Source organism: Grus americana, chromosome 15 (genome assembly GCF_028858705.1).
Source record: "Grus americana isolate bGruAme1 chromosome 15, bGruAme1.mat, whole genome shotgun sequence".
In the NCBI taxonomy this organism is placed as follows: domain Eukaryota; kingdom Metazoa; phylum Chordata; class Aves; order Gruiformes; family Gruidae; genus Grus; species Grus americana.
Window position 1 is genome coordinate 6,323,792 of NC_072866.1, and position 288,234 is coordinate 6,612,025.

Below are 288,234 nucleotides of genomic sequence, written 5' to 3' on the forward strand. Positions count from 1 at the left end.
TAGCAGCACTCATACACCATAAAAAAGGAGCTATGTCTGCACCCTCCTCTGCTGAAATCTACCCAAGGATTATATAGGATACGCAGCACCTCTAAAACCATCTAGGTGATGCAAAGGCACTCAAACCTTTTCAAAATGTTACATATTCCTTGCATGAAGAATCACTCAGAATCTGAAGATAAATGGTGAAAAGAAACCTCAGCACCAGAACTCCTAAATGTGAATAATTTAATTTGAAAAACTGTCGGTGGTGGTGGTGTTTTGTTTGTTTCAAAATTTAAAAACAGTCATTAATTTGAAAATCATCAACTTTTCTATGGTCAGGATTTCCCCCTAAGTCTCCATGAATTAAAGTTCTTTAGCCTGGAAATGTTATCTCCACAAGACAGGCAAGGCTGAGCATCGCACTTTTCTGTTACTACTCTCTGTCATACCCTCTCTCCATGGGCTCTGAAGATACTGTACCACTTTGCTGTGAGAGAATTGCTTTGCTATCAAACAGTACTTTGCTGGCTGCAGTGGAGCACTATGTTACTTTGAGCTCATCAGCTAAGCTACACATCCTTTTCAGGAATATATACTCAAACAATAGCAATATATCAAATTCTTTTTTTTCACTGGTTTAAAATATCCATATAAAGAACTGTTTTGCAAAGCTGAGACTACTGTGGAAAAAAATAAAGCAAATTAACTGATGGGAATTAACTAATCCTCTCCAATTTTGTATCACCAAATAATCTTCTACAATTCCAGATGTGTGCATCTTGACAAGAGCAATATATCCCCTCTTACATGAGCTCAAAGTGAGATGGAAAAGACAGAAAGGAACACTTAGATTGTTTTTATTTTTTTTTTTTACTTTTTTTTTTTTGTATGATGACCTCACAGCAGTTTACAATGGAGAATGAATAGTACTTTGCAGAGGGGGAGACCGAGATGGAGAGTGCCTCACTGGCAAAGCCCAAGGTCCCATAATGATCCATGACAGAGCTGTGACATTGAAGTTCTTCTGCTTGCACCTTTCTACTTTCAGATCCAGGATTGTCTAACTGGACTCTGCAGGAGTAAAGTTCCTAAACTAGCCAGACACACAAAAAAATTATATGTTTTCCCTTTGAAGCTACAAGAGTGTTTTAAATCACTATTATTATTAAACAGAAGATAAATGTTATTATTAGTCCTTCATCCTGGTTGTGGTCACTATAACATAATTAAATACATTAAAAGTACACAAGCATAAAATATTAAAAAGTATGAAGATCCTGAACAATAAAACCATCACCATCAAAAAACCCCACTAAAACCAAAACCAAACAATCAAAAAATCTAACCTTAAAAAACAGAGGGCTAAAACGCAGGAGTCACCATTTGATTCTCCCTGCTTCTTGTGTGCTGGCTGCTGCCACGTGGGCATGCTCCCTCTACCACATCCTGGACTCCCCACATTTCCTGGGAAGGGTGAGTGATCATCCACTGGAGGAAAACTGGACATGTCTAATACTAAGAGATTCAACACACCCAGAGACAAGGTGGACTTTTTAATGGCCCTTTGAATACCTCCTCCCTCACTGAAACTCTGACCCTAATGAAGCTGGGAACAAAAACCCGCAGAAGTTAACAGGAGAAGCTCAACTGTACGATTCCAGTGGAGCTACAATTCTTGGAAAATGGGTAAAAACAGGGATCACGGAAAGAGCACCTGCTACCCAGCTGCTTAGGTTTCTGAAACACCATTTAACAAGCCTTTGGCATTCAAATGAAACTTCAGGTCTTTCCGGAAAACATCAGGGAAGGCAAACGCAGACATACGCCTTCTCTGCTGGAACACCTACAGATGAGTCTGTTCAGGAGACTTCTGAACATTTCTGCAGGGGAGGATGACTCAAGGAAACGTATTGCTCAAATAGTCTTTTGTCTTTCTTAACAGGCTGTTACTGCATACAGCAACATCAGCCAACAGCCGTGATTATATTACTTAATGCATGTGTCCATAACCAAGCAGAACTTAGCTTTTACTATTCATTTCTTTTGATGTAGGATTCACTGAAAGATAACTGATTTTTACATCTGATAATGCCCCTTAGTCTGTGAGTGGAATAAAAACACAGATTATTCAAATTGTCAGACTTTTTTTTTTTTTCCTCTTCTACAGTGAAAAGTTGTTGCAACATCAGAAATATTGGGCCTCAAGGCTATCTTCATAAATGTGTGACTGTTCAGTTTGCGCTTACGGTGACAGTAACTGCCTCAGTACCAGACGTTTCCAGGAGATCAGCAAGCCGCAAGTATTTAAGACCCCTTAGGAGTCTGCCTATCAGCTTGACTTGCCTGGAAAGGCTTTTCGGTTTCATCTTTGTTATATAAATATGCCTAACCTAGTTAAGAGACTATTTCTTCTATTTCTCTTGACTCTTTCTAGGTCCCTCTGCTTTTAATTTAAGTCAACAGGCTAAAGATACTTTTTAAAATAGATCTGCCCAATGGAGAAATGCTAGAGGGCATATAGATTTTCAAAAGCCCTCAACAAGCATCCATGTTTGAGACTAAATTTTCAAAAGTTTACCACTCTGATGCATACTTAAAAACACTAGTTTTAAAGCCAGGAGTGACTAATATCAGAACCTACTCTGACAAGGAACAGGCTGCAAACTTCAACCAGTAATTTCTTCATCAACCTTACCACTTTCCTTCTCATCACTTTATAGTCCTAATTTACATGCAGCATGTGATAAAATCCACTCCTATCCTTAAATGAACCAGTTCACTAGTGAATTTCCCTCCCTGCTAAATATGAAAAGATTTTCTATAACATTCAGCCTTTAGTGGCTATCATTGAACATTTACCCTGTATTTGACTATGTATCAAACACAATCTTGAGTGGGCAAGCAACATGAAAAATAATGATGTTGACCCAAGAACAAACCTCTGTAATTTACATTTGAATTCTGGACTACTACTTAGAGTTCTACTAAATTCTAGAAAGAAATTTATTGAGAAAAAAAGATTTTTTTTTCCTTTATACCTTCTGATTTTTGGTGTCTTGGTCACTAAAACCTGTCATAAAAACACTGTGCTATATTGACAGAAATAACTCTATTGCAACTATATAGCATAACTACGCTGCGAAACTCAGAGCGATGTAGAGAACAAAAGTAAAACCAAGGGAGAAAAGGGACTTAAATACCTCCACAGAGTAGGCCACTGTTAAACACAGTGAGTAGCAGGCACAGTGCAAAGTAGCTCAGGAATTTCCACAGCAGCTCTCTGCTGGAAGCAGAGGGAGGGACACCCTGGACATGCCCTGTTCTTCTAAACAAGGACTGGGTGCTGGCCATCCACAGTGCTGGGCCAACATTCGCTCTGAGGCCACTTTGTACCACTGGACAGACAGATCCTGGGGCAAGGCACCGAGATTTGACCTAATGCACTGACTTCAGTGGACCTTGGCTAACATCATTGCCTCTAAGCTAATAAAAAATGTTTCTTCCTTCCTAATACATTAATACAATTCTTACTATTTATATTAATAAAAACTGTTATTAATATTAGCATATCTCAGTATTATCATACATGGGCTCCCATCTCAAAAGATCAGCTGAATAAAGGGCAACCTAGTAGTACTCGTAATCTTTAGACAGATGCAGCTTGTTAAGCAAAACCATCTGCAGCAATCTGCTCCAATGGGTTCTTCTGCTTATTAAAAATATTTTTGAAAACATTTCCACAGAGATAAAAAACATTTCCACAGAGATAAGGAAAAACAAAGGCCAGATAGCATTAATGATCCCTCTTTGTTTTCCAAAACATTTGCTCATTAGAAACATCATGCAGCTCATCATGCAGCTTAATGTGCAAAGACAACAGTTCAACTAATGCCAAGACCACTCCAAATCAGCCTGACCAACGTTAACCCCTTTGTTCCCCTGTGCTCCCTTCCCTACCTGTTTTCTCTTGATCCTACAGAGACCACAGATAACTGTAAGCCTGACAGCCTATGTTTTTGTTCTGTGTTTGGGTAGCATCTCTCATAACAGGGTATCCAATCTCTTCTGTGAAGTACAGCACAGGTGCAATAAGAAACTTTGCTGAAGTAAAAATAATGAGCAATTAGCCCACACCAGGCATATTTCCAATTAAGTGTCCTAGATGAAAAAGAAGGTGGGATTCAAGACACTAACAGCTTAACACTTAATGATAACACATTGTACTAATTCTGCGGGACTTGGAAATGTGCATTCTTCCCTATGAAATACTGTACTTCTTCCAATCAAGCCCTAATTCAACACTGGTAAAGAGGACACAGGTCTTTCACGTGTCCCCAAACTGTTTACAGTAGGAGACCAATTTCATTTTTAAGAAAGTGAACTAAGAGCAGAGGTTGGCATTACTACAGAATTCATTCAAGACTTATTTAACTTTATTCAAGGGGGTCCAAACTATGCGATCAAGGAACAAGTACTGTTCTGGTTAGCGAACCAAAATCTCCAATAACCACTTCCTGCCCCCCCCTCCCCCTAATTTTTGACATTTGTTTTCTGCTCACGGTTAGATTTTGCTGTAATTTTGCTTCCTCCATCTCTGAAACTGGGATGATACTCATTACCAACAAGAGTTTTCACAGTAATTGCTTTAGAGTACCTGGGGCAGGGGGAGGAAGAAGTGGTGTGATAATATGGCTTTATTTCTCAGTGCTAGCAGGTGACTATAAGCATAATCACTTTAGTGGAGTGTCTTATTTTCTTTTAATACTGTGTTCATATTTGTCAAATGAAGAGCCCAACTTTCTTCCAGATGACAAAGTCTTGGCAAAATCAATAAGAAATTCCTAAATAAAAGAATCTGTGCACATAGTACCGTTTTGGTTTTTTTTTTTGTAATTGCATCATTTCAGCAAGGCACAGGTAGATTGATAGAATATCCATACATAAGAATTTATACATGCCAGTTTTGAAAGTGTTTGAGACATTATTCCAATGGCATATTTGAAACTGGAGCTGAAAAGTGTGTTGAGTTTACCCATCTAGGCCATTCCTCACTGATAAGCTAATGATTATCTTTTGCCATAAACTTCTCCAAGCTACTACATGCACAGTCAGTATCAGCCAGCATGATGAAAAAGCCAAATTAGTTGATGCAGTTTGCAGCTAAAGTGTGTAAATAATCATAATTAAAAAGATTATCACAACAAAAATATATGTATTTTAGAAGCATGTGGATTATTCTCTTAATAACCTTCTCTTTCTTCCTTGGTCTAGATTTGCCCCTGAAAAAAGAAGTTCAACAATAAGCAAATGAGAAGGAGGAAAAACAGTGGAGGGTTTGCATTTATTTAATTAAAAATAATAAAAAAGGCAGCATTTGTTATGAAGGTTTTTTGGTTTTTTCCCCCCTGATGGCTGTCAGGATTATTTATCATTTCTTACTTGTGTGTCTGCTTTTGCATGAGCTGGTTTTTGTTTCTCCTTTTTTCAATAATGGCATTTTAACACTGTGCTGAAACCATATTGCTGCCACAAGAATGTTCACAGATGAAAAATGAGAGTCATAAATACTGATAGGTGTTTGTGTTATCAGAATTCAGTTTCATACTGGGGTACCAGTTAACCCACACACAAACAGAAGAATTTAGTTATAAAAGCCCTTTTCTGTCACTGTAATTACATCCTTTCTAAGGACTTCTGTTGACAGAATGGCACAACATGACACCTCTGAACAATATCTTTTTGCCAACTAAAAGCTGCTGCATATGTATGGCCTTATTCAAACCTTTGCTTTATTTGAAAATTCAATGAAGAAGCAGTAGTTACTTTCCATTGATCCGGACAGCCAGTCACATGATCTGAACAGAAAATGCTCAAATAAGAGTGAAATTGGTTTGCCATCAAATCAGTGTGATTAATGAATATGCCAAAGTTTATCAGCAGACAGCTCAGGTGCAGAGTCAGAAAAATTGTCTGTGGCAAATACTGTGCCTCATTCTCCTCTTGAAATTGTATCTCATCATGGTAATAGTAGAAATTAAACCACTGATGAGATTTTGTCACGAGGTTTAGCTGCTGTAGTCATCCCAAAACACAAAGGTCAAATCTCCCTTGGAGCCAAACTTTTAGAAGCTAACTGGAGGGTTTTTTCCAACAAACAATAGCCCATTAATGGACACTTCTACTTTTTACTGACAGTCAGAGACATAGCTCTTGGATGTTTCCTTCTTGTTAATATTATGAACTTTTTCTTTTTTTAAGGGAGCAGGAAAATAGAAATAGAAACTGTATAGCTCAGAAGCAGATATCAGTAGGAAGGGGAGAAAGGGACATAAGAGTAACAGACTAAAGATTTTCTACAAATTCAATAACAGTGCAGGAGTTATAAGGTCATGTTGATGCATTAACATGTAAAGATTAAGCCTAGCTAGAAAAAAGCCCAGCTGCTTGCTGGCAATGTTAAAGAGATACCTCAACCCTCAGGACAGCTATAACCAGAGAGACATGGGTTACAGCATAAGCCACTTGCTGTTTCAGCATCCTACCAGCCAGCAGGTAGGGACAATGAAAACAATACCTGGAACACCTGCACACCTTGAGGCTATGAGTATTTTTAGTGTTCAAAGCAAGACGTCACTTCAGATTACAAAGCAATGCTCAAAACAATATTTCAAACTGTGCTTGAGCAGAACTGTGCGTTTCAAGGGACCGGTGCTAAATGTGAACCACAGATCTAGAGCTGGGTGATAGGGGAGCGTCTAGGCAAGATCTTCAAAACAGAGGGCACACTCACATCTCTCACATGCAAAGCAGCAGATACCCAGTAACACACCTGATGAACTTCTTTTCCTGAGCTCTGTCCCCAAACACTGGATCTTCTATGACCATAAAACAACCTGGCCCCACATACTCTGACAGTCCACACACTCTAAATGAAGTTTGCTCACTCTAAAAATCATTTATGTATGATGCACCCTGACACATAATCCATTACTGGTAATACAATTTCAGTGACATGGACAAATAGCCTACATATAGTCATTTACTTTTGAACTGGTGCAGGGAATTTTCACAAGCTCAATTTATCAAGACAGATCCCAGAAAATGCACGCACGTGTCACTGGGCATGATGGACACCTTATGAATACAATTCCATGCATTAATGGCCATGTACCATCTCATTACTTCTTTTCAGAAGCAGTCTTGTTTTCTTTCCATGGAGAAATATTTCCTCAGTAGAACAAGCAAACTGCAGTGGCTAGCTGAGAAAATCCTGTTCTGAATGACTGACCACCCATTATTAATTACATCTTACTTGCATATTATGTTCTGGTGGCCTTAAAAAGGGAGAACAAAACATGACTGTTAAACCAGTGATTAGGCTTTCTTCCTCATTAAAGACGACTTTGCACACACTCACGGGATGGCAGAACAACCACAGTGGCAAAGAATAAAATCGAAATGGATCTCATGATACCCATCAGAATAACCCTTCAGATATGTGCAGCTACATCACACCGACTTCGCTGTCCAACTTGTCCTCTTTGTGACTGACACTCCTACCTGGAGAAATCCTAGAGCTTAAACTGGTAATTCCTAAAATACCTTGGAGGGTATTGATAGCTCCACAAGTTTCAGGGTAATGCAGTATTTTATTCTGCCATAAAACACAAACAACTTTCTTTGATACCCGTATTTCTTAAAGGGCTCTTACCCCTCTTAGCCCTTATTTAGCTAGGGAGAGAAAGAAAAAAAAAAAAAAAGGAATTCAGAAGTTGCTCAAGGAAGAGCATTAAGAAAATAAGAATCATTAAAGAGATTATTTTGGGTCTTTGAATAATAATCTTCATCTTTGCCAGGCTTTGCAAGTTTCTTCCACACATTCTTATTAAAAAGAGAAGTTTTGCATTAGCCTTTACACATTTTCTTGTTATAGAAGCTCTCTGGCACCTCAAGAATGTGGGAAAGCCTAAGAGATGCTTCCCCAGAAATCCCATGCGGAAGGAAGTTACAGCCAGGAAGCTGGGACAAAGCTCATTAGTATGAGTGAGTGGTTGTTAGCTGAACCTGGATCATTCTTTAACCCCAGATTGAATTTAAAGACACAAGATATGCATATTTCTCTGCAGGGAGGGAAATTTTAGCCCTGCCAATGAAAGCCAAAGCCTACCATAGTCCTTCTGCAAGTATTACTATTGTAGGTTGGAAACAAAGAGATTTCAGCATGAAGCTGCTTAAATGTTTAGCCATTGGTGGTTTTGATGTTGTGCCAAGGGCTACAGAAAGATGCCGTGTAGAAATGCAGAGACGCTACTAAGATGTAGATGCATCTACAGCTCTATCTTAATGCTTCCACCAGCTGCGCTGCAGAGAAGAGCTTTACAAGGTGCTCCACCATGCCTATACTTCAACCTGGTGCTGCAAAACCCATGTTGATGCTGTCTGGCACAGACAGGTATGAGTGCACAGACCAGCCTAGCCCAATATCTATCACACACTTGCCTACTACACAAAAAAATCCTTGCACTTCTTCTGGGATCTGTCCTGGTTCCAGAACCACTGGCATGTCAAAAACTTCAATAAAACCAAACAAATTAAATACAATCCTGTCCAGTTTAACTGGCTTAGTGTGCATGGTTGCTTACCTGAGGAATTCTTTGATTTTTTCCACAGTTGAATCAGGCCTTTCAGCTTTTAGTGTTGGAGGTATAAGGCTGGTGAAGTCTCATGCAAATGGTTTGAAACAAAAAGATTTGGCGAGATAAAAAATTAGTAAATTAATAAGTCTTAATTTCCAGAGACAAAAATAAATATACCAGAAGCAACATGAAATAACTGAGAATAAACAAATTGTTCTGAAGATATAATGGGCAAAATATTTTATTCCAAGGCCAAAGTCCATCAGTTTTCACTTGGATTTATTTATGCAGCACCAGTTTGGAGTATGGTAAAATTACAGAGCAACAGTCTTCTGAAATTTGACAAATTTGTCATGTCAACAGATGGGCTGTGAGAACAGAAGCTCTGAACTGGGATTAAGGATGATTTGATCTTGAATGATTCCATATAGCTGCTAGTTACAGCTAAAACAGCTAGATATAAACTTAGATTGTTATCCATCTATTATAAATCATTCTGTTCACGATGCTGCTTTTTCTGAAAAGCTACATATATCTCTCCTTGTAAACTTTCCCCCACTGTTCTCATTCTTTGAAAAAATTATGCTGAACATCAGGTAGGAGAATTAATACTGGCTGACCAGAAAAATGGATGCCTTTCCCTCTTGACATTTCAGCCATCACATTGAGTTATGTTGCTTAAATCTAATCATAGCATGCTACCTTGTACCATGCTGTTACACCTAATGCAATAAATCACTAAATCCTGTTAGAAACAATCTATGCTCAGCTGCAGTACTGCGATCGTACCCCACTGGTTTGTGTCATGTTTAAGAGATCCAGCACCAAGCTCACGCTGCAGCAGAGTGCTCCATTTCATGAGTATTTAACTTAACAACATGGATTCAGGTGATCAAGACTTCACTTTGTTTGTATTTTGGGGATGAAGAATTCCTGGGACTAAGGTCCTTGATTGCTCCGGGAAGAGTAGGTAGTACTTGGGTGGAATAGGCAACTTTGGGACCCTCATTGGCTCTCATGTTTATGAAATCTATAGCAGATTTGACCTAAAGCTAAACTTAGCCAAAGATTATATTCATATACATTCACGTACCCAAATACAACCCCTAATCTGAGTTCGAAAACCATATCGTTCTGCTGCATGAATCAGTTCATGGCTGCAGGCAGACACTCATATGAAGAAAGTTTCCCATACACCGTGTCATTAATCTGTATCTCTGGCTTCTACATCCAGACCAATACAAGGTTGCTGCACCCATATGAAACATGCTTGTGCTTATGTAGCACTTCTTAGGCTACCATTTCCCAGTTTGGTTTTCCAGAGTGCTTCTGTTGGAAATAAAATGTCATACACATGATTGTGCGTATGTGCAAATGTTATTTGAAGTCTATAAATCTTCAAGTACTAGAATGACCTAGAAAAATTGTTACTTCACAGCAAGGCTAACCAATAATCAACATAACTTTGGACTGAAGCATAAAAAAACCCCAAAAACCCACCACACACACACAAAATTCCACTAGTCTGTGACCACAGCTTCCATAAATAAACCTCCAAAACCAGGCAAGGTAATAAAGCTATCATAGCTGGCATGGGGGATTACTGATAAGAAAAAATGACTCAAATGCTAATCTGTTACAGTACTTCATTAATTAGATCTTCAACTTGTAGAGTACAATTTGCAGGGAATACTGTGCAGTTATGTACAGTAATTTACACAAAGACTGCCTGTCATTACCCATTTGTTTGGCTCAATTTTCTTCTCTGCTCTGTCTTTTTCTCCCATTAACTGTTATAATATTTTCCAAGCATGAATCTACTGTAGCTTTCAAACAGTATTTGCATACCTTGAGGTACACAGACACTGCAAACTACATGGTCAATACAAATCGACTTTATCATATGTCACAGCAAGAGAATAAAACCTAATCCCAGGCTTCCTGAAGCCTGTCATTGAGAATCTTTCCCTAAGAAATAAACAAACAAAAAACAGCAGGCCAGCAATTAAGAGGAGATAGGACAATTCACACCATCAAATGTCAATAGCATTTATTGGAATATCCTTCCTAGAGCTAACTTTGCCAGTGCTCTTTTGTGTTTTATTTTTTAATTCAAATAAGGGCAAGAAACATGCTAGACTTATCCACCAAATTAGCACACTTGTGTCTCTGAAGAGCCATGAATGCCACTCCTGGTCATGCTCATGTATCTGCAAGCTAGAATCATCAGTCAAACATGCATTCCATCCTCCAGCACTTGTCTCACCCAAAGAGGATGGGTGTGACCAACAACCACACCTAGGGACCATGGATGTTTAGCTCAAGCTGTAAAGAAATACAGCTTCTTCCATGGGCAACTGCCACTGGTGAGCAATTGATACTTCTTGTGTTAGAAAGTTTCTGGCTATAATATGCAAAGCTGTAGGGATTCTTCGGCAGAATTAGGAACTAACTTCGGACACTTTTGGTGAATAAAAATTTCAATGAATATGTAGTTTTCAGAGCTTTTTTTGACACAAGTCTAATAGTAAAATCTAAACCACATTTTAAAGCACAAGTGACCCTATCGATAACTGCCCGTGCTTCACGGGAAGAATATCCTTGTGGTTTGCACAATGCTTTGCTCTACTGCCTCCTTTTAAACAGTTACTTAGCTGCAGATGGGAAAATTCTGAATCCTGTAGGGAAGACAGAACAGAATGGTACGATCCAAATGCTGCTTTCTAAAGCACAGGTCCAGACAACATAAATCAAAGCATTCCTTTGACATATTTACACAAACCACGCAGCAGCTTACAATCATACATAGTGAGGATTCTGCATTGCATGCAACTGTTTCCCTCTGCTAAACTGATTTCTTAGTCCACGTGGGGATTTTAGTATTGCAGAAATGACCTACTACTCCTGTAGCTGTATGAATTTTCTGTCTCCTCAGTCCAAACAAACCTGTAGCAAGCTTGCAGTAGCCTTGCCTTTTTACCAATGATCCAGTTACACGTTCCCCTGGCCCACCGCTCTTTGCCATTCGGGAACTGACCATCTTGATAGCCACAAGTGTCAGAATATGAATTTGTACGGTGACTGCTCTGACATGGTTTTTTGTTTCCTAGCAAAACTACTCCAGGCACTCCTCCCACCCCAGGCACTAGCAGAGCAGCATTTACCTGCTAGGTGCCTGGTCCTAGGTCTGTCAGGCCATGGGTCAGTAAGCTTAAACAAGAAATTAAGGTCTTCAACAGTCACAGACTGAGCCACAACACATGCGATCCTGGGGAAAGAAATCTCAAAAGGGGGGTAAAGAGTGCAGAACTGCAAAATTTAATTGAGAAAAGTATGATTTCATGAGACTAGATGAAATTAGGGTTTGGTTTTTTTGATGTATTATGGACAGGGATGGACAAGAGAGTGGTTGTCTAAAACAAGCTATTTGTTCAGCTTTGGATAATCTGTCCTCAAACAGCATGTTCCAAGTCCTAATTCTTGAGCAAGTAAATGCACTTGTAACCTTACTACCCTCATGGGAATTGCCTGATCGTAGCTAACAAAGTTACCAACAGAAGCATTAGGAACAGAAAACTTCTTAAAAGTTATCAATAAGACCAATGAAAAGAAAACCCACTTCTATCCTATACTGCTCACACTCAACTCTTATAATTACTTTTCCAAATTTAAACAGGAATGATTCAAGTTGCTGAAATTTAGTATACCTTTAGATAGGCATCATTGCAAGGAGATACTTTCCTTCCTTGCCTACACATGCCACTTTTCCAACTCACAGTGTTATCATCAGTGTAATGTCACTGACATCTATAATTCCCACTTTAATCGCACAGGACCCCAAAATTGTATTACACTCAACACTCTCTAGTACCACATGTATTCCCAATTAAACCTGAAGATTAACAAAGATGTATGTACCGCTCATTACAAAAATACATTACTCATCTAAATCTGTCATGGAATGATTCATGAGCAATTCATTTGTAAGCTATGCAAAAGCTATCCCTGTTCAGAGTTCCTTTCTAAATTTAGATTCCACAGCAGTTCACTTTAAAAGAAATATTAAATTGGTGATGGGATGTGGAACATTATTCTTTCAGATAGAAATAAAAGGTTGTCTGGGGATTCTAGTTAGTTCAATAAGCTATGCATGCGTATAACCAACTTTAAATACTAACAATAATTTTGAGTCCCTGTTCCACTAATTAAGAAATACCTTTAGTTGTAGCTGAAGAGTCCTGTTAACTGTAGCTAGTAAGCCCCGGCTAGTTTTGATGACAACTGAGGCTAGATAAACACATTAGAACTTTTTTCCTGCCTTGGAAACAGCAAAGATTTAGCTTCACAATCTTGCCTCCAGCAATGCTTTACATAACTGCATTTTACAACATGTCATCGGCTCTTTCAGTGTCTGAGGACCTACCGTGAGGGAATGCCATAGTTCTATATGTGTCACACGTATTCTGACTACTTACCAAAATAATAGGAACATCATTAACTTGATTGACTGCATATGGATCAAGAAGGGTTAAACTGTTCTTTCCACAACTTGACTCCAACAAAAAAAAGTTTAGAGAACAGCTTTAACTAGATTCAAATTTCCAAGTGGACCCCAGTTTGGCCTTTGGATGCATGTTGTGGATTTTGCATAAACTTGCATTTACAATTGAATGTCAAAGAATGTTATTGTTTCTTAAAAATCAGCATATGGACAAACATTTTCTTTCTGCATACATGGACCCCAATTAAATATTCCCATTCAGCAAGGAAATTGTTTAAATTCAGCCCACATTGTTGGCAATAGAAGTCTTAAGTCATACTTTACTTTCTAGGTACTTATATTCTCCAAAGTGGTAAGATTCCTAAGGATGAACCTGACACCACTGGGGCTTATGGGACAGATGATGAGAAATTACGGACTGATCAGAAATTCCCTGGTGACACTACATCCCACCGAGCAGCTCTAGCAAGAGACTGCCCATATTCAGCATAAAACTGTTTCTGTCCTAAGCTTCTAGGTTTCCAGTTGTAGAACAGGAGCCCTGGCCATCTGGAAAGACCCTGGTCAAAATAAAGCTTTCAGTACTTTTCCCTTTTTATGTTTAAGCCCTTGCTGGCTACAGGATATAGCACATTCCAAAACATCTGACTTAGTCCCCCTAAAACAGGTATTTTTCTGCTGGAAGAAGCATTACTTAACACTTTTGGAAGCTAATTTTATTATAACATTAAGTACTTTGTACAAATTTAAACACAAGTGCAAACTGGAGCAAAGTTTTAATTATAAATTGGTATTTTGGGAAAAATATGTAATGATTAATTAATAATTGCTCTCTGATAACACTGTGAAGAAGGCCATGTAGGTAAACAGAGAGATTATGATTCCATATTGCCAGCACAGTGCAGAGGGAAAAAGAGAAAACAGGGAAATTACATCTGAGAAAGAAGCCAGAAAAGCATATTTACATGGCCTTTCATCTCTGGCAAAAAACACGGTGATCTGGGAATTCACCTTAGCAATCTTACCATTAGCTCACAGCCTACCTAAAATGCACAGCAGACTGTGGGGAAAAAAAATGCATACAGCTTACAGAGAAAAACAACCTCTTGTTTCAGAAAGATCTATGTATTGCTAAAGGACAGTGACATTAAAAACAGGAAGATGGCCAACAGCAGCCCCTATAGCAAATTTATGGTAAGAGCTTGAAGGTATGTGAGCAGTAGAGAAATTCAGCAAGTAGCAGCTGTTTCTTTGATTTTGTATTAGGCATTTTCTAGAAATAAGCCAAATGAATCTGAAAGCCAATGCAAATCATATCAACACCATGTTTTTTCTCTTGGGGAAAAAAAAAAATTGTACCAGGTCAGATATCTCAACCAATTGAGAATAAAATTGAAAACTATGTCAGGGAATAAAAAAATTACTTCTCTGATCCTGAATAATCCTCTCCAAATGCAGTTCTGTGCATAATGCACAGTTAATAAAGCACATCTGCAGTCTTCTATCCAAACTGCTTCCCAAGGCAAGGTGCCTCATGAATACAACAGATAAATGTATGCAAAGAGCTGTTTATTCTCACTCTTCCCGCCCCCCTCCCCCCTTGCTCTTTTAATGTAATAGAAATGAGCACCCTGGTACACTAGGGGACCCAGAATGGTGCTTTCTTTAAACATTTTATTTATGAAGTTGCTTATCTACTCAGGAGTCAAAAGCAGCAGTCACTGTCTTTTACCTCACAGGGTGCAGGTCAAATCCTCTCCTGTTTCATGTCTCAAACTCAATCAAAAAATGTGCCTGAAAAAACCCTCCAATTTATTTTGTACTTCAGCATTACCCCACCAGCACGAAAGACCACACAAGACTCAAGACACTGGAAAATCACGTATTTGTGATATAGGAGTCAAATATTGTAAGCTATTCTTAAGACCAGAAAGAACACCACCTGCTGAGGGCATATTCTGCCTTTCCCCAGGGCTAAAAGACCACAAAGGATGCTTGATGAGAAGAATCAGTGGTGGAAACTGCATGGCATTACAGGGCAAAGGGATATGCACAAAAGCCAAATGGCCTTCAGCTACTCAGCTCAGCCAGCCACTCCTGCTAATACCATTTGGTTTCAAAACTCTGCATAAAAAATATACTTCAAAGATTTTTAAAAAGGGAGCAGGGAGGAGAGTTAATAAACAGCCTAAGCTTATGGCATACATAAATTGCCAGAGTTCCATGTCTTAAAGCTGCAACTAATATGAAAAAATTAAACTAAGAGAGCCTAAATGAACTGAAATTAGTACTATGCCAGGGGAGAATATGTCCATTGCCAAAGGCAGAGTTGATGAATTATGCAACTACAGCAGCGAAAACATAAAACCCTATTCCCCACTCTAAATCTTTTTCAACAAATAAATTAGTCATGTCATCAAAAGCAGAGATACCTGTGCTTCCATACTGGCTGAGCTAAAGGGATGACAGCAGATGATGTTAGGATTGAACAGGATACAAAATGTCATGTTGTGTACAGTCATCAGGAAACCACTGCTTTTGGTGCTATGAAATCCTCAGGATTCATTGTTGCGTACTGCAGCCCTTTGCAATGGGTCCTGAGCAATTTTTACCTCTAAGTTATGCTTCCATTTTTTTTTTATCCTTCTCATTCTCCCTTTTGCTGGCTTGAGAATCACAAGACAGGAGCAAAACGTTCTCACATTGAACCAAACACAGGCACTAAACAATTGCTACATGAAACAGTAGGCTGCTGCTTTCAGTTCCAGCCTCTCCTGCAAACACCACACTCCTCCAAAGAAGTTAATCTGCCTTTAAAGAGCAGCCTTGTTCATGTAAAAGAGGCAGGTGTAAGTTTATAGCACTGGATTTCAGTTCTTGACGCCAATGGGTCTGCAATGAAGCCTGGTAGAAATGAAAGCCTGAAGGCTTGATCTTGAATTGACTGACAAACTTGGTAGCAAAACTTCCATTAATTTAAGGAACACAGCCCTCTAGCTGACTTGCTCAATCCATCCATCAATACCCACCTCACTCACTGCTTTCTATGAGTGTAGGAGGAATTTTGCAGATTGGCTACTCCGTCCCTTTCAGTATCATAGCGAAACATGTAGTATAACCTGTCTTATCCAACAGGAAGATTTGCTTAACCTGAAATTTATTCCTCAGGACAACATTATCCAAAGGAAAGCATATTATCTTAATTGGAAAAGATAAAAGAGAGCATAGGTGTGTTTCTAACACCTCCTACATCCCCCCAAAGACAAAATGTTATATCCAGATTAAGCAGGTTATAGCTTGCAGGCTCCATTTATCTAATGTGCTATTGGAGATAATTGCCCATTCTCTGAATTGTTGTGCAGGAGTATAAATTCAGTTTTTATAAAAATCCACTCTGATTGCTAAAGCCATTCAAACTGCCTATGATATCAATGCCACTAATCACATTTCTCCTCCATGTCCCTCCCTCTCTTTTCCCTCTAAAATCCAAAGAGATGCTTCTATATCAACATTAAATGAATTTGTTTGCTGCCCAGAAGCCAAATTAAATGTGTTCTTTTAAACTCAGCTCTCACAGAATAGGGAGAAATAAGAATAAATGAGACCCATTAATTAAATCTCACAGGGAACCACATTGCTGCAAATGGAAAAGAAAATCTATTTTTCCCGTAACTACTATTTTATGCTAAATGCATCATAATTGCTATTCAAGACCAGATTAAGAGTTTGTTTTTCCAGCATGCGCTTTCTTTTTATTTGTGATCAGACTGCAAACTAAGTCTGACTCTTTGCATTCAAACCTAAACGTGAGCTTTCCAAGTTGAGGGTATGTCTGTGGTGCATGCGCGATTGCAGAGACCCGAGCAACAAGGCTAAGCAGTGTGGTGCCTTATCGACCCTCCCAGCACAGGCTTTCACATAGGATACCATGGTTGGCATCATTCTCTGCTCCTAATGACAAGCCCTTCTAAACTCTTTGTACCATGTTCCCCTTCCCAAGTAAACAAGGGTAGAGTCTGTACAGATGAATAATCTGCAATTGCAGCACACATGCATCCTGTGCTTTGTATGCCTTTGGGCACATGGCTTCATAAACAGAGTCTTGGCCAACAGGTCTGCAAGCATTAAAGTCTTTTCTAGGTCAGGCCATAGACAGACCCTTTCCTTGCTAAAAGCCCTTCAAGTTCAAACATGGTTTCAATTTATCAAATTGCAAGGTTTTCCATTTCTCAGTTACAAAGGGGAATTTTGTTGAAATACCAAAAATGTCAGTTTTCTTTTGCCTTCATTTAGCTATCTATCCCTGTGCACTTTCCCTCCCCCATGAGCTGATCACAGAGAAGATACCAAATATCGTAAAAATCATACCTTGTGTGAAAGCTTGTTGTTTGGTTGTTGGGGGTTTTTTTGTAATGAAGAGATAAATCCATAAAATATTCCAAGTTCATCTTCCTGCATTTTGTTACATTACACATATATGAAAGCCTTTCTAAGCTTGCAACTCTCTTACGTCATAAATTGCAGCAAGTCATATAAAACCAAACACAAGACATCCTGGAAAGCACCAGGAATCACAAATTCTGAAAATGCAGCCCATGTTTAGAGCCAAATAGCAATTTCTCAGCTTGCTTTGAGGCAGTGGAACCACTCCTGCTCCCTGTGCTGGTTAACATTTTATAATCAAACCCCCATCAAAAGCCTGGCATCACTGTGACCCCTCCATTCATCAGATGGGAATTACAGCTCTCTGCAACCTGCACGTCCTTGCTTTGCATCACACAGGGATTACTAACGGACAGCAGTTGAAGACAATCTTTCCCCCGCCTTGGGCATGCTCAACCCTTTTAATACTCCTAATCCCTGAAAGGCTCAAGTCAAGCTCAAATCAAATAAGAAAGGATCTTTAATAAAGGGAGGATCCAGGACCTCCATTCTCAAATTTGAGTACAGGAAGCCAGCAGAGGGAATGCAATCCTCACATGCTTGTAATCACAGAGAAGGCCTGGCAGTGCCTGTGAACGTCCCAACAGCTGCACAGATGTTATTTCTAAGTTGTACCTCCCATCTGAGTGAGTAGTTAAACAGTATGATCCTATCCTGCAAAGCAAATAAGTTTCAAAGCCAAGTTCTAACAGATGACAGCCCAAATGAGATGAAAGAAAATCTTCCACTGAATACACAGCAGAAAGAGACCTCATAGTTTTACAGTGACAATAACTGACAGGTATAAAGCAGTTTGTAGACTCTGGAAAATAATACCCAGAAATATGTGACTAGCAAGGCAAAGATACTAAATATGTGTGTATGCCCCCAGCTATACCCATCTAAAGACAGAGCTCTCTTTCTGTACATGAGCACACAAAAAAAAAACTCCTATCGTGTAGTCTAGCACTGTGTATACGTGTGTACGCACATGTATGAACGCTATACCCAATACAATCTTAAGAGTTTTCCTCACGATTCAAGCCATTCGTTTCTGTCCTCTCTCAAGCCCAGAGCACGCACTTTCCTGATTTCTACTGCCTTAGGGCTTTCTACCCAGAACTTGCTTCTAAACCTCTTATTCAACAGCCCCCAATACACTTAACCCCCCATGAATTTGTCTAATCCACTGTGAATCCATATATATTTGCCTTTACAGCTCTTTACAAGTGGTTCCATAATTTATACCTTGCTTTATATGGAGAAATACTTTCTTTGCTTTAAACCTTTTGCCTTCTTGTTCTCCATTTCAAGTGACCATTCTTCATTTTAGAGGCAACTATAATTTACACATATACACATAGTCTTTTCAAAGCCCAGTTATTCTTTTCAGAGTACCTTTATTTTACCCACACATGGAAGCCACTCCATCTGTCATCCCAGATATCCCTCCCTTCTTTTCTACTTGTTTTGTGAGGTGATGAGAATCAGAATAGCGTGCTGTATTCTGCATGTGAATGTACATGTGTGAATGAGAATGATTCATAAAGGGACAGAACGTGACTTTTTGTGTTGTTCAATTTTACATAATAATTTCTAAGAATCTGTTTAGGTTTTGACTACCAAGAAGCTCAGGACTGATGTTTTCAGAGAATTAGCAGTAATTCAAGATCTTTCTCCCTGAGCGTGGACCTCATCATTATGTGGGCATTGATACACTATTATTTTTCTACTACACATTGTCTGCATTTAGCCTGAGGTTTTATAAGCCAGTAACTCAACGTTGCAAGATTTAAGTTATAATTAGAAAACTTGTAATTCAATTAACGACAAAGGGTCACTGATTGTCTTTAACCCTTCCCTTCTTACAATTATTTTGGAATAAGGAAAGTGTTGATTATGGCATACAAGAACAAATACATAACCTTCCACAGCCATCTTCTCTACAGGTCCATATAGTAATATTTAAAGCCTGGCAAAGCAGCGTTCTGCATGACAACATCAATTCTGTCCATAATTAACTGGCCAAAAAGAAAATAATTTCAGTCAATCACAGCTTGGAAAAATACAATGCTATATTCCCTGTGCGCTCTAACCAAATTATACCAATAATTTTTAATTAATATTCTCAAGCCTTTAAGTGCTGTACAATTTAACAAAAAACTGACTTTTCAATAGTTTTATCTAATTGTTTTTAATAACATAAAAAGAGGGAATATAACTCCACCAAATAGTTACGCAGGATAGGTTTGTTGTGTTTTGGGTTTTTTAAAATGTGCAGAAAGAATATTCTCTGTCAAATGAAAATCAAAGTAATTACTAATAACTTACTGATCTCAGGGTAATTTCTACTGAATCCTGTTGGGTTTATCCCTCATAATGTGATTCCAAGTGACTTTCCAACATGGGATGATAACTGGGTTTTTACACCAACTCTTCTCATAAGTAATGATGCACGAAAATTGCGTTTATCAGAAAGTGAGCCACACATTCTCAAACATCACCAAAAGATCATAGAAAGTGATAGTAATGCATTCAAGCCTTATCAGTGAAATTGCTTTTTAAGTAGAAGGTTTATTTCAGTTTTCTTATAAAGTAGGACTGATAACACATTGCAGTGCAGCTCTTGAGTCAGTAGCCATCCCCTGCATTCTGCATACTGCCATAGGACCAAAGAGGGGCTTTTCAAGTGTTCAGCACTGATCTAACCCCAAGGTAGTTTTACTATCAGTTTGAATGGAAGTAGCATTATTTTACTACCAGTTTCAATGGAAGTAGCTTTAGACCAAGGGTATGTCAGGCAAAATTAAGAAATATGAGCTAGCTGCTTCTGAGTACAGGAGTGCTGAAAACAGTGTGGATGCAGAGCCATAAAGTCTAATTAAAGTCTTAAGTACTTAAAGTCCGATTTACTTTACTAGAATTATTTCATTCTCTTAAAATTCTCTGCATTTCTTTTATTCTTACTGCATTTAATTATAGTTTAAATATTTTTCCAAGCCAAGAAAACTGCCACTTGCATGTTGAAAATGTTGAAGAGAGATGCACTCAGCAGTTGAAATCTGTTTCTTAAAGCTTTTTCCACAGAAAAAATGGATCAAATCAGCCTTTTCCCACACAATTCCGGTTTTGACAAATTGGCATTTCTAGATGAAGTATGTTCTTCTAAAACATCCTGTTCAGTTCTATTTAAATACATAAAAAATGTGAGCAGTGAAACTAAGTATATTTTATCTGGGGCTCAAATCATGAAATATTGAACATGGCTACAGGAACTTTATTCAATAACAGCTCCAGTCAGACCAAATTGGGTTTTGGAGCTGTAAGGAGAGATCGCTCAGAAAGTACCTGTGTTGCAACCAAAATTATTTTCATGTCATTACTTCTCTCATAGAGGTGTTCAGAATATCCAACTGCTATTTCAAGTAAAGGGGGGTAAAATAGCGTGGCTTTAAACTTGATAGTGTGAAGCTCACTGCCGCCCAAATACAGCCAATTTAGGATGGTGTTACTTACACACAGCTGGGACAATATAAACAGTTATATTCACTTTTTAGAGCTAATTTAGTTCTTATTGCACGTTGCACAAAATAACGTTGAGAATTAGCATAAGACTGGTTATTGTACCTTAGTTTTTTTGGATGTGAATTCTTTCTCCAACATCCAGTGCTGGAGAGAATCATAAGCTAATCATATCCATGAGACTTCACTAGACTACTTAATGAACACTGAATAGGCTGAAATTTTAATTCAGAATTTTTTTCAGAAACGCATAATAGAGAACATAATTCAGTTCTGTAGATCTTAATAATTTGCTATCCTTCATTTAGTTTAATAATCATGTTATGAATTCATTTGTTTTACAAATTTACTTAATTTTTATGCTTATTGCCAAATTATATGATTTAAAAATTGTAGCAGATCTCTGTACATTGATGAAAAGATCTAAAAATAACTAAAACAAGGAGATGACCAGGAATGCAGAGCTTAAAATATAAAATTAAAGCATTAATTTAAATTCTTAATAATGTAGGTGACCTATTATGGGAGACCCTACAATGGGAGATACATTTTTTGCCAATATTTTTATGTAAATCAAATAACTATGATCCTCAACCACGTCTTAGATAATAGATAATAAGCAGCCTTCAACACAGTCATTACAGCAGTTAATTTTAAGGAAAGTCCTGGTAAAATCTAAGCTGTAACAGCAGCTGACTAGAGACCAGTTTGCAACAGGTCAAAACGAGCAATAAAATTTTTCTTAAGATTTATAAAGATTAAAAGAAAAAGCAATCAACAGGAAAAACTCAAGCCCCATACTGTAGCCACAGTAGCATGATAACAAGCTAAAAATCAAGGAATATCCAAGTACAGAAGACACAACCCTCTTAAATTCATAGTGAATAACAAGCTTCAGTGCACCTGTTCATCTTCGCTGCGTGCAAATTGCTAAAGTTCCATCCAGCTGTTGGATACCAACTCAATACATGCCCAAACCCAATCCACATGTCCAGCTGAAGCCAACCCAGGAAGTGCATCTCCTGTCTCTAGAAGATTGCCCTGAAAGTAGAAGAATTAGGAAGAGTCAACAGTGTAAAGACAATAGATAGGAACTCTGAGCATAGAAGTAGTTGGGGGAAAATCATAGAATATTATTTCAATAAAACTAAATAAATCACTTCTTGGTTGCTTCTGGATGGCTTCTCAGTGGTGATTGAACACAGCCCACAACTGATCTGGCCTGATCTCTCTCAGATTACTCTTTCCCCATTTTTCCCAGTTTAGACAACAGGAAGAAATCCCAGGAACAGGAAAGAACTTCTACATGTCTGAAAAGTGTTATTGATTTGCAATTGCAAGCAATTGCTTAACGATTTGTTTCAAAGGTCGTAGCAATAAGCTGAGATAAGGAGTAATTTTACATTGTATTGGCCCCCTGTTTCAAGGATGAACTCTCAGGAGGGGTCAGATACAAGCAGATAGTTAGTATAAAGAGAATTCAGGTAATTGAGTCTGATTGTGACAAAGATAAGAGGACAAGAATGTTACTCTGTTCCCGTCCCTCTCACCCCAAATCACAAAATATTTTTGCTCCAGCTTTGGGACCTGTAATGTCCCTGCTCTGATTAACAAATTGACCTGGGTTTCGTTGATGCATTAGCAAATATCCCCTATAAGTGCACACATTCCCTATATACCTGTGTACAATTGTGTTTCTCTACCACATGCAAAGCAGGATCTGAGAGCGCAAGTAGAACAGAGAGTGTCTCTACTAAACAGAGCATCAGGAAGCAGTCTGCATTGCCATCTAACCTAATACAAAACTCATAACACTCATTTTCATATTTGCTGCTGATTATAGTGCAAACGATTAAACTATTCGTCTTAATTCCTCAGTGTTGTCTGTGGGATTGGTCAGGGAAGCTGCATGGCCTCATTTCAATCCACTTATTGCAGCACTAAACTTTTTTTTTTTCCTGCTGCCTGTGTGATAGGGATTGACTGTGGCGGTAAAATTATTAATATTTATGATTGAGAGGTCTGGCTAAGTTATCTTTACTAAAGGAAGATTCCCCTGGCCTAAAAGCTAACATTCTATGATTGTTTCCAACTCCTCAGTTCTGAGCTAAGATAACACTGGGTGTTATCACCGTCAGCAAGTTACTGAAGGAGTCCATCCTCCCAGGGAAGGATACCTGGCTTTGTTAACATTGAAATTATTGTGTTTTCCTCACCTCTTTCTCTGACACAGTATATAGGCTGGGTCTGCAAACACTTGGCAGAGAACAGGGCAGCGAGGGGGAGATGCTGTTCGACTGGTCTCTCACGATGATCATAGCTAATAAAGCTTCTGTCTGACCTGTCCTAAATTGTACTTGCTTTATTACACAGTTGGAGTCCCCAGATTCTCCGACAAGATGTAATCACTGTTTAGGAATGGTAATGCATGCAATGTTGAAATTCATACATAAATTATTTATACCACAACTGATTGGGAAATTCACCAGATAAACTACTCATGATTATTATTCTGTTGGCTCTAAATTTTTTGTGAATTATATGTACCTCTGAGAACAGATTACTCGTACTTGGGAGAGAGATCGCTGAACCAGTATAATCTTTACTTGATATGCCAAGATATTGCAAGAGGTTTATACCAACTCTTGTATGATATAGGAGTGTATAACTGGGGAGCTGGGTTTAATATTACCATTAATAAATATTTTGTAAAGTGCTTACAGGCCAGGATGAATAAATGCACACTTCAGTCTATGAGAAAGTCAGAAGTGGAAAACAGGCTATAAAACATAACAATGAAAACAATGATATTCATGAGTGGAAAAACCTGCCTGCATGTGCAATTTACTGATTTTATTAGTTTCCATATACCTGTAAAATAACTTTGACCTTGTTCTAGCCCTCACATTATAGTAGCTTGTGTTTGATCAATCATCCTTTTTATATGAATAATTTAGTTCCAGTAATAGCACATTACTCTGAAAAATATAACTGCAGGGATGTCTCTCTATACTTAAGTATGACCATAACATTACAAAAGCAAGTGTATTTTCAGCTGCTAATGTTTTCAGAATGAGCAAAAGATAACAATATATCTAAATCCCAATTATTTTTTTCCAAAGTATTTTCATAGTAGGGGCAAAAACATCTAAGCTTCAAGGAATTTTTTTTAAAAAAACATGTAAATATTCCTGGTACAGAGGTGAAAAGCTGGGCAAATCAGTAATATTCTAGTTTGCTGGACAGCTAGAAAACAATAAAACACAAACACAATTTGTTTTGGGTCAACCTGATTCAAACAGCACTTGATCCAGAACAAAACAGTAAGTTGCTTCCCATCAATATTTCCTCCAACAATTAAGGAAGGAGACAAAAATACATAAAAACTAAGAAACAAAATACTTAGGAGACTTTTATCATTAAAAGGAAAAATCAATATGACAAGGGATACAATCTTTCTCTTAAGATTCACCAAAGAACAAAACACATCCCTTCGCTTATTCCCCCCCCCCCCCCGCCCCCGAATACTGCCAAAGATCAGCGAGGATCAGTGGCCATTGCATGAACTTCTTCATTTGCCCACTCGGTCTCCCTTTCAAAGGGACTACCTTGTTGATTGCTTCAGAACCCTCATGCTGTCATTCAGCCAACTACTTAGGCCTAACTTCAGCCATTCTGTACTAAAATGTTCAAATGCGCCTGAAGGGCGTAGCTCTGGCTCAGCACAAACCAAGCGTCCTGCCCTTTACAGCTTTGGTCTAACAGTATCCAAGACTATTTAGCACCGCACTGAACAGGAACAGAGATATCTATCTATCACACACCCACTTACACTGCAGCCACAGAAACACCCGTGTGGTTTAAAGTTAGTGCAGGATCCTTAACAGCCTTAAAGCAGAGGTTAGAGTCATCTGCTGAGCTCAGACTGCAACGGCAAGGTGGAGAATGAATAAATGCTTCAAATTAAGACAAAAACAAGGGAATGCAACAAATAGTATCATAGTAAATACACAAAAAACCTGCAGTGCTTCGTCTAGCCTCTGCAAAGGACAATAGACTCTTTAAATGAATTGTTGTATCTAATTGGCACAGCCTGCAGATATGCAGGAAAAACACTTCCAAATATATTCGCCATTGATCATATTGGGGGACAAATAAGACATTCAGTAAAGCAAAACATCCATACACAGGTTTCTTTTTCCAGAACAAATGCCCAGTGTTCTTAATGTGTTTCTAACACTATATGACGAATTACCTCACACGAAAACCACAAAGTGTTCCTTTTACCTGTGAATCTAGAAACACGAGTACCGAACAGTTTGGGGACTGGGCTAACAAACCCCAACCCACCAGGCCTCCCCTCGGGCCCTGCCCCACGGGCTCTCCACAGCCTGGCACGCTCCTCAGCTCCACACACGTTCAAGCTGCTCTCTTCTCCTCCTCCCCACCTTCCTCCCTGTTTTCCTGCAGCAGCACTCCAGTCACACGAGCTGGACCGATAGGTCTGTTACCCCAGTGATGCTTCATGCTTTGGTATACAGGCACTCGAGATGCGCCCCTCTCTGCCCTGTTTTATCACTCCTGAGGTTTCCCCTGCTCCTGTCACTGCACACCACTTGCTTTCCATCCTGTCCCCCACTGCCTCACTTAGCTGTGGCCTGTAACCTCCCTCCCGCCACCCCTGGTTTCAAGCTCTCCTCAGCAGGCTGGCAGCCAGCTGACAAAGGTGCCCTTGCTTCCCTTTTCCAGGGAGGAGACCCCACCTGAGCCCCCTGCCCAAGCCTCCCCAGTCCTGCCATTGACACTCAGGGGGATCAACAGCAGGCGTAACGGCCCCAGAGCTGGACAAGCCCCAGCAGCTTCTCCACAGTGTCCTGGGCCTCCAGCCAGCACCCGCGCACCCCACAGGGAGCAGGCCGGGGCACCTGAGCTGCACAGGGGGACTCTGCCACTACCACCCCTCACTGCAGATGTGTGTTGGGGTGCGGCTGGCTCCGAGGGCCCCACAGACAGATTTCAGCCCTCAGCAGCAACCAGGGCACTGGGCCTACTCTGCAGCTGCGGACCTGCGGGAGAAGGAACCACCTTGCACGAGGGCCAAGCGTCCCCCATTTCTGGGGCCTCCATACCAAGCACGGCTGCCCCCCTTGCTGTGCAGTGACGGGGGTTCCGGCACTGTCTCCCCAGGGGTTCCATGAAGACCCTGCCAGTCCCTATCCCCACCCTGCTGCCACCCAGCCTGCCTGCTCCCTCAGCCCAGGCCCCCACAGCCCCTCAGCACCCGTGGGCCAAGGCCCTGACGTGCCGGGCTGGCTGTTCCGGCTGGTGCTGGGCAATTCCCAAAACAACGTGAGGAAGGCTCCTTCTTGTCCCTATTGATCTTGGGGGTGCCATACTAGACTTGGAGAAGCCATTGATTTCAGCAGGAACTAGGGTATTGAACGCTTTGCAAGATCAGCCTCTTTCACTGCAAAACTGTTTAGAAGAGCTCACGACATTCTCCAACTTCTAATTTGCTGAGGTACTTTCAGCAAGTTGGCGTGCATCGTGTGACTGCGTTTACGAGCTGTCCCCGACTCAGGACTACCCGGCTAGACTTTATCACCAGCTGGGCAAGCCAACAATATATCGGTCCAGAGATTTTTATTGATACAAATCCTCCTCCAAGGTAATTTGTCTGGATCAAACTTTGCCATGTCAATTTGTAAACTTAATTAACTGTGGTCTCAATAAAAGCCAAGATTAGGAACATAATGATTAATTAGATCCTTTTAGGTAATGCAATGGTTGAATTAGTGAAATAAAAATAGTAGAGAAGCTGGCAAGATAACGCTCCACTGATGGATGTAGGTTTGTCCAACAAAAGCAAACAAAAGAAGCATTATGCATTAGCACAATAAAAATAACTACAGCATTAATCATTGGAAGTTATACACAGCTCCTTTTATATGAAGACACAGCTATTGTAGTGATATCTTACCCCAGAAAAAAGGGAGGCTTCAGCCTGTCCATATGATGTCAGAATTTAAAAATTATATTTAATCTCAGATAAGGAATCAGGGACCCGTCCTACTAACCTATATTTCTGAGATGAGATAGTACATAGATGAAGATAATTCACAATTTTTTTCTTTTATGTGGGAGTAGTAGGCCTTTCATTAACCAATATTGCACATCAATACCAATTATTATTGTAATGTTCTACAGCTGCTCTGAGATTGATTTATTTTTTCTGAATCCTGGGTTATTTTTTATTTATGTATTTTTATAATATGTTACTATACGAACACACACAAAATAGCAATTCCAAACATTCCGGTCACTGGCAAGAGCTCTGGGAATAACGCAAACACTGACTATTATAGCAGAAACCTTCACAGGTCCTTCCTTTCAAGAGTTTTGAATTGCACCAATGCAGATTTCTGTGAACTGATATGCAAGACAGCAATTTCTCCCATGTTCTTTTTGAAGCTAAAGCTCTTTCCTCTATCTTTTGCAAATTTTACTTTAAAACAAAAAATGACTGTATCTTCTGCTTGGAAAGCATCTTAAAAGCACAGGATATTATTTGTAGTTAGTAGAAGAGTTGCTACACAATGGTCAGAATTTCACAGATGTGTTAATACTGTAAACCAGTATACTGGTTTACAGAAGTCAGGAAGAAACTTCTAAAGCTTAAATACTTTTGAAGGATTTAATCAATCCATTGTATATCCTAGCATTTATAAATGAGACTACGTTGGCAAATTGGATGGAGGACATTTCTTTAGGTCTGCAAGTAATTGGTAGTAACCAAATGGATTTAGCAATGGTCCCAATAGCCTATTCCTGTTCTGCAAAGACCTTGCAGGCATCATTATTCATTTGTCCCTCTTTTCTCTTCCATCCTCTCTTTTCTCACCTGAGACAGTTAGTTTGGACCAAAAGCCTTTTCGATATGGGTATAATTAAACTGGTTCACTCCTAGCAAAATATGACTTCAGCCTAACTTAAGTTTTCTTAATAGTAAGTACAATACAAATTAGAAGATAAAAATGACTGATTACTTTCTACATGCAGGCAAGGCAAGTTTATTCTCCTGCATCATTTCCCACCACCATTCTTTAGTCTAAAAAGATGTAGAGGATGGATATTTGTCATGAGGTTGATCCACAGTGGTTATCCTCCTTACTTTGTTGCTAAGTCACAGCACTTGTTTTTGTTCTAACTCAACAACAACATCGTGTGAGTTACAGCAGGATGAATTTGCTTCCAGATTCTGGGGCTACTTATTGTCATAGACATTGTTCTTTTTACTAGCCAGTACTGAAATTTACTGGCATTATTGTTGTAGCACAGCTATGCCAAGTAAGTTTAGTTGTGCTTAATTGTTTCTCACATGCATTTAAATCTACAGTGGCTGTGATAACAGCTAATAAATTGTGAGACTGGCTTTCACAGGTAAATTCTAAAATTATTACAACAAAAAGTGTGTGAAATAAATTGAAGAAAAAATCAAGAAAGTCAAAAATCTTTAAATATTCAAAATTGCAGAGCTTTTTAGGGAAAAAAGTAAAACTATGTGCTACCTATTTTCTTTTATTCTCACTACAAAAACAGAAGTGCAACTGAGGAGCTAACTCAATCATTTGCAATGAGTCACAATTAAATGGAGGCTGCCAGACTCAATTAACGTATCAGTTTAGTGCAGATATTGTTCTGTCAAACTGAAGGGAGAACTGGTTTTTTCAGGTCCCAGGAGTTTATTGCTTCTTGCTTGTGAAAAAAAAAGCATACTTCATTTGAGCATTTCCAACTCCTGTTGCCATTGTCTCACAGTACAGACAAAAGAACTGCAGCCTATTAAAAAATACGTTGGCCAAAAATTGGCATAATAAAACACTTGCATACCTGTCCAACATAAGTCATCCCAATGTATTTTAAAGTCATTGACTGTTATGCATTAAATCTGATTAGTGGGTCTTTTGGTGCGTGTTCTGATGCGGTGGGTTTTGTTTTAAGCAACTAGGGTAAACTAAGGTTTACTTAAAGTATTAGACTAGCTCTTACATGTGAGCATCTGAGTGCATTTTATTATGTCTAATAGGCATTGAACTAAGAGACAAACACTCTGTAGGCAGCCATAGGGTTTTCCTCCTCCACCCAGCCACATTTCAACAAAACTTAACATCGTTTGCTAACTGTGGTTCAAACTGGCCAGCAGTTTGCACCTGCAGGCAGACAAGGGGCCACTGGGCAGACAGAACAAAAGCCCACAACCCTGCTTCCCTTAAGGAACCAAGCTACAAATTAACAATGGGGAAGGGGTTAAAAAAAAAAACAAAACAGACAACTGTGCAAGCATGAGGCAACAGGAGTCAGAAGACGCCACAGCAAGGGTTGTTACAAGGCTTTCTATCATTGGGACGCACAGCACCACACTGTTTTCCAGTAACCAATTTTAAGACCAGTCTATCCAGGCAGCAGCCCTGCTCTTTCCAGAACAGAAGTCTGCTCCTACAGAAAGTTGAAACCCAGCTGTTTTCTTCAACTGCAGAATAACCCACTTCCATTTTCTTACATCACTTCAAAATCTACAAGCAGTTTGAGCATACTTATTCACCTGGAATGTGGGGGAAAAAAATCCCTTACTTTCCTAGCCTCTTTTTTTAATGAGAAATGTTTTACAGAAGCTCAAGAACACCACAGAAAGAGATGAGGAACTGCCAAACAGTCAATTCCTAGCATTGAAAAGACAGACTTGCACTCATAACTCACCCCATCAAGCACTTGATTCCATACTCAGTTTTGTGTCAAGGACAAGAGAAAAATAAAGAATGGACCACTATCTTCTCTGCCAGGAAGGGGTGTGGCAGGGCTCTAAAGGAGCAGCAAACCCAGCTGCTGCCAATGTTTTATTTATTAATTCATTGTAAAGTGTAGTGGAACTCCCTTTAAGGCAGACACACACCTGTAATAAGTTGATAATTTAGCCACTTAGCAACACAATTTAAGTGAACCTGGCACAACCCTACTGACGTACAATGACTTGTGCTATAAACTTCAGAAGAAAGCTCCCTCACCAACTGACTATAGAGGTTTTTACCTCTTTTTTTAATTTGTTTTTGTTTACTGTTAACTGGAGAAATTAAAGCGCTGTAGCTGACGGCATTGTTCTGTTTAGCCTCTTTGGCAGAGAGGACACTAGCATTTCAGTGCCACTTGCCCTGTCGCTTCTCATTCCCATTCCTCCCACTGCTTTCTGCTTGCCTTCTAAATAAGTATTGTGACTCTGTAAATAAGTATCGTGTCTCCCAGCTAATGGTCAGGCTCCAAAGCTGACAGCCAATTAACCATCTTTTGGCTGCTCTTGGAGCTTGTGCCTTCTGCCAACATTTGAACCCAATCCATTAAAATCAGCTCTAGCTAAGCGCAGATGTTTTCCTGATCGCTTTCTGCAGACACAAGAGGCCAATGAACCCAGATGCCTGCCTGCAAGTACGTTTCCCAAATGCACACTGGCCTCTCTATGTGAATTTCATATGGGAACAGACATGATTTGCAAAGGTGCAATGTACTTGTATTCATTATCCAAAGAAAATCTGGGGGAAAATAAACAAAACCCACAAATAACAATATTTTTAAAACACTTTAAAATCATCCTACATTATTAAAATCATCCTACAATTTATTAAACATTAGAAACTTTCAGTACATGGACCTCAAACACATTAGCCCTAGGGAGTCTCTTAATATCTATAATATTCCTTATTTCTCATTAAGAAATGGATAAACAATTCAGAACATTTTGATATTACCCTGTCACAGTTGGGAGAAGATTTTTACATTAACTATTTAAATTTTATGGCACTGTCTGCAGTATTTTCTGCTTAGCTACAACAACAGAATCAAAGGACAAAGGAAAAAGAATTCTTTCCAGCAGTACAGAATTCCAGACCGCACTTTAAGGCTCAAATATCATGCACTCATGAAAGGATAATAGAAATCTTTAATAACTCAATGGAGGTATGCCCTGAAGGAATGAAAATTAGAAGACATGAATAGGTCATCTAAGGGAATTTCTTTGTGTTTGAAACTAGAGAAATGTTGACAGCTGCAAAGGAGTAGTGACTATGCACATTAACCAATGATATATTCACACAAAATACTTAGACAGCCCTGGGAAACAGGGCCACAAGCTGGGACTAAGCAGCCTCAGGATGCACCTTCTCATTTTCTAACACTCTTCAGCAAGTTAACCTTGCATTCTTAGCTGCGTGGCCTGAAATGTACCCTCATCTCACTGGCCTTGCACCTAGGGCTAGCAGAGCCCTTTTAGAAGCTTTAGCTTCCAAGTCTTACCTAAGCTGCATAACGTTTGCAAAACAACTAGGTGCTAAGTTATATGTGGCTCAGATAATATGGGAACACTCATATACATTCACATGTATTTTTAAATGTTAATTTTGTTTTTCGTCCTCTGAGAACACAACACAAATAGTTTCACTGTTTTTTTTTTCCCTTTTTATTTTTAACAAATATTTAGAAAATCAGAAAACAAACCCTCTCTTTCCCTAGTGAAACAACGTCTTAGCATTAGCTGCTAGTAAAGGATTGAGCTAAGACCCTGCACACACTACCCGCACACAATGTCTGAACATACAAGTGGGGACACACAAAAACAGTGGAGGAATGACTGGAGATATGAATAGCGACCACTTTTTTTCTCCTGTTGTGTCTATTCACATAGTGATCCACTGCCATGTTTTTACATAATGACTACAACCAAAATCAATGAGCTTGAGCTTTTCACTCTTTCTTCTGATCTCCTACAACCATTGGTATAACTACTAGGCAACACCACCACTAGCCGAACACATTGCATGTGCTCTACACACATTAAAGCCTTTTTCAGGTTTACAGAAATCTAGCAAATAGCTCCACCTGAGAAGACCAACTAAGTGATGAACACCAAGTCATTTAAGCAAGCTACACAGTCAAAACCTAAGAGTCATATAAGGATGTTGTGCTTGTTCAGATCAAGGGTCCATTAAGCTCAGTCTCCTGTCTTCAGCAGTGGCCACAAACAGCCCTTGATGCACTTGCAGTTTCAAGTGCTTCGTTCACAGTTCCTGGTATTTGTTTTAATAAAGCCATGACATATTAGTTTATAAGAATTCAGTCTATTTTCTGGGCCTGACCACAATATGGGGGATGCTTTATAAAACACAAATGTGCCACGGTTGGCAGGGCATCCATCAACTTCAGTCATGTTCAATCTCCCTTGGGCCTTGGCGGGTGTACAAGAGCCCCAGCACAAATATCTTACATGCAGCTCAGGAGTGGTGTAGGACACTTCTGCTCTTACTGCAGGCCTCAGCAGCCACAAGTGCTGGTGCCAAGGAAACCCACTCCATTTAATTTAATTTGCCAGAAACAAGTGCTATTTATGAGATGTTTCTCTTCCTAGAATAAAGGAAATTTATTATAGGAATGGAGGCCAAATCCAATAAGACCTTGCTATCCAGAACTTCCATCATGGTTCAATGTACTGTGGAGTAATCAGTAGCATTTCCATTTTGCAGGATTTCATACATGAATTGATAAAAAGTTTTACTTCTTGCCAGACAGCAGACAGAACAAACAAGGTATCAGTCTGGAAACTTGTTCAAAGGAAGTTTAAACTTTAAACAATACCTGTTTTATCACTGGGTCTTTTACTGGGGAGCCCTGACAGATATAGTTAATTCTTGGCACATAGTGAATTCCAAATTAAGTTTGTAGTTTGAAATTATTTTTCCTGGCAGTTATTTGTAACAGAGATTCCAACAGTTTGCCAATTAAAATGTAATTAAAACAGTACTCATATTTAAACACTAGCACTACTAATTTTGAATGCACATATTGACAAGTATCAGCAAATGACTGAGTACTGCAGAGAAGTTAGTACTGCAGCATTAACAACGGGTGCACTGGTTCAAAAGGATTCTCAGTGTAAAAAGCAAAAACTTCAACTAAAAAGAAAAGGCACATTCTGAAGGGCAGAACACTATCGCATGTGAAGTTCATAAGAGAATATAATGAACAGATACAGCTCATTGAATCAACAGAGTTCATCAGTGAATTTGTCAGGGTATATTCTCACATATCGCTAAAAGGCATTTGCAAATGTATTCAACAGAGCAAAACGTTACTTGCTTTTTCACTAATTTTTCAGATTTGTCCTGCCACATTTGGCAAACAATGAAATTCAGACAAAGGCCTGTCTTCACATACCATATTGATTTACATTCACATTTGGCCAGGGTGCTGTAAAAATCAGGTTATGATGTTAATCAGATACACACCTTTATAATGAACAGCATTTTATCATCATATATTTCACTTTTAACTTGAAATCAGTTCCATTTTTCAGTGACAAACTGGGAATTTTGGTTGTTAGAAGGTTGTTAGAAGTTAGAAACAAAGATAAAAACTGGATTTAGTTGCAGGGAGGAAAAGGAGACTAGAGGTATGGTACACTTGGAAAACTGCATGCTTGTACAATTAGTATCCCAGGGAAGCCCGAGGCTGGGAGAGGATGCAGGATGTTCTGGAGAACAAACGGCACAGACCTACACAAGCAGAGGCTCCTCGGAGGTGTCAGGCATGTAGTAGTCAATAGTTTGAGACTCTTACAGGAGTAAAGCCGAAAGAGCTTTCCTTCATTTCACCCAGTGACTTAAAAAATTCTTTAGCATTTCTGGAAGAAGGAAATTCAAATCTGAGTGCAACATCAGGTGCTGTTTACATATAGTAATAATAAAATATGTATTTCCCTTGAAGATAACACTCTCTCTCTTCCTCCTTCCCAACATCTCAATAGCCAAATGTGAAAAACCCCAAGTTTGGAAAAAAAAAGAAAAAAGACACTGAAAAGCCTGGTAAAGTGATTTAGCACAGCCAATCTGTCTGTAGTACTATGAGCAGGTAGAATTTGTTATCAGAAAGAGTCACTTTTCCCTTAATCTTCACTGATTCCTAGGGCTTTTCTACATGGCCACATCAAAGAGTATCAACAGTTAAAGACATTTGTATGATAATATTAATTCACACACAATTCACACCATCTTTTAATCAGGATTACTTTGACTATTATAGACAAGATGGGTTATATTAGATTTTTCACACCCTCAACATCATACTGTGTATTTGTTTGCTCACCTAATTGCCATGAAAAACCGCATCAGCTGGAAAAAACACTGGTAAAAATACCTTAAATCTGATTTTAAAAAATCACCCTTCCTACAGAGTAGCACTGAAAGTAAACAAACCAAGATAAACCAAGAACATTCACAGATAATTTCAGTGATGATACTAATGAGATAAAATGCTGTGAGCTTCCCCTGGCATGTCCCAAGCCATTGGATTACATTGAACGGACACTACAACCTCCTAAAACACTGTTGTTACAAGCTAGAGCTTCACTGTATTTTTAGGCTATTATCCACCATATCTTTAGGATATGGGTCAGTGTATGTTTTGTGTGCAGGTGAAGCACTGCAGCCTAGTGAACACAGCATAGGACCAGGACTTAAACTACAGATCTCATTTCTGTCCTTTAATGCATTTAATAGGTGACCTTACGAAATGTCTATACAATCAGTTTGCAACATGGGAACAGTGATATTACCTCTGTTATAAATGACTTTGAGACCGACTGACTGAGAAGTGCTCAAAAATGACCATTGTGAGGGCCATGTGGCATCAGGAATGGGTGGATTTTGCAGTGTGTCAAGGTACAGCACAACAGTGTGACCTGCTGGCTGGAGACAGACTGGGAACAGAGTCTCTGTTGTCCTGTCTGGTTCAAGGGAGGCTGTAACTATATTTGCAGGGTCTCCACGTAAAACCTAAGCAAGAATAAGGTGCTCTTCGAATTTATAAATGTTTTCCTACACTGCACACACGTTCTCGTATTCTGGGAGCACGGGGAAAATGGCCTGAAGGAAAGCTTTTGGCTTCTGGATGTTCCCAGAACACCTCTCTTACAGTGCCACAACCAGCTGGCATCTCAGAGAGCACCCACTGAAGCCATCATCTTCTGTGCAGAGCAAAGCCAGAGCTACTGCAGGTTACTCACTGATGCCAGTGCAAAATCCTTGTGAACCAAACCTGCGCACTACAACTCAACCTCACAGGTTTCGAGTCTTAACTCAATACAAGCACAAATCCATTTTCACATGCCAACGTTAAAAGCACCAGTAACACCCAGCAGGTTCACCGTTTACGGTGCATCAAGGAGAGGAAGACAGCCAGCAGATGGTCCACCTCGAGGCCTTGCTCTGAATCAGAGACAGTACATCATCAGGAGCTGACTTCATTTGCAGCGGCAAGCGCTCAGCACTGCTGGAGAACAATCCAGGCAATTGTATAAAAAGTGCCAACAAGGAATCCCATCAGAATGGATCAAGCAATGCTCAGAGAGCTGGAGCACATGGCATCCTACAGCAAGGGGGGCACCCACCCTGTCACTTCCCAGGATGACATGAAAACAATTACTTGTCTCTGCAGTCTGACACGATCTGTGGAGGTTCTCCAGAGGCAGAATGGATGCACTGCCGTTATTAAACAAATTAGGGAACAGACATACTTAAGACTGTCCTTTAATTTTTCCTCTGAAAATCCATAATAAAGTAGAAAAAGGTTAAGATTTGGTGATTAGCACCTGAATATAACAAGTAATTATTTTTGAGCCAAACAAGGACAGAGTATCCTGGGTAATTTATACTGGGTAATTAAGGTAATGAATACTTGAGAGTCTATCAAATAAATAGTCCCTAAAAGAGTTGTTTTAATAGGAGCATGATTATAGACAGCACTAAAGAGGATTAAAACAGATACAACATACCAGTTTCAGACACATATTTAAGAAAAGCATAAATCTCATCACTTAAGCTGTCATCTAAATTCATCATTGAATAGGGCCTGTTCCTCTAAGCTTGTTTACATGGGAAAATCTACCATCAAATTAATTGGTATAATTATACCAATAGCACCACTGAACACACTTTAGATCCTTTCTTGTTCGGCCTATCTTGCACCAGTTGCTACATGATATAACTGGACAAAGAGTGGGCTCTGTGGTGTTTCCACCCATGGACAAGTGAGCAGATGGAGGGATCCCAGCGTAAGAGTTTGTCTAATTTGCTGTCCGCATTGGGACACAAAGGGAATATTCCACCTTTCACTACAGCAACAGGAAAAAGTGCAAGCATAGACTAATGTTTCCAATACCACACCTCAGCAGGATAATAAAATGGGTAAAGGCTATTAAAAAAGTGTGTCCTGCCACAGAGCTGTTGTGTACTGAATCTAGCACTGAATCAACCCAGTCTTATTTCCTATGCCCTCCAGATCAGGAGGAGTTGCTTAAGTAGTGCTCTGACACTCTAACACCCAGCATGGGCAGTGACTCATCCTTCTGAATCCATTTGGGTGCCTTGGCCAGAGAAATGCAGCTGCAATAATGGTGAGCTCTTGATAACCAGCTCAGCAAGCCCAAACATTATTATGTTTTATAGCTCTCCTCAGCCAAATTATGGCCATTTCTGATCACACTTTGAAAAGGGAGTCACTCTTCCTCAACACAGAATTAAGGGAAAATACAGCTACAGAGGAGTCAACTTGCGTGGCCAGGACCCATCCTTGCTCTGGGGTTAAGGATGGGCACGTCCTCAAGTCACTATGGCCTGGGGACAGCATGGGTCACATTACCTACCTCAGTGAAACAGCAATAATCAATAATCTCGGCTTTGCAAAGGTGCAGTATATCCCCCTGTGGTAGGACTGTATTTATAAGTTTGAAGGTGATAGTATTTGGAGGTGGCAAGTTGCTGGATTTAATATATTCCTCCTGCTAAAATATATTATAAAGTTTAAAGGACAGACTACATCATTGAAATTTCCTTAATGAAAAGCTACCTGCTCATAATAAGACCTGCTTCACCAGGAGAGCCTTATGTCCTGATTAATGAGAAATCATTAATCTCATTGGTTTTCACAAGTAAGAGCAATCTTTAATATATAGTGAAATATCTAAGAAATATTTGAAGAAAACTCAAAGAAGCAACAGAATACCCACTTGCACGTTTGAATGCTAGTATCTGCTGACCAACTAACCAGTTTGGATAGGTTGCCCCAGGCTAGCAACAGCCTTACAAAATGGGGGAGAAGGGGCTTACAGGTTTTAGAAGCCAATCTTTGGATTAGCTGCAGGTTTATGCAGCTTTGTTTCACTTCGTTCATCTTCGTGCTTCAGTTTTATATGACGTCTTGGTATGATGTCCAGCTTGGAGTTTGGTCATGAGTGATGGTTTGGAAGGTTTCATACTTGGACTACTGTCTCTGCTCTAAAAAAATGCTGAGTTGCTGGAAAATTAATTCACTAAGCCCCTCCCATCTTTCTTCAAATACAACATAATCCTGGGGGGTTTATTGCATTTTGTTGATTAATCAGAAAATTGGTGCTCCTCACAAAATTTGTCCCTACATTTGCACGCTTCTCTGATTGTAAGGGTCTGGTTCAAACTTTTGAATGCCTGTTTGAAAGCATAAGTCTCTGATTATCTGTTTTCTTCCAGGCAGGTCACAAGTGTTGATGAATCCTCACTATTACTTTCCATAGAAATACAGGAGAAAATAATTCTGCTGGCTTAGAAAATATCTTATTTTTTTCTCACATAAGCACAAACTATAATATTCAAAGTAATTTATTTCTGTGAAAAAAATCATATGCTAGGAAAATAATTTAATAAGCTAAACAACTAATCACTGCAACAACCCTACCAATATTCTTTTCTAACTGGTAATTAATATATTGCTGAACATTTTTCAATTTGTTTCTGGAAACAGCCCTGCAGGCTCCACTATTTGCAGTCAGTAGAAGCACTATCCTTCATGTGTTCATCTGGACACAACCAGTGGAAATGTGCTTTCTGCTGTCTTTGTCTCCTTGTTGGGCACTACACTGTGCAGCACTTGCCGTTCCACTCACCGAGAGTTTCATCCCCAGCACTTTCTAGACAGGTGCTAAAATCCTTGGGTCAAATCAAACATAAGTCATCTTAAGAAAAAAAAATGGTGGTATTTATTTTTCTCTTTAAAGGAATGTGTAAAGTAGCCTGAAGTAGGAAGTATTCCTATAATTTGATGTTATGCTTTACATAAAGTGACTGTAATTTTGGCAAAACAATAAGATAAAATGAACCATACATAAAAGCTCTGCTTAGGTTAAATGGCTCAAATCCAATAGGAGCAAGAAGAAATCAGCAGTTTGCATTTGGGAAAGAAAGCATGAGGATTCATTCATCTGACAGTGATATTTCAACACCTTCATCATGAATTGCCCCAGTGTTAAATGTTAGCTGTTTTTGCAGCAAAGTGTGGAAAGTGTTCCTCAGTTAGACAGCAGATTTCTTTGTTTCTTCATTTAATAACAAATAAATTAGGAGGAAGCTTTTGTTTTTCATCAGCTTGACAATTATATCACTGTTTTGCTGGAAATAAGAGCAGTTGGCATTTTCTTCATGCCAGCATAAGCATGTGTGAGTTGAATTGTCTCTGAACTACAAGCAATAACAAGATAGTCCTTGTGCCAGAAAGCAATTAATTATTGCACTGCAGCCAGGTTAATCTCGCGGGTGGAAGCCCCTGTCGCACAGCCACGTGGCAGCCGCAGCTTCTGCACTAAGGAACGTCGTCTCTGGGGTAACTGCTTAGTCACTTTAAGGAGTAGAGACCTGCCCTCTTGGAAATACACCACCTAATTTTATTAAGAAGAACCTTTTTTCTAACCCAATGGATAAAACATAGAAGTAAAGGGTGCAATCAGAAGACTGTAAATGGATTATATGATTTTCTTAATGTTCAAAAAGGATTTAAGGGCTAAGGCGACTTACCACTCTCACACAAATGACTTTTTGGCAGCTTTTCTATTAGAAACTCCAAAAATCTGCTGTGAATTAGGATTTACAAGACCGACACAAAATTAACTTTTCCTAGAAGAGCAAAACCTATTGAGGTACCAGAGAAAACTGTTGCAAACACTCTCAGTGACGCAGCAGGAAATTCTTGATTCCTGCAGGAAACATTGCACCCTCACAGCGGCAAGCATAGTGAGGGGGGCAGTGGAAGCCTTAAAAACCCCACTTCAGTTTTCACTAACAGAGTACCAAATGTTGATAAACTGTCCAATTAACCACGAGGATAAAAGCTCTTTTTCTGAAGCCTGCTAGCAAGAAGTCCTCCATGACTGCACCCAAATGTACAACTATCATCTTCTCCTACCTCTTTAGCAATGTCACTCCCGTTACATAAACATGCCGTGCACACTGAATTTCACATCACTGATGCTGCTTGAAGCATGCCATAACATTTTCCAGCCAAATATATACGCCACTCCAACTAATATGCATATACATATATCTGCAGTATGCGGTTAATGAGATGGAATTATTCACAGCTGATAAGACTCTTGTTCTAAAACCCTCTACATGAAAGCAAGAAAAATTTGAGTTGCAGAGAGACTTCTCCCTTTCATCAGTACTGTCAGTTATAATTCCAACATTATGTAAGAAACAGGAGAAATTGGCTCTGATCTGGCTAAAGGTTAATAAATGCAGTGGTTCAGGGAACTAGAGCAGAAGAATACTAATGGCCCCTGCACCTGGAACGCAGCTTCCCTCTTCATTCTAATTAGCTTCTCCCACGTCAGTGCGTTTACAATGCATTTGTGCCCAATGCATTTATGAAATAATGCAGGTCTTTGGCTTCAATAAGTCAAGTTCAAGTCAAACAGAAGAAAAAGGGTTTTAACAAAAGACTGACCCTGTTATCACTACTTAGATAGCATAAAATAATATTGACAGTTCTGCTCCTCCATCCCCACTTTAAAAAAAACAAAGTATTTTTATTTGGATGAATCCACAAATATGTTTATTTTCCTATGTTAATATTTTTAGATTTCTCTGTAAATATTCTAACAATTTCTCCATACTCTCAACAAAACATGTGAAAAAACTAAACTCAATCAAAATGCTATAGCGAGAGATTTCCTGGCATTGAAGCGGTCAGGAATACACACCATCCATTAAATTAAATGTCTGAGGGCAAAGGCAGGGGAGAGATTTGAGGAGTGATGAACTGCTCATCTCTCACAGTGCCGTCAGCAAGTGCAACAAATTACATGCCAGACGTGCAGAAGATGAAACACGGCTCCTTCTCCCTGTCAGTGTCCTCCCCTGCGGTGGCCTGGGGTTGCTGTCACACAGCATCACGGAGCTGACGGTCGGCCCTTGCACCCCTTGCAGCCGTGAGATGAATGATCTCTCCCAGACTCTGCTCACCAAATGACACTTAATCAACCACCTGCTTTTTGTCAAGCCAGTACCTCATCAGAGAGTGGCAAAGTAAACTGGTCAGAGAAGTTCAAACAACATTTTTGTCATGAGATGTGCCACCTCATTTCTTAATTCTCATTTTGGGTCTTTAGCTCTATAAATAACAACTCCCTGGAGCAGGAATGCAAATCCAGCTCTCCTGGCTGACCACTGGGTTTTGGAGACACGGCCTCTACCACCAGCTGAACATTTTGTGATTCGTGGAACATGTTCAAGGGGAGAGATACTACTGGTATACCCAAAGGTGGTTAAGGTTGTAAGTGGCACATTAAATTAGGTATCAGAGGGAAGGTCAGTGGTGAGAGCCTGTGTTTGGTAAACTGCTTGTCTCCCAGCACTGTCAATGTGCAGGAGATGGTGCCCTTCAAACCAGGCAACCCCAGGAGGCAGGAGACCTCCCTCCCTGCTCGCTGGGGCTGCCTCGCACCAGGCAGTGACCTGACCACGGTGGGGCTATGGCTGAGGCATCACTCTCCAGCCCTCCAAACCCCCACCAAAATGCCTGCATTTTAGGTAGGACTGTTATTTTCTTGATCTGCTTGCTCTTTCCAGGATGGGGAATCCATTCATTCAGTAATGGGAAGGGGAAATTTTTTTTTTTTTTTTTGTAGACAAGGCGCAGAGCATCAGCTGCTGCCAGAAGGAAATCACACAGAGAAAACCTGCAGCAGCAGCTGGCGCAGCTGCCAGCATCTCCTGTCTGCTCACTTCTCAGACCAAAGTCTCTCTTCAGGACCGAGGAGCTGCGTCGTTTTGTGAAGATTGCTTCTGCCAGCACAGCACACCAATTCCAGAGGCAGAGGTACATAAAGCAGCAATTCAGTGAATCCCAGGCATATTTGCTATCTCTAACGCCAGGGCAGGATGTCTGAAAGTGGGGTAGTAAATAGGATCACGGCTGAGGGAAATGCAGACCTTCAGCCAGTTCACTGACATGGGCGTGAATCTACTGAGCAAACAAATGTTTACCTCTACAGTAATTGCTTCCGTGTCACAGTTATATATAAAACAGCAGCGGTGGGTAGGGGCTACTTCAGGAGGAACTTCTGACTGTGTGAGCATGTAATTGGTATTCTTGCCCTCCAAATGGTTGTGTTAAACCTCTGGAAGGGTTTATTTTGGTAAAGTGTGAGATATAAAGCTTTAACTCTATACCTGGTGCTCCTGAAGCTTTTGGCCAGGTATTTTCAAAGGGTTGCAAGCTTGTGGCCAGTGCTACGTAGAAACGAGCTTTAGCAGTGACTTAGATCGCAGCCTAAACCAATGACAAACCATCAGTAGCATGCAGATGTGTTTGAAATATGCACTAAAAATATTTTCCTTTACTTCTTATCTGAGAAAACCAAACACCTCCTGTCTATATTTACCTGATGATGTCAGCTCATGACCTGCCCCATCCAGCAGCTGGTTTCTGCCATCTGTGTACCTGAGGTCCTCAGTTGTTCCTCCGTGCCTTCTTGCAGGCACATGGCGAGATACAATCGCACACAAAAGTTCACTCCTTGCTATGAAATTAGTCACTGCTACCCTTGACACAGATTCTTTCCTGCATCGTAATGTTTAATACCAAGGAAAGATTAATTAAATTTCATGGAACTATGGCTCAGGTAGCTCATTAGGGACCTGTTTGCTTCCTTTTATTTAAATTTTCATTAGTTCGCATTAAGTTACATTACAGGCTGTAGCCACTTTCCCCTTCTTGCACTCAGCAGATCAAGTTAGATGCTTCCAGGATTGTAAACAATGCAAGATAATTAGCCCGAGTAACACTTGCTCCCTCCGGGAGTGACTTTTTCCATGGTGTACCTCCTGCCAAAGGAAGCCAGAAGCCCCGTGAGCTCTGAGGAGGAGGGCCAGGCTGTGAAATTCCACTTGGAGGCACATATTCACTCCACAGAGTCAATACAACATGCATCCCTCTGGGTGAGAAATCCCACCTCTCCCATTGTGGGAGGTGGTGAAGAATTACACATACCACAACTTAAATGTTTTAGCAGCCACAGACGCTGGAGACACTTTTTCATGCAGCTGGATGCAGCCATCGACAGTTGGGCTCTGTGTAATATTCTGTACCTTTCAGACTGAGAAAAATGAGGACCCTGTGCTTACAGCTGTGCCCCCCCCCATGGCCACCTGACAAGGACACCCAAGAACCTGTGCCCAAGACCTTCCCTTGCCCGCCCCACTCCTTGGGCTGCTGTGGCATGCACACGTGTGCTGCTGAGCAGTGACCTGAGCAACTATAACTGACAGAGCTGAGAAATAGCTGTGGAAAAAGTTAATATAAGGAAATGCTTCCTTTTTAGCCAGAGTATGGCCCATCTGGTTCATGCCAGAGTGCTTCTGCACATGGGCAGGTCAAACAGAAAATGTCCTCAGTCAAAACACAGCAGAAATACAACTGTTCAGTCATGAGTGTAACAGGCCCGCTACGTTGCTCTTACAAACTTGATTAAACGTCTTGCAGTCCTTCAGGCTTTTCCCACAACGAGGTCTCGATGGCAGATGCATTTTCCATCCGACGGCCACAGCCCTTTACACAAACAGCCCTGCACCTTGCAAGTGCAGAGTGAACTGGTGCAGGGGAAAGCCTGGCTAAAAGAAATGATCAGTTTTATTTAGTTGCTGTTTCCTTTGTGAAGCCCATCATCTGCATACCCAGTTCTCCGATGAGCTACACAAGTGTTTGTGCCAGAAAAGCAGGAGCTGAACTTCCCCTGATCACAGGGGAGCCTCTTCCCATGCTGCTGCTCCTCGTCAGGGTCATCTGAACCCATGCTGCAGTTCCCCAGGGTCTAACCACGCATTATCTGTCCTATTTGCCTCACGTTCTCTGAATGCCATCTTCCCAGTTTCTACCACATCTTCTGTTTTGGACACAATGACCTACGACGGCGGCATATGACTCCTTCCCTCTTCAGACACTTCATGTGTCTCTTCCTGTGCACTCAGACCAGCCTCCCCAGGCTGGTCCTACCAGTTCTTGTCACGGCCCACTGGACAACTCCAAAGATGCATTTCGAGTCCCAGCACTGTCTGGAAGATTTCAGCTGAGCAGGCCTGGCCGTAGGGCAAGTGTTGGAAAGAAGGACCAAAATGAGTGCTTCAGTTAAGCAGGAATTTCTATCAACTTGCATTTTGGTGGATGGGTTTATGTTATCTAAAATAACTGAGCAGATGGTTTCCAACATGAGAAATCCATCAAATCCACCTGGTAATATGCAGGGAGCACAGATGAATGTGAGCAAGAAACAGTATTTAGAAAAGAAAAAAAAAAAAAGTCCATAATGCCAGAGAACAATGGAGGAATGTGTTTCCAGGATGGGATGTTAATGGGGACTTGCTATGAAAAATGATTAAAAGCTGGTAGAAAATACAGGCTGTGCAAAACTGATGTTATCAGGTTCAATTTCATTTTAGTCATTCAAGGTACTGAATCAGAGTTATAACAACCAGTCAATGGTCTCAATAGTTTTCCCTGCCTGCATGTTTATTATCAGCTTTTTCAGATTAAGGCAAGAATAGTGAGCAGCTCACGGTAAAATACAAGGTTATGAGCACATTTTTCATAGGTTATAAAAACTGTATTTGCCAGGCTTCAAGTTGCCACATTGCAAGGGAAGGAAATTAGAGAGTGTAAATCCATTTGCATCTGCACTTTATTCCAAAAGTAATCATGTGGGGAAATACAAGGATTTTAAAACATTACTACATGGTGCACTCAACAGATAAGACTTCCACACCGGGGAAAACAGATTTTCAAAGTTTTTCATCTTGACATAGAAGTCAATGGAGTCAACAGCATCCTCCATGCCTGTCCGTGCAATACATACAGTTTAGCTTTTTTCCTTCACCGCACACACCAGCCAAACATAAAATCTGACAAGGCCTTTCATACCCACCACTTACAACCTACTGTCTGAACTGAAAGTTTTTGTTCCCTGTGCAACCTGTCCTATTTTTTTTTTCAAGATCTGAATTCAGTGTTAGAAGAAAGAAAGTAGTTCATTGTTCACAGCTTAACTGATTTATTTCTGCACCAGCACCTGCACAGACAGTTTCTCTCACAGGTATAAAAGGACATAATATCAAGGATGGCTGAATAGAAACTGATCCCTCTCATGTTCCACCGCAACTAGGACAAGCCTGGTGCCAACAAGGCAACCAGAGGCGAGAGCGTCCCCTCACACAGGCTGCAATTCAGTCTCACGTCACCTGTGGGCAACCCCCAAGGTGTTCCTGCCACCCCCATGCACCAGCGCTTCACCAGGTCCTCATTTCATTAGTTGTTTTCAGGGACTTATCATAGAAGAAATATGTATTTGAAGATGGGTGCCAACATTTTCAAATCATTTAAAGGGTCATGGCATACCTGAAGACAACACTGCCAGAGTCCACTGCACACGTACAGCTCCTAAAAAACTTATGATGCTGTCTCTGTCTGTCAGGATACATCACGGTGCGTATTCCCAGGAGGAGGTCAGGTACCACTGGAGAAAGGGTACTGGGGGAAAAAAAAAAAAAAGAAAGAACAACTGAAAGAAAATTTAAGTTTTCTTTATTCTAAAACTGGGTTCTTCAAAAGAAAAACACTTAATTTTGCTGAGAGCTAAACTTCTTGCTGACTAAGAAATTTGCCACAGGTGTCTTTTTCCTCCCTTCTGTGTATCTGAGGACAGGAGGGTTTGAAACAACTTATTCAGGCCTCATCATAATTTACTTGAAAGTATATTTCACAGAGCTGGAAAGGTTGAGGAGAATTTCCTAAATTAGTTAGGCTGCACTAAACTACATTCATTAATGTAGTAAAACTTCAAAGTAGACAATTTATTCCATCTGTAGCAATGAAAATGTAAATAAATACAAGAATTCAAATAACGAATCCAAATATTTGGGGGCATTATATCACTTTTGGGAAGTGTAACACTTACACCAGTGCATCAGGGAATGGAAAACTGGCTCGCTCACACTCAGGGGGTTCATCTGAATCAGATGGCAACACTATCGAATTAGATGGTGCATAGCAGGACGGCACTACACCTCCCAGTGTTCAGAACCTAAATCAATATTGACGTCATATAACATGTTCTGTAGCATCTCTTATTCAAAACACAATAATTTTATTCAGCAGTTGGAAGTATTTACCAGTGTAAGGAGGGCTTTCTTCTGCTAGCTGTATGGGCTGAATACTGAGTATTTTCCTTATTTAACAGAGAAATTTGCATGGGGCACTGCCAGGTTCGATGCTGCAGTAGCAGCAGGCACTGTGTAGCTGCTCCATCCCGTCCCCAATACTGTCACACTCCGGCCACTCCTCTTTCTGCACTGGGAAACAAGTCTCTGTAGCAAATACGACTTCTTACTCACAGCTTCAGTACTCCCGAACCAGAGTTTCTGCTGGGGATTTTTTTTCTTTGAAACAGCCATTCCATACTTTATTTTCAGCCAGTGAATGGACAGCTTCTATCAACCCGTTGAGTTCCCCAGTGACGCTTGTTCCCCCTGCTCCTCCCTCTCACCTGCCAGTTCAACGAAGGGCTCCGTGAAAAGACACGTTGGGGTTCATAGACACAGGCTAGGCAGGGAAGGCAATTAAAAGACATCACAATATTAAAATAGGAATGTCGCCATCTTACGTCCACAAAGAGATCTTTACTTTGATTGGTGGACCATTAAAATGCAGGCCCTTAATGAAGATGTAACTCTGGCACAAAGATCGGTTTTGGAATATGCATCAACTCTTCTGATTAAGTCTCTGAAACCATTATTGCAGGACTTTTCTTTTTATAACTTATCTATCTCATTAAAAAAATATTTGGATCCCTCTTGTTATAGTTAGCTCAAATTGTCTCATTAAGTCCTCTTTCACAGTCATTTTTCTCATGCTAAGCTCTTAAGGGGAAACAAAGCTGTTTCCTCCAAAGGGCTTTTCCTTTGTGCCCCGTGTAAGGAGGACAGAGCAATAACGTTCAGGAGGGCTGCTCTGCACTGTACGCAACCAACCAGCCAGCAAAACCAGTGAAAAAGGAAGCCAAAAAGGAAACACTTTCATAGTGATGTGTCCCTGAGGATACTTCGACGAGTTCACAGGGGTCTAATGCACAGCAAATGTCACACACATGATCCGCTGAAAATATCAGGTGGAAAAGTCTTTAAACAAAAATGATCTAACACCATAGCTTATACAAGGTTAAAAGAAAATGAAGTTTCTGTGTAAGATCAGGACAAACAGTTCAACAAAGGTGAAAAAGACTAGCATTCTCCACGTGTTGCTGTTGGTTCCAGGTCTGCAACTTTAAAAATGGTACTCCTGTGTACTCACGCCTCGTCAGTATGAAGAGCAACGTGGTGTCAGTCCTGTCAAGGCTTTCCAGTTTGTCTTGCAGGTAGTTGCAGAATTAGATCAATTTGGAGGCTTATCTTCGTTGTTATAGTTCATCCTAAATGTTGGTGGCTCCTGAGATGTGTTCTGCTTCATTACACCTCTCTGTACATTAGGCTTCTGCTGAGAAATGGTCAGATATGGTGAAGTTATGCCAAGGTGGGAGAAAAAAATAGTAATTGAGTACTTTTAACTGGTTTATTTCTGCAAAGCCAATTGTCCTCTGCCAAAACTAGGAGCTATTACTTTAGTGTTCTCTCCATATGAGAAAGTGGGAAGAGACATTAACTCCAGCAAAGACCTTACTTCCAAACTGAAGAGGAGCTGGAAGGGAACCAAAGAGGTGAAGTGACTCACAAGATCCCACGGCACGGTAATGCTGGGGCTAGCATTAGAAACCGGTCTTTAAGACTCCCAGCGATGTGTTTTCCTCCCAACCAAAAATAAAACAGGACTTTCATAAAATCCTACTGTCAGGAAGGCACAAGATTTTATATCTTCATCCAGGACATACTAGCAGCATACAAACTGGGCAGCTATCCCTGGCACCTGGCGCTATCAAGGTCTGTCTGACACACACAGGCAATATTCCTCTGGCCTTACTGACCACTGAGCCATCTGTCCCCCTAAAAGTCATTCATATGATTGCTGCTAAAATCAGCAAATAAGTGTCTGTGTTGGGAGCATTGCATTCACGTGAGAGAGGATTTGAGAAGCTGTTTCTTTAAAATATTCGTGCATACACATCCGCATGCGCACACACACGTGTTTGCATACATACAGAACCAGTCACTCAAATATCGGCAGCCCTACTCAGTCTCAGTAACAGTGACATTTCTAGACTGCTCAAGCCCTGCAATGCCTGATAAGGACTAAGAGCGCGGGACCAACTTTTCCCCAGGTTAGACCGGTATGATGAAACCAGTGGGAACACTTCACAATTACGAGGATCAACACATTCCCGGGTCGTAATTGGTCTTTGTGCACATCAGCGCAGCCGTTCCTGCACGGGCCGCCGAGCCAGAGTTACTCTGCATGCTCACTGGGGTAATAGACTGCAGTTCACTCTGAGTTAATTTGTATTTAATTCATCATGGGTTGCCTGTGTGTAAATAACTACATCTCAACTTCCTATCTAAAATCATGGGATTTTGTTGTCAGAGCATTGAGGCAAATACAGTACAGCTGTACGGTCTGAAGCAGTAGCCCAGAGACAGCTGAGGGTACAAGCATCACACTGCAGATAACCTCACATCCTCCTTGCCCTCTCAGCCTCAGGAAGAAGAGCTATCTCCACAGAAGTATGCAGAACCAGCTAGGGAATACACTGATATGAGCAATGAGCTGGCAACTCTGGTTCATATGCGCTCCGATCTACTCACCCACTGAGAAATATGTAAAAATACCATGATCAGATAGGGCTACTTTCATCATTGACTCAGTTTCTCCCTGTAAGATCGGTTCTGCTACCTGCATGCAGCTCCTCAAAGAATGAAACTTGTGTGTTTTTTTTGTTTTTTTTTTTTTTTTTTAGCCTGCAGTGTGAAAGCATTGAAGACGTGTGCCATTTTCTCAAGGCATCAATATTTAATATCTTTCTTGACAACCTAAACTGTGGGTTCCTCATTCTCTGACTTGAAAGCATTTAGTGGTCCAACCCAGTACATCACATTACATAATCAAGCTTTTTTTATGCTGAACATTAACTCAGAAAGTCCTCAGCACATGGAACGCAATACCACAACACGTAGGCACTCAGGCCACAGACGTATCTAAATCTGACCGGCATCCCTTAAAACATGCAACACCTAGCCCTAGCCCTGGTCTGTAGATGACCTGCCATTTCTTTGCTATTCCAAGCTAGATTGATTTGAAAGAGATCTAAAATGACCTATCAGACTCAAATATTAAGGAAAAAATTGTTAGTGTTTAGAAATGCCAGAAAATAAATATACACAAGGAGAAATAATTTAAGCTATCCAAATGTTTTGAGTGCAAAAATAACATCTGAAAAAAAGAAGGTTATGGATGTCATTATGCTCTGAATACTGAAATCATCTTCTCATTGCAGAGCAGCAGTGCAGAAATAAATGAAATGTTAGTTTTTATAGAGGCAGAAATAGAAAAGAACATGGAGATTACAATGCTTTTAGCTAACACACGGAAAGGTGCTGACCATGCAGGTCTGGTTCAATGTGCAGCTCACACTTCCATGATGTCCTAGCAGGGACAGAAATGGAGAAAACTGTTATGAGTAGACGGAGGGAATGGGAAATAAGAAGGAAGGTGATAATATCAGAGCTGTGTAGTTCAGAGAAGAGATATGTGAATGCAAACAGAAGTACAAATATAGTTAAGGTGACATTGGGTGCTCCCATTTGCTAAGATAATAGTGCATCCATGGAAAGGAACAGCAGTGGATTGAAAGCTGAGCAAACCAGGACCTGATTATCATTCCAGCATTTCTATTTAGGGTAAAAATCTAAACGGAGTAACAATTTGAGATTTGATTTGTCATTAAATATAAATTATTTTCTTGGTTGGTTAAGACTTGCTGCGAGCTGTTCTTGCAGGTGAGAGGCATGTTCAAAGAGATTTGTGCCATTTTTTGCAGTATGCTTAGAGTTGCCTGGTCCTCTTTGAAAGTTTCCCAACGGCAAAAACCCTCAGCATCATCCCCACCCCTATTTTTAAACATAAGCTCTTCATATACATTTACGTATAACATAAAAAGGGTAACAGGAATTAACACGCACTGCAGTTTTCAAAGCCCATATTAGGAAACACTCACTGTGGCCAAATCAATGCAACAGCAGTTTTGTTCTGAGGAAAATCAAAGTTATTCTAGTCATCCTCGTTCCTACTACTTTTATCCTCTCCACAGTACACAAATGGTTCTTCTTTTATAACTGCAGCAAAGGAACTCGGAGGCATTTCAGCTACCAGGAGAATTATACAATTTGCCATATTTTCGTGATATTGCGATACCACTGCAGAAGCTTTTTCTTCATCTGGCAAACGTCTCAACTGATAAAACTATACCATCTCGGAAATTGGGAGTAAAACCTGTCCAAGGTCTCTGTTTTCCCTTGAGCACCGAGAAATGTCTGTTATGGTTCCTGCTTGGTTTGCTTTTCCCTGTGCGGGACGGAGGGAGAGAGCTGCTCATAACCAAGCCTCTGAAGTGCCAAACATCACCAGTCCCCAAAGTAATTAGTGGAACTGCACACTTCTATAATGAGAGGGTCTTAGACTTTCAAACCTGGTTAATATTGTATTTTTTCTCAGATTTTTTGCTCTTTGTGTCTTTCATAGCTCTTTGCATACAGTGCAAAATGTTACCAGCCTGAACGCTGCATACATGGTCTTCGAAAAGGTTCAATGACCTTGCTAGCCGTGTCACAACTAACTAGCAGGCTAAGGTCCATTCTAAAAAGAGAGAAAGAAAACACGAGACCTTGTGCTTCTGCAGCACAAAGGGGTTTTTAAGGATTCTGTTAAATTATACCTGGAGCTGCATGCAGACCACTGGAAAATGTCTCTGACCTTGCAGTAACCTTGTGTAAACAATGTTCATCGTCTATATTACTGTCCTGTTGCCTACTGCAATGCTAAGAAACTTCAGTGCATTAAAATCGCTATTGCCATAGTTAAGGAATGATCATCGTTTACATTATAAACATAGATTATTTTTAATAATTAAGATTTGAGCATACTGATTTGAAAGGAATGCAGTCAACCTCTAATTATCATTCTATGTAAGCTAACTAGTGGCAAATAAATAAATAAATATTCAATAAATTACCCCCCATGCGAAGCTTTTTGGGGAACTTCTAGAAAGAAAATATGGAAGTCAATGCAGAGCCCTTCAGTGTGTGGAACTTCTTCCGTGGAAAGAAGGACCTAGTTACTAGCTGTGCTGTACATGGGAAGATGCCTGCTGAAGTAGACTGCCAAAAAGAAAAACAGCAGTGGCAGAGGATGACACGATAGAGCTGATGCAATTTGTGGAAGCCATGGTTTGGTTTTTTTACTGCATCAAATCTGCAAGGAGGAGCTAATGCTGTTTGTAAACTGTTGGAAGAAACAGAGACAAGTGGCTGGTGTGATCAATGGGAAAAACTCACCACCACACATAGGGTGGTTGGTGTTTCTGTATATAGAGACAAGCAGACTTCAGCAGTTGGCCTTAAAACAGGTGTTTCTGCGTCCAAATTACAGAAAGACACTTGTGTTCATACCGGGTGAATTGCTCAGTTTGCTATGAACACTGCTGGCAGTGCTATGCACAATATGTCAGACTTAAAAAGCTTCCATTTCCCAGTCACCACTTAATTTTTTTTTTTTTTTTTTTAGTAAGCAAAGTCTTAGAAGACTGATAGTTGCCATAGACACATCAGCAAAGACTCAAAAGAACGATCTGGGAGAATATGTCTATCTTTGAACCAGATCCCAAAGGGAATCAAAGCTGAAGCTGAGGTGACTCATAGATGCACAGAGGGAAATCAGCTACGCTGACAGGTAGAGCTGGGAGGAGCAGCCTGGATACAAACACCAGCCCAGCTCTTCAGCTGGGAACACAAGAGTCAAAACCGTGATTCCAGATGGAGTCACACGGGCAGTGTCCTGCATCACCCACTCCCTGTAGAGACTCCTGTTTCTTTTACGTTACTGAAGGACTTGAGTTGAGCCTCTGGTGGACATCACTGCAGGTGGACCAAAGCCATTCCGATCGCCACGCATTATTGTGCGGAACAGACTAGCCTGTCCATTGGATAGTGATAAAGATTCAAGATCAGATAAAGAGTCAATAACTTGGGCACATCATTTTATTTCATGAAATGGGGATGTTTATCTAAAAAAAGAGCGGAATCCCTTTAAAACAGCTTTCTAGCAGAGAACAATAAGCCAAGCAGTCTTTACTCATTAAAAAACTCATTAAGGACAGAATTCCAGTTTTATATCTCTCATATTATCTGTGCAGTCATGTTTATCTTGGGAACAAATAGAAGGGACTGTTCTGCTGTGAGACATCTGTGAGCAACCTTTCACCTCCTGTCTTATTTTTATATTCAACACGAAGCACATTTATCAAAATGATGCTGCGGATTTATGTAATGACTTTCATCCCACTGCCTTGAATAACATTATTCTAATTGCCAAGGGTTTGCTTATGCCCATTTTGTAGAACAAAGAAAAATTTCATTAGCGTTGATGAGACATCCTGGAAAATGAGGTCCTACAGAACGACTTCGGTGCACTGTGTGAACCTTGCTCCTTTAGCTCCCCTGGCCAGGCAGATGGTCAAATCTTTAAAAAGATTTAATTGCTCCACTAAATCTTTGTTTTGATCTAAGTCTTGATTAACTAGAATATTAAACAAGCTTGCTGATATCAAAGTCATAGAAGATGTCAGACATCACCCCCTGGTTTGCAGTCCCCCATCCTCACCTGATTGCCTTCCAAAAGCGCTGCTCATGCCCAGCTCTTCTCAGGGTGTTCTTGGCAGGACACCTCCTCCTCATCCTCGGGCTGGACATTGCCTCCACAATCGCCCAAAGAGCTCCTGCATCTTGGCAGCCAAGATCATCTCTTCACGCACCATGTTTTGTGCATCTGATGGATTTCAGACTACGTGACAATGGTGCCACAGGTGAACGGGCCATCCTTAACTCAGCTCCTACTGCTCCCTCTGCTGAGGGAGCACCGTTCAAAGTAGACTTCTCACACTGAATGGTTTTTTCCTAAGTTAATTGCCTCCATCCTTTTCATGAATTAAATTAAACTGGGAACATCAAGCATATACTGTCAGCTTTAGCTTCAGGCATCTTCACCTTTAGATAATTTCTAACAGCAAAGGATGGCTGAAAACATGTGGTGGTGAACACCTTTCAAATCAAATCAACTACTAACAAAAAAAAAAAGATAAGCCTTATTCATAGATGACACTTCATCTTGTACCATTTAACAAGGAACACAGACAAGAATGATGCCATTGTTCATTTTCATATCAATTGGCAGAAATTATCTTTATTAGAAAAATGAATTTTTCATATATTTACAATTTTTACATCATGTTATACTTGGCACGTGTGTTTTTCCCAAATAGTTATATACATTTCGGTACACACAGACATTCGAGTCCCCCATTCCCTTAATGTTTTTCTACATGTTTAACAAAAATGAAGAACACAATACAATTTATAAGACAACCATAATAATTATATATTTCTCTATTGTAAAAAGTTTGAAGCAAACATTTTTTTTTTTCAAGATATGTTTCAAAATATTTATACAGTATTAGCACTCAGTCATGCACTGGGTTAAAGTATGGTTGGGGTGAACTGCTGTGAGACGGTATGCGTACCGCGGGAGAGGAGCGTGGGACCCCCAGCTCCTTCCAGCTGCAGTGGGTGCTGTTGGGTAGGTCCAACTGCCACCAGGATTTCAAAGGCAGGGACAGACGGGTGCAGGGGTAGCTGGGTGTACGCGTATGTCTGTAACGTGACAGTTAAAAATGCGTGTGTACAGACACTTGTGTGTTACAATTCCTTTCAGTTTGCTAAAGCTATCTAATAAAACAGGCAGTAATTGGAATGTCAAAACTAGTTTTTAATTATTCTCTTTTTCCCCAAACCCTTTCTTTTGAAGAATCTATTAGACTATGAATTTTATAATGAAATTCTGGATTCTCTTAAAATTAATTATTTTATGCTTAATTCCATTTCACCAATATTCTTTTATTTCTACTCTAACATCCTGATTTATTTCCCCAGGGGTTAAGAGGTCTTCAAACCTCTACTATTCTTTGCTAGCAATTGGAAATTTATGACTTACCCTTTGGTTTGAAATATTGCACTCTTGAGAGTGTTACAGTAAATTGCACTAGTAAATAACAGAAGTGATAGGCTTTTTAATTTATTGTGTATGGAATCAAATGGTTCTAAGATTTCCGGTAAGATGTTGTTTATGGAATGCAAATTTCTTCTACTGCAATGTAGATTAGTGCTCTGTGTAACCTGCACAAATTAGTACACTTGGAGGTTTTTTCCTCCGTCAGAACACGAATACTTTTCCAAGTGTACTAATAACTAATTTTCTTTCCGAGCAAAATCCCAAGTCAATATTGTGAATTCTTATTTTCTCAAGATCAAAATGAAACTAAGCTGAAGTTTTAGGATGACGACTGACGATCCAATACTAATTTTCAGTTATGTCTCATTTTTCAGAGTTCAACTGCAAATAATTTCTGATCAAACTCAAAATAGCAATACATTACTTGAAACTGTTAGTAAACGGTTGTAGAATCTTTTTCACAATGCTGAATTTTTATTTTGCCCTTCAATCTCCCCAAAAACTTTATACATATACATATATATAAAGCTTATATATAGCTTATATATATACATGTATGTATACAAAGACTAATCAGGACAACACATTAAATTTACATTATTCAAGTAAACAGAATTTTTTTTTTTTAAAGTGTAAATTGAGATTTTAAAATATTTCTGGTGGTTTTTGTTTAGCAGCACAAAAATATTAGTGTTTCATCTAAGTCAGCAAAAATCTTTAAACAGGATGAAAGGAAGCATGAAATGCCATTCAGGTTTAGTGTAAATTTGAATCCGATTAATTAAAATTAACATTATTAACTCACAGGTGAAGTGCTTCTGAGAGAACCTGAAATGTATGGATGCAAATTTTGCATAAAAATAGCATACTTAGTTAAGAATCAGGTAGGAGTTTGCCTAACACATTAATGAATTCTGTTTGTACCTTCTGGTTCCAACAGGGAAGACACAAGATACACTGTGCATGTGCACGTGGGTGTGAGGTGTGAAGACAGAGAGATCGAGTTGTTCTTCATCAGTGCAAAATGGACGTTCTGAAATGAGTAAGACTATTTCAAAATATTATAGCTGATATAAAGTATAAACTGTAAACAGTTCTTATGAAAAATTGCACTAGTTTCCTTCCTAGCTGCATGCAGTTTTGCATGATGCAACTTCCATACCTCTGCAACATGAGGTTTGGGTTTGGTTTTTTTAATTCTGAGCGTGAACTGCACTAAGGATCTGCTCTCCCCTGACTCACTCACACATCCCTATTCAAGTCAAAAGGTGCTTTGCCTAAGTTTGGAATCCAGACTTAGGCCAGGTAGAAAGGAGTTAACTAAGAATTTTCTTCTTGCAGATGAAGGACTTGGAACCAAGTTCTTCTCCAAGAGACACTTGCAATGAACTGTAGACAAAATTTGACCCTACAGAATTTTCTGTTTCTGAGTTAAGGTGCAAAAATTAGCTATCTAATTCTCCCTTTGAAAAAAAAAGCTCAGGAATTACTTTGAACAAATGATTCCAAGATATTTTTTGTCATAAGTTTTGGTTAGAGGACTGTAAATTTAGAAAAGAAGCCAAATACCACAATCATCTCTTGGTCAGAACCTCCAGACAATCAGTAACAGCAAGCTCAAAAGCCTGTGTGTTGAGAAAAGCAATTCTGACTTAAACACCACTGCAAAATACCGCCTGTGTGTGCAACACAGATTTTGAAGACTGCCCAGCCTGCATGGAAGAATACATGGGCGGCCCCCGGTGCACACACCAGCTGGGCTTTCCTGGGAATTTTTGGTTTTTTAGGAAACCTTCCTCAGCTACCTTAAATAATGTATTTAATGACCAGGTGTGGATGTTGTGAGCCAACACACAATTTTAAAGTCAGTCACCAGTCCAATAGATCCTCTCTGGCCATGAATTTTCAAAACAATACGAGAAGACATCCTTGTCCTATGGCTTTGTTATTTACAGTGAGTATAATTTCCAGCTCTTTCAGACAGGAACTCTCCTCTGACCTGTTTTCCCGTGTCCTAGCACGATGCAAACCTGATCCCAACAAGTCCTTTAGCTTGTTCTGTAATAGGCATCAAACACTACAATAAACACTGGTAGAGGCTTTGTGGATCTCGGAGGTTTGAAAAGGAGAGAAGAGAATCACTTAAAGCACTGCTGAAATGTGTCCCACGGCTCTGGGAGATTACTCACACATGACTAGGTCGGAAAGTGTATGCACGCACGTGTGTGTATACTGTATATATATTTAGGTTAACAAGTTTAAACTATTAATAAACAGCTTCTTATGGTATTTGGTAAATAAAATATTAGGCTCGTATCATTCAAAATAGTGCAACCTACATAGCAATATACAGGAAAATTACACACATTGTTCCTATTACCATTAATATGCTTGTGCATATCAAGATGACAGGATACCCTTTTCCATAGGATTAACCTTTTGCATATTTAATTGTATTCTTTGGCCCATTTTCCTGTGAAACCTCGTATGACAACATAAAGACTTTGGCTTTAAAAAAAAAAAAAAAAGAAAATTCCCATTTTTTCAGTGACTTCAGAAACTTAAGTAGAATTCGAATCACTTTAGTTAAAAAATTATCTTTTCCTCCAGAAACCACACACCCCGCAGCCTGCACAGACCACCCGCTAGTGTGGATAACTGTGAACTTCCAATTTAATTTTTTTTTTCACTTTTGAAGATAATTTACACTTCAAATGTTGCACAAAACATCCTCCAAAATTTTTCTCATCTCCTCTAATCCCGTCCCAACAGTAAACAAGAAAAGTCTCCTTCCCCAGTAGCATGAGAAGGCACAGCAGCCTCGTGAGGACCTTTGACTGCATCACCATGAGACCAAATACAGGGTTTGCAATGTGAAACAGAAGCCAAAATATATTTCCAAAAGGTTTTTGCCATTAAACACCATTATTAAACGGGCTCAATAAAAAATATCAGACTAAAGAATCCTGTAGTAATGATGTAACACAAATCTCTTCAAAACCGCTATTCTTATGTACTGCAATGCACAAAACATATTAAAAAATGTATTCTCATAATGCATTTGCTGAGAAAAACATATAATTTCTTCTAATAATACTAGAAGTGCAAAACAAGACATTCTCTATTAAAATTTCATGTCACTGTAAATATTACCATTTGCCCACGTTAAAGCTTAGTACCATTTATGAGAAGCGAGAAAACCTTCATCATTTCCCAAGCAATGTATCACCTCACTTGGAACTTTACAGTGCACTGAATAAGTATCACAATATTTATTGGTATTTATTTTCACAGTTTTATAACGTGCACATAGAAATATAATTTTTGAAATATATTAGTGAAAACAAATACTAATACAAAAGGGAAAGGACGAAACATCTAGGAGTATAACTGCTTATCACCACTACTTTTTAAGAGTTGGAGAGTCAAAACCATCTCTCTTAAATATTAATACTATATTTAGTGTGGTTATCTACTAGTAAAGGTATTGCATGACAACGTTACAGCATGGTTATATTCTCTACTAATTTACCATTGTTTTCAATACAGGTAAAGAATTAAGCAAAAGGAGTAAAAAGTGTTATTTAGTGCAAAACAACAAAAACCTGGTAAATAGTGAGGTAACCTAATTTCACTTATATTATTTCTGGTTCTTAAATTATAGATATGACAAAATCATCACAAAATCAGCAGTGGATTCTTACAGCTGTTTAGACTGGCATTCATGTTAAGAACAATTTCAACCACAGCAGATATATTCTGCAGTATGTAACAAAAAAAGCTCGTGAATCTGCGAGAAGAACTAAGTGCATTTTCACTGCATTGCAGGGCGATGCACACTTGTAATCCTGACTTCCAAAGTTGCAGGACATTGGAAGAGCACATATTTTTAGAGAGTATACTGTGTACACAGGTCGAGAGAAGCAGGGCAAAAAAAAATATTAAAAGCTTGACTGAGGTGAAATAAATGAGCTTATTTACAAGGAGCACAGGAACCCTCCCCAGTGGAGCAGAGAGAAGCAAGGCAGGATTTCTGCTCCCGTTTAACACGGCAACAGACACCAGAGAACACGAACAGCCACCTCTCCATCCCACAAACATCGCTGCTACACTGTAATGAAGGTGAACATGGGATTAATTCCACAATGAAAGCTGAGCATCAACAAGAATTTTACACTATGTACAACACGTGGACATCGGACAGAAAAGTCTGCATGATCAGAGCGATGTAAGAGACGTGACGGTCTTGAGGGCACTGCCGTTTAACTTAACCTCAGCTTCACAGGTGACTCCAGCCAGAGCAGGTTGAGCCTTTCCTCTATCACGCCATACACCTGTCTGTCTTTGCATTTACGTCCACAAAGAAATACACACCTGTGGTTAAACTGTGCTCCCTCCTCGTGATAGTAAATACTAACATCTTGCTAACACATTTAAATAAGACAGTGCAGGCTAATTTGGGTAGGGAAATGGCTCATATCATAAAAGTCACACTTTAAAAGGCCTTTACGCTCTTTCAGAGTTCCTTCAGTGCTGTTATACTTTGAAGGCTCACCACTCAATAGGAAGGAAGCTTAGATTAAAAAAATAACATTGGTAAAATAAACAATTTAAGTGTATCACTGGAAAAATGTTTTTATTTTGCAAACCAGATTGCCCTATACAGGACAGATACCTACTTTAGAAGGACTTTTGAGCTCAGGTAGGACTAGAGCTGGAAAAGGGAGTTTAGCAAGGGAACGTACAACACTCCATCTTGAAAGAAGCACACGATGTGATGATTAACACTTAACACAACCTAGCCAAGCCACAGGATGGTTACTGTTTTACATTAACTAAGGGAGGATTTTGCCATAAAAGATCTGTTTTCACTAGGTTTTATATATCACACATCTTAAATGCAATGTAAAACAACAAAAAGATTCACCTCTTGAATTCTTCCTAAATCCAAGCTGACACTCAGATTCTTAGATTTGTACCTCAATTCCTGTTCTATGCTGACGAACCCAGCAAGGGAAGGAACAGTACCAAAATCTTCCCCGTCACTAAGATACATATACTATACTGCAGAAATATGAAAACAGCAAGTTATTCTACAAGGAACAGATCCTGACACTTTTATTTCATGCTGGATAGTCACATGGTATAAAGAAAATGCTGATACCGACTAGGCTGGGAGTACTGCAAAACTCACAGACAACAGGTGCTACCTTAGTAACTACTCGCATAAGCACGAGAACCTAGATGCACCTGCAAGGCTTAGCTTGGTACTCACTTGCAGATTTAACTAGCAGCTTTTTGAGGCTAGGGATAAGTAGACTATTACTCTTCTAAGCCTAACTGAGACGTCTAAGTCAGGAGCCTGTATTTTCTAAAAGGTCGAGAGAGAGGTAAAATCTTTCAGGACACATGACACACACAACTGTGTCCAAGTCATCAGTGCTCTGACCTGCCACCCGGAGGGAGGGAGCCTTCTCTCTCTCTCTCTCTCCCCTCCGCCACTGGCAAAAGAAAGAGCTGAGCCTTCCAGCACAGAAACCCAACGCTACACAGCTCCAGTTTTCGCTACCTTTAAAACTATGTAAAAACATTTATTTTCACCAGAAATAAAAGCAACACTCCTGATTTCCCTCGTGAGCCTTGTTTCACCTCCTCAGTGTTCCTGAAAGATCATAGAGAGACACGTGTTTATGAGATGCTGCCAAAACACGGTGAGCTGGCGGTGATTTGGTTTCTGTTTGTCCGCAGCACTCTTTTTCCTAACCGAGCTTCTTAGATAGCAGAATAATGAATTCTGAGCAAAAGCTTTAAAAACATTAAATGAAATTTTCCAGAAATACAAACCCTCTTAATTTTCCTTAATTTTATCCTATATATTAAAATAACTTATTTCCATGCGTTTAAATTAGTGGGTGGCTACACTGCTCTAAGAAACACAAACAGAACACAAAATCCATTTGAAAGGAAAAAGGAAAATTTACTGTGGTGAAAAGGGAAAGACAAAAACATGAAGAAACTCTACAACGTCTTTAAAAGAGGACAAAAAGCAAGAGGCAGGTATGTCTATGTAGCTGTTTTTACCTCCATGTACCTGCTACATTCCTCAGCAATTCAATATCCTGCCTCCATAAAAGTTGTCGTCCAGGAGCAGTGTAACACTACAGGACATGCTACCAAGAATAGCTCATATCATTTACAGCCTGATTCAGTTCCAGCTGGAGTCACGGGAAATCTTGGTGATAGGAATGACCAACAAACTGCTAGAGCTGTAATCAGGAAAATGTAACAAGTCACCAGCACCATCCAGAAAGGTACAGAAAGGATGGCCACTTATGCAGGAAGATTCTTTTGTCCTCTTCAAGAATAGCAGCAGCTAGAGTGAGAGAGAGGGAAATACAGAAAGTCTTGATCTCGGTTGAATTGAAAGTCAGTGCAAATATATCAACAAAGCTCAGGCAACACTCAGAATTCCACGCGCTCTACGGCTGAGCCTCACAAGCTGTGGCTTGTGGCTCTGCTGTTGAAGATTTTTCTTCAACTATCAGCTGCTGCTTCTTTACATATATACATCCACAACCACAGCAGCTATTTGCCTACAACCCTACACTTTAGTCTTTTCTTGCCCCTTTATTCACTCATATTATATGCCAAGATCAAAACAATAAATGCATGCAGCTTCTTATTCCCTCTACTTTCAGTATCTGTTCGTTTGTGCTTTTTTCTCCTTTAAAGCAGCATCTTTTATTTCCATGTGAACAACTGCTGTGCAACATTATGAAGTCTTCCCTCTGTCTCTTTAATTTGTTTTGGTTTAGGGGAGGTGGTTGTATTGCATATTTGCAGCTAATAATAATAAATCTCTACAGTCACCAGAAATCTGCTCAAATCAGAAAAAGCAAACACTGCAATGTATTTCTTTATAGCTAATTTGCTTGTACACTTCATAGAGAGATAAATCCACCTGGGTTTAGGATGTTTACATTTGGATCTCAACGGTTTACTTGGAAAATATTGTAAAAGGGAATTTTTCTTTCCCACAGCTTTGCATACAGTACTTGTCTATATATCGAATTATGTGTGTCTAGTTAGATAGAGATGATGATACAAAAGACTTGGACCAATCAGCAAATATTTTGAGAGCTTTAAGATGATGTGAAAGACAGGACCCACCCACCACTGAGTTCGATGATTCACTTGGTAAAATTCTCAGCAACTTGCATGGCAGTTTTTGGTATGATATCAGCAAATACCATATCTGCCGAAACACACCAGATAGTATATTAAGTAAAATCTTAAGCATTTTTAACTATGATTTGGACTGGAAATTAAAATTTGCCTGAAATATTTTTAGTAAGCTGGTTACAACAATATTTATGCCGTTAGTGCATTTGCCTTCCTGTAGACCTAAGACAAATAGTATAGCTATGTCTTTGGTTCATGAAAAGCAGTGCTCATCCCATACACACCCTAGCCCTGCTTGGCTCATACAACTATTCCTAAGAAATGTGCATCTTTCTAAGGGCAGGTAAGGATCTTCTGTTTATAAAACTACATCCAGTGAGGAACCAGAAAGCACACCATGTGAATCAGGGCCAATAATGGTGACCAAATGTTGAACAAAGAATACTGAAAACATATTTGCTCTCGACAGCGGACAGATACCCATAGATATGCTTTCTGAACATACTTATAATAAAGTATACTGAGATTACTGGAAGCTGGAAAGGGACTCGGAAGCCCAAATCTCATTACATTTCATTCCTTCAAAAATATCATCCTTCATCAGCATGGCGAACATACAAATATATTTGTAAATACCGAGAACTCATTCTGGACTGTTTGGTAGTTAAAGTCAGCTTAAATCTGTTTAATTAAAAAAATTGTAAACAAAATTCAAGAAGCTATATTTTGTTTGTCCCTATACATCATTTATATTATCTCCCATTTGCAACTCTGCTCTGCAGTATGCTATTCCAGATTAAACAACTTGCATACTGTACCTCTGGCACGCAGATACTACGGTTACAGCTGACAGGCATGATTCTATTGAAGAGAGTTTCAGTTTTGAGAAAAGTTGGGGTAATATTCACATTTTCCAATTCACAGTGATAAAGGTTTCCCTGCTCACTGTTCTTCAGTGAAACATAGGGAATGATGCTTGAATAATCTAAACTACCTCTACACAAAAAATCCTAAAGTAATTCTCAGAGCAGCAGGAGAATGGGAGAGAACCATCTGTTGACTGTTTTCAGTATTTAAATATATTAGCAATTATATATACTTCTTTAGTTTAAATTAAATTTACAACTGTACACTCTACTCATGAAAGATTTCCTGTCTTCCCTTCCACACTCCCTTATGGTTAAAATCTAGTGGGGTTCTTTCCCGGTGGGGGTGAGGAAGGGTGTGTAGCAGGCATTTTATCTGTGAAATAATCTGATTGATCTTTACTAGAAATAAAAGTCATATAACAATGCGTCCCTGTTATATGAATATCTTTGTATACCAGTAAGTGATAATAAAGGTACTATTCCTTAGTTATATGTGCACGTATTGAATTTATATAACACACTTGATCGAGGAGGTTAAAAAAATGGTCTGATGCTCAACAAATATGCACAACATTCAGGAAGGAAAAAGTCCCTCAAAAGGTGTTAATCCTTCATTGTGCATGCAAATAAATGGTATTGCGCTCCTCGCCGATTACACTGAACGTATGGCTGTCGGTGTTTGATACTGTATTAACAGCTTTAATACTATTAACATACAATTAATTAGATGTCACTAATGCACTATGAACAAAGAACTACAGTGGGTTGGGATTTGGTTTGGGAAGTGAAGGAATAAAAGAAATACTATACAGCCCTGAGTAATCACCAGTAAGGGGCAAATGCAAACTTTCGTACACATTAGGCCTCAAGGTTACTAATAAAGTCCACAGCTCCATAGTAATGCCATATAGTGATATCTAAAAATATATACTCTGGATCAGGCAGCTGTGAAATTTCTGACAAGATGACTGCAGACTTTTCAATGAACTTAGTTTGTAATGGTAAGTGCACGTGAAATATAAGAAAAGCATTTGTACATTAACATTAACCAATATCCGTGGGGCTGTTGGTACACAGCAGTTCACATGTTTGGGCCTACAGCCTTCCCATTTATTTTCTGTCAATCTAGAACGAACATACTAATGTTGTGCTAACACACTGTATTTTATTTATTAAGGTCCTGGGGTTTGGGTTTTTATATTATTATTTGGCTTTGAAAATGATTATGAAGCTAAAATATATTTTTGAAAGTCTAGCTTTCTGTTCTCTTTGAATCTTGCTTTTGAAACTGTGCAAATGCATTCCTAATTCTTTTTGTCTGTGTCATACTACATGCATACCATATTGCTTATCCAGTACTAGAAAATCATTAAACATTTCTAAGGACAAAAGTACATTGAATGATACTTAGCAACATAAATTAGAATAACCGAAATAGTAAAATAATTCGATACAAAACAGCATAGTTGCCAACATATATTTGGGCTATTTCAGTACAGCTTGCCATTTATATATAAAGCATACATAAATGGCTATTTTTTATCCTTTTCAACAAGACATATTTTAAAAGGATAGTTGAGAGTATACTAGTTTACCTATTCATGTACAAAAGTACACTGGGAAAGGGAGAGGTTTACATATCATTTACCATAGCAGGATACTGTTAAAGGATAAATTCTCCCTCTAAGATGGTGGCAACTATTTTTTCCCTATAGATAAAGTGTTCATGGAAAATTTAAACATCTGATTCAATGCTAGGCATTTTCTTATACACACGTCTATTGCTACAGGAATTTAAAACCCTTGGAGTTGAGTACAAGCTATTCCTATTTGCAACGTAAGGCAAAACATGCTCTGAAATGTACATGTCATTATGGATCCGACCATCCCTGGAACAGTATGATGCTGTAGACTTTATGGATGACCTTAAATAATTATCATTTCTTCCTCTTGTTGGTAGTGAATGTTTATAAAGATCAGCTGGACTTCGCCTAAGAGATAAGTGCTGGTCATCACGATACGAGTGCAGAAAGGGATTATCATCTGAGTGAACAGGATACAGGGACTTGCTCCGCTTACTGTCCTCTAGAGCATGAGTTAAAAGTGAGGCCTTGTTGCTCAACAGTTTGCTTGAGGGAACACTAAACATGCTTGCATATGGACTACTTTGTAGAAATTTCTCTCTTTCTTTCAAGCTTATACTGCGAGAAGGTCTTCCAATATCAATTTCCCTGGACTTATCAGCGATATTATCAAAAGAATGTTGCCTGCTAATCCTCAACTTATTTTTTTTATGATATTGCAGAGCATTGTTTTGTGACCAACTATGGTCATATATTTCTTCAGGAAGTGATAAGTTCGTTGTATCCTGCAGCATCTGATCTTCTTCAATATCATAGAGGTTCCCCATCCGCAAGCATGCGTCGCATTTATAGGGAGATCTGCTCGAATAGTGTCCCGCATAAGTGGGCAAATTGGAAAGACAGCTCCTGCAGTGGGTGGAATTCTGTCTGTATCTATCATTCATGTCAACCAGGGAAGCATTTTTATCTTTTAGAGTGTAGTGCTTTGCATAAAGTTTATACTGGTCGTTATTTGGAAGACTGTCTTCATTATGCAAGGGAGTCCTGTTAGCATGTTCTGCTTTCCTGTAGTTGTCATTGTGATCTTGATAAACATCAGGAAACTCTATAGTTTCTGGAAGGACGATGTTTTCAATGTACTGAGGTGTGTCCAAGCGGAATCCTGGCTCCTTGTCAGCATCAATTGTGTAGATTTTATCCCGTGGAGAGCTCTGTTTGGTTTTCAGATATGTCAGTTCCACTTCACTACAGTCTTTTGGGTATTTTGATGCTACTGTCCTTTTTTTAAAATTGTCCTTGGTTTTGTGGTGCTTGTTGTTGTTTTCAGGTTCCATATGGCAAGTGGCTCGGCTTGACGTCTCTGATACATCTGAATGGACAATCTCTTCAGGAAGGTACCTTTGGCTTTTCACTGAAAGCTGCCTGTTTTCATCTGACCCATTTTCTCTCTGGGAACCTTGGCTTTGACGTACAGATTCTTGACGTAAAGACTCAACAGATTTCCTCCAAAGCTGCCTGGGTCTGGAGTTTCCTTTTGCTTCTGCTGTTACGGCAACCTCTACTGTATTTGGATTGGACTCATTCAGTGTGAGAGGATGCTGACCTTGGAAAACATAGTTGTTAAGATTGTCCTTGTGTCTGTTGCCAGGAAGTGTCTGCAGTTCACTCATGTTGTCACCAAAAAAGTTGTCTTTTGTCTGAAAGGATCTGTTATCAGAAAATATCAAATTTCCCTTATCCATGACCATGTCCATAATCAAGGAACCCCTCTGAATAAAATCAGCTGTTCTTTTGGGGGAGTTAATTCTTGAAGGATTGATATTGGTCATATTTTTCGCTGTTCGCAGTAGTTTTAACATGTTGGTTTGGGAATTGGTCAAAGTAAAGTCAGGAGACTTCTTTTTTTCTTCAATATGTACTCCATGAATGCAGCTGTAAATACCCTGTAATATCAGTAATACAAAACAAATTAAATCACTAGGTGTAAATTCTTCCATTCTATTTTTAATTAACAATAAAGAAAAAATAAACATTGCTTATCTAACGACTGGAAAGATTAAAAGTACATATCTCTCCTTTTAGCATTTCTTTACATTGATATGGAAGAACAATTTCTGCAATATCTGTTGGAACTGTAAAGGGGAAAAATTGTCAGTATTTTACAAACCAGTGGTCTGTGTTGGCCTCCCCTGCTTATTCCAGAAAACAAGACTAGAAAGGACCCCAAAAGGTTCCCTAGTCTCATCACAAAATGTAACTAACCTTCAGTAATGGCAACTCTATTATTTTAAAGCAGTGATTAAGTTACCCCTGTAAACAAGCCTGCAGTCAGGCTATTTTCTTGGAAGTTAAGATACTTTTCACTTTCACTGAAATAAAAAGGCTTGTAGTCATCATATTTCAGCTTTTCTGTTTCTTATCCTAGTACATACGAAAAAAATCCCAGCTCTTTCTGAAGCCTGAATTTGAGTTCATTTTGAGCAAAGGGCTGGAGCCCATCTTTTAACTCCAACCTCTGTGGTCACTCCTGTGAGCTCAATTGACATTTCCAACCCTGTGAACTTGTAATTCTCAGAAATTTGCCTTTGAAATAAGTACTCTTTTTTTGCCCTGCATTGGTTAGAGGAATTTCACATGTAAAAGGCCAAATGTATAAAGTTCAAATGTAAAATGCTGAGGTTAAAGTGTATATGCTTTTCTAGACAGTCCCCAACAGGGTAGGGCAGAGTACTTTTAATGCAGTTCCAATACAGTCCAATTTACTCAACAGGGTAATTTCAGCACTTTTTAAAGCAATTAGGCATTTTAGTATTATTTTCAATTCTCCTCAGCTATATAACAAATCCAGCAAAATCAATTACCTAATGAAAGTACTATGTGTTAAAAAAAAAGACAAAACCCAACTATTTTGTCAAAAATATAACAAGCACATACTTCCCTCATTTTATGAAAATTATCAGTTATTTGGATATATAAATCCACTTTGGGTTTGGTAAAGTTATCATTAAAGCCTATCTTAGCGTTTAACCAAACATAAATGACACTAGTGTTTGACCTTTTCTCATACGGTTTATTCAAGTTTGCTATCAATAAAAGCTTATAAAAATATTCCAGTATATTTTTATCACTTAAAATCCACTTGTTTAAGAAATACACAAAACTAAGAGCTAATGTCTGCCATCAATTTAGTATTTATTTGGTATGGATTTTTTTGTGGAAATTACTCCATTTCCTGCATCTGATCAGCTCTACCATTTCTTCATCAAAATTTCCCCTGAATAGATATTTGGTTTTAGCACTTGATTACTGATTATCTTGGCATATGATAATTCATACCCTAGAATAATCCCATGGAGTGCAAGTACATCCTAAGACATCGACTACTGTACAGCATCACACTGATGCTCTAGCATGTTTTCCAAATGTCCAAGTGGGAATAAAAGGAAAGATAACGTTTTAGGGAGGCAGCATTTCTTCTGTCTGTTACCTGAAGGAGGAAAATGAAAGTAATACTAACCCTGCTGATTGAGAACAACAATCCCGGCCTATCTGAGCAGACTCCAGTGAAGCAGAATCTAAGTTTCCAGTAAAATAAGTGCTCCCAGACAAAGGTTATTAAACTGAGTGCCATGGCTGCTGCAAGCATGTAAAACACTCCTGCCATGTTGTCAATGTCCAGCTGGCTGCTCATGACTTCATTCTTCTCGTTGTGGCAAATACCAGTCAGCCACAGGGTTTCTAACTCTTCCATTTCCCCTAGGGAGAGCAAGGAGTCAAATCAGTTAGAACGCAAAAATGACTGCTCACAGTATTCGGAAGTCTTTGCAAGTTTAAAAATACAGCACCATTTAATGCTTCATTTGTGGAGCACTTTAGTCTTATCTACTAAGGATTTGCAAATATAGCAGATTTCAACTCACAGCACCCTAGTTTCAGATGTTCTCAGATTTCATAAATTATGTGGGAAGTTGGCTGCTCTAGAAAGCAGGATCTGTGATTTGTGTAAAACTTTTTCTGCTTGCTATAACCAATATCACTTGCTACAGAGATCAGAACTGGAGGGTTCCTGTCCTAGGAGAGTCCCCTGCCCCATCCACGAGAGCTGCATTTGGTGCACACTCAGACCCAGGAGGCTCCTCCGGCCCCAGTCCAAGAGGTGCCACTGGTGCTGCTCCCGTCTGCAGGTCCAGCCGGTAGAAAGCCCACGTGTGTACTCCAGAGGTGCCGATGCACACGCAGACAGCAAGTGTCGTTAGCAGCACCCACATGGCACCCACAAACACAAATAAAGATGGCCTGATCCTCCTCTTTCTGCCCAGCTGATGAGGACTGAAGTTTGCTAGTGAAACACGCACATGCCATCACTCACGTGATTCACAAACACACCAGTATTTACAGACTCCTCAAACACTGGCATGGGCTAAGTCTGTACAATCTCTGTGCCCAGACCCTATATGCCCCTTACCCAGCCACTGGCTTGGACCTCAGGTCTGTCCAGTAGTCCCCTAACAGATGACATCTGCCTCTGTACTCAAAAACACTGAACAGAAGAGAAAGATCACATCAAAACCAGCTAGGAACTGAGTTTAGTAAAGGGATGGGACAGGCTGTAGTGACCAGACACAGGGCTCACTCAGACAAGCATCCCGACACACAACCAGACCCTTTTATCCCCCCTCTTCTCCATTTTCCTACAGTTGTTCCTCCCTGATCCACTCTGACCTCTCCCTTTGGCCTTTCCCTTAAAGATCACAAAATAAACGTCACGTGTTCTCACAATCCCTTTAAAACATGCCATAATAAGAAGTTTGCCCGTTCCTGTGAGGCCCATGACAACCTTATTTCCCCTTTTTGTATAAGTTGCAACGTTCTGGCTGAACTTCTTCTGACATGCCTGCCCTCTGCTATCATCTCTGGTATCCCTTGTTCCCGAGGGTTTGGGTATCTGGGAACTTGATTTATTAGCGTTCTTGTCTCTTGTTTTATTTTTCATGTTGGACAGCCACTAATCAGATAGCCTTACAATCCAGGCATCTACATATCCTTTGCATCCATATATCCCTTCCCTACTTTTACTCCAGCTGCCCAGCCCAAGAAGATGTTTTTGAGCATTAAAAGACAGACCATCCAAACAACAAAGATTAAATGCCAAGTTTAAAAATTCAGCATAAACAGCAGCAACCAGGTCCAGCAGCTGGCTGCCCCTCGATGCTGCACCAGGCCATCACTGCAGTAGTCATTAGTCACGTTTCCTCTCAGAGCTGCCAGCATTTCAGTAACAGCTGAACTGATTTGGAGATGCAGTTTTAAACCACTTTCTCATCTACAAGCACTTCAGAAAGAAAAGATATTGTTTATCAAAACTTTCTGTTTCTCTTCCCTGTAACACTTTTATTTATGGCAAAGCAATAACAATCACTAACACCGGATGTAAAATCACCCGAAGCATTGTGTCCGAAGGTTACGGTAATGTTATACTGGAAATGGAAACCTTGACTAGCTTTATCCATACAGTACATGCAGCAAGTGAGGAAAAATAGTTGCATATGATACAATAGTAACATAGTCCATTTTGTGTTGTACACCACCTGCTTTTCCATAGAAAATAACCATCACTTAATGCCTGGATACTTGCAGGAGTACAGTATGCTCCTTTTCCCATTTAAGCTTCTTTTTTGTTCTCTCCAATTTTTATCGTAACTAGCAGTATTTTTCAAATACAGTTCTTCTCCTGGCTTTCTGTCTCTTTTCATTATCTGTTTTCCCCCAGAGACCCGGGTGATGCAGTAACTGCAAACCCTTTCCACATCACGTACTCGCAGCCTTCTCTCTCGTGGTGCCCTGGACACATCGCTCTTCTCCCTCCTGGCCCGCTGGACCACCCAGCCTTTCTTCTTAATTCACTTCTGGCCTTTTGCTGCTGCCACTGCCTGCCTCCTGAGCAGCACCAAAAAATAAATGGCATTATTAGGTGCCTGAAACAGAGCATTCTTGGTTAGGCCACATCCTTACTGCCACTAAAATACACCTCATTCACTTAGAGCTAAGGAAGCAGACCCACTCTCTCCCTCTGTTGCATATTCTTAGCCTTAGAACCTGTATTTTATCGATGAGATTTGCCCTCAGTTGAAGGACACTGTCACTTAGCCGTGGTTGCTACTGCCAACATGGACAGAGGCGTGCAAGAAACTGCAATTGGTCCTGCCAAGACTGGTTTTTATATTGCATGATATGATTAATTTTCAAACATTTAACATTCTTACTGAATCATTGCATGTGCGTACATGTCTTTTTGTTCTCTTGGGGATATAGTCAGCTGAGTAATTCTATTTTTTTTTTTAATTACATAAACTTCACTGTTTCTAGAAAAGACAGTAGGCAATACAAAGGACCAGAAAGTACAGTATCAGCTGGTGTGGTGTGTTTCCCAATTTCATAGAATCATAGAATCATTTTGGTTGGAAAAGACCTTTAAGATAATCAAGTCCAACCATTAACCTAGCACTGCCAAGTCCACCACTAAACCATGTCCCTGAGCACTACATCCACACATCTTAAATACCTCCAGGCATGATCACTCCACCACTTCTCTGGGCAGCCTGTTCCAGTGCTTGACAACCCTGCCAGTGAAATTTTTCCTAATATCCAATCTAAACCTCCCCTGATGCAACTTGAGGCCATTTCCTCTTGTCCTATCAGTTGTTACTGGGGAGAAGAGACCAACACCCACCTGGCTACAACCTCCTTTCAGGTAGCTGTAGAGAGCAACAAGGTCTCCGCTGAGCCTCCTTTTCTCCAGACTGAGGATACGGCTTCAGTTTGGGGAAAGAATTCCGATGCTACAGATCCCTAATCCTTACCCAGTGATTCAAGAACACATTTGGAGTATTACAATCCATACATCATTGGAGTAAAGATCAGAAAAAAAAGGCTAGAAGCTATATTGACATTTCGGCTACCTTCAAGCTAGACTAGAAGATCAATGACCTGCTGTGCAAGAGCATTTTGCAGGATAGTGTGCCAGGGCACTAGGAAAGCTGCAGCCCACAGATAATTTGGATGTATGAGTTGGAAGTGGAACACAAGACTGCAATGGAGAAATTGCTTCTCATAGAATGTGAAGGAAAAATTGAAGTAGAGAGGACAAGTATCGAGGCACTTCAGCAAAGGCATTTCACAAATTTGTAAAAGAGATTATTCAGTTCCTAGTTAATTCTGAGTTTAGTGTTGTGCTTGAAGCATGAATTGAACCTCTACATCTGAAAAGGCAATGTATCTTCTCCCAAATTACATTGCTCAATCTTCAAAATACCTAAGAGCATCCCCAAAGAAGAAAGTCAATCCTAATGAATCTTTAAAAGTCTTCTAATCCAGGACATAGAGACAATAAATTATTAATTGTAACAGTATAGATATTGCACACTGTTGCTACATAGATAATTGGGGTTCATTATTGCATTTCCATATCTTAGAACATTTGAATTTCTTTTGTTCTGCTAAACCTCAGTGGACTGTTCCCCTTGTCTCTCTTTCAAGTCCTCCCCAAGGTCTATGAATAAAACTCACAGACGCTATAGAAAAGAAAAGAACCCAAGTCCAAAGAGAGACCAATATTGCTGGTTTGTGCATTAGTAGCCGAAGCTCTGACAATCAGCCCTCATTACTTCCCACAGGAAAATTCACATCTCCCAAGATTGTCAAACATCAATTTGATTTGACTGCTGTGCCCTTTTACAATTCATAACAAAATTCACGAAGGAATTTAAACTTCTTTTTTATTACTGTTTCCTCTGTGTTTCTTTCCCTTTGGCATGTACATCTAAAGTAACTATTGATAATCCACTAACCTTTCCAAAAACGTCACTACAGAAACCAACCAAGCTTGTTTTGAGCCGAGATAAATGACAGTGCCCTGGCAAGCTATGAAGAACAAAGCATCCCAGAGTCTCGCAGATGCTGCTGTTTGCAATATCCTTTCCATTATATCTGACAATGACAGAAATCACTGTTAATTAATACCCAAAAGTAATCCACAAATTTATATATTGCATAGCACTGTGAATCATTGGATTGTCATAGTTATGAAATTATATTATCTGGGAATGGACAGATTAGGCTGGTAATTCTGGTCTATATATATAAATCAGTTAACATTAACAGTATATATTTATATGCATGTGTGTGTGTATACACACAGAAACACAGGCACAGACAAAATAGTTATTAATTTACCTGTAATAACACTTCAACATAACTGATTCTATAAAACTGGCAAACATGCCAAATCTATTTATTGCTCTTCCTGCCCATTACATTTTACCCAAGATATTTATGAAAGGCATAAGATTTTTATTACAAAATCCTCAGCTAGGAAGAATTTTTTAACTGGGGTTCATTCCTTACAAAAATCAGCCAACTCCAAACTTGGCCTGGAGTTGGAATTTAAAACATTGAACTTTTGGAGCAATGTTGTTGGTTTTCAAATCCTTTTGGGTGGTCTAACTTGTGAGCTCAATGTGTAGGGTGATGACACCTATAGCAACATACTAGTCTTGGCAGTTGAAAGGCCAGTAATTCGTGATTACCAGGCATTGGAGAGTTCAGTCATCTCCCCGTGTGCATAATTCTAATTAGCGAGTAAGAGCTCAAAATCTTCCATAAGACAGACCTTGGAAATCTAAGTCAGCAACCTCAATATAGATATAAATGCCAGGTCTCACTGAACCTAGTGTTAATGGAGCTCAAGTCTGCATCTAATGGGGGGGGGGTGTGTGTGTCTCAAGTTACTTATAAATATTAATCAGGCTTATTTTAAGGCTTTTTGTTTCAACTTCAAGCACTTACTAAAAGGAATGTAATGCCACAATTATTTTCTACCTCCATCCGCGTGCGGACTAGATTAACAATTAAATGAATAGTTGCAGATTTCAGCAACAAACTACATCATGACACTAGCCCAAGATTAGAAAATGAAGAATTCCAATACATTTGACAAAAAAATGGTGTTTGTTTTCTGCTTAATACGTTCACAGTATATTTAACCTGCAAAATTCACAAATAACTACATGGTGCCCACATTTAAAATTTCTATAGCACCGTATCATAAAAAGTCTACCTCATTTATAGTGTAAGAAACAGTATAAGCAAGTATTTTAAAGATCCATATTTCTAGCACTATTTAGCACTATTCACTCAAAACACAGTATGTCTTCTCTAATAAATCGCAAAATATTACTCTCTCTGTGGTAATTCAAGACTATTTACAATGGTTTTAGGTTACGGTGCAAACAGTACTCAGATCCCTTTGTATTTCTCTTGGGTTTGTTCCCGTGGCCATGGCGCGCTCTGCTCTGCTATTTGCACAGAAACCTGCCAGCTGGCCACTCTGGCTCTGACCATCCCAGAAGGGCCTCTTCTTCCGACATTTTAGGGCAACACCTCTAGCATACTTGACACTTTATCACTCTGGGAAGGAGTGATAAACTGTCCAGTGTGCCCTCTGAAAATTTTTTTCACAATAAACCCATCATTATCCAGACACAGAAAAGATACAGATCAAAGGGTAGAATTACACACTTTTCCTCATCATACCCCTTAGCAAGTTTTGCAGGCTGTGGTGTCATCTATCCCTGTCACCATCCTCGCAGAGCTGAAAAACATGATGCCCTTTTGCAGTCTCTGTCATTGTCTCTTGGAGATGTGTCAGCTCTCAGGGGTTCTTTTAGAGATGTTACTGGTATCCCCAAATTCCCTTCATTTCCCAGGCTCAGCACCCTGTAAGGGTCTGCTGGCATCCTCCCTCCGTTCTCAGCTTTGAACATCAAACCATGTTCCTGAACATGGGGAGTGCCTTCCCAAACGATGGGACAGCCATGAGACACTGACAGTTAAAGCTGTCTGACTTATGGGTCCTTTCACCGGTGTTATTTTGTTTTCTGAGCGTTTTCTTCCTCTACATCTACACATGCACCCAGGAAGATGCATGCATACTGAAAATTACATGTTACTTTTAAAAAAGAGAAACACCAAACCCATATAATCCATAATTCTCCACATGTACTTACAGAAAAGCAGTTTGGGGTAAGTTTTTTGGGTTGGTTTGTTTGTTTGGAGAGGGAATAACAGTTTTTCAATACTTGTCTGATGCCTTCCTCATGATTAAAAAAAAAAATAAAATCATTCATTATCACCCAAGTAAGATCCTAGTTACAAACTTGCAGAAATAAACAAGCACAAAGTTTTATAATTGCATCCAAAAAGAGAACAACCAGACTAGGATAACATTCTTTGCTGCTTATATAAAAAGTAAATAATAAAATCAACTTGCTGCTCCATTCCAGGACAGAAAACAAGACCTCTGAAACCTGAGTGGCACCTAAGCTTCTTCTCCCCCTCTCCCTGAGGATACAAACGTGGGGAAAAGCGACGGAGATGGACGAACTAACCCTGTATCCTCCTGATGGCAAAACCAAGAGCAATGATACAGCAATACTGACGATCAGTAAGTAACAGGCATCAGAAGTGCAGCATCCTGGTCCTGCCTCCACCCCCCTTCTCCAAGTCCACAGCCACGGGGATTTTATCCATCTCCTGCCCACAGCTGCTGAGAAGCACCAGAGGGCACAGTCCCAGCCAGTAGAGCTGTGGGTCGAGATTCATCCTGGTAGAAAAACACGCCCCAAAATCAAAGCAAGCCCATGATTTACCTCCTTCGATCTTCACTCTTGGGAAGTCAGCCAAGCCTGGGCTGGGTTTCAGTGTGATTTGGGAACACACCCAGATTAAGCACAGACTCATGATGGTCTGAAATAGGAGCAAGAAGTCCGGGACACCGTTCGCTTTTAAAAGGGGTGCTGCGTTCAGCCAGCCCCCGGGGGAAACAACATCAGCAGAAGTTTGGACGGTGTTTGATGGAGGGAAATTGAAGAAATAATAATGGACCGAGATATGACTTTGGAATTAGCTCTACACATGAGAAATGCTTATCAAGAAGCCATTAAATAAAAAGTATGGGAGGGAAAAAAAAGCAGCAACATATAAGCAGTGATTACAGTCAAAGCATTGACTAAGTGGAAAAGGAAACAGAAATGGTCCTTGTGAAGAATTTACTATTTACTTCTGTTTCACTTATCTATATTCTCCGCAAGAACAGTTATCCTATCAGATGAGTAATTACATTAATTTTACAAGATCTGTAATTGGAAAATCGACTTTTAAATTTTGATTCTCTTATTATCCTCCAAATGATCAAAGTAAATTGCTAAATAATTTGTTTTAATATTTTTATAAGCACTAAAATCTATAATTCGCTGAGTTCTTATTTTTTCTTCTTTAAAAGACAAGTGTTTTTCTGCTCTACTTTACCAATGTAGGTTAAAGCCATAGGTTCCTGGAGATAATCACTGATGGTCCACAGGCTGCCTCAACTACTTCCTTAGGTACTCTGAAGGGGTATTTTCATCAAGTTCTTACCTTAATTTTAACCTATTTAATTATTCTCATACATGAAGGGAGAAGAAATCTATTTCATATGTCCCTTCTAGATCCAGAAAAAGATTTTTAACACTTCATGCACTGTTTGCACATGACAATATCAGGGTGGTTCAGAATGCAAGCCTGTACCTTCACCTTATCGCGACCCAAAACCTGACACTGAGGTGCCAACGGAACAGAAAAGAAACAGCAAACCTAAAAAAAAAAAATAAAATAATCTAATGGGGGTTTCTCTGGCAGTGACATTTCTCGAATGGGCTACTGCTCTCTTGAGCATGGTTGAGAAATTGGATTTACGCAGTGAGATTCACTGCACAAAGACACTTGCAACGCCCTGAGCCGTGGAAACCCCCAGTGCCAGATACACCTGCACCAGGGCCGGGTCCTGCAGCAGGCGTATCAGGCAACCGCATGGAAAGTCACCCTCCTCTGACTCCAAAAAACATTGCCTTGCATGAATGAGAGTTGTCTGGAAAAACTAATTCTCCCAAACCTTGCATTGCTTTGCACACTGCAACCATCCCTATCTAAGTGTAGGCTCCGTATTCTGCAGCAGCGTGCCTAGGGCAAGCAAGGAAAGGATGCTCTGCCCCAGCGGAGAAAGCCAAGCTGCAGCCCGATGTCTTTGTTGTTTCTTGGTTAAGGACAACGGACCTTTAGTGTCAACACATGCCCTAGACTTGTAGGAGGTGCAGGGCAGGAGGAGCCCAGCCCAGCAGGAGATCACAGTGCATGTGACGCAGCAGAAGGTGCAAAAAGAACCAGGCTGGTATTGATGGTATAAGGGGTGGTGACTCTTGCACAAAGCGCTAACCTGAAGTTCAGCCTGAGGAGCCAGCATGCAAGTAAAGAAAACTGACATATACCAATTATAGATCTTGAATAAAAGGGTTAACTATATACTTTCACATCAGTCAGATGTAGGGCAGCATCTTCAAAAGACTGCGGCTGCACTAGCAGAATCATGTGCTTATTTGGACTGGACAAACAGCAGTTTTCAAATTTAGGGACAGACCGTTTCACACTTACTCTGGTGACAACTCCCACTGAGTGATGGAGGAGGAAGGTAGCACCCCGTCACTTGCAGACTCTAACATAAGAGGGTCTTTACCCTGAATAGAGGAGTCAGAAGCCAAATGGGTTGATGTGCGTTTGGTTCAATAAGCTCATCATTTTCAATCTGACCTAGTTATATGATCCATACAGCACGTTTCATATAAAAGATCATATAAAAGCACAGCAACTCTTTTAATTCAGTCTGGATCCCCCAAAACAATCTGTCTCACTCTTATTTTCTGAGTGATTTCCCCCTGTAAAAATAGCGAGAGGAACACAGATGACTGACAGCAACAAACTTGTTGTGAGCTAATGACTGCACTCTGCATGCCCCCATTAGTTAAGGATGAATTAACAAAACTGCTAAGCACGACTTTCAATATTACAATCCCTCTAACTCTTGTTCAGCTACACAAACACCCTCCACTTATACACTCACACTCTCCAGTCACATTTGTTCCACCCACTGCTTAAGGAGGACACTAAATATATAAACAGAAAATCACTGGGATTGTGGATGCATTCTGCCTGAGCAGCACACACTGAAAATATGTCCTTATAATCACATACGTATTTCTTTCTTGGTCTTTAACAGCCAGTGTGAGTCACACTGCTACACTTCCTTCTAATCTAGACAGTGATTTGGAAGGCTTATGCTAAAATATGAAAAACATAGCAAAGAGCTTTCCTTTTCCAGATGTAAGGGGGCAAATCTCATTTCCACAGTCACCTATTACCCCTAAGGAGTGGGAAGCAATTATCCACCCAGGAAAATAATTCTTAGTGCACTAAGCCATCCTAAAAGTACATAAAGATTAGCCAGAACTGAAAGTTATTAGGAAGGGGATAACAGACTCTCTGTGGAAACTCAAACCAAAATGAGTTTTCTTCTTTACATCTCTGGTTTTCTAATTGCTTTAAAGGTTGCAGCTTGAAGGGTTAAGGGCTTAATACAGCTAAACCATCTGCCTCCCTTTTCCTGGAGATCTCTTCCCAGACCTTCCTTTGAACGGAGCCATCAACCTGCAGGTAGCGCAATAGGTTACAAATAACTCATACACAGTAGATGCCTGACCTGGCCGGCTGGCTGGTATTCTCCCGCTCCTCCCCAGCCTTGCTCTCTTTACCCAGCATTTTTCTGTCCCTTGTTTCCATCCATTTCTGCTGTCATGTGTCTTTTATCCCTCTATTTCTGCTGCCTCCCCCATAGCTAAAGGCCCCTGGCTATCTTTCTCTCAATCCCATGCACACTCTGAAGCCCTCTTACTCTCTTAATCCCAAAGCAGCTTTGCCATTTGCAGTTTAATAATCTCATTTGCTCACAAATGAAAAAAAAAAAAAAAAAAAGAAAGAAAAAAGAGAAAGACGGAGAGAAGGAGGAAGAAAAATAAACTCTCCTCACCTACTAGGCACCAGTGATTCTGCTTCAAATCCCAAAGACATGATGCTATAGGTTTCAGGAGCAATGTCTTTCAAACTACTTTGCAGTATATTTTTAGAAAAGTACCACTCTGCTTTACATGGCACCACGAAGCCCAGGCCAGAGGAGTATTAGCAGCCCCTGGGCCTTCAGACAGCTGGCCAGAAGTTCCTTCAGACAGCTGGCCAGAAGTTCCTTCCTACTGTTGAAGGCTGGAGGAACATGGGTGCCTTCACAAATGGTGCAGCCCAGCAGTTATAGATTTGCTAAATTACGCAGGCTGCGTGCCTGAGCCTTTACTGCGCTCACCAAATGGCAAGCTAGCACAAAAAAGCAGTTGACAGCTGCTAGGGTAACATGCTGGATTCTGGGTACATCAGCCTGCCCAGCTGCTCTTTACAGAGGTTTATAAAAGAAATCAAAGCACGTATCACGCGATTCTTCAGTGCACAACATTTCTGATGTGACACATTCCTGTGGCTGTGGGCGGAAGATCCAAACAAAATGATGGTGCTGCTTCTTAGCAGCCGTATCATTTTCGTTGCTTTTGAACTCCCGGGTGCTTCTATTTCTCAACAGAAGATTGAGAAATAGTCTTTTGTATCTCAGTAGAAATATTTCTTATTTCTCTGTTAAAAAACAAAGTAACTTTTGTCTTGTGACCACAGCAAGCCAAAAAAAAGCACAACCACCACTGCACTTCAGAGAATTACCCCAATGATCAACTATGTTAAACAAAAGTGCAGATGCTAAGCTTCAACTGGAAGTTTTTGCAGATAATGAGATGCGATGTACAGATAGTAAGATGTACAAAGCCAGAAATTCACTAGTAATACATTTCACTCATATCCTTTATAAAAGAAAAAGCAACACCTAACTCTATATTAAAAAGATTCAGTGTTCCAAAGCAATTAATCTTATAGTAAAAAACACATATTCATCTCTACTTCATATGAACTGGGCTGTGTATACGAGTCTGCAGATGATGAAATGATGAAACATTTTGGGGATAATTTGATTTCTGAGGCAACTAAGTAGTTATTCTTTAAATTCCTCAGCAACTCCTTCCCATCTTCCTCCCCTGTCTCTTTTCCTCTTTGTTAAGAGTAACACATTTGCCATCTTGGAGCCTGCTTCCTTCCACTGAGACTTCAGAGCCACATTCACAGAGTAATTGTTAATTGTCAGCATAGTTTGTCCACCCAGTAGATTTCTCATCAGGATCAGAACACTACTCATGTAGATTCATATAAACCACTCAGTCTAAGCTTAAAGTTATCCCTAACACAAACCTACATCCCTCTGTATTTATTTTATTTTATTTTTTTTTTCCCAGTGCCAACAAGATAAAAAAGAGGGTTCAAAGCCATTGACTGTAGTGCAGAAAAGGATCACGCTTTGGAAAGTATGAAAAGATGCTCCTGCACAAACGAGTCATCAATACTTCAGCTGGATGTTTTACATCAGCAAGGAAGAGGGAACAGGTTCCTGTCCACTGTGCAAAAATTTCATTTCAATGTGTAAGTTAACTGGCTTGGATAGGAGAATGATACAGAAGAAGAAAAAAATCAAATGAGAAAAATCACAGGAGAAAGATGTATGCAGAGCAAATTGAAAGCTCTAAAACACATTTCAAAATGCTGTCTCAGTACTGTGTAAATGGAAAAGAGAGATGAGATCATGGGTTTTGTAAGTGCAATCAGATACACTTTTAAACAAATTACTTTGTCTTATCCAAATATCTAGTATCATCCAAAAGATTCTCTCTTCTTATTAACATAACATTTGTATCAAGAAATTGTGTTGGGTCAACCCATTAGGATTTTTTTTCTTACAGTTATGAAACTCATTAGATTTATAATCATTCATTGAAATTATTCCATACTGTGAGGAATGTTCTATTTCATATACTGAATAATAATTCAATACTGCTAAGCACTTTGCTGGTTTATAGGCTTAGTCTTAAAGAATAATAAATTCTGCAGAGGCTATACACGTGAAAGAAGTGTTTCCATCTTCATTTGTGTATGGCTATTTACTTAAACAACCTCTTTCAGACTCCACGGAGGCTTTCCCAGGAGTATCATCTTAAGATGAAACTTTCCCCCAATGATACTTGCTTTTAGTCTTGATAACTTCAAAGAGATTTTTAGTGATACAGCAAAGTGATGTTGGTCTGAACTCTGGGTTCATCTTTTCTAATTCATCAAAACAGAGTTATGTAAGTTCATAGCTAAAAAGATTACTCATCAAACTACTGAAGTTAGACATAGATTACAAAATCAGGCCATGCTAGTTCCAGGCAATCACTCTTTACATTTAATTTCTTGGTGTTTTGTTCCAGTTCACCTGCAGTGTACTTTATAAATCAGCAGAAGAAATTTCAACCTCAATATCATTCTTAGGGGTTTTTTGGGGTTTGGTTTTTTTGGGTTTTTTTACTTTTTCTGTCCTTCTGTCATTTGTTTGGTTTTTTTCTGAAAATTATCATCTAGACCTGTGACAAAATGAAGTGAGACAAGGTAGCAAACATTTCTGGGACTAAAGGAAACATACCTACAATAACTCCTACACGTCAGATATGTCCAACTGCTATTCTCTTTAATAGTCCCCACACCATTTTCTGAACAAATTTAGCGATCCTTTACAAGAGAAAACAAACATTTTAGCATTCATAGGTTCTTCAAAGTACCTTCTCAAGGTACAGAAAAATACCACTGAAATATGCCATAAACACATTTACAATCCCCATGGTTTGTGTATTCAAAATTGTTGCTTATCTTCCGAAGTAATATCTGAGCAAGATGAACATGGGATCAGACATTGCATGACAAGGTTTCATTCACCTGGGTGCCATCTGTATCTATTGCAATTCTATAAATTATTCGTGTGGAAGTTTTAATACTGAGTTCCATAGACAATTCATTTGTATTATTTTCAGCTACTAAAAATGGGTTAAAGATATAAGTATTCATATGCTAGATAAACCCATAGGTCAAAGTGTAAATACATTATAAGATTCTTCCCTCTTTTCTCCCATCCATTTTGTTTTCTCCCTGATATTCATGGATGCATAAAAATGCAGTACCTTTGGTATTTTGACGAGTTCTTCCTTGAATAGCTTCAAATATTTTTTCCTTCTATTTCATTTATTTTGTTGCCCTGCGATTTCATTTCTTTTTTTTGGATGAGAGGTATCGAAAATGATGAAAGAGTAAGCACGAAGAAAATGCAAGGTGAAAAGAATGAAAACCTTAGCGATGCTCTGGTAACACCTAGAGGGGTTAGCCCACAACTGAGAAGGCCACCTCAGATCCTCCTTCAGGCTACAGAAGCAATTTTCTTCTTTAGTATGGGACAAATTATTCAACTTCTCTGATTCAACCTTCCCACCTAAAAATGCGTCAGAATTACAGGACCTAACACTTCCTAATAGTATTACACAAATACAAAAATATTCTACTCACACAATATTCACAAACAGAAAAACAAAGCAAAGATTTTAGCCAAATAATTGCAACTGTTTAAAACAAGAGCATGCAATTGCTTGAACTCTAGATATTGTGGGTCACGTATTCATTCCTTAGCAGAAGTAAGCAATATTCCTTCCATAAGCCTCCCTAAGTCCAACAGATCAATAACAATGACACAAGTATCTCTCTATGTACACCAGACAAAATGCATCAGTCATGATGATTACATCTCTTCCAGTCATTTAGTATCGTAGTAAGAATGAAATCCATGTGCTGGAAGACTAACACACTCACTATCTCCAGTATGAAAATTAATGTCTTGCGTTTTATGGAACAGGAGGCCACTATTCTAAGGTCCTGCACTTTACCATTTAAACTGTCCTGTAATACGGAAATTTACCATTCTTAGTCTCAATGACATGCTATTAGTGACCTTAATTGCGTATTTATTTCTCAATGAAGCCCTCTTTTTCACTGACAGAAATGCAAAGTTAACACATGTATCTATGTAAAAAACGTATCAAAATGATCATGTAACACATCCAATCTGATCAAGGATTTTAGTCATAACACAGAAATATTTTTAACCACCATATTTTTATTCGCATCCACATGTGAAAGGCTTGAAGTTTCACTGTGGCAAAGAAACATTTCTACAATCAAAATATAGTTCAAGCACTATGTGGAGAATGAGCCATTATTACTGTCTACAAATATATCAAAGATGTGCAGTAAGTTTTCTTCGTCTGCAGGGCAGAAGTGCCAAGACAACCTATAATTCTTCTATTTTTGTGTTAGAATGAAAAATAGCCCTTTGAAATCCATTAAAACCCCACTTCAATTCTGTAAGCATTCTTCTACCAGAAGTTTAAATTAATCCATCCTAGATTAGTGATCACTCACGCCACTTCAGACCTGAGCTAAACACTTCTAAAGAGCAAAATAGTCATGCTGAAAGATAACTCATCTACCAAGTAAAAACTCCTCAGGAATTGCTCAAAGACAAAAATAAAAAAAGGAAATAAATTTAGAAATGCTCTCTAACATTGAGGACCCCGTTACTTTGTGATGTATATGAAAACACTTTCTGAAAATAGATGCAAACATCCTTGGTGGTGAGGTGAGTTGTTAAAAGAAGAGAATTCCTGTCTCAGCATCAAGAAATAATTTCAGTCATTTGTTTTGCATTTTCTTGAGTTTTTTAAGGACTGTAAAAGAACAGTAGTAAAAGGCTCACAGCTACTAAAGCTGAATTAACTGTGCATGTATAGAGAAAAAGAAAGGAAAAAAGATTGGTCCCTACCATCTCCAACAAACTGAAGGAGGGCTAGATCAATCTGTCTCTTCCAAGGTGATCCTTTCTGAAGTGCTATTCCATAGCCCGTAGTGGCGAAGATGTATCCACTCCCTATTGTGACAAGTTTGCAGCCTTCATCTCTTCCAGCCTTGTAATTCAGCACCGCTGCATCGTAGATGAAAGCATCCAACTTCCTGAAATAAAAGAAAACAGTTTACAAACCAAATCATTAGGGACAGCTGTTGTCAGACTTCTTTTGTCCTTGATGTTAGGACCCTGTTGAATATCATATGGATTCTTTGATATCATTAATTACATATCCTGCTCTGGCGTATCTAAAATTAACAAAAGGCATCTATTTTAGTGAGGGAAAAGTAGGACACATAGTTTTGCATTTCTATTTTAAGGGATGCTGTTAAAAAATACTGCGCAGGAGAAACCAAGCTATGAAATGTCTTGCCTTGTTATCTTTGTATCTTTGCTCTCAATATGGATAATATGTATCTTGAGATGCAAAATGATCTCCAAAACCAACACAAATGACCACAGAGAATTTAGAATTGAAACAACAATAACCAATTATTTTATTTAAAACACTGAATGAGACTGAACATGTGACTTCACCAGTTTTACATATACCCCCTTCTTTTATGTCAGTCCAAAAATGAAGGTGGAGGTTAAGTCCTTGCTAAGACAAAGGAAGGTATTCCAGCATATCTGATATAGCTATCTAAATCCTGCTTAAAAATCATAGAAAATATTTATTGATGATTCACAGTTCCAAACATATTATTTGCTCCATACCTGGAGCACAGCAGAAATAAAGGGACTTGTGGAAAATTTCAAGTCTGTCAGCCCATCTTGCTAAAAATGTAAGAATGGGATAATCCCATTCTCTAAGGTTTACAGAGAACACAACAAAATAGAAGAAAACAGAATCAGTAAGGAAAGGGAAAGAGGCAGTGTCCTTCAGGGATAATTTTTAAGTACTGTGAAGCAAGAGTTAGAAGAGACAGGTGCATGGCTGTTTCGCAAATGGAGCCATTAAATGTGCGTAGACAAGAGCAGGAGGCCCTTTGGAAGGACAATCACTTGCAGCAGTAGACTTCAATCAAAGAAAAAACATTCTTGTACCTACAGAAATTCATATGCAATCTTTAAAAGGAAAAAGATAAAACTGAAGTTTACATTGTATTGCTGCCCCCATCTGTAGCCAAACCCTTTAATTTAAGATTTCTACCACTTGCACAAGACTACCAGAATACAGAGGCAATAGGAAAAAAACTATCATCTCAGCTCAAAACCCACCTAAATGACGCACTAAACCAAAGCTGTTATGTCCCCCAGCAGCACACTCTCCCTTTTCAACATCTTTGCCCACCCCATAGGAGTCGGAGGACTGGGGAGGACACAGCTGCACCATCACAGGTTGGCGTAGGAGGAGCCTTCACCCTGCCACCCCCACTGGCACTGCAGCTCCCGGGCACTGCTGGCACTGCCTGCTGTGCCTTTGAAGAGCCACGGTGCATCGCTATGGAGCACTGCTAAAATTTTCTGACAGGATGCAAAGGACAGAGGCTGGCAAAATGCTGCTCATAAACGGTTGGGATCCATCTTCATGGAAAGGGAATTATAAAAATAAATTAATTGTGGCTCAAAGAGGTACAAGAGCATCAACTTCAATTATATCAGTATGTACCAGTTGTGAATTTTGTTGCTGTTGAAGTTTTGGAATCAGACTTACCACTAGCTAATGTCAGTTTATGTTGATAAAGATTTTCATTTATATCCACAGAACAGAGCAACACCTAGGCATACCAGATTTTGGCTACTGACAGAAAAAAAATACTTTCACGCACAACATAATTCAATGTTTGTTCTTAAACAATCAATCAACAGATTCATACAGAACCCTAACTTTTGTGGAACTCTAGATGAGAGAGCAAAATGTGGCACTAAAAATACTCCTACCCATCTCACATTAAACCAAGAGAAATATCAGGAGAGAGTGAGGTGGTTGGATTTTGTCTGCTGTCATGAAAAAGTGAAGAGTGAAGTTTCTGTCACTACTTACTGTACTTTATTGCTTCCCTTCAAGGATGCTGTTACCCCAACAGTCACCATTCAAGTCATCAAACTGGAATTTAGTGAAGCAGTTAATTTAGAGAAAGTACAGGTGGCTTCTGCAAGCATTAAAAGAAATAGCTGGGATATAATTTCCTTTGTTTTTTTACTTTTCCCTAAAACCCAGTTGATACAATCCTCAGCTTAAAAGTCAGGTCAGACTCTCTCCTTCTTTTAAATGGGCAGTTTAACATGGAGGAAACAAATGCTAAACAGCTGGTAGGTGATGTGTCACAAATCTGGAAATAAGATATGGATGGCTACCTAGCACTGAGGGTAACTAAACTGGAAATAGCCAAAAGACTGTTGGGGTACTGCCCAAGCCTGCAGTCTTCAACACAAGGCCAGACAGTTTTCTAAATGACGTGCTTTGATTCAGCACTTTGGAGACAATCTGGTTTGTGTAGAGAGATAGAACAAAAATCCACGTCCTTTGGGTAGGCACCCAAGGGAAAAAAAGAAGAAAAATTGTTTGCCATACCCTCAAGATACTGGTAACAATTCTGATCTACAGCAGACAATTACCATAATCAATACAATCCAATCTCATGCTTTTCGACCTCTGCAGTTATCTGTGGGGAAGGGAGGATACCTCCCCTCTCAGTGGATGCCTTTGGCTCAAGCAAAGGGTTGGAAGGTAATGGTCCTCTCTGTGGGTACTGACACTGCTGCAACAAACCAACCTAAGTTCAAATACACTCTGGAATTTGTCATCTGTTTATTCTAGGATTTATAGTTTTGCAATGTAAGCATATAAAGCACAGAGAAAATATAAAGAATCAGCTCTTCTTCTGTCAGAAAACTTAATCAGAAATACAGAGGAAAAGGTACCTTTGCTAAAGACTCCAGGGCAAGCCTTGTGCTACCTCAGACATCATGCTCTACACATGCAGCTCGCCTCCTTAGATATACAGCAGTTTAGGAAAACATTGGGAAAGACAGACGAGGAACAATCAGTTTCACTCACTCACTGTGGACGCCCTCCCCAGCTTCCCTATAGAGATTCTGGCATCAGCTGCAGTGGATACACACAAGGAAAGCAGGTTCTGAAGATGCAGAAGGCTTTACTTGTGGGTTCTCTCTATACTATTTCTATAAGGTCACAATAAATCTCATTACACAAATCAATTGAAAAACATGAGGTACTTTTTTGACATATGCTGAGTGCTGAAACGTTCTGCCAGCAGTTGCTGCCCAGTGCCTGAACTGTAAATCAAAAAGTTGATTGCCCTGAAAAAAGTCTTTCTTTCTACAAATACAAACTCATATTCAGGATATATTTTCTCCATTTCCAACATAAATCTTATAACCTCTCAAGGTTTAATTATCTCTTCACCATGTGCTGATTACAGAAGTACTATTCCTTGCAAAGCAAAGCTTCAGAACATGATGTACCCCTGGAGCGTGGGCAGGGAGTAACAAGCCATGAATGAAGATCTCAGATGTTAGGGCAACCAACTCTTCCATCACTAGGAGGTGAATTTCCTGACACTGACTTTTTAAGAATTTTCAGACAATTTTAAACATTCTTCAATAAAGGTTTCCAAAAACCATGACAGCAAAATCTGGGCAAGTCTGAAAATTTGCCCCTTTCTCAGTCGTTTGCAAAGATGGCAGTGAGCGTCAGCTCCGGAAGAAGAGCAGGCAGGCATCTGCGCAGGCCAGCAGGCTGTTGGGGCCGCAGAGCACTTTGCTTCCTGCTATGCCTACGTGGGGAAAGCCACATCTGCTGTTTTGCTTGGCAGTGACGGAAAAGCCAGGCTGCGTGCACGCAGTGACTGCTGGACGCAGTAGCCCATCCTTGTCTTGCCATTCTCAAGGCAGGACTGGCAAGCCTGGATCCGTGTTCCAGCTCCCCCTTTTCTTCCTTTTCTTTTTCTACAGACAGACTGGCAAGCCCCAGGATCTTTGTTCTTGTGGCAGCAAAATTCAACTGTGGTAAGCAGCTGAGAAGCTTCGTACTGGTCCGAGTGCTGACCGCTCAGCTCTCTAGTTACATACTCGCTGTAACACAGCTTACACGCACTGAGTGCGGCACCCCACATCAAGAAAGGCTCAAAGCCTCTTGCAAACCTTAGTCACGTAAAAATGAATCAATTAACTTGTCATCTCAGTGCAGCCACTTCAGGAGGTGAAAAGCTTTGTCACATTGTGTAGGTTTAAATAAACTGCTAAAAATTATTAGAAAGGTGAAAGAGAACTATAGAAACCGGAATGCAGCAAGAAACAAGATTTATAACTGCCACGAACTGGCCAAACATGCCAGGCATCTTCAATGAATGCAGAGGAACGGGACTACAGTGTTATGAGTCATCTGAGGACCTGGCAGGTTTGTAAACTTCCTCTGAACTACTGCAGTAATCCTGGGTGGGAGAGAAAATAAACATTTTGGAATGGTTATATAAGAGAGACTACAAAGGCACATGTCCTTCATTACCTAGCAAGCACAAAGAGAAAAGGGGTGGGGAGAATTTCAGCTCACACAGCATTGGAGAACATCAGATGGTATGCAATTATGAATTGGAATAGTTCTAAAAAAACCCAATAGAGCATTACTGAACCTAATAATTTGAAGTGGGAGATCCGTGAAAAACAAATGTGGACAGTCTTGTATCTAAACATTTATGACCCACCAAGAAGAGCTGAAAAATCAGAATAGCTATTGGAAAACCCCATTCTCTAAAATGTTGCTGTGCACATTCAAAAATGCCCGTGTATAGAAAATTAAAATTGGAGGAAAAGGTACAGGAAAGTAATTGCAGAAAAGCTGAAAACACTTCCCTATAATTTCCCCCATCTTTATTATCGGCACATACTTTTCACCAAATTCCTACTATGAAAACTGAAAAGCAGGATTAGGAAAATGCCCCTTTTTATTCATAGCTTCTTCCTCAACTACAGCAGTATAGCTCACTTGGACAATGGTACTTTGTTTCCTTAACCAACTATATGATCTTTTAGCAATTTTGTTTTCTTTATGGAAAAAAGAAGAGAGAAAAAATCTAAAATAGTAATCTGCTCAGTAGTTCTGGAGACACTGTCATCGTTTCACCCGGCCAGCAGCTAAAACACCACCACAGCCCTTCGCTCACTGACCCCAGTGGGATGGGGGAGAGAATCGGAAAGAAAATAAAAAGGTAAAACTTGTGGGTTGAGATAAAGACAGTTTAATAGGACAGAAAAGGAAGATAATAATAATAATAATAACAATGACTGAATATACAAAACAAGTGACGCACAGCACAATTTCTCACCACCCAAAGCTGATGCTTAGGTAGTTCCCAAGCTGCCCTGTCTCTGGGCCAACCCCCAGTTATACATGGAGCATGACACCATATGGTATGGAATATCCCATGACACCATATGGTACGGAATATCCCTTTGAACAGTTTGGGTCAGCTGCCCTGGCCATGTCCCCTCCTGATTCCTTGGGTGCCCCCACCTTCTCGTTGGCAGGGCACTATGAGAAGCTGAAAAGTCCTTGACTGCTTGGCAACAACTAAACCATCAGTGTGTTATCAATGTTAATGTCATCCCAAATCAAACAGCACTATACCCACTGCTAGGAAGAAAATTAACTCCATCCCAGCTGAAACCAGGACAGACACAGTAATCCAGCACAGTAGAAATCAATCTCTTTCAATTACTTTATGTCCTGCTATGACCTGTGTCATGGTATTCAGAAAATGAGAGGGAGGGATGCTTTAATGCATTCCTGTTTATTCACATTCTTCCTATTTTACTGTCAAGCACTGCAGTCTATGGAATAAATATTATTGTGTTTCCGTTGAGGATCAGAGAAACTAAAGCATGACTGATGTCACTTTCCAGTTTGCAACTACTGCAGTAAATCCAAACATACCATATCTACAGAATTTTTTTTTTTTTTTTTTTTTGCTAAAGTGGGTATCATTCAGTGCAGTGTTCATCTGTCTGATCCAGGACATTAACTTCAGAATCAATTTCTCTCACTCTCATTTCTTTGTTTCCTAACACCCCAAATGTGTTTGTTTCACAGCCACACAAAAGCTGTGTATTATTAACACCACAGATTTGACTGAAACAAAACCAGAATGCATGTAATATATAAAGTGCACCATATCAGCAATTTGCTTGCACTGCATTTTGCTGTAAACACAATGACTTTTCTACGTTATTTTTGATGAAGAGTACCTTTGAACTCAAATGTGCACTTTCTGGGGCTTGTTCTCAAAAATTAAAGGTCAATCACATATTTAAGAATAATTATTCATTATAAATTATACAAATTTTATTCTGAGGAAAGGTAGTTAATGAAATCAGATGTATTTTTTAAATTTGTCTAGGTGACTTAAAAAACTAAGTGATGTTATTCCTAGAATTTGTTTGTAAATAAATGCAAAAGAGACTACAAGGATTTTTACATAGCAAGTCTCATACCTGTTTACTAAAGTTCCACTTGTGTCTTTTGAAAGCACAATATTCAAAATTACTGTCTTATTACAAATATCAAAGAACAAGTCAGTGAATCCTCAAACAATATTTTTAACACCACCTTTACCCTCCCCTTTTCACCCCTCCCATCATCCAGAACACTTTTACCCATTAAAGTTTTGTCTCCTAAACATAATTTTTGGCGAGACACAGCTCATTTTCAAAACATTCTGCAAAACCCACTACTTTTCAGCTTTTTTGCTTTCAAAATAAATTGCATAGTCTGCAGAATAGATGCCTTACATGACCCTTAAAGTAGCATTTATAATTTGGTATTAGGCAAAAATCTGGTATCCACGTAAGGCTAGATTAAACATAAGCATATACTTTAGAGATCATCAATACTATTGTTAGGAAGGCAGCAAGTGCAAAAATACTGGCTTTAAATTATGATGGGTTTACATTACAGATTTACAGATGTACTACAAATTTAATAATTCACATTTTATCCCTTCTTTATCCAAAGAAGGGATAAAAGAAAGTATGTCAAGAGCGCACAATGAAAGAGACAACCGTCATTTGTGCATCTCTGAAGCCATGTCCAGGGGATCTCGTGTCAAAAGGTCACGATGGGATGACGCAGCAATGAAAGGGAAAGAAGGCTGCTCTGAAGACGAGGCTTCAGCGAAAGTGCTCTAAAGTGACACTTTGATATTGCTGGAGCAGCAGAAGCAGATATTTAACCTTTAGCACGAAGGACTGATGATTTCTTTTACCCAGTTTTGACTAAAATGCGTTTCAGGTTATGATGGCACTTTATCACCAGCAGTGACTTTATCTTGTAGCACAAATTCAAACAGCTCCACGCAGCTCTTAAGTTCACATACCCTGGATGGATTTCTTGACATCTTGACATTGCCAGTTCATTAGGGGAAAATTTAACAACCACTCCCCTGCAACAACACAGGTTAGCAAAGTTTAACCCAGTTAAATGATGAACTCATTAGCAGGGAACGAGCTTTCAACTTTTTCCCTGGCTCAAACTCTCTTCACTTCAATCTTCACACAGAAAGTGTAGACACAAAATTCGAACGAGCAAGCTTTGACAGACATTAACACCATCGTGAGAGATTGTGGAGGCTTCACCTCACCTGTCAGGGCAATCTCAGGCTGCCAGAAAAGCCACCGTGAACCTTCCTGCATCTCTCGGCTGTGGTTACTGACCGGGCACATTCAGCCCCCTCACTCACAGGAGCTCCCATGCACCACCCCTCTGTCCCCCCACCTTCCCCGTCCCCGTAACGGCTCCCTTAGCAACAAAAGAATGGAAAATTTCGTGTGCCTTTATGATTAATTTATGCAATGGAATAGTGTCCCACTTCAAGTCTCAGAAGCCAAGCAATGAAATACTTGCAAAGCATCAGTTTATCAAAACACAAAATTTGAAAAGTCGAGTAGGGGGAATATATTTTTAGATTAAAGGTTTTGTCCCAGTTACAATAGCATAATGAAGGATAAATTCAGCACATTGCACCAAGCACCTGATCTCATCCCCAAATCAAATGAATCCTAAAACTTAGAATAGCTTCTTCTCAAAAGGAGAGGGGTTAGATGGGATATAGCTACTTTCACCTGTTCATCTTATTTCCAGCTACTTTATAATATTTAAAAACATTACACAGATAACTGCATTACCTAAAAAAGGTAATACAGACACAGGAGATAACCTTTTTTCAAAAAAAATCAGAAAAGCACTCAAGTACTGAGTAAAGGAATTAGAAATAAATTACTATAAACCTTTTTTTTCCTAGAGGAAAGTTGCTATGGATCAACTGAGCAGGAGAGAGAGGTTTTTTTTTTTTCTTTTAAAAAAAAAAAAAGCACATTAATCTTATGGCCATGAAGAAATTCCTGAAAGGGTGACTCAAATTAAAAGGATGTGATGATGTCTGCTAATGTTTATAGGTAACTTGAAAGTATTGAGCTTCCCCAGAATTTCAACGAATGCCTTCTCAGATCCTAATAACCCTCTAAATGCCAATATAAGTATTTGCCTGCTCTTCAAAGCCTGCAAGAACCAACTTCCCCCCGAGGGTTCCGCAGAACAGCACTTTAAGTTCGACCTATTCCATTATTTATTTAGATTTTTTTTTTTAACACATGTGGAAGAAATACAGAATGTGAAGATAACGGCATTTCCTGAAAGGACGGCAAGTGATGGGGAAGCAGGGATCAGCCATCAGAAAAGCTGATGCCAGAATATCCTGCCACAAATGGAAATGCCATAGGAAGTCTTTACCTCCGTGCTGCCAGCTTGGCGGCACTTTGTAGTCCAAACCCTGCTCTCTGCTCACTTGAACGGTAACGCTAGCAGGCAAAGCAGGAAAGCGATGCTGATTCAGGTACACATTTCTTTTAAGCTATTGGATTTCAGAATTGATACTTTAGCGAATAGATTCTCTGAACAACGTGCTTACGCGGGCCAGCAGATTTAAATGTTTTCATATCTCTGCAGTCTTTTGGCACAAATAGCAGTTGCCCAGTCTCAAACCAGCTTTCCAATTCCTAGCTTGGATGACTACAGTTATAACATCAATTGAAAATCATTCCCTTCAGAGTGTAATACCAAAATGAGTATTAGAATGAACATGGAAATGAATATTAGATTGAAGTCCAAAAGAAAGCATCATAACATAAATTGAAATTAAGCTACCTCAGCTATCTAACGTCAAACTAAATGAAGCTATTGATTGCAGAAGTTGCCTGAACCCAGCCAACCAGGAGAGAAAATACTGAATGGGCCAAACTATTTAGCAGAGATGTTTTTTTTTTTTACAGAATGTCAGGAAGAAAATGGTTACTCACATTATTAGCTTCTTCATATAGTTTTGAGTAAAAACTTATTTACTCTGAGGGTGACAGAGTACTGGAACAGGCTGCCCAGAGAGGTTGTGGAGTCTCCTTCTCTGGAGATATTCAAAACCTGCCTGGACGCAATCCTGTGCAACATGCTCTAGGTGATCCTGCTCTAGCAGGGCGGTTGGACTAGATGATGTCCAGAGAGAGATCATCTTCCAACCCCTACCAACCTGTGAGTCTGTGAAAGTGTATTTGTACTTGTGCAATAATTTAGTACTTACTGTCAAAATTGATAGGGATAGACGTTCTGGAGCATGCCAAACACCTTGCTGTTCCAGGCAGTTTTGGATCTCGGTTCAGTGCCGTTTGATTTACAAGTTTCCCCAGAGGTATACATGGTCAGACATACCTGTACATGGGCAGTAGGTCCTCGCCGGCTTAGCCTTTGGACCTGATAATCTATGATGCTAGCAAACAAGAGGTGCTTAATGAGCAATAAAAGAAATAAGGCATGGTTGGATGCTATTGTCTCCAAATATATCTTCTTGGCTTCAGATGAATGGATATTTCCAGCGCTACAGGCTGTATTAAGCCCCATCATGTTTAACAGCTGCCAAATCATCCACCTTCCACCAATTCCTTCAGTTTCTTTTTGAGCTTGTTTTATTTTTGGTATTCACAACACCTGATCTCCAGTATGTAACTATACCAATTTAACTCCACAAATGCAATATTCTATCAATCACTACTGAACTTTGCAAAGGTCTGGTGCCAAACAGGGAAAAGACAGAGAGACAAACACTGAGAGAGAGAGGAGAGAGCAAAGCGGAGAGACTGACTGATGTTCACTTTTACTTAAACAAAATAAAATCTTAAGTGGTCTACAACTGTGATTATTTCAACTTGTCAGCATGAAAAAGTACCACAGAACAACAATTTCTGAAAGTATTTTAAATCTCTATTTCCACTCCAAGGCAGAAAGTATGCAGGCATAAAATATGATATTCCATATATGATTTATGGCAAAAGTTGCCCAAACTCATCAGTGCTTCAGATGTGGCCTAGCTCAGTTTCAGATTTCATTTGACTGAGAAAATTAAAGTTCAGGTCAGCTCTTTTTCTGACTTCCCACGGTCCTGTCTCACAACTGTGCTGAATCGTTTACTTTGTCTTTCAGACCAGCTGCAGCAATGGATGCTTCTAAGCCTCAGTCTCCAAAAATATCCAAAACTTATATCCAGAAAAATGGTCTAGCAGGTGCCTTTGTAGGGAAGCAGAGCAATCCAGGAGCTAGTTAAACCAGTCCTCTAAACTATTTCATATTCCTGGCCATTAGTTATAAGTACCATTGACAGTGAATTATCTGAAATATTAATTTCTCATCTTATGTCACACATTCACATTTAGGATTTATCATCCCCTTAAAGGAATGATCACCTGGCACAGTAATTTGGTCTTTCAGGGCCTGACAAAATCCTTTTAAATTAATATCCTATAGATCTGATGAAAATATGGACAGTAATTTTCTTAAACATTTCTCCTTAATGAAACAACATTTAGAAATACAAATTGGGTTCGTCATTCAGTACTTTCCTTTAAAAACAAAGGCTAATTCCTATCTTAGATTATAAATTTTGTTGTAGTAACAGCAGATGCATACTCAGGAAAATATTCTTCCAATCACATGTGAATAAAAAAGTTTCAGATTCAGTACTTTAGGCTGGTGAATTTTGAGTATCCCAAAAGACCTGTAAGGCTTTCACACTTTGAAAGACACTTTGAAAGAGGAGAACATCATTCCCTCTTCATTAAGATCAGTACATACTTCAACTACAGGCTGCTCTTTCAGTGACATCTTAAAAATGTGACTAGTTCAAGGACCACTCATCTAAAAACTGGTTATTTCAGTTGCTGTATTTGATTTTTTAATCCTGTTTTTGAAGCTTGTATAAAACACAAAACCCACGCAGGCTCAGAATAGAGAGCTTTGACGAGTAGGCCATGAGAAAGCAGGAAAATATCATGTTCTTAGAAAGATAGCTGGATATTAAAGATTTGATACATTATTTTTAAATTCAGTTGCATAAAGTTATGCTTGTGCTAAAGCTGTCTCCAGCAGAGTTTCTCTTTTTATGTATCATAACAGGCATGCAGGAGGGTTGCAAGAAATAATTACAGACTACAGGTATCTCATGCTGCCCTGCTGACCCTTCCCTTTTCTCCCTCAAGCACACTTCAGTCAACCACCTTTGGCAAGTTCTTAAAAATTTGGTAAAAGGATTGCAATATGTATTGTAACATTAAAAGTCTAAGGAAAGAGTATTCTCAATTACAAATACTGTAAGATGTTGTCAATCAGAAACAGTCAAAAATACTAGCCACTAGATTAAAAGTTTAAAAATTTATGTCTGCTGAACATTTCTTTGAGTTCCGGTTGCAAGCTGTTATTATCTGCCCACAAGAATGATGATGAAGAGCTTGTGCTTTCTATGAAAAATTAAAATAATAATTTTTCTCTCAAACAGGTAATTTCTTTCACAGCTTTCCCTCCTCTTTTTAGGTAAAAAGATACGAACCAGGGAAAGAATACAAGCTAGAAATTTTTTCCTTTGATGAAAATTTTGATGACAATTTTTCTGTAAAAATAAATTGAAAATACTGCAAAAAATATTGAAATTGTTTTTGCATCCAAGTGGGGATGTCAGCTGGCTGCCTAAAAGACAAGTCTGGTTTTTACTTTAGGCACACAACCACTTTAATTGACAGACCTAATTAACAGAAGGACCTGCTGGGCACAATCTGAGTTGGGTTCCAGCTGACAGAAACAGAGATGTTTGCCTCCTGGTTATGCCTGCGCCTCGCTGCCCAAGCTGCCAGCACAGCCCCTGACCCCTCTGTATCCGTTCAGCAAATAACCGAGTGTGCAAAGCTGTGAACTGGATGCAATTTATAAGCACTGTAAGCACAACAAAAATTCAATTCAGGCCAATAAACTTAGAGACTGAGGGTTAAAAGGGCATCAGAGCCTTCTAGGGTCTTTTCTTGCACTTTCTCTGCTTAGTACCATTTGATTCTAAAAAAAAATATTAATAACCATATTGTTGTTTTCGCATGGGAGACTGTGCTTGCAGGGAGGAAATAACTTCTTATGCTATCCACGCTGTTCAGTTAGATACTTTCAGGTGTTTCTTCTAGCATTATTATTTGTCATTGAAAAACGCTGAAGAACAGAATCATCACGTGTTCCTATCAAAGCGACTTGCAGCTCAGGACATGCCTGGAGGCCAATAGCATCTTCTCGGGGGACAGCTCAAATTTGATAATCCACTGCACCTGAGGCCACACTTGCCGAGGCTCCAGCAGTGCAGAAATGCTATCACCACGGCACACTTTCCAAGAGGCTTCGTATTTCCACCAGTACACCACAGACGACTAGGGAATAAGGTATTAAACTTGATGTGTATAAACCACTAAGCATAGCAATCTTTAACAGGAAGGCAGATGGAGTCCCAAGCAAACTTTAGCATCAAATCCCTGAATATATAGTCACAGCTGTGGCTGTAAATAAAAACTGAAAATCGCTCATGACAGCAAGAGGGTCTGCAGCTGTACAAGGGGCTGCTTGCCTGTGTAACACAAGGGAATCGTTACTGCGGTTGCCTTGAAACAAGCTATGTTCTCAGCTTTTTGCAATGAAACTGAAATAAAGTCCTCACATCAATATGCTGCAGTAACACGGCATTAGTTAGAACATCTCTTTTCCTGAAACAAGATGTACGCTGCGTGATACTCAGCTGCAGTCCTCATATCCAGGAAAATAAGTGAAGAAAAAATTAGATGGATTCATCAGTGATGGGCAACAGGGAAGTGAAAGTTTCCCATTTTCTCTCCATAGTAAGAAGAGACTCTCCCAATTAGATTTTGAGTTCAGCCATCAGCATTTAAATCTCAGACAATATTCCAGTGTAGATGTACTGGAGCAAAGGTGAGAACATGAAATACATTTCCAGTTTATTGCCATTGCATTTTCTCCTCTTGACAGTTTTACAGCAACAGAACACTCATACACAGAGAAACACTACATGCAAACTCAACAGCTACGAGCTGATACAACCCACACCAGAGAATTACAACAGGTAAGGTTGTTTTGCTTGCAAAAAGGTAACATTCTTTAACCATAACCTCTTCTGCAAAAACATAGCAAAGCAAACAGAAGCAACCAAACCCAAACAGCCGCTGTAAACACAACGCAATAATTAGCTACTTCCTATTTGAGGACTTATTCTCTCTTCAAGAAGCAAAATCAATAAGATCTGTCTCTCTGGTAGAGAGGATTCTGGAAATGTAGATTAATTAAACGCAGCATAGACAGAAATGCTTGCGATGCATTTTTAGAACTTTGTTCAATAAACATCTAAAGAACACAGAGGAGCCGCCACGGCTCTAACAGAGCTGGACTTCATCCACCAAGAATACATTAGCTAATGTCTTACAGGCTTTACTCTTCTGAATAATGCTCAGGACAATAACTGCCATTTCTGTTTTCATTAAGGAAAAGGAACAAAAAACTCCGGAGAATTCCTGAGCTGCTCACTCCTGCCTAAAGAGCAATCTGAAGCTCTGCAGGTAGCACAGCACATGTGGTTCAGCTGATCACATCTACACATGGAATTTAGAGAAAAACACCAGTACATTTTTGACAAGCTCATGAGATTGTGATAACTTTCAGTACTAAATTGCATTGAAGCAGGTACAATATTTAGCCATTTTGAAAAATATCAAGTAGTACTTCAATAACAAGATGCGTGACTTGCGCCTCCTTCTAACAGGCCTGGTTGCAAACTGATACCTTTAATTAATAAATGGAGTACAGAAAGTTCTACTGTTTGTTCAAATGGTGTTTCAGCATTTTCTGAGAACTACATCTGTGAATCTCAGAAATAAGACACTGTTGACAAGAGGTAGATATTACTGAGACCTTACAGATTTTAGGTTTTTTAACATTTTCAGAAACAAAGGTTGACTTCCTATCAAAGGGGAATAGCCGATATAGCAGATAAATTTGCCTTCACCACTGACAGTAACAAACCTTCATGAGTAAGCTGCAATGAACAACCCCCCCTCCATGGGGATTCACTTGAAGGAGTAGGCATAATGTCAGTCTAAAGCAAAACTCTCATTTCCATTTTGATTTGCAGCATTTCCCAGTTCATTACTTTCTAGAAAGATCTTAAATATTTTCAATGCTAATTGAAGTAGCTAGGTCCAAGCCTATTGCCCATGTAGTGAAGTTGTTTGTTCTAATTTAAAAACCCAACACAAATGCAGATGCTTTCCTTGTAAGTTAATTTCTGAAACACTGAGCTTCATCTCTTAAAGATGAAAACACAAAGGGGCTGGGTATTTTGTTCGAGGCTTCCTGGACACAAATGTGTGCACATTCATCTCTGCATGTACAGCAATTTTCCAGCACAAGACCTATTTAACCCCTACACCAGCCCAGGAAATAAAGGCAGGAACATCATTTATTTTATATACATTCCTATTTGTATTTCTGCCCTTGAGGTTTTTCCTGGCCTCGTTAGTGACTGGACTCAGGCAGCTGATTTTTCACTTCCTGTGAGAAAGTAAGATAAAAGCCCCAGTTTGTTTTTTAATTTCTTTTCAGAATTAGGAGAGGGACAGGAGCATGTCTCCAACAAAAAAGAAATCTTAGAGAAATCTATGCATCTGAAGCTTTGTTTGTCTGCTTCCCACTTTCTCCTTCCGGTTCAACTCAATAACATTATGTATTAAACACGATGGTCTCAAAGATCAAGATATTCCCAATACATCCCAAGAGGCTAACGCTAATTAAAGCTGATCTAAAAACTTCAGACTTTGAGATACAATAGAACCAGGCTGAACTGTGACGAGAGACTACTTGACAGTTTGATTCTATTTAGATCAGATGCCACGTGTAGCATTATTCAGTCATTGCCTGATTGCTGGTATTTTTTGCTCCACCTTAAAATCAGAATCAAACACTCTACAGAAGGAATACAAGGGGACAAAATCTTACATTTTCACTTAAGCAAAAGTGGTTTTAAAAGTGAGACTGGAAATACATACAGGTTATACAAACATTCCTCAGGAATAACACAGGTACTACTTATTTTGACTCGCAGCAGCAGCACTATCAAACAGGCAATCTTTGTGAGTCCTTCCCAGGTCTATAGTCTATGACTCTATAATTACCAAGTAGTTCATCTTCAAAAAGCTGTGCAGAAGCAGCAAGCTTTACAATAGGTAAGAAATATTGCTTGTTCTATGCTACCAGTGATGAGGATGAAAAAAGATAAAAGTATAGGAATAGCTTTGACTAGAGATAAAAATGAAAACAGACAACATAGCCGTAATAAGGTAAGCAGAACACATACATACTGAAGAGGAAAATAGAAATTACTATTTGCTCAGAAGCAGAAACAGTTTGAGGAAAGAGAGAAAGGTCATCCTCAAAAAAGCAGCAGCAACACATGGGGCAAGATGTACTAAAAATCATGGGATCAAGTGAAGTAGGGAAGGTGAAAATTTGATCAAGTGTAGATAAGGGTGAAAGGGCAAACTTTACATGGAAGCCAGAAACAATCTGGACAACTAAGTCATGAGGGAGAAAGAAGATACAGTGCGGGTATACAAAAATGGGGAAACAGTTATGTATACTGAGGAACAGAACAGAAAATTTGGTAAAAGTGAAAAATTATCTTTTTGAAGAATATGAGTCTGGAGAAAAAGAAGAGGCAAGCAATTGTAATACACTACCGAATACCTATTCATGCTTTTCTATTCTCCTCCCTACAGAGAATGCAAGTTATTACAGTCCCGTATTACATAGTCTCATCTCTTTCATTCAGAACACTTTTAGCTCCAGAGATCCCTGCAGCGTCAGCCACAGGAACTGCTGTCACATCCTCATCAAAGGTCTTAACGAAAAGGAAAATCTGGATGGGCTTAAGGTGCAAGTGCCAGGTGAGGACGACAGAGCCTGATCAGTGTGGTCACCTAAATGAAATCATCTTTCCAGAGAGAAACCACTCTGAGGCAAAAAGAACGTACAATCATGCTGCCCGATCTGTAACCGAGTTTACTGCCCACAATCACCACGTTGATTTGGTCTTTGCTCAGTTCTTGCTCTGCAGAAACTGAAGGCAGAAAATACGTAAGCCCACTTGACACTACTGTCCTGCTGGAACGTCCAAACTTGTGATATAAGCAAACACAAAGTGATACTTCCATTGTGGCAAACTGCAGCGGCTGATGGCATGCTGTTCAATCGTTCTGTAGGTGCCATCAGACCAAATACTAGGGAGCACAGCCGTAGGTAGCAGTTACTTATATTGATCTGGAAAACACTGCACATGGCAGCTTATTTGCACCATCTGCTACAGAAATGTCAGTCAAGGGGAGCAAGGTAGACGCCTGGGGTGTCCACACTGAGAAATCACTTAGAAGAGGAAAGAAGCTCCGGGGGGAGGGGGATGGGGGCAGAATCTATAAGAAATGAATTGCTTATGCTGTCAAAATGACTAAAGCTCTTGAGGAAGAGCAGCAGCTGGCACGAGAGCAGCCAGTCTGAGTTTTAGTGAACATCCTAAACTCCCTTGCAGTCAGGTAGCCCCCCCTTTTCATGCTTAAGTGTCTGACAAGTGTCCTGATTTTAAAGCTAACAGCAGTTTTTCAGGGCTTTCAGTAGCACAAATTACAAGTAATATATATCCCCCAAATAAACTATGCATCCAACTGAGCAAACCCTAGCAATGGCTGAAATTAAGGCTAGCTGATTCTTGAAAAATTCACAGCCAGAATGGTAGCATTGACTATCTGTAATGCGTAATTTCCCAGGAAATGTAACTTGCACAGGCTTGGTTGGAGCAGGAGCTCTGCCTCCAGTTTGGAAGGCCTTGGGCGAGGTTCATCTCACGTTATGTCACATGTCTGTCTTAGGATGGGACAAACCGTGCTTGAGAAATGCCAGTTGAGAACGCCTTGAGAAATGATGACAGGGAGTCCAGAGGGCACCATGGAGACAGCAGAGAAGGAAACAGTAAGAAGGATAACTTTTTAAGAAGGGAACCTGCACTCTAAGGAAAGATTTGGGGACTTCAGGGTTTTTTTCATAAGAGATATGTTACAATCCCTTACATGTTTAGGAAAAGGAGAGTAAAAATTAAAAGGACAAGTAGTTCCCAAAAAAGGACCAAAATTAACAGCTTAATTTAGCATAGGAAGAAAGGTGTCCTGTGTTCCCCATGAATAACAGCAGGCGAGATGTGCCTTGAAACAGCCACTAGAGTAGAGGTACTTAAATCCACTGTGGGTAACTTAACCTTCTCACTTCAAAACAAATCTAAAAAAACTATTGTGATAAATTATGAGTATTGTACTCCAGTATTACTAACAAAAATACACATGCTACTATCAAGCCTATATGTTTAGAAAAGATTACTAAAGCTGACACATTCCTGTCACCCAGATGAATACTGATACAAGTAGTGAGTCGCTCTCGTACCTTTTGAGGATTAAGAAAGAAAATTCAGTCTCTGTCCAACCAGGCAGAATGGGCTAGTTCAGAGAGAGAAAAGGATGGATGGCACTCAAGTCTAGATCTCAGATCTTAATGAATGACAATAATGTTTGCCAGAATATTTACCAAGATTGCCAGAAGCAGGATTAGATAGTACATTTGAGTCTATCGTCTCAACAGATTTTACGAAGATCAAAATCAATACGTCAGATGTGACAGTAAATGTACAGGGCCATGCTAATTTGAGGAGGGAAGAAAATGTAAGAGTGGACCTAAAAGCATACCAAAGGGAGAGGAGGTTGAAAAGAAATAACAAGTACATTGGCCAAACAAGCTTTCTCAGAAATTCGCCCTGCAAAAGCACATTCCTTTGAGAGAGAGTTCTGCAAAGGTAATCAGGGATTCTATAAAACATCATGTTCTGTGTTGAGCCCCCACCCAAACCCAGGTCTATCTGTATCATCTGTCTTTAAATTTGAGAAATACTAATACTGCCCTTTGAATCTATTTTACATAGGATATTGAAGCTTTTATGCAATTTTAAAATAGTCATACAAATCACAGGCAATCGTTTTCCTTTCTGATATCTGTACAGTGCAGTTGAAAAAAGAGCCATGTACTACACAGCATGCCTGACATCAGGCTGTTCAGTATCACCATAAGTACAGATCAATATTTCTGTTTCTGCAAAGTCTACGGTATTCTTTAATGGAAAAAGCTTACCCAGTTTTCAAGCTGACCAAGGCATCTTCAACTCCTTTCTGATTATACTTAGTCATGTAAAGGTGCATATCAGGGTAGTTGTTTCTGATATTCCTTTCTGTGCTTCCATTTGGGACTGTTCCAAATCGAAAAGGAGGTGAATAATCATACGGCCTTTGAAACTAGAGAGAAAAGGGAAAAGCAAAGTGTTTGGGACATTCAAAATGTGAAGAAGGGCAATTTCAGGTTGAACAAAACAGAAGTTGTATAAGGTGCCTCAAATTTCTTCTAGTCAAATGATGTGGGTTAATTCAGCTCTGTTATACCCGACACTGTGTCTTCACACTGGCTGCACTTACAGAAACATCTACATCCAAAGTAAAACCAGCTCAATTTCACCATTCTGATGTGAGTTTATCCCATGCATTGTAATATGGCAGGACCACAGAAACTGGTGCAGATACTGGAAGAGATGTTCCTCATCTGCCAACATCTCCCTAGAGAACCCAAACTACAAGCAGACACAATGGTAAACAGCAATCAAAGAAAACAGTATTTTGTTGACAGTCATTTCACAGCTTCATCTCAGCTGAGACATTGTGGGTCCCCACACAAAGAAGTCCAAAGGATCGCTTGCACTACCCAACAGGAAGCCTAACACCCTGCTCCCGGGGGGCACGGGTAAGTGCAGGAAGCCTGTGCGCAGGGAGGGACAGGCTGAGGGCTGGCTTTCCTTCCCCATCGTGATTCAAGGGGAATAAAAGTCCTTGCATCTCCCCCAGGGGCTCAGCAGCTACATTGCTTAACATGGAAAGAGCTTCTGGAGCGCTCACACCTATAATCCTAGTCCCTGTTTATTCCTACAATTTAAACCTACAAACCATTTGTTTGATGGCATGTAGGCTTATTCTACAATTTCTCCCTCTATATCACTATTGCATCAGCACAAACAAGCAAGCCAGGGACTGTCTGCAAAGGAATAGCAATGGCTCAGAGCACACACAGCTTTCAGATTTGGAAATCATTCAGATAATCTCACATAAACTTTTGCTAACAGACCTGAAAATTTTATATGTCAATATGTCCCTTTAAATATCAAGTGACACTTTAAGATTAAGTTAAAATGTTTCTTTAAGAAATAAATGAAAAAGGGCACTCAAATTAGAGGAACTATTGGCTAATGAGGAAATTCAATTGAGCATTGATAAAAGCAGTCATCCATTAATTCCACGGTAAAATGCACTCTGTTTTTACTGTTGAAGTTAGAAGAGCAATCTATATACCCTGTGCTGCAAGAGACAGCTAATATTTATCCAGCTGTTGCTTCCTTTGGGCTACATATGTAATACTCTTTTTCAAGTTTGGTCTCAGGGCATCAAGAATTCTCAGGATCCAGTGCCAATTTGCAAAGAGAATACAAATAGGCTTCTACAAAAACTGGGAGTATTTTCAATTCCATCAAACCTTAACTGTGAAATTATTGCTGCAACAATATTTTCATGTTACAGAGCTACAATTAAATGCTTCATTTTAATTAAGCATATTTTGACAAAGCATAAAGGAATGAACTCTATTTTTCTCTATTCGTTTAGCTAACAGATGTCTTACTTTTCTCATTTTCCCTTTTCACAGCTTAACTGTTTAAATTATTACTTTGGTACTGCTTTACACATACTAATTGACCCATGCACTAAAATTACACTGTACACTAGTCATGGTTCTTAGGCTATATTTGCTATCTCCTTTTAGTGTTTATTATGCAACACTGAGACAAAGCCTGCACTTAAATATGTGACCAGAGATTCTACTGATATAGATGTAGCTTGCTATTAACTTTATTTAAATCTACAGATAATTAATCCCTGAAGTAGTGAGATGGCTTCCAATATCTCCTAATGTCTGTATCAAATTTTCCAATCAACAGAACTGGGGGGGGAATAATTAAAGAAACAATGCCAATTTCGAGACCTGTAAAAATTGCTGCTGCTCATACTGACGACATTTTTTTTGGAAATTCAACTGTAGTGAGTATTCTGCAAGCTTAATTTCTAATCCTCGCATATGGCAGGGGAATTGAGGGAACAGGAAGATGATTATGGTGGAGTGTCCCAGTAATTTAGAAATGGAGTTTGGTTCTGAATATTCTCACTTTTCAAGAACATTCATTATTAACATTCCTCATTAAATTGTTTGGAGGAGTTCCCTTCCATAGGAATGGTTGAAGGAATTGAGGTATCTGTCCCAAACTGAACATTCATGGAACACCAAAATATTTCTGCAGGAGAGCAAAGATTAATAAAAAGTACTAGTTCATTCAAAGATTGTGGGAATAACAAGCAATTCAGGATAAAATAATTCATACAAGGGATTCAAATACAGAAAATTCAGAGAGATAAATAGTTCCAAACACTATCCATTGACTGGAATTTCTTGGCACAAGACACCTAACCAACAAATTTTAACAGTCACAAGGAGATAATTTTGTTTTTAAAGGATTGTCTGCTACTATTGCCTGCTCACAGACTACATGTAAAGGAGACAGAAAGAGTTTAAAATCTTTTTACTAAAGGTGCACTCATATCTAAAGTGTATAAAGTTCTCATCAATAATTTTAAACTTATATTCTGTGAACTGACATGTCCTGGAGAAACATATAGGGACTGTGATTGCAGCAAAGATCTATGTGGCAGGCATGAGACAAGAAAGAAAACCCATCGAGTCTCTACAAGCACTCATTTTCCCTGAAGCCCCATAATGGCAAATAAAATATATCATGTCTGCTAGGACGCAATTTTCTTCCTAGACATTTTCTGAAATGTTAATTTTTTTTTTTTAAATCGCTAATAAAATCCTGAAATTGAATGCACAAGCTCCCTGTTTGAATCATAATTGTGGAGAGCTCTACTGTTATTCAGAAGACTAATCAATTTGTTCTTGTTTCGCCATGCTCTGCCAGCTGCTAGAACTGCGGCACGTGGTAACAAAACTCCAGTCCTACTGATCTAGGAATCCCAAGCAGGATGGCTGAGCTGAAGAAACAGCCCTATTGCTTTTATTTTATTTCATCTATATGCCTTAATAAAACCAATTATTTTATTAGTCAGTAAAGTGATCTTTCACAAACATTAAATACCGACTTCATCTGAAGATTTGTGTGTTTGCCTGAAAAGGTTGGTATTCAGAGCAGTTGTTTGTTATTGTTCTGAAGTATTTTAAGGAACTGTAGAAAACATTACTAAAATAGTAGAAAATAGTAAGTATTCTCCCTCTGCTAACGCAGATATTAGTGGGAATTATGGCTGGTTTGGAGTGATAGAAAAACACCCATATTTGAACTCTCTGTTTTCTTCTTCTACCAGATGGAGAACACTGACTATCTGATTTCTGATCTTTGAAAAATATAGCTACTGTGTTTAGTGATTCCAAGACTATTGTTATAATCATCAGTTACTGAAATGCAGTTGATATCTATGTCTGACAACTCTCAAAAAGCACTGTAAAGGTCTAATGTTGAGGTGGAAAATGGACTGGGGTAAGGGGATCACCCTAACAATCCCATCATCCATGCTGCGTTTTGACCTCAGTCTGCTCTGTTTTGACATAGACATATTTCTAAGTAACTCAAGAACTTGTGTCGTCTTATTGCACAAAAATATAGAGCCAACGTTACAAGACTACTGTGCATCTTGCAACAATAAGGAACTTGTAAATGGCATAACTAAGGCTTCCGTTTAAGGTTGAAGAGAATCCCCTAGACCACATGCACACGGGGCATCTCTTAAAATGTGACTGGAGGAATCACAGCAGATAAATGCTTTGCAAGACAATTCCATCCACTGCCATCTACTCTCCCTGAGTACTCTTGTCTCTCTTTCATTACATGAAAAAGACATAAATTGTCTCAAAAGTATCAAGTGCTACAAATGGCAGCTTTGCTGGATACTTTCGACTAATTTTCTGTACCTTTTTATGAACACAAAGGTTTTAAAAATCTTTTACATACACTAGGATGTCAAAATATAATTTTCTTCTCATCTTCTGAATCATTTGAGTTTATGAACACCCACCCCTGGTAACTCCAGTACATGCTGTGCCGTGTATTTCTGGGTGACACATAGATGACATGGTATTCAGAAATTCATTAGCAACATTATGAAGGCTGAGGAAACTATCAAGAGGTCTTGAAGCCAAGAGGGGTAAGGAGCACGTTATCACGTGTTCAGCAAACCTAGTGAACCAGATGCGAGAGTGTAACACGTTCCCTGACTGGGACGGTATTGAATGCCAGGGGTCAGGGATGACAGCTCAGGGAGAAGGGTTTTGCCTGGCTTCTCTCCTCTGTAGTCCATCAGGTACGGAGCTGGATTGAGAAACCCCAGGAGCTCTAATTGGGAATACCTGATTGCGTTGACGAAAGAGCTCGACTCTTCAGTTGTGGCAGTAGGAAAAAGGGGAGAGGGGAATAATAGTAAACTGATTTACCAGCCCAGAAGTTTTTTCAAAATTTATTGAACTTATACATATCACTTATTTAAAATTAATTTTTCCCATACTTCTGTCCCTTCTCCCTGGCATTTGCCTATTACCGCTTTGCTTGCCGCAAGGGTCAGAGTTCTCTACTGAACAACAGTAAAACTGTTGCGAATTCCTGAACTGCTCTCCTACTAACAACATTGCAGCAACGAGACAGAGAGGAGAAAAATAATTTAACATGAATCAGATTATATTCCCATAAATTATCCTTAATTATTTGAATTTTTAAAAACTGAGAAACCTCAGAACTGTAGAGGAGACAAAACCTGTGTATTTCAAGAAGAATGTTTTGAAATAGATCATCATTTCTTTTCTGGACTTCTGGCTTAATTTAAACAGAAAAGGCATGGCTCCCCTGATTTATCTCTATATGCTTCAGGCAAAATTTGAGGAACTGTAAAATAAAAACAAAGGTGGCAGATCCAATAAATGATCAGAAGGCTGCACAAAAGCAGATGCTATTTTCTGATTCAAGTATTTTTCTATTTTTATTTTGCTTTTTCTGGAAATAAAATCCTACTTAGCAGAGAGAACAGAAAAAAGTTACAAAAATAAGGAAGTTATTAGCCAAAAGCTACAGAACAAACACTGACATTTTCCCAGCCCATAGGTCTGTGGCAAACAGCCAGCAGAGAAGAAAATAAGGGTGCACTGGCAGACCCAAATGCTAGTGCTGTGCCAGGTGCGAGCCAAATGCTGCCAAAACCAAGACTTCCCAGGAAAACACTCTGTACTTTCTGTACCTTCTCACAAGGAGGAGAAAGGCATTCCTCAAATCCCTCTTTTTTTAATCCTCAAGAGAATACCTTTTATCTGTCTCTTACTAAGAATATTATCTTAAAATAAAGGTATATTTAACAGTCTTCATACTTTTTCAAAGGTTTTGTGACAACACAACTTGATGAAAACAAAACTACTATAATTTTTTGTTTCATTTGTCTTTCCACTAGCCATGCTTGCAATTCATGCTTTGATACCTCAGGAGATCAATCAAAGGCTGGTCATAAAAAGCAGTTAAAACAAAAACCAGATGCTGTTGGCTTCTTTTGAATAACTATTTCCTTTATTTTCTGTCCTTTGAGATAAATCCCTTGTGAAGCTCTCCCCTATGTTATGCTCTATTTAAATATTACTTCTTAATGTCAATATTTAGTTTCATTTTAAAACAACCAGGCACAAACTTGAAAATAGCATGCCCTTCATGTATTTTGTGCATATCCATCACAACAATAATTTTGCAAATGGACTTGAATCCTTCCGTGCAATACCACTAATTACAAAGCAGTCACACAAATGAAATAAAAAAGAAGTAATTGCTAGGTTTCTGATTTATAAGGCTATTGATTAAAATTCACAAGTGCAAAGATCTGGGAAGCATACTTTCAGCAGAAGAAAGTTCAGTCAAGCTAGAACAATATGAAAAATAGGCATATTTATTATTTGTCAATTTGTGTGAAACTGCAGTAGGGTTTAAGTGAATTATCAGAGTCTACTGCTCAAAGTGCAATTGTCACAAAAGTTCTCGAATTAAGAAAGCATCTTCCACAAACACATCAAAATTCTGCACCTTATCCTGTGTAATTTACATCTCACTTCAATGTGATAACACAAACCCCCAAATTTTCTTACCTGTTTATTTTTCCTATTTACGCTTGCCATTTTATACAAGGAAAACATCCAAACATTCGCAGACAATATGTATCACTTGTTACCATTTCTCTTTGCCTATTGGTGCTGGCACCACTTTAAATCTGAACTCTTTCTATAACTTCCTTGCACACTACATAGAAAGCAAAAAGACATTCTTTCAGGAGCATTAAATTGCTTCTGATAATTACTGGAAAGTTGCTGGTTTTATGAACATTTTGTCAATTCATATATTATAAATACTCCACACAGAGATGTTAAAATAATTTTAAATATGCCTTCCCTGCATTCAAGCTGACTTTTTCATTTTTCAAGATTTTCTATATTGGTGAGGCATTCCTTTTAACACAACAGGAATGGATCTCCATCATAAAATAAAAGTACTTTTCCATTAATGCAGCTACCTTTGAAAAGGCAACTCAGAGACTTTGAAGAGAGTCTTGTATTTTCATGCTTTGGGTCTTAGGTTTTCAGTAAAGGGTTACACTCAGTATGAAATCATCCAGTTTTAGCTTATTGTCTTGCTGAGGTTTTTTTAGCACAAAGTACAAATTTGTAGAAGGATCGTGACGAATGGACACTGACCACTCATGAGCTGAAGACCTACCTTCTTATCACTTAGTCCAGTCACTTGGTCAACAAATTCCTCTTGAATCATAAATGCAGCTAAGTTGGCAGTATAACTAGCCAGGAAAATGACGGCAAAGAAAGCCCAAACCGACACCATGATTTTACTGGTCGTCCCTTTGGGGTTTTGCACAGGCACAGAGTTGTTGAACACCAAGCCCCAGAGTAACCACACTGCCTTTCCAATGGTAAAGGATGGTCCATGGGGATCTGTAATTGCAAAGAGCCGTTATTTTTGTTGCAATTAAATTACATCTTGGCAAGATACCCTACGTAATAACAAAGTACTCAGAAAACTATAGTTTAAAAATATTTCAATACATATTCACTGTACTCCCAATGGAATCACAGGATTTACCATAGGTACTCTCTATTGTAATGACATTTATCTTCATATTTGTACAAAAATATTTCAACATTTTTCTATGTGGCGCTTACTTCAAAAGTTTTAAAATGAAAATGGAAAGCATAGGTTTGGTGAAGCAAACTGATATGTCTCCCGCAGTAAGGTATGTGCCACGGTATTGCCCCTTTCAGTCTTCTGTGCCAGCAGACATGTAAGGAAAACTGTGGGTTTAAGTCTTAATGATTCAATTCTAGTACTTTTCTCACTCAAATTATTTTGTATCCTCTCCAGTCTTCCAACATCACGCTTTTTGAACTTTACGTAAGCATATTTAAGAACAAAATGTGTGAATATGTCACATACTTTTAAGCAACTATGCACTCAGAGGACAAATCAGTAAGTCACCACAAAGGAGCTACCTGTATAGATACGAAACTTAGAACGAACCAGGCTCTGGCTACCTCACACGTTCAGTCAGTTCTGCGGCTTCAAATGTGTCGGCATTACAGGTGAAAACCTGTCCCAGCTAATCCATTCTGTAATTTTTGTTATTCCTGTTTTCAGCCAGCTTTTAACTCATCCCAAAGCAAGAGGTGGTCAGCACGATGCCCTCATGCCCACATAGCAGCAGAGGTGGATTAGCAATGCTATTATCCACTTAAAAGGCTGTATTTGTAGAGCTCTGAGACAATAAAGGGAAATTTGCTCTTACCCAGCTCTAGCTAAGTACAGTGCAGTCATCACATATTGCTCATCATCTAGACTCCCTTTATCCTCAATGGAGAGAAACAAGCCTCCCCTGAATGTGACTCATTTGACCTTTTTATAAGTACCTATTTTTTAATTAAATAGCAATTCATACAATAAGCTCTGATGCAGACACCTGTAATATTACCTCCTTCCCTGCCCTGTCCCTTTATCCAAGGGGATGCATATTAAAAACTCAGATTTAATTATTAATCATCATTTTAATAATAATTTAATAATAAGAATAAAACCCAAAGTGGGTATACTCAGTGCATGGTCTCATTTCAGTGGAAATGCCCTCTAATACAGTGCAAATTTTTCACAATGCAATCAAGCACAACATCGTGGATTATCCTCTTTCTATTCTGCAGCAGTGCTCAGAAGATAGAGTGCAGTAACAAACACAATGGACCTGACTTTTGGTTTATGAAACTTCCTTCTAGAGCCATTTAAGATTGAGCTGATACAGTGATAATATGTATTTTCTGAGCAGCAATGATAAGGAAAGCATATGCCAAGAAAGCAGTCTAAAGTTCTCTTTAAACTACTGGAGTTTGTATTACCATCGAGCTTCATCCTGCTAAAAATGCCTGGGGAAAGCAGTAATCTACACAAAGATTCCCATTTATTTTAAACTTCCCACGTTTCAAATGAATGGCTCTGGATTTGTGGCAAGTCTCTAGAGCTAAGTCAGGATGGTCTAGTGCCATAATATTCCTTTGTGGCTAAATAATCAATTCTGGCACATGAGGTGGCACAGGAAAGAACAGCCTGCCCCCAGATCCCCAGTGTCTATATTCATCTTTGATTTCCCCTTCTTAAACCCAGTGTTTACTTTGGACAGAGGTTACACATTTTATTGATATGATAACATCATCTGAACATCACAATAATCCCCTTTTCCAGGGAACAAACCAATCATAATCTAGAAGAAACCGTTAGCTTGTAATAGTCTCCAGAACTGTGTTCACCAAGCTGGAAGATCTCCTGTTATAAAATGAGGCAAGTATGATTTACAAATTAAAACCAGTCTGCACTCTTAATTGTAAGTGAAGAAAGGGAAGGATGAGGGCACCACGATACATGGAATCCTCATTCTCAGGTCAAAGTGCTAATGATATACAACTGCAGCTTTCACTGAGAAAGGCAAACTCTGTATTAAATTTGTTGTGCTGGTGTATTATAAAAATGAAGTTTCTATAACCAAGGGTGCTACACAGAAAGAAGTGGTGCCCTTCTGCCACTGGCCACATTTCAAGGCTGAGTTCATCAGAATTTTTATAGGGACTACATAAAACTACATAGAATGTAACTGCTATTTTTCCAGATTACCCACCAAACCACACAGTTTAGATCATTATCCGTGAACTAACCAAGATTTCATAAGAGTCAGGAGTCTGCAGAACTTATTCCAATGCTTTTTTTAAGCTGACACTCTACAACTGATACAGTATAATAACTAAACACTGCCTGAATACAGCGCTCTCTGATATCACTTACCCTTCTATATGTCCTTATTCCAATGAATTAGAATACAAACATGAGCATATAAACCCTCAAGAAATCATATTTTAAATGAAGAGCAAACATAGTTTCATAGCTGCTTTTACTGTTTTATTCCTATGTTATTTTAAAAGATGGAGGGCAAGGGGCGGGAATACAGTATTTTTTTATAGCTCTAGGGTTGTGTAAAATGCAAAGCTTACCTCTGCCTTGTGCTAAGTTCCTGTTATATCCTACAGGACTAAAGTACTCAAATATAAAGACAGCCATGGCGGACACAATGAGAAGCATCACAAACATCATCACCCAGACAGAAGCACTAAAAGGCTCTGCAGCAAATCAGACAAGAGAAACAGAAACACAGTTCATTAAACCAGTCACAGCACAAGAATTCTAATGTCTTAGACCAGGCGAGCCCAGCAGCTTCTTTAAATTAGCTTTTACCAACCAAAATGCTAGCAAATAACTAAGGAGCAATATATGAAGAACTGCTGTTACTATACACAAAATTAATACAGTCAAAATCTTAAATGTAAGTTTCAATTCCAAACCAAAGACTGCATACTTTTCTATGACAAAGCCTTAACTGACACTGAGTGGCAAATAATTGATTTGACTCGCTGCTTATTCAGTTCACAATCAGGTAGCCCATTTCTATTTATCCTATGTTATATGCATTTATCAACAGAATGGTCCAACCATTATGACTGTGTTTCTGCAGACCAAAAGCAATTAAGCATATGTTTAATACATTTGGTAATTCGGTGAAGCAGATTTCTCTCTTGTTTTCTATCCAAGAAAAAGTGTTAGGGAAAAAAGCTAAGTACTTGCATTCAAAGTAAATTCTTTTGTTTCAGAATTCTTTTCTCTCTGTGTTCACTTTCATCTACCTGCAATGAAGATGCTGTTTTTACCAATTGCAAACACATCTTTTTGAATGTCTCATTCTCGTCTGGGAGCAAATTTCTGAAATCAAAAGGTTTTTAAGGAAAACTGAATGTCGGTTTGAAAGTAAGAAAAAACATGATTAAGTAGAAGTAGTAGGTTGGAACAGAAAACTAAAAGCAGTTTGAAATATCGGACTAAGCACCAACTTTTTGAAAGGATTGGATATGGTAATAATATGTCATAACACAAAGTTCTTAACTATCAGCTTTGCCCAATCACAAATCCTCTGTCATTTCAGGAGTCCCTGTGGTAGCTGTCGTGGTATAAGGATATATGTAAGAAAGGTTTTCTATGGCAAAGTACTATCTCTTTATTAGGTCAGCTGATTTGGGGGTATTTTATATCCTAATTTTGGTAGATAAAGCAAGTGTGAGTGTGCACTGAAGTGTGAGAAAAAAAAAATCTTCGAATAAAATTTCAAATCAGGACAGAATCAAGCAGCACTTGAACTGACAAGAAATTAGTTTGTTCCGATGCTTTGCCTGTTATTGAAAGCCCAAGATTCCTCCATCCAAACTTCATCATTCTTTGAATTTAAATTAAGATTTGAACCACTGACAATTCTTCCATCATTGCAGAAAACGACTTCGAGTGAGAGTTGAGGTGTGCTAAGCCCAACAGCCCAATCTGAACCCTTTCCGAGTTAACATGAATGATTCACCCAGAACTAGAAGGAAGTGTAATAATTTGGGCCCGAGCATGGAAATCTCATGAGATCATTTGCCTTTGCTATAAATTCTTCAGCAATTTGGAACAAAGAAAAGACCAAATTCCAAATAGCCCCGCTGGTGATTTTGGGTGCAAACGAAAAAGGCAAGGCAGGGAAATTTTAAGCCAAACTGTTCTCTGTTTTTAAGATAAGGTTAAGGAACAATATTTTTTTATTTTATTTTTAAAAAATTGTTTCATTTTTAAGAGAGGTTATGAAGTTCTATCAATTACTATAATTTGTTTGGAAGAGATTAGTAACTAAGCAAAAAAACAGAATTCTTAAAAGGCAGACAAAGATTTGTTCTGATGCAGACAAGTAAAAAAACATTATGTAGATGAATATAGTAAATATAAAATATTCTAGGAATTCTCATATTAACTGGAATAAATTGGAATTCATATAAAACAATTTTGACAGCATTCTCATAGAAGAAAGCAAGCCTGATAAAATTCTTATCAAAAGCAACAGCGTAGAAACAGCAATGGTAGTTTGTCAAAATCTAAATAAGGCAAAGGGCAAAACAAGTCGATGTGAAAAAGTGAGCCATAAACAACAGTTTAAGCAGAAAGCTCTTTAATAATTTAAGCAGTCTGGTAACGAGGTGGAGGATTAAAAGAAGCAATAGAAAAATAAAAGGCTGTTTAGAATAGCAAGCAGATTGAACAAGTACAAAATCAAGTGAATAACAAAGTCAATCTTCCTGTCATGTTCGAGATGAAATTACACATTCAGTACTGTTCTTCGATTCTCAAAGCAAGCAGCAGATTTTATAAGAATTTTCAATAAAGCTATGATATGGCAGAAAAATACTAATATATGACTTGCCAGTGTACATTTCAAATGACTGGCAACAGAGAATATTTAGCAATAAAAAAAAAGTCTTACACCACTAAATTCAAGTTTTGCCTCCCACCACCAAAAGCAATACTTAAATAATCCATAAAATAAACAGGGGCATAAATTTCCTATTGCAACAATGCCTCCAAAAAAGAAAATTGACCTCACCTATGAACTACGCAAACTTGGATTTGAGGTTTCTCTTACTTTCTTTGTTTAAATAAAGTTGAATCAAATCTCCACAGAAACTTAAATTAAAAAAATTAAATTTTAAAATTGTAAAATTAAATTAAAAATATTTGTGAATCTAGTATATATGAATTTTAGTATGATATGAAAATGTTTTCATGTGGATAAAATTCTCTTTTGAAGGAGACACCCACATCAGAAACAGAACACAGCAAATAATGAGGACGAAGCTGTCAGCCTATCAGTTATTTAGATCTATTGGACACAACTACTGAATGGAAAAACTAGTTCAGACAAAATCCTGCACTTGCCTACATTCGTAGTAACAAATCACAAAAGTAGGTATTTCATGAATTGTAATGAAGTGCTATTTAAAAAAAATAATATTGTATTTGACAGATTTTTTAAAAAATCTTTCAAAACAATTAGGTAAGATGACTCTATTCTTAGACATTCACATAATTGAAACAAAATCAGTCTGTGAATAAAATCAGTTATCTGCCTGACAGTATTTTGCACAGCAAAGCATTTTCTTACTATGCACACCTCATCGAAATACAGAGTCAATTCCAATAAACCGGCAGTTTCATCTATGTCTAAAAAACCAGATCATACTTCTGAGAATGCATTCTTGATTTATGGGTGCAGTAAATCAGATTTCTTCAAAAGCGATGCTATTCTATAAAGCTTTATAAGAAGGGGTTATTTTTACTTTTTGAATTATATGTACGTCCAACTAAACCAATAACATTAAATGCGTTTTAGAAATCTAGTAGCTGTGGTGGTGTGAAAAATGCAGAAGCAGCCTCTCCTTTGATAGTAGTTGTAAGCAGGTTTTTAAGAGGTAAGCAGAGTTCATAGTAAAAATCAACTGCACTTGCAGCACATTTAGAAAACACCCCAGTACTTATATTTCAAATGATAATTTCAACTGCAATTTTAAAAATGAATTAACTTTACAAGTCAATGACTTATGGAATTGAAAAGACACTATCTGAATATTTTCATTAAAAGTAGAGACTCTTATAATTTCATTAAAAAGTCTTTAATTCACTAAACAAATATTAACCACCAACAAAATTTGTTTGGGTATCGCCAAGTTTGGGAAGTTATTTGTTTACTCGCTGTTTTACATTACTTGCATCATCTCTGTGATGTGCTGTTATGGAACATGTACGAGCAGTAAGCTCTGTGGCTAAATGATGATTCTTGTGTAAGAAAACCCAATTATTTGCCCACTTGTAGGTGATACTGCACCAACAATCTGCTCCTCGATGGCTACAAGCAATTTCAGTGGAACTGAAGAATCTACACTTAGCAATCTAAAAAGAAACCATACAATCAGTGATGCAAAACCAGCATCACTGCTGACCAAATGGACTTGGACATACTCAACTGTTTCGTAAGATATCTGGACAATACTGATTTTTTTTTCTTCTTTTTTTTTTTTTTTCCAATTTCACTTAAATTATTTTAGTGTCATTAGTACTATTTTCCTGTGCAAAATGTCTTTAAAAATACTGGGCCTGAATATACTATGAGGAACACAACTGCATTCCGAGCCCTTTTTGATCCATCTCACAGCTCATTCTCTTTTCAGTCTTGGGTAAATTCAGGCTAACCACCAAGTATAGAAGTAAAAAATATGCACTGAAAGAGAGGGAAATAATGAAAGGAGAAATGAGCAATTGAAACAAGAAGCAAACAAGGAAAGACCACTAAAGTCTTTGTTTCTTTACAGCCCACCTCCTTTCTGTCCAGCCTTTCATTTCTTTGCTATATCCCACTGTTCAAGGGCATCATCACAACTCCAGTGTTCGACTACATCAGTGGTACGGTGTTCAGAAGCCAGAGGTAACTATTATCAAATTAGTTGTCTCTTCTAATCATAAGAAAGTCTCTTTTCCTTAACTATTCTACAAGGGGTTTTATAATTGTTTTGTGAATGTGAGTGTTAAAAAGCTATGAAATCATTTATAATGGGCTAAACAAGCATAAATTAGTTTGTGAAGAAGCAGGTTTTGAAGAAGTGATTTTCCCAACTGAAGATTTTGAGGGATTCTTTGTCATATTGAAATCACTACCATTGGTTTTCACTTACTGCATCTGAAACCAAGAGCACCATCTTCATGTGCTAATAATCATGTTAATCAGCATGTTGACACAGTACAAACTTCCTAATGTAAAATTCAAAACTTGACAGAAACATGTCAATGCACCGTATAGCTTAACGAACAAGGAAACCTACCCAACTCCATAGGAATGCAATTAAATGATCTGGAGGGTTTGGAGAATCATACCTAGAAAAGCAGATGGTGAAACTGTGCCATTGCTCCGTGACACCATGACACTAATCCCAGTCTCAACAAATGGCACTGAAAAGTCAACCACTTCAGAGCGCTCTTCATTAATAGTGAGGGACCCCACAGCCATAACTGCACGATGATATACCACCTGATCCACAAAGAGAAGACACCACCAATATTACTCAGTAGACAATATCTCATTTCTCCAAAAGAATGAAAAACATTGCTAAGTTCTTACTTAAGAGCTCTTTTACCTAACAGAACTTACTTCACCAATCATTCCATTCCACACATTATTGACTTTTTTGCCATGTTTCCCATTAGTCACCAAATACAGGTCATATGTGAACTTGACAGTTTTAGACAACTTCTTCAAGATATCGATGCAGAATCCTTTGCAGCACTTCTTTACATTAGTTCCCTCATTAGTTGAGTTGCTGTCAAAAGAGAGGAGAGATGTAAACATTTCTACTGGGAAAAACAGAATCACCACAACAGCTAGATTCAGCATAACGTGAAACAACATTTTGTCATACTTGTGAGGGACCATGTTTTTCTGAATCAATAAAGAAATAATCCAAAGGATGCTTTATATGGTGTTTGTAGCTCTTACTAAGCATAATGCAGTTGCTTGGCAAGCAATAAACAGAAGATAACAGTAGACCTTGTATGACATGATTTCTGCTGCAATATCCGTCCTACTGCACTGCACTTCTCCCTCAAGACATAGTCTGCTCTTAGTAATCTCTCTCTTAGGTTTAGATTAAACAGTTGTTACTTTTACTCTCGAGACAGAAGTCTACGTGTGATTTAGTAATTAGAGAACTCCCCAACATGTAAGCTGTATAAAGGCACAGCAGTTCACCGTAATGAAAACAGATGCTGTGCCTTTTTCTGCACTTTGAGAAGTTGAATTTCAGGCCACCTTTGAGTGCAAAGATGAGGACTTTCCCTTTATTCTTTTCTGAAATGCTCATTTCATGTTCTCTGGAACTTTCCAGTATAAGCATCTTCTGAAGCCAACGCAATATTTTGTAGGCTTCAAAAGAGTTGAAAATGGAAGTAAAAATAGTTTAGAACTTGACTAAGTACAGCTATGTTAAAAAAAAAAAAGTTTCTCTGGACTTAGGAAGTATGTGCACTACCATTTAGCACTCTCTAGAAATCTTTAGAAACATACATTATATCCCCTAACATCTGCTCAGTAAAAAAATGTTGTTATTATTATTATATTCAGTTCATAAATATGTAGGCTAAAGCACAGAACGGTGAAAAAACATTGATAAATGCACAATGAGAATTTTTCCACTGATTTCTAATGACTGCTCCAAAATTATAGAGCAATCAAAGCAGGGGACATTTTTCTAGACAGTGTGTCACAGTGGTATTTTATGCTGGAGTAGTTTATCCCGTATCAAACTTCAGCATAAACATTTTCAAGAGGAAACATTCTCAAATTGTTAAAGATTAATTCAAATAGGCATATTTCAACATAACTGGAAACAATTCAAAGAGGACTCATTAAAACAATCCAACTTTAGCACACTATCTTCTTTCATGTGACTCAAATGGGCTAATTCTATTTGATTTTAAATTTGCTACAACTGTACTATCTTGTTGTTAATTCAACGTGTCTTACATGTATATAACCAGAACCTTTCAACTTATTAAAAAGGAAGATGTGCAAACAAGAGCGTACCATATGGGAAAGAGAAAGAGGAAATGAAACACAGAAGCAAGAGGAAAAGAACAGCAAAGTATCAGAAAACAATTATACCATGGAAAAAAGCAAAGGAAAGAATTAATGAGAAAATAGGAGAATATATTTTGCAGTCAAAGAAAAAAAAAGAATGCTGTGTATTTACTTACTTAATTTTGACAAATTTACGACATGGCACAGTGTTTTTTTGGCAACTTTCCATCAAAGGATCCACATCTTCAACAATGACAAAAGGAGCCTCCTCCAGGGTGACAATACTCAAATGGTTATCGTCTGGGTCGCTGTCTGCAAAAGAGCTGTACCTTGGCCAGACAGAGTACTTCAGGCTCAGGGAGTTGTTCTCCCATTTCCCCACCTGAAATGCCAAGATACACAGCTGCTGACATCTGCCTCCTTCTTTTTGACAAATGAGATCTAATATTAAAAGTGCTGGGATACAGGTACAGGAAATTACATTGCAAAGAGAGTTGTCTTGGGGGTTTTTAATCAGAATTACAGTAGAACTTTTTAGTAATTGCATGAAGTGAAAAAATGTACTGTGGTAAAGACAAATAAGGTAATGTTATTTTAAGAGATAACAGCTTGATAAAGACTGGAGGACATCAGTTAACATTATCTATCACCTGGCTATAGCTGCACTGAAATTTGACATGTATCATTTCCATTTGAACCAAAACAGCAAGCAGATACTCCATTTGTAATCAATTTGCAGTAATAAGCAAACAGGCCTAAAAAAACCAAAAAACAAAACAATCAAAAACTAAACAAACAAACAAACAAACAACAACGAAAAAACCAAACCAAAACACCAGACACACCAGACTGATAACCACAATATCATAATATAATTTCTGTATCTTCTCAAAAGAGAAGACTCTTCTATTGTTATAGTTTGAAAAGCCATCGCGAAAGCCTGTACCTAGGGATTCATCCCACCTGAGCCAGGACAAACCATGTTTTTAGTAAACACAAGTTCAATTCCACATGATTTGGTTCTTATTAGAAATAACATATTTTATTCTGCTTTAGTTAATGCCAACTGTTGGTGGAGTTTAAGAAAGCACGCCCCACTTCACACTACAATTGTCTATTTATTTACTATTATAAATGACCCTTTTTGAATTAACCTGCATTTCTTTCCACTTCCATAACACCAAAAAGAGGCATATGATTTAAATATTTTGAAAACTCTAGCATTTTCTGCCTCAGATTGTGTTTAACTATTTTGTACCCATAAATCTAATTGCATGTTTTAGCTGAGTAGCGATGACAGATAATATAAATGATCTACCAATCCACAAAATTTATAACCTAATGCATTTTAATATTTTTTTCAATTGCTTAAGCTAAACAAATTTTAACATTATCATGAGACTGCTAGAATATTTGTTTTGCAAGGAAAATGGTGGGAATTAACAGTACAATGAGACACTCAGGTCCTAAAAAAAATGTAAAAAAATTGTCACCTACCTTCTGTCTTCTAAAGACTTTAAAATGAATTACAAAAATTTCTGAAGAACATGATTTGTATCCATTCCTATTTAGGGGAAGCATATAAGCACATGCCCTTTGCAGTTTTCTCTCCCTCCTGTTTATAAGTCAAGATGTTTTGCTGAACTTTAACGTAGGAGGCAGAAATGCCAAACTTCTATACGCTTAAATTAGGAAATTCAAAATATCTCAAGGGAATTAGGAATTCACACCTAAATCAATGGGAACTGGGTACAGGATTTATACTACGTACAGTATGAAATTTAACCAAAACGCAATGGATGAAACTTTTGTGAGAAAAAAAAATTCATACACAGGGAAGAAATTCTATTTAACTCTGAGACAGTTATTTTGCAAAAATATTTTATTCATCAATTTATGGTACATAATCGCATTCACAGCAAAGTCTGTGCTGGTTTACTTTAGCTTACACAGCGTCATTTATATCTATGCCCTAAGTACGCCATGAAGTTGACCATCTGGAACGGAGAGATTTCCAGCCAGCTCAGTACTTCAGTCACACAGCGAACGTGCCAAGTAAGACGATGAATTTCAGAAGGGGAAAATGCGCCCGATCATCTGCCTATTCCAACCAGCAAGAAGAAACGAAACGTGACTGAGGCTCAGGTGCATTTGTGCGTTCAGGTCCACAGCAGTGGCTGCGCCTGCCTTTCTAAATCACTCGATACAGGATTCTGGGAGGAGGCAGCTCTGCCTAATCGTGAAGCATTTCCCTCTGCAAGCCAGCCCCTGCTCATGGACCGACAGGGATACGAGCTGCCCACGACAAGAGGAGTTCATCTAAGCCTATCAATAACGTAACAACTGTTGTGATGCTGTTAAAAGAGGAATCTTGGTACTCTTTCATACTTCAACTGGAGGAACTCTCATTTTATTGTTCTGAGGAAGGTATAACCAGTGATATATTTAAATGGGTGAATTTGGGAAAATGCTAATTTCTTTTGATAGTTGCATCTGTATGGAAGTGTTACATGTTGAGCGCATCTCTAAAGTTAGGTCCAAAATTTTTTTCCCTGTTGCATTCCATGGATTTATCTCAATATTTTCTCCTGTAACCTTATTTTTAAAAAAATAATTAAACATTAAGACCTTGCATTGGGTCTTAGGGGCATCCCTACTTCTCTGTCCAAAGAAGTCTACTGCTGCGGTCCCAGAATGTCATGGTGACTTCATCTGGGCTTTATATGGTGCACACATCACATGTCCATTGCAAGTCATCCTGCTACCACCAGTACAATGAGTAACACACAGTGTCAGAAAGCACAATGAAGAAAAAGTACAAGAGAAAGATATCAATGCCATGAAGAATGGTAGAAAAGCAAAAGGCAGAAAAGCTCTTAAAATCCTTGCTGGTGGGCTAATAATGGCAAATGAGGAAAAGCAGTAATTAGAAAGAGCCTGTAGGTCACTGCTTTTGTTTGGGAAATGTTTCTGTTGGATTTGCTTATTTTAATTGATAAATGGTTATTGGTTTTGCTCTGCCACTGATGCTAGACTCACAAGTGAACAGTTTCCATGTTTATTTGGTATTTTGATTTTATAATAGCTATACTGTTGAAGATTACATGTTGCACTTATATCATTCTGCTTCAGTTTTGAATGATCAAAACGTTGTTTTTTTTTCCTGTATTTTAAGTGGAGGGTAAGAATCTAGTTTTATACAATTAAAGCACATAGTCAAAATATGGGAGGATTTTCATATTTGTATTAGAAGCCTTTTAGCTTGTGCAGAACTAATTATAACATTGTTATTAAGAATATGAATAGTATTATTTACACAATGTTTTCTATCTTCATATAGTATGTAGTTCTTTCAAAATCCTTGTGCAATTAATAGTATCCCCATTTTTACAGGGTGAAGGGTTGAAATGACACTGATAAGCTGTCAAATGAGCAAAACTAAAACATGAGCAGGTTCCCATCAAAAAAAAGAGAATTTTTGAAATTGCATCCATATGTAGGTGTCCTGTAAGATCGGCATGTATGTCACTTACAGAGGTCAGATGTATTATTAAATCCAGTCAATATCCATTCTGAACGCCTTTAAAACCTTCAAATGCTTAGGGAAAAACCCCACAGGTTCTAACGACTACACATGCTCATTTTATTTCAGAACATTATAAAGAGGTCTGCTTACAAAGTGTAAGAATTTGTGTGCAAACCCAAATGTTAAGCCCTTATTCAACACTGACTGTTAGAGTGGCTTACCTATGGCAACAAAGCAAAATATCCGAGTGAAAGAAAGCATGCAAGTCCTGGTTCTACTTGTGAAGGTCATTATAAATGCTGCAGAATATGAAAAAGTTCATATGTAAAATATGAAAAGTAGAATATGAAAAGTTCAGTTGCTGCTCTCAGTAGGAGACAACGGTGATATTTGAATAAACTATTTTACAGTGAAATAGTTTACCGACCTGGACAGCTTCAAAATTCAATTGCCTCCAGTGTTTTGCAGCACTCATTTTCAGTGTGCTACTTCATGATCATTATAGCTACTGATGAAATGAACTAAACATGGCATCCTCCGACCAAGTCCACACATTTAGGTTTGAGGTAGAAGGGTAAGTGTTTAAATTAGCATGGTTACCTATTCATATTGGTATCCCTGATACAGATATTCCTTATGCAATATTTTCTAATTTTAATGACAAATTATTTGAATGCTAGAGCACATTAATTTGCAGGTTAAACTAAAACCTCCAATACGGAACAGTAGTGAACAATAACTCTACATACTCTTAGCAGAGACCAGTAACAGAATTTTCATAGCCAGTCTATCGAAGACTAACAGATTCATAAAAATAAAACACTGGTAAAGAAACACTAGGCAGGACAGAAACACACTGCCTGTAGTGTGGAAATGTTATCACTACAGTGAAGAATGACTATCTTATTCTTTCCATCTGCAGCCTAAAACTTCCTAATTGTACTTGATCAATCTCAAGGGAACTCTTTGCCATCAGCTTTTTCTTACCTCCTCAGTCTTCAAGCCATCACTGCTTAGAAAAAGGTACCAGAGGACAACAGGGAGTTAAAATACTGCACGGGCCTGCCAGGTTGCCAAGCTTATATTTGGATAGGGTGGGAGATGGGTAGAAGAGAACTTTTCTGAACATAGTTTACATTCTCCTAATTTCTTGATGAATACAGTTCAGAAAGTGGGCTTTTTACTGTTCAAAACATAAAGCCACCATTTGAAATAACTTGTAAACAGAAATAAAGATTTTTTTAATAAAGGTATTGCACTTACAGTTCTGGACTTGCTATCTAGAAATACATGCTAATTTATCAGAACATGCAGAGATAAATTTGAGGTAAAAGAATATGAACTACTCCAATCTATTATATTGTTTTGTTTGGGTTACCGATTCATAGAATTTGAAATTTAAACTTTTTTTTTCTCTGAAACAGAATGGAAACATGTTTAAGATTTGAAACCTTTGTGTTGGTCAGGATAATCATTTCCCCTAGCTCCTGGAAGCAAGACTGTTGCCCCTGAGAACACGGCTAAAAGCTCAGCTCATTAACAGTAGGCAGCCAGAGACACGTTCCAACTGCAGCGAGAAGAATCTCACATATTTGAGTTGGTGTGGCAGGCCCAGTCGTCCTGAATTTAAAATGAAGCCAATATAACATAAAACATTTATACTTGGTGTAGCCACTCCCTAATGACAGGAAATTCAGCTGTAGATGAATCAGGGCAGTTTGCTCAGTCTTACCTGCATCCCTTTCCTCACTTATTCCTTTCCTCTTTCCTGGAAGATTAAGAAGATTTAAGATCCTCATCAATCCCCATTTTGGTGTAACACACAGTCATCCTCACCTGCAACCATGTGCTGCTACAAAATCTCATGTGCTGAGGAGTCATTTCCTTAGCGCCTCTAGGCACACATAGAACATGGACAAAATATAGCTATTTTTGTAAAATGTGTTCTGTAAAATCTCTTTTTCATTTAGGTAACATGACTTTTTTAGAAGGCCGACCATTTAATAGAGCGTACGGGAGGAATGTTTGTACTTCTGGATTATGTAACCTGAAAGATGAAACTACTGAATAGTTCAAAGACAGGTCTGAAAATTTGATTTATGTTCCAACCTTAAACCAAATTAACTACATTTAGTTACAGTCTATAGCAAGTCAAGCAATGGAGAAGAGACTAGAATTCTTAGAGTGCAAAGAGCACAGAAGTGTGTCTAGAAAGAGAGCTCTTCGGCTTAGACTTCCTAAGAATCCAATTAACGTTACTAGAGAAATTAAAAGTGAAAATGAGCTTATTCTCAACAGATACAATGGAATATCTGTTTCGCTAGACTAAAAAATGGAAGGGTAAGGTGGAACTGCATTAAGAAAGATTTTAAAGTAATAAACACAGTAGTGTGTATCTGTAAACCAAATATTTAAAAACAAAAAAAAGAAAATTCAAGCTGACGATAATGCTCAAAAAATGCAGACATACTCTGTTATGGAACTGTCATAAGCTGCATGCAAATACCTTTACTGTGTGGAAATGCCACAAAATATCCAGAGATTTATGATAAATTTCTGTCATTTCTAGTTAGACTGATAGTGATGTAGCCTTGATCCCAGAGAAATACAGAAGATGGCCCTCACTTGAAAAAAGGGCAATAGAATAATTTTTGGGAAAGATCCTGCTCCAAATTATAAAAATCCTTATTTATAGCCAAAAGACCAGGACTTTCATAAAAAATACGATTTCAATAGCAAATCAAACCCTTGTTTCACTGTTGTAGGTGCAAAACTCAGCTTCAAGTATGGACTTGCAATGGTACATATACCATTGTATTTCCTTGAACATTCCTTCCTATTTTTTCCATCTTCAGATGCAGTCTGGAATATTCCCATTGGTTTATTTTCTACAGGATACAGGAAGGAAAGCAGAAAATAGCTGAGAGCACGGAAGAGCTTGTTTGATGTCAGACTGAATTAGCAATCATCGGGTCCTCATCTCACCCACCTTACAAACTCACTGTATTACACAGCTGGTTTGACCACCACATGCGTGCCTACTTATTTTTTGAAGATTGCAGCCGAGGAGGGTGATAATGAAGTATTTGCTGTGTTTCTGTGTAACAGCTAGATGAATATAGCTAGCCTAAGACAGACAACTTGCAAAGTTACACATTGCTGTTCCTCACGTAGTCACCTCTCCTGCTGCAACCTAAAGCAGTCTCTAAATAATACAAAGATGATTGACACAATCCTAATCACACACTCTCAGAGAGACCATTGAATCAGAGAAAAAGAGCAAGGCCAGATCCTGAGCAGAGAGAGAAAAGAGCAGAGTATGTTCTGCCTTGCGTGCCAACGCTGGCATGAAAAGAAAGTCTGTCACACCGGCATTTCTCACAGAAAACAAACAAATAACTCGGTCCTATCACCCTCTTCCCAGCAGATGGGAACTGTATGCAATACACAGTCATCATCCTTTTGTAAAAAAAAAAAAAAAAAGTTACGTGACAACGTGGATACTAAATGCACTCCCAGGACCACCCGACCAAACTTTTGAAATGACAAAATTTTCAGGGATATTCTTTCTACATTAAACACATACACATATTGCAAACATATTTCTTAAGCTCTCTCACTTTGGTGAAGAAAATACTGCTGAGCAAATGCAAAATCTAACTCATTGGGCTTTATAGAAAAACTATTTATTACTTTTATTTCATCACGCTTTTCCATTTAAAAGGAAGAGCTACTCTGGCATGTTTTAAGTCAAAAACTAGAAGGCATAAATTGGGTTTGTCAGGTTAGCAATAACAGGCAGCTGCAGAACAAAGCACAAGAGCAGAATCCTTCCTCCAGAAACAGCATCTGTTGTATACCTTCTGCTGCAAACCGTTGTGTCCCTTCACATTTCTGAAGGTCCATACTTCACAATGACAGTCTAAATTTAAATGACAAAATACAATGCGAGCACTTTCATGCCTTATTAATAGGGAGTGGTTTACAGTCCTGGGTGTTTTGAAGACATCCATTTAAAGCTTTGAAGTTTTCAAAATTTGCTGCAAAATCTCATATGGGGTATGCAAATATACCGCTCTTCCCTCAAGGCTGCTCCTTATGCTGACAGGAAGGCACCAATACTGCGACCAGCAGGGCTCAAAGGAAAACACAGTACCCAGAGAGATTAAAAACAAACGGGGAGAACAAAAAGCTACCACCTCCTGTAGCCTCATTTTTCAATGCAGAATTAGTAATTAGCACTCACCAAATCCTCAGTGGTTGGTATAATTTTGGTACTGGGAAATGTCCCAAATAACTCCATGTAGCGCAAGAGTTCAAGCTCATGCCAGAGAAGCCATTTTATGAGTTGATTATGTCATTAGAAAGGAAAAGAGCTAAACAAATTGACAGCCCCTTCCTCCACCTCCCTGTGACAGAAGACTTTTTATCACCTCTGCACTCAGCGAAGGTCTTACGGCTCTCCAGAAATGTCCAGATGGCCATATCTTTACCTCCAGAGAGAAAGAGCTGCCCTGAAAGTCTTCCTACTCTTGTATCTCCTCTCTACTATTAGCTGTAAATAACAGGAGCAAAGCACACTTCACCACTGCTTCCCACGCTAGCTGCGATTCCTTTACAGCGGCAGAGAGGAGGGAACCATCCTGCTTGGGAATACAGGATTTAAGAAATGCTGCATAATAATTGGTGCAATTCAAACAATTCTGTACAGTAAAGGTCAAAGGAAAGGCCTTTAGGCTAAGTTAAGCTCACTGATACAGAAACAATATGCAATTTTCACTCGACACTAAGTGTCAGGATGGGCATATTTACAGGAAGAGTAAATACACGAAGCAACAAGGGTAGAACAAAGAAAATGACAACCCAACAGATGTCAAAGAGCATGCTGTTTCTGCTATGGGCAAAGATAATATATCATGTAGGCCACAGAGCTACTGACAAAAGATATACCAGCACATGGATGATTAGATCATGCAATTTCATCTGTTATAGTCAAAAAATATGCATTTCTTCACAACTTTTAGGGAATGCCTATCATGAGGCATCAGGACCCTTCAGCTGTCACAACCCCTGCTCTGAAATCAATTGAGATTTCCCAAGAAACTACCCTGTATCAGCTCAGTGGCTTTTTATTATCAGAGTACTCTGACAAAAAGCTCTGTCAGAACTGACCGAGTGTTAGGTTTTTCAGTTCTTGTCCAGTGAAGTCTCAGCTATGTCATTAGATATGATAGCTGTCTGTTCTCGGCTACATGACGGTGGATGTCAGTAGCCAGATGGAGCTCTCTGGGAAGACCTTGGCTCATTTATTCCAGGCAGGAATCACACACCCTCTGCCCACTCATTCCTACTTAGATACAAATGTGTACAACCTCATACAGAGCTTGTAAATCTGGCATATGCTAGTTAATCAGAGCAAAAGTTCTACATTAAATCCTGCATTATTAGAAAGTTAGAGATGATTGATTACATTTAGATAAACCTGGATGTAAGTAAAGCTTCTTGCAGTGGCATTTTAATTAGCAATTGCACTGTGTAGTATCTGTGAGTCTTGCTTCTTGTAAAAATTCATTGGATACAAAAATGTAGGATACATATCTCACAAATTCACCCAGAATACAGACCACCATGGTACTTCTATCTCCATCTATCTGGGAGCACCATTAAAAAAAATTGGTTTTACCCTGAAACTCATCTTTACACATGGAATACACTCATCTTTAAATGCTATACAGTCCTCCCTACCTTATTTAACATATATGATAAGCACAGCTAATTAAACCACTTAATTTTGCCACTGCTAATAACATTCTAGTATGTAATTTTGATATTGGATTAACTAGGTTTATTTCCACATTAAAAAAAATAAATAAATAAAAATGACAAACAGGCTTTGAAGTTTGCAACTCAGTGAAGTTAAGGGGCTGGGTGAGACACCCAGGTCACACACATCTCACTGCGATAAGCTTAATGGGGGAGTTGCAGCTGGTACTGCTGGGTCTCTGAGAGTTTTTCAGCATTAGCAGAGTGTTCCTGCAGCGCTTCGGTGATATTTGGGCAACAGTGTTAACTCTGGCAAATTTATCGAGTTTCACTGAAACAAGCACATTAAGCTTGTCTCCTTAAAAATCTGTTGCCTGAGAACAGCAGCCCCTTTGCCCGTTCAAGATTAGCAACAAGAATATGAATGTTGATGTCAGAAGTTTGAGTAGCTGCTTTAGGATCTGTCAAAATATCTTGCTGGATGCCTGCTGAACATGCCCAAAAGTGATTTTCAGTCTTCAAACTATTATCATCCAACTAGCTTTTTTCAGAATCTGATATGGGGCAAATCCCTCAGTCAACCCCATTTATATGTGAAGTTACCACTTCAAAGTTTTGATACAGAGTCATTTGTAAAGGAAAAGGAACTTCTTTTCCTAGGGGTAAGATGTATGCTCTTCAACTATGGTTGAATGGATTTTCTATAACCTCAAGCCTTGAGTCAAGTGTATCAGTTTTCAGACCAAGGAAAAATTGTATTTAAGTAAAAGCAGATTATTATACTAAAACCAAAGAAAATTGAGTTTTAATTTTAAATCTTATATTTTCAGGAGGATATTGGGTAAAAGAATCTTCACATAAAACACAATTACACTTTCTTACAAAAATAATAAAATAGCTACTCGCAATTTCTACGTACATTAGTTACATTACAAGGATTAGCAGACTGTTGCATTGTCAGTTTTTCACATGAGTAAATCATTTAATTAGATTCTAGGACTTGATAATTTTCCATATAGGATTGAGGATATTTAATAAGACTTCAGTAAAACAATTCTGTGATACTCATTGCAATACTGTAATTGGAAGTAAAAGCATGTGCCTGTCTGGAAACTCAAAGCAGGAAATGTTAGATCTCAGATAAGGAACTTTGACAGTTTTGAAATTGAGCAAAACAGCACAAGGAGAAAGGAACGAGGAGAAGGAAATCGGCTGAGATATGGGGTGAGAAAAGCAACTTGGAAAGAACAACGCTAGAGAGATGTTCAGATAAACCAGGGGGTGGGCAAGGGCCTTCTCGTGTCTCTAAGTCGGAGGAACTGTCCTGTTATTTCTGAAGTGCACAGTGACGCTCTCCTGATACAAACGTGGGGTGCTCCGAGATAGCTGAGAGCTACATCCAGCTTGCCAGGATAATTGATTAGTCAGTTTATTTGTCTTCATCCACAGAGGCAGGGACCAGCTTGTGGTCAGAAGAATAATTCTGGTGGTGACAGCCTGTTCTTGGCCGCCTTTCACTTCCCCCCTCTGACATAATTAAACCTGGCCCCCTTCCCATCGTCCTACGATAGAGAAGCCGACACACAAGCTGCAGCTAGGGGCAGGCTCTCTCTACTGAAGTAACTCGCCTGGCCTGCTACCAAACAGGCTCTAAAGCAAAGGGGCAGCTACAAACAGATGCCTTAATTTTGGGGAGGCAGAAGCCTCCCTTCAGTCACTCTTTTTTTCCTCCTAGGAACCCCTCAAACACAGGGATGAGCAGGAAGGGATTTATCAGGGGAGAACTGTGCACAGACAACGTAAGCACCAGCCTACAGAGTCCTGTAGCCCAGCGCAGCAGGTGGAGCATGCACTGCTGCCATGCAAGATGCACAATCAGATACAACAAAACCTGCACCAAATCTTCCATCCTCTGATAGGGGAGTCACCTGAAGGTTAAAACAGGTTCAAGTTATTTCTTGGAAATAATGTCGGTTCATATATCCCACCTTACTTTGTTGCTGTTAGCTCATCTTTCAAAAACATCAAACCTATCTCCCCTTGTCCTTTGAATGGCCTCTTTAGAGAAGTTTCAAGGCACGCAATGTATGAAATTATTATACCATAAGCATTGTTGGCTGCCTCTCTAACAATTTTCTCCCTTTGGTGTCTCATACTAATATTGCCCATGTAGGATAATATTTTTCTAGAACATTATATATGATATGCAGGCTGTTGAAGAATTTTAAAACAGGGTAAGAAATTTTCATAATGGTTACTGAGCAAAAGATTCCCCCAAAGATTCAGATTGACACATTTAGATAGGATTAAGTTTATCCAGAGAATTCAATTTGCATCAAATGAACATCAAGAAGTACATAGCATAATCTAGGACTACTCTCTGTGTTTTTGCATGACTAGCATATTTACTGAGATGTCCCTCAGTAATTCCTATTTTGTCATTCTTATTCAACATCATGAAGAGTCTTGCAGTCTTACAAATTGGAGTTATAAGTTGATTTTATGGGATCCTAAAACTGTAAGAGAAAGAGTTCATAGATTTCAGCAGCAATTTAGATAATGCAGGATCATGCTTTATGAATTTAAAATAAAACTCTGTGAATGATGTCTCACATGGCATCAGTTCCTAAGATCCCCTGGGTTTAAAACATGGGACCACAGATAGCCTGCAAAACTCAGAGCCAAAACAATCACAGGCGGAGGTGGGAGTTTAAAAAAAAAACCAATAAAACTCGTCATAAAGTTTTCCTTTTAATACTCGCATATGTGTTTAACCCTGATATTAAGACATAGAGGTTTTTTAAAAAAGTGGGTAGCAGAACCTGGTCTCAGTAAATTCATTTTAAACAGGGAAGATCTAGAGAATCAGCCCCAAGCTATGTTTTGATTCTAGGTCACTGCACTCCATCTCTTTATAACATATCTAGGAAAATAATATTTATTTACTCTTCATAGCAACTTTTCCTTCTAGTCTATATAGAGGTTTATGGAGATCACTCACCTACCAGAAGAACACAAGTCAAAATTCTGATTTTTTTTTTTTTTTTTTTTTAAGGCAAACGTTATAGGGATTATCCTGCAATTCCACAGGAATTTCATAGTTTACAAAAAAAAAAAAAAATACTTTTACTCTCAAAATCTGTCACAGAATATAAAAACAAGCAAATAATAGGAAGGACTGGAGTTGTCAAGATATACAAATCCGTCTAAATTTAGGTAGTTAAGGCCCAAGTTTGAGGAGCTTTTTCAGTCATCTATTTTATTTTACTAAACTGTAGGAAGAAATGCAAGATGTGTTTCACAGAAATCTTATGAAATCCTTGTGGTGTATCTTCGCTGATATGTTGCTTTCCCTGTTTAAAATCCTTAGACCTACTCAGAATAAGGTAAAATTATCTTTTCTGAACTGTTGTGACAAACCTGCTGCAGCAGACTATCATCATTGACATCCGTGACGTTAATCTGTCTCCTTGTCATTAATAGGGTTCTTACCAAGTCTCGCCCGTCTCCTCTCACGTCTCTTACCCAGAGGTAATGCTCACCTTTTCCCATTCGCGATCGTTGTTCAGTACTATCACCACCAGCCTGGGGTGTGCTTGATAACCATCTGCTGTGAAGGACAAATCTTTACCTTCCCAAGTCACATTCATCATAAACCTAGAAGGCAAGGAAAAAAAAAGTACATTGAAAAATTAATAAACTGTCCAGCAGCTAACGAGCAAGCTCATTCAGTCATCAGAACCACTGATGAAATACATGCACCAAATCCTGGTCATGCTGTGAAAAGCCTGCGTTTGCAGTATGGGGAGTCTGAGCATTTCAAGGCAGTCCTCAGCAGAAGACAAAGCAAAATATTGTTTACATATGATTTTTAATGCAGACATCATTTTTAAAGCAGCTACAACATTATGCATGACCTGTATACTCCATGAATAATATTTCTGGCATTTTGAGGAACTCGCCAGTTTTTCAGGACTAGTCTACCTAGTTTTTCCATATCCTGATTAGCATGTATAGTTTTTAAATTCTAACTGTTGCTTTCCATTCATCATTGAACCATGTACCCTCTTTTCCAAAGCATTGTCCTTTTGTTGCTTCAGAAATGCTGGCAATCTGGCCATCTAACAAACTTGACTTTCCTTAAAAATAATTTTCTCTCAAAATTTTCCACAGACTTATAACATAAATTCATATTTATATTTGCTCCAATTCCACATAGCTTCAGTGTTTCTCAGAGAGAACAGATTGTTTCCACCGCTCCAGGGTCAGAAAGAGTGATGAGAAATTGCAGTTTTTATTTAAAGTGCAAATACAGGGAACTTACTGCCAAGAGACTGAACCACCACAGCACACAGGTCAAGCTCCCCAGACTGTGATATTGCAAAAATCTATCATTTTATACATTATTTGAAATTCCCTCACCGAAAAAAATCAGGCATGAAAGGGAAAAGAGTAAAAGGCTGGTATTGGCATTGGTGTTCTTTGGTCGTGTTGAAAAAAATCAAACTTCCAGCCTGTCAATGTGAGCCTGACAGGGCTATCCCGCGGGTGAGAGGTAAGTAAAGCTGCAATTCAAAATCTTGGAGATCCCATGGGACTTCCAGAAGGTAACATGCTCTCTAGCCCATATGCACGGTCTGAAGTTAATTGCATTGAATTGCACTGAATTCTCAGTGTATTGCGTTGAATGAAATTCAGTTCAAGCTTTCACCTAGATGCTCTCCTGGAATTCAACTCAACACCAATGTCGTTCCACCCCTCAGAGAGATGTCTGTGGAAGGGTGTCAAAGTTACTCTAACTATTCTTCATACATTGCTCTGTAATGTTTTACCCACAAGAAATTGATACTGTGGGTTTGTTTTGGTGGTTTTTGGGGGGAGGGAGGTGTTGGGTTTGGGGGTTTTTTGTAGCAGCAGTAGTGTTTTCTCCTGGTGAATCTGAAAGACAAAATTCTTCAGCTCCATATTCAAAAGGCAGCTTTGCATTGACATAGCTGCCTGAAAATCCCAATAGCAGAAGCAGACTAAATAAAAGTATATAGACCCAGAAAAAATAATGGCATTGTATTATAACAGTTAATAATTAAATGTGGACTGCCCTAAACAGCCATATTAACATCATTCAGCACCAGTTTGACAGCAATTTGTAAATTCACCCATCATAATAAATCATATTTTGTGACAGACTTTCGGCGTGAAAATTTTCCTCTTGGCAGAACTTTGCTTTGCAGTTGAACTAATTTCCCACATATTCCTTTTTTCATCCAGCACTGAAAGAGCTTACTTGGGAATAAAAAGCTGGTTTGCCCCCTTAAGAGAAAGTGGCAAACCACCAGACAGAATTTGCTTGTGCATACATGTAAGAAACCAGCACAACATTTGCTTACTGCTGAAAATCAAATTCTCTGTGACTCAAGGAATAAAATGCCCAGGAAGCCACTGCAAGGGGAAAACAAGGACATACTGTGAAAAGATGCACTACTTGTGTTCATAGTGCTGCACCCTCCCTCCCAGGTTCTCTCCCAATTCATACACATGAAATAACACCTTCCCCAATGAACACATCACTTTACGGGGCCAGGCAAAAATCACCTCATTTCAGTAAAACCAAAAGCCAAGCACTTTGTTTTCTCCTAAGGGCTGGACCACAAACATGCACGCTGTACCACATCAGGCTTTTGTGTCCAGTTGGGTTTTTAATTACATAGCCATTGGTGATTGGACTTGAGTCAAATCCTTCTTTTATACAGTTTGGTAGGATCGCTACCCTAGATTTCAAACACCACTCATCATATTTTGGGATTAATATGCAAATGCCCTAGCCTAGAAGCTAGTCAAGGGCCATCACGAGATGCAGTGCTGTAGCTGCAGTAACGTTCAAGTGTTCCAAAAAGAAAGTTGAACCACAAATCTAAACTGAAAAATTGAACTCAGTGTATAGTTTTAAACTGTGAGAATTTACCAGCCATTTAGTAATGAAACACAGTTTGCAAGTTAAAAAAAAGTCCCTAATCTGTACAAGGGTCTTAAAATCGTATTGTCTGAGTCATATACAAAGGTATCAGTGAGTGACGCAGACTGAGCTACCCCAGTTTCTCAAATTGCAGCAGTAGAAAAGAACTTCAAAGAGATTCTTGTTTTCCCAAGCACACTCTTCTCTAGAAAATTCATCAGCTGCCTGTGTTCTTCAGAAACCAATGCCTACAATCTACATTCCCTTTTGAATTGTCATTTTTCCTCCACAAAGGACAGAAGTTACTGGCCAAGATCCTAAACTGCTTGTCTCTATGAAAAACAACTGTATGCTTTTCTGTTCCTGGTTAGGAAGAGTGAGGGAAAAAGTATTTCTATTCTATGTTATTCTTATAGAGTTTTAAGCCCAAGATTAATTCTGTGCAAGATATCTTTGTCTTCTGAATTGGTCAAAATATATTTCTGAAATAGTTTTGGAATTGCATATTCCTGTTCTTGACTAAATGAGGTGCTTGATTATTTGAGCTTGCTACTTCAAGGGGGCAATTCAGCATACACATTAGATTAGTAGTTAATCTGCTTTCATACCTCATTAATGCTATAATCTTTGCAAAGACATGCTGGCAGGAGGCCTTGTGATGATATTATGACACTGAAGTCTTAATTAACTTTTGCAAGCTGAAGTTTGTGAGTAAGATTCTCCAGGTGATACATGTATGAAAAATGGGATTTTGAGGAGAAGTTAGGCTATTCTCATACTGAATCCAAAACAGGTTTTTATCATGCAATGAACCAAGTCTGTACTATACATTTCAAACATTTTTAAACATTTAAACAATTCTTTTTTCCTTGTCACCTTCCCCAACAAAACTGAAAAGAGAAGTGTTGAAACACCACAGCAGAACGCTATTGCCATTGTATTTACAGTAAGCCTTTGAAGCACCAAGGTTATAAACTGCTGTGTAGTTTAAGGTTTCCAACTTAATTTTTATAGACTCAGAAAGATCAAGTAAATCACATAAAGCTTCAGATTAATGCCAAACCTATGCAATATCTATCCAAGTCAAAATTCTGACTCTATCCAGAAAGACAGAACACATTTGAATAAGGTGGCTTTTCCTACCCTGTAAATATTCTATCACAACTTCATTGACTCTAACTGCCATTAACAAATGGGGGAAGACTTTGCCAAGAGGATCAGACCTCAATTTTCAGATGACCTCAGTTTTTAGAGGACCACTTGCTAGGGTACAGTATCGCTGAAACAGAAGTGCCTTTCTAGCCAGTTTTCTTAGAGAAGACATGGACCTTCTTTGCCCATAAGGTGTTTGGTAAGGATTCCTACACTGCATGAAAGCAGTTGAAACCCCAGCAAAGCCATGACCACTCCTGGAGCAGAATCTTTGAGACATTCTGCTTCTATGTTATACAACAGCAAACATGTTTGCAAGCTATAGGATTTCCTTTGATGTCCGTGGAGCAATGCAATAAATTAAACATTTTAAATTAATCGATCCCTTAAAAATCAATGCATACAATGTAGTTGTAATAATAATTATACATATGACCAAAAAAATGCTCTCTCCCAAACTAATACAGTAAAAAATTCACTCTTCTCCCCTCAAAACTGTTTGGTTTTGATGTTTTCTCCATTTTTCTCTATTTCATGTTTATTTTCTTTTCATCTGTCCACTGAAACACGAATGTGAAAGTGTCTGTGCTACAATCAAGTTGTGAAACTGAGCACAATTAGTTACAACAGCTGCTTTTCCTACAGAAAGGATCCTTTGGTTTCTCCCCTGCCAAGGTTTAAGCCTTCTTCTCCACTAACCTCTTTTCATAACACTACAGCATCTACCAGTAAATAAATTGCTAGTCTGGGGTGGAGGGGGAACATGTTGAATTTCCAGGGTTACCTTTAAAACCTTCACTCTGGTGAATATGAGCGTGCTCACAGCCGGTCAAAGCAGCAGGGGCACCCCAGGGCACCCGGGAGGGGTGGCAGGGCGCAGGTGGAGAGCCTGCCAGGGGGGCTGCAGAATGGAGGGGCTGCACACCGTACAGGAATGACACCTTTAGAAACCAAACAGGTCATGCAAACACCCTCAGCAAATGTCCCACGGTTTTAAAAGCAAGTTTAGAAACAGGAAGCGCAGACTGTCCCAGATGCCCTTTCTTCTGGTGGCTCTGATATTTGCTCCTTCCTTTTTTGTTTTATAATGATAATTTTATACAGATTCAGACTTTTAAAAGGAGAAATTCAGGACTCATTGGGCTCAGGAACAGAGCCAGCTCTGCAATAACAGGCTGGTTTATAATTAGTATGAAATCCACCTAGTATCCAGCTCCCAAACAGATCGCTGGCTGGGAAAAATATAATGGGTAGAGCAGAGGCATTAATGAAAACATATCACTCCTAAGCTACCTCCAAAGAAGAGAACTTAGTCACTAGACCTGGAAAATAAAGCACACGGTCTGATAGCTGCAGGGAGCAGAAAGCCTGCGGGACTCCTCACTGCCATGAGTTCAGACCCACGTTTCCTGTCCTCATCCTGCAGGCCAGATAATCAAACCTGATAAATTCCTCAGGTGCCATCACTGGGGACTATCATTTTTTATTTAGTGCTTTCTTCACCATGGGGCAGTGTTTCAAATCTGTGACAACCACAGGCAATGAAGAGAAACAGCGGAGACTTAGGGAAATACAGGTTTCATAAACAAAACTCTCCCCCTTCTCTCCCAAAGAAGGAATTTCCAAACTGAGATTTAAAGCAGATGAAATGCCTCACAACCATCATGTCATCTGGTGATATTTCTCTTTCCTCCAAACAGTATGAACCAACCTTTTTAATAATCTAGACAGCCTGTCTGGGCTTGGCATTCATCCAGCATCATACCTAAAAAAGCAGAAGTGAATCCAAATTTTGCCTTTTCTTTATCTTGTTGAGGCTCTGAACTGCTGAACTTCCTTATTATGATTCTTCTGTAAAATTTGAAAGATATTTATCAATAGAAACCCCAAGAAAAATGATTTATCATTAAGAAACAGATTTCATAAAAATATCTATAAAATTAAATCAAGAAACGCTGAATGTAGAATATATAATGTGTGGTCTGAAGTACATATAGAAATAGGTCTGAAATAGATCACTATTAAACAAGGTACCAATGCATTTTTCAAACAGTGAAGCTTTTTTTAAAGACGATTTTATATCTTAAGCTATGTAGGATTTTTTTTTTTTCCTAAATTCAAATCCTTTGCAGTGATGCCAAGAGTCTCTTCTTCCTCTTCGTGCCTCCTCCTCCACTTCCCCCAGCCCTCACTCTCCTGAATATAACTCTGCGACGATACCCTGCTTTGGAGCTGTATCTCCCTAGGCCTTGAGCCAGCATGGATGAATAAAATTTTGGGAACAATATGCTCAGTGACTGTGAAAAAGGGATGGCATGCCAACTACTTGTACCTCCTGCCTGCTGCTCCTTAAAGCATTAGTTGCCACTAGGTCTGGAAAAGTCATTTTGCCCCAGTTCTGCCAGACAAGCGATGAAACACTTGGGGACCCCTTCTGAAAAGGGGGCAAGGGGAGGGAGCAAAATTAGAAAGGGCCCAGCTGCCTGGGAGGGTGCCGCTGACTACCATAACTCATAAAGCACCAGAAGGTTTAGTGAGTTAATGTTGTTATTATTAGCAATAACATTTCACAAAAAGCACTAATCTGGTTACATTTTGCTCCACCAGCTCAGAAACAAACCAAACTCTTCCCCATGAAGCCACCTGGTTTCCTGCAAGGGGACGGTGTCTGCAGCAGCTCCGTCTCCAAGAGCCTTCACTTACATTTTGAATTTCAAGGCCTGGTTTCAGCCCTGAAGGCTGGCTCTGCTCAACTCCAGAACAGAGCCCATGCTCGTTCTCTTGTTTTAATTTTGTCTTAATTATCACAGAAAGAGGAAAATGTTCTAAAAGTCCCTAATCTGGTAACTGTTTGGTACCTTCTGCTTCCTGAACTGACCTAACCTGGGAGAAAATTCTGATACAGATTTTCTATAATTTCTTGAATCACTTCATCAGTAAAACAGCACCACGTCAGAATGGCTTGGGTGGAGTGTTTTCCTCCACAACCCCTCTTTTGTTGGTGGTGAAGATTAGTTTTACTTTCAGAGGAACATGACAACAGTTTAATCAATTCAGTTCCTGCTGTTTAATGCAACTATCTGGAAAATGCCCTCATACTATAGAAGAGGGCAATTACTGCACATGAATTAAAAGAGGTGCAAATACCTAGTTGTTACTGTTTAAAAGCTGCTCGTCAGCAGTAAGTCAGACTGTGTATCCCTATGTACCAATCCAATTGCTACACCACTCTACTACTGGGTTTCCTGATCAGAAAGCATTCCCACACAAACTAGCGAGGCTAAGAGATCCTGCCACTGACAATTTTTTTTTCTCATTTTGAGTATCTTTTCTCATTCATTTTTCCATGTTGACAACAATAATTTCTTACAATCCAGAACATCTGAAATTAGTTGTTAACATTAAATCTAGGACTGGCAGCTTGGTCCTCATATGGAGATGCTTGCCTAAATATGCTGTCCTCGCTGGAAATCTGCTGCTCCCTGTATCCCTGTGGCCTCAGTGCTCCACGAAGGCTTGCAGCTTTCATGCCTTCAGCCATTTAAGTGCATCATCCTCGTTTGGATTTGTTTCCACAGAGCAGCCTTCACAGTAGTGAAGGAGTAGAATAAGCAAATCTAGCAGCAGCAGCATCAAAATATTGAAGTTGATGGATGAATATTAGGACTCGAGCAACTGAAGACGACGCTGTCTGTAGCCATGCTGTAAGCCAACAGCAGCACAACAGCAAGGACAAGCAAATGAACCACGTGGTAGGCCACGGAAAGACAGCAACATTGGGTAGCACATTTCAAAACACCGTTCCCACCGCGTCTCCAAGTTTTTAAAGTAGGGTGACTCAGGGCAGGATCAACTAATGTGTTTGTACCTGGCCCTTTGGACTTCACGTTGCTCCTGCTCCCTGGCTTGATGATGACGAATAAAGGAAACCATGCTTGGGAAGGGTATGGAACAACAGCCTGCCCAGAGCAGTTTGGACAGCTTTCTAACCCTACACCTTCACTACCGAACATAAGATGAGTCTCTAAATCCTGCATCTTATTTGGTTGTATTTGGAAACTGAATGTAACTAAATGTAAACACCATGTGGTAAATACCTGACCACCTATGGACAGACACATCTTTTTGCTGTTCAGGATAATGACAATAGAGCAACAGCTTTGTCATCCCCATCCATCCCCGCACAGATCAGAGTGGTTGGAAATGTTGTTGTGAGATGTATCTCCCAGGGTTATGACTTTTATACACGAGTACTCTTCTAGACAAAGAAGCATTTCTATTCACAAAGCAGCAGCATTTTCCATGACGACTGGCAGGGTTATTTTGTTTTGCTGTTTGTTTGCTTACATGTTTTCCTTTTTTGAGAGAGAGTGAGCATTTGTTCAACTGACATTGCATTAATGAGCTGCTAATTCTATCCTGCTGTGCTAGTGCCAGTATTGCACACAAAGGTATTTTTCTGTCTTGGAAGAATCTGGGTCTTACACAGATGGGAGAAGATGATCTGAATCAATACATATATATATATATATATATGTATGTTTTTTAATGCATTGAAAATGATCGCTGTATTTTATTTTAAATCCTTTATTCATAGGGAAAAACTAGTTTTCCCATGTGTATCAGAAATGAACATTGATCAAATCATTCCAAAAACTAAAGCAAACCTGATTTTTTCTGGGTCTAGAAAGCAAATAAAAGCATCTTAAAATTGCAGTGACGGGGAAGGATAAATTGTGTGCTTCAAAACATATATATCTTCAAACCAATTTAATACTCGAAGAATTTGAGAAAGAGGGGGGAGGAGCTTTCACTTTATGGCTTTCTTTACATAGAATTTCTTCATAAATGGCGATAAAAATCGCTATCTACATCACACATAAAGCATTACCAACCTCCATTTACAAGCAAATTAGCTATTATGGCATAGCCTTAGAATACTATACTGGCTTTAAAGCTGAATTAGACTGTCATTATAATAGATGGAATCTAAAAATCCTCTTTTTTTTTTGCTCCATTCTTGAGCTTGGTTTTGCTCAAGCGTCACCTTACAGAACCTCTATCCAGCTTTCCACTGAGTTCTCTGCTCCTGAGCTCACAAGCAGGGTCCCTTCCTGCAACCCTACTTCTCCAGCATTGATTTCCAGCACAAACAGGGAGGCACAGTACAGCAGATCCCAGGTCCTTAGACTGCTTACAATTACTTCAGCCCTTTTCATTGTGAGGATGCTCCAAAATCCTTTGTTTGTTAGCATCATATACATTTATTCTGTAGTTTAAAATACAAAGCTGTGCTATCTGTGACCTGAAACTATGAAGATTACATTTCAGAATAAAACCCCAATTCAGGCATTGATTTGTCCTGTGAGGAAGAAATCCACAATTGAGAGATGAGGATAAGAAACTACAATGAATTTACATAATTCACCTTCACATGGACAGACTGGTCAGCTCCCAGAGATTACTTAGCGCTGCTAAATGCTTGTATATACTTGCTTTTCTTGCAGATTATATGTGACAAGAATAGTCTTGGGGAGTTATTACATAAGAAGAACTATTTAAAGTTTATTCATTTTAGTGTAATTCTGGCATTTCTAAATTAAAAACAGCCTGCTTCTTGTTCTTATGGTGTTGGAAAAGCTCAAAGAATCTCCAGTACGGAAAATATATTCTCACTTCATAGCTCAGTGTTTTGCATGGGAAGTGACTTTATTAACCACAGTGCACTATATTACCACTTCTCCTATTAATAATTTCTATGTGCATCATGCACTGCACACTCAGAATCTCCTGGTGAAGTCTAATCTCACTGCCCTAATACTCACAAGCCCTATTCTCAGAGTCATACAGATTTAATGAGAAAAAAATGATTGAGAAAGACAGCTTATGCTGAATACTGAATACCTAACTCAAGTCTACACTAGTGTATTACCAAAACAGTGGGGTAGGTGTCTTTTTCAAAACAGGTTCAAGTTTTTGCGGCCCATCCAACCGAACCACAGTATTTTAAACACCGACACTTCTGTCGACAGAATACAATATAACTTCACAGAAACTGGTGTTCAAATATTACTAGTGAACTTCTTTGTTTGTGCAGATCCCACAGTTAACTTGGTTAATGGAATGCCATTAGCTCTCACTTATCTGGCACTGTGAGCACATGCATTGAGAACCATGTGAGGCTCATACTGGGTGCAGGTAGGACAAGTCATCCCAGCAGTGCCTTCCAGCTGCTCCACCCTGACACAAGTGACCGTGCAAGGGCTTTCCTGGAGCCGCGCTAGACCAGAGAGCCACCCCAGTGCTACCTCCTCTCACTCCCCAGGGGCAAGTGGGGCAGCAGGAAAAGAATCACAGATTTTCTGCAACACCTCTGATAAATTTGTATAGCTGCCTAGCTAATTTAATACTTCTATAATTTCCAGGGACACCTCTTCAATGCTGCACATCTCTTATCTTCTAAAATATTACCAGGTTCCTTCAGATGCAAGTGATTCAGGCACAGCCTCCAGAGCATTTTGGCAATTTTACCTCATAGTTAAAGTACACAGTGGCATGATTGTATTAACTCAGCTTCATACCCCCTAAGACCAATTTCTGTCATCTTCCACATCAAATCCAGAGCAGTATTTATTCTCCACAGCACATAACATCATTTCCATGCACATAGTTATCAGTGCAGCAAGTCCTATTGCACGTTCCCTTGGAACATTTGAAAATCATAGCTTAAAAAGGTCATGATGGGATTAACAGAAAACAATATTCTCCTTCAAGAAACATAATGGCAGTAGAATGGAAAATTACCAAAGTTACGAAGGGAAAAAAACTCAAACCGGTAAGACTTACTTGTGCAAGGTGTGAGATGGCCGGTCATTTTTCTCCGGTTGTCCATAGCAGCTAGTTTTTGCTTCAGGAATGAAGGAGTATTTTTCCAGCATGGCTGATGCAGCAGTGGCAATAATCCCAAGGCCATCCCGTACCCGAGCTTCTAAACTGTAGTCCCATTCATCATAAGATGCTGAAATGAGTCCTGAAGGAAACTCCTTGGGAGTGATTTCTGTGTTACCACTAACCAGGCTGGGAACTATCCAAAAGAAATCATAGCCAGTAAGGCCCAGGGAACGAGCCTCATCCAGTATGTAGACAGCTTCATCCTTGGAACAATAAAGCAGGATGACAGATGAATGAATTTTCTTCAGCTGAATTTGGGTCTTGGCATCTCCAAAGGCGGTATCAAGTACGATGACATTCTGCATGTCCCAGCCCACAAAACTATTTTCCACTGTGGTCTTAATGACATTGATGAAGTCTCGATATCCAGGAAAGGTGGTGGTCACCAGAGAAAACACGTGCCAGTCATAATCCTGCATGATCTTCAGCATGACGATGGCTTCTTGCTGGATGGAAGCCCCAAACTGGAAGAACGTGGACATCACATCCTAGAATATCAAACACAGTGAAAGATCATTACTTTTGTACAAGTCTGAAAGGAATAGAACCTCTAATCCTTCTGCTCGCTTTGGTCCACCATCATTACCAAACTTTCATAGCATTCAAATAACTTTCTGTGCCTTATCATATTCATCTCATTAATAAGCAACACTGATCATAAGTAAGTAGAACAGCTAATTAAAATATTTGCCAAAATGTGACAAACAGATATTTGCGTAGGAAATTTCTGAGTGCTTGATCACTTGAAGACAACTACTCAAATCAGTACTTACTGAAGAAGCTCCCTAGAGACAGCCACCCACTGTTAAACAACTCATCTCCAGCAGGTAGCTTTAGAATCATCAAACTTATTAGGAATGTGACCCAATAAATTAATATCAATTTTTAGTTACAATGGAAATAAGTTGTAATGCACATGCTGTATACATATGAAGGAGCTCTGTACTTCCAGACCTAATGTCTGAGGGATACTTCATTTCCACAGGTTCATTTGACTTGGTACAAGCCGTCAGTCTCTGCAGAAGTAGATTTATCGTCCCCAGGTACAGAGTTCGCTCCTGTTCATGGCCTCACTGGTGATCATGCTCCATTCAGAGCACATGGCCCATTGATGCCTGCTGTAGAATTAACAGAATGGGACTCCGGGGACAACCAGCAAGCTGCCGGTGTCCTCATTAAAGGACTTAACTGGAAGTAAATTCAAACAACGGACACAAAGTCTGTAACTGGTAGCTGCATTGCCTGACACAGCTGTGCTGTCAATTTGCTACAAGACTTGTTTCTAATATTTGTCTTAGACTTTTACAGTATTCATAACGTTTTATACAGCAAAAGGGCAGGTGCTTCTTATTTTAACAACATCTATCATAAATAGGCAAGCAATAGTATATTTTGTCAGCACTAAATTTACGAACATTTTCATTGGTCTATTTTTGCCAAGTTACTGTAAGATCTAAATTTATTTTTTAATTTTACATTCTAGATTTATATACAACATAATTATTACAGTACCAAAATGATATACAGTAAGCTATATAATTCTTTGTTTTCATTTTACTTCAGTATCTATTCTGACCAGTAGAAGCAACTTATGTGCATCATTTTCAGATACAGAAAGCATGGACTCCTGCTGAAATAAAAGCTTATGATGTAAAAATAAAATATTAACCATGCAAGATTTCTTATATAGCCTTTGTAGGAAAGAGACACACGGTGCTTTTAATTTAAAGAGTTTTATGAATGCAGTTGTGAACTACTATCCTATTTTACACCTGCAGGGAACAGAAACAGATTAATTGACTTAGGTTTTATGGCAAGGTGGTGTTAAACATACAATTATTAGTGAGAACGGTAACTCAGCTCTACAAGTTCTGTATTTCATCTACAGAAATCTATTCAGAGCAAACTGAGTGTCTACATTTTTTTTAATGGAAGATGAGGAGTGTTATTACTCTAAGTGTTACGAACCCGACATCAGGATTTTCTATAGCTTGACAGCAATACAAGTCTTAAGACTGGCATCAGACCGTTGAAGACTGATATCAAAGGTACAAAATAGACACCACTGGTGGTAACGGTATCATCTGCCATGGCTTCTTTGATACCTCAGGGACAGCATTCTGAATGCCAGTGCCAAATCTGCAGTGGTTTGGGGTTAATTACAGATGTTATAAAAAATATTTGTGAGAAGAATTGAATTAGCAAAAGCAAGATTTGATTGCTGAATGCTTCTAGGAGCTATTTCCCTGCACTGTATATTTAAAAATAAACACACAAACAAGCTTTTCATCTGGAGACTTAAGGCTAGAGAAACCCAGCACACAGAAAATCTGCTCAGAGTCAGCATTTAATGGTTTGGTTACTGATTTACTATTACAAAGTAAATTAGATATCTAGAGACAATGCCATGAATCCAAGTTTGCTGTTGCTTCCTAATTGAACATAAAAAAAAATATTGTAATGCAAAGAAGTCAATCGTTTCAGTTTTCTTCTCCAGCTCTTATCTTATCCTGGCTTTTACTTGTGATTATGCTAAATAACAGTAAAAATAAATACAATAATTTACAGTAAATTAAATAGAGTGAAAGGATATGATGGAAACACTCTACCCCATTTCTATAAATGGTTTATGGCTACTAATGTAGTAGAATAATTCTTTCATACACCTTGGTCCTTCGTGCTCACAGGAACTTCTGCAATAAGGCAAGTAAAGATGAAGTCTTTGAGGGCAAGAAACGATGTACACGGACATTTCCAAGTGTGACCTTTCTAACCAGTAAATACAGATTTTTAAGCTGGAGCAGTCCTTGTCACCTTCCCTGGCCGTGAACAATGGTCTTGTGCACAGCAGCCTGTGCCACCATTACAGAAGTCTGACAACACAAGCCAAGTACTAAAAATAAATCCTTTCCTTTTGTAAACATTTTGTTAGAAAAATAGTTTATACAAGGAATTTTGATTAAACGTTTTTGTAAAGTTCACACCCATATTATATGAATCCTTTTCACAAAATTATGAATGTGAACTTTAGTCAAAACCAGACAATGAATATCAATTTGTGATCAGAAGGATGAAAAAAATTGTAATTATATGGTGAAAACGACTTTGGGTTCAGGAAAAGTGGAGATACAAATATCACAAGATTCTCATTTGAAGAAATTCTGTGTAGCTCCACTGATTTCATGTGATGCTTTTATAGAGCTGAAGATCTGACTGTAAGTGTTTACAAAGAATCTGAAACAGATGGAAGATTACAAGCCAATTGCAGCCTTAGGAACTTCACCAGATATTTCAATGCCTATAGGGACAATATTCAAGGACATGTTATCCATTAAGTTGGGGGGCAGGGGGGAGAAAATTTAGTGAAGAAACAGCAAATAAATAAACTATAAGGGATTCAACTACTGTATCCTTAAACATCTACAGAACTATTCATGTTGGAGTTTTTAGAGTTTCACATTCTTCCTTTGTTTTATACAGACTTAGTATTTCATAACATATATAGACTTTAAATTCTACTTTTCTATAATCAAAAGCAAACTAAAATAACGCTTGTAAAGCACCAAAATTAATCAGTTATTTTCATTGAACTGTCATCTTGTCATCTATCAAGCCATCCGTCTAAGTCATTGTAATATCAGAGGTGCTTTAAATGCACATCAGAAATACATTCTTATTCTTTCCTTGTGGCCCCATCTGTTGATATTGTTGGTGGAGGATGCAAGGAAACTGTACCACTTATCCAATACAAGAAACTTTTATACAAAGGAATTCCATAGATAAATCTCAAAGCATGAAACTGCCAACATGTTATACTGAAATGAGCAAATGTTTTCTTAGAAGTAGTTGCGGAAATGATTAATAATGCTTTATTTGATTTTTCTGTCCTAGCTTCTTAGCTGGATTCTACCTCAGCCATGTAAACAAACAACAGTGATGAAAAGAGAAGGAAAAGGACAAATGAAAACTTTTTGTTTCATACTGTCTTGCAGATGAACATATAGTTTATAGCAAAACATCTCCCCATATGTTTCACACCAGAAGGAAGTAATCCTTCAGTTGCTTCTTGTTTAATGTTATTCTTGAATTTTGTGTACAATGTAAAATTCTGTCATTACAGGAGAAGGGCACTTCAGCGTTCCCATGCTTGTGCACAAAACAGAGAACCTCTCTGGTGCTGTCATTTCACAGATTAATATATTAGAGTAAGTTGCTTTTTAATTAGTGTACTGAGTCTATAAATCTGTCACTGTTGTCAGAATTGCACATTTCACTTCCCCAATTCCAACAAATTACAGGAATATTTCTCTCGAAACCTCATCCTCAGCTATTTTCATGACATCTTAGTTTCCTAGTTCCAGCTTTTCCATGAGATCAGCAGGGCATATTCACAGCTGCTGTAACAGCTGAGGTAAGCCCTGAACAGTAGTTTATGCCTACTAGGGAAAAAGCTGCGATAGTTGGTTAGTTAAAGAAAGAAACATTTGTTATCTAAAATAGCGTACCTTTTGTTAAATGAAAATGAAACGCTAAACCAGAACAAAATAGAGGTCAACATAAGACCAAATTGATTTTCCACTTGGCAGACTTGTCAAGGACAGTTGTTTCGCTGGTAAGACAATATTATGACAGGAAGCAAAAAACAATATGAAATATAATTTAAAAAGCAATCCAGAGGATGATTTTATTCAGCTAGAAACAAGACTATTATGACAGGGCTACAAGTAGGACTTTAAAGTTATCTTAATTACTTCATTCTTACTCACTCTGTATCTTCCACAGAGATCCAGCTAAAATTATTTTTCTCCCATTTTACACCACTGTAATATTCCATATTTATAATAGATTTAAGGCATGTGGTGCTAGGTCTGCATATACAGTGCAAGCTGTTTCCTGTTTAATGAATTATAGTAGTTATTTGGCATTTTTATGAAGACTGGAAAAACTGAGAGCCAGAGATTAGTCATGAATTTAAGCTGAATAATTTAGCATCACATCAATAACATACAGAAGGAAATTATTTGTACCAACCTCAAATGTAGGTAAATAAAGAATCTTGCAGTGTGTTAACTTCATACTATTGTTGTTGGATTACTTGAAACGATGTAATTATCCCCAGGTAAACCTGAAGTGAATTGTGTTTAGCTGTCATAAATATCTAGGTTTCAGCCATACAGTCTTCCTTTGTGCTATTATACAGACCCATGCAAAACTTTCAGTAAATGCAAACACTGAAGTGAAGGAGCTGAAAGGAAAACCTTTCCTCCCAAGGTACCCTGCATATTTCTAAACTCTTAAGTTATTAAATTCCTGCCTCTATTCATTAACAGTATAGAACGTGCAATTCCCAACACAAACATCTCACTGAGGTGCCCAGGGAGAAAACTCCCCCATTATCACCATGGGAGCAATTTGGGGGAAATTATACAAAATTATGTACTTTCAGGCAAAGCAGAGCAACATGTGAGGGTGGAAATAATTTACTAATTATTATAAACAGCAGAAAAGATTTGCTTCCCAAGGACCCATCACCACTCTGGCCTCACACGTGGCAAAAACATGCACGACCCCTGCCCGCAGGTTTCTCTGCTGATACCAACCTCTCCTTTGGGAACTGCGCTCCTGCCCTCCCAGGCGGGCTACAGAGCCACCCGGGCCCCAGGCATCCCCTGCCAACCACCAATGCCCCGCATGGGACCCCCCCAGCTGCCATCATCCTGAGTCAAGCTCAGCTGCAGCGAGGTCCATGCCCAGCACCAGTAGACACTGACTTGCTCCTCACACTTGGCCTGGGGCCTGACTCGACCCAGGGCCCTTGTCCAGCAATGCCCGGACCCCCGTGCCAGCGCTCCTGAGGCACAGGCTGAGCTGTGCGGGAGGGAGGGGGCAGCAGGGCAGGGGCTCTGTGGATGAGGGTGCGTGGGCTCCTGCAGCCCCACGTGATAGATTTTGCGCTGCCCATGTAGGCCTGGGAATGTGTTTCACTGGTCGTCACTGAGAAGACCAAGGTTTTCTAGCAGAGCTAGAAAAAGGATGGAAATTTTCTTACTATGTATTTAAACTGGTACAACTGCAGACCCACAAAATGTATAAAGGTCAACTAAAAGGACAAACTGAGGCCTTACTTTTTATTTTAAAAGTTTGCTCTGGGAGAGGAACACTCAAGTTAGGAAAGGGCAGTAGCAATCAAGGGAGTACATTATGGCTTTCCAACATCTGACATGTCCTCTTTTATTATTTCAAGGAATAAATATCAGAGAAACATGATTTTGAAAGGTTAGCACTGGCTTAATCAAGCATGTTCTTTCCCATTTCCAGAGGGAGCCTGCAGGGATTCATTTTTGCAAAGGCTTCTGTATTTTCAGGCCATGGTTTTATCCTAAGAATTTTGCTAGATAACAAATGGCAGGAGATGGGTTTGGTTTTTGTTTTTCTTTAATATACCCATTTACTTTTAGACTACCTGCTTGGCTTATCTGGGCCTCCTATAAGAGTTGAAATTTGTCACAATTTTTTCTATACCAGAATAGCAAATAAACAAATACAAAGGAACGAGAACAGGGTTTCTACAGATCACTGCAGAGCCCACTGGGTTTTGATCTTTACATTCCTCAAATAATACAGTGTCATGTCTAATGAATCACAGTAACTCAACATGCCACCACAGTGAAACAACATAACTTAATTATGGAAGACAACTAGTGTAGCACAGAGCTCATGAACCATTCCCTGGGCTGGAGCGCATCATCTGGGTTTTCAACAAATCTGGGTTTCCATTTACAGATTGTTCAAACATTGGAAATTGCGGTGTCTCAGTCTGAGCTCCCGTTCAACCAGGACAGGCAAGTGAAAAATGCTTTCAAAGGCTGAAATGACGCCAACAAGCCTGTGATTGAACTTGACAAAATCCTGAAAAGATTCGTGCGAACCAGCAGGGATTTTTTTTTGTGGTCATTTGATGAAAGGCTTATTCACAAGATGCCTCCTTTCTAGATTAATTTCAGCTTCTACTGTTACAGAAATGTCTTATGCTGTGACTATTTCAATGAGGAAGGGCAAAATTGTGATTCTACAAAAAGGCAGCCTGGAGCTGGCTGTACCATAGCTATTTGGATGAGTAACAGCTATTTGTACAGCTTTTGGGGTGAAAGAGAATCCCAATATGTGAGAAGTAGTAGAGTGCTGCTGGCTGCAAGGAAGATAAGGGAGAATAAAGAGTATTTTTGGACAAATTATATTTGCTTTGTATATTTAAATATTTCTTGAATATAAACCAGTCACTCTTTAACCCATACAGGATCATGTGGTGCTGTACACCAGTGTAACGTGATAGCATTATCCTAAAATATTTTTCCTTTATGGAGAAGACGAGATTTGTACAAAAAGTTTCTCATTTCCTCTAAGTATTTCACCACGAAAATAAATATTGAAAACTGTGTGTGACCTAACATATCAATTAGTTTAAAAGGACAGATTTTATACCATAGCTTATAGCTGATTATCATTTCTCTTACTTATGCTCCTTGTCATGAATACAGATAAATGTTTTACCATTGTTTAAATTTAAGTGTCTGAATTTCTCATGGTTTTTGCAAGCAGCGTCCTTCTGCTTTATTCATGTAATTGATCAGCACTAAACTGATGCAAGTAAATAGTCTCTTGAAGAGTCCAAAAAGACCTCATTTTCCATGGGAAAATTACTTTAAATTAGCCATGCAGAACATCTTTCACCTCAAGGAACATCTGAGTTCACACGGAGAGCTCTTGAGTCTGTCCTTTTGGTGAAAACTCTTCAAACAGTTCTTATGAATGATTGGAGAGCAATCAGGAAGGGTAATGACTTTTCAAAGACAGAGAAGGCAATTTCTGTGAAGATACTCCAACAATACTGGTGAAAGTAACTGTTTTTCTACTGTAGGGAACCATTCGTCTGCCAACAATTCACATTTGATACATCATAAAGTTGTGACAGCATTAGAAGAAAATGGGGTCCTGTTCCTGTTTTCCCCACAGCACGATGAGAAAGTTTAGAATTGATGATGATCTATTCTGTACAGTTTACCTACCTGAATGAGAAAAATAAACAATGAAATGATGCTATAAAATAAGGTAGAAAGAAACCCAAACCATGATTTTATTGCAAAACTTTCAAAATTTACTCATTGGAAGGAGGAAAGCCTAGACTTATTTTCAGAAGAAAAAAGTAATTTTTCAGAGTCATAGAAAACTTTTCACCAAGTAACAGAAACAAAAAGCATTAAGAACCTATCAGTGAGCTTCTGAATTAGCCTGTTGAAAGGCCAAGACTCAGGAAATCCATCAGGGATAGACACAGACGTCCAAGGAAAGGAAAAGTCGAGATAACATTCTTCTCCTAGTACTGGTACTTCATTGGAACTCACATAATTTACCTCTAGAAATAAAATACTACAAAGACATAGGATGAATGAAGGATACCAGCCAAATGAGCCAGACAGCTAGGTTTCTAGGAAATAAATAAAAATCTTGGTATATAGACTATCCATCCCCACTATCCCGTGGTCTCATATTTGCACTGGGGCATTATTTACCAGTGTTCACATTGTTTCATATCAGTATTGAGATACTACATATTTTACTACCAAAACAACATGCTGGGCTAAGTGGAATTTCTCACCTTCCTCAAGTTTCAGCCTGTGACTATAGAGACTTGTCTAACAAATCAATTAGTTCATTTACTTTGAACCACTTCTGCTCCCATAAGGCCATCAGTGATGAGCTTCTCTTGATTCATAGGCAATTTGAGGAACATCAATGGATATAAAACCAAAGCATTTAGTTTACAGTTAGTTATATTATTTCTTGGAGCAGACAGCTAGTTCTAATCATAAATCTTGAAAACAATCCTGCTGTTAAGAGCCATGCTTAACTGAAAACAACCTTGTATACAGGATTTAAGTGTCTGGTTTCAAATGAGATCCTGGTAGCCAGGTTTCGGTACAGGCAGATGGATCTCTGACACAAAGCAAGATTCTAAAATTTCCAAGGAACTCCAAAAAGAGAAACAAATGAAAAAGCAGTGTTTTATCCTCCTCTTTCAATAAAAAGTGAAGCATGCTAATCTGTATTTTTTAAATTTTCAGTAAATAAAATTTCACTCTACTAGTTTAGTCTTACAGATTTTACTGCCCCAAAGGGTTATGTCATTAGTCTTTAAAAACTGCAATGACCACATTTTGTCTGATTAACAGCTTTTTTTTTTTACAGCATCAGATTTTTTTTTCCAAAATCAGCTACCCAAATTGATTTTGCTTTACCACAGCCTTAAGTTTAAACATGCACACAAATTACTGTGAACCATACACAGAATATGCTAGAATCCAATTTACTTGACATCTTTTTGGGTATCTGCTAAATTAAAATATGTAGATATGGCAATATTTTTTCAGTTTAATGGTAATATTTTAGCTAAGCAAAATTTCATGTGTTTACATTGCTATTGCTGTGGAATCAAAAAACATAAGTTGTTTGAATAGCTTATGGAAATTTTCAAAAAATCAATGCTATGCAATAATTCATCCCTGGGACAAATTTTAATTCCAGCTTTTTATTATCTAACACACTAACCATTTCACTCAACTATAAGATGACATCAGAGTAATTTAGAAATGTATCATATACCCCGCAACCTATAGGAAAAGTGGTTCTGAAAAAGGATTTTAAATGGTTGAGGACACGTATGATTCTCTGTTCAAATTTTCTATCTTATCTAGTACAAATTTCGTACAAGAAAATCTTGCAATAACAAACTGCTTACAGCTCATGCATCAACAAAATTTGCGAAAGCATTTCCATAAAGTTTTTACCATTAGGAACTTTAAAACCAACGCCATCCGAACTTACTAATCCTATAAACAGGATCAAAACCTTACTTACACACAATAACATTTAAATATGCTATGGCTAAGAATCAAGCATTAAATCCAGGATCAGTATCAATTTATCATTTAATGGCAGCTGATTACTTATAGCATGTACCGCATGTATGCATTAATGCCATACACCATGTAGAAAGATATGCATAATTAAATATCATTAAAAATGCCTTAAGACATCATCTCCTTATCTGAAAACATTTGGTCTCAATTGAATGCTAAAATACTTCTCACTTGTGTTGGGATGAGAAGCCAGAAAACCATTAACTAAGTAATTTCCATACATCTACACTTAACAAGTAAAAATGAAGGCAACAAACAACCTCCCCCTCCACCCCCTTTCACCAAATGGCGAGTATAAGATATTAAGCAAATAAAAGAAATATAAAGCCAATTTAATTTTTTACTGTGTGCTTTTCCTCTATGAGCCAGGAGTCTTGGACTAGCCACCTCTGCGTACCTAGTCTGCTTCAGTGGCATTGGGCCGAAGAGAGAAAACCAACAGCAAGAGGACAAACATACAGGCAGATGGGAAGGAAATCTTTTAAGAGGAAGGCTCAACAGAGTTCAAGGAGCCATTCAGAGCAGCTTTCTATGGCAACAGAGATTTGTGGGATATATTCAAATAGCAGAGGAAGATGATGATAAGACGAGAGATTCAAGATTCTTGATCTCTTTTAGAGAAACATGCATTTTGGTTTCCCACATGGTATTGTGCTAAACAAGAAGAGGTGCAAACCTGACCCACCTGCTTTTGGAAGGCAAAGTCACAACATCATCGTAACTTATCCAAAGTATGCATGCTGCTTTTAAATTCTTCTAGAAGGAAGTAATTCGAAATGCTCAGCATGCTCCTTTGCTTTTATGTACAATCAGCAGATCTGAAGAAGACAGGGTACTCAAGGGAAATACAGCTTATGTTTATCCTCTATATTCTCCTCTTTAGGCATCATCTTTGGCTTCTGGGCAAAGCTACAGCTGCTTTTCTGTTATGCTAATCAGAATTACATGCTTTCTCAAAGTAAGCGATCAGCCCATCAGACTAGAATGAATATCCTTTTCTGTTGTACATTTAATAACAGCAGGTCAGAAGCAAATTTACAAAAGTAAGAAAGTTACAAAATTTCTGGTATGTACAATCTATACCAGTACTTACACATCACCCTAGCTCAAGCCGCGAGGGTGACTAACTGTGTATCTTAGAATGAATCCTACTGATAAGAACATAGCCCAAAATATACCAACAATGGGTGATGTTTCACTGGTATTCATTGCAGAGCCTTTGAATAATCATAGCTGAAATCACAAACCAAAACACATTTGTGTTAAAGTAGTTGCAAAGTCTCCAGTACTGAGAGCTACTGCATCCATACCAGAAGGAACATAGGAAGAACGTGGAATGAGGAAGAAAGTGGAATTCAGCGGTAGGCAGATACAATGTGCTAACCGGATAAGGACATGAGCATTTAATGTTTCATTCTGCGATGGAGAGTAATAGAACAGAGATATGCACACAGAAAACTCTGTTGCACCTAGTTTTTCTGACTCTACCCACACTATTCCACACCTTTGACTTCAATCTACATTTTCTTTTTGGCATTCTGTTTAAGGATGATTCGACTTATTTAGTTGCCGGAATATCACACATCAAGCGATTTGCCAAGCATTATTCCCATGAGCAAATAATATTCCAGGCAGAAAAGCTTTACCAACATATATTCAAATTCCTGAGATTTTTATATGGACAGTAAAACTGTTTCTTCTATGAAAAGCTTAGCTCAAGTTACTGTTCCTTAGTTAAGCAGAGGCAAAATATCTTTAAGCATGGTTCTGATTTACAGTAAATATCAGAGGGAAAACATAACTTCAAGAAGAGAAATGTTCAAAATGCTAAGTTTAGGTCCTTACAAGGCATAGTAATTCATTCTAGAAATTATTACAGATTTGACAGTCATACTTGATACAGAAAATACTGCACTGCTATAGCAAATTGTGTATCTCATTTCCAGCAATAAAAAACCATGTTTGTACAATATTATGTTCAGTACAGCGTGAAGAGTACTGAAGCTATCTTCCTTAACCTGCGCAATATCTTTATACTTTGGAGAGACATAATAACCCTCATAGTGAATACAAATAAGTAACAAAATAAATGAGTTGATATTTTTAATGCCAGAAATTATTAGTTGCATTTGACAACACTATGCATATAGCTATTTCCTAGATAGGTACAACACCAGACAAATCAATTACTCCTATAGATTCCTATGAAAATATAAACATAAACCTCAGAGTTTTTCTAACCTAGGTTGGAAACATGAAAGATTAATTAAAAATCTCAGTAGAGACTACAAGAGCCAATAGATTTCAAGTGTCCATAATGCAACTAAATTGTAAGTACCCTCACATCTGAATTCAATGAGAGCGCAGGGTGCTCAACAGCCTCCAAAGGTGGGTATGCTCCTGCAGAAAGGAGCATCTGCACAGATGTGCGAGTTCAGCCATGCCCAGTTTAAACATTTATGCTCCTACATGTGTCCTCAGAAAAGTGTTTAAGTACTCAGTTAACTGAAATAGATTGTGTACCAATAGAAAATTGGGGTACTTGCTCACGTTCATTAATGGAACTGTGCAAAGATGCCAATCCTTTTGGGCTCCTTTGGGAAAAAAAAAGCGCCTTTTGTGTAGGATAGATAACAAACAACACCTGTTCTTACAAGTTAAGTGCCTTCAGTTCCACACATAAAACATGGCTACTCATTGCATTTCAGGGACCTTATGTAACAAAGCTTGTTAAGAAAGTTGCAATTGCAGCTTAGATTTCGGTGTAATAGGCACAAGGGATTGTGCTTTGCCTTAACCTAGTGCATCTTGATTTGCCTCCATTTGTGTCCCCTAGTGCCTTATCCTAGAAGAGCAGTTTTAAGTTTACAAACTACAAGATGGCTCTTCTTTTGCAGGTCCATTAGAAATAATCCATGGACCTTCTGGTGTCCAAAATCCAGTCTGAAAAATACTGAGACTTGAAAGCATCATCCTAGCCATTTCCATCTGATTCTTACTATTCACAGCACATGTAATATTCTTCTATGATTAAACACCTTATTTTAATAAGTATTTTAGGATTGATCCTCAAACTTGACATGGCTTACTGTGACATGATGTACTAGCGAAAAGAAAAAGCTGTGACCTGATTCTTTGCAATACACTCCACCAAAACTCCTGGAATATGGGTGAAATGTGGAAGAACAGAGGAAGACTTCACTGCACAGCTCTCACTAGCCAGTTCTGGCACTCCTTTCCATGAATCATAATTCTCTATATAAAAGCAATATGACTTCAAGCTTGCCAGATGATGATATTTCATGTTACTTTAACAGATAATTAAAAGATGATGAATAATGAAGCTGAACGAAATCTCCCCCTTTTGTGCAAGGAAGATGGATCTATGGAGCAAGCAGGGATTGTCCTGTGTTCAAGAGCAGATACAGCTCATTTTAGGGAGAAAGGTGGTGATTTTTCAAATCCCTACTAAATAAGGCAGTTTTTCTGTACAGTGTGTATTGAAAATTAGGAAAGAAAAGAAAAATGAGATGTAAAACCTACGCCGTATTGTTTGACATGCTCTACTCCACACAAAGTAGAATTGCTGCCTGACATGAAGCTCTTCAGGAGATAGATACCTGGGTGGATGGAAGTTCACATGAGATCTGTGATTCTTCTCAGTGGACAGACATTTGTTGCTACAATTGCAACCGTCTGTCAGTTCATTAGAAATTTCAGAGAAATAAGCAGAAACAAGTTCACGTAGAGAAGAACTCCATTCTGATCCTTCCTGATTTCTATGGGATTAAACGTTGTTGCTGAAGATCAGGACAGGAGTAGGTACTAGGAACAAAAGTGTCACGATAAAACATGCAATGAACAAATTACCATGTTTGTGTTACCAAACACATGCTGCAGGCAACAACCAACGTCCCACAACACGCATCTCTCTTTCTCTACTCGGCTTTGCTTGCACAGGGCAGCCTGGCACAGACTTCAAAATCATTGGCAAGGAATTCAGAATCAGCGAGCTACTGCAAAGGACCTTGGATAACAGGAGTGGAGGAGAGGAGCAAAATCCCATCCATTGAAAAGTGAGCAGTTCCTCAGCTTAAGCCTGGACAAGGGTAGATGTTAGAAAGCACCAGACGAGAGGAGGAGTTGGGCATGCAAGTACTTCCTGAGCCACAGGCTGAGCTTCCTGCTCCCAACAGACACCTTGCTAGGCATCCCACAAGTAAAAACTTTGTCTACAGCACTGCCTGTGAAAGCCATTTCTGGTGACACCTCAGCTATTTCCAATACATCCTATACCAGTTCTGCTGTCCAGAGCTGACACAGGACCAGAGACAAACATTCAGCATATTGGAGACACCAGTGGAAATAGATGAATAGTGCAAAACAAATTAACTCCCTCATGGATAGCAGCAGATATTTTCTTTCACTATTTGTGGATCATGTATTTATTAATAAATATTTGAACAACCACTGGTTCTTGATAAAAATACTAATTATGAAAGTTTTACCCAATTTTAAATCAAACACTTGCATTTCAAAATACAAACACAAAATCCTGTCACTTGAATTCATACTCTCCTTCAGAAAATATAAAAAAAACATAGGGCAGAAGTAATACAATGTGACAGGTGACTGGACACAAATCAAACAGTTAAGGAATACCATTTACAAAAACCCATTTTCTTAATCATCCTTATTATTAAACAAATACTAAGAATAACATTATTTTAAATAAAATCAGTGAGGGCCAATAAAAGTTTAACTCACTAAATTACAACAGTAATTATCTAGTAACGTACCTTAGCAAGCAATAATCTGTCTGTCGCTTCAGATCATTTTTGCACAATGACCATATCATAAAAAGGCATTTTCACAAAAGCTACAATTCAACAGCTATCAGTTTTCAAAGATATAACACGTTTCCTTTCTAATAAGGAGTACAGCCTTAGAATAAGCAAGTATAATGAATTTCCTTGTAAATCTTCCCTCCTGGAAGATTCATTTATCCCCAGAGATACGTAGAATAATTTAGTACAAGCCATGTTACCATGCCACACCTCATGAAATGTCTTGAAAGCACCCATACAGAAATAGTATCTAGTCTTGAAATGAAATGTCTTGAAAGCACCCATACAGAAATAGTATCTAGTCTTTTCTTTGAAGTGACCATAAGTCTGGTCCAAAGGTGAGTTTACTACTACATATGGATGATAATGTACTGCTATATATAGCCATGATGCAGGATAAAACTGCACCCATTTTATCTTGGTGTATCAAATGATAACACATCATCTGATTGCTGAATAAAAATTAAAGCTGAAAAAAACTCTAACTTCTGTTTCAGTGTGATAAAAAATTCAAACCTGTAAAATATACTATGTATAGAATTATGTACACTGAAAGACTTCTCACACTGAGTGCTTCATCCCTCTCCAGGAGATGAGGAAGCACATTTTGCTTTGATTTTTTTTTTCCAACCAATCTCATAAAGGAGATAAATTTATTATTATAAAGTCCCTCCATAGAAACAAGACACACTAACATTTTCTTGCTTACTATGAAATTATCAAACAGCTTGTGGTGATCAGTTAAAATATTCCATTTGTTCTTTCTATGAAAAATTGTTTTCCTTACAACCTCACCTAAACTCCCAAGAAAGAACAGATTTTATGAAGTATTCATGAGCAAAAGTAAACACAAAGCACAGAATTAAGTATAAATAAAAATAACATCATTAAAATAATGTACAGGTGCTTGGTGCTATGGCAGAAATAAGCATATATGGAAAAGTATTGTCTGCTCATAAGGAAGGACTCAAAATATTGCTTGAAAATGAGACTACTAAATCAAAATGAGAGCTCAGCTGAGTAATGATATTTGTACATAGAATCATTTGGGTTAGAAAAGACCTTTAAGATCATCAAGTCCAACCATTAACCTAGCACTGCCAAATCCACTACTAAACCATGTCCCTGAGCACCACATCCACACATCTCTTAAATACCTCCAGCATGGGTGACTCCACCATTTCCCTGGACAGCCTGTTCCAGTGCTTGACAACTCTTGCGGTCAAGAATTTTTTCCTAACATCCATTCTAAACTTCCCCTGGTGCAACCTGAGGCTGTTTCCTCTTGTCCTATTGCTTGTTACTTTGGAAAAGAGACTGATACCCACCTGGCTACAACCTCCTTTCAGGTAGCTGTAGAGAGCATATTGGTGTATTTAGGAATGAAATGGATGCATAAGGGATAATCTCATTAAATCATTCATATAAATTGGTGTACAATGAGCAGAAGAATTTGAGAAGACAATGCTAGAAGTGATTCTAGTTTCTTCAGCAAACAAGCAGAAGAGATACAAGTGGTATCTCTGATTGCTAACACCACTGTGATGGAAGACTTTGTCATCTCCTCTCTTTCAGAGAACTAGTTAAATGCACACTGGTGTGTTATGAAGCCCACAACAAGGTGCATAGTCCTAGTCATGAATATGAGGTAATTTCCCAATCTATTTAAACATTTTCACAGTTTCCTAACATCTTCAACACAGACCTCTTCCCACCCCCATCAAGCAGCAGCTGAAGAATGTATTTATATGAAAACAGGAGCACCTTTATTTACTGCAAAACTTAGGACAAATCCTACCCAATTCAGAAAGGTGGGGCCCATGCACTTAAACTCTCCAGGATCTCCAAACAGATTCAGGGAATCTGATGACTAAGAGGAGCAAAAGTTTAGTTAGTAAATGTGATTCAGCTGGCTATATACTCATAAACCAGTTTCACTTATTCCCTTCACCACACAAATCAGAGCCCTGTGGAAACACAGAGACTGGTGTGTGGTCCCCTACTCATCAAGAGCTTAATGTACGTTTTTTGAAGGGGTGTGTTGACGAATTTCTATGTACTGGAGTACTATAAAAAATTGGGGGAAGGGACGGGGATGGATGGATGACAAATCTAAATCATTACAAGTAAGGTATGATCTTTAAATAACTGCTGTGGGAAGGTGTAGCATCACACCATTACCAATTTATAGCTAACTGTAGGACATCTCGGTTGAATGGAACTTTCTACAACTTATGTTAGTCTTTTTATTATTACTTGAACTACCATTACTTTCTTGGCAAGGTATGTGATTCAACCACTAGACCTTTGGAACAAGTATTTTTGCTTCTAATCAAAGTCTGGGAGCGCACGCTGCCCCAAGACCTTCTCATTAACATGCTTCGCCATTGCACAAGTTCTGTACTCCAAGATCTACAGACTGGGAAATCTTGTAAATCATGAGAACATAGCTTGGCAGACTTTGCTCGGATTTCTCAGGCAAATGAATGATAATCAATATTAAATCCAGGTGTGTTTAAAATTATTTAACCTGTGTGTTCCACACACACACCCCCTTTTTTATTGACCTCTAATTAGTTACCTCCCATTGGCCACTGTCACCCTCATGGTGCAGCTGGAAGAAAGATTCATGTGAATACTCCTTGCTTGCTTCAGCGCAAAATCAGTCAAGTTGTCTTAAACAGTCTCTTGTGTCTCATTCATCTTAAAATGGCCAACTCCGCTTTGAAGATGATGGAGAGCGTGCGGTGATTTTCAGTGCTGCCAAAGCAGTAACCTCAAAGGAGAGGGATGATGTTGAACAGTGCAGCAACTGGAGCAAGGGATGCAGACTGGAGTGAAATAACTTATTTCTGCAACTATTATCTGGTCATAGAATTAACCTCCTATTATTGCAATTTATTAAACTAATTACACCTCTAAAATTTAGGTCAGATTCAGAGATTGTATTGACATTAAAAAAATAACTAGTGATTAGAATATCACTGACATTCGTAATGATATAAATAATTGCAAAGCAAAGCAAAAATTATATCACATTCCAATTAAAAAAAAAATCAGATCAGGCCAACTATCTCAAAATCATATGTCCACCTATTTAAACTTATATTCAGGATTTATATTTTCTGTCTCTGAGCTGTAGTATCAATGGACTATTTGGAAATATTAAACATACGCTAACACTTTAAACTTAAGCAAGCTTTGCATTTATTTAATGCCAATTTTGCAGGCAATGTATTACACATCAGCTGTTCAGCTTCATTCTGCTTTGCACTCTTAATAAGACTTTGCCATCAACAGTTAATTATTTCATTTCAAGTTTTCCTGCCCAGCATATAGATATGACATCCTCTTGTCATATTCTGAACAGATAGTCCAAGTAATGCTGTTACACTAGAAGACAACACAGGTCTCTGACCGTCCCTTGGTATTTCTAATTTTGACCATGCAGACCAGCATTAGAAGTGCCTTTTTCTGTTTTGATTTGGTTTTTTTAATATCTTTGCAGAGAGATATGAAAACCTGGATGTTTAAGAACAAATACTAATGATGCAACCAATTAATCAATGCGACCGACTGAATATGCTGGGTAAACTACATGAAGACAATAAGCCAAAAGAATAACAAGTGTCATTTCCATCAAAACAGATCACAAAATGCATACATTTTCCAAACAAGCACTGGTGATGGCTGTGACACAAGGTCATGACAGTTCATTAGGCATGATTAGCATACTTCCCTCTTGCAGAACAGGATGCTCACCAGTATCCAATTAATTTGAGGGTTATGAATAAGTGACACCAGCTCACTGGAGTTATAATATTGAAAGTAAAGACTACAGCTACAAGAACCTTTGGAATAATCTGTTCCTCAACCAAGTTCTACTTTCTAAACGGTCATAAAGCTGTTCAATTCCCTGGAGAGCACTCTCAGTCTTTTCCAAGTCACGTCATTATACATATATATACATATAGCTGTATCTAGGTACAGCTATATCCAACATTTGGAGGCCATGTAATAAAAATCTGTTTCAGAACAAATTTGTGGACTTTGTTACATAATATAACAACTACTGCATATAAAAAATATCAACAATAACATATATAGTACATGCAATGCACAGACAGAATCCCTATATATATATCCCAAAATACCTGTATGTTTGTGTACATACTTATATACACACAGCAACAACATATTCCTCCTGTCATACTGACTCCATCATACTAAGTGGTGCTTTAATAGTTGATGAGTAATTTGAAGTAACTATGAAATCACTGCAGAACCAAAGACATTTACTACTTTAGTCATTAAAAGCTTAAGTATCAGACTTTATTTTAATCAAGCAAGTTTTATAACACTAAAACTATTTCAGTTATTTTCCAGTATAGGGCAAGAACAGTGATTTTTAGTTCACTTACTACCAGAAGAACATTACCTATAATTTACCCATCAGCCAAATTAAGCACTAGAACAGCAATACTAATCTAAATGGATGTTTCGAAGATTCGTGATGAAGGTAAGCAGTGATAAAGCATTTTGTTGCTTGCTTGTTTTTTGGTTTTTTTTTCAGAACTCAGGTCACGTTCTGAACCGTATATGTATTCCCTCTCCAATGTGAGCCATCCTCTCATATCCCAATTCCCTTTCCACAATCCTGCTGCCTTCCAAGTTTCTTTCCAGATTACACCTAAAACTTGCCAAGGCCATTTAAAGTTAATGAAGGTGGACTGGCAGAAATTTTCTTCAGGCTACAATTCTTCCACGGTGCTTTCATCCCTGTCTCTCATGTCAGTAATACTCTATGTACTAACAGAAATTTAACTTAGCTTTACTACGCTTGCACATAGGCAGAATGACGAAATGCCACAGAAAGGAGTAGCAAATTTCATAACACATCATGCAGATCAAGCATACTAATACACACGTAAGATTGCAGGGATGGTCTTTCCTTTAGCACTGGTAAGAAATTAAAGATTTCATCAATTTCGAGAATAATATTTCTTGCAGTTTTACAGAAGCAAAACCCTAAAACACTCAAAGATTGATCCGAAATCTCAAACAGTTCTACTGCTGGTCAACATCCATGGCTGTAAAACCTGCACTTCTAATAATAAAAGGAAAGCAAATATGCATCATATTATCTGTTATAAATTATGCAAGCCTTTTCCATAATATTTTAACCTAAATTATTTTTAAATTTCTAGATCTGTGAGGGACCCCAATACAGTCATTATCACACTAGAAGTATGTTTCTCCAAAATAGAGGTCTTGTTCTTATGATCAATATACCACATTCATCACCACTAATGATCTCAGAGGTGCTCAACTATTCAAACTTGTCTCAGGAAAAGATGATCCAAAAAAACAGATAGTGTCACCAGAAGGCAGTGGTGGTGGTGGTGATTACTGGAGTTTAATGGCAGGATTATCCCAGAACTGGCTTACGTTCGTAACAACTTCCAAACATAACCCGAACACATTCTAAAGTTTCTTGACCAGGAAATGCCATTTTATGGTTCATTAATTGAATTAAACTACAGACAATCCCTTTTTTGTTTTGGGGGTGGGGGGGTGGGGTGTTCAGATTTTACAAACACGTGCAAAATTGAAAATTTGTATATATAAAACAATAAGGGGGGGGAACACTTTTTCTTCATCTGTGCAGATCTGGTATGCCCTGTTTTCCATACATGACAAATCTCAGATTAGAAAAATCTGATTCCAAATTTAAATTTAAAGCCTCACAATTACCTGAGTGCTTAGCTGGTTGACATCCAGGAATAGCAAGCACCACTTTTTCTAAAGGAAAGCGTCTGTCTCTTTGTAACAAAAAGGGTGCAAATGTCTTCCATAAGATTTAAAAAAGGTGAATCCTTAATTTCCAGATCTGTGAGGGACCCCTTTAAAATCTCCTGGCATGATGCCTTCTCAGGTGAGGAACCTTGCTGTTCTGTGGAAGGCATTTTCTTCTGTCATTAAAAGGCTATGATAGAAATCACTTTTGGGCTTTTTACAAATAACGAAGAGAAAATTAAATTCCTCCTCTTTTAAATGAGTTGTTTTAATTAGAAGTGGAAGAGAGACATAGCTCCCAAGTGACCCATATTGCATGTATCCTCATTTGAAACAAACAAAAATGTCATTTGCAGCAAGAAAAGCCTGTTTGTCGGTGTTGAACCCCACGTGTGCTGAGCCGTAATGACGATTTCTGGAGTGCTCACAGCTAATTTACAGACTTTCCATAAACATAGCATTATAGTGTTTGAATGATTCCTAAACATAGAGGAATTTATCCCAACACATCTGTCTGTAATTATCCTGTTGAAGGAAAGCAAAGCAGAGTAATCACATCTTAGAAAAGTGATTCCTGGGAAAATAGCGTATAAACCTTTCCTATTTCTGTCCTCTCTTTAAAAGCCATTTCAAATTTTTGTTACTTAATACATTTTTTAAAACCTCTACTTATTACAATGAATCCTTGCTTTAAGTTTAAAACCATTTGATGTTTTTGGGGGAAGCTCATTGCAGAGGGAAAGATCTCGCTAAGCACATCCGCTTTAACGATCAGCTTGAACCAGAATCCCCACCACACAGTAACTTCCGCAATCACTTTGGCTTGACCAAATGCTGGTTGTTTCTCTGTGTGGTTGTTGATTTTATTGGGGTTTTATTCCAAATTTTTTTTTTCTTTGGGGGGGGGGTGTGGGGTGTGTGTGTCAGTCTCTTTTCCAAAGTAACAAGTGATAGGACAAGAGGAAACAGCCTCAGGTTGCACCAGGGGAGGTTTAGATTGGATGTTAGGAAAAAATTCTTGACCAAAACGGTTGTCAAGCACTGGAACAGGCTGCCCAGGGAAGTGGTGGAGTCACCATCCGTGGAGGTGTTTAAAAGGTGTGTAAAAGGTCTTTTCCAACCTAAATGATTCTATGTATTCATATATGGTTAGCAAAGTACACTCAACAAAGACGACATGATTTTAAGAATGTATTTGTCTTTTCAAAACTGTGACCAACAAACTGGTTTCTCTAACATTCAAGATTCTTTACATCAGCTTGAAAAAGGAAGTGGAAACAGGCACACAAAAACAATTAAGTTGCATCAAACTTTCATTATGATCACATATATAGATGCATCTTTATTCAAACCCAGTTAGCAAGTTACTGATTTGTCACATTTTCACATGTGGGAAACAGCTATTCCATAATACTCTCTCCATTTCTCTCTTAGGATCCCATCATGGTATTCAACCATGGATGTTTCTAATAGTCCAACAGCAAAACCTGCCTACTTCAAAGCATACATTCTGTATTTACATACATAATCCTTCCCTTTATACATGCATTCTTTTGAAAAAAAATTCTAATGACAGAGGATAGATTTTAAAACCAGGTAGTAAGCGTCCTTCTATAAGTCAAAAACCTTCAATGATAGTCCTGAAGAATAGTGCCTCTGCAAACATTTTTTATGACGGCATAAATTAATTTGGCAAGGTCTGTAAAACAGTCTGAAAATCGATCTCTCAGAATTTCAGAAGACACCTACATATTTATCCGTGCTTTTGCAGAACGCTACATCAATGCTGAAGAGTGCAAGAATTTAATATGATATTAGTTTAACCTAGCATTGCTCCAATCAATAAATAAAATTAGAATAATTTACTCTCTCATGATTAAATGCTGAATTGAGCAGTTTTTCCAGATACACAGCCAGATGAGACCAGAGATTTAATTTCATTAGGAGTGCTTTTTGCTGTGCTCTTCTAAATCTAAATCTAACTTTTCTGTGAATAAATGCAGCCATTAAAAGTGCTTTGTAATTTTAGAGTGCAGCGTCAGAGCCAAACTGTCCATCAGAAACAGGTTAAAAGTAAATAACTCATTAATTTTTTGTTTCACAAAATACCACTCAAAACAATAAACTTGTAAATAATTCAAAGCATTATTTACTTAAAGCGTTAAGGGAAATGTCACACTGGCCCCACTTTGTTATGATGGCCCTTGAATGAATTCCATTATCTTTGGATCCACAATACTTGAAATTGCCATCACCATGAAGCATCACCAGGATCAGCCATGGTTTGGATCAGGCCAAATGAAAGAATTCCTGTGCCACCATTTTCAGCGTGGAAAGCTTTCCGCTAAAATAAGATGTTCGCTGTCACTTGGCACAGCAGGGAGACAAAACTGTCAAAGAAACCATCTATCCTTATCTTTTTCCTTTGATAGTCCTAACTCTGTGTTTTGTGCTGCTAAAGGCTTTAAATTCTTTCTCCTTTAGGAAAAAAGAGTGTTGTACAAGAATAAAACATTATTCGGTTTAATTCACTCTACAGGAGTGAAGTTGCTCTGAAAGCTAAATGCTGTTCCCAAGGCTACATGCACTGCAGGAGGAAAATGTCCTATGGGGTCAAGACTCAAATTCCCTGAGATATTTAGGTAGGTGCTCAGTTCGGTTAAGTTCAAAGGGAGATTGGAGCGCAAATTCCTTTGGGATCCATGCCTTAGTATATTCCTAACACATATGGTATTTTCCAAAAGTGCTCTCTGTTTAATAATCGTCAGTGTTCCTCCGAGACAAATATCAACAGTTATCTAGCAACAACTACATGTATAATTTCAATAGAGCCGACAAAATACAATAACTGTGAAAGCTCATATATCCTATGGATTACATTGCAGCGTCCAGGAAATTAAGTGTATAAAGCTATAGATCTTAGGTGAATCCCACAGCTGGCTGCTTTTGTAGTGGAGATAGCATTTCTGAAAGTTGCCAAATTGCAACTGCAGAGCCTTAAGGTCCTTAGAAACTTCAGAAGAGGGACTGGTATAAGCAGAACCGCTATCTGTAGACTTTGCTTTGGACCTCCCTGCCCCATTCTTTACTCTCACTCTCTGACAAGCATAACTTCACAGATCATGACATCCATGAGTGCCAACTGATACCATCTATTGCCATTTATCTTGTACCGGATGTATGCTAGATGCTTGACATGATTAATTATAGGTGTTTTTGTACTGCCCCAAGGAACTTTCAAACCAATTTTAAATATGACAAGGTGGGGCTACAAAGTAAGGAAGCACAGGCTTCAGAATTCCAGTAATCATAAGCTGACACAATTAATCAGTGTGTATAGAGAGCAAACAACATTCATGTGTTGTTCAGGTACGTCCAAAGGCCATCAAAAATCAAATCATCTTAGTTCATCATTGCCAACCTGGGTGAAAGTCAGACCACTTGCGGAGAGGGATGGACGTAAGTAAGAACAGACAACTGATGTACCAAGACCTCCTACCTCCACCAAGGAAACTGATAGTATTGTGTTTTGATGTCAAGACTGAATTCATATTAAATCCTTCACTATTAAAACAAGTGGCAAATAGCATTTCTTGCTCTTATAGGAACAGAATAAGCAAAAGAGCCATTCCTGGGGAGAAGTGTTTAAGCAGAAGGTTGGAATTAAGCCAGAGGCAGGGCATAGTCTCTTCCCAGCAGTCAGCAAAGCTCCTACTGAATAAAAGATTGAGTCATGGCTGTACTGGCCAAATCCCTATCATTTCCTTGTGCTACCAGACTGAAGAATGAGAGAGTAGAAATCTAGCAATCTATTTTATGCTAGGAGTCTCACCAACTCCTTTGATTTCATTGTAATCATTGCTTTAAACACTGAAAATGTATCCTTGCCTTTGCAAGAACTATCTTGGTCAGCAGACGTTGTCCTAAAGTGAATCCTCACAGAAGAGCTTTCTAACCAGCACGTACGCCTCCTGGTATGAAAGTCAGAATTCTTTCCTGGACATGACACTCTTCTGAGATTGTTATAAACACTTTAAAGCCCAGGACTGTTGTATGCAAACTCCTCACAAATGAGAATTAGTTGCCAAGCAACTTTCAAAAGACTACTGTAAAAATTGTATAGAAAAATAATCACTAACACATACAAAAGCACAGGAGTATGTGGGGGACTAGAAGAAAAAAAAAGGAAGAGAGGAGGGACATCAGGAACACTGTTTTCAAGCTTACCTTAAGTATCTGCTTTCACTAAATGCAGTTCTGTAAGCAAACCACAGCTCCACACCCATCTAAACACTTGGCAGCAGGAACCACAAGCTTCTGAACCTTAATAGCAGTTTATGTTTTGGAAAACAGTTGCTTAGTCTCCTCAGCTACCACTGTCACAGATCTGTATCCTAAACATATATTGATATCTCTCCTTCACAGTCCATCCCATCAAAGGGTCCTTAATGCCTGTATTTATAGCCTCATCCTCCTTCCCCTCTCCTCTGTGCTGACTAAACCCTAGGGAAGACTGGAATAAACCTAAATAAAAATTCCCTGTGGAAGTTCAGAAATAGCTAACTCAGTAACTACACACCTTTTTATAGCGGTTTCTGCACTCTCCTTGGAGGTTACTCAAGTTTGAATTAGGCATATAGGCATTTTTCATCCTCAGCCAAATCTACCGCTGTTACTGTTTGATGGCCTCAGCATTGCTGCCACTAGAGGGACAAATTTAAGTACACTGTAATGCACAACCTCTTGACTGGTATGCTAAAATGGTTTTAGAATGAAAGACACCATTTTGTAAGACAAGGCAAAGGAAAATGGGCTTCAAAATATTACAAACTGATTTCTCACTCACAGTCTTACTAAAAATCATTCCCAATAAAACCCAGTAATTTCTCTTGCAAGAAAATAAAAAAAAAAAAAATAGTTTTTCCTGTTCAAAGAAAGGAAGTCCTTGAAACATCAATTAAAAGCTAAATTTTAAGATGGAACGGTTACCTTTCAATTCAAAGGTGAGTCAAGCCACTGGATACATAGATTTCTGACCATGTGCAAAGACTCATTGGAAGAGAGAGAAAATACACATTACTGGCTAAATAGCCAGGACCACAAAGTAGACCTTTAAATTACAACCTTTCTGGCCAGGCAAAACAATTCCTCTGGAAGCAATATAAACAACTTGAAGCTTTTATTATCTCATTCCAATTCCCTGGAGCCTTAAAGATGAAAGAGATACCAAGAAGTGGATCATCCCTGTGTCCTGTTTCTTAGATTTTCTGATTCTTTTTGCTAAATGCATTTTGAAACAAGAGCCCATAACACACAAAACTAATGCATTTTCTAACACTGCAACAGAGGCATATTTCCTCACTCCCACTTGTCACCGTTAAAGTAGCATATGGTTGAGGGGGAAATGACTTTGAACCTGCTACTTAAGGACTTCTGCCCTAAGCAGGAGATAATATATGTCTGAAAACAGTCAGAGGCATAAGTGCTTAAGAGCAGCATGGTAGAAGAACATTACCTGAAAAAACTTCGCAGTCAGTTACCTCATCTCTGCTTAATTTTATTAGTGCTGAAAGTTAACAGGTTCTGAGGTTATATGGTTACATTAATCTAGGTAATTTGTATTTTCACAAGAAGGCACACAAGGAGGTTAATATTTTATGATACTTATGGGAGGATCAAATGTTAAAATCTCAAACTTCTAGGTCCTTGGAGCTGCAGGTGTTACCAGGCTGCAGCATGCACAACAAAGAGGAGATTCTGCTCCCTCAGCAGAAACTGCAGAACATAAATCAAAGCAGCACAATTCAGATACACTACCAAATCTTACTTCTTTTCCCCGGCAAGAGCTGAAGAATCCAGGCAGTACATTACCAGCTACCTAGGTCTAAAGGCTATGCTGGCTGCCAACACTTCTTGCCCTGTTTCTTCATAACTTGCCAGAAAAGGAGAAACAGTATGATACATCTGATTTACTGTCATGCAGGGTACAAATCTTGCTGACTGCACAAGGTATAAATTTTCCCTTCATTCTTCACGTATATTTCAAGATGTTAAATTTAATTATCCTCCGTAAGATAAATTGTGCATAAATGGAGCATTTGTGGTTATAAATAGTCTTAAGTAAGTAGACCATTTTGCAGTGGAATAAAAAGTTGATATTACAAGTTTCACAAAATCAGTCTCATTTGCCCAACGTCTGTCTTGCTAACAGCTGGATGCTTAGAGCAGAAGTGTTTATCCTGCTTTTTCTGCTAAACCTTCAGTGAACATTTAGCCTCAAATGTTCTAGTTAATGCAAGAAGGAAAAGTGGCACAATACTGAGATCATTGCAGTCAGAGCTACAGACAGATTGCAGGGAATCAGATCTTTAAAGGGAAGTACAGCCTTGGTAACTATCTAGATGGAGAAGATCAAAGAGAACCTGATGCAACAGTAAAGCCGTGTAAGGCTGCAAGCCACCTGATCTCCAAAGTCAGCATTGCTTTGAGCAGGTGATCGGACCAGACAACATCCAGAGGCCCTTTTGAAGCTGAATTTTGCCTTGATTGATCAATCTACATATTAAGCTCCCCAACGACTAAGGAACCCTTTGCGATTAACAGAATTTTGTTAAAGTTGGAGTCTTACATACAAATGTCTTGAGGCATCATAGTAGTCTGTTTCAAAATATTGCAATATTGCCCTATTTTGACACCTGCTGCAGTTTTACATTTACATTATTGAAGAGGAGTAGCTAATTGCAGTGTGCTTACGCTTAGAACCATTCAGAGGATGGCACAAGAAAAATCAGTTCTTAATCAGCTTCAGAAATACTTCCTAAGTATTCATTATGTTACATCAGAATTTCAAATTGTTTTAACAAAGGGCATGTATATCAACAAGAAGTGGTGCATCATCCATTACTCCTATGAGCTGAGCTAGTTTGTCAACTTGAATTTGTGGAAGTCTTTTCAGGGCACGGAAATTTAAATTAAAATTATAGCAGCATGAAAGCTCCCTGCAGAAAGTTCCTGTCACTGAGGTGACACATGAGCCTCCACAACTCTGAGAGGGTTGGTGCTCCTGTCTCTTTTCACAGTGATACAGCAATCATCTGCAATGCCAACGTAGAATGAAGCCCCAAAGATGATTAATCCCTATAAACTGAAGCTATTATATTTGGCTGAAAAATAGTTGACTTCCTCATGCAGTTTTTACAGCTATGTGCCTCCACAGCTTCCAAAGCTTTTCATTCTTCCAGCCTGGGTCCCAATTAGTTTTGAGGCATGTTCAGGAGAATTACTTAAAAAGTCTAGCAATTTCAATAAAAATGGCTGCTGAACTCCCCAGGACAGCACATACACTTCCTAGTTATTGAGTGGTGTTGAGCCCAAAGCATTTCACCCATTAGCAGATGACACAAATGGCTTAACACTCATCCAAAAATCACTGAAGGAAAAATACAACCATACCTGAGATGGGTGTCATAAGACAAAACAGAAAAAAACCCACCGCCTTAGCTAAGAATGTAAAATGGATCAAAATACGGATCTTAGATCTGCAAAGATAGCCCATAGCTGTTGAATATATTGTATCCATATCAATCATGTTTGAAAATAATTACTTTTTCTTAAAATATCCATACAGACCCAGAGGCACAGAAACAGAGGCATAGATCAAAGCAGCGAACAACCTGATGCATTTGGGATCCTCTCTCGCAGGATTTTACCCACGTGAGCTGCACATGAGTGAACGACATCTCAGTGACAGGTCCTTAAACTCAGCCTCACCCCTTCCAGCTCAGAAGATTAAACTGTTCTACTCCAGTGAACCCTGGCCACAGGCTGTGCCTTGTATTGGTGTCAACCAAAAATCAGCATTTGAAAACAGAAATCTCCAACTGCTGCTTTAACACTCTTCTCAGTGAGGAGCAAAGCAGTGGTGGACACCAAGCGGCAAGCATTGCCTGGCTCATTTTAAAAGTCTAAGCAGGTCTTTTTGGAGTACAGAAGGAGACTGTCTCTAGTGAAGAGCTACAAGGGAGCAATACTTTAACACCATTGAGAAGAGTCAGTGGTAGAGAAAGAAGTGGTAGGAAAATAGTACTTTTAAACAAGTAAAATGTGGACTGGATCAAACACACAGTAAATTTGATTTGTGATGGTATCTATCAATGCACTATGAAAAAACAAACGTAGCATTCAGACATCAGCTCCCTCAGGATTGCTGGATCCTACCAGGCATAGTAAAGAGAAAATTGCCATTAGCAGTGTAGCATTATTTTTAATTGACCCAAAAAGCCAGCTGTCAAAGTGTTTTCAGTCTGCCAAATGAGTTTTTAGGTGTGTGGGAGGACACCTAAGGACTTTAATATGTTTCTTACAAAGAAAATATCCATTATAGTGGAATATGGAGTGAAAACTTAATCAAATAGATGAGAAAGTGAGGGAAAGCCTCCAGCATATTCTGATAAATTAAGGGCTATGTTCCTAAGAGTATTACGCTGTGTCTATGATCAATTCCCATATTAGCTATCTATTAAAAATCAACTCCATGCCTGTGCCACACCCCATACAAATGTACTCAAACCAAGAACCTCTAACAATTATTCTCTCTTTAGTATCTTCAGCTATGAAACTTAGATTGGTTGAGGAGTCAGGGGGAGAGTGAAAATCCACTAATATACTCAAAGAACTAAAATTAAACTATTTCCTGCACAGACAATTTAAGAACTGACAGTACCCTGTGACATCAGTGGGTTTTGGCATTGCAAGGTTTTGTGAACGTCTATTTTTGTGAGCATAAAATGTTCCAAGAAATTTTCTCAAAATGATGGGGTCATCACCACTGTTCTCATCTCAAAATCATCTAGCCTCTTCTTGCAAAAGAAGTGAATGAATTCATTGACAGTTGCATCCTCATCCAACATTAACCACTTCTCCCAGCAAGTTAAGCCAGAGGTCTGAAATGCTTCGGAAAGAGAAGAACTCATGCTTTCATTTTGATCATGAAACAAGTTCATGTTATACACAGGAAACACCTATACGGGCACATTTTTCCACAGCCATTGCCTTTTGAAATTCATTCACATTTTGGAAAGAGACCAAATATCATAGTCTTTACAAGGTTGTTTTAAAAGCTAGATCAGTTCCTTGATCAGGTTCACAGCACAGCCATACAAACATTGTGCTGGCACAACAGATGTCTGGGGGAAGGTGAGGAAACAGGCATGCTTCATGTTGTATTGCTATCAAAAACAACTTACCACGAAGCCATAGACTCCGTATTCAAACAATATACAAATAAATCCAAGACAAAGTAATCTGAAAAATTTACAACATCCTACAGACACAAAGAAGCAAAACAAAAGTTCTCTAATATCTTCCATTTTTTGTAAAGTCTTTATTGTTCAAATATATAAACTGACAAATAAAAAGATTCGAAATATTAGCTTAAATGAAAAGAAGCTACACTACCAAAAAAAATTAAATAAAGGGGGGAATCCGAATACTATCCTATCATTACAGTCAAGAGGAAAAGCACTGCCCTGGGCATGATACCAAAAATTTTGACAACACTGCACATAAGAAGTGATTTGACTACAAATCTATTACATAACACTGATATTAAGCAGAGCTCCTTGTAGCCTAAGACTGGACCAAAGAATGTGCTATTTTTGTTTTGTAAAAGACCTGTCTGTCTGAAGCCCAGAAAAGGCCACTGGTACCTAGCAGGCTTCCTCTGGCAGACATAGTCCTTTCTTGAATTTGTTCCCACTGGGACTACATTCCATACTTTGGAAGGAGATGAACCTAGATTCTCACATTTTCAGTGAAGGAGTAGCCATCTCAGTCCCTCTATCACATTAGTAAAAACTTCTAATAATTAATAGGTTAAAAACTTGCCTGTCTTTTGTAAATTTAAGCTCAAATACCTTTCATCCCAAATCTTTGTTACTCAACTGAAGTGAAGGCTCTGTTGTCTATTTAATTACATACTGTGGTTAAGAACCAGCTCACTTTATCTTGGCAAATAAAATAATATCTTTTATTTCTTGCTGAAACAATGTTTCCAATTTTTGTAAGTCTCCTCATGGTTCTTCTGGGAGAGAAAGGTGTTGGGCAGTTGCTCTTTTCCCCAAACAGATTTCCTCCTTACTATCACCAGAACTGGACAGTCAGTTTTTATAGCAGTTACCCTTGGCCAGGAACAGCTTCACTATTCCTACTCAGAACTCCCCCACTGGTAAAAAGATTTTTATTTGCTCTTTCACCCATAACACTGGAGTTTCTGGTGGATAATCAGCAAATGTAAGCTGTCTTAAAAGTCAAAGAGTCACCATTCTGAACATGTGCCCATAATTTTGTTCTAGATGTTCCAGCTTAATATTTAGTTCCAGGCCTGCTAGAAGTACTTCTGCTGAACATGGATTTCCATCTGGAATTATATTTTGTCATGGATGTCTGTAGGATATCAATGTTTTTAGTCAACTGAACATATGACTGCTGGATGCTGTGCAATTTTTCTCAAAAACTGATCAAGCATAAACAAATTCAAGGTCTTGCAGAAATATTTCATTAATACTATTATTTTTAATCTCATTACAAATTCAAAGTAGGTTATTTTTCACTTTAATTGACACTAATTATGTAACTCTCCTAATTTTCTATTAAGTCACATATCAGCTATTCTGCTATTTTACCTGGAAATGATGTAAGGCTGAGGCAAGAAATCCCCAGGTCATTCTCTTTGCCCTCTCTGGTACAATTTATTTTAAAAAATAAAAATAAAAAAAAAATCCTTCAGCTTTAACACTACAGAGAACTCCTTGCCGCTTCTTGGGTGTGAAAGATGTGGAGCTACCAACTTTTAAATGTCTTTTCAGTAACTTGTAAAGTATCATGTTATGTATTTTGTAAATAGCTGTTGGTAAGCATTTCACTATCATTATACAAATGAGTTCACCTGATTAATTTTTTTAAAATCAGAGCAAGAATTTCTGAATACTTCTGCCATTTCTCATTAAGTCTGCATGTCCCAAGTTTCAGATAGAGGGGTGTCCCTAAAATACTACTATTGTAGTCATAACCTAATTCTTTTGATTATACTGAGATTGGTTTATATAGGAGATGCATTCTTATCAGTCTTCTGTGCAATTGCTCAAAATGTAGGGCTAACCACAATGTATAATCACCTCAAATACAAGTTTCTGTGGATAAAAGCTGTAGAAAACCATCATCTTGCTGTCAACATGCCACAGTTCACAGGGTGCAGGAGCACCTCAGGGAATGGTTCAGCTGCTGTGGATTTTCCCAGCATCAAAATACATTGCTGACATAGTCAGTTCCCTCAAAAGTATATACACGTAACGGTAAATACACTGTTAATGAGCTATGGCTTAAAACTGCTTTTTACTGATACAGACTGCTGACTAGAAGAGAGAAAAAAGTATTCTGGAGGGGAACAAAGAAATACAGCCCACTTATCCAGCCTGCCTACAATGACAAGCTATGTAAAAAAAAAAAAGAAAGAAATATCTACAGAGGCATCAACTCAAGCAGAAAGTTCAGTACAAATTACTTGCTCCTTAAGCTAAAATATAGTGTTGTACTTTTATTTTCATTTCTGGAATGCTTAAATGCCCAAACTTGAAATATAGAAATAAAATACAGATGAATCTCTTGGAAGCAAAGTCCACCAAGTGATCTCCTTTATCCAGAAGCAACTGATTGTACTCAATACAGGCACTGGTCATAAGAAAAACTAAGAAGGATTTTCACTTATAAAACTTAGATGTACTTTATATACACTAACATCATCCTCATGACTAATGTCCTACCTCCTATGTAAACTATTTCACTACATAAAAATAATCCTGTGTTTAGGTGAATGTGGCACAGGATTTTTGGACTGTCAAATAACAGGAAACTTTCATTGCTCTGCTTTGCTTCAGGTGCTAGTTATATATTATTGGACCTTTGATAGGTTCAGACAGTGAAAGCATTTTTCAGTTATCAAACTTCATGTCCTTATTTAATTATTCTGCACCCTCAAGCATAAAATGCATTATTTACACAAAGTGCTTTTTATTCTCTATTGATAATTTCCTGATTGTACTAACTAGAGTTTTACACCATAAAAACTTCTGGTTTTAACTTCTTATCTATTTTTCTGCAAAAATATGTAAATTATAAGTAGTCACTACGAGAATAAACATCTCTTGAAAACCATGTGTTTGATTCCTAATGATAGAAGACTCTAAAAATATTCCATACCTTCATAACTAATTGCTACAGCAATTGTAAGAGTAATCAAAATCAGCTGTGGAAGGCAGAAGGAATAAACACAGTAGAGTCCCTGCCTGGAAGACCTTATCAAGGAGGGGTGGGTAAGTTTTTGAAGTAGTTTTACTCACCTGACACACTAGTTAGGGTCTCTCTTCATGGTATGGCATTGCATTATGCAGACATGCCCAGAAAATAGCTGGTCCTAGACTAATAAAATAGATACTGAAAACATACAGGTGAAGGGGAAAACCTTTTCCCATCCCATCAAAAACTTCAGGGGAAGAAAAATCCCAATTTAAAATTGGAATAAAAAACTAATCTCAAAATGCTACAGCACCCCAGCTGAAAAATTAGCACATTTAAACAGAAGTGCTCTATTTTCATAATTGTCACACACTCCATTTTTACATTTTCATATAACTAATATTTATAAAAGTTATTTAAACGGAAAAATATTGATGTAGAAAGTGCATAAATGGTCTGTCTGGGTATTTCTGAAACCTTCATAATTGCCTCAGGAACTCTGTGGAAGGAAAGCAGTCCACTATCCAAGCTTAGAACATTTCCACACCATCGGCATAGAGACATTTTAAGACAGAGTTTCATCTTGAACACAAATAACTTCTTTATTTTGCCCAAACAGATATTCATTTTTGAGCCAGGAAATCTCCCACGTCTTCAGAAAAGTCTTGAATTTCAATCCTGTGTTTCTCTTCCTGCTATCCTTTCAGCACCTCTGTCCATTAATAAAGCCTTGATACAGTACATGAAGTGTTTAATCTTTCATGATTTCAGGAGTCGCGAGTGATTCATTCAGACCTGACCTGAGGATTCTTGCTTATACTGTGTGGTGCACCAAGAATATAAACCCATGAGAAATTACATGCAAGCTCATTCAAGTCTAAAAAAAAAAAAAAAAAAAAAAACCACACCAAACCAAACCAAGAAAAAGAAAAGAAAACAAACAAAAAACCCCATGCCTTTTACTCAACTTGTAAACTAGTAACAAGTTCTCACAAAAAATCCCCACCACTCCAATGCTCTGAAAAAGACACCTGCTCTGGCTACAAATACAGATAAATACCAGACATTATTTCTTAGGCAAATTATCAGAACGAGCCTTTTATGTTTATCTCACATTTTCCTCCTTTCTGCTCTGCCCTTTTTGCACTAAGACGTGCCCCACTCTCAGCCACCAATCTTCTTGTGATGGCAGTGGATGAAGAGATGAGTGCTTTCACAGTACTACGTGAGCAAGGGCTAGACAGCACACATCAGCCGACGGTCTTCAGGCTCCACTCAGATGTTTGATACACAACAGCAGGAAACGTACAGAACCACGCCTGGGAGAAAACAGGCGATTAAAACAGATTTCCTTCCTTGCCACTCAGCATCTTCAGTTAGCAAATATTGTTCACTTCATTTAAACTTGATAAGAATATTTCTGGGCATTCACTATCCTTATTTATTGCTTGTCTCTCCTTACCAGCAAATGCCAGCTTATTTATACCGAGACCCTGATAAAATGTGTGCAACACCTGTCACGGTGGAGTCTTCTCCAACTTCCTCTGAGTAGAAGTGTCTGATGCGACTTGATGTTATACAAATCTCACTTTCTACTCTGCTACTAAAAACTGCCGTGCTGGTTAGAGAAATGCCCAGCCAACAACAAAGACTGCTTGAAAACGGTAGTTCCCCGAGCGCCACGTTTTTTAACCATTCTGTGCTCTATGCTGGATGGCTCTTTACAGCAGTCGCCACCAGATCTGACAGCAGCAGCAGTCAGCATCCCCCTGTCACACGGGCTTCTCCTTTAATAAAGCTGAGTCTGAGCCCACCCCCAACACAGGTATACCAGGCCTGCAGCACATTTAGCTGTTGCCATACCACTAAGTTTATTTATAGTACCTATGTTTTATCTGCAGAATTCCAAATATTCAAGAGTTTTACAGAAATGCGAGTAACGCCCTTTAGACTGTTTTAATAAAATTACTCTATGGCATTTTTCAGCAGAGAATTAAACAAGGGAAGCAAAGCAATGAAGAGAATTTCTTTCAGCATTGTACATAAAACCACAAATGTAATGAAGCCAACTCATAAGAGTCAGGAAAGAAAAGTCAGTATTAATCTGAAGAACAGTGGGTTTAAATAAATGACTAATACGACCTTAAAAACCTTCATACTTATAACAGTACCAGGAGCACAGCACTGCTCATCTTCCACATACTGATCTGACTCCTTGAGAAAGCATCCACTTTGCAATATTTACATTATTTGTAATAACTCGAGGTTTCTTTTTCCTAAGCTGAGTTTTCTGCTCATATCCCTGCTCCCCAGGAGAAATATAATTTAGAGATAGGATTTCAAACAAATGGAGCAATATGCAAAGAAAGTAAGATGATCAAAAAAGAGAGTTATGACTAAAAGAGAAAACCACTTTACTGACTGCTGCGAGACCCAGCAGATCTGTTTCTTCTCCCAGTTTCCCATCCCATCACATTAATAACTGCAAATTAATAGCTTCTACATAAATTACTTTTAAGAGCCAGATTACCCAAGTCTTTCCTTCCAAGATCTCCACCTAGAAATGCATCGGATGCAAATGATTACTTAGTACCAAGAGCAACCAGCAATTGTGGCAGCTGCCAGGCCAACAGGTACCAGGGCTAGAGCTCGGGGGAAAGACTGCACCATTGTGAGCCGGAGCGTGCTGTTTGCTCAAAACCAAAGAGACTTCATGAAATTTTGTACAACTTAGCTCTTGCAAGACAAAAATGGACGTTCTGTTCAGGCATTTTCAGAATCACGGGGGGAAAGGTTCAAAGTGAACAGTGGCACCACAACAGGCACTTTGCTTTTTCTCTGGGATTCCTGCAATTTAAGGGTTTTGATCACCAGCACCAAATGCTTGTGTAAATTATAATCTTAGACTGCTGAATAGTAGGGCATACTCCTCTAAGACTTTTAGAATGGTTTCATTTATTATTATGATGATTATTTCTTTTCTCAAAAGGAGGCAATGCCAAGATCTTTGTTTTATTACAGTCACAGTTATCAGTATGGTCACATGAAATGTCAGTTCTCATTTTCACCAGGCGATTCTGTGACAGGCCTAAACTAAGAGACATGCCAATCCAAACAAAAATACCTGCTGAGCACAAACAGACCAAATTACTTTGTCAGTGCTACAAAACCATTTCTGGGGATTTAATAAAGCTTTTTAAGAAAAAAAGGCACCCTAGGACCAATGTCTTTTCATTCAAAATTCATGAACTCTATTAATCTATCAGGTATGTATTTTTATTGGATCTTACATAGCTCCCTCAAGGCAAGGACATTTTAAAGCTAATGAAATAGAAACCACCGTACACTGTACTCGGTGCTCAGCTGAGGATACTGTGGATACATGAGGATACGTGCTTAGTTACTGAGCCTTTCCCATTAACACGCTACCAAGCTTTGCCAAATACACAAAGTAACAAATTAGCAGGTACTTCTTGATTTTTATACATCTGCCTATTAAGAATACAATATACTGATTTAGCTGATGACCAGAATAAGCTTTCCAATATTTAAACCACATTTCCTCTGACATGCACAACTTTCTAAAAATACATACAGAAATGCCATTCCAGGCCTGACACGTCATATGAAGTTTCTGCTCTATGTGTAAGTTTATCTAAACTTCTGAGCAAAACCCAGCATCATTTCAGAAGGTTGAGAAGACAGAACTGTCAAACACTTTCCCAGGAAGATGAACTATTGAAGCTGCCTTGTTAGTAGTACCTATATAAAAACCTAAAAAACACATCTTCATATTAAAGATATGGAATAGCTATTGGCCATTATGTATGGAGAATATAAAAATAGATATTTATGATTTTATAGATGAGGATGGGGGAACTTCCAGGGTGTTTAATAGACAGAGCTGGAATTCAAGTTAGTTTCTCCAGTTAGGGAATGTGTGTCAATGTATCAGTCCAGTTTCAGACAGCAGGCTCACATGATATGATACACACATTATTTTCCTAGCTTCATTCTAGGTGATCGTATGTGAATGAGTAGGTGCTCTCTGTTTGGAGTAATCTTATGATTACAGAACAGCCATCCAAGCATTTAGTAATTTATTTGCCTTAAAATCCTGTACCATGTAACGATTTCAACCAGTTTAAGTGGTTAAGCTTCTCTTGTGCTATTACTATTTAAGGCACTTCACATTTTTTCAGTAGGTAACAGCATCTTAATTGCTAGCGCCAACTCCAAGATATCCACCACCTCTATAAAAGAATTAATATCTGCAAAAAATGCATATATAGTGATTAAAACTATATTGAACTCACATAGTTAAAGCACAGGAAATGTGGAATGAAAACAGCATTAATTCAGCTGTTTGAACACACAGTTCTATATTTTTTTTTCTAGCTTAAACATGTAGGTAAACACATTAGTGTTTTTTGACAATTTCACAGGGAATTTTCACTTAGATTATAAAAAATGCACTATTTTGCTATGGATCACAGGGCTTCACAAGCAAAAAACCCAACGAGGAGAAGTTTTGGCTGTCTGAAATCAGTCCTCACATAATCAGACTAAATCTCAAGGCAGTTTTACTACTTTCAGAAACTCACTGGCTCAGAGGAAAAAGTCACAGTTCCCTAGCACATATTATAGGTGAGACAAAAGTGCTAAACAGCTTACCAAGCAGCATCAGGCTAATTAGCATCATATCAGCTCTAATTGGAAGCGATTCAGCAGTCTCAGCGTTGTAGTAAAAGTCTTTTCAGGACTCACTGATGTGAAAGGCTAATACTGACATCAAGAAGTGTATAGTTATCTAGCTCTCAAACCCCAGAAGAAAGCTGTATAGTAATTGTTCACTGGAGAGTGCTCTGGAGTCGCCAGCAAGAGACAACCTAGCCACTGCATTGCTATTTCCTTCATGTTACTATATTCAAGCGTGCTGTTGCAAGCACACAGAACTACACGGGCTGGCTAAATCATCTCTTGGGGGGTCCAGAACAGGAACAAGATCAGAATATCAGCTCCTTCAATGCTCGAGAGGTCTTCTGTTCTTTTCAAGTTACTTCATGCAATCTGCAATCTGAGAGACATATCAACTCAACTGTTCATTTCCTACAGAGCAATACCCATCAAAATCTTAATTCTTTTAATGAAGATATAATTAATGCTTGCATTTATCAGGTCATGCAAACCCTGACTTACTACTTTGCGCTGCTATGAGTAGTGAGAACCTGATCAGTTTGACAAACAAGTTAAAGTTCTCATGAGGGAATCTTTATCTTGAGTATGGACATCCAGGATGTAGCTAAAATAAGCAAAGAAAAATGAGATACCTTTAAAATGAAATGAACTTCAGCAGCCACTTACTGCATATCTTCTACTTGTTACTGCTGTCCAGCTAAATAGAAAGGGATGATGAAAACTAACAACTTAAAATGCTCACTGTGGTCAACTTAAGTCATACTAAATTATCCCTTCCTTGCTATCAGATACAATCTTTAAAGGATTTTTTCTAAAGGACACATGAAAGACTGAGACCTTCACATAAAACCACACAAAATCCTTCAACTTACTGTGTTGCGGTATAAACATGGCGATGCTTACCTTCATAAATTAGCGGCTCAAATAGTAGAGTGAGTATTCCAGGTTTTTTTCCCCACAGCTGCAAATAGATAGTGCTCAGAAAAACTATTGAACAGGATGTAAAACAACAGCTTAAACCCAAACCAGCTTCTAAACTCAAGAGTCAGTGTGTTAAGGCATGTACTTAAAAGTGAAGGTATCCCACAGCCCTTTCATCCCACAGTAGTAGTACTTAATGCATAAAAAAAACCTCTTCCGGAAGAGAGGGTCCAGAAGCACTAATGGAAGCCTGAGCTATTTTACAAAAGGATTTCTTGCATGGAAAGAGTACAGCACTATAAAAACAAGCTCCAAGGACAGATTTCACATTTAAGTAGGGTCTATTATCAAGATATAACATTTTCATGCATCATTTTATATTGAGAGAAGCTGTGTAGCCTACGAAATGGCAGTGTCTGGCTCTTTCTGGCAGAAAAGTCCTCCTTTGTGCTGTGACAGAACAGCAATATGGATCACAGATGAAAATTTAGCTTTTCTCTCATACCTGTTTCCCTACCAACTGTAGAAGTCCATAATTTTCCAATCTGTTTCAGAGACAGCAGCAAACAGATGGACAAAACCTTTGCTTCTGCCATGGTATTTGCATGCCTTGTGATGGCCTAGTCCTCCACTGGGGCATTAGCAGCCCTTTGCTGTCATGCTTACCCATGGGATATTTGTCACACTGAGTGACACATCATCACAGAGCCCCAATTTCCTTTTTCCTCTATCTCCATCATTCCACAGGAGCCTTAAATATCTACATTAACTGTCTTGTTCCCTATTTGATAGCTATTTTAAGCTGCATTTCAAGATGAAGCAGTGACTTAAGACTGAGTATTGAGCTAAAAACCTAAATCTAAATTCTAATGCTCTGTCACTTAGAGTAATGCCTCTTGGTCCTGGTCTCTACTGCAGTCCATTAAATCACTGTGATGGTAAAATATCTAAAGTAACAAGGAAGCATATGATGTAAAACATGGTCAGAGTAGAAAGATTAGAAAGGAAATATGAAGAAAGTAATGCAAGTCCATCTCAGGAGAGGCAAACTGTGAAAGCCAGACTGCCCCAGAGAACACGGGTGATTCACAGCCACTGCACCTTCCTCATACCGCAGAGGACAAGCATCACTGCAGTGAAAAAGTTTTGGGTTTTGTGCATAATACTGATACAGCACTGAGGAAACAATGTCAGAAAGCTGTTAGTGCCTAAATAACTTACTAATATTCATGCTGAAATCATTTGCCATTTTGGGAAACCCCATCCTAATTGATTTAAGTAATTAACTCTGCTAATATTAGAGGGTTCTTCTTTTGCCTTAAAAACATGCAAGGTATGTAGAGGTGGCACCATGTACTTTAACAATGCCAGTGCTCTCTCTGGAATCATTCTGAGATTGTCTTCCTCTTTTCTGTTGTTTCTCTCCTATGACCTTACTTAAAATACTTCAGCCACACTATAACAACTGTCAGAAAAAGGTAACCACCAGCCCATTGGACAAAAAATAAACCATTTTTGATGACGACCATTTAAACCAGAATTTTCCACTGGAAAAATCTGAAGGTCTCGATACACTTCCAAGCACCTACCAATCCCATGGGCTGAACACCTCTTGCTAGGAGATACAAAGTCCAAAACTGAATGATCCCAGAGATACTATTATCTCAGAAATTTTAGAAAAGGGCCCTGTGGGTCAGACTTCAGGAGAATAAACAGGGTTGGATGAGAAAATACGGCCTGTTAATGCTTGTTATACTGTACAGATACAGAAGAGGAGGACTTCAGTATGCAGAGTGCGTGACGCTAGCTTATTTTTAAGCTGACAAACCCAGCTCCCAACATACACTCCAAAACTACGTGGGGTAACATGCAGTCTCAGAGGAAAAGGCCAGGAGTGCAAATGTTCTGCTCCAATGTACATGTGATCACCTAAAAAACCTTTGCTCTCCAAGCCAGGAAGGCTTATGCAAACTAAAATGAACACAACAGACTAACAAAAAATAGAGCTTATTAATAAAACATTTTAGATTTTAGCATGTAAAAATTAAAAAGTTAACATGACAATAGGCAAGTGAAGATCATTTATTTTTGGATGGTGCATTTGTGTCACTTCAACTGTACATAAAAGGTTCTTCCCTAATTCATATGGCTTTTTAGTAGTTTGCATAATGCAGAAACTAACAGCAGAAACTAAGCAGAGTCTATAATATGACTTCATTGCAGTTGATAGAAATGGAACAGCGAATGAAGGATCCATCCAATATCTGCTCCGGACTGGAAGATATTATGACTTACCAAATTATGTTAGATCTAATTTGGCAAAAAAAAAAGTCACTATAAGTTAAATCTTTCCTCAAAATTACTGTCAGAAAGTCCATGTAGGCAAAGCAGTACTAGGAGGAAAACCTAAGTCCTGTTTTATTATTAATACAATTTCATCAACACCTTTTGTAGTAGAGATTTCTACATATCTGAAGAGGCTTTTCATTTTTAATCTCTGTACATCACTGCTACTCAGTTCATTCTGTGGTGCTACTATATTGATTTTACTTTCATATCCCTATTTTGTCTCATTGATTGAAAAGTCACCAAAACAAGTTTATGCTTATTTGAAGCTAATATCTAGGCTGCCTCACTTGTAAATGAGGGTATAAGCAGACTGTTTAGCATGTTAATATGCTAGCAACCCAAGAACATTCCTACTTCATTCTCAGGGAGTCTCATGCTCTAAGCATTTTCATCAGTGATTAAAGATTATATTGCAACAATAATTAATATTTTTCAATTTTCTGACAGTCTTCTGACTCTTCTGTCTAGGGTTTCAAAGCAATTTACCAATATGAATAAAATAATTCTCCATGCCCTGCAAAGTAAGGAGTATCTTTGTTTTTCCTGGGACAAAAACAATGTACTAAGCAACGTGCAGTCATGTTCAAAACTGGCCTAAAGTCCAGATTGCAGACCTTGAGAACTGACACAATATTAACTTCCAGCTATGGTTTAGGCTTTGCACACAGCCTACACTTCCGAGTATTAAGATCTATATTTCTCAACTCATGCACTGCAAATCAGAAATGACTAAGGAAAACAATCAAATTAATTACAAATGTGTATAAGATTTTACAGCCAAGTGACAATTTTTTAAGTCATAAAACTCTGACCACTTTCCTACCTCCAACTCCATTAAGTGTTATGTGCATTCTCAGTTGTGATACTTTAGAGCAAGTATAACTGCCAATGCACAATAATTAAGACTCTCCCTTGAAGATAAAATTGTGTGACTATAAGCAGAAGCTTGAAACCAGGAAAAAAAAAATCAGCTTAACCTTTTCAGCATTTGTATTTTTTCCAACACACACTTAAGGGTGCAACTTTTTGGAGCTATAAACATCCAAAAGAACAGAAGCAGCTATAGTTTTTGATAACCCTGCTAAGTTTTGAAGTAATATGAAGAATATAGTAGTGTTCAGATGACCAGAAAAACATCAAACATTATCACCATGGTCCCCTACCCTATAGACTGAAACAGATGACACCAAGAAGAATATAACTGTTTCTTAGAAACAGCTGATGGGAAAATTTACTAACTTCAGTCTGTTGGTCATCATTACCACCAGTAAATGCTGGATGCCCCAGTGACATTATAGCCAAGTGGAGTCCTGAGGATAGATTTCAAGACAAATGAAGAGGCTAATATGACTGATATAGAGATGACATCTTACTGTGTCATGCACCTTTTAAGTAAATATCTATTTAATTAGTCAACATAGTTTAATCAACTGCTATCACTTCCTTTAAAACCTCACTTTCCTTGTGTCATTACAAAATCCTGTGGCTGCTTCATGAAAGACCAGCATAGATAGAAGCTAAGGTTCCACGCAGACAGACAAGGAGTGAGGAAACTAGAACTGCTACAAGGACATATAATTTCAGTGTATGAGATCAGTGGCTTCTGAGTTAGTCTGATATGTTACTAAACAAGTACTCTCTTTTTTCCTAATAAAGCTTATTTGATCATTAGAATGTAAAATGTCTTAAGGCAGGGACGTAGGGGAAGAGCATATTGAAGATCCAGACTTTTAGAATTACTTTCATTAGTGCTCGCCAAAAAATAGGATGTGTGAATGCCTTAAAACACTAGGTATCAAAGAATTCAGCAGGAGTATGCAGAACAATAATGATGCCTGTGATCATTCAGTATGTAAAGCTAGTTAAGGAGTTTAAGCCAGAAAATCTTTCATAATATATCTACCCAAATAAAGGATCAATAACTGATCTGGTTAATGTCTGCTTCCAGTCTCACAAATAAAATGATAGTGTGCAGTTCAAAAAAAATGTGTCCCACTAAACTAGCTATAGCTTTGAAATGAACCTTAAGTCACTGGACTATGAAGCAACATCAATTTATTATGTAAGCAAAATGCCAAGTGCTACTTCTATATTTGTATTAAAAAGCTACTAAGAAAATGCCTTCAGTTAACCACTCCTTTGCTGCTTTTCATTTGAGAGTGAAAGCAAGTAAGGCCTCATCAATGCTGCCATCTACAGAGCACTTCTCCATATCAAAAGAAATTTTTAAAATTAAGACCTTGAGATTTTGCATTGCCTGATAATAAACTGCTTGGAAACCAAATGCACGCCACCTGTTTCTACTTGCAGCAACCCCAAATAGAGTTTTATTTTACACATTCTTTTCCTGAAGGAAAAATGAGGAAGAGTCAAGAAATAACAATGATTTCCAAACAATTTCAGAGAGAGTCACATCTGCTCACGCTGCTGTGGCTAATATCACCTGCAGTAGTGATGCACCACTCACCTCAGCAGTTTACAGGAAATATAAAAATCAAGGCAGAACAGTGAAAGATTTGCACATAATTAGCTGAACTAAATAAAAAAGCCTTCATTTTCACATTCCTTTTTCTTTTCCACAAAAAAGTAAATAAATATATGAGTAAAATAAACAATTCATTCTGATAAGTACAGTCTATCTCAAAAGATAACATTTTGTATTTCATCTACCACAACTGCTTCACGTCACAATTTCCAACTTTCAGATGGTACAAGCAAAGCTAAGTGAAAAATATGACCCAAAAAATATATATAAATAAAAATCAAAGTAGATAAAATGATCTCCACAATAACATTTTGTCTTGTTTTACAATAAGCTATATAATTTGAAAGGGTGTTTTGAATTATACATAATACAAACTCAGGCAGCTTTTTAAAATATAGATAAATCTCACTCTAGAAGGTACAATTATGGTGAAAACTTTGCTTTGTATTGTTTTTAGTTAGCTCTTCTGTAAACAGCAGGTTTCACTATGTAACACCATGTTCCAGCCCCAAGTACACTAAATGCCATTCAGTGTGTTCTCTTCTGTAATCACAAAATGCACTCCACTTAGGAAATGAAGTCATAATTTGTTGTGGTTTAGCCCCAGCTGACAGCTGAGCACCACACGGCCGCTCACTCCCTCCTCCCTCCTCGGTGGGATGGTGAGGAGAATCTGAAGACAAAGGCAAAAAGCCTAGGTTGGGATAAGGACAGTTTACTGGGACAGCAAAGGAAGAGGAAAATAACAACAGTACTTATAAAAGAATATACAAAGCAGGTGATACGCAACGCAATTTGCTCACCACCCGCAGCCTGATGCCCAGCCTGTCACAGAGCAGCGATCCCTCCTCCCTAGCCAGCTCCCCCTTACATACTGAGCATGATGTCATATGGTATGGAATACCCTTTTGGCTAGTTTGGTTCACCTGTCCTGGCTGTGTCCCCTCCCAGCTTCTTGTGAAAATTAACTATCTATCTCATCTCAGCTGAAAACCAGGACAAGTGATCATCACTTGTAAGCATAGCTAAAGCATTCATTGCATACGTGGCTAAAGCCCCTGATTTTCCACACAGAGCATCAATCCGTTCTGAAAGGGGAGTCAGCAGGGTGCTGCAGTGAGCACTCACACCTTTGAAACTTAAAGAGTTTATGAAAACGTAAGCAGAGCATTTCCAATACATAATATAAGTGAAGGCAGCATGCTGGTGCGTGTTCTCCGCAGTGGGTTTTACAGGCACACACACATATGCCCTCTCACAGTGGCCAGCATTTCCAGTAAATGATGTTCAAAAGTAGAACTTGTCAATAAAAGGGAGGCATTAACAACGTATAATTTCAAAGCTTGTGCTCAGTAATTCACAAAATTCAGCCACTGGGCAGCAACGTTCCAGTCACTCTTGTACAGCAATGAGATGTTAGGATAGAGAGCCAAGGTACACACATGCATGAAAATATAGTGCTGCTGTCACACATGCTGAGCCACTGGACGTTGATATCATCCCAGTTTCTAGCAAAAACAAAACTTACAATGTCTACCAGGTGAAATTTTTCTACCATTTGACTGTAGCACTACATACCTGAGGCTGTGTGAAAGATGCTTCTGCAGAGCATGGTGCAGGTACAAATAAACACCTGCCCAGCTGACATGCAGGGATGTATTTACACTTTGAACAGACTCTGAACGGATTTTAACAACCTGCCCATTTTATGGAAAACTTGAAGGAAGAAATCCAAGATACTAAAGGCCCTTTTGACCTCCATTTCTATTTCATTCCCCTGCATTCTTGATATACCGTGCCACAGAAGGATGTAAGAATACGAGCAACAGTGGAGCATCGAAAATGTTCTCTGTTGAGCACATACCAGGCACCACGCAGAAAACATGTCAGCAAGCTCAAACGAGCAAACACAAGTTTGCTTTAATTTTATACATAAAAGTTTTGTACAAATCATAGTTTAGAGAGAAGTTGTTTCTATTCTGACTTCATATGAATTTCAAATACTCAGTTTTATTTTTAAGATGACAGTTATCTAGAAACCAGAGATTTAGGCAACCTATCTTAATCCTGAAAATACAAAATCTGTTGAAAGCGAAAGTGGCTAGGCCAGCTCTGAAATTACCAGCACAGAGGATACACTTTAATTAGGTTTTCACCAGCAGGTTCTCGTAGACAGAAAGTACCTGCCTGAAAAAAATTATGTAAGAAGAAAAGCTGACAAAACTTTAATAGACTTGCATACATCACATGGATGAAAGGGGCAAATGTTTTTTAAAAGTTATGGTAAATAACCAAGTTTGCTGCTGATTCTGTAACCAAACATGGTTACATGCAAAACAGACATCATTAGAAGAAACCTCTAGGTAACAATTTACTCCACCTTTGTTTTTTGTCCTCTATTCAACTTTACCTCTTGTTTTTACATACTTGCTTCCCTGCAGAAATGTTAAAAATGAGAATGTCTAATGAAAGTCATTCAAGCACTATTTTATATATTCAGCCCAATGAGAAGCAACTTTTCCCTTTTCTTATATTCTCCAATGACAATGGAACAGCAAAATGATAAATCTAACTATACAAATGACTGGTAAAAGTATGCCAGCCCTTATCATGTCCATTTGTTCAATTTTACTGCAAAGGATGCCCTTTGGCAGTTCATCCCTCTGAGCAAACACCAATTCCTCTGTGAAAGTACATGTGCGATCTTTCTTAACCTTTAAAAGGCTTTGAGTACAGGAATTTAAATAGTTACTAACAGCATTACAACACAAAGTCAAATCACTTAGATCCATCTGTATGCCAGACTATAATTGTGAAGGAAGCTGCAAAAGTGGATCTCTTTGCTGAAAATCTGGAACAGAAGAACCACCCAGCAGTTACAGGTATCTACGTCTGGACTCAACGTTACTTCTGATCTGCTTACTGAGCCTTAGTTTTATTTCCAATGACATTTTGGGTGCGCTAGTCAATGCAAGATCCAGAAACAGAAGACATTATAAAATGTAATTAAAATGTACTATTAAATCTTTCCAAAATCCCAAACCTATATGGAATATACACAACATCAAACAGCCCACTACATCTCAAGCAGGTAGCAAAACCCACATGTAATTCTTTTTGAAAATAAATTTAAATGGTCACTTTTTCAGGAAACTAAGTATCAGCACCGAGTAACGAGTGAATTCTCTGACACCACTGAATTGCTATCTGCCTGCAGAGATAAAGTCTATACAGAAATGGCTAATGCACGATGAGGCAAGCATCCAGCACCACAAGGCGCTTCATTCCCTCGCACGCGTGGGATGCCAGGTGCAGAACAGCCGCTGCAGCTCCCTGGGTAACGTCATGACTGTTTTAGTGGGAAGCTGGCTACTTACTGTATTTGAGGCTGACTGCTGGATTCAGTGTGACATCCAGTGTAAAACTTCTATAATTGCTCAGTCATAAGCAAATATCTGTAACATCACCACTGCATTACAATGACTACTTTACCTCTCACTTCTCACACTCGCTGAAACTTTTCCTTGGAGCTGGACATATCTCAGTTCTCCTTCTGACTGTGGGATCACTGCCCACCAGTTCAGTAAGACTGAATTCTTCTCACTTTTTTGTGAACTCCTTCAAGGTCTCCACACATATAGGCACCTAAGCAAAGACTCACTTTAGGATCACCGCCCGCATGGAAAGAAGCGGACCCACTTGTTTCACTGCAGTGAGTGTACAGCCCTTGTGTCCAAGAGATCTATCAAACTAACACTTGCATCACAGTCTGATCCCACTAACAATCACTGAACCATCACTTCTCCAAGTCATTAAGTCATTGTAACATTCGTGTTGCCCACTTCTCCGAAGAATATAAAAATACTTTTGCCAGTATCCAGCCATGTTTCAACAAATCTTTTTCATATGTTGCATGGTATCAATGCACTAGCCTTTCATGTATTTAAATAGATGCAGTATTAATAGGTTTTCTGATCTGAAAATAGTTTGAGGGGTTTTATGTGAAACATTAACAAAAAAATTACTATTTGATCTAGTCTGAAACTCCTTAAATATTAGTGAGAATTCATTTTAAAAGATAAAGGAAAGAGACAAATCAAATATGTGACATCTTCTATAAGCAATCTTTCAATATTTTACCTTACAAAGTGATCCCTGTATGCTGTTAGAGCTAACATAAGCTCAGACTAGTGACCGGTTATTGCCTGCTTTCATTTGCCAGAGCAATGAAACTCAATTATCTTCATTTTATATATTCGCATCTTTGTGCTATAATAAAAATGCATTTGATTCCATGCAGAATTTATATGCTTTGGCAAGTTCAGCAACAAATCACAGTTTGCATCTAGGGTAATGTTTAAGTGTTTTAGCATGAAGCTGCACCTACAGAAGACTTAAAGACTTTCAAGTTTGGGACGTGCCTTGCCTCTGCCTCTCGGGTGTCTTCGCTTCCACAAGATTGCACTTCATTGCAGGGTTGACTGAGCAAAGGCTTGTGAAGTTGTCCCTTGGGTGCTCCCTCATCTCTGATCATGCCTGTCTAATCATTTCTTTTTTCTGAGATAACCAGGTTCTCTATCTTTCTGTCATGAGAAGAAAAAAAACCAAAACAAACCAACTTTCAAGGTTATTAGAAGTGCTTTATAATTAATAACTATGGGTATTCTCCTCAACATTTGCTTGCTTAATAAAAATTCACTTGCATTTTTTGTGTTGACTTTTAAGAAACTTCCAACATTTCACCTTTGTGTGAATTTATTGAAAATAAAAGATTTAATGGTATCTTTCTTTACATAATGGTAATACACCATACAGTTATATAGCACATTTAGTTTGTATAATAGCTCTTCTGCATTTTTATCTGCACAGTTGTTTGAACAGATCTTTAATGTATCTCAGAAAATGTGAGAACGAACTGAGAGCAGGCAGAAAAACAACTCCTATACAACCCTAGCTTTGAAATGAGAGATACTGTCACCTCCCGGTTCAGCAAAAAGGGATAATAATATCCACTCACCTTTTTACAGTATTTTTTCAACACAGAGACCATATTATTTTCCAGAATTTCCTAAACTTGTACATGTGTTATACAGGTTACCCATCTGGACAGGAAATCTAACACCTCAGAATATGATTAATTTACTGTATAGAAACAGGTCATCTGCACAATTCAGTGGATATACCAAGGATTTCCAGGTGGCCTGGGCAAATATCCCAGATGCTCCAATTCTAGCAAGATTAGATTTATGGATTAAAAAAAAGACATGGAAAACCTGTATGTATGGTTGCCCTAATTATGGGTATTTTTTAGAACCTCTGTTAAAGCAGAATTTTTTCTAATGTTAAATGTTTAATCATTAATTTATTCCTGTTGCAAACTTACAAGTTCGTTTTACAAATGTGCCATGGATTTTTGGGGGGAGAACCTCTATAAATTCTTCTTACTACTATAGTACTACTGTTCTACTACTTTATTTCAATGTATTTCAATTTTTGACATTGGTATTTTTGTTTTATATCCGATTCATATTTCCAATTTCAAGCTAATAATCCACAAAACTATGTCCAGCATTTGCAGCTTTATAAGCCATTTTTAAAGCCAACAGAATAGTACTCCCCGATAGAAGAAACTCTCCTGAACCAGTTGGACCTGGCTGATAGGTGGTACAAAAGCTCATGATCCATAATACTGATCTGTTAGAAGTGGACTCTAAACAAAGCAGACTTCGTTCAGCTTCCTTGGCTCAGAATGATTACTGAACAGATCCAGCAAATAATGATCTGCTGCAAAAGCTGGGAATCACTTGGACTCCTACAACTGTGGTTATACACAACAGCTAAACAACTTGCTTATGTTGACACAGCAAGAAAACTCCAATCAGCAGAGCTCTGGTTTTAGAGTCAACAAATGCTCTGCCCTCTTCCCTCCCTGCCTGTCTTGATCTCATCCCCTTCATTTTCCCCTAAACACAAACTGATATATCAACGGAAAGCTCTCTCACCCCTCTGTCAGGTGACAAAATAGAGCACAAACCTTGATGTCTTCTCTGAAGACATGATTTTAAAGATCTGGAGTCACAACACAAAACACAGTCATAATTACATATATAATAGCAACTTATTTTTGGTAAAGTAAGAAATCATACAGTTACAACTCTGTTACTGCATTTGCAGTGAATGTAGTTTTGGATGTGGTTTTGGTCTTCTAAAAGAGCTCACACCAGCATCATTTCCACTGTATGTCATATCATTATCCTGAACAGGAAAACTTTGCTGCAGCCCTGCATGAAAACCTACATTTCAGAACAGAAACTCTTTCCAAGAAGAAAGCAACAATATAAATTATCAGCTACTTAAAAAATTCTTTATTGGATCAAATCTTTTAGTTCTACTTTGCCACAGGTGGATTCTGGCCAGACTACAAATGGCCCTGGGATAACTCTGTACTTAAAGAAAATTATTTATTTTGCAACCACTGATATGTGACAAAGCCACAGGACTTGGCACAGTAGGTGGTGACATTAAAAACTAACTCATGTTGTTGTTAAATTCCTGGTTTTTTAAAGATTCCATCTGCTCAGCTCTAGTCAAGTCTTTTAAAATACATACATCTTAACTCCTGATAGTAAGATGTAAAAACAACTATGGTGACTTTGGACCAGGAATCTCTTGATAATTAGTCTTATAGTAGATTCTATGTGACTAACCAGCAGATTAAGTACCAGTAGTTTAGTGAAGTACTTACAGGTTTATGCAGAGAAAGAAGCATCCAGAGGATTCAATCTTGCTCCACCTCTTCTGTATTATTTGTGCAACACTTTTTACATCCCTCTGTGCAGTTCTCATCTATTTGTATAAGACAAGTACACTGCAGCTATTGAATAATTCGATCCCACTATTAATTTGGTACAGAGAACATTCATACAGACCAAAACAACCAACCGTAAACAGAATTCAAAAAGACAGAGACCTGGTGAGATCACTAAGGTTTACACTGAAGAAGTATCTGCCTGTGGTCAAGTACGCTGACGAAAAGGTTGCGTGCACCCCCTCAAAACTATTCATGATGACAGCAGAAGCACAATTCTCATTCAAGGTCAAGAAACAGGGGAAACAATCCACAGGCAAACAGAGCTGCAGCTAACATACAGGGTGAGTGGCCATGCCTGGACAAATGAGAAAAGCTGGTTCTTAGCAGACCAGTCAAACATTAACCACATGGTTTCACTGAAGTTAGACAACCAAAAGCAACCTGCAGAAATGGATGTGGGGTGCTAGTCAACAGCAGGCTCAATATGAGTCAGCAGTGTGTGCTGGCAGCCAAGAGGGCAAACAGCATCACCAGCCGGTCAAAAGAGGGGATTGTCCTGCTGTATTCAGCATTGGTACAGCCTCACCTTGCGTACTGTGTGCAGTGCTGGGCCCCACAATTTAAGGAGGATGTGAAGGTCCTTGAATGTGTCCAGAAGAGGGCCACAAAGATGGTGACAGGACTGGAAGGAATGTCCTATGAGGAGCAGCTGAGGACTTTGGGCTCGTCTAGTTTGGAGAAAAGGTGGCTAATGGGCGACCTCATCGCTCTCTACAGCTTCCTGAGGAGCAGATGTGGAGAGGGAGGTGCTGATCTCTTCTCCCTGGGATCCAGTGACAGGATCCATGGAAATGGTTCAAAGTTGCACCAGGGAAGGTTTAAACTGGACATTAGGAAGCATTTCTTTACCGAGAGGGTGGTCAAACACTGGAACAGGCTTCCTAGTGAGGTGGACAATGTCCTTAACATGCTTTAACTTGGTCGGCCCTGAATTGGTCAGGTAGTTGCACTAGATGATCATTTTAGGTCCCTTCCAACTGAAATAGTCTATTTTATTCTAAAATTGGCACAGTCTGACCAACTCCAGGGTTTTGTGCTATGCGCATATACACAGCAGAAAGAAACCAGAAGTCTAGTTTCTGGAATTATATTTATACCATTTCTTGCCCTGTATCTGAGTGTGGAAACCATTCTTAGAGTTACAAAATAAGCAGTACTCCATCTCCATCTGAAACGCAGGAAGATGTCTTTCCCTGTGACTAGGAACTGTGATGGAAACGTCAAGCCATGCCACAATGACAAAGTGCAGGTGAAGATTGTTCTTGGCAATGACTCAAAAATTAGTTCCACATTCACCTTTCCCCTGAATCAAGTCCCTTTTCTTTGTACCAGGAGCAAATGTCTTTAAAAAATGAAAAATATCCACAAAAGAAGTCATTGCATATGGCTCTGATCACTCACAGAAGGCATAGTAGTACTTTTGAGAAATGCAAAAATATGGTATTTCCTACACAAAAGAAGGAATTACATAGTCTGCATGGAAACAGACTTTTATTTATCATATCTAATTTTACTAGAATCTGACCTCTTCAGTAATTTCAAGATTTTCATAAGAACTCTGCCTTTCCAGCTGCAGGATTCACAAGGGGACTTGCTGCAACAAATAAGATTTACAGTGCACCTGGTAGGAAACTGATTTGGTTATTGATAAATGTTACTTGGCATTCTAGATGCTGTGAAAGTTTGTTCAGGGTAGTTCATTGCTCTCCTGCTATCCATCATTTATTCATTAGGATTAATTTAGTTAACTCCAACTCAAACATGGTCCTTATTTTAAAATTTTAAAAAGTTTTATATAACCCCTGCATTCTAATATATCAGCATTACTTGGGTGTACGTACTTCAATTTTGTGTTTAATTCAGATACCTCAAACACCAACATTATAGGGGAAAAAAGATAGTTTGAAAAGATTTTTTTCATAATTTTTGTGGCAAGAAAACTGTATACAACTTGTACACATGGTACAAGCAGTTTGGCAAGGCGTGCTTTGCTATAAAAGCAGACACTTAACTGATTTATCTATTTTATAAATGTAAGGGATTTTATTGTTCTAATGACTTATTTACTTACTGACGACATTTAGATTTCTTCTCTTTCTTGTTGTAGTTAAGGGTAGCACAAGAGATAAGGGATGCTTGTAAAAATATTTTGGCCAATTATGCATCCAAATAAATATCCTCAATTGCCTGTGGCACATAGATGTAATTAGACAATATATTTCTTTTAAGGCATAAGGCTGTTTAGAGATGTGGTTGAATAAGCACATCAAAATACGGAGTTTCTCAAGAGCTGAGCCGGAAAGGTCAGGAGAAAACTAGTAAAATCTGTGACTTCTTTGGAGAAAAAAGAAAGAGAAACCATGGCAAACCATGGAGAAGGGGCACAGAGGAGAAGGAGATGAAGAAAGTTATTATTGTAGAAATAAGGTTCATCAGAAGCAGAAACTGAACAAGAATGTTTCCAAACTATATTATAAATGGAATCATTAGAATTAATTTATCCTTCACCTGACAGGCTTCTGTATGCACCATCAGGGTTTTGCAACCTCTTCCCCCTCTCTGTGTCTGGTTGCCTGCCCTCAGGGCCAGCTGATACAGTACAGCTCTATAACGTTGGGTCAGATTGGTGGGAAAAGACCAGTGTGAGAAAGAGCTGAAAGAAGCCTTCTTGGGGATTCACTTGCAGTGGTGTTGAAGCTCAGGCTCTTGGCCTTTGCATGAGATGTTTTCCAAGTATGCCTGTGCAAGCCACCTACCTCACTGATCTGGACCTGACACTGAATGCAGATTGACTTCCCAGATTGACCACCAACTTCTCTGGTCACTGTGGACTTATCTCAAAATGACTGTGGCTGAACCTGGTTCAGGTCTGCACTTCTGAATAGGCTGAAGATGCCTAAAGAACTACAGAGCAAGTGCACTGCTGCAGAAAACCTTGTTCCACATTCACATAATCTTAATTTCACTATTCTTACAGACTAGAAAGTTTGGTTTAGTAAGTTCCTTGCACACAATTGTTATTTGCATAGACAAAGCATGGCCAACTTTTTTTTTAACTCTTAAACAGATAATTTTTTTTTACCTGGTTAGCTGCTTCTATTTTCTGGTTCTTTAAACTACACAAAACCCCACCTTAGAAAAGCCACATGCTCATATTCTATAGTAGCAAGTGTGCTACAGTGACCACCCCTCTGCTACCACAGAGGGAAGTGAACCTCTGCACCTCCAGAGACTAACATGTTTGCTATTACAAGCTTAAGCTCAAAAGGTGAGATTCATAAACAAATACCAGGCCAAGTGCACAGGACAATACGCTGCTTGGTAGATTGCATAAGCACCTCTTGAAATACTGGATATACTAAAGAAACTGTGCTGCGCAATGATCGCCTTGAGAACACTTAGAAGCAAATATGATTAGAAAAGTAAAATCAGGAGAGACACCAGTGTGAATAATTAACAATTACAGTTAAACCTAGGAGAGGAATCATGTAGAAAGTTTGCTGGTTAGGTAGGTAAATATATATCATGGAATATTTTGTATTCTGTTAAGATGTCCAAGTCCCTTAAGACATTTCTCTTTGCCAGTCACTTCTATTTCAGATCACCAGTCTATAAAAAGAAAGAACTAATATATACGAGCATACATGCAGCAACAGAACTAGTATCTATATAAATATCCCTCAGAAGATAATTGCCCACTCCCTATCATGTCATGCAAAGACAGACAAGGAAAGCTGGGGTTTGCAAGAAATCTGCTTCAGTACAAAATTCTGCTTGAAATCCTTTTGAAGTAGGTGGGAGGGCAGAGATACAATTATGAAAGTCACCACTTCTCCATCCAGTAACCTCTGCAACACTTTCAAATCTTGGCATTACCTAAGAAGTGTGCTGCAGAGCGCCCACTTCACAAGTGCACCACAATACCCACAGCTAACAGATTTGGTTCAAAAGAGTTAAGAGCAGTAAATCAGTTAAACCAAGCCATCATGGAGGCAATGTTGAAAATAACACAAATGTCTTGAGCTGAAGTCGTTTACATGGCTGCATTTTTTTGGTGTTTTCAGCTTTATCCACAGTACTAGACAGATTTTTCCCAGGGCATGGAATGGTCTTTTCCTCAAGAATGCTTGATCGAGCCCGTTCTCAATAGCGCTGAACTCTGACACAGCCATGTGGACTGTCAGCTAAGCCAGCAGTGAGAAGGATCCCACTGCAGTATGGAATCAGCCATAAAGAAAAGTAAGTTTTGCTTTAAAAGCCTTGTTTCCTCACAGAATTGAAACCCCAGTGGCTTGTATATTTAATTCTTTTTAAATATTCTGCTTTTGATAGTTAAATAAAATTAAATTAAACCCGACATTAAAAAAAAAAAAACCAAACACCACACAAACAAAAAAAAAACCCTTTAGATTCCAGACCATGAAGTAGAAAAGTAACCATATCCCTGGAATGAGGCTACCTTCTGGAAAGATATTTCCTGTAACATCCTGAATGGTCTCCAATGGTGTTTATGAATTCCCCCATTACTGAAATGGATGAGTACACTGCAAAAAGGTAACTATAAAAACTGTAAAACAAAGAGTTCATTTCTCTCCAGTTGTGAATTCCAAACAACAATATCATTAAATAGATCTTTTGCCCAGCCAAGATATTATTTTATTGCATGCAGTAAACTCTGTCCTGGTCACATAAAGAGATTTCTTAAATGACTGACTTGTCTACCTGTCTAGCTACTAACTTCTGTGGGCTTTTTACCCAACTTGTCTGAGAAGGGTGTTTTTTGGAGAATGCTGAAAGACAGAGGGAGTTTTACTAATAGCTATAATTACATGCTCGGGGTAATTTAGTTGAAAATGAGCTGCATAGTGTTTTCATGTGGCTCTAATATTGCTATGTCTCACAGTTAGGGGAGAAGCAGAAGTCACTGGGAACCTACAAATTACATAAATTGGATCAAAGCTAAGAAAACCATCTGCAGATTTACCTGTGACAACCTGTTTGCTCGACAACACAGGCAGTGATGAAGCAAACAAGCAAAGCACTAGCATATGCTGCTCAAGAAACAGCAGTAAACCACAGTGGAAAGCAAATTTTATTGCTATGTCCTGTTCCTAAGTACCATCAAAATGTTTTCATATTTCATCACCGAGAGCGTGCACTGTGTATTAACACAGTGGCAGACCGCCACAAGTTAGTACCGTGGGCGAGGTTAATCATCCACCTCTACTGCCCAGGCATGCAACAGGTTCAGAATAATATGAAGACGTGTCTGTTCCCTCTTAAAATATGAAAGTTATATCACTGAATTCCTGAATCAGGTGAAAGAGCTGTAAAACCTTTCAGTCTTAAACATCTCCTTTATTTCTGTGCTAGTCAAATACTAACCCTTTGATTCATGATTACGTAGAAATCAAACTATACTGGACACTCAAAGGCATGAGGGACAAGGGTGGAGGGAACAGTGTCAATACAAAAGAAAAGCCAAACCAGCAAGCAGCAAAGGTCTTCCAAAGAAGGCTTATCTATATGCAGTGATGGCTGCCTGCTGTCTTACGTGACTTGAAAGAAGAAAAAAAATCCTGGTCCCTCTGTTTCACTCCATAGAGGCTTCATTTGTTTTTCAAAGCGGAATGGTGCAGCAGATACTGCTACAACAGCCTATGACATAGAACATTTCCCCCAGACCCCTTACAAGCCCCACAACCTCACTGCTGTCCAGCACATGGGTCATAAGCTTTTAATATGACAGAAGCAGGCAGAAACCTTTCACTGCTGATGTTTCTTTTTCTTCACCAGCAGTCAAGGGTTGTGCAAATGCCTTTCTGCCCTAAGTTTTTATATGGATTACCACACAGTGTCTATCCTATCACCTAAGGTTTATACATGAGGCTAAGAGCCACCAATGTGTCTGACGATACATTCTCCAATAGAAAGCACATTCCATCCAACCAGAAAGAATGGATGTTTCCCATGCCTATCTCACCACGGACCACATCTATCTCACTGTGTTTCCTGCGCACTGTAGACAGACCACAGCCTACAGCCCATAGATCTTCCAATTCAAGTACAAATTGATTCCATTTCATATGTCATATTTACGTTTCCTATTTAATTTATCATTACCTTGGAGCTGTAAATATCTTGAACCACACTTCTCTTCTGTCAGGAGGCACTGCAGCAATATGTTTCTGTGGAAGGGTCAGAGATTTCTCCAAAATCTGTGATGAAATGTATGATGTTTTCTTCAACATCTCACTAGGTACACTCAATGCATTTCAGTCTGTGACAGGTGCTCCAGGCACACAGCAGGTATTGCACTCATATTTGACATGTAAATCAGCATGTCTTGCCCAGGTACCATTAAAACGGACAACATTTAAAAATTATATATCAATGAGTACATTTGGAAGAGGGAAATCTTTCCTACCAGAATTCTCTTTGGGAAGGACAAAGCTTTTAACAGAGAAAATGATGAAAAAGTGAGAAAATATCAGAGGAATCAGGGCATTGCTAAACATAATGACTAACATTTGTGAACAATTAGGTAACTCTCTACTGAGATTGCTCCACATGAAAGCAGCTTTAGAGGTTAAATGTTTTAATTCCAAGAGAAGGCTTAAAGATTAAGCAAAATTGCATTGTGAAGTGCTTTGGGTAATGGCTTCTTCATAAACAGAGACTGCACTTCTGCATAACTGGCTGCATGTGCACACACACATGTGCTTGCGTATGTGTGACAGTTATCCTTTCTGTACCAGAAAAATGATTACATCTCTATATTTAGAATTTTCTCCCAGTTCTTAATATAAATATTGGCAGACGTTGTTACCTTTGTTGCAGAGAGATTAGTCTTTGGCAGGTTGCAAACTTGTAAGTTAAATGAGAACACTGCAGAATCATAGGAATATCAGCACTGGGAAAGAGACTTATATTCTCTACCATGAATTGCAAACCTTTTGAATTACTGGAACTGGGAGTGTTTTTGACAGCTGATTACTGAGTTCTTGCATTGGACAATGTCCTAGAAGACCATCTAGAGATCTGGCTTCTGCCAGCTTTGCTTTTACATCAGCCAATATTTCTACAGTTGGTAACAAAAGCAAATCCTACACTACATCTAAAATGATCATTCAAATATGTTTTGCCAGTGCTAAAAAAAAGCTCTTTAGACTAGCCTTAACAAAAAAAAAGGTCAGATTTTTACAGTGAGTTGAGTATAGTCAGGATTCTCAGCATTTGTTTATGTATTATAAGGACTATAAGGTGAAATTTTAAGAATGGAGCTTTTTTTTCAAGCTTCACCTCAGACCAAAGACCTTCTGATGCATTTCCAGTCACAAAAGCTTTAACATAGCTCTTGGGCTAGAAGGCGGCCCTTTTTAAGGAAAGAGCTGTTCAGGGATATGCCACTGAAACTTCTCTATGGACTTCATTATATTTTTTGGCCAACAAGCAGAGACAAATCTACAGAATGGACAATGAGATCAGTAAAACAGTTCCATGGAGAGAACAGATGTGCCTTTAAAGGTCTAGGACTCAAATGTTCATATTGATTATTATTCCAACAGCTGTGCATTGAACCACTTGCTTTCTCAGGACTATGTAAAGATTAAAGCAACTTTGGCTTTTTGAACATGGGACTATTTCAGTAGCCGTTAAATATTAGACACAGAGCCAACAGTATAGTCTCAAGCCTTGACTTTGCATGAATCAGGGCATCTTGTAGATCTAACATTAAAAGGCAGTAATAGAACAGTAGAGACTAGACAACAGCTACAGAGCAATCCAGCCAAATGCCATTGATGGCAGTGAGATTAAAACATACAACTTGGACTAATTCAACAGGCAATAGAAAACAAGGTACTGAACTTGGATTGTCATAAGAGGCTGTAAGCCATTTTGAATGGTGGGCCATCAGAAAACTATCACTGAACTTGTAAAAAAAAGAATTATCTGAATATTAATGACAGTCAGAGAGAAGTTCTCACTTAAACATCTTTCTATTTTTCAACTAGCTATAAAAGAATGTACCAAAGCTAGGAGAAAGCCATTATTATTTTGTGCCGCTTTTATAGACATGGCACAAATCAAGAAAATCTTTGTGAGGCACTGCTAAGATTTCACCTATAAAACTGTCTGCCATTTCAAAACTCTGCGGTAGAAGTGTCAGACAAAAGGAGGACACTTAAAGAACAGAAAATTACTTAAATGGCTAAAGAAATTGAATTATGAAGAATATATTATAGAAACACTTTTATACTTCTGTAGTTAATAAAAAGGCTAAGAGGGAACTAAAATTTGATTAACTGCTTTTCAGATCTCAGTGTGCTTCATGTACTGCATTACAGAACTGAATGGAGCTTCTCTGAATATGTTTTGATCATTATCGATGCTGCAAAAACATCCTTCTGTCAAGAAAAACAATCCTGGCTGGCCAGAGGAAAATGAATAGTGGCGTATTCACCAACAAGAAAAAGTATTTATATGATAAACAGAGAAATGAAGATAATATAAGTCCTGCACTATTGATTTAATTGAAATCATATTAAAACTAGCAGATAATAAAACTTTATAACACTGAATTGGACTCTGGTATATTATTAAATTTTCTTTGTGCTTCACTAATCAAATACACTCACACACGCTTCAGTCACTGAGTTCCTATTATATTATGCACTTTTAAAAAAGTTAAGCTCTGTTTAGGATTTGGATTATTTATACATGTACCTCCTCATACATTCCAAATTAGTAAAAACATATTAGGTATATTTAGAACCATGAATTTTTACCACTTAGGAAACTTGTACATCACTTTGTACATGAGGACAGAGAAGGAAAGTTTAGATACTACATTGCAGCAATTTTTTATCATATTAAAAAGATTTTTTAAGGTCTTTATAGAGTCGAACAAAGGAAGCAGTATTTTATTTAATTTTTCTGTTAACAAGTATGCACATATATGCAGACCATATTTACTTGAGATATTCTGCAGAGCCTGCTGGAGTACTGGGTGGACCAGAGTGGAATTTGACAATCCAAACTACTTTTAAAAAGTTGTTATTATTTTATTATTTCTTCTTAGACATTATATCATCTTCACTCAGAATTTTTATTTTCTAGCACTTGTAAGATTACCATCTTAAAATAGATTATTAGTAAAATACCAGATTTGGGTGATAGTCTTGCACTCTTTTTTCAGCTTTTTTAATTTCATTCTCTAGAGCCTAATGCCCTGTAGCATTGCAATTCTCCACTTTTTGGCACAGGATATGCAAATGAGACCCAGTCTATACCATTGTATAAATCAGCCACGTCTAACTTTCTGTCTCAGACATCAGGTTTAAGAAAAGTTTTCCAGCCAACTTAAGGTTTTCCAGAATTCAAATGGAAAAAGTGTATAAAAAAACCTCATAAATAAGCATATATCCCCAGGACTCATACAATTCTTATCCAAAGTCACCTGCAGTCCACCCTATTTACATTCCTGCTCTATAATGCTAAAATCATTTTCAAAGAAAACTTCTGCTTAAAAGACAAAGGGAGGAAAGACTTGGTTCAGGCCACAGTAGCAAGTGAATTCCAGGCATGGGGATTCATTCCTTGGTTAATATTGCATTCAGTTGTGTGATATTTCTTCTATGTAAATAGATTTGCAGCACTCACCAGATTTCAATCCTCGCTTTGTTTTGCTGTCTCTCATTGAAAGCACATCAACCTTGAAAATGTTCAGACAAGCAAACTAGGATAACTGTAACACTTGGTCATTCACATATTATAATCTCAATATAAGCAGAACAGTGAAAAGATAAAAATACATTCCGTTCTTATGTTAAAATCTAAGGAAGGTGTTGCCATCTGTGCATATCAAATACCAAATACTAAGATAAAACCAGATAAAGGCCTCAAGGCAGTCAATGTTTATATCACTTGAAATGCTGAAAACTTTGCCACACCAATTCTGAATTAGCTGCTAGTGGGACAGCAATATCTAGTGTCCTCCTGTCCTTCCAATATTTCTCATTAATTTTTCTAATTGTTTCTTACTAATGCATATAAATACCTGAAGGGAGGATGCAAAGATGGAGCCAGGCTCCTTCCAGTGGTGCCCGGTGACAGGATCAGAGGTTATGGACACCAGCTGAAACACAGGAGGTTCCCTCTGAACATCAGGAAACACTTTTTCACTCCGAGCACTGGCACAGGTTGCCCAGAGAGGTTGTGGACTCTCCATCCTTGGAGATATTCAAAACCTGTCTGGATGCAGTCCTGGGCAGCCTGCTCTAGGTGACCCTGCCTGAGCAGGAGGGATGGACCAGCTGACCTCAAAGGTCCCTTCCAGTCCCAACCGTTCTGTGATTTTGTTTCACTGATCCAGCAAATCCTTCAAATACCTGTGCATATCTCCATGAATGCTCTGTGGTTAATGGTGCAGCAGTATTGAAATAATGAAACTATGGCTGATAAAAGCCATGTTAAAAGAACAGGATGAGGAATCATCAGTCCCTGTACAGCAATCTCAGCCCACGGGCAACTTATTAGGGCAAATTAGGCTAACAGCTGAACTGCAGAACATACTGATTTATACAGCACTGTTAGTCTGTCAATAATATGGTAAAATACATTTGTTCTGAGGTGTACATGTCAGAGGCTATTTCCTCAAAGTATCTAATGAATAAAAGGGTAGGACAGTGCTGTCATTTCAACTTGGATCAAAACTCACATTTTATATACCTTACAGGATTCTTTACAAATGTAAGCAACAACAGTAGTTTTTTATTATTTATATTTTCATTAACTGAGCAGTGCAGAAGTCTAAAGAAAAAGCTGGTACATTCATAGGTGGGATAATCTTTTCCAAAAATATCTTTTATATGCTGATGGTCATGCTCCTGCAATGTGTGAAACCATGCAAATGAGCATGCTATAACCTAATTTTCTTATTTGACATCTAAGTCAGCTCCAAATGAATCAAAACGACCAAATTATTTTTATAAAAGTGACCATAGAATAAATACCACCATTGAAAAAACAATTCTGTAAGCAAGCTGCAGCCACAAGAGAAGACTGATGTAATGCACCCAGAGTGCTTCTCATTTACACACCTGAATTATAAGGAAATGTTCTACATTTTCCCTTGAGGAAGAGGTGAAATATGCTCCACTGAGCCAGAAACTCACTGCTTTTGGTTTTTCTGCCTCAAGTTGACTTGGATATTCCCTCTGTAAAGCTGACAGAGTTATAGTGGGAAGTTCCAAAGGAAGCGGTCACATTTCTTGATGTCGTGTCATGTCATAATGTCATGACACGTGTGTGTGTGTATATATATGTATATATTTTTATATACACACACTCTCCAACAACACTTCATTCTGCCTTCATCCCAGTTTCCCTGTAAGCAGGTTCAGCACTGGATTGGGGACTGCAGTGTGCGGAGCGTTCAGGAGCCACAAACATACATCAGCCTGCGGCAGAGGAAGGGGAGAAGCTCCTCACAGCCACCTGCCTCCCCATGCTGCACACAGCATGACTTGCACTCCCACCCCACACTGCCCCCCTCATCACAGCTGTTCTAGTTGCTTTCTGTCAAAATTGCTTTGCCTATGGCCTTTTACAAAGACCAATTTTTCACTTTTTTTTTATTCTTGGCACTCTCTCTCATGTTTTGGTAATGCTGAGTTAAATTCAGACCTGCACAACAGATCTATCACAGGCCAAGAAGCAAAATATTCCAGAACTTGTTCCAGGTTACACCAAAGTCCTTAAATGGTTTGGCCTTGTTCAGTACTTCACCACTTTGCTTTGACACATATGCCAGACTTCAAAAAGTCATCACTAGTCAGTATCACATGTCCACACAAACAGATGTAACCTATATTGTCACCAGTACTGTCTGGAAGGAGAACAAATGATGCCAACTCCTTTCTTCTACTACTTCAAGACATTCTTTGACTTGTGAACAAGAGCTCATCAAAACAGTGCACAACTTCAAGATACTAAATTGGTGAATTCTTCTCCAGGAAACTGCCACATTCTTAGGTCATGACTGTCTTTACGATTTCAATTTTTATTGCTGCTAGATGGGGCTACAGAACCTCTGTACTAACAAGGGAATTTTGTAATATTCTAAAGGATAAAACTCAGTGAAGGTTCTGTTACACAGAAGAATAATCCACCATGTAAAACTTTGAGCAGAAAAGACACCAAGTTAAAGATATCATATGCTATCACAAGAAAAAATTCATTAAAACTGTTATCCTTCTCAATATCTGTTTTACAGGTAGGAAATTTAGGCATAAACTATCACAAAAATCCAAGGCCATACACAAATGCAGCATGGTATTGTTACTACTAGAACTAATGCACGTAGCCTGTTCTTGTGGAGCTGTAAAATATTTCCTCTAAACCCATTACCTCTTATTCTAACAAAACACCATTTCTCTCTCTACTGGAGAGGGGAAAAAGGGAAAATACACATCTTGCATCTGAAAGCTTAAAAATTATAGCACAGTCTTCCTCCCTCAAGGTCCTGCTATTCCGTCTAAGTCACTTTGTATTCTAGACAGTCTGGCTACATTGCCAACACATCAATTATACTTTGCATGGTTTCATTGCTAGATTTACTAAATTCAATGTAATTAAGTGTGAACCTTTTAGTCTGAAACCCATATGCTGTAAGTATAGTAACAAGTATGTCTGAAATTTTTTGAAGTTAACCATTAGTGAAACAAATGTATTATTTAAGATCTATAAAAATGTTATACAAAGTAGGCAACATTTAACCTTACAGGAGTACAATGGGCCATGAAGTACGAAGCAAAGATCAGTCTTCCATGAAGTTATCAATGAGGCTAAACACAGACAGACATACTGACTCCAGGAAGATCCAAATTTAGTCCATTGCAAATCTTGACTAGACTAGAATAGTAACTCATTTTTCTGCTAGAAATAGCTAATTACAGATTCAGAACAAAGTTCAGCAAGCTGTGCCATTACCAAAATACAGACAAATTGAATGGCAGGTATAATTTCAGTTGTTATGCAACTGGTAGAGTGCAGGAAAGACCAAGGAAAGCTGGTCTTGGCACTTGCAGAACTCTTCTAAAGACAGACAGCCCCGTTCTTGGTAAACAGTCATTAGCAGAATTTTGACTGCCAATGACAGTTTGACCAAAAGAGATACTTATAACATAAAGGTTAATTTGGTGTTAATGACTGTTTAATTTCACATATCTTGTCTGTACCAGAATATGAATGCTAGCTTATTAAAGCAGCTACATCCATTTTTTATTCTTTCTTCCTTGTAACCTTTACACTGTTCTAGAGATTTCTCTATGAAATCTTGCAAAAGAAGAAATCATTATTTTAAAAAGTCATAAAATTAGTTGCAGCAAGGTGGTGGTTGTCCTCACTGTGCTTTTAATGAAATTCATATTTTGCCCCTTTCGGTGGTAGTTATCATTTTTGTGTCAATATTTTAGAATCAAAAGGGTCAGCACGATTCCTTATAGCCAATTACATTTTACTTCAGTGCACACTGATAAGCGTAAGACACACTAAAACTGATAAAGTTTAAATGATTTTTAAATCACTTTAAAAATAGTTTGCTATTTCTCTAATGAACAAAAAAGTCCATTCTTTTTGACACATCTTATCTAGTTTTTTTGATAATATGAACTTATCTCCCATCATCTAGAAACGGGAGGACAGAAACAATACTGCTAATTTTATAGTCCTGACCATTTCGTCCTGCACAAGTCCACAGATCTTATGGGAAAGAGTATGTCCCAGAAAGTTCTCGGAAGTTACAATGAGAAACAGATAAAAACTTCATTGTTCTTAAACCATGTAGTGCTTTTAAATAGCCATCTTATTCTACCTATTCATCTTCAGCAAGAACCATGAAGGTAGCATGAAGTTACAGTATTTCAATTGGAAATACAAGCTGCCTTTACCTTAAACACTGAATCTTCTAGATACCACTCTAAATGCACTGAAAAGTGTTATGTTGGGTTGTTTGAAATTAAGCATGGGAACTGTGATGTAAATGTAAAGAAAAAGGAGGACAATCTGAAGCAGAACCTGGCTCTTTGCTCCCTGCAAATAAAAGAAATCACAGCATCTTACAATGAGCATTTTCTTGTAGAATATGTTGGATCCAGACGAGAGTTGTACATTCAACACTATCTAACCTTGAAAAATCACACTTTTAGTGTCAAAAAAGCTGCTCTTCATAAATAACATTCATTGCAGAAATAAATATTGTATATTTGTCTTTGTAGCCAAGCATCATAGTTTAACCCCAGCCAGCAACTAAGCACCACACAGCCGCTCACTCACTCCTCCCCTCGCTCTCAGTGGGATGGGAAGGAGAACTGAAAAAGAAAAAGTAAACCTCATAGGTTGAGATAAACACAGTTTAATAGGACAGCAAAGGAAGAAATAATAATAATAATAATAGAATATAGAAAATGAATGACACAAAATGCAATTGCTCACCACTCGCTGACTGATGCCCATCCCATCCCCGAGCAGCAGTCATGCCCCCGGCCAGCTTCCCCAAAGTTTATATACAGAGCATGATGTCATATGGTATGGAATATCCCTTCGGTCAGTTTGGGTCAGCTGTCCTGACCGTGTCCCCTCCCTGCTTCCTGCGTGCCCCCAGCCTCCTCACCGGCAGGGCAGTGTGAGAAGCTGAAAAGTCCTTGACTTGGTGTAAACACTGCCCAGCAACAACCAAAACATCAGTGTGTTGTCAACACCTTTCTCATCCAAAACCAAAACACAGCATTATACCCACTACTAAGAAGAAAATTAACTGGATCCCAGCTGAAACCAGGACAACAAGGTAAACAATATTAAGATACCTCCCATTCATGACGTAATGTGGTCCTGGAAAAAAAAGTTCACCTTAGCATGCATCAATCTATGTCTGCACAGCTACAGAAATATTAGCACTAGTCGACAAAGCACTGGTGAACAATCGTCTGAAATACTATTTTGTACAATTCTTGTAACCCACATTCAGGAAAGATACCTGAAATGGTACAAGTATGGAGAAAGGTTATAACAATAACACAGTAAATCAAGAATGCATCACACAGGCTGGTTTCCCCTAGCAAAGTGAAGACTCACAGAGAGACTCTTGTCTACTGCATGAATGGGATGACAGAGGAGCACTAGAAAAGTGTAGTAGCTGTCTGAATTTAAAAATGCTACTTATACAGTCACAGTATATATGAGGAAACCCTGAATAAATTTAGGTTCAAAAAAAAAAAAAGGTGTCTAACCATGACAATAGAGGCTATCAAACATCATCCTTCTAAAAGAAATATTCTGTGCACCAAGCAATCCTTAATGTAACATTTGCACAGTTTGAGGGATTTTGTTATTCAGTTCTTGAGATGGAAACCAAATGGGGTGTTTGAACAGGAGAGGAAATTTCCTGGTAAAAACTAGTAGGGTGTAAATGTAAAGAGCTAACTTTGCAAAAAGGTTCTTAGACTGTAAGTCATAGCCCGCTTGGAAATAACCTCATAGTTGACCATGAGTGCATGGTCATAGTGCAAAGGTTTTCCAGACCAAGCAAAACATTCCTTTCTCATCTGAAGAGAAGAGCTAAAAAAGATGCCGTCAGCTTCTCTGAACATTCAGCAGCAGGCAGAATTACAGGACAGTGTAGTCTGGCACTATGCTGTGCTATTATAAATAGATTTCAAACCAGCTGGACACTATCTAATACTTAAATATGAGAATTTTCTACTTGAATTTTAAATAGATCGTTCCAGTTCTGAGTCAGTCTCAGACAAGTGGTGGCAGCAACACTAGAATTTACAGAAAAGCAAAACCAAAATGGATTACAAGATCAATGACAGGAAGACATACTAAACACAAGGCTTTAAATTTAAAAACTTTGAACAATAACGTGAAACACAAGTAAAAGGCAGACAGCTTTCATCCACAGTCAATGTTTCACTATGTTTAAGAAAGTTATTGTCAAAACCAAAATTGAGTTATAAGCTGGACAAAAACAGGTGATGAAATAAGATCTTACTCTTTTCTGCTCCACTACAAGACAGCACATAGAGCTGCAAAGAAAATCAAATCACTAAGCTTTTACTTGCACCTTAAGCCTTTCAGGTTTGCTTCCTTCCTTCTCCAAAGTAAATTGCCCTTAAGCTGAAATCATGCAGAGATATACTTTCAAATAGATTGTTAGTCATATACAGAATTCTGTCCAAGGTCAAGTTTGACAGAAGCCTGATAATTCCCATCTCTAAAAATTTACAAATGGCCTTCATTTTAAGCAGTGAAGACATCTGCTTGTACAAAATGACTCAACCAGCACACTTCTGCAACCATCTTTTCTCAGACAGCTTTATTGGTTTTCTTTACATTTAACATAATGTTAAGATTTTTTCTAAATTTGTTAAGCATATTTGAAGGAGTATATGTTTCATTAAGATAGCATCCTAAACCAACACTGACATCATTCAGTTTCCACAGTCATTTCTGACACACTAGGAAATATATGCACTACAAGCAGCTAAATACTGTTCTCTAACAACTACTGGTATGCAAGGCCACAGCTTGGACACTCAATGGGTGTCCTCACAGAAATGTAAGAAGCTTGCCAAGCTTTCTTAAAATAATCAACCAAAATCATTCCTTATACTAATGCATTGTCTCATGTGAATTGTAGCTCTATTGGTAAAAAGTCTTATTTTGCTGATTTGCCAAAATCAATAGCTAAACTAGATTTCAACAATCAAAAGCTGTCTGCTCTCCAACTGGTAGCAGATACAATATTGACTTTTCTTTTAACTCAGGTTTCTGTGACCTAGATCAGTGCTGTGGCAAAATTGGAAATGAAACTAACATCAGACATTGCAGGAAAAATCTTTTAACATTTACAAAAGAAATTTTAAAATTAACCAAATTCGTTAAGCCTCTTCTAAAGTGATTACGCAACACTATAAATTTGAGTACCATCTGGCAGGAAGATGTACAATGCACATGCATCCATTATTCGCACATTTTCACACTGTACCAAGCCTCTAGGGGAATATATTTTACCATGATATTTGAATTGGAAAAACATCATTTAAGGACTCAAATTTGAAAGGAAATGGTTTGCATTTAAATGCAGTTACAGAGTTAAAGCTAAACTCATAATAAAAAGTAGAAACGACACGCACATTTTCTAGTAAAATGGGTCAGGAGAGAAGGGTATTTACATTACCATTTTAAACAGCTAGTTTAAGTAACTACATTTCCTACATGGACACTGCACAACGTCTGACTTAGGTCCAGCAAATGGCCTACTACTCTTCAATATCTGTTTGGGGAACATGAATTAACAACTTAAGCACAAGCAAAATAACTAAAGGAACTGCAAATAGTATATATTAATTAGATCCTCATTTCATAGTACTGAAAGCTTACTTGATTTCAAGATCTCTTTCTTTCATTGTGCAGATATGTGAATTGGTGAGTACAAAGCCAGGCTAGGGGATAAAGACTAGAAGAGATTATAAGTACGCATTGCAAGACAGAAGGAAAAGAAAGGCTTCTGAGAAGCCTGAAAAGAACCTTTCTTCATACAGGATTTATCAGAAATATGGCTGGTATTGCAAACATCAAAAAACTGGGCAATTCTGTTTCTCTGGATACAGTCAGGTTCCTTAGAATAACATGGCACAAATGAGACTTATTCACCACATGCCCAAGTATATTTGTATCCGCACAAACACGATCCAGCAAATTTCAGTCTGAATGTAGCATCTCTACTTAGCTAAGTCATGTTCTATAGATGCAGTTAAGTATTACTGGTGATGTTTGCAGATTGGAATAAGATATTTATGTGCCCCAGTTGAGGTGATCTAATAAAATAAACTACCTTTAGCAGCAGATCTAATAGGAAAATAAATCATTTCCCTTACACCATTCAAATTATCCCCCCATTCTTTTATCTTCAGAACTCAGAAGCAGAAGTGGATTAATGGTTGACTCATGTCTCATTCAAAAGTAGAGAGCAGAGAGCAGGAATGAACAAAACTTCATTGGAAAAATCCAGTTTCTGTTTACAGGCAAGATCTAAATCAATTTCCTAGATAGACTTTCATAAGTTCCTTTGCTACAAAGATATGAGCCTTTCTTTGTCAGCAATTCTTTTTCCTCAGTCATTGCACAAGTATAGTAACCCAACACTCTCGTCAAAGGATCATGCTTAAATTTTTCACTTATAACCAAAACATGGGGAATTTGAGTTCAGATAAAAAATTATGTGGCTTACTTTACTGTATAATTTCAGGGGAAAAAGCTATTCAAGGAACTCTTAAAAAAAAATAAATATGACATTTACAGCTATTTTTTATCCAGCTAATTGTCTCAAAAAATTTGGAATTAATTTGAACCGTCCCTTGAAATAATGGATAGAGCATTTCCTCCTGACCATTTTACCATTGACTAGTATCCAGTATATACTGCAGAATCCTTCAAACAACTGTGGAGGCCTAAGCAGCAAGTAATCAGAATAGCCATGGGTTCAATACCTATTGTAGCAGCCTCAAGGCTAGCAGTCTTCATATCTTTTCTCCTATCTACAATAAGAACATAGGCAGGACCAGGTGGCAATTTTTATGGATGTTTAAATAAAACTTTGCTATATTTATGAAGTTGCTTGTGTATTTCTTCTACAAGCAACCATTACTTAAAATTAAAATGTATAGCTTGTATTTATTAAAATAGGCATCAGATGGGAGTTCTTGTTGTAGAGTCATGAAAATTTAGAAGATTGTGAGAATGTGTCAAAGAACCTTTAGTGACTTTGGCCTATTTCTCTACAGAAGGCTGCTTCACACTTCTTTATAGAGTAGAGAAAACACTGTAAGTAAACTCAAACTCATCTCGTCAGGAAAGTGTAAAATACATTACAGAAGTGTGAGAAGAACCAGTAAGAGAACTGTTGGGATTTTCTCACTGGGTGCATTTATTTGAATGTCAGCAACTTTAATCTAGATCATTCATTATACAACAGGACCCTACATGTTCAGTGATATTATTGGAAAGGGACCTTTTCAACCTGGTTGTGTTGCTTCTCTGTTATTTCTCAACAAAGCTTGCAAAGCCAACCATCTTTATAAAATTCAGGAGTAACTTGTACAAATTAATGAGTTTTATTATTAAACACCCTTTTAAAATATCACTCAAGGTCATGGCTATGACATGAAATGTTTCTCTACAATATACATTTTGTTTGCATAAGCATATTTGGCAGGCAATCTCACTCACAGTACAGTGAACTTCCTTCATCGGGAAGCAATTAAACCTGAGCTAACACACACACTCTTTCCCTATTAATGCTTTTTGACAAATTCACTGCACATTAATTTTCATTACTTGTTCTCTCATGCAAAATGGGCCATTATTTCTCAATCCCAGTAAGTTTTCAAAATGAACTACTTTCTGCTTCAGATGGGTGCTGGTGTTTGCAGTATAGCATTTGGGATATTACCTGATTATAGCTGATACAGTTACAAGTTGTCAAGCACAGCTGCAGTCAGAGTAGTAGGCAGAACAGGGTGTCTTCTTTACGATGACCTTACTTGAGAAAATACTATTTGCTGTTGTTAAAAGTAACATAGAGAAGACCAGGATGTTTTCCATAGACAAGTCTTTTTTTTTAGCCATCCAAATGGAACAGAAGAGCCTTTGAGGACTATTACTGCATAGCCCTTCAGTGAGAAGGAAAACACATCTGATTGTAGAAATAGCCCAGTGAAACAGTTTACGAGAAAAGGTGATTTATTGAAGCCTTTCTCTTTCTGTTTCTTCAACTCAGGTGGAATTCCTGGAATTAGATGTGCTTTCTCTGTTCCTACATGATCCTAGACAAGGCCTTCCATCTACCCTCAAGGCTTTTTCTCTCCAGGAAGGCTCCAACTTTCTAGTCAATGAGTACTTACTTATACAAAGCAGAACAGCACAGGAGAGATCTCTACAAGTCCACCTGCCCCTGCCCCCAGCCTGGAGTTGATGCTCATTTCTGGAACACAAGTAGAGTTAGTTCCCAATTCACTTTCCTGTATGCCAGGTAAATATCACAGGCCTCCGGTTATTGGTCAAAAGTCACTGATATTTAACAGAAGAATATTGTGAGAATCTTTTAGGAAACTGCAGGAAAGCTTTGCAGGAGGAGGATAACTGAAGGGAGGTGGCTTCTCATGCATGATATGATGCTGATTTGGAGTTTGTAAAACTTGAAAATTTCATGAGAAATTGCATAGTCAGTCCTTTAAAGCTACGGGCCCTCTTCACCTGCAATCTAAATTGCACATGAAAAGCACAACTGCAGTAATGGAATAGGTATCTATACATTTGTGCAGACAGATAGAAAGTTTAAGAATTATGGTACTAGACAAGAAAGATGAGTTTGCACTGATTCCCATCTCTCAGCAAACGCAACAGTTACTAATATGATGTTCTTAAAAGTATTATTCTTAATTTCAGCTGAAAAATAAAACCTCTCCAGTGATCCATTTCATAAACAGTTCATTTGAATTGATTCAGACTTGCTCTGTTTTCCTTCTGGTTCAGAAATATGACAGCAATGAAGCTTTCAATGAGGTACTTAGGAAACACCAATAATAATTTACACTCGAAACAAGGTGTAACCTATTTTTTTTACAGCTGACTACAAAGCTGCAATTTTTCCTCTTCTGGAAATTTCAGGTAGTTATATATAGTATTAAAGTATTAAAAAAAAGTAATTTTAAAAAAGTTTTGCTTTTCAAGTATTTTTCAGCCACTTTAACAGGCTGAATTGAAATCAAACTTTTCTATGAAAAATGAAAACATATCTCTAAAGGGAAATACTCAATCTAAGTTGATCCTTGATCACAAGAGTTACTCTTTAATACTAATTCTTGGACAGTCTTCATTTCATCACATTAATGCAGAGGGCAACCCTTGAGATACCTACAGACCCTACAGGTAATTGTTCATGTCCTCTCAACTGCAAATTAAGTTTATTTATACATATGAAAACTCACTCTAAGGTAACAGATGGGAGCTTCTGTGGGAAATATGCACATAAATTTTAGGTTTCATGTGAGCTGTAGATAAAAACAAGCATACTGCCTCACATTGAAATCTCCCAGCTGTATTGATTTTTCAGAATGGAACATGACTAGAAGTTATTCACAGACGCTCTCCACCCGCAGCAGCAAGCTGCTCTCCCTCTTCTCACAGGAAAAGGGGCACTGAGGAGAAGAGCTACTGATGGAGCTGGGGAAAAAAGACTCCAGGCATGAGCTGCAATGGATCTGAATGAAGAAAAAAGGAGGAGGGCAGAAGAAAAGCATTTGTTCAGTAGTTCAGGAACTTTAAAAAAAAAAAAAATCATTCCTCTTCTCCTTACCCATCTCATTCCCTTCATCATATAACTCCACTCTGTGCCCTGTCTTAAACAGTTCTCCTCTCATCACATACAGCATCTCTAACCATCATCTTTGTCTCTCCTCCACCGCAAAAAAGTCTGTCCCAACTATCAGCAGACACTTACTTCATCATCTTCATTGTCGAGTCCCCTGCAACCTTCCCAAAAGCCTTACAATGAGGCTTTCTCCTCCCTATCCCACTCCCAGCATCCACTGCAGGTTCACTGCAGCTCACACAGTGCATTCCCTACCTAAGCTCACTGCTACCCAGGGCAGAGGAAAATCAAGGACGTGGGGCTGTCCCCAGGCAGGCTGTCAATCCACACCAAAACAGCTTGCAGAATAAACCTAATTCAAAATCCGCGCAGCTCTCTTCAGGTTGTCTTGTCTCCCACCTTCACAAAGTAAAATGTTATGCCCCTTGCATGGTTGCCAGAGCACTTTTAAGAAGGGACTGTGCAGCCAAGCATGTGTGGTAGGAAACATTGAAATAATACTGGAGAATCACATACATTATAGGTTCGGTAGGCTTACAGAAAGAGAATCCAGCTTAGATTCATGGTACTGGTGATTTACACTGGGATGGACACAGCTGACCTTTTCTTCTTTTTTGGATTCATAACTTCAACTGGCAAGCATCCCAGCAAATGAACAAGTAGGAATGCATACTCAGTTAATTAACCCCTTCTCAGCAAAACCCCTGTACCTTCAGGCATCATTCAGTAACATTATTATTCGGTAACTCTGTTGGTGGGATGTCCACCTGTACTCTGCACCAAACAGTATGCTGTAATAGTCTGCAGAAACTGTGTTCATGATCTTAGGACAAAAGGATATCCATCAGCAACAAATTCCGAGCAGAAACATTTGATACAGTCACGACACTCTGCCAAGAAAGATTTACTACTTTAGTGAGGCGCAAGATTGCAACTGCTGAAATTCTGTCTCCTGGGCATTTGAAGTCTATAGCACCTCCACAAACTCTAAGTTTACTCAACTAGAAAAACTAAAAATAAACCCAAACATTAATGATGTGGCAGACTGACATTCACAGATGCTGAAATCCAATGCACATCAATGCTGACCTAGAACAACCAATGCTACAAGGGAGTGCATTGTCATTTCACAACCCATAGCTTGCCCTGTATAACACAGGGGCACTTTACTGGCCATAAGTTGCAAAGAAAACCAGCAGTCATAATTGCTATCACAATTACAACTCCTTAGTCTCTTACTGCATTCCTCATAACTGACAGAAATGAAAAACCTCTCCCATTCCTCCAAAGGTTATTCTGCACACTCCCACACAAGAGAATTCCTAATCTGGTGGGTACGGATCTGATGAAGTTATGAATCAGACAATTGTTGAAACAATCAGGAGATCATCAGAAGTCGGTACATGCAGTTGGTATAGACACAGATCAACAACAGTGTCCCTTTTAACTATGCTGTCAGGGACAGACTTCCTATCCCAACAAACACTCGTAGGCTATTATCATTAAGACTCCAATGGTGAAACCAGTCCACTCAACACTGAAGCCTGATGTCTGTGCCCAGGACCAGTACAGATCCCACATCAGGGTACAACCATTCCGGTGTTATTTATACACATGGACATGAGACCCACATACCAGATCAACTGCACAGAAACGTACACGGTAGCTCCTAACTGTACAGAGTAGCTACGGCTGCAGTAGCAACAACTTCATATAGACAGACTAATTCAGATGTTCCTACCGGGTAGTACTTTAATTTTTCCATGAGACAAGCAGTTCTGACAGTCCCTGAAGTCTGCAGCTGAAAGCCTCATACAGGCAACAAATGAAGCTACAGCAGCAAAATGATGGCTGCTAAGTCATCATCTTTGGAAGCAGGAACCACGGATGTAGCACTCCCGTGACATCATGTTCAGACACCTGTGAGCTCTCAAGCAATTTGTGAAAGAATTAACTGTAAGATGTGTAAGATAGGTCCTTACTGTAATAAACCAGGGGATTCCTTTTGTTCACTTTCAGTGTGCAAAAGGATACAAAACAGTGCAAAGGGAAATCCTCTGCATGAACAATTCATCATCACCTGCAAAATATTGAACCCAAGACCCAGATTTCAATTTTTGTAATGAGTTTTATGGCCAGCATCATATAGACAAAGCTATCCTTAAATATATCAAGCAGATGTAAAATGGTATGGTAATATCTTCCTGAATAATTGTAAGATCAGTTAATCAAAACTGCTCTTCTCAGAAGGATCATTAGGAAGCGCAGTTCTCATTTCTAAATAGTAAATTCCAATCACTACTGATCATTCTAGCAAATATACCCAACTATTATGCTTATCCCACAGCTTAAGTCATCTCCCAGATGACTGTTGCAGCCTCCAGTTTCACTTGTTATTTCTTCAGTGGTACAGTTATGCATCAACATAAATAATTATAGCACAAAGAAAACAAAAGTTATGAAAAACATCAAATAAATGGGATTTATTCATACCAAAATAATTTATATGAGCTAAGGCATGGTTATGACAGTAAGTACGAAGTCATATCCATTTTCAATTTTAAACCCCCTATTTTATAATAAATCTAAAATTGATCTATGTTTACTTATTCTTAATGTTAGTTTACCACAGCCTCAATTTCCATTTCAATTGTTTAAGCGTACACGATGTACATTAAATGTGACAAAAGATGCTTATTACATCAAAAGTATTTCCTCTGAACTAAAGCATTAGTTACTTTCTTGCAGAAATCTGCTCTCTCCCCTCGAATGCAAACCTTAGCACACCTTGATACACTACCCAAAACCTTGAACATGTCTGAAAAGGAACTTGCATACTTTAAAAAACCTCCTTCTGTTCAGCCAACCTTGACTGCATGTGATATCATGCTTAATTTACAACAGCCCCTAACCAAAATTTGAAAACAGATAACAGTCGAGAAAACAGGCTTGTTACCACACATTGTAGGTAGGAAAATTTATAGGGTGGACTAGGGAGAGAAAAAAAAAAAAAAGGCAGCTCTATTTTTACCTGAGCTCTTAATTCACATTAAAAGTGAAATTCTATACCTGCCACAGAAAAAGTCTGGCTAATCTTCAGGGTAGGTGCCTATGAAAATAAAAGCAAGATTCATCTCCATATCTTAACAGAAAAACAAAGAGCTTAGAAAATTTGTCCCATATACCAGAGACAAGTTGCTCCAAAGTGGGCTTTTGGAATAAAAAAGAAAAAGTTTAAATTCCCAAGAAATAGGAGCCAGAAAACACTACAACAAAAAGTTTTGCTTTCCTGATGCTTGCACGTCTTCCCTGTATTCACCATTATGCAAAACACTTGAATACAACATACTTACAGTGATCTCATTCAGTAATCTCTAGAAGTGATCTAAAGGATGCAAGAGATTTTTTACAAAATCTGTCTTCAAGCCATCAGCTAAATCTACAATCCATGGGTAACTGCCTGGAATGAAACAGCGTGCTGTATTCTGGATTCAGTACCCTGAAGCTTTAATCAATTATTTACATAGTCATGAAGACCAATTTGAATTTTGGAGACGTTGCTGCAGATCTACATCCAAGGGAGCTGTCATTGCAAACTCCTGGGAGGAGGGAGCAAGAGGGTAAAACCCCAATGTCGTGAGAGTCAATTGCAGGAGACAATGAAGTGGAACCCCTTCCCCAAATAACCTCCTCAGGTGCAGCCTGGTGTAACTAGGATGTCGGACACAACCATGACCAATGGCAAACAAAAATACAGAAGTCCGAGATAAAGGCGGAATCTAACCACAAGGAAATATCTGAATTTTCACCACTTTGAAGTGCCTTGGGAGAAGAATCTAGTGAAGTGCAGAGGCCTGAGGATCTCCATGTTGCAGGGGAAATGAAAACTTCTAATGCTGCAACAAGAAATGCAAAAGAAGTATTTTAAGGAAAGTCACTAACAAGAAAAGGACAAAAAGTCATCCCAAGTTTTCATACCCTGTTCTATACATCCTACCTGAAAAGCTATCTCCCACGCACAAAATAAGAGGATGGTCTCACATCACGTATTATATTTTACAAGTTAAATTACGAATGTAATAATCCTCACTTTTTTGTTACGTATTTTAAATAATTAAGCAATGGAAGTTACTAGACTTCAAGACACCCATCCCAAGTATAAAGCAGCATCTTGTGCACAGCTGCACCCTCAAGGCACATTCCCTGCAGGCCAGCCCTGTCTGTGTGCTCTGTTAAATGAAGGCAATCACTCTAAAGGAACTGTCACCATTAATGTCACTCTAATGTGCACCCTGGACATGTCACCAATTTGAATCCTCAGAAATAAAAGTTAAAGAAAGCAATTTTCACTATGTTTACAGAAGACTTTATAATAAAAACCTTTGAAACAAAATAACCACTGGCCAGTTATGTTCTTCCTAGTCACATCTATTCACAGACAGGAAGCATTCATGCTTCAGGAAGCATTCAAGTACCTGTTTATGTGTCATTTTAACACTTGTTGCATTCCCTACAATGAGCTACGGATGTGCAAATGACAAATGTCAAGTGCTTCTACTTTTTTCAACCTATACAAAGCATATGAATCATCATGCTATAATGTACATGCAAAGCCAAATAGAGTTTATTGTTTCAGATCTCTCCCTGAAAGTTATTTTTAATAAATCATTCTGGAAGTCTTCCCAAAGATTTAGTCACATCTCGGCTGACTCCCCCTGACACATACCTTGTTACAAATTGTGAACAATGAAACATCTGAGGTTCTGCCCCATCGCAGAGACTGTACACGTTGTCTGATTTTCAAACATGTTCAATCTTGCTTGTCAATATATAAGCTATAAATCAAAAAATGTTGGGATAAGAGATATATATCACCTGTGGTAGCTGGCAAGAGCTTGAAACTTGCTGTCCAGGAGCTACCAAGGCCGAGTAGTAGGTTCTCATCCTCTATTTATACTTTGACTGACAGTCATGCCAAGAGGGAATCCTTTTCACTAAACCTAATTGTTTTACTGAAATGCTGCCAAACACCTCCATTACACCCCTGACGTGCCAGGGGGAATTATAGCTTTTATTTGCACTTTCCTGAAAATAGCTCAGTAGTGCGTGCCAAGATGGGGATCCTGACATTATTCACAATTTTAAGGAGGCATGCTATCAGTTATCTTTACATAGAGCACTGTTCCTCCTTTTTTTAAGAAAAAAATTATTCCATATTCCAAGAGAGAGACAGTTAATTGTAACATCCACTTCAAGGGTATTCCAGAAAGAACAATCTTTTGTAAATCCCTAACTTACCTGCCACAAGCACACAAACAGGAGAGATCAGCTGAGATCTCTGTTCAGAAACTTCTTTGGTAAGTAGTTGTTGATTGCTCTTTTATGTAGATACAGTCCATTTTCACTTTCTTTTAATATGACAGAGGAAAACACTTTTAAAATGGGAAGCACTGCTTATGTTATAATGCATTTGCATACACTGTGCAGCTACATTAAATAATGGATCTAATAGCATGAACTATATAAAACACATTTCTCTTAGTAATTATAACACCTATTCACGTCATAAGCATAAAACACATTTATGCATATGACAATGTCACTGTTTTTCTCCCTCTACAACAGTATCTCACATGCCCATTTTTTCCCCCCATAGCCAAATATTTTCCCGTAGTCTCACCAATGTTACCACATGACTTTGATTTCATAGGGTGAACTAATATTCATTATCATTAATAATGACTAGCGAGTTTAAGGGAAAAGTATAACACAGACAATAAAAAGACACGACAAGATACCTATTTCTGGACTAAAACCATTTAATTCAATAGCATACTAGTTGCAGTACTTATTTTGCATACCGCCACATTGCAAAAATTCTCAGTTTTGTCTATCCATGTCTATCAGATACACTCTGGTATTATCCACAGATGGGACACAAATTGTCTCTCCTTGAGAGACATGGCCACCACACAAACAGTTCTGCTTGATTTTTAATTTTGCACACATCCACTGTTGCATCAGCCAAGTGCAGTTTATGAAGTATTCTTTCAAGGCTGTTTGCTTTGTTTCAGATTTCAAAGCACAGTGATCTTTCCTCATACTGTGTTGTGCCCAGTGGTTCTCCTGTGCTGTGCTTACCTTTCTCAAAGAGTAAAGAATTGGAAGAGATGCAATGATACAATGCAAAACCTGATCGTTGTGGTACTGTGTTGGAGTCTGTATGGTACTAACATGTAAAATTTTCTGATTAATGTTAGCTAGTGTCTCACACGATGTTATGAACTTGCCCTAAACAATTCAGTAAATTATTGGTATTATGGAATAATTTTAATTGATGATCAGGGATAGGATTTATTTCTAGTGTTTCGTAGGCCAGTGGCACAGAGATAAATACCCTTACAAATATGAAAGGAATAAATACTTTAAATGGCAAAGCATCATTCAAGACTCCAGGTACTATTCTGCCTTTACTGTATGACATGCATATCCACAATTTAATTTGTAATGGGTTAATGCAGCCTCACATCAAGCGTATTTTCACAGAAGAGCATGCTAACACTTGCTTAATAGCTTACAGTATTAATAGAGGTATAATATTTCAATATATTTCAGCATATATCTCTACCTCAATTAATCTACCCTAGTAAGGTGTGCCTTGGTGGAAAAAATATGTTTTCTAGGTTGTTCTCAATGCACATGCAACCATGTAAATGCTAAGTTAGACTAAGGAGAAATTAACAGTAGTTTGGTTTGTTGATTTGTTTGTCTTTTCCAGTAATTAAAAGCTATATCATCTACAATGAAAGGCCCAATCAAACATAATAGAAGGGGACCATTTCATTACCCATACATTATTTCATGGGTACTTGTTGCCATACCGATTATTCAGACTTGAAAATCAGCTAGTGGATTACATGTCTACTGGGAATACTTGGTAATGCAAAATTAATATTCAGACCCAGTATCCTATTAGGGCACTTGTTCTCAGTTGGGATTTCCAGCTTATTTACCTGATGCTTTTTTTGCAGCAGCAGGCAGTTTTTAGTTCATCATTCAAAACTTCACCAAGACAGTTCCCAAAGAGAAACAGATCAGCAGGATTTTAATTAACATGGCAGATATTCTAAATGCCAGAGGAAAACACAGATTTTTCATATACCTGGTGGGGTCAATAAGAGACTGTGCTCACTAGACTAACTTGGAAAAAATAGGAAAAGTTAGAACAGTAAGTGCAGAGTGGGAAAGTATGTTGGGTTATTGATTCCCCCCTCCAAAAAAAAAAAAAGATACTAAGATCATACAATTGGCAGAAACTACTTTTCTGACAGCATGAATAATAGGATCTTCTGCTTCATTCTGTCATAATGCTTTGGCTAGTCACTTCTTCCAAATCTGCCGGTCTGCTAACGTCTACTGCTTCGACCCTAAAATATTACAAATACACACAAAATTTGTCTATGAGCAGAGAGTACATGGAATAAGCTAACACTGCAGCACAGTTCAACGGTCCAAGTCTGAAAGAACAATGAAGTAAAAATCGTTGCTATTCCCAAACCACAGATAAAGTTTGGGAAAGCAGATTTACTGTCCCTCAGACAAAGTGTCAGCCTGAACTTCAGAGCTCTTGGTATGTACATGAGCGAAGGAACCTGATAGCCTTCTCTAGGAGTCATGCGCCTGCAACCTTTCAAATTCCTCCCTCTTCACAGAAATACCTCTTCATTAGCAGCACCACTTTGAGCAAATTTATCACTTACCAGGACAACTTAATCAGCTCTTCGAGAAAAGCAATAGAAAATAAACACATCCATCGAAGAAGATATCACAGATGGCAATTCATGTATCAGTTTTTCATATGTGAGCAACTATTATTTACACACTAGTATCTGCCTTTGTGTTTCACTTAAGTCCTTTGAGGATTACACATTTTTCGACATGTTTATTTGGACACCTCGGTACATATAAACTTAAATGCTTACTCTGGGAACAGTCAAGTTTGAAAATCAGGGTCTGATTTTGCATGAATATTTTACTTTAACTAAAATTAGAAACTATGAATGCATGGGGGGTTTTGTAGGTTGTTTTGGTTTTGTTGTTTTGTTTTGTTTTTTTTTCCAAAAGTACCATTGAACAAAAGAGAGTAGAGTGTTCATTTGCTGACACGTTAGATGTTTCTTACTGTTTTGCTCTTCGCAGCATGTTGATCTTCGCTTTGGTAATAGTATGCAGTGAATCCTCCAAATTTTCTGTCCAAAATAGCACACAAAGCACAACTGCCATTCCAAGGCATTTCCAAGGAAACTGAGGCAGGAGGCCAACTCTCACTTTTAGCAGAGGCAGACCACAGGCAACTCAGCTGAGGCCCTGAGGGCTTCTGTGTGCCAGTCAGGCTAGATTAGATGCAGCTAAGGAGCAAAGGAATGTAAAAGACAACTTAAACTCAAAATACCTTTCCAAAGCTCTCCATGCATCTACAGCAGAATTAGGTCTAGAACACAAAGACAGTGGCAGCATGGGAGAGGAGGAGGGGAATCAAGGCACAAACTATATGAAGAACGTAAAGCTGAAAGCAGATGGTGGTGATCTCAATCTAAAACCTAAACCTCAATTGATAAAGGAAACAAGGGGAGAAAAAAAATCCAAAATGGTGAAGGCATTCCCAATGTCATGTTTATAAGAATCAGGGAAACTATAACATTACACAAATAACTATCACCATACCATTAGAACGACATTGATGAGGAAAATCACAAGTGGGCTTACGTTCATGAAGCAGATGCTTTTGTGGGGAGGTAGAACCATTGTAACAAAAATGCCCCAGGCAGAAAGATACCAACCGCCCTGCAGAGTCAGGGAACGAAGCCCTGGGTGCTCAGAGGAACTGGCTTTGCTGGTGCACACAGAGGCAGTTTGAGGAGTTTGGGCTGGGCTAGTAACACAACTTTGTTTCATGCCTCTGCACATGCTCTCTTCTGTTAGGTAAGTCAGTGAAAATGGAAATGCTAAGTGATATTGAGTTCGCTAACTCAGAGATTAAGCCATCTACTTCAAAAAGTCATCCATGAACTTGTGCCTGGACAAGGAATTCACAAAACTACACTAACTTTTTCTAGCACTTCATACTGCCTTATTTAATGACATGAGTACAAACAAAGAGCGTGCATCTGTTTTCTTTTACAAACTGAGATGTATCCTTTTTTCCTCACTCCCACTGCAAGAAAGCCAGGGTCATCACACAAACAGCAAAACAACACTAAAACCCATGGATGCTGCTCTGATGTTCTTCTTCTCTCCCAAAAGCAAAGCTAGGAGTGTCTTAAACTTTCTGAAGCACTTTTTTTTATACCTGCACTGGCCTTTTCTTTCCACATGGCCACATATTTTCATTAATAAGCACTTTATCACAAAATAATTGGCTTCTGCATGTCCCTGGAAATGAAACAGCAGTAAGAGGTAAACAGAGTATGATAATTCCAGTATTAATGAAGTCTGGAAGAAGTCTGAATTGCTTCAGGGAAGAAACAGGCTTGGTCACTTTGAATCAGAATTTTACCTGATTCGCTGTTCAACCTTTTTTGGTGGAAAAAAAATTATTTATAAACAGTACTACCCATGTGTTGCAGACCATATGTAGCATTCATTAGCACATCCCTGAAATCTTCCTCTCCAGCCACAGTAAATTATCAGTAAAGCCTTCAGCTGTTTCATTAAAGTATTTTAGGAAGAATATTCCATTCCTGCAAGGAGACCGCTTCAGTTCCTTAAACATAGCCACACAGAATGGCAAACAAATAATGCAGCATAACTAATGCTTTTACAGTCTTCCTTTGCTAATGTTCTGCTGTACGTGTATATCACGTCCTGCACTTGGAGCAGAGCCTCTCTCGGGTACTGAGAATACATCCTTACCCAGCCTGCATCTGCACAAAAATTACAGATTCTGAAATGCATTACCTTCCGTAGCCTTTTTTAAGAGCTCTTCAATAATAAAATCAAATTCTCAGTGATAGTAACACTCATTTCCAATTGCTCAACAAGGCCAGATGAAGTATGTTGTCTCTGAGGAACCCTTCACAGCTGAACACTGTGCAAGCTCTGTGAGCAGACACCTGAAATCACTAGTTCCTCAGGACAGCTGTGTAGAAAGCTGTAGCCCAGGGGAAAGAGCCAGGAGAGATTTTCAAAGTTTAAAAGGATATTTATCAATATCTCTAGCTCTCATTCTCTGCCTTACTGTCTTTGAAACTCTCTCTCACAGCTTAAGTCAGCCACTGATACAAGTGGCACCACCTGCATTACTGCTGCTCTTAAGCCACAGGGCAAATGCTGGCCTGCAGGTCCAGGGCTGTGCTCCCCTTCCTGCCATGGGAGCAGATCTGCTACACACACATCACCTGCAAGGAGCATACCCTAGAGCAACCTATCCTACACCTTTCATGCTCAGGTTTCCACCCGGAGGGAAATAGTTTGCTCCAGGTACAATCTCAGGAGTGAAGTAATGCCAACAAAGTATGGTCAGACAAGGGACCGGGATCAGGACCCTGAAATAAAATGACAAAATGCCTAAAATCCAGAAAAGTGCTTATCTTTAAAAAAAATATAGATAAGTGTACAAAATATATCCTTCCCCGGATTTGAAGAAACATAATTATTCTACATCTCTTTACAGACACCATTCCATTAGCTTTTCTCCCTCACAAAAAAAAATTGTTGCACCTATACAGCAATTTCTACTTCCTTGACCTGGTTATTTACAATAATCACAGTATATACCTCTCTGTCACAGTATATATCACAGTATATACCTCTCTATATTCACTACATACATGAATATTCACTGGCACTCTCGAGACCCTTTCTCCAGGGCACAAGGACTAATTGATTTTGCTCTATGAACCAAACTTTCGAATGAGAGTCAGCATATTTAGCAAGTCAATTCTCAGTGCCAAAGTCAGTTGGATGGTCTAGAACTCCCAATTATTTTCAGAGACTGAAATACCACCATGGACTTGAACCTGAAAACACTTATTTGAGTATTAAGAAGTTTTAAATCTTTCTTTCTGGTATTTGGAGGTAATAGAATTAAGATCTTTGAAGAAATTATCACAGTAACTGATAATAGGCAGAAGCAATTGGATAGGAGAGAGGAACTTGTTAAACCTGGTAATCTGCAAAAACATGAAAAACATGAACAGTTTATGATTGGCTTCTGTATGCCTGTGTAACACAGAAACCAAATAGAACAAAATTAAAAGCATCCTGTGGAATATGTTCATGCAAACACAGTACTAATGGCTTCATTTTCCAAAGAAAAACAAGGCCACTCAGCTACTGGAAGAAAACATAATGGGGATCTGATTTTTGTATAATTATGTACACATTGCCATCAAGCAAAACATCAGATTTTTTCATGCTTGTCCCACTTGTCTTCAATCCACAGAATGGCAATGAACGCCCAGCACAGCCATTAAAAACTGTAGCGTTTTAGTCCACCTGCAACTGCAACCCAGACTGCCCACAAATTTATGTATCCACTGCATAGCATGTCTGACATGCAGGCAGCATAACGCACAGATTATGGTGAGACTAGACCACAGAGCTCACAAGGCTTTCACCATTATGAATACTGCAACCTTCCAACCATAGAGCTCCATGGCTGTTAACAGGTTCTATTTTTCCCTAATAAAACAGGATGACATGCAGCAAACAGAGCTGTTTTTCCAAGTTGAGAGTATGTCTTCATCACATCTCCCTTGAGAATTCTGCTGCTGCCTGAGGCCCAAGAGAATAAAATACAAAAAGGCAGAAATACCCAAAGAATAGTCATAAATTCATCCACTTAAAATAAAAAGTTAAAATTAACATTTCTCCAGGAAACAAAAAGTATATCCTTTTCTAGGAGCTGAGGCTTTAGAAATTCTTGGAACATAGTTTACTATATTTCGACAAGGATCCCAAGGCCAGTCTGTCTTTCCAAAGCTGATATCAGAAAGTCAAAGACTGTGCTTCAGCTGTACATCAGGATTCTACTCATCCCACTTTATATAAGGGATTTATATAAGCCTGGCTAGATTTGGAGACAATCTTATGATGGTATCGTATGGTTATCTCAAGCTTTTTGTAAATGTAAAGAGGAATGTAGGATTAGAAAGAACTTCATGCTGACAGTCCTCATCCTTCTTCATTCATTGACCAGTTTCCATCATAACACTAGCTGGCTTTTTGCCATTCCTGAACTTCATTTTCCTTCTAAATACTATTTCGATTCCCTACCCAAATGATGCCCACCTTAGTTTCAGTCCTCCTATCAACACACTTTATGTTGTTTAATCAGCTTTTCTTCATCCTTTATCCAGCTACGATATTGCCCTCCCAGGCTCATTTCTAAACAAAACAAACCCACCTCATCTCCTGCAGGTGAGCCTTTCCATTCTCCAGTCACTGAAGTAACCAGTTTCTAAACCCATTAGCCAGGGCTTTTTAGAATGTGGGAGACTAATTGTAGACAATATTCTAGAAGTTTCTCCATTTCCTGCACAGTGCAATGAAATTATCTCTATTTTTAATAGCAACACTAATAGAAAAAATACAGGAATACCTGCCAGCTTCTGGCCCAGAGAAGTTTGTTGCATGCAACCAGTTCTTAACAAGATGTTACAATTTGGTCCTATTAAACTTAATGCCATTCTTGTTTTACTCCGTTAACTTTTTCTAAAATATCTATTTTTACAGTGTCTCAAAGCTGATAAGTTTATTAATACTGAAAACTGCAAAATTAATCTCGAATAGGTTAAACTGTATATTTTGGCCCTGTAACAGGCAAAGCATGGTGGGTTTTTTTAGTTAAAATACAATCCAATCCAGTAAACTCAACATACTGTCCTTTAGCTGTACTCTTATTCTCAGAACATTTCCAATCCTGGTCAACGGACATAACTAATATTCAAAAATGAGAACAAACAGCCACAGTGAGCAGCACAGAGATTTTAATCCTATCCACCCGGTCATGGAGAGAACTGCTAAAATCTGGGTTAATCCTTCCAATCCTTAGTCAGAAATGAAAGTCTGTGCAATTGAAATAGTATGCCAGAATTAGATTTGCTTGTGGTAAGGATTCGATTAAGCTAAAAATTAAGATCTGAAATAGCTAGTTAAAAATCAAAGTAGTGCATTTCTACTGACAGATATTATAATCCAGAAGAGTCATTATACTGAGACTCATAGCCATTCTCTCCACAGGAAATTAATTTGGGACAAATCCCAGACACACTGATTTTTGGATAGGAGTTTTGTCAAAAAAGGAGGGGGGGGGGGGGGAAATCAGCATTTCTCAAAAATGATAATGATGACAACCACTGGGCTGGAATGCCATGAATAAGGCACAGCCTCCAGTTAGGAGACCACAGAAATAAAGACAATTACTTATATGGCAATTTTATGAAGCAGATTCTCACAAACACCCTAGTGGCAATTTTAACTACTTTATATTTGTTACTGTACTCAAAAACATGACATATCCATTAGATATAAAATATTTATCTCATATCTATTTATCTGTATTGGGCAGGGGATTGTTTTTATTTTTAGCAAGCTGAAAGATTACATGTGTCAACATAGAAAATTTTAAAAATGAAGAAGGGAAGATACCACCCTCCCAGGAGCCATTTCACTTGAAGCTTCTTCATCATTTGATTAAAGCTTGCACAAATCAGGCTGGATTAAATCTAAAATATAATAAATAATCTGTATTTGCTTCTGCGACTCTTCAGACTTGTCTGTAGACAATTTATGTCAACACTGAAGTTTATGGTTGTTTTCTTGATGAAGTTACATATGAGATCACCTCAAAAGCCAGTGCTCCCCTTGAGCCTACAAATGCTATGTCTGCACACTTGCATAACACATCACACTGTGCACAGTTACCATGGGAGGCAAAAGCAAAGTGGCAGTAAAACTTTCAGTTACAAACATTTAAGGTCTATAGTGACAGGATAACAGGCAAATATTCAGCTGTAGCCTTCATGTCAAGATAGCCAGAGGTTTCAAGCTCTTGCATAAGCATATTTCTGTAATCTTTATTGATCCAAAGCTGGAAGTTTTACTCAGGCAAGGCTCTTTGAAGTTACTTTGGGAACTGGCTCTCTGCAGATGGAAAAACAAATGATTAAACCAGCTCAGTAGGGAGTCAGCCTTATTGTACATACTTGATTTAAAAAGAAGCTAAGGGAGGGAGAATGTGTTGGTTTTGTTTTTTTTTTTTTTTTTTTAATACAACACCAGAATGCTTGTTAGGAAGGAAAATATACTACCATCTGAGCTGAATGAGAAAAGCTGTTTTAATAACAGCATTTTTAACTTAACTAAAACCAGGTAGCATGTCAACAGGGTATTTCACCAGCAGTCCAGTAAGTCATTTGAAAGAGAGCACCCAAAGTACCATTACAACCCTTAGCATACCAAATCATTCCTTTAACTAGAGACTGCTCTTCTAAGCAGAATATGCCTGAAATCTAATGTGTTGCTTGGACTTTCCACCTCAGATATTAAGAAGCTACGTCTGCATCTTTATGACTTCTTTATATAAAGAACATACTAAGCCCCTCATTAGAAAGGCAAAAAACCCTCTATCTTCTCTTTACATTGCAGCATTTAAGTAGGCATTAAAGGACTAAATATTTAAAGTATTTGCTTACTTTGCACTTGCTCCTAGTCCTTTACTTCACAATGAAATCAATCACGCCACAGACAGAATCCCAACAAGCAGGATTTTTGCCTTCCTTATGGACTCGTACATGACCTGGATGCTGTAAGCACGGATGCTGTCTTTTGTTAATAGAAGTATGCTCCTCTTTAGAAATGCCTTTGCTGACCTAGAGACTTGTTTTCAGCTTTGTCCTGCTCTATCCCCACCAAAACCAGCACAAGCTTAAAACTAAGGTTTTGCATGCCTATAACTTAACAGACAGTAAAAAAAAAAAGCAGTAAAGGTAAACCACAAAACCGCTACTCAAGCCAGCAGTCATCTCATACAAGGGAACACACTTAAATAGAAAGAAAACAACTTAAGCAAGGACACAAAAAAGCTTGGTAAGGCTTTCAGTGACCATTAAAGGAACACATGCTGCAGGTGAACAGCTGGCTCCCATACAAACTTCCCACATGTTCATTTAAATTTAAATTCTGAGACCATTGGATGTGTTTTTATGAGAAATTAGAAATCTGAAAATATTTGTATAGAAAACCTATTGAGCAACTGTTCAGGATATTTAAAATGTGAACTTTTTTTATTATTTACACCTGTCCTAAGTCAGCTTTTTAGTGTCATTTCACTTATTCACTGACCATTGGAAATATTCCAGTAACTTTTATGCTATAAAATGGTGATAGACAATAAAGAACAACAACAGAAAAGTGAAAGAGATTGTAGCCAGAAGTCTGTATCCTGGAAAAGGCTAGAAAAGGAAAGCCTGTGACATGAATTTTAAAATTGTTAAGACTGGAAAAATGACAGGATGAGTACATCTGGAAATGGCTATTGACTATGAAGATCATTTGATGACTTTAGCCAACCAACTTAGGTGGGGGAGAATCATGCAAATTTGTATTTTTCCTTCTACAAGTGAGCTTACCCTGCAAAGAGCCAAAACTAACCTTGCCTGACATTCCTATGCTCTATTCTGTGAAGACATTGCTCATTTTCAACCTCGTGATACAACCAGTCATTTAGACAATGTCAGCATTTATGTAATTCAGAATCCATAACTTTGTCCTGTGCACATAATTACAATTTAAGTTATAAATTTCAATAAAAATGGGTCTCAGAATAAGATTTTAAAGCAACAGCAAAACACATTCACATTCAGGGGAGACTGCAGAGTCAGTGAGCCACCTAACATTGTGAAAAGCAATTTATTTTCATATATTTTAACTGCCAGTCTGTCCTGTCCCCAAGTATTCTGAAGCCCCTAATGGGAGATCTGAAATTCAGATTAATTGATTTCAAAATCAATTATAAAAGGGAGTTATAAATATATTTTCAAATGCCAGTTCCTAAAAATCCAAGGTAGTAGGCAACCCCACAAACCACCTTAAGAGTGAACAAACATAGAAAAAAGCACATATATTACTACAAATCAGACAATTATTTTTAAAATCTTCCCAGTTTCTATAGAAATGGATGTTTACATGGAAGGACATCAGTGCTGGATACAGTAGTCAGCCAAGTGCATAGCAAAATAAAGGGAGGGTTGTATATTTAGGAAAGCCTATAGACTGACCCTGTCCCAGAGGTTATACTAAAGAAAAAAATAAAAGCAGTAGGGAAATTGTAAATTACATTAGAAGAGAAACATGCAAACTTCAACACAGCCATTTCCAGATACTTAACTACAGCCCAGACTCCCTATATTGCACCAGGAAAAGCAAATGTTCCCCTATACAAGTAGGTAAAGCTGGTCAATGAATGCAGAGGGAATCACTTACGACAGGAGAAGAATTGGCCAAAATCCCAAGGACAAGAACCCTGAAGAGATATTGAGATGGAAACTGTTTGGAGTATTGAATACTTTTGGTTTTCTCATACTTCTTTCTTCACAAATAGATCACTTTCATCAGCAATTTCTATTGCTGGTTTATCACCACCTCAGCTCTCCACCCATGTTACTCTAGCTCACCTGGTTTAGTTTCTCATCCTTTCTCTATTTTCTGCTTATTAAACGTAAACAGACTTGGCTTAAAGCCATAACAGTTTTTACTTTCTTCTTGGGATTCCAGAGAATATATTTTCTCCAATTAATCTTATTTTAGTACAACTGTCTTCTGTACTCTGTGTACACTGAAAGAGACCTGGTACTCCTAACATTAAGGGATACACAATTTTAAGCTGAGAGGTATATTTTCTCCTAGCTAACCTTGCTTCTGCTAGAAGTGAACTAAGGGAATAAATGGAAAAAACCCACCCCACCCTAATTCTAACACCAGGGTGATAGCCAATATAAAGTAGAATAGCACATAGATGGGATGCAAATGAAGACAGCATAACAGGAAGGTGTTTGGAGGCAGCTGTTTGGTGGAAGATTTGCATACAGAATGGACTGGATAAGAAAAAAGCATTTGAAGAACAAGCGAAGGAAGCAAATGTTTCTTTTTACAACTTCTATACCAGTTTGCTTTTCCATAGTTAAGTGATAGAGCTTCATGTTTTGCACGCTAAGCATTGGAGTCATCCACGACATCTTTTGCTAGAAACCAGATTCCACATGAGGAAATTTCAGTCTTTTTGCAGATAACAATAGTTAAAAAGCAGATGGAGAGAAAGGAGTGCATGCAAACAGATCAAAATGAAACAAAGGACAGGGTTAGCTTATTTACTACAAAGATAACGTGACTATTGAAAATAAGCCAGACCATCCTAAATGGTACTTAACTAGAAAGAGATACTTTCCAGAGTTTTTGCATCTGTTTCCTTAGGATGAATTCACAAGCCTTATCTCGTCCCAATTAGGTATAGCTCTGATGCCTCTGCCGACACAATTTACCCAGAACTCTTAATTAGCCTCACACACAAAAAATAACATGTAATTTGTCTGGTAATTATATGTTTCTGTAACTCCAAAAAGCAACTCATTACAGGAATGTCGTGCACTTAGAACAGATTACCTTAATTTTATTTTCTGTTTATCCAATTATAACTGTCATTCCTAATTGTATTGTAAATTGTGTTGAGCTGGAAGGTGGCTATAAAATCCCTGCTCTTTCCTCTTTCACAGTCATTCTACATATTCAGCGTGTTTCCACTAGACACAAAATCAATGTAGTGAAAACAAAGCAGTCCTATTGTTAATTCTAGTCGCATGGAGAGACAAGCTGGTCAGCACAAATAGACAAAAACTTTGTATCAACAAAATTACATGCAGAAATCTTGAACCAAAAGTTAGCATACTAAAAAAAACCCCATCCCACCCCCCAAAACAAACCACCCACAAACCAAAAACCAAACCAGCATCAAAACAAACCCAACAAAACCAAAACCTACCATTGTCAAGAAGAGGAAACAAAATGAAAAGATAAGCAGCTTCCCACCCAGCAATCCCTTGAATGAAACATGTTTATAGAAACATCTTGCTCCGAGATGCACAAAAGGCAGGCTATAAATAGTTATGGACACTGAGCAGAGGCCGTGGAGCAAGACCAGCAGTGGTGTTCTCAGTCATGCTGCAGCAGCCAACTTGTGACAAGGAAACAGTCCAGCGTATCTTCATTAAAAGTCTAAAAGGAAATTACTTTCCTAACCTATGATGGAGATAGAAAGCCTAAAACCCTGACTGAAGAGTCATCTGGTAATGAAGCACCTCCTCAAGAAAGCTTCCTCAAAACCTAGGTTAAAGGATAGATAGTTTTAAAGTTGAAAGGTGTATGGTCTCAATCTGAAAAAAAAATATCTACTTAACCCAGGCTACCCAAAGATGGGTGTACATGATCGTACTGGGAAATTACACTACTGTCAGCCAATTTAACACACCAAACCACTATTACTTGTAGGCTCCATCCTGAGGAGTAAGTAAATCAATGGCCTTAAAGAAAAATATTAAAAGCATGAAGATGACAACCTTTTATTCTCTCACCCTTCCTCTCTGCCTTCAGCAAGGGAATTTGGAAGAAAGCAGGGAGAAGAACCTGCATGTATACCAAAACCAGACCTAGCTCTCTCAGACCTGATCATGCCTAAATATGAAGTAAAAGGTGATTTTTCAAAAGAAACAGCAATAATTTCAGAGCTGTATGCAGAATATTACAGTGTTTTAATCGAATCTCATCCAGAGCCCACCAACATGCTTCTTAGTGTATTATAATCAAAGCACTTTTGCTTTGAATTTGCCCCTGTCCAAATACAGGTTACTCTTGCTAAGCATTCTCTGTTCTATAAATGTACAATCAAATGGAGATGTTTCATTGTTGCCCATGCTCTAAAAGTTTAGGACCAGTTTATGACCTCACATATGTTGCTGAATTTCCTAGGCCAGTTTTAGTTCAGCCTCTGTGGCTGTTGAGGAGACGAGGGGAGTAGGAATGGATTACACTATCTAGATACATACATTTATGAATTATTTCTTTAATCTGCATGGGCAGCTTAAAGAGTCAGTATTCAAACAAAACTTTAGTCACAAATTTGGACGAGAAACTGTTGCTTTTTCAAGAGGTTTAAATCAATCACAAAGGTTGATCAGGGAACGCTGTGTACTCTTCAGCCCACCCCAGTAAGCAGCAGAGGACCCCTCTTGCCCAAGTCCCAGAAGGCACAGGCCTTTCTCCAGAGGAACTTTGCTCTTCCCTAATAAGAGATAACTTGTACACCTGGGACCTCCTTCTTCCAAACACTCAGGCTTTTTGATCACATAAGCTTCACACGTATGGAAAGTACAGGGGAAATTGCTGTTGGAAAAGGTGAGACAACATTAACTGCATACCACAAACTTACAGCTGCTGGACATCAAGTAACCTCCATCTGCAACTTGGAATGACAGGAAACAAGCTAGTTTTCCTGTTGGTTGTTCAGCTTTTATATTATATTTCCTCTATACTCTTTAATTTAGTTCCTCTCTGAAATATTGCCCCTTCTAACCAATCTTATGCACCTCAATTGAAAGCACAGGGTTTTTCTCCTAAGGACATTAAGTCTAAATCTAACATAAATAGCCAATGATGCTGCAACAGGTTTTTTTTATTTATTTCATTGAAGTACAGAAGAAAATATCTCAAGGATTTAAACAAACAATATGGTGACAGATGGTGTGGAGACAATCCAGGCTGGGCACTCTCAGTAAAATCCACAAAACTTCATAGCTCCAGGAAAAGAGAGAGGCAGAGGAGGAAGAGGAAGGGGGAGGAGGTGAGAGGGGGAGAAAAGAGTACATGCAAAGCTGGCCCAGTTGACCACAAATTTCTAACAAAAAAAAAAAAGTTGTGGACTGCAAAGTTTCTCTGCTCATCTATACAAAGCTCTTTGTACCATCACTGATGTGGGTAGATCTACCCCAGATATCTTCCAAGCAAGTCCAAAATTATAAAGAAATTCTTCAAATTAAATTGTAACTTCAAATAAGTGACAAAAATCACACTATTAAACTGACTATTCAAATAATCTAAGCACCCTCTTGAAAACAATTAATAGATGAAACATGAAAAACATGTTTGACATGATATCAAGGCCCTTCTGTTCATTGCATAATTTTATTAGGATGAATATTTTCAGGTATTTAGTCTGGATATATTCTGAATGCCAGAAACATCTTACGCACTTCATAATAGTCTATTATTATTTTGTAGCTTAAAGGGAATAATTTTGGATTTTATATTTGAGAATGTCCTTGGGAAAAAAATTCCAAAGATGCCACCAGGAATGTCTGCAAACAGAAAATTATGCTGAAGGTCTGCTGTCCTCCTTTTACAGCTCAGGAGTCTCCTGTCTTATATTTACCTATAGGCAGGCAATAGTCTGGAGACATTGCGTGGATGATACACAACAGTGACTTACTAGCAGTTTTAAAATGTTGCTCAAAACAAAGACAGTTATGTATTTCTATTTTCAAGAACTGTAAGAACAGTTTGAAGAGAAAGAAAACAGTACCTTTGAGATGAATTATGTTGCTCTTACTGCAAATTACTAGATCCAAGTGAAGCCCAACACTCCTCTCCTAAATAAGAATAGCATATAGGATCCCATCCTACACCCTGGGCTCAGCTGCAACTGTGTCAACTCAAGCAAGCTAAAAAAATAGTTACTTACCCACACCTGAGCTACATTTCCTACAATCTGCTTATTAGTTACAGAAAATCCCCATCTCTTCAAAACTATCTTCCTTCTACTTCAGAAAATTAAACCAAATATCCCTCCATTCAACTCCTGTCAGCATTTAACACAGCAAGCAGCTAAAACAACCACACAGCCCTTTACTCACTCCCCCCTGCCTAGAAGGATGGGAGAGAGAATCAGAAAGAAAAAAAAAAAAAAAGGTAAAACTCATGGGTTGAGATAATGACAGTTTAATAGGGCAGAAACAGAAGATTGATGATGATGATAAAGAATATACAACTGATGCACAGCACAATTGCTCACCACCTGGACCCAATGCTCAGCTAATTCCCGAGCCACACTGCCTCCCAGGTAACTCCCAGTCGAATACAGAGCATGACACCATATGGTACGGAATATCCCTTTGGTCAATTTGGGTCAGCTGTCCTGGCCATGTCCCCTCCCAACTTCTTGGGTGCCCCCCACTTCCTCATTGGCAGGGCAGTGTGAGAAGCTGAAAAGTCCTTGACTACTTGGCAACAACTAAACCACCAGTGTGTTATCAATGTTATTCTCATCCTAAATCCAAAACAGCACTACACCCACTGCTAGGAAGAAAATTAACTCCATCCCAGCTGAAACCAGGACAACTCCACAAGAGTGACACTTCAAGTCTACTTTCACAGTATTCCAGAAAATCCTCCATGCCTTCCTTTGCTAAATTAAGAGGGAAACTTTTGTGTGGACAAGAGAATGAGGACTAATACAATCATCTCAGAAATAGCTAGGAATATCCTTTAGAACAGAAGAGAGTGGGAAAGAGAGAGCAAGAAGGCAAGGCTCACTCATTAATATAATGCTCCTCCCAGTTCTGAGACAGAGCTCAAAGCAGCAAATGCTGCAGTTCTCGCTGTTAAAGCTTTACTTTCTCATAGCAATGACAGTACAAGAATAGTAATGTAAACCAGTATGCTGTATCATAACCACCTCATGCTCCCAGAGCACTGGCCACTGTTGAAGAGAAGCACAAGATATTGTATCCACTCACTTCATTCACCTCAGTAAGATTTCAAGAAAGTTTTTAACCACTTCATAGCAGTGATTATGGCATGTGTGAGTAAAAGGCACAGCTGCGGATTATGAGCCTAGTTCTAAAAATCTGCACAGATGTACAAGACTATTTTTAAAAAATACATATAGATTGACTGCTACGGATATGATCAAGTAAACACAGATTTGCAAGAGGAGGTCAATGCTACATTTTTCTTGCAGTTCAAAATAAAAATAAGAATATCTGAAAGTTACATTTCCCATAGCAGCAGTAGTATAGCTAGAAGGAAAGAAAGTCAAATTCAACTGCTGCTTTAAAAGAGGCAGGAGCTGGAAGTATGTGCAATTGAATAGTGCAAGCTGTTATATCTAGACCTGAAACACCAGTTACATGAATATAGGTATTTTTGTACTAAAGCGTTTATTAAATTACAGCTTAATCTTCCAGTCTTTTGCAGTATCAACCAAAGCCAAAGTTAGTATCATACTCAGGAGTATAATGCAGACACATGCTAATATCAGTTATCAGTAAGGGCAGGAATGAAAAGTTACAAAATTTAAATTTAAGATTTTCTGTAAAAATACAGGACTGCTTTTACAAGCCAACTAGATGAGCTGGACAGAAATCTACATAACACATATGGAAGACATGCAAATCGATGAGCACACTCCATGAAGTAGGATCTTCAGAAAAGATTCTACAATAAAAGACAAACCCAGTACTCCCCCCTTCATTCATCACAACAATTTTTAAAGCATAAGAATTGAAGCACGCTTATGCATAGTGCACAAGTGTGGCTTGTGAACTTTTTAGCATGTTTTCTTATACGATCACTATGATGACACATGGCAAGGAAATTGTAAGATATGTAGAGGAACCTTAAGAGCAGCGTACAAAGTCGCATATGGATAAGGGAGTGTAAGTTCTCAGTACCAGAGCCAGGACTCTGGATGTGCTCTGATCATAGTTACAAGACTGGGTTTCGAGTTCTGGTTTGCACAAGTGTGGTATGGTTTTTGTATCTCAGGAATAAGGAAAAACAGAGCAATTCCAGCTATGTCTATAATGAGCTGAAAATGACAGGTAATGCAAACATCTGCAAGTATTTCAGTAAAATACGTGAAAAATATGCACCAAAAGAATGAACAAGATTTAAAAGTACTGTTTCACTTGCTACTTATTCACAGTTGGAAGTCTTAATAAATATCCCAGCAGCACTATAGGGCATGGGGGCCTGGCAGATGAGTTGACATGAGTCAGCAGTGCACCCTTCCGGTGATAAAGCCTAATCAGGCTGCATTAGCTAGAGCACAGGCAGCTGCTTGAGGGATTATTCCCCTCTTTGGTACTCATGAGACCACGAGTCTGCAGTCCTCTGTCCAGTTTTGAGTTCCCCCATACAAGGCATCAATATACCTGAGTGAGTCCAAAGGACTGGAGCACAGTAGGTGCAAGAAAAGGCTGAGGGAATTCTTTTGCCCAAAAACGGGGCAGGTAAGGACAGGTATAATTGCTGCCTACAACTACACAGAGGCAAAGTTAGACTCAGACTCACAGCAAAAGAGCAAGAGCCTGTGGTCACGGTACAGAGGGAAATTCTAATGAGATATGATGAAAATATTTGCATGGTGAGAAAGGTACTGGAACACATTGCCCAGAGAGGCTGTGGTATCTACATCCATGGAGATGCTCAAAACTTGACTGGATGATCTGATCTGACTTTGATGTTAGCTCGTCACTGAGCTAGGGTTGGGTTAGACAACCTCCTGAGATCCTTCTAACCTCCATTGCTCTATGATTCTATTTTTACTACTTTGGAGGACGATAGAGGTAAAAAAGGAAAGCTGAAGGTAGTGGTAGATGCAAAAGGGATATTACACTAAACAATTAAGAAAAGTGTTTATTGCCAATCTTAGCAGCAGAAAGAATAATGAAGAATGATAATTTAACTATATATAGTACTTATTTATTTTGAAAAAGCAAAGATTCATTTTGCATAACATTTCCAGAGCTCTTCCAAGAAGCATCACTTTGTAATAGCCCTTCTGGAAAATTACACTCACCTCTAATGCTGTTTGGCTATGCATTATAACTGTCAGTACTTCCACGACAATAAAATGCTTCAAGTTATGTCTTTCAGAAAGATTTCTAATCAGAAGTTAGAAAGACTTAATTTTGCAATATGCAAAAGCAGTATGGTTCAGAGACACTAAGTATTCCTGGATGTATTTATAATACATAGGGGCTTCTTTCCCACTTGTGAAGGAAATAAATCTTTTATTATTGTCACAGAACTAACCACGATGTACTGCTTTAGAAAGGTATCAAATACTATCATTATAATGATAGTATGTGGTGAAACAAATGTAACTAAGTTTAAAACCAAATGCTCAAGTCATGAAACAGTTCCTAAGTAATGTTTGGTTTGAGATCCCTCAAATGTCAACAGATACAAGATGAATAAACAGCCAGTCTGTTTTCAGCATCCTCCAAGGGATGCTGATGCACAGCAGGTTGGCACAGATGCCCCAGACAATTCTCATCTTGTTTTAGCAGACTATCCCACATCTGAATATGTTTTGAGTCTGTGGCAGAATCGGGGACCAAAGCCAAGGAACACATCATTGGCAGGAGAGTTCCTGCCAATAGCAGGTGATAAAATCAGCTGGAGGCAGAGCATGTGGCACTGTCCAAAGGGATCACTTGGGATCAGGGAGGTACCATACATCCTTAGGCATACCATTGGTTTATTGGTAGGGGTTTGGCAGCAGATGTCAGGTGAAGGCAGATCAGCTAAGTTCAGAAAACAATTCAGTTTTGTTGGCTTCACATACCCATCAATTTTCATAGTCTATATCAAGCAACATATCTGTTCAGCTGGTGCAGGCAAACTTTAACAAAACCTGAAGCAGAGTACAGCCAGCTGGGCCAACGGAGGAGGCAGTCTAAACTATGCACTCTTCAGAGCAGATGTTTGCACGAAGACTCAGTACTTCAAAAGCTTTATGTCCTGCATTAATCACTGCATACTCCAAATGTGGGCATATCTCATCTTTATAAACCTAGAACAACATTTTCTTTTTAAAGATAAGGCTCCTCATGCAAGATCCACATTGACGTAATATCTATTAGCCACACAGAATACGGCAAGCTTGTATACTCTGAGTCATTCCTGTAAAGTCTTTAGCAGTATACAGCATTATAGATGACTTTTCATTTCTGTGCCTTCAGTTTAGTTCACATTTAGGACAGTTAAGCATCTTATAACAACCACCTGGCACAGAATTAACTGAACTGTTTTGCTGCTTTTGTGTCACCTGTGCTTGGTAGACTACAAAAAAGCAGGTACTACACACACACATTTTGAAGTAAAAGTCATCTAAAACACAGTACCAGCATAATGCCACAGAGGAGGAAAATATCTGTAAGAGCCATGCAATAAGGACATAAATGAAATGGCCTTATTAGAGTGCCAGAGAACTACATCCACAAGGAGGAGTGGGACCAAGCATCTTTTTTGTGTATCCAGCCATCTCAATGTACGAGACAAAACAGATGACTTCAAACATTGATCAACTTCACCATTTAGCCAAGACCCATGTGTTTCAGCTAAAATCCTGACAGTGGCTTGGAAGACAGATTTTACATTTGCAGTCCTTCTCCCTCAGACTTCATCTCTTCTGCCTTTATGACAGCACTGTGAATTTCACCTTCGATTCCCAGGAATTCATTCCTAAATGAATGGTTGAGTGACATGTACAAGTCTCATCACTGCGATGTTCCAAAGCCAGTTGCAAGACGTTGCAAAAGCCAAGTTAAGAATTAAGGCAATTTTAGTTACATGAACAAACAATTCCTCCAGCCAATTCTACTGAAGACAGCTCTGTTAGATTGTCTTAATACACAGAAGAACAATTTTGATTTCCCAAGTGGAAATCTTAGAAGCCAAGTTTCAGCATGAAAATGTTTTATTAGCAAACTGTGATAACCCCTAAAATCAAAGACGGTGATATAATAAAGACAATATTAGCATACAATGAAAATAGTATTAACTTATAAGACAAGAAAAATATAATCTATTTCATTTTCTAGAGGCTCCTGCATAAGAGTAAAAAATAGATCAGTATCAGTAACATTCTGCATCTGCTACCAAGCATGAAGTCAATTCCATAAGGATGTCTGCCAGTGTTTCATCACTCAGCACTGGCTAGGATCTTCAAATATTCTGATACTGGTGTAGAAATTTGAGTGAAATGTGTATCAAATAAAATTCCTAAATATACATAAAGCCAGCTTTAAAAAGATGGGTAAATCTGTACAGTAATTTAAAAGCACATGAAACAACTACCTCTAACTTGGTCACTACAATTACATTTAAGATAATAGCACTGACTGTAACATTCTTTCCATATAAATCAAGATGTCAAACCCATTGTTATAGAATCTCTGCTACAATTCAGCACTTACTGTCCTCCCCTAGTATGACACAAGTTTTAAAAGGAAGGCCATTCAAAATACCAAGACAGACAGACCTCTTATCCCAGTGGAAGAAGTCTTTCCCAGAGGCAAAAAGTTTCAAAAGTTCAAAGCTGATTCCCCAAAGGTAACTAATCATCGTATCTTTCCTGCTTCTTTTTCTCCCTTAAGTCACAAAACAATGTATCTGGACCACTTCATTTTTTAGATGGATTCATAGACATCTTTACTACTAAAGTACTGTTCAAAAGTCACTTATAAGTAATAACAATATTTAATAAATAAGAAACCCTAAAGGGTACAAATATCAAGAAATAAGTTACAATTAATATTGAAAAGCCTTGTGTGCTGGAAAACCAGTAAACGACTTCCCACACTTGAACTTCCTCTTCAGCTATCCTCTTTTACCCCATGGTGGGAGCTCCTCTAGGACTTTCAGGCCAAGCAGCAGTCCATGCCAGAGAGCTTAGTCCTGCACAGTGCTAAGGACCTGTTTCAGAAACAGCAGTGATCACTTCACAAGATCAATGCTGCAGTGCCAGCAAGGATTTTTAAAAAAAATGTTACACTGTTAAGAAAGACGAGCTGAGTACGAGTCACTTTCATGATTCCACAATCTCACAACAGATTACATAAAGAGATGTTTTCCAACAAAACAATTTGTCATTATCTCCACAGTTCAGACAACCCCATTGTGGATTTTCATGAATTATAGCAGGAAATTAGAACTATTCTGTTAGCAAAAATCTGATTTAATATAGTGAATACAAGAGCTGGTTCAAGTTTGCAAGACTACTTAGTTTATAGACTGTAATGGATCACAAGTCCAGCATAATATGATTATCGTATTACTACTACTGTCCTCAAATATATTCAGGTCTACTGCTTGCTATTTCTTAAAAGTACCGCATAACATCTGCTTATAATTTTATATCTTATGTCTAAAATAATTTTATGGACCTATTTTGAGGGTTTTTTACAGCCATATTTGCTAGTAAAATTTCTAAACTGACCAGCATTCAGTGTGCTGGAGAGTAAAATTTCATTAGGACTGCTTTTACAATGGATAGAAAGTTGAGTTTCAGGCATAAACTCCAAAATATTTCAGAATATTTGATGAGTGATCAACAAGGACACTGCTCCATGTAGTTTTTCTTTTTTAAAGTAAAAAGACACAATTAGAATCATCCTTTTTGAACTGCTTGCAGTGATTATTCACAATAGAGACTGACACAAATTACATTAGACTAGCAAAAGCTTTTAATAAATTTTCCTACCTTATCTGCCATTATCATGGAGGCCCCGCCATGAATTCCAAGAATTGGAATAGAAGTCTGAGATGAAATAAAATCCAAAATCTGAGCTACTGCCTCCTGATCTGTATCGTCTCCAAAAACCACTCCATGGATCTTGGTGCCTGACATCAAGTCACAAACATGTGTTATGATGCTCTTAGGGTCAGTCTGGTTCACCAGAAGGGTCACTACATTGACATCAACAGTCAGGTCTGCTGACATTTCCCTGGTCCAGAGAGCTCTGATATCTCTCTCTGTGATATACTTGGTCCTTCCCAGAATCACTGCAATGTTCAGGATGGGGTAACTTTTCTCTGCTCCACGAACAAGATCCAAAGGCGCCAGAAGAGCTTGGAGTACCAGGAGAGCACAGCCAATTTTCCTCATCTTTGCCAGCTTTATCCCCTGTAAAAACGATCACATTGTATGAGAAAAACACGAAAGAGGAAAAAAATATATACTGTATATCTCCAATGAAGGTTTTAAACAGAAATCTTCTGGACACAATGCAAACTTTAGCAGCTTTTTGTAATGCATTCTTCACCTTAGTTTCAATTCAAGCTTCTTATATCCCCCTCAAAAAATTGGCTTGCCAGTGACAGTATTACAACCGGTCTCCCACAAGTAAGGCAAAAAATGTTGCACAAGTATAGAGGAAAGACCCATTAAAATTCTTCCTGGATGGCCAAGAAAATTAAAGTGATCAAAATCATTTAAAACAGACATTATCATCCTTCTCTTTAAACTTGCACTCCTAAACAGGTAAAACACAGAAATCTATTTTCCTTTGTCCTGAACGTCTACTTAAAATTTAGTCACAGTCTAACAGGAAGAGGTACTTTAGCTCAAAATGAGAGAAGTGAGCCAGAGGTCTGCTGGAAACCCCAGTCCATATACTCCATACATCTCACAGCATCCCAGAACCATGCTGTTTTATTTCTGAAGATCTCTCCTAGACAGCTGCTGCTCAAGCAGTCTACTGCATTTTTGGAACAAATTCAGAAGCACAATATTCTATCTTAATTCTTCTCCCTCCTCTTACGCAGCTTTCACTTGAGCATCTCAGAACTGCTGATCTCAGACACAAAGTTGTCACTGGTGTTGAAGGGGAGGGTGTTCCATAAATGAGCATCACTGCATTGGTTTACTTCGTGTCTTCACCAAATCTCTGTAGGGGGCTGAATACAGAGTAGGACGGGGAGAGAGATGAGCCATAGAAGTGATCTGAACTATCTGAAGGAGGGAGATGAGGGAGAGCAGGTCTGACTCTGCAAGATCTCTCTCTGTTTCTGTGCCCCAGGGGATTTCCACCCCCATAACTGGCTCTCTGCTAGCTGCAAGAAGGGAGTCCCTGTGCCACATAAAGCTAAGCTTGTTGCAAAGCGTCACGCAGAAAACACTAGCAGTGCTGTCCAATCAGGGGTGGCATTTTTCAGATCTCCCCTCTCATCCTGCCAGCTCCATCTCCATCATCAATCATAATCATGTGCTGCTGAAGCACACACCAAGACAAGAGCTTGCTGTATCACCATCTCCTTTCGGGGCAGACAAGGAGATGGGCACTTGGGAGACCGTTTAATTGCAAATCAGTGTCACTGTGCTTCCTAAGTCATTGCACTGCGGGTCAGATTTCCACCGCTGCAGTCCCACAGGGAGCACGGACAGCGGTAGAAATAAACCTAAATGCCCGTGTCAGCTTTCTTCAGACCCCCAGAAATTATAATTATTATAATAATAAACACCACACACAACCCCTCTTCGCCCGCCACGGGCACAGTTCGGTTCCCGTAACTAACTGTACCGCACCGGGGAGCGCCCCCGGCTCCACTGGCCGCGGCGGGCGGTGGCGCGGCGCGATGGTGCCCCCTGGCGGCCACGGGGCGCCGTCCCACGTACCCAGCGCCTCAGGAGACGGAGCGGCGGCGGGTGCCGGTGGTGCCGGTGCCGGTGCTGGTGCAGGGCATGCCGCGGCCGCGGGCATGTCGTGCCCCTCGGTGTCCGGGCTCAGGGGCGGCCTCCGCGCCGCTGGCCGCACGCGTGATCCCCGCCGCAGCCTGCGAGCGACATGGCATCCCGGGAGGGCAGCTACGCGGACAGGGAAACAGGGAAAGGGGGGCTGGACACGGGCGGGAGGGACGGGACAACCGGGGGGAGAAGAGGAGACGATGAAAAGCCGTTAGTCAGGTTGCAGATTTGACAGGGGAAAAAAAAATTCAATCTCATGTGGCATGTGAACCGAAATAAAGTGACTAGACTCAAAAGTTTTCCCCCCTCCTTCACTTCGAAATAAATGTAAGCTTTTTCCCAAGAGCAGCGCCCGTGAGCCCACAGCCCTCCGGGAAATGTCCCTCATCCTATCCAGGTCAGGAAAATCCTGGGCTCCCAACTGCCCGTTTGCTTCCAAGAGAACTGCACGGGTTTGAGCTCTAAGGGAAGAGACATCTAACCTGGGAAGAGCAGCTAGAAGCAAACTAATTCACATGATCAAGGGCAGGAGTTTTCTTGACGGGTTCAAAACAAGCACAATCTGGAAAACAGCTAAATCGATGCGGGATAAAGCTCTTTTTTTATCTTGTAACAGAACAGATTCATTCTCAAGTTATCATAAACAAACCCAGGGAGACACACTCTAGCAGATCCCTCCACGAAAAGCTCAGATTGCTTTGATTTTTCATTCACTATTTCCAGTAAGTATGTATAAAGATACTTCAAGCAACCCCAGTGAAATGTAGGACGCTGGCGCGTCAGGCAAAGGCTACCGGCATCCCCTAACTGCTCCTCGGTGCTGACTAGAAACTAAGAGCCAAGCCGGCAGCGCTGACATCCCTGCGCGGCGCCCGGTGCCTCCGAGCCCATTCCCAACTACTAGGCGCGTATTAGTGCCCCCCAGAAAGGCAATACTTACTGCATTCTCCCTCCACATAGTTCCAGTTTTAAGATCCTCAAAGTCATTTCAGTAGATTCCTTTGCAAACAACGAAGTGGAAAATAGGTCCCTTAATGCCTGGATTTCATCCTGCAACTTGTTCCCACCGCAGTAAATGCAAGCTCGGCAGCCCTTTATCGCTTCAAATCCCGCATGATCAAGTTTTAGCAGAGCCATTGCAACTGAGATTTGCTCTTTACTTTTGGCAGGAGGCATTTAAGCGTCTTCATCTTTTTTTTCCCCCTCCTTTTTTTTTTTTTTTTTCTCCCTGTTTAAAGGGCAATTGCAATATTGCTGCAGCAGTTCCCCAGGACGGCAGCCTCGGAGCCCCCGCGCTCCTCTCAGCTTCTTGGAAGCGGCGGGGACTGGCAGCGCCTGTTCCTGAAGGTGCGGCGGGAACCACCCGGCGTCCGCCGCACGGGGGCCGCCTCCGCGCCGCTGCGGGCTGCGCGCCGGCCCGCTCCGCTCCGCCGCCCCCGGCACCGCCGCCCTTGCAGGGGCGAAGCTCCCGGGCTCCTTGTCAAGCCGAGACCAATCGCGGCTACTTGAAGGCTCCCCCTTCCCCCCGCCCCGCTCCGTTCTGCTTCCACAAGCATCAGCGAATGAGTCAGACCCAGGCAATCGGGGGAGGGGGTGTCAGATCTGGGGGAACAGTGAAAACACCAGGTTTGGGGCAGAAGAGCGGCAAACTTGAGCGCTCTTCCCACGTTAACAGCCCTAGCGAAAGGTTGGTAGCCTGGGAAACTCCAGTGTTCTCCTTTCCCTTGATGCAGGGGCTGTCAACCAGAAATCTCTGCCATGGGGCTCAGGGGAATGAATGTGGAGCAGCAGCTTCTACACTAAAAGCAGCCTCAAAAGCTCCAGTCCGCAGCCAACTATCACAAAAAAATGGTCTGTAGAAGCTGGCTCCCTCTGAGCATCCCCACTGCTCCATCCCCCATTTCAAAGCATTGTGCCCATTTCTCCATCTGCCACTCATCTCACACCACACTGGTGTCAGACCCCCCCTTGCTGTTGAGCAGCTCTTTCCTCCTTGCCCACACCACACACCACCACTATCATCCTCCACTGCACACTACTGCACCTCCTCCCTTGCTCCAGTGCTCTTCTGTTTTCCCCTTTCCACCATCCTGCTCCAGCTGCCACAACTCATTTGGTTTTGCACGAATTAATATACCAGCTAACTACTAGATAGGTGATGTCCTCCTTTGTGCTCAGTCCTTTTCAATCCTATGCATTTCTATGCTCAGCACTTCAGAGTAAGGCCAATTTGCACATTTTGACAGACCCACTCAACTAGGCACTTGTCAGAGGAACCTTTGGGTTCAAATAGGATAATACCAAGTGTCCACTCACTGAAGTTTGCTTTTCACCACATGTAGACACAGAATACCAAGAACTTACTCCCAAAGACACTTAACAATGCATCAGCTTTACTGCTCTTGACAGTCTCTCCATAAAATTCCCGAATAGGTCTATGCCTTTTTTCCTTTGAAAGATCTCATCTCCTAACTTATTTAGAGATTACTTCCTTAGACATTGCATTAGTCTTTCTAGACAAAGAAATTAAGCAGCTACAACTGTAGCATTATTTTTTAAAGTCTGATATTTTGATGCATCTTTGCATTTCACCTTTGATGCACACTTTTCTCCTGTAAACATTACAGAGATGTTTGTTGAAGTTACAGGAGATGAGCTTGCATCTCCATCCTTGTGAAAAGGTTACTTCAGTGTTATCATTCAGTACATTTATTGAAACAGCCGCAAAACCAAGGATTCAAGGATTCACTCAAATGCAAGTGAAATTCACAATGGCAAAAAAAGTGGCTGTAACATTAACATATATCTAAAATATTAAAAGTGACATGGTGTCTTTGGAAAACACTTAGTGCACAATATACTGTGTACAATACCTTGACTGAATTTAATGGTTTGAAAGACCAAAATAAGAAATAGCCAAGTTTTCTAACTTTAACAGAGCTATATGATTTTCATTAATCTAAAATTAGACATACTTTAGCATCATTTAGACATACTTTAACATTCTTTCAAATATTTTTCCTCAGTTACTCTTATAAAAGTTTGTGAAGTATCACATTATAACTTAGTCCAAATTCATTTACAAATTAGAATTAAAATAAAACACATTATTAAAAGTTTGCCCAAACACATTGGGACCAATCTTGGCAGTACATATGCAGTCTTCCCAAAAGCCTCACCAAATTCAAGCAGATTACTGCCTACAGAGTTGAGTAAATGCTTCAAAATTAGACTGCTATTTTAATAGACATCCATGGTCCATTTCTACGTATATTTGGACAGTTTGATTTAAGATTAAAGAGCTGCAAACATGGTAAGAAATCAACTTCACTTGGCAAAAACAAGAAAACAAAATTTGCATTTAAGCATCTTTAACTTACTGTTGTGATTTCTGTGTAAAAAGGGAATGCTTTCTTCCAAAGCAATGTAGCAAACACTAACATCCCTGCACTTAGGAGATTAAGTTACAAATCTAGTATTTTCATGGAGAACATTTATTCTGAAAGGCAGATGGATTGATACATAAGTGATTGCTTTCTCCAAACAGCTGTGCACTTAGCTAAAAGAAGCTACAACATAACTTCAAGAATTTTGGAATCCTGCACTTCTGAGAGTATTTTCCAGCTGGGGTTTCCCTACCTCCTGCCTGCTCCATAAGCCTACATTTAAAGGTCAGAAACTTTCTTCTTACTCAGTTCCTTCCAAAGGAACATTAAATTACAAAAAGGTTTCCCTTTTCTGAAAATTACCTGTTGCAGAGTACACTCATCAACAGAAACAAGCAGCCAAATTATCAGATACAAGAAATGTTTCCAAAGGAGGCAAGAGAAGCAGTGGGGTCTGGCAGAGGGCAGATTTCTGTCTCTGTTGCTGACTCATTAGTGACACTGTGTCTGTTACTGTCTCTCCATTTGCCTTGCTTTACCAGCTGTAAAATGCTTACCTCAGACATGTTAGAAAGCTAAATTAAAAGCCAGATTTAAGCCTCAGAATCAGGAAAACTACTCCATCATTTTCCTTTTGTTCTTAGAAAGAGCAGTGTTAAGTACAGTCATCCTTTTAAAAAATAATCTGTTCTCATGCAATGACACCAAAGTTAGTCAAGAAAAAAAACTTCAATACATTAGATATCAAATCATTGCCACTCTAATTTCAATAGAGGTAGTCTGTTGCAAAAGTTGAAACCATGATTCAAGAGATCTCTAAAATGAGTTGCAGATCTATTCAGTAATCCTTGGAGAGATTGGTGGAGACACCATTACATAAGACTTCATTTGTTTTGTGAAACCAAATGGTAACAAGAGATTACAGGTAACTGGCTAGGTTAAGGGAGAGAGGCTTACTTAGAATTGATTCAACTTTAAAAACGTTTCTAATTCCAGCAATAAACTCCTCTTACATTTAGGAAATATTGCTGTAACCAGTAACAATATACTTACACACATCTCATCTGCCACAAATATCTGATTTTCATCTACCTTGATAAAACTCTCCAGCAAGAATCAAAAGCGACATTGATGCAAAATCATTTTTCAGTGCCACTCAGGATCAAGTCTGAAATGAAACCACTTAATTCAACAAAAACTTAATACACTGCAAACAAGGATGCAGTAACAAACTTACTCTTGGGGGGAGTGGGGGGGGTGGGCTGCAAAGTTACATAGGTGCTAAATGAACTCAAAGTAAAAATGGGAAAGAACTCTATTGTTTTGAAACTTACAAAACATTTGGTCACAGATGGCCCTCTCACTGAAAATTGGCTTAGCTCCTCATTTGGCAGTGTCCTTTCTTGCACAATTTACCAAGTCATGCATGAAATGATGGCCCTAAGCTACTCTCAGTTTTGCAAAGGACATGAGCTGGCTGTCACAGAAAAAAAGGAGGCAACATCACTGAATAGAGCTCGAGGCTGTTACAGCACTTCAGCTTCTCTGCAAACAACCCCCAGCAGGGAAGGAACACCCCAGGGACAGCTCAGCCAGAGTTCTTCCTTCCCACCTCACCTCTGATTATCAGAGTTATTCGAGGTTCACTGGGATTGTGTCTTTGCCTCTTTTGTAATCAATTTCCTATATCAAATTCATCTTCAGCTTTGTTTCCAAACTCTGCTATGCAGTTCCCAAGAGGAATTCTCTTTCTCTGGGAAATCATTGAATTAGTCAAATTTAACTCTGAGGGTCATGCAGAATTTCATGATGAACTCTGTACTTTTTAATTAAAGCTGTTCTATTAACAAAGAAATCTGTGTCACAGCAATGCAGTCCTGTGAAGATTGTGTCAGTAACAATCCCATTACCCAGCTGCTTGCTGATCTGGGCTTCAGGGAATTGAATCAGGTGTAAATACCTAGTTTAAGACTGCTTCTCTTCTTCCCTCCCTGCTCTCCCTCCAATCAGAAATTGTGAAATATCAATGTATTTCTAATAAAACCATCTAGAAACACCCAAGAAAAGACCTGACTACTGCATAGCCAGTACATCTTGTTCATTAATGCCTAGAACAGCAAAGGAACAGGCAAAAATTCCCATTATTTATTTAGGGCCAAAATATGATCTCTTAATCCTCACTGAATTCAGTAAAATTGGCACACCTTTATGAATCATATTTTTTTAAATATTATTTTAAGCCTTTTCACTCACCTCCTGAACCATATAAATCTATCTCTTCTGTATCTATTTCTGGACAGCATGATGGGCCTCCTAGCCCAGTAGTTACTAGTTTCTATTAGTCTGTCTCCAGGATGCTCAGACACTTGAGGTGTGTAATGCCAGGACCAGTTTTGCTCATCTCACATGGAACACTCTCTGTCTCCACATTTGAGATGGTCTATGTTTATAGAGATTTTATATACCTAAAAAAGCCCCTATGTATATAGCTGATGTATATTTTAAAACAAATTTTTGTTAAAACTTCTGAAGTCAGAGATTACTATCATTCTGATCTTTCGAGAAGACAATACATAATTCTAAAGCCTAGTCCCTTGTACATGTATATTGGGCATTCAAGGGGTTGGACAGACTTGTTAGGTTTGCAAATATTAATCAGAAAAATACCTTATAGATCTTGAAGATGGTGAGCTACCAGTCTTACCAATATTAGTACTATTTGTAAAACAAACTTTCATGGCATTTTCTTAAGTTTTTTCACCTAAAATTTGATTCAACATAAAGGAAATTACTACTTATGACTGATAAGAGACAGCAGTGACCTCTCACACATTGTTCATTGGTGGTACTTGTTTGCTAAAAGAAAGCTGTACTGAGTGGGAAGCACCAAGATGCCTACACTGCATCTGCTTCTCAGTGCTTCACTAAGCAAATTTCTGCTTAGGGAGTTGAGACTTTTCTAAATCCAGAAAATCAAATTTAGTAAAGGTCGATGGAAGCTTCTTATCAACACAAAGTTACCTCAGCTCTAGCTGGAAGATATTTATAAGATGAGTAGTATTTTGCTCCTTGCATCCAACCCATTTCTCGATTGTAGGCACTAGCTCTATTAAAACTAGGTGCTAAAGACTTATGAGACATCTCAGCCAGTAGGAATAGATCCAAGATAGAAAAATCCCCCTTGGACTTATATTACAGTTCCACATGATGAGTCAGAGCCTTCTGTTACCTATTGCTGCCATATATGTTACATGACTTTTGTTCACATACAGGAATGCTATTGAGCCACTTCAGTATTAGTTTTGTTTGAAGTACAATTACCATGGTTCTTCTAGGTTCTGCATTTAGTCTGCTCTTGCACCAGTCTAAGTACCCCCATTCCTCGCTTTTCTATAGAAACAAAGCCTCTTCGTTTGACCTGCCCAATGAGAATTCTAGACTACAGTGCTCTCTATGCCAACAGTGATTATTAGTAGATCTAATTAGTTTCATTCTATTGCATTTTCAAGCCTTGCATGGCTTAATCTCACTGGTGGGAACAACGAATAAGACAAAGGGGCTTTAAATAAAATAACATATTAAAACACATTTGTCTCCTACCTAAAATGAAGGCTTAGCTTACCCAGATGACTACATTTATAGGAACTGATATCCAAATCAATTACTACAGTTCTGGAATCTCCCCTCAAGAAAAGCAAATGCTATTTCACCTACTTCTAAACTTTTGTCTGACCGACAGTAGCTCTCAAGCCTGAAAGAACTGGCTTCTGCTTCTTATGGCGGGGAGGTCAAGTTGGATGGAAGGAAGAATTCAAGGAATTTTTTTCAGGTTGCTAGAAATACAGGACTTGTCTGCTCTCTTGCCTACCTGTAAGGTAACTTAAATGGAATTAACTCTTGGGAGAAGTGGCTTTTGCTTGTGGCAGTTTCTGTACTGTTAAAAGTTACAGGATTAAATAGGCCTTTTCCCAGAAAAGTTGCTGTTGACCATCCTATTTTTTCCTCCCCTCCTGCCCTAAGGGGACAAAAGAAAATAATTCATTCCTGTGTGAATTGTGCAAAGAGAAGTCAAGGACTGTATAGGCTCATTTCTAGCTTTCATACATCATTACTTCTAAAGCTCAAAGGTCACACTATTGCTTTAAACACTTGGCTGGAGATGGGAAGCTCCCAGTTCTCCAGGTATCACACAATACAGTTCTCAGGTGCTTTGGAAAGGAAGTAAGTTCAGAGGTTGAGATTTACACGAATCCTATACTTGGGAGCCTCAGTTACACCAGGGAGGATACTGCTGACTGTAGACTTTGCTTGCAATATTGCTACAATCTGATCTTTCCAAGCTGGTTTGCTATTCAAGACAGTTCTGTTCACATTCAATGAGGTAAATCACTTGCACAGATTTGTGGGTTTTGTTTTTTCATATTTGAACATAGACACCCAAATGCATTTTATATTTGATACATAGATATGTACATCCTTTCTGATAAACTTTATTATGATGTCGTTAAGAAATATAGAAACCGAAAACAAAAGTAATTTTTTTTCAAATAAGGAGCCTTCTATGATTTACTGGAATGACTTCATGATCATGACCTCATTACAGCAATTTAAATGGATATGAATGAAATCTTTGCTTATATTACTGACATTCTTTATTCTTTGAAATACCATCTGCTAAACAATAGTGCTGATATATCAACACAAGTATTAAACCTCTTTTTAAACTCATAAGGTAGGCTCAAGTATATTCTCAAGTATATATTTTGAACTGTAAATATCCTCAGTTTTGTTTTACCTGACCATCTACATACTGTGCACACGTTCAATGACATTAAAACATATGCAGGGTTGGTTTTTTTTTTTTTTAGATGACAATTACATATGTGGAATCATCTAGACAAATATAAACATCTGAAGGTATTTCACCAACCACCAATTTGAAAAAAATTGGTCCCAGATCCACTTTCTGGAATTAATATACAATTGCTTAATTCTTATAAGCCAATTAACTGGAATCTCATTTGGCAGACAGTTGCATGCTATCTACTTTCACACAACTATTTCTGCTCCCACCAGTCCTTTCTATAACAGATTCCAAAATAACTGTGATATATGTAGGAACATGAATATTTTCTAGTTTAAGCCTGCCAGATCTTATCTTTCATCTGCAAAAATCAGACAGATTTCTTGCTTTCTTGATTTTAGTCAGAAAGCTAAAATGCTGGAAGATGATAACAAAAAACATAAGACTTTCTTCTTTGACCTTCTTGCTAAGTGGGGAACAATGTGCTTTTCCAAGGTACAGAACACTGGGCAAGGGTTCATGAGCTACTCCATCTGTATTTATCCTGTATTGTGTTTACATACTTCATTAGACTCCCATATCAAAACCCACAGAATATGGGAATATTTGCAGGAGAAAGACCATGTGCTTCTGCAGTATCCCAAGTTAAAGATACTTAATATACATCAGCTATATTCTTTAAGAAATTTCAAAACGCATCGGGTTTATATTCACTCCTATGCAAGTATTAAGGTAATAATTGCTTGACCCACTGATCTCACTGCTGTCTTAGTCTATCACAGATTTATTTCATGGTTCCAAGTTCTTGATGCAACTCTGAAAAACTTTAAACATTTTCTTTTTTACCAATAGATTTCATCTTTGCTGGTTATCAACATTCATCCTTTAATGCAGGTGTAAGACCACTGTTCATCCTAGACAAATGCTTCAAGGTTCAAAAACAAAATGAAAAATAGACTTTGCAGATTTTCCAGTCTTCATTTTTATCCCAGTTGAACAAAATTATCTTTTTAATAACGCTAACTTCTAGACTGGCTGTTTACTCCAGGAGTGAATTACAAAGTTGATAGGGGGAATTTTTCTTCAATAACCCCATTTGGGGGACGGGACATGGATATTTTAATGCTCTGAAGCAGGAGTTGGCTCAGTTTTTAAATAGGAGGCATGGAGTGGGGTTAAAGCAAATCATTTTAACCCTTCATTATTTTGAAAATGTCTTCCTGCTGTTTACAAAGGTATGTTTGGTGTCTTTTACCTTCTTAAAACCTTCATCAGCTCTGCTAGACATCAGCATGTATACATGCATAAGGACAAATTTACAGATGTTCATCTTAGCTCACCTAGAACATCTGTTTCACTTGAGTTGCTTTGCTCTTGCTAACATTCTGGCATTTGAAACATGCTCACAGTTGACATAATTCCCTGATGTTGACAATCCTGAGAGCTTTGATGTTTGGTGTAGCCAGTTCCTCTAGATTTAGTGTCATTAAAAAGTCACCACCATCAATTACACAGGCATTCAGAAAGTTAAAGATCATACTTACAAGAGTGGTGCTATTGAATAGAGTACAGGAGGATGGAGAGAAATACTTCCCAGAATAAGAGTTTTTAATATCAGTGACAAAAACAAGCTCAAAGGTAACAGGGAGGAGACTTTCAATATGCTTTCTAATATAAACCAAGCTTCCTGGTTTTTACCTACTAACATGCCAAGTGATACGCTTACCCTTCCCTCCATCATCAGCTGCCTCACTCAATTTCAACTTATTTAGATTACACCAAACAAATACAGAAATGCAATAAACATTCTCACTAATATCTTGCACTGTAATTTCAAATCACTGTCACTTCTTGCCAGACTGAAATGGTAACTCAAGCCTGCGCTTTCTCACAGGTTTCTTGTTCTTCAGAGGGTTATTAGCTCTTATATCTTAACCACACTACAACAAAGTGAAAATTGTCATCTGTGTCTCTGTAGAAGGATAACCAAATTTAGCCTCAAATTTTAAAAAATTACAACTTTCCACTTATTCCTCCACACACTTTATTAGCAAATACCTTAGTTAAAAGAAACAATGAAAACCTGAAGACCATCTGACTATCTTTGCGCAATAAGCCACCTTCCCAGAGCAAGGTAATAGATACACTTGCCTTCTATTGCATCTCCATTTTAAAAGTCTGGGGTCAGTTTGAAAATTACAAACTAGAGCAATGTATATGACAATATGGAACAACAATAATTACCGTACAATTGAATAAGTAGCCAAGAAAATTTTTTTCCCTTTGAGAACAATGGCAATTTTGACCCAAAAGAGATCTCCTCCAAGAATCTTTGTGGGTCATATTGTGAAGAAAAAACACTGTGCTGGTTTTGGCTTGGATAGAGTTAATTTTCTTCACAGTAGCTAATATGGGGCTGTGTTCTGGATTTGTGCTGAGAACAGCATTGATAATATAGTGATTTTTGCATTACTGCTAAGCAGTGCTTACAGAGTCAAGACCTTTTCTGCTTCTCACTCCACCCCACCAGCGAGTAGGCTGGGTGTGAAAAAGGAGTTGGGAGGGGACACAGCAGGACAGCTGACCCCAACTGACCAAAGGGGTATTCCATACCATATGACATCATGCTCAGCATATAAAGCTGGGGGAAGAAGGAAGAGGGGGACGTTGAGAGTGATCGCATTTGTCTTCCCAAGTAACCGTTAGGTATGATGGACCCCTGCTTTCCTGGAGATGGCTGAACACCTGCCTGCCCATGGAAAGTGGGCAATGAATTCCTTAGGATCATAGGATATCCTGAGTTGGAAGGGACCCATAAGGATCACCGAGTCCAACTCCTGGCTCCACACAGGAGCTTTTGCTTGCATGGCTTTTGCTTTACTTAAACTGTCTTTATCTCAACCCAAGAGTTCTCACTTTTACTCTTCTGATTCTCTCCCCCATGCCCCCAGGATGGAGGAGGGCGGTGAGTGAGGGCTGTGCAGGTGTTTAGTTACCAGCTGGGGTTAAACCACAACAAACGCTCAGCTATCCTCTTAATGACAGAGACATTTTCTCCTTAAGCGATCACCTAAATAATCCATATACAAACTGGCTATACATTTACTATTTCAAAATACATCTTTTTCATGTACACAGTATAATGTATATATTGTAAATATAGCACATCAGGCGAGATTGCTGAATAACTTTGACAATTTTTCTTTTCTCCAGCCGACCATAATAGGTCCATGAAAGTTTGGTACTTTCAACACATGTTAAGCTTTTATATTTCTTTCTTACAAGCTTTGAGATAGTCTGCTTCTTTTACCTTGATTTAATCATATATTTTGTCTGTGAATTGTTAACTCAATGCAGTGGAGCAGTGGCAGGTACAATAGCACTTTTGTAAACAAAAGAGTATTTTGCTCCCTGAAGTTTAATTAACTGCTGAGTTAAACCTCATCTCAAGATGATCAATTAAGGCATTTAGACTGCTGAGAGACAAGAGCATGGGCAGAAATAAAGCTCAGTTTCTAGGGATAAGTGAATACTATTTTCTCATTCAGACTGTTTTCTAAATAAGTTAATTTTATAAGAATGATGAATAAGCACACACTTGATCTGACAAATCAGCACAGACCCAGAACCTTTGATTTTATAAATAGAACCATAAAAGACACTAGCTTATGATAGGAGGGAGTATTAAGTCAAAATTCTAACTGAACTTATAAACATTATAGTATGAAGAACTCCATTTCTAAAAGAAAGACTAAAAAGGTAATCAATCATTTCTTCTCTAAAGGGCAAGTGATTTATCCTCTATAAAACCAGTAGGTATTTTACTAAGAAACTGCACCAAGGGGATTGCTGCAGAAAGAAATTGTTTCCCTTATATTTCTCATATTCAAATTATTTTTGTGTGTTCATGTAGAAGAGGGCTATGGGTCTGATTTACCCTTTAAAATAAGGTCCAACCTGACAGCTGACTTATCCCAAGATGCAGACTCAACCTATTTAGCCATATCTCAACAAACTATGCCCTGCTGCAGCTAAACAAACACACAAGTGTCACACAAAGATGTGTTCTAGTGACTACAGAGAACGCTGAGAGCCCACCACATCTCATCTTCAAGAAGCACATGCAGACTGAAACAGATTGTATATGTATCACCTTTGGAGCATACGATTGTCAATTTAGGTACATGAAATCATGTCTATTTTTAGTATCAAGTATGTCACTCTATAAAATGCTCCTCTTGAAATGTCATATGCTCAGAATAATTTACTTCATTCATAAGGGCTTCTGAATAGTTAAAGCTCTGGCTAAATCCCAAAATTCCACTATGACTACTTTTGTCAAGCTGAACAGCATCCCAGTGTTTAACCTCCCTCTGAGAAAAGGAAAGGGAATGGCAGGATATAATCCACTCTCTAAAATGGATGGAAAGATGGTCTAAAAGTCAAAGGACATTAGACCTACTCAAGGGGACAAAGCACCACTCCATACATTGTCTTGAATGGCAATTACCTAACAAATGCTGCATGTCACCAGAGTACAGCAGTTTTGCATAAGCATAAAGCAGCTGCCTGCTGCACCATTATTCTATAGGAAAGGTAAACTTAGAACATGAAAACAGCTATTTCAGCAGTTACCATGCCTTCCAACTGCAGCAGAAGAATGACTAAGCTTGTTAAAACTGTGTACTGTTCAGGCTGCTTGTAGAGTCATTGGTACCAATTCCGCCAGTGAGAACTCCTCTGTTTCTGTGTGGTGTGAATGCCAGTCTTCAAGTTTCTTACACTTTTGCAGACAGCAGTGAAATGTATTGAAAGCTTAAATTGTGCTCAAACCAAATGCTTAAAATTTTCTCAGACTAAGTTTAAAATCCAGGCCTGCAACTGTACTGTAGTTTGTTCAGTTGGATCTAGAAGACTCTAGTCTATAAAGCTTCCTGGTTGGACACTTCATTATAATTCCTGTTGCACAAGCTAAGGAAAAATTTCTCTGTGGTTCTGCCCAAAAAGTCAAGTCCAGAATTATACCAAACATATGATTGGGGCATACTGGCTTTCAGGGCAAAATTCTAGCCACGATGTAGAATCCCCCCAGTCTGTACTAATATTTGCAGAGTATCAGTTGGACAGAACACCAAGAAAAACTGTTGATTCTAGTCAACTGCACTGTTTTACAAAATAAAGTCTATGCTGCATGAAACAGCCCAAAGTTAATCTTCAGCAAAAGTTATTTTAGTTTGTTTCTGCATGGAAACTACATTCGAAACTGGGTTGAAGATGTCTAGTGCACAGCTATATTTATATTGTTTACACAAAAACTGAGAAGCTATCCACATACTGTCCACATCAAATTACTTTGTCAAGGTATAATCTGTGACTACTCAAGTTGTTAGCATGCGGCCCTGATTACTTAGTAGATGTCTAACCACAGGAAAGGAAAACAAATCATATAACCTCATGTTGAATCAAAAATTGTTATTGGTGTAATGTGATGTAAACTGACGATGCACTGCAGTTCCAGCACTGCACTGCATCAGAGGTGAAAAAAACAGGCAGAGAAACAGAGCTAAGAGCAGCACATTTAACTCTTCAGAGATGATCACAACATAAATTAGCCAGAGCATAGCTAGCATTGAAAAAATCCCCTTATTTAGGTCTTCACCAGACTAATCTGCTGGGGGCATGGGAACACTTAGAGAACAGAACAAGCATGCAGTCACAGCATGTGTGCACATGAACTGCCTTCAAGTACTCTGGAGTATACAAACAAACAAAATAAATTACAGATGATGCTTCCCTTCTTTTCTGACCCTGGTAAAAAATGAGTGTCTAAACCTTTCTGAATAGACTGCAATTTTAGTTCACTACCTGGAGATTTGAGGTTTTTTGCTTTGTCAAATGCAGTGCTGGGATTGCTTTGTTTCTCCTGATACTCTTCTAATCAGTTTGTGAAGGCTGTGGGCATCCACTCCTCTATTTAAGATCATGCTAAGTTTATAAGTGGAACTGTAGCTTCTTCCCCTTTAAAAGTTTACAACTACATCACTGCCATAGTGGAAATGTCTGGAGAGGAAATAACAAAGGAGAGAAAGCAGATCCCACTCTCTTTGTATCCCTTTTCCCTCTTCTACACACACAGAGCTCAGATCATTCAGCTTTTGGCTGCCATTCCCAAGTCATAACTGAGTTTGTACTTTCATTCCACTATATAAGTTCTAAATTCAGGTGTTTTTACCTTTATAAGATTTTGAAGACAGACTTGAATGGGAACCTAAGGTATAGCCAAAGCAAGCTGGGTCTCATTGAAGCACAGGCTTCAACTATTTCACAGTTTTGTGAGGTGTTAGTACCATTATTTGTGAAGAACCAGCTCTGCTTTGTATGCCAGGACAGACAGAAGAACCGTTTTACCAACCACTTTTATCCCAAAATTCCTCCCACTGTTTCAGCACTGGGACCACGGATTCACTTCAATGGATCTGAGTTTGTACCTCAGTCATGACTATTCCTATGACTTTAAATAGGTGAAAAGGCACTCAGTGGAAGGGAAAGAGATGCTGCAGCACAGCGAGGAACCTAACCTGTATATAGACCCTAACTCTGCCACATCACATCCTTCTCTTCCCAGTATACTAGCATTTCTGTATGTGTAATCATTGTGAACCAAATCTATACTGCCTTTGCAAAAACTTTAAAAAATTATGGCTGAAAGAAGCTAATTGATCTCTGCACAGAAGTCAGGATGTAAAAAAAAAAAAAGTAATCTGTGGGATTTTCTCTAACTAGAGATATGTCCCCCACTTGTATTTCGGCATCTCACAATCTCTTAATATGGTTATCCACAGGATTCTTGCAATGGAAAAAAGGGGCAAACGTTTTTCCATCAGCTTTCTTGGTGATGAGTCATTTAGTCTCTTTTTTCCTCAGCTTCTTTAATCTTTACATAATAATATAGAAGTGTTCTGTTTCCCATCAAGGAATATCTTGCATGTGTTTTATACACATTAAAGCAGATTTACTTTGAAGCTTTGAATACTTTGTAGCTTTCCCCATCAGAAGGATCACAAATATTGCTGTGCAAATGAGGGATATTTTCAGTTCACTGGTTAATCCAACATAGGAAAACAATTTTGTTCACTTTAAATCAAAACTTTACTTTGAAGGAAATGCTGGGATAATAACCTTTTAAATGTACATCTAAGCAAGATAAGATTTTTTTTAAAACCACCAGGCCAAAATTATTTCTGTAACTGGACAGATTCAGTAGGATTACATAGCAATATCATACCTTTGACCCAAATCTGTATTTTCTACTGAATAAATAAATGGCTAGAAAAATATGGCCCTGTTCCACTCATAAGTAAAGCACATTAGAAACTTTTCACTTTGTGTGCCCCTTTATGGGCAGTCCTGATTCCTCAAAAGAACTGCTGGTCCTGTAGGATCCCAGTGCCTCCAGTGAAGGCTCCTCTGCCTTCCTCATGAAATATTTTGAGCAAATCAGAGAGAGGATTAATTGTTGTTAACCACACAGCCTTACTCCCTGGGAGGGCAATCTTTTTATGCACTATTAAATACGTTTTTCTCCACCAGGGCATTTTTGAGAAAGTTAACCCATAACACACTCTACAAACACAGCCTCTGATATCAGAGAGGATGAATAAACAAAATTTCACATAGAAGTGTATTAGTTGTAGAAGGAACTTACACTTTAAATTATAAAAATATTCCCCAATGAATTCAGTTCAAATTAATTTGACAGATTCCATGTCCCAAGGAGGGAATGCATAATTAGTACAAAATTTCAACAGGAGACAAGCTCTATGTTATAACCTCAGAGCAACAGAAACAACATCACTGTTACAAATGCAAGTTTTTAAACAAGTACACAAAGTGAAAAGAAATTCTTCCACATTTTATTTTACCCAGAACAGCTATAGTTTAAATACAGACCTGATAATACGAGCAACTCCAAGATTTAATAATCTCATCATTATGGAGGGGGCACAGGATTGGTTTATTTATAACATTATCATGGATACTAGCAACACATTTAAAAATATTTAATTGTTTTAATGCATAATCACAAGAAATTAATCTACCAAGGACCAGATTTTCACTTTTTATAGTGTAGACCACTGCATTAAAGGAGGTCAGATAGGTTCTCTTTGCCAATTTCATTTCTGCTCTTTGAAAGCTACAGCAGTATTTGTAGATGTCACCATTCTGCACAAATTGAAAGGGAAAGACTAAGCAATAAAGAACTGAAAATGGTTACTAAAGAAAACTGTTTGAGTAGGTCTGTACAGCTTCATATGGTAAAGAGCAGTAATTTGTTCTCTCAACTCATGAGGTGCTGGCTCTTTTGTTTGTGATGGATTATTCCTCTCTCTCCATACTTGAAAAGCTGCATTTTTTTTTGTTTTGCCCTAGTTTCATTATTATAAATTATTACATTTGTATCAGCTTCTGACCTAGATCTTAAGAAACAGGACATTTCCAAGCTAGAATTCAGAGCTTACATATTCTCAGTGACAGCCACAATTCTGGGACACGAGCTTAGCTTAATGTGGGGACAGGGGGGAAATATTGGAAAGTGGGTATTGACATTTCTTTCAGCTAGGTGTCTGAAACTGAAAGGGACAACAAGCAAACACAGAATCCACTAGGCCTATAATGAAGAAATGGGCAAAATCAGCTAGTAAACCAATTGTATTAAATAGCTACAATCTAGAATGTTGCATTCAGGGCCAGATAGAAGAAATCTCTTTGCTCAGCAGGAATGAGAAAAGGTCTACAATAAGAGCCTTTTTTTGTTTTAAAAATCTAAATCATGTATGACTAATTTCCAGGGCTAACAGGATAGCAGCAACAAAAAGTCAGCCATATAATGGTTTGTTCAGAACCCCAATTTTCATGAGCCAAAAAAAAAAAATCCATTTCCACACAACCAGTTACGATACCCAGCAGATAAAACAGATGGGTAACTGGCCATTCACAGCCCATTTCCATGATACACATTCTTGTGGTCTATAAATAACTGAGTAAGGACACCTGCTTCTTGGCAATGCAATAGAAACGCCTCTATTCTTTTCTACTTTCATCTTGTTCATTATGGATAAGGATAAAAAAGGATAAAACAGAATTAAACAATAAAACTCTTCCCTTGCCAACACAACATATTCTGCCACTGCAGCCTCAGCACAACTGGCAAACAGCAGGTGCCATCCATTCACTTGACTGAAAACTACTCACTATCTCCCAAATTAAACATACTGAGGGAATTCACATTGGGTTTTGTTGGGGGTTTATTTTATTTTTATTTTACATATTTTCCTTCTGGTAATTGCACTGAAATCACTACTAAACAGCTACTTATCCTTCAAGTATGCATGCTTATTCTACTAAATGTTACTTGTTTTGCTTTTTAAGTCTGTTTAAGTGAGAAAATGTTGTGTTGCAAAAAATTTGGAGAGTGACTCTGGCCAATTCATTCACTCCTTCTCAACAAAAACCCATAGGAGCCTTCCTCTAGGGTAAGAAGATGGATAATTTCTGGTGGACCTGCCAAAAGTGACTGTGGCCTTCTGTTGTGGACACAAGCAAGCTGGTAATGCAACCTGCTCTCTCAGGAGTCATTAGGATTTCATCATTTATTCAGTTCCAACCAACTCACTCATGTCTTTGTGACATTTGTGAATACTAAGTAAAAGAGCACCTGAAATCCACTGAGTACAGGCAATTGGAGGAGAGGAAGGGATTTCCATCCATTGAACACAGATGCAGTTAAAGAAAAGACTGTTTCAGATATGCAGGTCGCACAGCTGCATTGTCCAAAAACAAAAGCCAAGAGACAATATTCATAGAATCATAGAATGGTTTGGGTTGGAAGGGACCTTAAAGATCATCTAGTTCCAACCCCCCTGCTGTGGGCAGGGACACCCTCCACTAGACCACATTGCCCAAAGCCTCATCCAACCTGGTCTTAAACGCTTCCAGGGATGGGGCAGCCACAACCTCTCTGGGCAACCTGTTCCAGTGCCTCACCACTCTAACAGGAAAGAATTTCTTTCTAACATCTAATCTAAATCGACCCTCCTTCAGCTTGAACCCATTCCCCCTTGTCCTGTCACTACACTCCCTGATAAACAGCCCCTCACCATCTTTCCTGAAGGCCCCTTCAGGTACTGGAAGGCCGCAGTTAGATCTCCCCAGAGCCACCTTTTCTCCAGGCTGAACAATCCCAACTCTCTCAGCCTGTCCTCATAGGAGAGGTGCTCCATCCCTCTGATCAGCTTTGTGGCCCTCCTCTGGACTCGCTCCAACAGCTCCATGTCTCTCCTGTACTGGGGCCCCCAGAGCTGGACGCAGTACTCCAGGTGGGGTCTCACAAGAGCGGAGTAGAGGGGCAGGATCACCTCCCTCGACCTGCTGGTCATGCCTCTTTTGATGCAGCCAAGGACACGGTTGGCTTTCTGGGCTGCAAGCGCACACTGCCGGCTCATGTTGAGCTTCTCATCAATCAATACCCCCAAGTCCTTCTCCTCAGGGCTGCTTTCAATCCATTCCTTGCCCAGCCGATAGTCGTGCTTGGGATTGCGCTGACCCACGTGCAGGACCTTGCACTTGGCCTTGTTGAACTTCATGCGGTCCGCACGGGCCCACCTCTCCAGCCTGTCCAGGTCCCTCTGGATGGCATCCCTTCCCTCCAGCGTGTCGACCACACCACACAGCTTGGTGTCATCGGCAAACTTGCTGAGGGTGCACTCAATCCCACTGTCCATGTCGCCGACAAAGATGTTAAACAGTGCCAACCCCTGAGGAACGCCACTCGTCACTGTTCTCCACTTGGACATACTCTTTCACAATGCAGAAAAACAGCCAGCACTGTCTGTCAAGAGCCCTTTCTATGTTTTCATATTTTTTTATTCCAACCATTTGCACCTTCTTTGCACATCTGTATGAAATAACTCCTCCCTCAAGATTTGCAGCCTCATAATCCATCAGTGCAGCTTCTTCAAATATCTCATCTGCCACTTGAATATCATCTTTTTGCTATGTTTACTTTAGATGCATTTCTTTCAAACTCCCTAACACCACTTTCCTCTATTTGTTTTCATTATGAGCTAATCACAGTTTTGTTTCCCTTCCAGTTTGTCTTCCTCTCTTAGGTATTCTCAGTATCTACCTACTCATCTCACGTCATAACAGAGAGAACATATCAGAAATTTCTCAACAGGCTGCTCTTCTAGAAAATAAGTGTTTCCATAGGGAGTACCAGCTCCAGTAAAAAACACTGCTGAATTTCCAGTCAGACCCAGAAACAGGCCCAGGAAAGAAAACAGTTCACTGACACTAACCTGGAATACAAAACCCCTAACTTAAAGTCTCAATTCACATAAAGCTGAAGAGACTGGCTCACAACTTAAGAGCTCTGGAAGAAGTTGATTTATCTCCATGCAGAACTGGAACAAACTAAGTATCAAAGTCTGAAACCAAATTATGCAAAATGAGAAAAGGTTCCTGTTTTGCTATACTAACAGTTAACTGTCATTCAAAAAGAAAAGACAAAAGGAGGAGAATAATCAAAATCCACATTCTTCATAATCAATACAGACATGAAGAATTTAAACTTCACTAATGACCCATGTAAGTCTCCCTATAATCTCACTCTTGTCTACTTTGTTATCCTATTGTTCTATGCACTGTATCTATTTGTTCTATTTTATGAATTTTCCTAAGTAGAAACTTATTTTCTAGCACATATCTATGAAGTTAATATACAAATAAATATAAATATTTAATATATTAAACTGCAGACCACAATTTCCATGTTTGCTTCCCAACTCTAGCATTTTGCATCAGAAGCTGCTCTCAGACAAATCCGTCACACACATAGAACCAAAGTCATTACTGTCATCATTTGGGCTGTCAGCCCAATTCCATGCAAAATTAAATGACATGCAACTAAACCCCTTAAGATTAACTAAGTTTAAAAATAGCCAGCATACATTCATTCACACCACCAACAATGGCATTAGGCTAATAAACTCAGATTCACAGGCTAATGCCCTTCAACAAGCAAGGGATTGTGGCCAAATCTTGATCTGAGACCAATGGTAATACCCTATATTGCAAAACATGAGCTTAATTTTTCTGCTTAATTGTTTGAGCAAAGAGTATTTTACCTTCAACAGCTTCATGTAAGAAATGAAAAAGCTTACTATTCTGTTGTCAAAAAAAAATCATCTTGTGTCACCACCTTGATTATTATACTGAGAATATAAATGCTCAGATCTTCAGAACTGCAGAGCATGAATGTCATGGTTAGAAGTCAGTTCAGATAATTGTGATTGCTTTATACATTCTTGATCAGGTACTGATTCAGTAGCAGTAGAAAACATTTATTTACCACCAAACCAGTTTTGAAACAGGTATAGTGAACCATTTTAATTAGTACTTATTCATCGCTACAAGCTAGATAAACAGTTGAAAATGCTTCATTTTTCAGCTCTGTATGAGTTCATTTTTAATGGTTTCTTTAGCCTTTCTAAATTCATTTAAAAGGTAATTTCCAGCCAACATTCAATATCCTGTACTTATGCTCATAGCTGAAATAATGTTTTAAAATAAAAGATGGATAATGACCTTCAGTGAGTGATGGTGCTGAGCATTGCAGTTGTGCATGATTCACATCACAAACCATGCTCCAGTTGAATTTACATTACTTCCTTGAGATGCCAGGCACACATGTGCTAAACTGCCACTGACTAATGGGCAGATTCTCTATTTTATTTGCAGGACAAGTAAAAAAGCAAAGGGTATTGATTTGCATTGCCCAAGGATTTTACTCCCTACCTAACTCTCCCTCTCACTTGGATACGGTTACCTATACAGATAGGTACCAATAAAGAAAGCTCACCTAAAAAGGTTAATGAATTTTACAGCTTCCACAGTCAAGCTGCTCTGCAGTAACTGATAAAGCAAGACACATCTGAGCATACATCTCAGCCCCATACCTATCCAGACAAAAATGTATTAGGAACTGCATTAAACAGAGCATTTATATATTTGTTATGTACAGCTTAAGGCATTAGAATTCAAGATTTCAAATCAGAACTTCTCAAATTCAATATAAATTTCACCTGAAGTAGTAACAGTTGAAATATGGCACCTTGACATTTCCATACCCTCTTTCTAAGAAACACAACTTGTATTTTCACTAGATGGGATTTTACGTATTTTTCAGCCCATATCTTACTTGGCTCATGATTAGATTTGATTTTTTTATTCATTTATTTTCAGCCTGGGATGGGGGTTAGATATGGTTTGGGTTTGGAGTTTTGACCTTCATCTATTCCAATAGAGGGAATAGTGAAGATTTCCACCACTGCATATTCAAGAATTAACAAAACTTGGACTCATGATCAGTTAAGAACTCTGATATTCAAGAGGCTGATTATATATGCATACAAAGTGAAATAAATTTAGTAAATCATATTTATGGCTAGGCTCTCAAATTTAAGGGCTGATCTAAATTTAGTAATTTGCCTCATTCTACTGTGTATTACTTTTTTCCACATGCTTCATTCTGTTGCGAGTTACAGCTTCACTATTTTCAACATTTAAGTATTAATTATAAATTGACATTCTTCCAAATGCTGTATCTAGAGACCTTTAAGAAGCATGTCAGAAATGAGTGCCTCATCTAAAGCATTCATGAGATGAGATTTACACAAGATGTAAAAGCAATGGATTTCTGTATACCAGAGTTAATCAGATGCTTTACATTAGTATGAAAAGGGACACAATTTAGGATACATTAAAATAAATATTTAATTAATTGCTCTGAAGTTCAGTTGTCTTTACTAAAGGGTCAAAATTGATATCTTTCACAAACCTCCTCTTTTCCTTTAAACTGCGGGTTTGTGGGCACAGTGATCTCTGGAGTCTTATGTGAATACCATAAAAGCAGCTCTCTTACCTAGGGGAAAAAGGTGCACCACATGGATTGTGGAGATTAGCTTTCCTTTACTTGGATAGGGTAAATTTCCTTGGCACTCTGTGGTTTTTAAAAAGTGGAAAAATGCCCAAAAACTCCAGATGCTTCTAGTGAGCTTCCAACAGCTAATGCTGCATAATGCAACCAGAGTTAGAAAGCCTCAGTGGCACCCACTTCAGGAACCTGGTATACAGAATCCTCAACAAAACCATCACAAGCTGTGCAACAATAAAGTCTCAATGCTTATTTAATCTCAAAAGCACTTCTATCAAAATGGTTAACTCCACAACCACTGCCAATAACATTTATATCTTTATAGCAAAATCAGAACTCAGGCAAAGTACAGAGCAGTAGAAAGAAAAAAAAAAAAAAACAAACAACAAAAACGGCCAAAAGCTGAACCCTCAATGCTTTAAACAATGTACAAGTGTAAAAAAATCACTAGAGATTGATGTCTGAATACTTCAAACCCCTCTCCCCAGAAAAGAAAATGGATGGGAGAAAACTGCTAAGGAAATTTCACTGATAGATCAAATCATCTCTATTGCACCCATGCTCTGAAGTACATTACAGCAACCAACACCATCTGTAGTACACTCAAGTTCAAGTAGCCACTGTTTCCTTCTAGAACTATGGAAACATGAACTTGTTATTCCTGATCCATGGCAATTCTCTATTTACATCACAAAACTTCAGTCTAATGTCCCATCAGTCACGTCATCCTTAGCTTCAATCTTTGAGCAGCAAGTTAATCTATAAGTGAACTGCTTTATGTTAATTTTGAGGCCTTAAGATGAGTCAAGGAGGTTGGCAGGCAGTCAGTTTCTCACTGGCCCGTAAGCACAACAGGAACTTTAATACCCACTTTACTCATTTAGCTGACCCAATCCTCAAAGCACAGTTACTAATTACAGCTTTAAATCCTATAAAGAAATTTATCTTTTATTATAATAGCCTATTACAAACACCAAGCTGGAGTATTGAATATTTTTTTGGAAAACTGCCTCACTACTAGTTTTTCAGACAGTATCTGCATTTCTTCCATAAACATTAAAGCATTGTTCGCCTCTCACAGCATATTAAGAAAACATATAATTAACTTTGTATCAAAAGCACAGTCAAGATCTTCAAAAGTGGTTAGCATTTTTGTAATGAGATGTGAAAAATAAAATATTCAGGATTTTTCCTAAAATTGAGATCCCTTTTAGTGTATCTTCAAACAGGCTCTAAAGAAATGAAAACACTGAAGAATCACAACTTGTTTTTCAAAAAGCTCCTAGCATGTCCAGATTAAACAAACAGACATCAGAACAGACATGTCAAGAAAACCAAAAGCATGAACAAGAGGATGCAAAACACATTTATGGACTGTTTCTTCCCTGCAGAATTTAAGGGAAAAGGTACTTTTGCTGTCTCCTGTATCTCACATTAGAGAAGGTAACTATCCTTTCACACTCCATATTGAGTCTCATTTTTGAGGTTTTTTTCCTGTTATTGACATATGCACCAAAACTGAAATCAACCTCTCTTTAAATCTAGGTGCTTTCTCTTCAACCACCCCCAGACAGGTAGGGAAAAGCATCCCAGCAGAGGAGTCAGCCAACAAACAGGAGCTGTGAGGATGAAGCCCACATCTACCACCTGCCATGGGAGCACCTCTCTACCAGGCTGTAGAGTTGAGTCTGAACTCAAAACAATATTTAGCAAGATTCTGTAGGCCTGGAGCAAAAGCAACACACTATTGTCATTGCTAGTCACAGGCTTTACATTACCTCATCCTTGCAAATCCCAGGAATTGTCAGTCTTTGTCCAGACTTGTCTTGATCTGTCTGAAGATCAATCAGGAGGTAGCTATTGCTTACCTTGTTTTAGTTTTAGCTTAGCTTTGTGCAACTGTGTGGTGTAAAACCTATCATTACAGTAATTGTGAAATATTTCTGTGATTAATATAATGTAATAACAAGTATTTATTCAGTGTAGTATAAACTATTTATGACCCTAGAATAACAATACAGTGTAGAATAGTTCAGGCCCAGGATGACAGGGCTTGAAAGTACAAGAACAGGAAAGTAAGAGATATCTCAGCTATATTCAACTCATGAATAGTTGTTTACTGGTCATTAAATGCATGCAAATTTGGGAGCTGGGTAAAACCAGATGTAACAGAGAACAAAGAATAAGCATCAAATATACATAAGTATACAGTATATTTTACATTTGGGAAATTCAGCTGTAATGTGGAATTCCAGACATACAAAGAACAAGGTGTAATCATGCATTAGAAAACAAGAATAGCCCCAAGTGGGGTCTAGAAGAAAAAAAAAACACCACCACTAACATCAGTGCCCTCCTTGTGAAAAGTTGCCAGGCTGTAACTCCCTCCCTATTCCTTGTTGAGGAAGGCTGCAACTGTTGACCTTAGGGCACAGAAGGGCAGCAAATGGATAAATATAACACCGGGGAAAAAGAGGGGTACATACTAGGGTGCATGTGAATAAAACTTAACCATATTATGACTGAGACTTCTACAAAGGTACTCTTTCTTTCTCTGGAATAATTATTCCTAGACTAATAACAACTCTTTGATTAGACTGTTAAGACTGTAATTAGGCTAACAAACTCCTGGCTTTGCCTTTGCCAATGAAGTGTTTCTTCAGCCCCCCAGCTGCATAAGGTGCAATGCAACAATTCATGCAGCCAGAGGGGGAGTGCATCAGAAGAAACAAATTCAAAAGAGGAAATCTTGAGTGTCAGATCCTATTTCAAAGTCTGATCATAAATTTCAGGTTAAGCAGTCATAAATAAAAAAAGATAACTTTGTAAACAGTTGTATCACTGATAATAAATGTTTTAATTTCAAGGTTTTTCTCCATATGAATGAGGTGTCTAAAAGTAGTTAAAATCACAAGTTGTATTTTTATTACTTAAGAACAAGTACACAAACTGCTTATTATCACCGAAATTGAGCTGACTTAACATTTATCTCTAAATGAAAAAGAAAATCTGGTACCAGCTGTGCAGTGAAGACACTTATTAAAAAAAATGAAGTTGATTTACTTCCCTATCCATGTGTCTATAAAGCACTCATTTTGGAGATACACCTAAGCATCTCTTGATTTTCTTACCCTCCAAAAAGTTCTTGGAAAACCAGTGACTAACTGATATCTGAAAAGTAGATGATAACTAGAAACACTATCCTTGAAACAATACATTGGGCTTTCGTGGAAGTACCTAGCAAAATTGTTCTCTGCCTTCTGTCTTTGAGAAGGCGTTCCTACTGTTTGAGATATAATTGTTAAGCATATACATGAGTTTGTGCTGACATGAGCAGTTATACTACCAAGTACAAAAATTAAATACAGGAATGATAAGCAACAATTTTATGTTTATTATTCAGATATCCATAACAAATACTACCTGAATAACAGAGATTAGTCAAAATAGTTTTCAGGTTGGTGGAATTTTTTTTTTTTTCCACAGTGGTAAAGCTAATGGGTTTCTGTTTTCACAGGCACATCCATTTTCTCTACAATTAAGTTTTGTTCAAGCACAGTTTCTGTTTATCCAGTTAGTCAGTTACTTTAAGCATCCCTTCAGGTCAAATAACAGTGCACATAGAAAGTAGCTTCAAAATGATTGCCAGAGGTTAAGATACTTTAGGATATGCAGAGTATGGGCAGCTGGATGGTATAACACATACACAGTAAGATCAGTGCTTTCATTAGCTCCACAGCAATTCAGACATGACTCGAAGGCAGCATAAATGGGCACTACATAGTTCTTCCATATATATTTCAATAATGGAACCGTAAACAAAAATAAGATAGTCTTGTATGTCAGGAGACCAACTTAGGAAAGGCAATTATGTTCAGAAAATTTAGAACAGTAATACTGAAAACTGATAATATGAAATATTGATATATGCCTTTTTTGTATGCATGCACATCTGATAGACTTGTATTCTTTCTCCCTCCTACAGTATTCGTCATTCAGAGCAGGACCTAGTTACCCACAGAACACTGGGTCTGTAACATCTGGCTACCAAAAAGTTGGGACCCACTTACAAGCATAATCTTCACTTTCATTGAATTTCAGGAACCACTTCTGAAATGAATGTGTTTTAAAGTACGACTTTCACACACACAAATTATGTTTGTTATCAGTTTGGATGAAAGTAGGATGAAGGCGCAGTTCCAGTGATTTTACTACGACATACGTGAACCCTCAACTTATCCAATATTTTGCTTCCTACGTACCCCTAGCATGCCCAAAGCTGAAGTTTCAGTGCCTCTTATGTTTTAGAGGAGCATCCTGTGTGCAATGTAGCCTTTCAAATCCTCCAGAAAAACGAGGTCTAATCTCATTTTAGAGACTCATAAGACTACATGAGAGAAAAACAGGCAAGAAAACAATACAGATTTAACTAAAACATTAACCACTGCCAAATGCAAGAAGGATTTAGTCCATGGAAGCTGCTGACAGAGTCAAGATACTTCCTACCCCAAAATCACTGAGATGTAAAAAATTGGATAGAAGAACTATAGCAGGCCATAGCAGGTCTCTAGTATTCAACACTCTGGTTTAAATAGCATTAAGAAAATAATTATACAAACTGAAATTTCACTGAATTTACCCTTACCAAAAAGCAACAACATCTTTTGAAAAGACCTATATAAGATGCTAAAGAATTGGTTATTTCTGTATAACTATTTTGAGTTCTATTTCCTGCATAAAGTCATTGGATAAGTAACAACTGAACTCTTGCTATATTTGCCCTCTACTAGCATCATTACAACCTGACTTCAGACCAATTCAATCACATCTACTGGCCGCTATTGTTAGCTGTGAACTGAAAGGGGGATGTAGGGTTGAAAACATGCAAAATCCTTAAGAACACATTTCCTTAACTCCATTGTCATCATCTGAAACAGTGAAATGCAGCACAAAGATATCTTCCTCAACACATTCCCTGCCCAGCTGCAGTTGAAAAATTGCCATATAACCTTTTCATCAGAGATTTCGAGAGTATATTGGGATTCTGCAAAATCCAAAGACATCCTGAACCTCCCCAAACACTGCAATCCACAGAAGAGATCCCTTAACCTACCTACTCTCTGATTAAGATGCAAGTGTTCTGCAATGCAGTGATTCTTTTCCAGAAACCTCACTTTACCATCCAAGATTTGATCAAAAAGCGGTAAGGAAGAGGGGGGAAACAGCAGAGGGTAGAAAAGATATATGAAGTTCAAATTATATTAATCTGTTTTGTTGTGGGGGTTTTTTTCAACTTTGTACTAAAATTTAAATATCACTGTTAATGAATACCCTAAGTAGCAGAGATTCTACTAGTCAATGTCCAAGATGTTTCCTTATCTCATAAATGAATGTTTATATTTCTGTTGACTGAATTTTTTGCTCATCTGCCACAATCCTGGCTCACAACTTCACTGCCTACAGGCAAGACACTGCTCAAGCAAGGTATTGAGTCCAATTATACTTCAGAAAATCCTGTCCCTTGCACTACTTGACTATGTCCAGAGACAGATTCTGAAATAAGAGTAAATCTTATAAGTATAATAAGTACAGAAGGATTTTCTTGTTTTGGTGCTACTGCAGCATAAATCATAAACACTTGAAGTACAGCAACTGCAAGCAAGTTAGCACCATTAATACATTTGAACAAACACTTAAAAAGTATTCACTATCATGATGCTATGAGATAATTTGACTAGAAATGGGGAAAAAAAAATCACCTGAAGCCTTAAGAACATTACGACACATCCCATAGCTCTGTAACCATTCTACATAGAAAAGCATTTTTTTGCCTAGAACAATGAGTATATGTAATGTAAGCATCTGAAAGTAGGATGAGAAGACAATCACCTTAATTTATCCTGACACAGGTTAACATTCAAGTTTAAGCTTTTGAAAAACACAGCAAACAAGTGCAAATACAGCCCTAAGATGAATAACGGACAGCACAGTGCTGTCTTATGATACAGGAGCTGCTACAGAGCCTGAGATATTGATAAAGGAAAGAGGGCTCCACCCTCTTCCCCCCCCCAGCCATTAAATCCAAATTCAGGACAGACTGAACTATTTTGACAGAAAAAGTGCCACACCAATCTTATGTTGTATGTTACAGAAGGATTCATAAATCTTTGCTTGAGACAACTGCATTATTTATGTAAAGAACTAGATCGCTCCGTGCTGTGTCTTATATCCATGGAAAGGAGGGCTGTGACAAGTCCATACTAATGAAATTTTATTAACCCTTTATTTTAACTGTCATCATAAAGAGGTCTACCTAACTAGCACGGTCAAAATCACCTTCACTGTCCACAAATATGTTTCATCTAATAAACCACATAAGATGCAATAGTAAAGAGTCCATTAAGCTTCTTTATAATTTGCAGTTAATAGAGTAACTGTTAAGTGTCACTTGAACATCTGGAAACCGCTGCACATTCTCCAAAAGCTACAGCCATTAAGCATAAGATGTAAACTGTATTTTTAGTAACATGACAACTTATACACAATGTTCTTCTGCAATCAAAGCTCTGGGAACAGGAATGATAAGTAAAAAAGGAAAAGCAATAAACTAAAACACCATTAATAGGAAAAAAGACCAGGAAGGACAGTACTGAAGAATTATTAATAAGCACAGAAAGGTATAGACAAAAAAAGAATCAAAACATGGTTGCTAAAACTTGGGGGTAAAGGATAGAATTAGAGGACAACAACCACGTAACAATGCCAGAAGTTGGAACCCACACCTTTCTGATAATGGCAGCTGCTTCTTGCTTCCTGTTCCCCCTGAATTCCAAGCTTCACAATATAGAGGAACCCAGAGCCACCATCCATTACAAAAACGACACAGCCCACTAGCTGATCAGCAATATAGCATCTCACAACTGGTTAGGGCAGCAGCTCTTGGCTCATATTGATTTCAGGAATAAGCAGAAACAATTAAATCCCTACTTTGAAGATAAAAATACAGTTTCGCTCAAGCTGCCTTTGAAGCTGCCAGCTTGGATTCTCACTCCAAGTAACACAACACCAATCTTGATTAAGACTTTTTTAAAAATTAGGAAAACTGTAATAGTCAACAAAAGCAAACCAGCCAGATATTCTTTGCAACAGCAAATTATATAAGGACTCTGGAGACTGATGATGGAGAATGAAACTAACTTCATCACAGCCAAAAGCAAATGGTATGTATTGGGTTTGTATGGTAAGGTTCTGGGGGGGGGGGGGGCGGGGGGGCAAGCGGGCTACAGGGGTGGCTTCTGTGAGAAGCTGCTAGAAGCTTCCCCTATGTCAGATAGAGCCAATACCATCCGGCCCCAAGACAGACCTGCCACTGACCAAGGCTGAGCCCATCAGCAACAGTGGTAGCGCCTCTGTGATAACATAGTTAAAAAGACGGATAAGTTACTGCGCAACAACAATTACAGCCAGAGAGAAGAGTGAGATACGAGAGGAACAACTCTGCAGACACCAAGGTCAGTGAAGAAGGAAGGGGAGAAGCACCAGAGCAGAGATTCCCCCTGCAGCCCATGGAGACCATCATGGTGAGGCAGGCTGTCCCCCTGCAGCACATGGAGGTCCACAGTGGAGCAGATATCCACCTGCAGCCCGTGGAGGACCCAGTGCTGGAGCAGGTGGATACCCAAAGGAGGCTGTGACCCCATAGGACGCTCGTGCTGGAGCAGGCTCCTGGTAGGACCCGTGGCCCCATGGAGAGAGGAGCCCATGCCGGAGCAGGTTTTCTGGCAGGACTTGTGACCCCATTGGGGGGACCCATGCTGCAGCAGTTCATTAAGAACTGCAGCCCATGAAAAGGACTCACACTGAAGAAGTTCATGGAGGACTGTCTCCTGTGGGAGGGACCCCACACTGGAGCAGGGGAAGAGAGTGAGGAGTCCTCCCTCTGAGGAGGAAGGAGCAGCAGAGACAATGTGTGATGAACTGACTACAACCCCCATTCCCTGTACCCTGCACCACTTGGGGGGAGGATGTAGAAAAGTCAGGAGAGAAGTTAAGCCCAGGAAGAAAGGAGGGGTGGGGACAGGTGTTTTTAAGATTTGGTTTCATTTCTCATTATCCTACTCTGATTTTATTGGTAATAAATTAAATTAATTTTTCCCCAAGTCAAATCTGTTTTGCCCATAATAGTACTTCGTGAATGATCTCTCCCTGTCCTTATCTCGACCCACGAGCCTTTTGTTACATATTCTTTCCCCTGTCCAGCTGAGGAGGGGGAGTTATAGAGCAGCTTTGGTCCCAGCTCCTCCTATTTCTGCTCCCAAAACTCTTTGCTGAATTGATACAACTCCCTACCCCAGCAAAAGTATTTCACTTCTCTTGGCTGTGGAGCTCAGCTGAATTGGCTCAGCAAGAGGTCTGACAGCGCAATGCTGGAGAAGAGAAAGGAACTGCATAGCTGGAAGAGGTGGTGGGCAGAGAGGCAACATCCTTTTGTCAGAGACATCAAGCTTTTAGATCAGCTGTTGTGCTAATGGCATACTTCACCCTTTGAGATCTATAAGAAAACAACAAAATGGCATCATTTTCTTGTTCTATAGAAAACTGTCACAGTAAAAAGGTGACATGATTAAATGAGGGGAGGAAAGAACATTGAAAATATTGAGATATCTGTTTTGCTATCATATACTTTCAATAATTCATGAACAAGTTAATTGAAGTATTTGAGAGGTTATAATCAGCCAGCTATTCAGTGGCAAGTCACTATATCCCTGCAATCACATCTGAAGTAGCTTTTATTTATCAGCAGATGATAGGTAATGAACTGACACTTCAAATTTTTAAGTTACATTATCAATGTTACGACACTTCAGTAAGATTGGGACCTGGTTTTCAGCCTTTCCTATGCTGTATCTCATGGGGAGACACAGGGTAAATTTTTTTACAGTAATCTCAGTGTGGTTATGTCTCCATTATAACTGACCAAAAGACCCAGTTCTGAAAACACTTTCAATGCTTCACTCCATGCAGATCCTTAGGATCTGTTTATTCTAGAGAGACTGAAATTATTATATTTAATGTAACTCTGCTTATGACTTTCCATTTTCTGCAATATGAAAGTAGTGTATTGTAAAAGGACTCTAAGGTGGTAACTTCCCACAAAAGACCATGACCCAGTACTACTTGAAAATCTAGAAGGGCAGAGCACAACACGAAGGGGTCTCTGTTCCTCAGCAGAACAAAAGAGAGCAGGCTTGCAAACTTACTCAAACTCTCCACTATTAAAGTGTTTAAGAAACAACTGCACTTCACTAAGGGCAGTGAATAAGAGAAAGAAGCACAGGAAGCCCAAGAACAAGTTTGCAAGTTATTTCAATCCCCTAAAGCATAGATAAGGAAAGCCAATCTAAGCTCAAGGTCCCATAGTAGGACAGCAATCCCAGAAGACTACTAAGACCACATGGCAACAATATAATATATCAGTCTGGAACTGGGTTTTTCTTGTAGGTTGGCAGCCCAAAAGTCAATTGACAAGACTATCTTCACTATTTTTTCCTGTAGAATCCCTAAGACATAAGGTCAAAGTCCTCAGGTAGTAGTACAGTTCCCAGGTACTTTGTTTCAATTTTGACTTTTTGAGCTGTGGTTTTGATAAAATACTTTATTCCTCACTTCCAGCTAATTATAACTTTCATAAGTTATAATTAAGAAGTTTTTTTCCTTCTGCTGCAGTTATGAATTTGTTATTGCTCTACCCCTTTTCCCCCCTCCACTGTAATACTCATTGGTAAATATGAGTATATATGGTTTATTATTCAGACAACAAACTAAGCAAAGAAGTTTGGAAAATGGAAATGCTTGTTGCATTTGCACAACTGAAAGAAAATTATCCCCTGTACTGGCTTATTTTTTTAAAGGACCTATCAAAGCAACACAAGACTGAGTCATTTATAGTGTTAGTTCACCTTCTGACATTCTCTATCAGACAGCTTAAGTTCTATATAACTCTAGAACCACCCTCCCATATCTCACAGGGAGATGAGTAAAGCATCTAGTTTTGTGAGTAAACACATAGCTAAAGCCAAGAAATAATTTAAGTAATTGCTCATCTCCACAGAGTGTAACACAGCTGAAGCACACACTGCACCTCTGAAAATGGAGGATGGGCAAGATGAACTGCCAAGGTCAGACTACAGATAAAGCTACCATTAGATCTAAACAATAGCCACTGAGCTAAAAAAACTGAGGTCTAGAAGTCATATTCTGATGTAATGATACTTGCAACATCAGAAAGAATAGCAATTAATGAAAGCAATTTAACCAATACCTACATATAAATCAAATGCTTAAAGACATACATTAGTTATTGTACTTGTAATCCCTGCCCTATCTGAGTCCCCTAAACAGAGGGCTTGCAAGGCAGAGCCTGCATACCCAGCAAAAGACTAGTGTCATGGTTGATACCTCTGCTATTGCTTTACCATTTATCTTCACTTTAATGCAGGCTAGTTAATAGGACAGTTTGATGTACCATTTGGACAGAAGAAGCTGAGCAGAAAAATCTCTTCTGGGGAATGGAAACTTTTTGCGTTGTGTAATTAGGAGCAATAGAAAAGACACTGAACATATCTTAATCTGTTGAAGAAGTATTTCATTAAGCATTAATAAAGTCAGGCACACTTCCTTTAGAAAGTAGATAGACTGTAAGTGCAGGGAAGGAAACTGGATGTAATAACAAGACTAGCTCTTCTAACAAAATAAAAATGAATACAATAAGCTTTTTGCATGGTAATAGTATCTAGAAAGGCTAAAGTCTCTCTTGCTGAAGTGTCATACGTTACTAGAAGAATAAAACAGACTATAGAAGCGAATCATTGGGAAGAAGTGTTCTATATAACTGTTGAATGAACTACATCTCAAGATCTAAAGTTACTCCAAATTAGTGTGACTTCTGCTTAAAGAGTTACATGTTAATAATATCTCTTATACAATTGCAGCTGAAATCTCTAAGGATATTAAGAATAGTTTCAAATACCAGGTAAGCTGTCATGAAGCTCAGCACTTGCAAACTCTGATCTGAGATCATGGGCTACATTACCATTACTACTTATTGCTCTACAAACATCTACCATTAGATTTCTCCAGCTATTAGAATATGCAAAGTCACATATATTGTCACTAAACCCCAGCTCATTTTTGCAGAATGGTAGACCTAGAAGAGGTGATTATTTTAAACGAATACCACTATTTGGAAAAATTACCATGTACTAATATGGTATTTTTTTTTATTTTATTATGCAAGAAATTATTGGAAAGAAAAAATCTGTTAAAGCAGTTCACTTCTAGAAATGAAGAGATTCCCCTCTGCCAAACTAATATTTTAAAAGAGTAAATAAGATGGAAATGGGTGATTTTCCTTGAGCCTACCATATTCCAGCCAATAAAGCAATTGTCAAGGCACAGCCAGGGCTGGTTGCTCCCCACAGGACAGGGAGCCAAGCACAGCAGCAGAGCCAACAGGGAAGAGCCTTGCCAGCCAAAGCCAGCACCCAAGCAAGAGAGGAGGGCAGGTTCAACCAAGAGCCCAGACCATGAGTCAAATCCAGAATGAAAACACAGGTCTGATGTCCATCAGGACCAGGCCTGGTGACTGCACCCAGAGTCAGACACAGCCCAGTGACAGCCAAGTCCACAGGACCCACAGCCAGGCAGGGCACAGCCATAACTAAGCTAGAAACCAGCACTCCTAACAGCATAACTAGGGCATGAGCTGAGGGCTGAATTTAAATAGGGCCTGGGCCCATGGGGGTGGGAGGAGACCCCAGGTGAGACTGGTAAGGCCTAATAGTGCCCTCAGGGCCCTGACAACAACAGTCAAAGCAGCAATTCTAAACCCTGCACTTTGCTTGTTCCTGGTTTACTTGTTTTCCTTTAAAGACCGCCTGCCTTCTAAAATAAGGCAAAGACAGGAATCTTATTTTGCCTTTGATATTGCAGCTATGGCATACTCTGGTGTGTCAGCTTTTTCTGACTCATCTGCATTTAAGTTTGTCCTGGATACTGTTTGCTTGCTCCACTTTACACTTTATTTGCCTATAATTTACTCACTCTTCATCTATCAAAATCTGTTAACCTTTTCTGATCTTCCAATTTGCTCTATATGTATATTTTTGTATATTGCTGTTGTTGCCTACAGCTACATTCAACCACTTTCTGCCCTAAATGTTTTCTGCCATGATCTATCTTTCTCTTCTTATCCCATCCTCTCTAATAATATATCTGCTGAATAAGAATATGAAGTTCTTAATACACAGGTGAAATACACTTCAGTTTTGCTTCTTCTTAAAAATAGCCTTTTTCAGGGACACTCTTAATACCTCTAAGAGCAACCTGCACCACTGATTCTTAGTTCTGAATACCAATTCGGATGCTAAATGATGCAGTAGGTGGTTTTTTTTCCTTACTATTTAAAATAATCAACTGTGAACATGAGTTTCTACCACTTCCAAATCTGAGATACATGATACTATATTTCAAGAAATTAAAGAAGTTGCTAAATAGTAACAGTGAATTCACATTTCACCTTTTCTTAAACTTACTGTTCAAGTAGTTTTGAAAGCCCTGATGCTATTTCAGTCTATATAATTCAACAGACATAATTTGGCAACTATCTCATATAACAGCATCCTAGTTTGAATGGGCTGAAATGATACCTGAAGCAGACTCCAGAGCTTTGCTACGAACAGCAAGTGTTTTCATAAGAACATGAATCTTCTTTACAAATATGGACAGTCACACATACTAGCCTTTGTATTTTCTTTCTCTTCTGAGTGATCAAATTTCAGTCACCGAATGCAGAAAGCACTAACATTAAAACGAATTGTACTGTGCAGTGGTAATTTATCTAAGGCAATCGAAAAGGCTTTTCTCCTCGAGCCATAGAAACAGCTCAGGGATTAGAAGTCAAGACCTCTATTCCCAGACTCCTACTCAGCCCATTAGCCAGTGTGCTTCCATGTCTTTATTTTGACAACTTATGGTGAAAGAACATACAGTGCAACATAACACCCAAATACATATAGTGGCCTCAACTCAAAATGGTGACTTGAAACTGAAGATAAAGACACATATGATCCTACCCACATATCCATTTTCTTGATTGTTCCACAGTATCTCCAAAGGAAGCTTTCTATTAGACACCAGACGTAAGTACTTGCCTTACTTAGTCCCCTGTCCACAACGGTAATGTATCCTTTGATGACCATATGACTGGGAGACACTGAGTTCCTTGCAGGGAAGATTACAGCACAGATCCTTTGACTTTTGCAGCCAAAGGAGGACATACGGTCTCAAAAGCAAGCAGCTCTGATCCCAGGGTTTCCTGTGTGAACAGGCCAATCATGCCAAGCAGATTGAAGGATATCTTTCTCAGGCAACTTGTCGGTATTTTTCTAGTGGAAGATCAAAGATGGACTGGCATGAATGTTTAGTCAAGAGGAAAATATGCAGGATCCAAGATATGAGCAATGGGACACATAAATAGGCAGAATACAATTCTGAACCTATTTGAATACATAGTATGAAGTGCCAAGTTAACTGTTCTAGAATCATGCATTGCCTTTTTTCCATCATGCAAGGCCCAGCCTTCAGATGCCAGAAATTCATTACCTACTAAATTGTACAAGTTCAAAGCAAATAAGGCAAACAGGAAAAAGCAGGGGCCTAAATCACATTTATCCTTCAACAGCCAGGGTGACTTTTTTTAAGCAGCAAGTAGTCACATCTAACAACGCTGTGTGACACTATCACTTTGAGATTTAACTTCACAGTAACTCATGGGGTTTGCTCATGTTGCATAACACATCTTTTAACTTGCTTTGAGACTTACTCTGAACTGCTCTCTAAAACCACAGGCCAAATGTCACTGATCTGACTAGCCATACTCAAGCTCAGACACATTTCTTAACTACACTCTGCCTACTAATTCACTCTCATTCAGAGGTATGATCATGTCACCTCCTTTTCTTCCTCCCTTTTTGCACCACCTCTGGAGTTAAACTGAATGTATGGTAAACTATGTCACCCTGCTAACATAGAGCAAACTACTTAACATCTTAGATTATTTTTCTGCCTTGTTAGCAAATTGATCAGCACATCACACCATCAGACTGGCTCCAGAACTGACGATAAAAGCAGGGAGGGAACATAGCCAAGTTTTTGTCTAGTTGAGGGGCAGGGGAGGAGAACTACTACTCCTTCCTTCCTCCCAGCAGCAGCAAGCTATTAGATCAGCTTAGCCATTCATGCATTTCCAAAACAGCTATGATAATGTAAGTCAGCGTTACCACAGCCTAAATTATCAGTCTGTCCATCACATGGGTGCTGGCTTTACACTGACCCAACAACGCTGACTTGAAACAAAAAAGCACAATGCAGATCCTGTTTGTCTGTTCCCTGAATGAGCTCTACATGGATTACGCAGGTGCCCTGTAAAGGGAGTATGAGACTGTGTCATATGGACGGAAGGGGAAAGGTGGAACTGCAGCAGTGTTGACTTGAATTAGTTTAAGCTGTTGTGTAACGGCATGTATAACTACTTATTTAGTAGCTTAAAGTGATTAGAAAATAAAGATTTGAATGAATCGGATGCTGTCAGAATAGATGCATACACAAGAATTGCATAGACAATCTCAATATGCACTTAGGCTACCCTCAGGTTTGATGTTATTAATGTTACCTAACTTACGGTATTAAGGACAAGCTACGCTGTGGTTTCTAGATGAGAAACAAGTCTTTCAGTTCATGCTTTTATTTTAAAGAAAAGCGTGTCTTCCACTGCTATTTCTCAGGCCAGAAGCCCCAAGTTTTAAATGGCTATCAGATATTACTGCCAGAGAAAGCAAGTTAACGACTGAAAGATTAGACAACTCAGAGGAAACAGCTACAGCAATAAATCAAATATATGAAAACTCAAGAAAATTATGAGTCAGGAGAAGTTGTTCTTCAGCCTGGAGTACATCAGATATGTTTCCCCAAGGAAGGCAGCCATAAAAACCTAAGACAGAGGCCACAAGATTCAAATTCTCACTGTGACCATGTAAGCCAAAACAACTTGAAGACTTGCTAGGACCTCAAAAGCTAATGCCTTCTCCCCAGTCCGCCAACATCCTCGTGAACTGACAGGTTTAAGCAAGAAACTGGGCCGGTGGTTTTGAGGAACAGTGTCAAGTCCTCTCCTTAATAAAGCTGCCACACGCCAGTGGTTATTTCTCACCTCTACTGCATAAAGATAGCATACCTAGCCTCCAACTGAAGGTGGCAAAAAACCCACAAACTTCATAATTTAAAAGACTTTTACTGATTATACTCTAATGTAGATGGAAAAGGTATAGTTATTTTGAAATTTATGCACCTGAGTAGCATGTGTCTTTATCACAGCTTACTGGTACTTGCAAAATGAAGGCAAACATACTCTCATTTGCTTCTATCACAACACTAACAGATGTTGCAAGACAAAACAAATGAACAAAACATATGGAAAAGCTTGGAAGCTGGTCACTAGAAGAATGACAGATCTGTAGAGACAAGTATGCTTTGGAGCATGCCAGCATCCACTACTGGTGTAACAACAGGTCTCAGGGCTTCCATTTGGGAAGATGGAAGTGATATAAGTGCAGTTCCACAGATGAGGAAAATATCTTTTCATATCATAGGCTAGGAGTGCCCAAATAGAATATGGAGTCAGAATTATACAGAGAGAATCTAACATTTTTTTAAGTTGACATAATAGCATCATGAGATACTCGTGTCATTTTTTGTTAGTATTCTCAGTAGTCATTCAGTCTTAGCACAGTGCAGTTCATTACTGCAGTTCAAGGAAGGGCACGTGGTCAACAAAAAGAGCACAATGAACTCTCAGTTATTTTTATACTGAGATCCCAAGTTTGTGATCCAGACAGTGTTGATTTTAAGGCACAGTTAATTCTGGCTATGCAATACTGCAGTTCCAAAGGCCACCTGCCATAATATTTTGACTCCTGGCATTAACACACACACTCTTTTATTGGAATAGGTTAGAAAAGGTGTTTTTGTTTGTCTCTCATAAGTACAAAAGAATGAAAGTATGTCCATAGTACGTTGTAATGAATGAACCCAGTATGCCTTTTGTTTGGGAAAATATGGTAAATTAATCTGATTTTACATGTCAGAATAATGTTACTGACTTCACAAGAAAATAGTAGCAATTAGGAATGACATGAATTTTCTGTGTGCCATCCTATGTGCATTTAAGTGTAAACTCGGATGAATATTTACAATTTGTATTAAATTTTGCTGAACTTGTTTCCTTCCTTGTATATGTGCTTGACCTCTAACTTTTTCAAATTTGGGACTCCCCGTATGAAGGAAATTTGGGGATTTTTTTTCCCTCAAGATAAAGGTAATTGTCAAATACCCCACACTATGTCTAACCAATGAAGTGGTCTTTTCTTTTTTTCTTTTTTTTTTTTTTAAATAGCAGTGGGATATAAGAGTCACTTTGCATTTAAAATTACAGTGTAAATTTACTGTAATAACAATGGATGTTTATTTAGTTAGGTCTGACTGCTCTCTGCAGCTAACATGGGGGAAAAGAAGCATATTAATACAGCAGTTACAGAGCATATCCAAGTTTGCACATGATAACTGATACTTCTTGAAGTATATTTCAGGTAAGAAGTTCCTATTTTAGCATAGTAATGGCACACTTAACATTCATGACAGGGAGGATAACAAATATCAAGTCATTAAAGACTTTAATGTGCCAAACCACATAATATGCACCACAGAACATCTAAAGAATATGCTGGATAGCTCCACAAACTATTTATATTAATTTTTAAAACATTCTTGAAAAAACTGTGGAAGCTCCACGTTATTTCCAGAAGTGGAAGGAAGCTTAGTGTTGTGCTTTTATGAAAGACAGTATATGGGACTTTCTAGGAAATCAGAAGTCATCTGGTCTGGAAGCGCTGTTAAAGCAAGTCATGAAATTATGGAAGGCAATCAATAAATGTAAAAATAAAACAATTAAGCAAAATTATGCTACTTAGCAAAATTGCAAGGAAGGTTACTTAATATGACTATTAACTTTCTGATGCAATGCTTTCCAAAGTTTTGAAACAAATATCCATACCCTAAAAATGTATGTAGGACATTTAATTATTAAAAAGAATTATTTTCACTTTTTAATCTGGCTAATCAAGATAGTTTTTTTCAATTAGTCCTCCCTTAGATCTATTTGTGCTATTCCAGACCTGTATGAAGAATTTAGGCCAAAAAAAAGTTGGAGTTGGTAGATAACAAATTATTTATCAGCACTCTGCCACCACCTCTTCACTTATTTCCCTTTCATTTCCAATCTCTCAGCTTACTATATGACACTTACTGCTTGTTAAAAACCAACAGCACTAATTCTGAGATGTTTGATAGGCAAAAGCATTATGTAAAGATCTGTACTGGGCTACTGTACAATTCAAGTTCTCCTTTTCTACTTAACATTTAAAGTTTTCTTTCTCTCTCCAACTTCCTCCCTCCAAGAGGTAAGGAAGAAAAATCAAGTACATTTTCTTATCAAAGATTCACACTACGCTGAACTGGATTTTTGCAGTTAGTGCAATTTGTAACAGTTAAGGAGAACAGCTGGATATTTTCAGTTTAGTAATACTTCAAATGTCTCCTAATTTTAGAACAGGACTACATTCCCAAATAAATCTTCATATATTTGTCTTATATCTGCCAGTTCTTTATCTGAAAAGTGTATTTTTACAGTTTGGTTGGATTCACAATTATTAGTCATATTTAAGCATCCACTTTTGCTCCAACATATATATAGACATATAAATTCTTCCTACAGACACTACATAGTAAAATGCTAAAAAATACAAGCCATAACTGGATGTGGTCAATCTGATTTGCGTCTCATTTACACTTGTGCAGCTCATATGGTAGCACTCAGAATCAATGGCTGATCACCCTCTCTACTACTACACAAAAGTCTCCACTTCCTGACAGTTAAAAACAGAAGTTCATGTCATATCCCAGGGATGTGGAGTTGGGGGAAGAAGGGTTCTCAGATTTTCTGCATGAAAGGCTTTTATTTTCCCCTGGTTGTTTATTGTCCTACACTGTAGCAAAACAAGTTTTTTCTCTAGCTCTTAGGAATATTTTACTTAGCTCCATGGGTTATTTAAATCTTTTGGACAATGACAAACTTTAGCATAATGTACCTCTGAGAAACTCTTAAGGATAATTTTGAAAAAATGTCTCGCATGATACTAGACTATTTCATATATCCTTTTGAGTGTCTTTTTTAAATAAAAGCTACACAAAATTATAACTTCTATACAAAACTATTCCATTATCATTTTATCCCTTTCCTCCCACACAAGAAAATACCTCAGTACTTTTAATTTCAGCACAAGAATTGGGGAAAGTAAGCTGTAAATGTTCATCTGAGTGATTGTATTTCTTTCAGGATGCTGAATGCTATCTTCGGTCCTGATACAGAGAGTACTTACTAGTACCCTCAATCTTTGGGCAATACTGCTAGTTCATTCTTGACTGTCAAGATCATCTTTTGCTGTAAATATTGTTTCAGAACTAGCACTCCCTATATAAGAGATTAAATTTATTTTACTTCTTGCAGAGTGGCATTTCTTTTGGGCTGTTTTTCAGTAAAATAGGAGGATGACTCCATTTACTCCCTGCTCCCAGACTTTGGAGAAAAATCTTGTATCCAGCCCATGCAGCAATTGCACCACCTGATGGAGCTATTAGTGGAATCCCAATTATCCTGCAGATTTTTCAAACAGCATGTCAGAACTTACCTCCAGTTATTAGCCTGGCTAACTATGGCTTCAGAAAATTTTGGAGCTAAACTCAGTTTAAGAATAGAAGTGTATGTACAGAACAGCATGTAGTAGACAATGCTTATATTCTTGATGTTCTGCTTGTCATTACAGTTGGTAATCAATTAACATGAATTTGAAGCATTGCACATGTGTTCTGCCACATGAAAAGATGCAGTATGGAAGCTCTGTGTATTAAGGCATACACAATACAAGACAATACTATGACCTGCATTTAGAAAGTAAAAGTCAAGAACACACATTCTACATTCTGATTTAGGAATATGAGGTTCATGTGATTTAAAGCTAGTATTTCCAGCTCTGTATGTAAATACCACATCACAGCAATTCTCCGTATATCCATACGGTGTTCATCTGCTCTTTCCTGGTGCAAACCAAGTCTGCTTCTGCTATCAAAGACAAAGAATGAAAAGCCATATAACTGAAGCCACAGCAGACAACCACTCTTGGCTAGCTATTTTGTTCTGTTCAAAAAGCATTGACATTTTGAAGTACTATGGACCCAAGCATATCAGACGTATCTTGCTTATCTATTTCCACAGTAAATTAAGAAAAAATTAAATGAAGTCCTCAGACTTACCACAAGCTAAGAATTAAATCAACTGTCCAATGTCAGCAGTATTGCAAGCAGCTTCCTGAATCTGAAGCAATTTATATCAAAATCCAAGAGTGAGAAGGGGGGAGAATAAAAATTCCCATTTTCTGACAAAAGCAAAGTGACAGTACCACAGCCAGCATTGGTCTGCACATGACAGGCCTGCCACATTTGAAAGATTCAGTCAAAAAAAAAAACATTTACATCAGAAACTTCAGTTATTTTGCCTAAGTCATTTAGGAGTCCTGTAACTTACTGTTATCAGTGGCCATTCAGATTCACCCAGTCAGACACCACAGCTGTCTAAGATTGGGAGCCAGAATCCAATTCTTTCCTTCTACCTAAAGCTGTTTGTTCTGCCCGCAACCTGCAAGTGCCTGTCTGGATGAAAAGTAATTGAATATGACCTTGAGTACTATTTCATATTTTTAATACTGATTTGGAAAATGTTAAGAACTACCTGTGACCACTACTGCATGTAATTTTATTTAAAATGTTCTTTCCATCAAATTCATGTACTAAGAATTGACCTTGTTATTGTTTCTATTTTTCCCTGTAGAGTAGGGCAAGCCATTATAAATCTGTCACAATTCTGGAATGAATTGTTGGTGTTGGGGCCTCTGAGAATCAGCTTAACTTCATAAAAATGACTTTAAACTCTAACTTCAGGACCTAGGTTTGAAATGTGGTCAGAGCTGAAACTTTCACTACAAAAATGGTAAAAACTTTGGGATTTGGTCCCTGAAGCTAGAAAGAGTGGTAACACTGATTCATTAATTGATAGCCTATGCCTACGTTTTTAGTTATGCTTATTTTTTTCTTTATATCATTCTTCCTCTTTCACTTTTTGTGATTGGTTGAACTGACTGTAAGCTGACAAACATCTGCTTTCTTACTAATGCAAATTCAAAACTCTCTGGCACTTTTTTAAAACCTTACAATCATTAAAACCCTTGGCTAGAAAGATCGTATAAAGGAAAAAAATTCCATTGCTATTTTTAAAGACCTCTCTAAAAAACAAGCAAAAAACCAAAAATTTGTTTGGCTAATGAATATCAAAAACCCCATATATAGTAGGAAAGGAAGCAAGACAATGTGGATTACTGGTAAACAAATTTCTCAATAGAAACCCTCTAAAAACATGTTCAATAGGACTCATAATTTTTGGATAAATAAAAAGCAGAAGCTAACGAGACATTCTAAGCCTGTTAAATGTCATCTCTCCTCCAGAAGATGGAGCATCATGTTAAAATATTACAAACCAAAAAGCATAAGTGAACTTCATAAAGTATAACATTATCCCATATATCTTTGCCTGTTTCACTTCTGCTAAAGTAATTATGACCTACAGGGCAAACACAATGCCTCAACACAATGCCTCAATGCACTGGGAAAAAAGAAGAGGGCCTGGCAGTGCTCAAGCTGGTCTGAGCCTGCTGTCACACCTTGTCCTTCCAGCCAACTTCTGGCACTGTGGAGTGGGCAGAGTTCTGGGCCAAACTTCCTTCTTTTCTGATTCTTCCTAGAGCTGCCCCAGCAAATGCTGACTAGATGCAGGGGTATGATCACTCTAGAGGGTAATGAAGCATCTCCAATGAGAGCTTCAACTGTCACCTCTCCAGAGCTTCTGTGGGCAGATTCAGAACCTAATGGTTTCATCAGGCTTCAAAATTCATTTGGAGCAGAGCTTCTGGTTTCCTTTCCTTTGAAAGGAATCTAATTTATACATGCAAACACTGCTTTAAGAACTGAACCGACACAAACAAAATTGAAATAATCAGGGCATTCCCCTCACAACTGCACTATTGCTCTGAACTTAATTGCTAATGCAGACAGAAGCCAAAACCTGAACTGAGGTAGGTACACTGAGGAGACACAAGTGCTTTTACCTCCCTCCAGAGGACAGAGAAGAGGAAATTACTGCGTAACAGATTAAGATGAGAAGCCAAGCCAACTTCAACTGATATGTGCTTATTAAACTTCTATTTGATTTTAATAAAATCTTTTAAACAGTCACTCAAATAATGTATTCAATGTAATACAGTGAATTACACAGGTTTATCGTGCACAACACAAATGTAAAATAGCATATCAGGTTGCTTGTATATAAGCTTGTATACTTAAAAAGAAACAAGTTCTGAAAGCAGCAACTTGAATATTCTTTCCTGCTCTATTTAAATTTATAAATCAAAATAGAAAGTAAAAGGGTATTCTAGTTCAATACAGGAGGGAAAAAAAACAGCATAGACTGTGCCTTGCAAAACAAATTTTAGCAAGACAAAGTTTATTTTGCAAGGCTAGTGGTAATATTGAAAACTGGCAGGCGTTCAAAGCCTAGCCTGTTTCTTAGAGACTTTAATTCCCTAGTCAGTCTATAGTATACCTAAATTGAACAAGTCCAAATACTGGCTCGTCAGCTTAGCAAGCAGAGTTACTCTTCTGCTGCTTACAAATCCTTTCTAAAGACATTTTCTTCTTAGGTAGAGTTAGAACACCTCTATCTGGTCTATTCCAGTGCTCATCCTCTGTTTACTAAAAATGCCAACCTTTCAACTTCCCTTCCGAGAGAAAAGCCATACATCACATTAAGAATTATTAGGCTGAATTGGTTTAGGTTTCACTGATACAACTTTTTTCTTTTTATTTGTAGGTTCCAGCAATGTTAATCACATAGCAATAAAGCTTCTAGGCAATATTTCTATAAACAGATTTGCTTCTAACAAATTATATGCTGAAAAAAAATCCAGTAGACCTAGATGGCCTTGGTCCACAGAAACACACTTTGGTATATGAGCCTGATAAGGCTCAAGACTATATGTAACAATGCTGATATTAATTGTTTGCTATATAATCCTAGTAAGAAACAGTCATTGAGTGAAAAGAACAAGCCTATTTAATTATTTTACATTTAGCTTGAAAGTAAAAACTAGTGTCTAAATTCAAACAACTTGATGAAGGAAAGGATTACAGGAATAGAAGGAAACTGTGGGATGAGTACTAAATATATTTTAAGCTAAAATGCAGACAGCCTGAAAATAATTTATTTTATTACCTGGAGATATCAGGCCATTCCAGATATAAGTAGTTCTCTAATCATTTGCTTATTCAGCCTATCGGTAGCCTATTTGTCAAAGGAATTTCTAGACCTAGCAGAACAGAAACAATGCACTTTTTTGTAGTTATTTTTTACACAGGAATAGCCAAGCTAAAGTCACATGAGTTTCCCTGTATGCGGGGGTTTTGTTTAATAGTCACTGAGGAAAAATACATGACATTTTACGCTCTAAATACACTTCCCGAGGAAATGAGAATTACCGTGTAAGATTGTAGTCTGAGCAATGATGGAGCAACTAGAGAAACTGGAAACATAATAAATCATTTTGAGTAATGAAAATCATGCATATTATAGACCTTTCAGAAAAAAATAAAAATAAATTCCAAACTCCTCTGTATTTCAAACTGTGAGTTTGTGACCAAACCCAGCAAGACAAAAGATTATAACTTAACAAAGGTCATCCATCATTCCTCTGTGCTGCTACTTTTCACCTAAGGTTAAAGCAAGAAAAAAACTCTGAATGCAAAATACTTCATTTTAAGTGTCCAAACAGCTTTTCACCCCAGCTATATTCATCAACACTACTCACAGCAGACTGCATTTGAGAATCTCAAATCATCTTCCTTCCAAAAAAGCTTCACAAGCTGCTTGTGAGCTAATAAAATACTATGCATAGTTATGAATGGAACACAAATATGTCCTCAGATTTACATAGTCTCTAAATTACCATTCTAATGTGCTTTAATAGCTTTATATATATATATATATGAAAATATGTATAAAATTAATGTTGCTATTGAAAATGAATGGCATCATTTCAGAAAATAAAACATTCCTAAAATCTTAAACCAGCAACAAACTCTTAACTCTTGACATTCAAAAGGCAGCATCAAGTGACATTACGTTCTTCTGAAATTTAACCCCTGTGCCTCCTCCTCCCTGCAAAAGATCACAACAGCAAAGCTTGGCCTGTAAGGGTAAGTTTCTCAAAGTCCTGTTTCTCATGGAGTTCTAAGGAAAATGAGCAGACTTCCTGAGCTTGGCTCTCCCAAATCCTCTGTAATACTGTCAACACATAAGCATTCAAATTAAAAGTGACAATACACTAACATCAAAGAGCTTGATGTTAGCAGAAACTCCTCTAAATTTAGTCATGCTTTTCCTCATCTTCAGAACCAGAACAATCAGGATGAACAACTTTAACAAACCAATGCTTAGGTTTGCACCGTGAATCCCGTTGTGCTCAGTTCTTGTTTGTCTGCACTGCTAAACATTATCATGATCAAAAAGAAATGTACTGACAGCCATAAAAAGATTAACTATCAATTAGAGTTAAAATGCTGTTCTTCTAGATCTTTTCTATTACTAGGCGGGCTTCTTGTCTTTAAGAAGCATTTTAGAGTGGTTAGTGCCAGTGCTCTTACTCTCAGCTCCTCATAGACAGTTATACAAAGGGGCATCCTCTGAAGCCTGAACAAAATCAGGGCAGAATCTTTTCTCATATATAGATAAAAACAACACTCCCTTTTCTTAATGCAAATTTGAAACATAGCCATCATCCTCGTTTATTATGAAGACTCAGACTGCACAGAGAGGACTGTCTGAAAAATTGTCATAGAGATAGCAAATGCACTAAAAATATTGTTGTTTCCAAATCAATTATTGGACTAACACATTAGAGCATTACAAGCTTTAATGCACTGCTACACCATTAATAAAATATGTCAGTGTTCACAGTTCTAGACTACTCTGTTACGTAAGAAAAAAATCTACTAAAAGTAGGTGTCTCAGGAAACTGTTTTCTTACTGCAATATCGAATGCTTCATTATAAGCCATAAATAATAAAAAGTTCACTGGGTTTAATAAAGCAACAAAATTTTTATAATAAGTACTAGATATCTTTTAGCTATTAGTCACCATTATTACCCTAATGTATTAAACCATTTAACATTTAACCAGCATTTCATGTATTGATAATGCTAAAATCTAACTTTTAGAGTAGAAAAGCTAAAATGATAGTCATAGAAAAAAGTGGCAGAGAATGATATATGATAGCCT

At 38.6% G+C, this 288,234-nt stretch overlaps 1 protein-coding gene across 4 annotated transcripts; it reads right to left on the bottom strand.

The window, feature by feature from the left end:
* Nucleotides 1-52,911: 52,911 nt before the first annotated feature.
* GRIN2A (glutamate ionotropic receptor NMDA type subunit 2A) lies at nt 52,912-243,011 on the bottom strand. Of its 4 annotated transcripts, none has more exons than XM_054843440.1 (15): nt 242,381-243,011; nt 241,372-241,591; nt 239,458-239,880; nt 140,084-140,676; nt 129,675-129,789; nt 117,020-117,225; nt 115,419-115,587; nt 115,145-115,298; nt 110,362-110,487; nt 107,543-107,772; nt 100,777-100,937; nt 82,101-82,288; nt 66,873-67,111; nt 63,698-65,298; nt 52,919-60,094 (listed from the first exon to the last, which is right to left on the bottom strand). In XM_054843440.1, exons 3-15 carry the CDS (start codon nt 239,860-239,862, stop codon nt 60,079-60,081), a joined length of 4,203 nt encoding a protein of 1,400 aa, XP_054699415.1. In that variant the 5' UTR covers nt 239,863-239,880; nt 241,372-241,591; nt 242,381-243,011; the 3' UTR covers nt 52,919-60,078. The 4 variants fall into 4 exon arrangements, with proteins under 4 accessions (XP_054699413.1, XP_054699415.1, XP_054699414.1 ...); XM_054843439.1 differs by having other exon boundaries at nt 63,638-65,298; XM_054843438.1 differs by having other exon boundaries at nt 52,912-65,298.
* Between the last annotated feature and the right edge of the window lie 45,223 nt (nt 243,012-288,234).

Coding starts and splice junctions, on each gene's coding strand:
- GRIN2A (XM_054843438.1), bottom strand. CDS start 239,862: ATGAGGAAAATTGGCTGTGCTCTCCTGGTACTCCAAGCTCTTCTGGCG. Junction 115,588..117,019: donor CGTAAATTTGTCAAAATTAA/GTAAGTAAATAC, acceptor CTCTTTTGACAG/CAACTCAACTAATGAGGGAA. Junction 67,112..82,100: donor CCTTCAGTTTGTTGGAGATG/GTAGGGACCAAT, acceptor TGCTCTCCCTAG/GGGAAATGGAAGAGTTAGAA.